Source organism: Neofelis nebulosa, chromosome X (genome assembly GCF_028018385.1).
Source record: "Neofelis nebulosa isolate mNeoNeb1 chromosome X, mNeoNeb1.pri, whole genome shotgun sequence".
In the NCBI taxonomy this organism is placed as follows: Eukaryota; Metazoa; Chordata; class Mammalia; order Carnivora; family Felidae; genus Neofelis; species Neofelis nebulosa.
In genome coordinates, this window is record NC_080800.1 from 14,575,501 (window position 1) to 14,863,858 (window position 288,358).

The 288,358-nt window shown below is 40.6% G+C and overlaps 2 protein-coding genes, 1 long non-coding RNA gene and 2 pseudogenes across 11 annotated transcripts; 2 read left to right on the top strand and 3 right to left on the bottom strand.

Annotated features, from left to right (window-relative positions):
* Positions 1-32,767: 32,767 nt before the first annotated feature.
* Positions 32,768-33,742, top strand: LOC131502397 (peptidyl-prolyl cis-trans isomerase FKBP3-like; annotated as a pseudogene).
* A 19,614-nt stretch (positions 33,743-53,356) lies between these two features.
* Positions 53,357-98,352, bottom strand: BEND2 (BEN domain containing 2). Its single transcript, XM_058714327.1, is given in 14 exon segments — positions 53,357-53,544; positions 60,795-60,998; positions 65,608-65,836; positions 67,717-67,838; positions 69,217-69,417; positions 72,119-72,232; positions 76,290-76,397; positions 77,827-77,949; positions 81,848-81,997; positions 86,492-86,617; positions 87,920-88,334; positions 90,796-91,021; positions 96,429-96,594; positions 98,337-98,352. Coding segments are annotated over 14 exon segments (2,388 nt in total).
* LOC131503354 (U2 spliceosomal RNA) lies at positions 67,986-68,137 on the bottom strand (annotated as a pseudogene).
* Positions 98,353-120,299: 21,947 nt separating the features above from the next.
* LOC131502603 (uncharacterized) lies at positions 120,300-123,444 on the top strand. The gene is made up of 3 exons (XR_009257092.1): positions 120,300-120,713; positions 121,187-122,111; positions 122,377-123,444. It is a non-coding gene; the product is annotated as an uncharacterized LOC131502603 (long non-coding RNA).
* A 5,156-nt stretch (positions 123,445-128,600) lies between these two features.
* SCML2 (Scm polycomb group protein like 2) lies at positions 128,601-232,982 on the bottom strand. Of its 9 annotated transcripts, none has more exons than XM_058712806.1 (16): positions 232,873-232,982; positions 212,207-212,252; positions 208,655-208,723; positions 201,784-201,854; positions 200,671-200,905; positions 196,747-196,835; positions 188,817-189,060; positions 159,687-159,767; positions 150,510-150,718; positions 145,090-145,210; positions 142,695-142,898; positions 141,822-141,962; positions 136,087-136,200; positions 134,979-135,230; positions 131,439-131,590; positions 128,601-130,354 (listed from the first exon to the last, which is right to left on the bottom strand). In XM_058712806.1, exons 2-16 carry the CDS (start codon positions 212,235-212,237, stop codon positions 130,226-130,228), a joined length of 2,142 nt encoding a protein of 713 aa, XP_058568789.1. In that variant the 5' UTR covers positions 212,238-212,252; positions 232,873-232,982; the 3' UTR covers positions 128,601-130,225. The 9 variants fall into 9 exon arrangements, with proteins under 9 accessions (XP_058568789.1, XP_058568787.1, XP_058568791.1 ...); XM_058712804.1 differs by having other exon boundaries at positions 141,780-141,962; XM_058712808.1 differs by lacking the exon at positions 159,687-159,767 and having other exon boundaries at positions 141,780-141,962.
* Between the last annotated feature and the right edge of the window lie 55,376 nt (positions 232,983-288,358).

Consider the following 288,358-nt stretch of genomic DNA (forward strand, 5'->3'; position numbering starts at 1 on the left):
TCTAAACCCATATCTTTCTATAATAACACTGAATATAAATGGACTAAATGCTCCAACCAAAAGACACAGGGTATCAGAATAGATTTAAAAAAAAAAAAAGACCCATCTATTTGCTGTCTACAAGAGACTCGTTTTAGACCTGAAGATACCTTCAGATTGAAAGTGAGGGGATGGAGAACTATCTATCATGCTACTGGAAGTCAAAAGAAAGCTGGAATAGCCATACTTATATCAGACAAACTAGACTTTAAATTAAAGGCTGTAACAAGAGATGAAGAAGGGCATTATATAATTGCAGGGTCTATTCATGAGGAAGAGCTAACAATTATAAATGTCTATGCACTGAATTCAGAAGCACCCAAATATATAAAACCATTAATCACAAACATAAGCAACCTTAATGATAAGAATGTAGTAATTGCAGGGGACTTTAATACCACACTTACAGCAATGGATAGATAATCTAGATACAAAATCAGTAAAGAAACAAGGGCCCTGAATGATACATTGGATCAGATGGACTTGACAGATATATTTAGGACTCTGCATCCCAAAGCAACAGAATATACTTTCTTCTTGAGTGCACATGGAACCTTCTCCAAGATAGATCACATACTGGGTCACAGAACAGCCCTTCATAAGTATAAAAGAATTGAGATCATACCATGCACACTTTCAGACCACAATGCTATGAAACCTGAAATCAACCACAGGAGAAACTCTGGAAAACCTCCAAAAGCATGGAGGTCAAAGAACACCCTACTAAAGAATGAACGGGTCAACCAGGCAATTAGAGAAGAAATTAAAAAATATAAAGAAACAAATTAAAATGAAAATACAACAATCCAAATGCTTTGGGATGCAGCGAAGGCAGTCCTGAGAGGAAAATACCTTGCAATCCAGGCCTATCTCAAGAAATAAGAAAAATCCCAAATACAAAATCTAACAGCACACCTAAAGGAAATAGAAGCAGAACAGCAAAGACACCCCAAAACCAGCAGCAGAAGAAATAAAGATCAGACCAGAAATAAACAATATAGAATCTAAAAAACTGTAGAGCAGATCAATGAAACCAAGAGTTGGTTTTTTGAAAAAAATAAACAAAACTGATAAACCTCTAGCCAGGCTTCTCAAAAAGAAAAGGGAGATGACCCAAATGGATAAAATCATGAATGAAAGTGGAATTATTACAACCAATCCCTCAGAGATACAAGCAATTATCAGGGAATACTATGAAAAATTATATGCCAACAAACTCAACAACCTGGAAGAAATGGACAAATTCCTAAACACCCACACACTTCCAAAACCCAAACAGGAAGAAATAGAAAGCTTGAACAGACCCATAACCAGCAAAGAAATTCAATCAGTTATCAAAAAATCTCCCAACAAATAAGAGTCCAGGACCAGATGGCTTCCCTGGGGAATTCTACCAGACATTTAAAGCAGAGATAATACCTATCCTTCTCAAGCTGTTCCAAAAAATAGAAAGGGAAGGAAAACTTCCAGACTCATTCTATGAAGCCAGCATTACTTTGATTCCTAAACCAGACAGAGACCCAGCAAAAAAAGAGAACTACAGGCCGGTATCCCTGATGAATATGGATGCAAAAATTCTCAACAAGATCTAGCAAATCGAATTCAACAGCATATAAAAAGAATTATACACCATGATCAACTGGGATTCATTCTTGGGATGCAGGGCTGGTTCAACATTCACAAATCAATCAATGTGATACATCACATTAATAAAAGAAAAGAACTGTATGATCCTGTCAATCGATGGAGAAAAAGCACTGGACAAAATTCAGCATCCTTTCTTAATAAAAACCCTCAAGAAAGTCGGGATAGAAGGAACATACTTAAACATCATAAAAGCCATTTATGAAAAGCCCACAGCTAATATCATCCTCAATGGGGAAAAACTGAGAGCTTTCCCCCTGAGATCAGGAACACAACAGGGATGTCCAATCTCACTGCTATTGTTTAACATAGTGTTGGAAGTGCTAACATCAGCAATCAGACAACAAAAGGAAATCAAAGGCACCAAAATTGGCAAAGATGAAGTCAAGCTTTCACTTTTTGCAGATGACATATTATACATGGAAAACCCGACAGACTCCACCAAAAGTCTGCTAGAACTGATACATGAATTCAGCAAATTCGCAGGATACAAAATCAATGTACAGAAATCAGTTGCATTCTTATACACTAATAACGAAGCAACAGAAAGACAAATAAAGAAACTGATCCCATTCACAATTGCACCAAGAAGTATAAAATATCTAGGAATAAACCTAACCAAAGATGTACAAGATCTGTATGCTGAAAACTACAGAAAGCTTATGAAAGAAATTGAAGAAGGTATAAAGAAATGGAAATACATTCCCTGCTCATGGATTGGAAGAATAAATATTGCTAAAATGTCAATACTACCCAAAGCTATCTACACATTCAATGCAATCCCAATCAAAATTGCACCAGCATTCTTCTCGAAGCTAGAACAAGCAATCCTAAAATTGGTATGGAACCACAAAAGGCCCCGAATAGCCAAAGTAATTTTGAAGAAGACCACCAAAGCGGGAGGCATCACAATCCCAGACTTTAGCCTGTACTACAAAGCTGTAAGCATCAAGACAGCATGGTATTGGCACAAAAACAGACACATAGACCAATGGAATAGAATAGAAACCCCAGAACTAGACCCACAAACATATGGTCAACTAATCTTTGACAAAGCAGGAAAGAATATCCAATGGAAAAAAGACAGTCTCTTTAACAAACGGTGCTGGGAGAACTGGACAGCAACATGCAGAAGGATGAAACTAGACCGCGTGCTTACACCATTCACAAAAACAAACTCAAAATGGATAAAGGACATGAATGTGAGACAGGAAACCATCAAAACCCTAGAGGAGAAAGCAGGAAAAAACCTCTCTGACCTCAGCCGCAGCAATCTCTTACTTGACACGTCCCCAAAGGCAAGGGAATTAAAAGCAAAAATGAACTATTGGGACCTCATGAAGATAAAAACCTTCTGCACAGCAAAGGAAACAATCAACACAACTAAAAGGCAACCAACGGAATGGGAAAAGATATTTGCAAATGACATATCAGACAAAGGGCTAGTATCCAAAATGTATAAAGAACTCACCAAACTCCACACCCGAAAAACAAATAATCCAGTGAAGAAATGGGCAGAAGACATGAATAGACACTTCACTAAAGAAGACATCCGGATGGCCAACAGGCACATGAAAAGATGATCAACGTCACTCCTCATCAGGGAAATACAAATCGAAACCACACTCAGATATCACCTCATGCCAGTCAGAGTGGCTAAAAAGAACAAATCAGGACACTATAGATGCTGGCGAGGATGTGGAGAAACGGGAACCCTCTTGCACTGTTGGTGGGAATGCAAACTGGTGTAGCGGCTCTGGAAAACAGTATGGAGGTTCCTCAAAAAATTAAAAATAGACCTACCCTATGACCCAGCAATAGAACTGCTAGCAATTTACCCAAGGGATACAGGAGTGCTGATGCATAGGGGCACTTGTACCCCAATGTTTATAGCAGCACTCTCAACAATAGCCAAATGATGGAAAGAGCCTAAATGTCCATCCACTGATGAACAGATAAAGAAGTTGTGGTTTATATACACAATGGAATACTAAGTAGCAATGAGAAAGAATGAAATATGGCCTTTGTAGCAACATGGATGGAATTGGAGAGTGTTATGCTACGTGCAATAAGCCAGAGAAAGACAGATACCATATGTTTTCGCTCATATGTGGATCCTGAGAAACTTAACAGAAGACCAGTGTGGAGGGGAAGGGGGGAAAACATTAAAGGGGGAGGGAAGCAAACCATAAGAGACTCTTAAAAACTGAGAATAAACTGAGTGTTGATGGGGGGTGGGAGGGAGTGGAAAATGGGTGATGGGCATTGAGGAGGGCACCTGTTGGGATGAGTAGGTGTTGTATGGAAATCAGTTTGACAGTAAATTTCATATTTAAAAAAAAAGGAAACTTCACAACCTAGCTATCAAGTACGTTATATCATGAATTTTCAAGATTATCTTAGAAGAAATTTTGATGTATACATCGTGACAACTTAAGTCTATCCAATAAAGAGCATTCATCAGTTTCCAAATAAAATAAAATAAAATAAAAAATGGGCAGAAGACAGGAACAGACATTTCTCCAAAGAACCACAGATGGTCAACAGATACATGAAAAGATACTCAACATCATTCATCATCAGGGAAATGCAAATCTAAACCACAATAAGATATTACCTCAACACCTGTCAGAATGGCTAAAATTAACAACACAAGAAATAACAAGGGTTGAAGATATGGAGAAAAAGGAACACCCATGCACTGTTGGTGGGAATGTAAACTGGTGCAGCCACTGTGGCAGACGGTATGGAGGTTCCTCAAAAAAAATAAATAAATAAAAACAGAACTACCATAGGATCCAGTAATCCACTACTGGGTATTTACCCAAAGAATATGAAAACACTAATTCAAAGGGATACATGCACTGCTATGTTTATAGTAGCATTATTTACAACAGCCAATTTATAGAAGCAATCTAAGTGTCCATCAATAGGTGAAAAGATAAAGAATATGCAATGGAATATTATTAAGCCATAACAAATGAGCAAAGGGGAAAAAAAGACAGAGAGAGTCAAAGAACAGACTCTGAAGTACACAGAACAAACTGGTAGTTACCAGAGAGGAAGTGGGTAGGAGATTGGTAAAATAGGTGAAAAAGATTAAGAGTACACTTCTTTTGATGAGCACTGAGTAATATATGGAATTATTGAATCACTGTATTATACATCTGAAACTAATGTAACACTGTATGTTAATTACACTGGAATTAAAAGGAAAAAAAGTAGAGAAAAAGATATATGATCATCTAAAAACTGCATAAAAGGGGTGCCTGGGTGGCTCAGTCAGTTAAGTATCTGACTTCAGCTCGGGTTATAATCTCACAGTTTGTGGGTTCAAGCCCCACATCGGGCTCTGTGCTAAACAGCTCAAAGCCTGGAGCCTGCTGTAGATCCTTTCTGTCTGTCTCCCTCTCTCTCTCTGCCCCTCACCCCATTCAAAAATAAATAAATAAGCATTTAAAAATAAAAACTCCATAAATAAAATTAAAAGGCTAATGAGCAAGCAGGGAAAATATCAGTGCTATATTGAATCTTATTAGGTATTTTAAAATCAGTTTCTTTTAAAAGATGAAATCCTAATGGAAAAAACAAGTTTATGATAGATGCTTCACAAAAAAAGAAATACAGATGGTTAATAAATGTGTGAGAGAATGGTCAGCTTCCAACTAATAAAAGGATGCTAATTAAAACAAGATACTATTTTCACCTTTCAAATTGATAATAATTTACAAATTATAATTTGTAACTACTCTCTTTTGACAAATATGTGGTGACATAAACAGTCTCATAGCCTTCTTCAAGCACTATAAATTGGTAAGGCTTCCTCAAGGGCAACTTGGCAATATGGATCAATGGCTTTAGAAAGTCACCATAAACTTGACCCAATAATTCTACTTCTAGAAATTACACTAAGGAGATAAGCAGACAAGTGGGCAATGATGAATGTCTAAGAATTGTCCCCCCAGCTTTCTCTGTAATAGAAAAAAATGGGGACTAATTTAGAAGAATGGCTAAGTAAATGATGGCACATTTATTTTATAAAATCTTAAGTATCCATTAAAGAACAGGTTTTCAAGGAATATTTAACCACATGAGAAAACACTCAGAACATAATGGAAAAGCAGGACATAAAACTGTATGTTTCGTATCATGATTTTATAGTGAAATGCATGGGGGAAAACAATGAAGAAATGTTAATAGGAAATGTTAATAGTAGTCTCTTTAGTAAGATTACAGATGGTTTCTAGTTTCTTCTTTTCAGCATTTATCCCCCACATATTCTATAATAAGAAGTTTTTACCTTTATAATCAGGAAAAAAGTAAATGAGATGTTACAATCCTTTTTAGCTTTATCGTATTTCCAGAGGGGAATTCTATCTTGATTATTTGTGAAGTCAAACGTGTTTTTCCAACTTAGTATAGGCCATATGCATTAAGAATTCACTCTACACTGTTTGGATAGGGCTGGTAAACTTTCCACTTTGTTACTCGGGCAGCTTCCCAGTTTAGTGTTTTCCAGACCATTCTTGTCTGTGGCACAACTTGGAAATTCTGAATTTTTGAAGAACTCAGGTCAAACTCCTCAGAAAACATATTTGGTTAGCAGCCACATGAAGTAGTGGAAGAAATGGGGAGTAAAGGTAGGGTTTTTTTTTTTTTTTTATAAAGCACTCATTTCATTTCAAAATATTTAGGAAGAAAAGGAAAGGGAGGAAGGAAGCCCCTTGGATCTAAAAAAAAGATTGGTGTAATTTCCATTGAAGGTCAGTTTTCTAGTTGTATCATAGTGTGTAACAAATCATTCCCAAGTTTAGGGGCTTAAATCAAGAATCATTTATCATTTCTCATGTTTTTCTGAAGTTCAATTCATGAGCAGTTTAGCTGAGTGGTTTTGGCTCAGGGTCTCTCATGAGGCTGCATTAAGATGTCGGCTTGACTAGAGTTGGATGAGGATTCACTTCCAAGATGGCTCACACCCATGGCTGGCAAACTGGTGCAGGCTTCTGTCCATAGGCCTCAGTTCCTCTCCCTGGGGTCTTCTGCACAGAGCTACAGAGTGCCTAGTGACTGGCTGCCCCCAGAGGGAATAACCCAAGGCAGAGGCCCCAGGGCTTTTTTTTTTTTTAATGTTTATTTTTGAGGGAGCCTGAGTGGGGGAGGGGCAGAGAGAGGGGGACAGAGGATCTGAAGCAGACTCTGTGCTAACAGCAGAGAGCCCAATGTGGGGCTCGATCTCAGAAACCACGAGATCAAGACTTGGGCCCAAGTCGGACACTCAACCGACTGAGTCGCCCAGTTGCCCTAGAGGCCCCAATGTTTTTAGCACCTCGCCTCCAAAGTCCCACTTTTGCAATATCCTATTGGTGAAATACCTCAGCCCTGTTCAGTGTAGGGAAATACGAATACACAGAAACAAAAATCAGTAGAGGCCATCATGAAGGTTAATTTCCCAGTCACCTATCTAGCATCCTGACAACGCTCACTTCCTGCTAATATCACAGACTTCTGTTTAGGGGTCTTTCCTCCCCACCCACCTCCACCTGTGAAAGGAAGCTGACTCATCCCCAATACTATTGGTGGGGCTAATTGGGCTAAATGTAATTGCAGCCCCTTGGACAGTGATTGGCTCAGACTCCCAGGCCAAAGTCTATTAGCACATGGCTTTCTCCCAGACTCCTGGATTATCTGGAGGTTGGTGTATAACTGCATTTGGGCCAATGAGGCACAAAAGGATACTTCTGGGGCACTTAAAAGAGAGCCAGTTCCTGTCTTCCTTAGGTATTTTGGGGTGTGGATCTAAGCCCCCAGGGGTGCTGAAGTACCCTCTACCAGCCTGAGAATCAAGCCACTCTGTGGAGGAGAGCTAAGAAATTCAAGAGAAAATAAGTCAGAGCTTTGACTGAACCAGGGCTGATCACTGCCCTGCCACTGGGCCCTTCCTTTATGTGGGGCTATTAACTGCTCATATTTTTGATGCCAATTTAACATAGGTTTCCTAGTATAGGAAACCAAAACTGATTTTACCCAGTTAGAAAACAGAGGTATCATGAGGCCAAAAGAAATGAAAACAAACACTTTGAAAACTAAAAGAAATTTTGCTCTTTAACATTAGGGATAACTGTATCTACCTGAACCAAACTAAAATTTAGGACAGCTCTTCTGATACGTGGACAAGAGAATTACGAAGCAGGTCTGGTCCAATACGTCCAGAACAACGGCTATGCCCATAGGCCAAACAGACAACTGCTTTGGGAATACAATTTTGGGAGCACCTGAACAGGATGTAGTAGTGTGGGTCTGGGGTCCCAGACAGGAGAACCACAAGTTCTGGATTTCTGAGCTGTGGTGGGGGAGCAGCAGGAAAGTCCACACAAAACTGGTTGTCAGAATGGGAATGGAGTGGCACTGAAATGCCATGAGCCCCTTGATTTAAGGTTAAGAGGAGGAACCCAATGAAGTTTGAGTCACTAGCAACTCCCCACAATTTGGGGTTTTCAGCCCCTACTGAGATGTAGAATATTTGTACAGAATAAGAGAACAATGGGAAGGGGCACCTGGGTGGCTCAGTCGGTTAAGCTTCCGACTTCGGCTCAGGTCATGATCTTGTGGTTTACGGGTTCGAGCCCCGCGTCAGGCTCTGTGCTGATAGCTCAGACCCTGGAGCCTGCTTCGGATTCTGTGTCTCCTTCTCTCTCTGCTCCTCCCCCCTCACATTCTGTCTGTCTGTCTCTCTCTCTCTCTCAAAAATAAACTTAAAAAAATTTTTTTTTAGTTTTTTTTAACGTTTATTTATTTTGGAGACAGAGAGAGACAGAGCATGAACGGGGGAGGGTCAGAGAGAGGGAGACACAGAATCTGAAACAGGCTCCAGGCTCTGAGCTGTCAGCACAGAGCCCAACGGCAGGGCTTGAACTCACTGACCGTGAGATCATGACCTGAGCCGAAGTCAGCCACTTAACCGACTGAGCCACCCAAGCGCCCCAAACATTAAAAAATTTTAATAGAACAGAGGGGTGGGAATTCCCATGCCACTAAGGTGAAGGGAGAGAGGAAGAGATTCCAGAATGTGGAAGGCATTGAAGACTACCTGCTGAATCACACTTTTGCAGATGGCAGAAAAACCTGGCTGACTCAACATTTTGCCAATGGCAGTCCACTTATGTTATATGACATATAAATAGACTTGCTATATACCAGGCACTGTTCTGAGTGCTTTACAAACATTTACTTATTTATTCCCCTCAACAACCTCATGAAATAGGTATTATCATCCTTACTTTACAGATTAGCAAACTGAGGTGCAGAGAGGCTAAGAAATTTGCTCTAGTTCACAAAGCTAGAAACCAGGGCAAAGAGAGATTGAGAATCTTGCTCAAGGTTACACAGTGAGGTACAGCTGGTCACATAGCAGGTAAGTGGTAAAGCCAGGATTTGAATGCAGGATTTCCAGCCAGGGCCCATGCTCTGCTGTATATGCTATCACGTTTCAGTGTCTTTGCCAGCTTGCTGCTAAATATCCCCTGGTAGGGATGTTCCTCTCTGCATGACAATTCACGCTAGGGCCTTCGTGAAGCTAGAACAGATTTAAGTACATGTGATAGCTGTGGGTGGTTTTTCTGTCAGGTCTGACCCTCAGTCCTGGGACCTTGTGTTGCCACAAACTCTGGTTCTGTCACCTTTAACCAGCCTGAAGAACAGCCATAACTTTGGGCTTGTTAGAAATGCAGCCGATCAGGAGAGTCAGACCGACCATTTCCCTCTTTACCCAAGCTTCCTGATCATTCCAGGCCTCTGCCCATCACACACCCTCCTTCTTAAATACTATCATCAGTGCCAGGGTCATTAGGGAGAAAACCAATGAAGAGGAAATGATTATAAAAGTTACATCTGCTGCTCAGGCAGCTGTTCTCTTTCCTCATTAGGACAATCAATCATTTTTCAACATCATTTTTGTACCTAGAAAAAGGCTTCATTTATTCTAAGACTAAGGAGCAGGAATGAGGGAATTAAATCCCATAGGTCTTTAGCTGATGGGATTTTTTTTTTTTTTTAATATTCTGTCCTCACCAATGACCTAATTAAGCTTTCAGAGAATGATAAACTCCCTGCTCCTCTGTCTCGTTTCCATCTGTGCCTTTGCAGAAGGGGAACTCTGCACCCCTAGGAGTCCATGCCTTCTCTTCTGGCTTTCTCTTCAGCTTCAGCTGCGGAGATTAAGCCCAACTTTGTGACTTTCTGCAAGGGCTTCTTGGAAATGTGACATCAACACTAAAACCTTACAGTTAAGCTGTAGATTGTCATGGAGACATTAAGTCATATTTCCGTGGAATCACAGAACAGTAGGGCAGGAAAATCACCCTTTGTAATGATCATGGGCCTCAAGTATGGGGGTAAACTGCCCAGGTTCATATATCAACTTTGTCCCTTACTAGCTATTTGACCTTGGGCACATTACTTAACCTCTTGGTGCCTTGGTGTCTTCATTTGTAAAATGGAGAATAAAAGTACATACCTATCTCATAGGGTTGTCATGGGGATTAGGTTAATAGTATATGCAAAACACTTAAAACAGTGCCTGGCACACAGTAAACACAAAATTATATTATTGTTGCTACTGCTGTTGCTGCTATTGTTGTTATTATCTGGTTATCTGTTATTACCTGGCTCTGATGCTGCTTATGGCTCCTCTTGAACATCTTCCTCTTCAAACCCTCAAAGTCAGGACATTCCAACCACATGCCTTGGCTATCAAGAGTTTGGGGGGAAAATCAAACAAGTATGTGAACTGCAAACTCATGGTCTCCAAGCTAAGCCCACACCCCAGATACTCCATCGTCTGTGCCTCTCTGCAATCAGTCATGGTCCAGGCAGAAAGACAAGCACCACAGTTAGTTCAGCAGAGGTAAAGCCGGGATTGGAGGTGAAATTGCTGAAATGAGTATTGGAGGACGCAAAAGGTAGGCAGGGGATGCTGAGATAACACAGAGATGGGAGCTGCAGGAATCAGAGGCCACCCCAGGGATGTGGGAGAATGGAAGGGGAGAGACTGGGATTATCAAAACCTAGAAGCCTGGATGAGGGATCCCAGGGGGCTGTGACCCAGATCCCCAGAGAGGGGCATCACCCATCTCTGAAGGGACACAATAAGGCTGATTGATTATGAGCGTTGGGAAAACCACAAACTGGATGATTCAAACTGCCACTACTGGGGTGAGGCTCACAGAAATAGGAAACAGACACAAAACTCACAGGAAGCAAATGGCTACCATAGCCAGACTGATCTTTCTAAAAACCAAGCATGGCCGGGTGGTAAGCCTTCTTAAAGACCTTCTGTGGCTCTCTCTGCATCTCCAGCAGAATCTGCAATGTAGTTTGGCATGGGGGTACTGAAGCTGGCCCTCACCTGTGCCAGCTACTTTCCCACACCCAGCACTCTTTCCCACACCTGACACCCATGCCGGCCATACTAAATTCACTGCATTCTTTCAAACACTCCGTGCCTTTGTTCCAGCCCGGAAAGCTCTTTTCTATGAACTCTTTGTTCATCACCTGAGCTAGGAATGGCTAATCCTGTGTGTCCTCACTGTAAACCCAACATACTTCTTTTAGCAGATGCTGCTGGGGCTCTTCCCACATCTCCTTGGCTTTCGCCTCTACACAGAAGGCTGCTTAGTATGAACACCGGTGAATCCGCTCAGGGCTGTATATCTGCCCACCAGAGTGCATTTGGCCAGGTGGTCAGGAGAAGTGCTAGGGAGTTAAAGTTCCCGAGGCAACCTTCAAATACCAATAAAAAGAGATGTGATGGCTAACTGGCCTACCTGGTGGCCCCTTGGGGGCCACATAAACAAGGCATGTTTTATGCTGTCTCCCAAAGCTCCCCGAGGAGGCTGAGCTCCAGTTGCCTATAGTAGTAACTACCTGGATAGGCTTTCTTCAGTTCCCTTCCTCAATTCCCTGATCTTTTCTACCAGTGGTTCCTGGAATCACTTCCCAAATAAACTACTTATACTCAAATCCTTTTTCCACAGCCTGTTTCAGAAGAAAGCCAAACTAAGACACTTTTCTGATAGCCCACTACATAGTGTTGTACTTATTTGCTTAAAGGTCCCCATCACCCTAAGTGCTCTCAACTCCCTGAGGGCTAGGACCTTATATCACTCTTCCTTGTGTTCTCAGATTATAACACAATGTTGGGCACATACTATGCCCTCCATCCATACTTACTGAGGGGAGAGACCTGAAAACCAGAACAGTGACATTGTTGAATGTGCTGTGTGATGATCAGGGATTACTGAAGGAGGCTGGCAAGGGGCTTTGAGATTACAATTCACATTTTTGGAGGTAGGGCTACTCAGGCAGCTAAAACAAGGGAGTAGAATTCTACTTTTAATCCCTCTGTTTCTTCAGAGGAGAATGAAATAGCAGTAATAGAATTGTGGACACACACATTTATACACACACACACACAAATGAAATGTGAGACACTGGAATTTTGCCCCCTTCACCATGTCCCATAGGTCTGGTCCCCAGGGCAGCTGTCACGTCTGATTCCAACAAGCAAAGATCCCTTTACCCTGCTCTAAGAAATGTCATGCCCAAGTCTATCACTGGGGCAAGCCCTTTTACTCTGAGAAGCTGAGAAAGCAGGCAGTCCTAAAATTATCTGGCATAGCTGATGTCCAGATTAACAGCCATCTGCCTCCTCTCTAATCAGGTCCAACCATGTTGGGAATACTCCCTCCAACTTAATCCTTCCTGTGAATGAGACTGACCATAAATAAGAGCACTGCCACAATGCCTAAGAGTGTCCCAACTCTCTTATGATCGCCAGCACTGGAAATACAACCTCCACATACCAGAGTCATCTCAGCTTCTTGCCCAGGAGGACTTCTGCGTAGCCCAAGGGCTGGGTTCTATTCTGCAAGTTAGTCTGACCTCTTCTAACCAAGCCCCACATCAACAGTTTCCTACCATATGCCCTCCTGCTTGGACAGCTTGGGGACCTCTAAATCAAAACATTTCATGACTTTTTCCCATACTATAACTACTGGACAAGATTTAAAAATCACAACTCCTTTATTATCTAACTTTTGTGAGCACCTACTATATGCCAATACCAGTTACAAAGCAGTGTGTAAAATGTTTTACATACAGCAGCTCATTCAATCCTCAAAACAACTCAGTAGGAAAGGTAGGTGGATTAACCTCATGTCACTGCAGGGGAAACAGAGGGTGTGCCTGACTTGCTTCAACACAGGCTTTCCGAATCCCATGCCTGTACACCTTACCACAGTATTATTCTGGCATTATTGCCAACTTCATACAATAGAGTTTTAGTTCTGTAAGGGACCATAGAGATTAACTAGAATCCAACCGCTTTCTTAAGGTGCCGTTCCTTAGTAATTTAAGGCATGGTCTTGGCAGCCAGACACACCTCAGTAAGAGTTCCAGACATGCCACTTAACAAGCTGTGGGATCATAGACAAGCCTCAATAGCCCCATCTGTAAAACGGGGATAATAATAGGTACCTCCTGAGCACAGGACTGCTGTGAGGAAGAAATGAGATACTGTATGAAAAGCACTTAGCCTGTTATTTACCAAGTGTCTATTAAATATAGTTAACACTTACATAGTACTGACTACATTCCAGGTACTCTTGAAACTGTTTGTCATATATTGAATTAATCTTAATTCCAATGATGACCTCCTGAAGTAGCTGTTATAATCCCTACCTTACAGATGGATTAACTGAGGCACATGTTCGACACCAAACCACAGACCCAAGAAGCTCAGAGAAGACCAAGCAGGATAAATGCCAAAAAAAAAAAAAAGAAAGAAAGAAAGAAAGAAAGAAAGAAAGAAAGAAAGAAAGAAAGAAAAAACGACACCTAAGCATATCATATTCAAACTGCAAAAAAAAAGAAAAGAAAAGATTTTGAAAAAAGCCAAAGGAAAAAAAAAAAAACATCTTACCAATAGAGAAGCAAGGATAAGAATTATATCTGACTTCTCATAAACCATGCAAGAAGAGAGGGAAATGAAATATATAAAGTATGAAGTGAAAAAAACCCACTGACCTAAAACTCTGTACCATTTGAAATTATCCTTCAAAAGCGAAGAAGAAACAAAGACTCTCTAAGACAAAAATGAAGGGAATTTGTTGCAAGTAGACCCACCTTGCAAGAAATGTTAAAAGTACTTCTAGTTATAGCATGAATACGTCACAAGAATAAAAGTCACAGCATAAGGAATATAGTCAATGATATTGTAACACTGACATATTGAGATAGATGGTAGCTATGCTTGTGGTGAACACAGCATAATATATGAATTTGTCAAATCACTATGCTGTACATTTGAAACTACTATAACATTGTGTGTCAACTATACTCAAAACAAAGTTCTTCAGAGAGAAGGAAAATAATATAGGTCAGAAACTAGGACCTAAAGAAAGGAAGAACATCAAAGAATAAATACGAAAAGGTAAAATAAAAACTTTTATTTTTCTTAATTGCTCTAATAAATTATTTGTTCAAAACAACAATGGCAACATTGTATGCTTATGTATAAGTGAAATGAATGACAGTAATGATACAAGACATAAGAGGGAGGAATTAGGATTATTTTGCAATTATAAGGTACCTGCACTATCCATGGACTGGTATAGTGTTATTTTTTTAATTTAATGTTTTATTTTTATTTTTGAGAGAGAGAGAGAGAGAGAGAGAGAGAGAGAGAGAGAGAGAGAGAATGAATGAATGGGGGAAGGGAAGAGAGAGAGGGAGACACAGAATCTGAAGCAGGCTCCAGGCTCTGAACTGTCAGCACAGTGCTACGCGGGGCTTGAATTCACAAACTGTGGGATCATGACCTGAGCCGAGGTTGGATGCTTAACTGACTGAGCCACCCAGGTGCCCCATGTAGTGTTATTTTAAAGTGGGCTTGGGAGCACCTGGCTGGCTCAGTTGGTGGAGCTTGCAACTCTTGATCTCAGGGTTGTGAGTTCGAGCCCCTCACTGGGTGTAGAGATTAGTTAAAAATAAAATAAAATAAAATAAAATAAAAAATAAAGTAGACTTGGATTCACTGTACTTATATATTGCAAACTCTAGAGCAGCCACTAAAAGAGTAAAATAAGAAGTATAATTGATATACTAAAATATCAGACAAAAGGAAATCATATAAAATGCTCAGTTAAAAACACAAAAGGCAGAAAACATGTGGAAGGCAAAATCTGGAACAAAAATTAAAGGCAACAAATAGAGCAACAAATGTTATAGGTAACAATCCAACTATATCAATAATCACTTTAAACATCAATGATCTAAATATACGAATTAAAAGAGATTGTCAGAGTACGTAAAAAAAAAAAATAAGATTCAACTATATATCTACAAGAAATTCACTTTAAATATAATAACACAATTAGATGAAACATAAATGAATGAAGAAAGATATACCATGCTAACTACTCAAAAGAAAGCATGAGTAGCTATATTAATTTCAGACAGAGCAGGCTTTGGAGCAAGCAAAGTTATCAGGGATAAAGAGAGGCATTACATAATGATTAAAAGATCAGTACTCTAAAAAGACAATGTGTTTGCACCTAACAACAGAGCATCAAAACACGTGAGGCAAAAACAGATAAAACTGCAAGGAGAAACAGATAAATCCACTTGTAGGTGGAGAGTTCAGCACCCCTCTATCAGAAACAGACAGATACAGTAGTCAGAAAATCAATAAAAATAGTTGAACTCAACAGCACCATCCATCAACTGGATTTCATTGACATCTATAGATGACTTCATTCAACAATAGCAGAGTAAAATTCTTCTCTAGCTCATATGGAACATTCACCAAGATAGACCACATTCTGGGCCATATGATACACCTCAATAAATTTAAGACATACCTTAACAGATTTAAAATATACCTTAAAAAGTTTAAAAGAAATCATATAATGTGTGCTCTCAGACCACAGTGGAATTTAAGTAGAAATCAATAACAGAAAGATAGCCAGAAAATACCAAAATACTTGGAGATTAACAATACACTTCTAATTAACACATGAATCAAAGAAGAAATATCAAGAGGAATTTAAAAATATTTTTAACTAAATAAATGTGAAAACACAACTTATCAAAGTCTGACACCGTGAAAACAGTGCTTAGAGGGAAATTTACAGCATTGAATGAATATACTGCAAAAGAATAAATATCTAAAATCAATAATCTAAGCTTCCACCTTAGGAAACCAGAAAAAGAAGATCAAATTAAATCCAAAGTAAGAACAAAAATTCAAGCAGAAATAAATGAAACTGAAATCAATAGAGAAAATCAACAAAATCAAAAGCTGTTTGTTTGAAAAGATAATAAAATCAGTAAGCTTCTAGCCAGGCTAAGGAAAAAAGAGAGCAGACACAAATTACTAATATCAGAAATGAAAAAGGAGACATCACTAAAGATCTCATGGACATTAAAAAGAAGGTAAAGCAATATTATGGACATTCTATGCCCAAATCTGATAACCTAGATGAAACAAACCAATCCCCTTGATAAAACTTTTTAAAAATAACTAAAAATACTCTTGACCTATGATTGGTCCTTGGTATTTAGAAACTTATATCCACACAAAAACCTGCACATAAATGCTTGTGGCAGCTTTATTAATAATTTCCAAAACTTGGAAGCAATCAAAATGTCCTTCAAAAGGCAAATGAATAAACTGTAGTGTCCAGACAATAGAATATTATTCAGTGCTAAAGAAAAAATGAATTACCAAGCCATGAAAACACATGGAGGAAACTTCATGCACGTTACTAATTGAAAGAAGCCAATCTGAAAAGGCTACATACTGCATGAGTCCAACTATATGACATTCTGGAAAAGGAAAAACTATGGAGACAGTGAAAATATCAGTGGTTGCCAGAGGTTGGCAGAGAGACAGGGATACATAGAGCACAGTGGATTTTCAGGGCAGTGAAACTATCTTATATGACACTACAATGGTGGATACGTGTCATTATACATTTGTCTAAACCCACAGACTGTACAATATCAAAAGTAAACCCTAATGTAAACAGTGGTCTTTGGGTGATTATGGTATGTCAATATAGGTTCACTGATTGTAACAAATGTCCCAGTCTGGTAGGAAATGTTGTTAGTGGGGGAGGCTGAGCATGTGCGGGACCAGGGGATAAATGGGAACTCTGTACTTTTGCTCAATTTTTCTGGGAACCTAAAACTTCCCTAAAAAATAAAGTTTATTAATTTTTTAAAAACTAAATTGCTACATTCTTCAACCAGCAATATAGTTCAAGCTTCAGCTAGATAAAAAAATAAATAAAAGGAAACCGAGATAGACTGTTATAAGTAATACAGCAGAGCCAGAACTCAAACCCTGGCAGTCTTTCTCTGGCACGTGTACACTTGCCCACTACACCACCTTGTCTCTCAACTGTTTGTTACTATCATTACTATTATTTTGCAAATGGGAAAATTGAGACTCAGAAGGATCAGCCACTTGCCAGAGTCCTAGATTTGGTGAAACACAGTCTAAGATTCCGGGTTTTCCTGAACCCCTGAATCCCAGTCCTCTACTCTCTCACATTGCCTATACATCTCCCCGACTCCCCATCCACACACAATACCTGGGAAGATCCATGTGTATATTGTCCTAGAAAGAAGGAAACTTTTGTTCCAAGCACATTTCAATACTCAAATCCTTTTGGAAGCAAAACAGTCTCCTCCTCACTTTCAACCCTGCTTTATCATCCAACTGAGAAGATGATATCTGCTAGTGCAAGCCATCAGTGAATAAATGGTAGGGCCAATCTGTTTCAGGATTCCAGCACTTTTAGCATGCCTGGTTTGGGCACCAATTCGCATGGATGCATGAGACACATAGCATGAGTAGAACACAGACCAGAATGAAATTCAAGTAGGTAGATGGCTGGGAAATGGCTGGTAGATGCAGATTAAAAAAAAGAAAAAAGATACTGACTGAGAGGCACTAGAAAAGAGCAGGAGACTGTTTTTTTTTTTTTTTTTTTTCTTTTAAAGCTTGTCCAGCTGAAAGAGATCTGCTTTGGTATTATTCCATGACCCACTTTTTTTTTTCCTAATAAGAGACAGCCAAGATACCCAGATGTGAGAGATAGTCTATCTATAGGAGGCTCTTATTTGATTAGACACTGCTTTCATTTTATAGCAATTCATATTTCCAAGGGCATCTCCTTCTTTGCTTCATTGTACATCCCAACTTCTATTTCCTTCCACAAAACCCAAAGCTCTATATTTTCAAGTTAATACTGCAGTGCACCAGAATGCAGGATTATGTGCAGTCTAATTTCCTTTAGGTCATGCTCACATTCAGTTATTTTATACATATTGAGAATAGAGCTATCTTTGCTTTGAATTTTTAAGCTGTGAGTTCTGTCTTCTCTAAGATAAATTAGACATAATTCCTAAGGCTTAGTGTGCTCTGGTGAACTACCCTAAGGGCCCAGAGTTTCAAACAAATACCTTTCTTTTTCTTCTTTCAGAAAACTAAGCTGGGTCTCAAAGTGTCCCTTGCTATTGTGATTTTTTTATTATTTTCTTTCATCCTTAGAAGAAATCTTGCAGTTCAGTATGATTCAATGCCTCAGTCACAATTGGCTGAGTTTGTTTGCTTAAATAATAGCCCTTCCCAGATGGCTGATGTTAGCTTTAGGACAAAACATCATGAACCTAAAGAGTGATCAGTGTTCAGAAATCACTGGTGTGTAGCTAGTGTAAACATAATGCAATTCTATCAGATTCTCTGATTCATAACAAACCTGAGAAGAAGTTAGAGGAGGCAATTTTTTTGGTTTGCTTACTAGGAGAGTTAGGGTTAAGAGGAGTTTCGGACTGCTGAGGATGAAGGGCCTCAGAGAAATGACAAAGGAGCTATGTGTGTGTGTGTGTGTGTGCGCGTGTGTATGTCCATAATTAGATGTCATACACAACAATCATAACAGACATCCTATTTACAATACCCAGTCCAGGGAAGAGTGTCAAAGAGGATAGAATGTACCACCTATTATCAAACCTATGGTAGGTTTTACTGTCTGGGAGGTTAAAAGCATCTTCAGGAGCCTCACAAAAAATCAGGGTTGAACATAAAATGGTACTTTTCTTTAATTTCATCATAATATACTTCCATCAAGGCATTCAAATTTTGAAATGTCAAAAGTTCATTTGCAATCTCTACATTTGCCCCATATGAAAAAAATACATTATCCCATTAAATATACTTATACTTGGTATATACTGGGACTGACTATAAGGAGTCCTACCAAAGAACACTTTTTTCACTCTTAAAATTAACACTCAAAGGTAAGTAAGCCAAGCAATGATTCCCTTCCTGTATATGTTGATTTACAGTTTTCAAGACATTTTCACACAGATAATCTCCTTTGATCTTTACAATAACTCTTTGGAGAAGAGTAGATATTTTTGTTTTTTTCAATCATTATTTTTTTAAGTTTGTATTTAAATTCTCGTCAGTTAACATATAGTGTAATATTGGTTTCAGGAGTAAAATTTAGTGATTCATCACTTACATATAACACCCAGTGTTCATCATAACAAGTGCCCTCCTTAATACCCATCACCCATTTAGCCTATCCCCCACCCACCTCCCTCCATCAACCCTCAGTGTGTTCTCTATTGTAAAGAGTCTCTTATGGTTTTCTTCCCTTTTTTCCCCCTTCCCATATATTCATCTGTTTTGTTTCTTACATTCCACATGAGTGAAATCATACAATATTTGTCTTTCTCTGAATGACTTACTTCGTTTAGCATAGTACACTATAGCTCCATCCATGTCATGGCAAATGGCAAGATTTCATTCTTTTGATGGCTGAGTAATATTCCATTGTATGTATGTGTGTGTGTGTGTGTGTGTGTGTGTGTGTGTGTGTATGCACACACACATCTTCTTTATCCGCTCATCAGGTGATGGACATTTGGGCTTTTTCCATAGTTTGGCTACTGTTGATAAGGCTGCTATAAACATCAGGGTGCATGTACCCCTTCAAATCTATATTTTTGTATCCTTTAGGTAAGTATCTAGTAGTGCAATTGCTAGATCATACGGTAGTATTTTTTAATTTTTTGAGAGGGCGGGGAGAGAACGGGGGGGGGGAGGGGCAGAGAGAGGAGGAGACACAGAATCCTAAGCAGGCTCCAGGCTCCAAGCTGTCATCACAGAGCCTGACGTAGGGCTCGAACCCACAAACCATGAGATCATGACCTGAGCTAAAGTTGGACATTCAACTGATTGAGCCACCCAGGGGCCCCTAAATCATAAAGCAGTTCTATTTTTAAGTTTTTGAGGAAACTCCATACTGTTTTCCAGAGTAGCTGCACCAGTTTGCATTCCTTCCAACAGTGCAAAAGGATTCCCCTTTCTCCACATCCTCACCAGCACCTATTGTTTCTTGTGTTGTTGATTTTAGCCATTCTGACAGGTGTGAGATGCTATCTCATCGTGGTTTTGATTTGTATTTCCCTGATGATGAGTGATGTTGAGCATCTTTGCATGTCTGGTAGCCATTTGGATGTCTTCTTTAGAAAAATGTGTACTCACGTCTTTTACTCATTTCTTAACTGGATTATTTGTGTTTGGGGTGTTGAATTTGATAAGTTCTTTATGGATTTTGGATACTAACCCTTTACCCAATATGTCACTTGCAAATATCTTCTCCCTTTCTGTAGGCTGCCTTTTAGTTTCGTTGACTGTTTCCTTCTCTGTGCAGAAGCTTTTTATCTTGATGAAATCCCAATAGTTCATTTTTGCTTTTGTTTCCCTTGCCTCCAGTGACATGTTTAGTAAGAAGTGGAAGAGCAGAGGGGTGCCTGGGTCGGCTCAGGTCATGATCTCGCAGTCCATGAGTTTGAGCCCCACGTCAGGCCCTGTGCTGACAGCTTAGAGCCTGGAGCCTGCTTCAGATTCTGTGTCTCCCTCTCTCTCTGTCCCTACCCTGCTCCTGCTCTGCCTCTCTCTGTCTCAAAGATAAATAAATATTAAAAAAATATATTTATATATATATATATGTGTGTGTGTGTGTATATATATGTGTGTGTGTGTGTGTATATGTATGTGTGTGTATATCTGTGTGTGTGTGTGTGTGTATATATATAAAAGAAAGGGAAGAGCAGATATTATTTGCATCATTCTACCACCAGAGGAAGCCAAAACCCAGAGAGTAAGGTAGAGACTGGCCAGTTAGTTACCAAACGGTATCCCTTTTCCTTTTTGGCATACATCAAGACTACATTTCCCAAGATCCCTTGCAGTTAGTTGTAAACATGTGATGGGTCCTGTCCAATAGAAGGTAGATAGAAGTGATTTGTACCACTTCAAGGGCTAACCCATAAAACTCTCTAAAATATAAGCCCCTCTTTTTTTTTTTTTAACACCAGCAGTTTAGCAAATATTTATTGAGCATTAGCAACACCAGGCATCAGAAACAGGAGCACAAGATGTCAGGGAGTATGTGGAGAGAAAAGGGCATTCCAAAGTGATGGCAGGACAGCTCCTATAAAGAGCTGGGAGAGACAAGGGTGCAAGAGAACGGAACACTCAAAACAGACCATAGCAGGAGCCCATTGAAGAAGAACCAAAGGGCTAGAACATTGAATGGTCTTGACTGTCCCCTAAGTAATTAGGCAGCTGTCCCAGTGAAAATGGTGGGTTGGCACAGTCAGGGAGAGAGCATGCCTCTCATTCTTTCTCGTTATTGACCAAGTGAATGAAGATTACTCAAAAAACTTAGAGAATACCAAGGCTATAATAGGGAAGAAGTTTGAGTCACCACTTGGAGGAAAGTTGTCCAGAAAAACCAGGAATATGTTTTAGATTGTTATGTGGGTGAGAAATAAGCTTACATTGTTTTAAGTGATTGCAATTTGGCAGTTGTTTGTTGCAGCAGTTACCTTAATTAACACAGAAGTTAAATGATTTGCCCAATGTTATACAATTAGTTAGTTTAAAAAATAAAGCCAAGGGGCACCTGGGTGGCTCAGTTGGTTAGGTAGCCAACTCTTGATTTCGGGTCATGATCTCACAGCGTTCATGAGTTCGAGCCCCACATCGGGCTCTGCACTCACTGCACGGAGCCTGCTTCAGATCTTCTGTCTCCCTCTTTCTGCCCCACCCCTCTCAAAAATAAACAAATTATTTAAAAAAAAATTTTTTTAAACAGGACTAGAACTTTGTTCTTCTCATGCCTAGTTTAATACTGATTCGTTTACCAGCACCAATCATATGTAAGGCACCTTGCTGTCCCCTGGTGCTAATCCAGTAATTGAAGGATTGAAAAGTATGACAAGTCACATGTAGGCTCTTTATACCTCTTAATTCTCTGATAATATCTTCTGTTTCTTCCCTGTATTCTTCTAGTAGTTACTTTCTCACTTACCTCAGTAACAACCAAATACAATGACAGATACAAGGTTTTACTAATCTAAAAAGACCCATATCTGAAAATGATCTCTCTTGAGTTCCCTTTCTTCATGATAGTACAACCAAAAGTTAATAAAACATATATTCTCTTCTACTGAAATAACCTAATAGATTTCTTTTAAAAGTAAACTGATAAATGAATCTGCCAGTACATGCAGATAAAAGGCAATGACTGAAGTCCCACTAGGCATGGGTCATAGACAGATTCTATCAATGAGTTAGAGGCCAGAGGGCAAGTGTCAAGGCAAGGAGACGTAGTGAATCCTTTAGTTGAGACATTAGGGAGATGAAGATTCCTTCAGTTTGGAGAGAGGCACAGGCAGTTTTTCAGGACCTCGGAGAGCTCCTAGTGAGCATCATGACTCTGAGAATGCTTATTCTGAGACTCAATCATGTACTTTGCCCTTTCTTCTGAACTCTCTAGCTTATAATAGGGGTCTTGTCCATCTAGCCTTACTGAAAACCACAGATGCTCACACCATGGAAAATCAAAAGTGCATTCTCAAGGGCCCTCATCCTCTGTTCATGTTTTGGAAACTGTCTTCTGGGTTAGAGGCTGGTGCTTAAGTGGTCCTGGGCTCTAAACATTTCACCCAACCAAAACCATATTACTATATGAACCACATCCCTATAATCTGAACAGGATGATAATCAAAAACATGGACCCTTTTCTTCCTGAAGGTGTGTTCTCAAACATCTTAATAAATATTCTATGAAAAAGGATTCTACAGAAAAATTAAGTAGACTTGAATTAAAATACTAAGTACTTAAGGTACTTTCATATATTTTTTCTCTCTTTATAAAATACAATGTGATGAACATCTTCAGGCATATAAGTTCTTTTCCTCTCTTGAGACTATTTTTTCCTTTGGAGATATGTTCCCCAAAGTAGAATTCCTAAGTTAAAGGATTTTAACAATGCTACCAATTGACAGGTATGGCCAAATTCAAATGTGTAATTGTGTAATTTTACTTTTGTCAGCAGTGTATTAAAGTATCAGTTTCACTAGTATCTGATTAGTAATTTTATTTGTATTCTTTGATGTCTGTACCTAGAACTACTTTATTAGAGTGCCTAGAACTTTATGTGTCTGGCCCATAGCAGATGCTCAATAAATATTTAAGACTGAAGTGAAAGGTTAACACTTTCCCACATATCTGTTCACTTAGCATAGTTCCTCATTTGGAATTGTGTTGTCTTTTTCATCTTTATTATTGTGATATTAAGAGTTTCTTTTTATCTTGTCTAAGATTTTAAGCCTGTTTTCCACATTTGTTAAACAACATTTCCTCTGTGCTTTTCAAAGTTCTTATATTCAAAGTTTTAAGTTTTTATGTAGTCAGATTTGTCAGTCATAATTGTGAGGTTTATTACTTTAAAGCTTATAAACTTAGAGAACCCCAGAAATCTCATAAAATTCAATGTTTTCTATGAATTAATTTTTATATATATTTTATTCATCTGGCATTGTGGGGTGAGGTGTAGGTCTAAACTGATTTTTCTCTAAATTAGTAACAGACATACCAATACAGTTTATCGTTGAATCATCTTTTTCCACAGTGTCTTAAGACTTTTACCAGTGGCTCTTGGTAAGATGTGTGGGTTGAAACAAGAGGATCAGTTTCAAATCTCATGAGAGAATGTAATATGAGATAAAAGAGAGTTATCTAATATTTTGCTATGTGGGTTCACAATCCTGCTCTGAAAAGGTTTACAATCTTGTTGTCAAAGGTCAGACTTTTAATTCATTTATGTGTTTGAATATAACAATCTAGTGGCCTTGAAGTGTTTCAAAGTGGGTGTTGAAATTTCACTTACACCACAATTCAGATTTTCAATGTAAATGTAGTTTCTTTCTTTCTTTTTGTTTAATGTTTATTTTTGGGAGAGAGAGAGAGAACATGAGCAGGGGAGGAGCAGAGAGAGAGGGAGACACAGAATCCGAAATAGGCTCCGGACCCTGAGCTGTCAGCAGAGACCCCGATGCAGGGCTTGAACCCACAAACCGTGAGATCATGACCTGAGCTGAAGTCGGACGCTTGACCAACTGAGCCACCCAGGCACCCCAGTTTATTTCTTAAAAACCTGATATATTATTCTTCACAAATCCTTATGGCACTTATTTCTGACCCCTGGGGACTTCTCAAGGCTAGAGCCTGGATGGTAGAAATGGAATTGGTCTAGGAGAAAAGGTGTCATTGTATTCTCTGGTGCTGTCTCCCCTGCTAGCCTTGAGGTCGGCACCTGCAGTTGATCAACTATAGGTCTGTTTCCATTTTTGGTTTTTTGGCTCAGTCACTATTCTAGGAGAGTATTGGCCCTCTCCCCCAGCTGCTTCAATCTCATCTCTAGAAATCCCTCTGAATCCCTGTCACAACCTCCTTCTCACCCCCTAGAAACAGAGTTTACCCTTTATCCTCTGCTCCAGGTCACTGTGCCCTGTGGTGGCCAGCCGCATGGCAGGCTTTTGGGCTCCAACATAGGATCCATACCACATGGAAACTAAGGTTGACTCAGATGTGTTAACCAAGTCCTCACTGCTGAGGACACTAGTGGTGCTCCACAGTGATCCCCTTTACCAACCAATTCAACAATCCTTCCAGATGTTGTGTGTTGGTTGCTAACAGCTTACAAATGTCCCTTTCTTTAAAGAACATGACCCACTGAGCGGGGACCACTTTTGCCCAGGAAGTTATGCTCACCCCCACCACTGGGGTACAGCCCACAGCAAATGACTAAATGCTACAGAGGGGTATGGGATTCTGGCCCCCTTGTCTCGAGGGGAAACAACTCTATGGTAGAACTCATGCTAGAGAACTCCCTATGGGATCAGGCTGGAGCTAACAACATACCCTTGCTTATTACCTTCCCCTGCCCTGTCCCACTTCCCTCATTCTCTTTCTCCTGAGAGCATTCCTTCAAAAAACAGCATGCATCAGAATCTTTGTTTCAAGCTCTAGTAAACATGACCTAAGACACTCACTATGTCTAATAATGCCTCTCTTTACTAGGCTGAGTCATCCCATTTTGACAAATGGGTCTCTGTCCAGAGGACTCTTTTGAGACTTTCAGACCATGAATGAGACAAAGGTTCCCTGGTCTCAGTTTTCCCCAAATTTGTTGGTCAGCACTATCCCATAATTTTCCCCAGGCCATGCCTATATAAGAGTTCTTAATACATCAAAATACTAGTTTCCTCGGTTTTGTGAATTGAAAATACCTTCCCTCATTCTATGGTTGTTCTTTTCACTCATTTTTGATAGACAGAAGTCCACTTTCCTTATAATTAAGGTATCTTGTGTATATTGTTTGTGTAATTCTTCCCTACCCACAATTTCATGAAGATCTTTTCCTATATTATCTTCTAGGAGCTTTTTATTTTTCCTTTCATAGTTAGGGTTTTAATACACCTGGAATATATCTGGAGATACACTGTGAGATAGGGGTTTAATTATAGCCACTAATCTCAGTACTGTTTGTTCCAAAGATGACATTTCTCCTCTGTTCTACATTGCAACGTAAGTGAAATACTGACCTTATGCATGGATAGGTTTTTGAGGTCTTCATTCTATTCCACTGGCCTATTTTTCTATCCATGAAAAAATAATATACTGTCTTGATTACTACAGCTTTATAATAGTCTTCTTATCCAGTGGATAAAGTCTTCCCTTTAACCTTCTACTACAAAAGGGTAATGGCTATCCTTAGTCTTTTTATTTCCATATGAATTTTAAAATCAGTTTGTCAAGTTCCACCAAAACACATTTATTGGAACTACACTGAATTTAAAATTAAATTTGGGGGGGCGCCTGGGTGGCTCAGTTGGTTAAGCATCCGACTTCGGCTCAGGTCATGATCTCGCGGTATGTGAGTGCGAGCCCCGCGTCGGGCTCTGTGCTGACTGCTCAGAGCCTGGAGCCTGTTTCAGATTCTGTGTCTCCCTCTCTCTCTCTGACCCTCCCCCGTTCGTGCTCTGTCTCTCTCTGTCTCAAAAATAAATAAACGTTAAAAAAAAAAATTAAAAAAAAAAATTAAATTTGGGGACTGAATTTGAAGATGGCGGCGTAGGAGGACGCTGGGCTCACCTCGTCCTGATCACTTAGATTCCACCCACATCTGCCTAAATAACCCAGAAAACCGCCAGAAGACTGGCAGAACAGACTCTCCAGAGCCAAGCGTATACGAGAGGCCCACAGAATAGGGTATGAAGGGTTGAGAGGCGGTGTGCGCTACACCTCCCCGGAGGGAGCCAGGGTGGTGGAGGGGCAGCCCACTCAGCAAGGCAGAGCCCCCAAGTCTGGCTTGCAAAAGCGGAGGGGCTGGACTGCATGAGTTCTGACAGCCAGCAGGACTTAACATCTGGAATGTTATAAGTCAACAGCTCTGCTCAGAGAGCGGGAAGGCTAGAGGACAATGGGAGGGAGAGTTGTTGAGCCCCAGAAGACAGAGCTCAGCTCGGCGGGGAACAAAGGCGCTGGCCAGCGCCATCTCCCTCAACCATCCCCCAGCCAAAATTCCAAAGGGAACCAGTTCCCTCACAGAACTTGCTTGCACTATGCAAATGCCCAACACTGTGCTTCTGTAGATCCATCCGTGCGACAGGTCTGCCTCCCTCCCGGTACGGCAGGGCCCTTCCCGAAGAGGACCACCAAAGGCAAAGTGAGCTCAGCCTAACCCTCCCACCCCTGTGCACCTTGAGGATCCACCCCAACTAATACGCTAGACCCCATGAAAGCAGCACCACAAGCATGGCAGTGTGCAAGTAACCCAGACAGGGGCCATACCACTCCACAATGAGCCCTGCCCCTGGGAGAGGGGAAGATAAGGTACACACCAGTCTGACTGTGGCCCCAGCTGTGGGCTGGGAGCAGACAGTGGGTCTTAAAGCGGCCCCACCCACCAACACAAGTTACTCCAGACAGCACAGGGGAAGAGCCCTGCAGTTCCACACCACCCCAGGGACTATAAAATGACGAAATGGAAGAATTCTCCTCAAAAAAAACTCCAAGAAGTAGCGACAGCTAACGAATTCATCAAAAACGATTTAAGCAATATAACAAAACATGAATTTAAAATAATAGTCATAAAATTAATCGCTGGGCTTGAAAAAAGTATAGAGGACAGCAGAGAATCTATTACTACAGAGATCAAGGGACTAAGAAACAGGAAGGAGGAGCTAAAAAATGCTATAAATGAGGTGCAACATAAAATGGAGGCGACCACGGCTCGGATTGAAGAGGCAGAGGGGAGAATAGGTGCATTAGAAATAAAATTATGGAAAAAGAGGAAGCTGAGAAAAAGAGAGATAAAAAAATCCAGGAGTATGAGGGGAGAATTAGAGAGCTAAGTGATGCGATAAAACGTAATAATATCCGTATAATAGGGATTCCAGAGGAGGAAGAGAGAAAGGGGCTGAAGGTATACTTGAACAAATCATAGCTGAGAACTTCCCTGATCTGGAGAAGGAAAAAGGCATTGAAATCCAAGAGGCACAGAGAACTCCCTTCAGACGTAACTTGAATCGATCTTCTGCATGACATATTATAGTCAAACTGGCAAAATACAAGGATAAAGAGAAAATTCTGAAAGCAGCTAGGAATAAACATGCTCTAACATACAAAGGGAGACCGATAAGACTACTGACGTATCTATCTACTGAAACTTGGCAGGCCAGAAAGGAATGGCAGGAAATCTTCAATGTGATGAACAGAAAAAATATGCAGCCAAGAGTCCTTTATCCAGCAAGTCTGTCGTTCAGAAAAAAAGGAGAGATAAAGGTCTTCCCAAGCAAACAAAAACTGAAGGAATTCATCACCACTAAACCAGCCCTACAAGAGATCCTAAGGGGGATTCTGTGAGTGAAATGTTGCAAGGACCACAAAGTACCAGAGACATCACCACAAGCATGAAACCTACAGACATCACAATGACTCTAAACCCATATCTTTCTAAAATAACACTGAATGTAAATGGACTAAATGCTCCAACCAAAAGATAGAGGGTATCAGAATGGATAAAAAAACAAGACCCATCTATTTGCTATCTACAAGAGAATCATTTTAGACCTGAGGACACCTTCAGATTGAAAGCGAGGGGATGGAGAACTATCTGTCATGCTACTAGAAGTCAAAAGAAAGATGGAGTAGCCATACTTATATCAGACAAACTAGACTTTAAATTAAAGGCTGTAACAAAAGATGAAAAAGGGCATTATATAATAATTACAGGGTCTATCCATCAGGAAGAGCTAACAATTATAAATGTCTATGCGCCAAATACGGGAGCCCCCAAATATATAGAACAATTAATCACAGACATAAGCAACCTTATTGATAAGAATATGGTAATTGCAGGGGACTTTAACACTCCACTTACAGCAATGGATAGATCATCTAGACACATGGTCAATAAAGAAACAAGGGCCCTGAATGATACATTGGATCAGATGGACTTGACAGATATATTTAGAACTCTGCATCCCAAAGCAACAGAATATACTTTCTTCTCGAGTGCACATGGAACATTCTCCAAGATAGATCACATACTGGGTCACAAAACACCCCTTCATAAGTATAAAAGAATTGAGATCATACCATGCACACTTTCAGACCACAATGCTATGAAACTTGAAATCAACCACAGGAAGAAGCCTGGAAAACCCCCAAAAGCATGGAGGTCAAAGAACACCCTACTAAAGAATGAACGGGTCAACCAGGCAATTAGAGAAGAAATTAAAAAAATATAAAGAAACAAATTAAAATGAAAATACAACAATCCAAATGCTTTGGGATGCAGCGAAGGCAGTCCTGAGAGGAAAATACCTTGCAATCCAGGCCTATCTCAAGAAACAAGAAAAATCCCAAATACAAAATCTAACAGCACACCTAAAGGAAATAGAATCAGAACAGCAAAGACACCCCAAAACCAGCAGAAAAAGAAAATAAAGGTCAGAGCAGAAATAAACAATATAGAATCTAAAAAACTGTAGAGCAGATCAATGAAACCAAGAGTTGGTTTTTTGAAAAAAATAAACAAAACTGATAAACCTCTAGCAAGGCTTCTCAAAAAGAAAAGGGAAATGACCCAAATGGATAAAATCATGAATGAAAATGGAATTATTACAACCAATCCCTCAGAAATATAAGCAATTATCAAGGAATACTATAAAAAAATCATACGCCAACAAACTCGAAAATCTGGAAGAAATGGACAAATTCCTAAGCACCAACACACTTCCAAAACTCAAACAGGAAGAAATAGAAAACTTGAACAGACCCATAACCAGCGAAGAAATTGAATCAGTTATCAAAAATCTCCCAACAAATAAGAGTCCAGGACCAGATGGCTTCCCAGGGGAGTTCTACCTGACGTTTAAAGCAGAGATAATACCTATCCTTCTCAAGCGATTCCAAAAAATAGAAAGGGAAGGAAAACTTCCAGACTCATTCTATGAAGCCAGCATTACTTTGATTCCTAAACCAGACAGAAACCCAGTAAAAAAAAGAGAACTACAGGCCAATATCCCTGATGAATATGGATGCAAAAATTCTCAATAAGACACTAGCAAATCGAATTCAACAGCATATGAAAAGAATTATTCACCATGATCAAGTGGGATTCATTCCTGGGATGCAGGGCTGGTTCAACATTCACAAATCAATGTGATACATCACATTAATAAAAGAAAAGATAAGAACCATATGATCCTGTCAATCGATGCAGAAAAGGCCTTTGACAAAATTCAGTAACCTTTCTTAATAAAAACCCTCGAGAAAGTCGGGATAGAAGGAACATACTTAAAGATCATAAAAGCCATTTATGAAAAGCCCACAGCTAACATCATCCTCAATGGGGAAAAACTGAGAGCTTTTTCCCTGAGATCAGGAACACGACAGGGATGTCCACTCTCACCGCTGTTGTTTAACATAGTGTTCGAAGTGCTAGCATCAGCAATCAGACAACAAAAGGAAATCAAAGCCATCAACATTGGCAAAGATGAAGTCAAGCTTTCACTTTTTGCAGATGACATGATACTATACATGGAAAATCCGATAGACTCCACCAGAAGTCTGCTAGAACTGATACATGAATTTAGCCAAGTTGCAGGATACAAAATCAATGTACAGAAATCAGTTGCATTCTTATACACTAATAATGAAGCAACAAATACAGAAACTGATCCCATTCACAACTGCACCAAGAAGTATAAAATACCTAGGAATAAACCTAACCAAAGATGTACAAGATCTGTATGCTGAAAACTACAGAAAGCTTATGAAGGAAATTGAAGAAGATATAAAGAAATGGAAAAACATTCCCTGCTCATGGATTGGAAGAATAAATATTGTCAAAATGTCAATACTACCCAAAGCTATCTACACATTCAATGCAATCCCAATCAAAATTGCACCAGCATTCTTCTCGAAGCTAGAACAAGCAATCCTAAAATTCATATGGAACCACAAAAGGCCCCGAATAGCCAAAGTAATTTTGAAGAAGACCACCAAAGCGGGAGGCATCACAATCCCAGGCTTTAGCCTCTACTACAAAGCTGTAAGCATCAAGACAGCATGGTATTGGCACAAAAACAGACACATAGATCAATGGAATAGAACAGAAACCCCGGAATTAAACCCACAAAAGTATGGTCAACTAATCTTTGACAAAGCAGGAAAGAATATCCAATGGAAGAAAGACAGTCTCCTTAACAAATGGTGCTGGGAGAACTGGACAGCAACATGCAGAAGGATGAAACTAGACCGCGTGCTTACACCATTCACAAAAACAAACTCAAAATGGATAAAGGACATGAATGTGAGACAGGAAACCATCAAAACCCTAGAGGAGAAAGCAGGAAAAAACCTCTCTGACCTCAGCCGCAGCAATCTCTTACTTGACACGTCCCCAAAGGCAAGGGAATTAAAAGCAAAAATGAACTATTGGGACCTCATGAAGATAAAAAGCTTCTGCACAGCAAAGGAAACAATCAACACAACTAAAAGGCAACCAACAGAGTGGGAAAAGATATTTGCAAATGACATATCAGACAAAGGGCTAGTATCCAAAATGTATAAAGAACTCACCAAACTCCACACCCGAAAAACAAATAATCCAGTGAAGAAATGGGCAGAAAACATGAATAGACACTTCACTAAAGAAGACATCCAGATGGACAACAGGCACATGAAAAGATGTTCAACGTCGCTCCTTATCAGGGAAATACAAATCAAAACCACACTCAGATATCACCTCATGCCAGTCAGAGTGACTAAAATGAACAAAATCAGGAGACCATAGATGCTGGCGAGGATGTGGAGAAACAGGGACCCTCTTGCACTGTTGGTGGGAATGCAAAATGGTGCAGCCGCTCTGGAAAACAGTGTGGAGGTTCCTCAAGAAATTAAAAATAGACCTACCCTATGACCCAGCAATAGCACTGCTAGGAATTTACCCAAGGGATACAGGAGTGCTGATGCATAGGGGCACTTGTACCCCAATGTTTAGAGCAGCAGTTTCAACAATAGCCAAATTATGGAAAGAGCCTAAATGTCCATCAACTGACAAATGGATAAAGAAATTGTGGTTTATATACACAATGGAATACTACATGGCAATGAGAAAGAATGAAATATGGCCTTTTGTAGCAATGTGGATGGAACTGGAGAGTGTTACGCTAAGTGAAGTAAGTCATACAGAGAAAGACAGATACCGTATGTTTTCACTCCTATGTGGATCCTGAGAAACTTAACAGAAATCAGGGGAGGGGAAGAAAAAAAAAAAGAGGTTAGAGAGGGAGGGAGCCATAGCATAATAGACTCTTAAGAACTGAGAACTAAGCATTGATGGGGGGTGGGAGAGAGGGGAAGTTGGGTGATGGGTATTGAGGAGGGCACCTTTTGGGATGAGCACTGGGTGTTGTATGGAAACCAATTTGACAATAAATTTCAATTAAAAAAAGTTAAAAATAGAATTACCATATGATCCAGTAATTTCACTATTTGCCAAAAAAATACAAAAAGACTAATTTGAAAAGAATATGCACATGTTCATTACAGCATTATTTACAATAGCCAAATTATGGAAGCAACCCAAGTGTCCATCAGATGAAAGGATAAGAAGACATGGGGTGTGTGTGTGTGTGTGTGGGTATGCATGCATGCAATGGAATATGCATGATATATATATATATACACACATATATACACACATATACATATATATACACACACATTTTATATATATACATATATATATATATATATGCGCACAATGGAATAGTACTATAAACCATAAAGATGAAATATTGCCATTTACAACAACACGGATGGATCTAGAGTATAATGCTAAGTGAAATAAGTCGATCAGAGAAAGACAAATATAGAAATTCACTTATATATGGAATTTAAAAAATGAACGAAGAAAAAAGAGACAAATAAAAATCACTCTGAAATACAGAGAACAACCTGGCAGTAATCAGAGGGAAAATGGGTGGGGGAATGGATGAAACAGGTGAAGGGATTAAGAGTACATGTATCATGATGAGCACTGGGTAATGTATAGAATTTTCTAATCACAAGCAGGGGAAGATGGCAGTGACTGTTCCACAGCAGCACTGGACCATAGAGTAGCTGTGCAATGGGCAGCTACCCAAGAAGGACATTATCAAGTTTCTACAGGACCACAGTTCAGATTTCTTTCTTTCAGAACATAAGTTATTAGTAAACATTAAAAATGTGGCCAAAACAGCTAACAGGGACCATTTGGTTTCAGCCTATAATCATCTTTTTGAATGAGCTTCAAGGGTACTGAAAGTATAAATATCTGAGCAGGTGAAAAATGTGAAGTTTAATGAAGACAAACCCAAAGAAACCAAGCCTGAAGAGACTCTGAATGAGGGTCCACCAAAATAAATTCTGTTCTTAAAAATGGAGATAAAACAGGGGCGCCTGGGTGGCGCAGTCGGTTAAGCGTCCGACTTCAGCCAGGTCACGATCTCGCGGTCCGTGAGTTCGAGCCCCGCGTCGGGCTCTGGGCTGATGGCTCGGAGCCTGGAGCCTGTTTCCGATTCTGTGTCTCCCTCTCTCTCTGCCCCTCCCCCGTTCATGCTATGTCTCTCTCTGTCCCAAAAATAAATAAAAAACATTGAAAAAAAAAATTTTTTTTTAAATAAAAAAATTTAAAAAAAAAAAAGGAGATAAAACCAACTTTCCCCAAAAGAGACAGGTTGTTCACTTAGTATACAGGAACACTATAGGATAGGGCTGTTTATGATATTAATATTCAAACAAGTTCAAAGAAGAAGAAAAATGCCAAGCCTTTAAGTTTTAAGGTTGGAACAGGCAAAGTTATCAGAGGATGGGATGAAGTTCTCTTGACCATGAGTAAAGGAGAAAAGGCTCGACTAGAGATTGAGCCAGAATGGGCTTATGGAAAGAAAGGACAGCCTGATGCCAAAATTCCACCAAATGCAAAACTCATTCTTAAAGTGGAATTACTGGATATTCGTTGAAATAACAATGCTTCAGGTATAAAGACATCAGCAACAATAAAACATGGCCCTGAAGAAACTTATATAACTAATCTGAGCTGGTTACTATTGTAAGGGAAGAGTCAACTGGAAAATTCAAGAAGTCAAATATTGTTTACTCTATCCCCAACTTTTAAGATATGCAATCCATCATAATTCCCTAAAGTGTGAAATATTTTACTACAGCTGCATAAAATATTGGTTATGGGGAACTGATTTTCCTTTTACCTCAGGTTGTAAACTAAAAGGTTCAATAAAAATGTATCAAGTGTCAAAAAAAAAAAGAATTGTTAAATCACTATATTGTATACCTGAAACTAATAGAACACTGTATGTTAATTATACTGGATTTAAAGTTTAAAAGAAAAAAGTAATATTCTTTTCTTCTATTTTGCTAAAAATTTTTACCATGAAAGAATGTTTAATACTGTCAAATGATCTTTCTTCATCTGTTCAATAATTGCATGATCCCCCCCTTATTCTGTTAATGTGATGAATTAAACTGCTTGATTTTTAAACTTTAACCCAACTTTGCATTCCTGGGTGAAGGCCTACTTGATCATGATGTGTCATGCTCTTTGAACATTCTTGTACAGGTCTTTTGGTGCACTGTGCACACATTTCTTTTAGCTACATATATAGGAGCAGAAATACTGAGTCATAAAGTATGGACATTGATTTTAAGGAAAGAGTATGGCTTTAGGGGTATTGAATCAAGGCTTAAGGAAGACTTCTGGGGGTATATGTTCAACAGGCAATTAAAAATGTGGGGCTGGAGTTTGGGTAGAAGCCAGAGGTGTGGATTTGGGAGTCATCAACAAAAAGCTTACATGTGAAGCCACTGGGATGGAATGCTCTGTGTGGGGGAGGATCAGGGAAGAGAGAAGAGGACTCCAGATTAACACTTGAGAAACACCTGTAGCTAAGAGGCAGGAGGACAAAGAACCAGGAGAGAGAGGCACGACTTCATATGGGTGGGACAAAAACTAAGAGTATCAACTTTTCAACATTATGGATAAAACAAGGAAAAGGACTCCTTAGTTTTGGTGACCACGGACCTTCATACTATTTTCTCCCTTGCTATAGCTACTGCTATGTTTTTCTGTTTAATTTTCATCTTTATAAAGTTCTTCGGTTACTTTTGGAGTCATGCCAATTTGCAAGGCTGTTATCACCCTGGCAGCTGCTAAGAACATTCTATTCCACCCCACAGAAATACTCAGGACAGAGTACTTAATGAGGACTTACTAATTATAGGCCTATCCGTCAAAATTATGACCCCCAAAATAGCAGAATTTCAAAAGTCAGCTGAAGGTGTATGTGGCACAGGACAAAGCAGCCACACAAATGGATAAAGAGAAAAAAAGGTTCTCTTTAAAAACTATTAACTTCATAGAATTGGGTAGCTGAAGTCTCATAACTTGATATACTGAACTTCCCTTCATGCTACCTCTTGCAACTTTCTGTCATACTATGTAAGGCTCCTTTTCAAAGGCAACTGGAGGAAAATCACAAGAAAAGACAAAGGGGAAGAAGAGGGCAGGTCAGCTGAGTTCTGTGGATAAAAACATTAGAGAAAGTTTGGGAAGATTTCACTAGCTTGCCTCTACATTCTCTTTGAGCAGAAAGTAAAGCAACATATACACTATAGGTCATTAGGTACACAGCAGCATCCTTCAATATGCAGTGAATGTTATTCCACAAAATAAATATCATGCTTTTACTGTATTCCAAGCAAAAGAAAGATAATTAACCCTGCAGTAAATATCTCTCATCAACAACATAAAAGCTATGTTCCATGCCTTTTAAGGCAATGGAAACTAAGAGCATAAAATAAATGATAAAGAAATAAGATGCATAACTTCCAAACCAGAAGAAGAAAAAAAAACTTAAATAAACAGGAACAAGAAAGCAAAAATTAAACCCAAATATATCAGTAATCTATGTCTTTAACCACTATCTTTAATAGATAAGTAAGTCTGTTTATATTGAGTGGGTGAAAACAAAAGCCAGAGATAGGCTTTTTACAAAAGGCACACCTAAAACACAGTGGACATACTAAAGCTAAAATAAAAGGAACAGGAAAAAATATACCAAATAACAAAAAATCTATCTAGCAAGATTAATATAAGCAAAGAAAAATTTAAAGTGGAAAGACTTAGTAGTAATAAAGCAGGACCTTACTTGATGATAACAAGAACAATCTACCAAGTAGCTTTAACAATTTTGAACCTCTATGCATGAATAACATAGTTTCAAAATATATAAAGCAACATTTTTATAAGATATTCACCATTATTGAAGATTTTAGTTAACTTCTTTCAAAAAGTTACCAATCAGGTGGGCCAAAAATATACATATTAAAAATAGCAATGGGGGGGGGGGGAGGTGCCTGGGTGGCTCAGTTGGTTAAGCGTCAGACTTGGGCTCAGGTCACGATCCCATGGTTCATGGGCTCGAGCCCCACGTCAGGCTCTGTGCTGACAGCTCAGAGCCTGGAGCCTGTTTTCGATTCTGTGTCTCCCTCTCTCTCTGCCCCTCCCATGCTTGCGCGCTCTCTCTCTCTCTCTCTCTCTCTCTCTCAAAAATAAATAAACATTATTATATATATTTTTTAAAGCAATGTGTGCCTGGGTGGCTCAGTCAGTTGAGCATCTGACTCTTGATTTCAGCTCAGGTCATGATCCCAGAGTTGTGGGATCAACCCCTAAGTCAGGCTCTGCACTAAGCATGGAGCTTGCTTAAGATTCTCTCTCTATCCCTCTGCCCCTCCCCTGCTCACACATGCATGTGCAGGCATTGTCTCTCTCTTAGAACAACAACAAAAAAAAAACAATAGCAAAAACTTAATCATGTCAGATTCCAAGAAGGCTTTCTGATTAATCAGAAAATATGACATAAACTAAGTCACTGGAAACTGGAAAATACAACATAAACTAAGTCACATTTTGGGGTTCAGAAGCAAAACCACTTTAAAACTCAATAAAATGGGAAATGACTGCAATAGTTTTATTTTACAGTTTACTGCTTTTCTTTGACTCATTTTCCTATCCAGTTGCAAACTGTCAAATCATTTCAACTGCCATCTTGTATTTCTGTTATACGTTCAGATATTAATTGACTTGTTTCTCATAAGCTTGCAAGGTGAAAAAAGTATTGTTCTTATTTATTAAACTCAAGTAAATGAAACCCGCCTTCCACTCATTACCAGAAAAAAACAATTCTTTGGTGGTAGAGGTACCAGAGCTTGTTGAAAATTATCTGAATGGTATTCTGGATATCCAATAGCATCTTTGTAGCACCCACTCATACCCCTAACCCACCAGCATTTTAAAGCCTATTTTGCCACCAGGGTAGCAAGTTGAAAGTGCTGGGAAATTAACCTAACAGTCTTCAACCCAGAACTCAGTGGATTTGCTATATAAATGCTTCAGCTTTCTCACCCTCAGGTGGCAGAACTTTGAGGCACATTTTCTACACCCTTCCCAGTGATGCCCAGCAGGCTTAAGGTCAAATAGCACACTATAATGGCTCCTTCCCTTGCCCTTCTCATTTCTCTCCAGTGTTTCCTTCCCTTTCCAATTGAATCATTTGCACTTGAATCCTTGTCTCAGGTCGACTTCTACAGGAAACCAAACTAAGAAAATCTCACTGTGGAAAAAAAAAAAATGCATGCTTTACACAATTTCTGCTTGTTGCTTAATGTCAGAGATAATGGAGTCATTAACATTTGTTTCTGATCTCCTAAAACACAGAGATTCCACAATAAAATGTAGTGAGCACCCCAGTGTGCATAGCAGGGAACTAATGGCCTTATTTACAACAGAGCACCACAAAGTAAGTGCCATACTGGGCGACTGCAGAGGGAGAAAGAAGAGAATATTAAGGAATTTAGTAAGGACTTGGGTCTAGGGAGAGTTTAACAATTCTTCATGCTATGGGTATCACAAATGATTCGCGTGTGTGCTCTAAAAAGCTGCACAGGTCAATGCTCCAAGGGCTCCTTGAGATTGCAATGGGGGTTCACCTGGCGCCGATTCCAAATGGTAATTGCTACACTCAACATCACTGCCACTTTCAGTGGACTTTCCCTAGGGACCTTTCCTGAAAGTAGAGACCTTTTCTGGGCAAACCTGCTCACTCTCTGTAAGATCAGAGAGAAGCCTGGCTCCAGACAGCTCAACTCTCATACCACTTCTGGAGTAAATTATTAAGGAACGTTTCTTCTGCCCTTTATGCTTTACAAGAAGATTTGCAACCATTCATTGCTCATTCCTTACAATAGTCCTGAGGAAATGCAGGGGAAAGCTGGGAGACTGGATGAGTTACTTGGTTCAAATACTTTCCAACATCCTTACACCCTTCCTTGGACAGAACAAAGTCTCTAAAGATCATGCCAAATCTTCCTTTGAAGTGACATGTAGGACAGCAAAAAATAGTTCAAAAAGATCTTTCATTTTCTGAAAGAATTTAAGATCTTGCTTCACCACTCTGCAGTTTAAATAGCTTTATAGAGATTTGGGCGGTTATATTTACACTCCCCCTCCTTATTTGTATCCATGTTTTAGAAGGCCAAATCCATTCTAAGATAAAGCTTTTTCCCCAGGAAAAGTGACTTTGAGTTCTTTGCAACGTGTGGCTTCTGCTTCTGGGGCTATTGTTTTTCTTCTCCAGTGGGAGAATGTTATCCCCTTGCCTGAATAAACGAAGCACGTATCACAAACCGTGGCAAAGAGGGGAAAAAAGAAAATGAGAAGGAAACAAATGCTTAAAATGACAACCAGAAGAGAACTTCCCTTGTTCATTCTTGTCCTTGTTCCAGGGAGCAACTAGTGCAGGCAGAAAGGGCACAGTGTTCTTGCTCACTTATGATCAGGACGGAGAAGCTCAGCAGTCAGATGCCAGTTATGCTTAGCATCACAAAACTTCCCTTTTTATCTTTTATTGTTTTCAAACTTCATATTCATATTTGGAAGTCAGAACTTGGCTAGAGATAGGAGAGGGATCATAGGCCAATGGTTTTCAAAGGGCAAATTCCTTGTTAAGCAAAATAATCTTATTTGAATCTTCAACATAAAAAGCAGATTTAAAAGTGGCATGTTGTCTAAATTTATTTTGTAAGTTCTAAGTCAGATAAGAAGCACCCAAGGCTTAGCAAAATTTTTTTTTAAGTATATGAAAAGAAGGAAAGAAGAAACCTAAAATCCTACAACTGTATGTAATATGATACTGACACAACGAAAGCTACTACAAGTTCCCTTTTTGGGGGGACAAGGACATTTAATTGAGTGTAGTACACATAAGTTTGAGAAGGTGTTTTACATGAGCACTAATCCAAAGGCCTGAATTACTGAAACAAAACAAACATCTGACAAAGTTGTAACTTCACAAAGTAAGGATACATCTACAAGAATGTGACTGCAATAAACAAATTAAAGAAAAGCTATGTACTGGATACTGTGGCGAGCCACCCAGAACCCCCTTCAAGAACGACACATCCATCTCCCAGATGCTATGAGTGCTGCCTCCCCACTACATCACCCTCCGCCCCTCCACATTCTCCTACCTCCCCATTCCCAGGGTAGCTCACATCCAATGACTGGTGGGTGAAGAGGCATGAAGCCCTGGCCCCCTTGCCTCAAGGACAACCAGGAAGCGCCATCCCAGCTGCAGAGCTCCGGTGATTTGGGCTGAGGTCTTGGTTAGTACTGCATCACAGCTCAGCTCCTCCTCCTGCTGAATCCCGCTGCCTTCCCCGACAGAGCACCCACCATTAACTTGTGCATGTAAACATCTGCCTTCAGGTCTCAGACACGTGAAAGTACAAGCAATACCCATGGAGCCTACATGTGGATCCAATAAGCACTCTCATTTGGCCATATTTAACTCAGTCGCTCCACATAGTTATATTTATATACAGTATTTAAAACATGTATATACATATTTCCCCGAATTTTTATTTTGAAAATTGTCAAGCCAACATAAAGAATATCATAAATGCTCATATACTCCCACTGAGATTCAAGAACTCTTAGCATTTTAGCATACCTTGTCCTTCCACATCTACATTTTCTTTTGCTGTACCACTTGAAAGGATGATTAAAAACCTCATACCACTTGTCTTCTAAACACTTCTGCATGCATCTCCCAAGAATAAGCACAATATATACCACCACCACATCATCACACATAAGAAAACTAACAATTCCATTAATTACAGGCTTAAAATATTTTAAATGTTGTTATCAATGATACTCTAATCAAACATTTGTGAAATCCATGGGGTTTCTCAGAATGAAGTTTGAAAAATACTTTTCTAGAGTAATACCTAGAAACAACAGGCCCATCTGAGGGGGGAAAAAAAAAAAAAAAAGATCAGTCTTCAATTTCATCCATGACCTGGTTAGTATACAAAGAGTAACTAACAAAGCTTGATCCCCTCCATCCCCAACAGACCCAAATAGTATTCTATACCCTTGTGTATCAGACCCATCACACATTAGAATACCGACCCGCATACACAGATACACGCTAAGGTCTAAGAATTGGTTAATATCCTTTAATTAAAGTGACAAACTGGTAAGTGTGCTTATGTGAACACTTCTGTTCTCAAACCCAGTCGGTAAATTTGGTAATGGCTTTTCTTATTAGGCTGGTATTCTTAGGCAGATCAAAAGGGTGTTTAAACAATAATTACTCTTGGAACTCAGTAAGTTTACGTACAGATACTGCATGGCCAGGCATCACAAAAACATATCAATGTGTTAGGTCTTCCTTAAATAAACATCATCCATCACTTAAGTAAACCAACAATTAGGTTGAAAACACAAGTGCTAATACAGAAAAGTGCCATCCACTAAAATGTACATTTTATTTCAGGAACATCTCTTGAGAAAGTGCCTTACTTGGAAACTCACTTAAGTGGTGCCATTAAAAACTTGAAGTGTCAACAGTCTTGGGAAATGGAATATATTAACAGTGCAACTGTACAAGCACCTCCTCAGACTGGGCTTTAATAGTCCTGTTCAAGTCAGGTGTTTCAGTTAAGCAGAGCCCTTATCTGGCCATTTAGGGATAAGGAAAATATATTGGACCATAAGTATGCATAAGTATCCATAAGTATGCATATATATGCTTCTCTTATTCTCTCCCCCTCTCTTTCTCTTCCCTTCCCACACCTCCACACCACTCTTCCTGTGTTTGAAAAGGGAAAATAAAAGAAACCTACCATCACCTACATCTTGAAGGCTGGCAGCTGCCATTTCCTTTAAACAGACATCTGAAATAGCTTCTGTTTAAAACAACAAGGATTTCAAGGATTAAAAAGCAAGTATTTCAAGGGTCAGATGATGGGTGGAATGTAAAATGTTCATTCCACTAAATACAATCCCACTATGATCCAGTCCCTCCCTTAGTCCCTCCTAAGCCTGATGTGGATGCCAAAGGCCACCCCTGAAGGAGTCACTTGGGGCTCTGCTTAAAGGGAAGGTGGTGTCCCCCTTGTAGCCTAAGGTAAAGTCATTCCCATTCCTGCTGTCCCCCAAATCTCTCTAAATTACAGAGCAAGGGAGAACCAGTAAACCTACACTTGTCAATGCAGTGAGCTAAGCAGAGCAGAGAGCTGAACTTACTAGAGCCTGTGGCTTTCAAATATTTTTGAATTGTGATCCAAATAAGAAAAGCATTTTACATGGCAGTCCAGTCCCTATATACAGTAGAAATACAAAACTAAGATGAACGTTTTCCAAAATAATATTGTCCTGTGATATTTTCTATTTCATTTCTTAGAAATACTAGTCCCAGGGGTCCCTGGGTGGCTCAGTCGAATAAGCGTCCAACTTCGGCTCAGGTCATGATCTCACGGTTTGTGAGTTGGAGCCCCACATCCGGCTCTGTGCTGACAGCTTGGAGCTGGGAGCCCGCTTCAGATTCTGTGTCTCCCTCTCTCTCTGCCCCTCTCCGACTCCCTCCCTCCCTCCCTCTCTCTCTCTCTGTCTCTCTAAAATAAGTAAAAACATTTTAAAAATTTTTTCTTAAAGAAATGCTAGTCTCAACTCATTAAACTGATTTTATCACTCACTGACAGGAAATGGCCTGCAGTGTGAAATACATAATGCTAGAAGGCATTGAAATACCAAAACTGTATTTTTGTCCTAGACTGGATTCATAGATCTTTGGCTATGGCTTTATAGAGAGCTGCTAAAAATCCCACTGTTTAACCAAAGGAAACTTTTCTCGTAAGACATCCAGGTGAGGTCTCAGGACCAGCACGGCCCAACTGTGTAACTATCCATTTCAGCAACGCTTCTTCTAGAGCACATATTCCAGTTTCTGCTAATATTAATTAAAATTGGCCTATTTTTTTAAGTTTATTTATTAATTTTGAGAGAGAGAGAGAGAGAGAGAGAACGAACAAGTGGGGAGGGGCAGAGACGGAGAGAGAGAATCCCAAGCAGGCACCGTGCTGTCAGTGCAAAGCCTGATATGGGGCTCAAACTCACAAACCACAAGATTATGGCCAGAGCTGAAATCAAGAGTTGGATGCTTAACTGACTAAGCCATCCAGGCGCCCCCAACTTGGCCTATTTTTAATTATGCATACATTCGCATTGTCAATGATTCAAACAAGAATGCCTGTCCACACCTATTCCTATTCACTGCCCAGGATAGCCACAATAAAACCAGACAAGTATCTTCCATCTCTTGTGATACGTTCACATATTACACATAACCACACCCATGGTTTTTAATAACGTAAATGGAATTGTATTACATTTACTGTTCTGTGACTCACTATTCAAACTGAAGAGACGAGCCTTTTTTGAGTCAGGACATGATTGTCACATCAGTCTATCTAGACTGGCTCCATCCTTTTTTTTTTTTTTAATAGTACTTTGTTGAGGTATAATTTATATACAGTAAACGCACATAACTTAAGTACAGCTTGAGGACTTTTTACATACATATATCCCCGTGTGATCTACATCCAGATCAATACATAGAACATTTCCATTATCCCAGAAAGTCTCCCTCATGGCCCTTCCAGTCAATGCCACCCCCAGAGAAGTATTCACTACTCTGACTTCCAACACTATACATTAGTTTTCCCTGTTAAATCTCACATTCATGGAGTCACAGAGTAGCTATTCCTCTGTGTCTGGATTCTTTCATGCAACCTAGTATTTTTTTTCCTTTTTTTTAATGTTCGTTTATTTTTGAGGGGGAGGAGGGGCAGAAAGAGGTGGACAGAGGATTCTAAGTGGGTTCCGTGCTAACAGCAGAGAGCCCAACACGGGGCTTGAACCCATGAACCGCAAAGTCATGACCTGAGCCGAAGTCTGATGCTTAACCTACTGAGCTAGACAGGTGCCCCTCATGCAACCTAATATTTTTGAGATTCATTTCTGTTTTTCCATGTATTGGTAGTTTTGCAGGGGATTTTGTTTCTGTTTTTATTGCTAAGTGGTATTCCCATCACAGTGTGGGTTGTTTTCAGTTGGGGGGGGGGGTGCTCTTGTGAATGAAGCTATGAACATTCTTTTAGAAATCTTTCTGTGGACATGTGCACTCATTTCTCTTGAGAATATACTTATAATTGCTGGGTGATAGGTGGTGTATAACTCTACTAGAGACTACAAACATTTTGCCCCAGTGACTATGCCATTTTACATTCCCACCAGCAGCGTATAACCTTCCAGTTGTCCAATCCTCATCACCACTTTGTATTGTCTTTACATTAGCCATTCTGGTGGATGTATGCTGGTATCTTGCAACAATTTTAATTAGCATTTTTCTGGTGACCAATGACGTTGAGCACTTTTTCATGTGCTTACTGGCCATTCCAATATGTTCTTTTATGAAATACCCATTCAAGAATTTTGCCCATTTTTTTAATTGGGTTGTTCATTGTTTTGTTATTGGTTTATAGAATTCCTTAATATATAATGGAGACAAGTCCTCTATGAGACATAAGTATTGTGAATATTTTCAATCTCTGGGGGGCACCTGGGTGGCTCAGTTGGTTAAGCATCCAACTTTGGCTCAGGTCATGATCTCACAGTTTGTGGGTTCAGGCCCCACGTTGGGCTCTGTGCTGACAGCTCAAAGCCTGAGGCCTGCTTCAGATTCTGTCTCTCTCTCTCTCTCTCTCTCTCTCTCTCTCCCCCTCTGCCCCTCCCCAATTCATGCTCTGTCTCTCTCTAAAATAGATAAAAAACATTAAAAAAATTGTTTTAATGTATTTTAAATCTCTGGTTTCCCTTTCACCTTAGCATCTGCCACATTTTCAATGGATGTTTCTTTTCCCAGTGTAGTAGCAGTTTATTAATATTACCAGTTCCCTATTAAGGGATATTTATACTCATGGGTAAAAATTTGTGCTTCAGTGGAAAAATGTTCATTGTTTGAAGCACATCATTCTTGGTTATCTGGTTCTGATTTTCCATTCTGTAAGTTGTATATAACTGATAGCAATGGAAAATAATTCTTATCTATAGACATGCAAATAAATTGGTGGAGATTCAATTAATTCCTTCTCCAACTGTGGGAGGAGCCAGTTTTGCCTCCATTTGCACTTTCATTTCAATATTACTAATCTAATAAAAATATGTTGTTTGGTTATCCTTTGAAATGGTTGTGACATCTTATTGGTTCCCTAACAAGTTAAATAAAATCTCTAACATATGTTCATTTTATATCTGAGAGCCATAATTTTACTTTTAAAAAATATTCTTTAACACATTTCTAATTTTTTATCCTATTACAGAGAATGCTGCAACACTTATCGCACTAATTTCTTTGCGTAGAAGTCTCTCTCAAAACGAACATGTCCTCATGCTCTCTCACACTCCAAACTGAACCAACTGTGAGGAATGGATTTAACAAGTTCAGCTCCATGAAAGCATACAGGATGAATGCAGACAGAACCTCTATTTTTACAGGGGAAAAGGTCAAATTAGGCTCAAGCCAAAGAGATCAAACTAATAGTGGAATTTCAGGTGTGGTAAGGCAGGGTGAATGAGGAACGCCCCTGCTTACTGCACACCTGCTACTCCCAGACCGTTGAGTTAGGCAAAGATAGGAAGGTCAGGCTAGAGGCGGAGCTTCCGTAAATCTCACATCTGCCCTCATTGTGGTGCAAAACAGCTTCTCCTTTTCTTCAGCCCACAAATTTCATGAAAGTTCCTCTCATCAACAAACTCTGAACTGGAACCATACTGACACAGGGGTTATGGGAAATGTGGCTCTCAGCTTCTCTTCCGCAAAGCAGAAATTCTAAAAGTGGGAGGTGGTGATGCTTAGGTGAAACCTGGCACACAGCTGGAGCTCATTAAGTGGTGACCATCATCACCACCATCCACGAAGCAGCAGGGACACAAGCACTTAACCTCACAGCAGTTGGAGTATGTACTATTTTTCTCCTAGGTTATCTGTCCGTTGTTCAGTATCCCCCTTCTCCTACTTCACTGTGCAGGGACCAAACAAGGACTCGGGAATCACAATCCTAAAAGGCAAATGCTGGGGTGCCAGTCAGTTAAGTGTCTGACTCCTGATTTCGGTTCAGGTCATGATCTCACGGTTCATGGGACTGAGCTCTGGGTTAGACTTTGTGCTGAGTGTGGAGCCTGCTTGGGATTCTCTGTCTCCCTCTCTCTCTCTCTGCCCCTCCCCAACTCGTGCTTGCTCTCTTTCTCAAAATAAATAAATAAACATTTTTAAAAGGCAAATGCCAAATAAGTCAGTAGTTTGGGAAAATATACTAAAGGATTTATAGGTTTGTGTTAACAACCCTAGCATGAAAGTGAGACTTGGGGTCCAGTCCTGGCTTTGGTGCTAGCAACTCTAGGACTTTGGACAAACTACCAAACCTTCCGGTAACTTTTTTATTGAAATGTTCAAGAGGCTGTGATACTGTGAGAAGAGCACATCATTCCCAAGAATGCATAACCTCAGTCTCATCAAGAGAACACTAAACAAACCCAAATTGAGGGACATGCTACAAAAAGACTGACAAATACTCTTCAAAATGTTAAGGTCAGGAAGAACAAGGGAAGACTGAGAACTGCCACAGATTGGAGAGTAAGGAGACATGAGAATTAAATGCAATAGAGGATCTTGGATTGAATCCTGTAAGTGAAAAAGAGCTTTAGTGGAAAGCCTGGCAAAATACAAAAAGTCTGGAGTTAATAATATTGAACCAATGTTAATTTGAGTTTTCATAATTGCGCCATGGTTATTAAAGCTGTTAACATTATGAGAAGCTGGGTGAAGGGTGTATAGGAACCCTGTACTATTTTTACAATTCTTCTCTAAGTCCAAAATTATCCCAAAATGTTAAAATATAAAACTGTGTTACTTAAACAGTATCAAAATTGAATTCATCATTTTGCATTGGGCCTTGCAAATTATGTACCCAGTCCTACATGGAAGTCTATGGAGAACTGGATGAAACTCCTTTCCTGGGGTGCCTGGGTGGCTCAATCAGTTAAGTGACCAACTCTTGATTTCAGCTCAGGTCATGATCTCAAGGTTGGCGAGATGGAGCCCCGTGTGGGGCTCTCCACGACAGCACAGAGCCTTGAGATTCTCTCTCTCCATCTCTCTGCCCCTCCCGCCCCCAAATAAACTTAAAAAAAAAAAAAAACAAAAAAAACAAAAAAAAAAAAACCCGGCCTGTGACACAAAATAATGAAGCAGCAGCAAAATGATTCCCACCAGCTTGAAGGAGCAGAGACAGGAGCTTCTCCACCCGAATGGGTCTTGCGGACAAGAATAAGAATGGTTCTGGGCCAATGGCTAAAGACCAGGTGAATCAAGTAGTTATCTCAGCTGATGATGGCTAAGAAAAATGACAAGAACCTGATTCTGAACCCCCTCCTCACTCTTGGCATTGTATAAAACCACTTAAACTTAGAATCAATTCTGGAGAAAAGGATGAAAATACCCACCCACTGGTATTCTCCCAGACCTACCTCTGTTCACCCTCCTGGGCTCTTTACTTGCATTCTCGGCAAACTCAAAAGCCTTGAATGACTAAGGCTAAGTTTCTACCCGCAGCGCGTAGAGGTTCAAAACAGAAATTAAGAGTGAGATCACCAAGACGGCAACACACAGGTCTGTGATTTCACCGTCCCTCACTGGAACAACCATTCCTGAACAAGACCACTGGGAGAATCTTGAAGCACGGGCTAAGGCTGAGGCACCCCCTGCACCACAGAGACCAAGGCAGACCGCCCGAAATGGGTAAGAGAACTACACACGGATCGCAGCGCCCCTAACCCAGACCTGCGAGCACCACACGGACAGGCCTCCCGGAGCCTCAGGTTCCTTCCTTCCCTGGGAAGAGAGCCCGGGCGACAAGCGGAGCCCCAGCACCGTGGGTAGCTTCGCGGGAGCCCCGTTCTGGTCTCGCCCCGCAGGGATTGCAGGAGAATCTGAGGCGGGCTGAGAAACGGCGGGGTGGGGGTGGGGGGGGCGGTCTCAACAACAAGCACGCGGACCGGCGGGCCGAGGCTGTAGCCCCAAGCGGGGGTGCTGCTCACCTGAGGAACTCGACTCGGCAGGGTGCACGTCTGCCGGACCCTGGTCCTCAAACAAGGAGTTGTGCCACCTTGGAGCCGCGACCGCCCAGGCCCCGGCCGGTTACTGAGTCACGGCCGCACCCGCGTCGGGGAGGCCTTCTCCCGCCATACCAGAGGTACTGGCGGGAACAACTTGAAGCCTGCGCCTGCGTACCTGAGCGCAGCCGTGAGTGGGCGGGGCTGCTTGCCCGCGGGGCGGAGCAGCTACCGCAGGTGGCAATAACATTGTTACTTAAATATATGGTAACAGTTTACGTGGCCTTTGGCCAGTAAGGCTTAGATTTTCAGCTGTTTTTCACTTGTCTTTAAAGATCATTTCTGCATCTAGTAGAGGACCATCTCTGCAGCACTCCGGAACAGTGGCAATCTAAACCACGTTCAAGCTCACTACCTCCTTTACCCTAATTTATTATTTTTTTTTTCAACTTTTTTTTTTATTTATTTTTGGGACAGAGAGAGACAGAGCATGAACGGGGGAGGGGCAGAGAGAGAGGGAGACACAGAATCGGAAACAGGCTCCAGGCTCCGAGCCATCAGCCCAGAGCCTGACGCGGGGCTCGAACTCACGGACTGCGAGATCGTGACCTGGCTGAAGTCGGACGCTTAACCGACTGCGCCACCTAGGCGCCCCTAATTTATTATTTTTTAATTTCCCGTCCCAATGTTATTATTTTATTACAAATAAAAATGTGTCATATTTAAATAAATATTAAAGTATAAAATGATATTATGCTTTAGTAACACTTCTTTTTTACCCAAGAAGGGTAAAACACTTCCAAAGTTTTCAATATCCTTATGACTATACCCACAATAGTAAGTCACTGTTGCTGGGTTCAACTATTCCATTTTGCTTATTAAGCAAGAAAGTAAACATTCTAACTGTACCACTTTTATGGAACGGGATGAAAAATATGTTAATTTAAAAAAAAAAACATTGTGGATTGCATTAGTAAAAGAACAACCAAAGCATCAGTATTAAGAATATTTTAAATATTTATTGTATTTATTTGTAAAATAAGACATATGAAAGATAAACTTATTTATCAAACACAAGTCTTATGAACAGCCATTTAAAATCTTTAACATTGAACTAATACAATAATGGAGTGATCCTGTGATACTTTGAAGACAGAAAAGGTTTCACTTAGTTTAAAATAAAATATGCAGCACCTTTATGAAATTTATTTTGCTCAGTGTGACTGCAAAGTTGTGCATAAAAAAATAAAAATAAGTTGTGCGTATATTATGATTCAAACTAAGAAATCATTTTAAACACTTTCTTAAAAGAAATAATGGGAAAAAAAAGGGGGGCGCCTGGGTGGCTCAGTCGGTTAAGCATCCGACTTCAGCTCAGGGCACGATCTCACAGTCCGGGAGTTTGAGCCCCGCATCGGGCTCTGGGCTGATGGCCCAGAGCCTGGAGCCTGCTTCCGATTCTGTGTCTCCCTCTCTCTCTGCCCCTCCCCCGTTCATGCTCTGTCTCTCTCTGTGTCAAAAATAAACGTTAAAAAAAAAAATTTTTAAAAAAAGAAGTAATGGGTATTATAAACTGTGCTAGCCAATACAGCACCCACTATCCACATGTGGCTATTTTAATTTAATTTTTAATCAGCTAAAATGTGGTAAAGTTTTAAAATTTAGTTCCTGTCTAATTAGCCACATCTCAAGTGTTTAAGAGCTACACGTGGCTAGTGACATTACCATTATGTTGGTAATAGTATTACACAGGACTGGTCTAGTAACTTATATCAGCAGCCACCCTAATAAAGTTAACCATGTAAATCTTGAAAAATTTTGGTAAATATAAAGTTTTTGTTCTTGTAATTTTGCTTCTAATCCAGGGGATATTTCAGATAACACAAAATAAAAATCAAATTTGAAATCTGCATATAAAATTTGAAATTTAATCTTGTCTAAGATATAATTTTATTACTTTTCCATATTAGCTATATTACCAGTAGTTCGTAAAATTATTTGTGAAACTGAATGGTGAGGCCAAAGATTATTTTAGGTGAATTAATCTGAATAACTCTGTCCAAACTCTTTGGCCCTCTATGGAAGATTTTTTTTTACTTGAATTATTTACTTTTATATATCTGGGGGCTCCAGTATTTGGCGCATAGACATTTATAATTGTTAGCTCTTCCTGATGGATAGACCCTGTAATTATTATATAATGCCCTTCTTCATCTCTTGTTACAGCCTTTAATTTAAAGTCTAGTTTGTCTGATATAAGTATGGCTACTCCAGCTTTCTTTTGGCTTCCAGTAGCATGATAAATAGTTCTCCATCCCCTCACTCTCAATCTAAAGGTGTCCTCAGATCTCAAATGAGTCTCTTGTAGACAGCAAATAGATGGGTCTTGTTTTTTTATCCATTCTGATACCCTATGTCTTTTGGTTGGTGCATTTAATCCATTTACATTCAGTGTTATTATAGAAAGATACGGGTTTAGAGTCATTGTGATGTCTGTATGTTTTATGCTTGTAGTGATGTCTCTGGTACTTTGTCTCACAGGATCCCCCTTAGGATCTCTTGTAGGGCTGGTTTCGTGGTGACAAATTCCTTCAGTTTTTGTTTGTTTGGGAAGACCTTTATCTCTCCTTCTATTCTAAATGACAGACTTGCTGGATAAAGGATTCTCGGCTGCATATTTTTTCTGTTTAGCACACTGAAGATATCGTGCCAAGCCTTTCTGGCCTGCCAAGTTTCAAAGGAGAGATCAGTCACGAGTCTTATAGGTCTCCCTTTATATGTGAGGGCACGTTTATCCCTTGCTGCTTTCAGAATTTTCTCTTTATCCTTGTATTTTGCCAGTTTCACTATGATATGTCGTGCAGAAGATCGATTCAAGTTACGTCTGAAGGGAGTTCTCTGTGCCTCTTGGATTTCAATGCCTTTTTCCTTCCCCAGTTCAGGGAAGTTCTCAGCTATAATTTCTTCAAGTACCCCTTCAGCACCTTTCCCTCTCTCTTCCTCCTCTGGGATACCAATTATGCGTATATTATTTCTTTTTAGTGTATCACTTAGTTCTCTAATTTTCCCCTCATACTCCTGGATTTTTTTTATCTCGCTTTCTTTCAGCTTCCTCCTTCTCCATAACTTTATCTTCTAGTTCACCTATTCTCTCCTCTGCCTCTTCAATCCGAGCCGTCGTGGTTTCCATTTTGTTTTGCATTTCGTTTAAAGCGTTTTTCAGCTCCTCGTGACTGTTCCTTAGTCCCTTGATCTCTGTAGCAAGAGATTCTCTGCTGTCCTGTATACTGTTTTCAAGCCCAGTGATTAATTTTATGACTATTATTCTAAATTCACTTTCTGTTATATTATTTAAATCCTTTTTGATCAGTTCATTAGCTGTTGTTATTTCCTGGAGATTCTTCTGAGGGGAATTCTTCCGTTTGGTCATTTTGGATAGTCCCTGGAGCGGTGAGGACCTGCAGGGCACTTCCCCCGTGCTGTGGTGTATAACTGGAGTTGGTGGGCGGGGCCGCAGTCCGACCTGATGTCTGCCCCCAGCCCACCGCTGGGGCCACAGTCAGACTGGTGTGTGCCTTCTCTTCCCCTCTCCTAGGGGCGGGATTCGCTGTGGGGTGGTGTGGCCCGTCTGGGCTACTTGCACACTGCCAGGCTTGTGGTGCTGGGGATCTGGCGTATTAGCTGGGGTGGGTAGGCAAGGTGCACGGGGGCGGGAGGGGCAGGCTTAGCTCGCTTCTCCTTAGGTGATCCACTTCAGGAGGGGCCCTGTGGCAGCGGGAGGGAGTCAGATCCGCGGCCGGAGGTTTGGCTCCGCAGAAGCACAGAGTTGGGTGTTTGCGCGGAGCGAGCAAGTTCCCTGGCAGGAACTGGTTCTCTTTGGGATTTTGGCTGGGGGATGGGCGAGGGAGATGGCGCTGGCGAGGGAGATGGCGCTGGCGAGCGCCTTTGTTCCCCGCCAAGCTGAGCTCTGCCGTCCGGGGGCTCAGCAGCTCTCCCTCCCTTTGTCCTCCAGCCTTCCCGCTTTCTGAGCAGAGCTGTTAACTTATGACCTCCCAGATGCTAAGTCGCGCTTGCTGTCGGAACACAGTCCGTCCGGCCCCTCCGCTTTTGCCAGCCAGACTCGGGGGCTCTGCTTGGCCAGCGAGCCGCCCCTCCACCCCGGCTCCCTCCCGCCAGTCCGTGGAGCGCGCACCGCCTCGCCGCCCTTCCTACCCTCTTCCGTGGGCCTCTCGTCTGCGCTTGGCTCCGGAGACTCCGTTCTGCTAATCCTCTGGTGGTTTTCTGGGTTCTTTAGGCAGGTGTAGGTGGAATCTAAGTGATCAGCAGGACGCGCGGTGAGCCCAGCGTCCTCCTACGCCGCCATCTTCCGGAACTCCCTCGAATTATTTACTTTTAAAGATCACTGTAACATAGCCTAAACATATAAAGGTATGCATAGAAATACTATAATTTTATTAACCTAAAGGCAACTAACAGCAAATTATATATTTGGGTAAGAGTCATAAAAATTATATCTTACATCTTATTTTTCTAAAATTAATTATACCATATTTCACTAAAATATTCTAAGTTGAGTTTTCAAAAGATGTCATTTGAAAAATGTATCTATTCTACAAATTAACCATATAAAACAATCCTAAACTATTTCACAAGTCACCAAAATAACAAGACTTGTCAACTTTCACACAAATTACATTGACTGACCTATTCATTACTTTCTATTGAATTTCTTCTTTGCCTTAATCAAAAAACTAATCTAGGATCAGAAAACTTATCTAGGAAAATCCATGGGTCATAAGCAAATGACTGCAGATAAAGAGTGAACTCCCACAAGGAAAAAAATTTGCTTCTTAACAATAACTAAAGATGCTATAAAATGAATGTAACTGAAGACCGTTTGATAGGTTGAAAGCTAAAAGATGGCATTATAACTAACGGAATATTTCTCTTTTTTGACAAAATGTTTCTTAAACATAAACGATCAAACAATGAAATTATACAGTATTTCTATGGCTCACACATTCAAGAACTTTAAAGTGCTTAAGCTAAAAATAAAATCCTACTCATGAGCAAAATGGAATTTTTTTTCATTCTCCAATATTCTTGCCAATATCTTTTAAGATCACTTTTTTCTAATTGAATCTCTGATCAATTTTTTTTTCATTTAAACACTGTAAGATTTAAATTTGTATGCATTTCAACAGTAAAATCAGAAAAACACGGTCTGTTTATAAACCTTCACCCAGACATTTCAGAAACAACAACAACAAAAATGTTAGTGTCTTAATCTGGTCAGATTCTTTTTATTCATAGTGATATATTCTTAAATTTAAATTACTTCAATGGAACCAAAAAGCTGCCTGATAGGATTTTCTATGTTGACTCTTAGAAAACTGCTGTGATAAAATATTAACCGGAGGTAATTAGAAGAATGCTGTTTTTTTTATCAGGAGTAAGTCAAAAAAACATAGGTCTCATGTCTGGAAAGCTTGGGTCAAACAATGAGATGTCAATCCTATGAATCCCCTATGGATGGATGTATAAGAAAACCAACATGGGAGATTTGGTTATGTGCAAACCACACCTCCCTGCTGAGTCAGTGGAGTTCAGGCCTAAGATCTACAGTGACGATTCACTTGACAAATATTGAATATCCACTACCTACAAATTCCTACACTTGGCATTATGGTTTGCCTATCCAACTATGGCTCTCTACCTTACCACTGTGTCACTGGTGCTCAGATTTCCTCTGTCACTAAGAGCTAAATGTGCTATTCTCATTCTATATTAAAACAGCAGTGAAAACAACCTTCAGGAGTTTACTACCATTCCCTTAATTAGAGGTTCTTATTGGAATGCCACCCATCACTTTGTTCATGAGATGAAACATTACACATCTTCCTAACGCAATTCTTCCTAATGCAATTCTATGTGGGCAGAAAAAGAACACTGGATATTTCTTTGGTTGTGAATGCAGAACTACACTGCCACTACAACAAGCTAATTTTTGAATTATAACTTGAGAAACTTACAGGATGATACAGCAGTAAAAACAATGTAGAATTAGAATGGCTGACATTCAAGTACTTCAGTCAGTCGATATCTCTTGGCTCTGACTCTGTTAAAGGGTTTGTTGCTGGAAGCGGCTATGCTTTGGATGTGGACTTCTTGAAGTCACATCTAAGACTACGGATACAACTATTGATAGCTGTCACACACAACTTCCAGTCATATCCACTTTCTGATAGATCGCAGGTTAGGTAGGCGTCTCCAAGAAATTCTGGTGGTAAAATCCAAAAACATTAGTTACTCAGAAATCACTTCTCAGAGAAATGAATTTATTCAGCCTCAGTTCTATTGCTGTGTCTATGAAAGAAAGGGTCATTAAAACTTTAAAACACATGGACTATATTATTAAATTAGCTGAACAAATCTTTTCATCTAAAAGGATAACATGAAATAGCTCCATTCTTAAATCATAGTAAAATAACAATATCCCATGAACTTACTACATAACCAGAATGGAAATCCTCTCCTGCCTTCAATACCCAATGTAAACTTTTCTCATTCTTAAATTTATCAAACATGCATGTTACTCATTATAACATGACATGCCAAGTCTTTGTAACACACAAGATGCTGAAGTGTCTTTTTTACTTTAATTTTTTTCTTTAATGTTTATTTATTTTTGAGAGAGAGACAGAGTGTGAGCAGGGGAGGGGCAGAGAGAGAGGGAGACACAGAATCTGCAAAAGGCTTCAGGCTCTGAGCTGTCAGCACAGAGCCTGACATGGGGTTCAAACTCACAAGCTGTGAGATCATGACCTGAGCCAAAGTCCGATGCTTAATCAACTAAGCCACCCAGGTGCCCCACTTTTATACTTTTAGAGGCAAGAAGCTGTAACTGCTAAATTTTTTGGTGCTGCTTGGTTTATCTCAGACAAGAAAGAATGAGAGTCTCTAGATCTTGCAGTTAGAGGAAACCGTCTATAAGGGAAGGTAACAAAGCAACAAAGCTCAAATTAGAAAAATTTAGGATATTAGAGAAAGGAGGAGCACACACAAAGGGAAAGGTAGAGAAGAGAGATGTTATTTAACTGGAAGAGCAGAACTGTCCTCAGATACTTTTTTAGGTAACTTCTTTTTTAAAACTTATTTATGTATTTTGAGAGAGAAAGAAAGAAATGAGGGAGGGGCAGAGAGGGGGGGAGAGACAGAATCCCAAGCAGGCTCTGCGCTTTCAGTGCAGAGCCCGACGCAGAGCTCAAATTTATGAACCGTGAGATCATGACCTCAGCCAAAATCAAGAGTTGGACACTTTACCAACTGAGCCCCCCAGGCGCCCCTCGGTAATTTCTGAAGTAAATCTGAGGTCTTACAAAAGGACCTGATGAATAATCCAGGCCAGCATTAGTTGGGTACATTAATCTCATTTATTTTTCAATAAGATTAAGAAGCTGGGAAATCAGGATAATGACATAAAAACAGCATAAGTCCAAAATTTTTAGCAAGGTATGTGACAAAGTTAAAAAATTTTCATATTCAAAGGACTACTTAATACATCAGTGGTAGCCTGGGAGGAGGCTTTCACTGGTATGTCACTAGTGTTTTTTATGCTGCCAGACATTTTTATTCACAAAAAAAGAAGTTATGGAAAGCAGGCTTGGCCCATCTGCCCATGACAGCAAAGCTGGGATGGATAACTAATAGACTGGAAGACAAATACAGCATCTGCAAAGCTTTCAACCGGCTGTAACAAGGAGCCTAAAGTGGTTGGTGTTTCCCAAAAAATGTTCTCTGAAACACTAGTCATGAAAGAAGTTTCCTGGGGAAAAAGTTTACAGTTGTGCAAATGAGAAATGCTACACTCCAGAGTTAGTTCCCACTGAAAAATCCCACAGCGAAGAGACCTGCTGATTCAAAGGTGTCAGAAGCAGATGCGTTCGTAGGGCTTATAAACGAGGAAAGTAGCAAGGCATGCAACAACAGAAGGTCAGGACTGTGGAAATCTGGGAGCTAGAAAAAGAACAATAAACGAAGCCTAAAACGAACAAAACGAAGGAAATAATAAAGATCAGAGCAGAAATAAATGACATAGAAACTAAAAAAATGGATCGATGAAACCAGGGGCTGGTTCTTTGAAAAAAGTTAATAAAACTGATAAACCTCTAGCCAGACTTATCAAAAAGAAAAGAGAAATGACCCAAATAAATTAAATAAAGAGGATAAATAACCACACCACAGAAATACAGACATTTATAAGAGAATATTATGAAAAACTATATGCCAACCAATTGGACAACCTGGAAAAAATGAATAAATTCCTAGAAACACATAAATTACCAAAACTAAAACAGGAAGTAATAGAAAACTTGAATAGACCAATAACCAGCAAAAAATGGAATCAGTAATCAAAAAACTCTCCCAACAAACAAAAGTCCAGGACCAAAAGTCCAGATGGCTTCACAGGTGAATTCTACCAAACATTTAAAAGAAGAGTTAATACCTCTTAGTCTCAAACTTTTCCAAAAAAACAGAAAATGAAGGAAAACTTCCAAATTCATTCTATGAAGCCAGAATTACCCTAATACCAAAACCAGATAAAGACTCCACTAAGAAAAGAGAACTACAGGCCAACATTCCTGATGAACATGGATGCAAAAATGCTCAATAAAATACTAGCAAACCGAATCCACCAGTACATTAAAGGAATCATTCACCACAATCAAGTGGGATTTATTCCTGGGCTGCAAGGGTGGTTTAATATTCACAAATCAATCAACATGATATGCCCCATTAATAAAAGAAAAGAACCATATGATCATTTCAAAAGATGCAAAAAAATCATTTAACAAAGTGCAACATCCATCCATGATAAAAACACTCTACAAAGTAGGTTTAGAGGGAATATACCTCAACATAATAAAGGCCATGTATGAAAAACCCACAATATCATCCTCAATGGAGAACAACTGAGAGCTTTTCCTCTATGGTCGGCAACAAGACAGGAATGTCCACTCTCACCACTGTTATTTTTTTAAGTTTATTTATTTTTTTTTAGTCATCTCTACACCCAACATGGGGCTTGAACTCAGGATCCCAAGATTAAGAGTTGCTCTTCCAACTGAGCCCCCTAGGCCACCCTCACCACTGTTATTTAACATAGTACTAGAAGTCCCAGCCATGGCAATCAGACAACAAGAAGCAACAAAAGGCATCCAAATCAGCACAGAAGAAGTAAAATTTACACTATTTGCAGATGACCTGATACTCTACATAGAAAACCTGCAAGACTCCATCAAAAAATTGCTAGAACTGAAACACGAATTCAGTAAAGTCAGGATATAAAATCAATGTACAGACATCTGTTGCATTTCTATACACCAATAATGAAGCATCAGAAAGAGAAATTAAGGAATTCATCCCATTTACAACCGCACCAAAAACCATAAGATACCTAGGAATAAACCTAACCAAAGAGGTATACTCTTGGTTGAAAGACCTATACTCTGAAAACTATAAAGCACTGATGAAAGATATTGAAGATGACACAAAGAAATGGAAAGACATTCCATGGTCATGTATTTAAAGAACAAATATTGTTAAAATATCTAACATTTAATGCAATCCCTATCAAAATACCACAAGAATTTTTTACAGAGCTAGAACAAACAATCCTAAAATTAGTATGGAACCACAAAAGACCACAAATAGCCAGAGCAACTCTGAGAATGAAAAGCAGAGCTGGAGGCAACACAATTCTGTACTTCAAGTTATATTACAAAGCTCTAGTGATCAAAACAGTATGGTACTGGCATGAAAACAGACACATAGATCAATAGAACAGAATAGAAAATCCAGAAATGAACCCACAACTATATGGTCAATTAATCTTTGACAAAGCAGGAAAGAATATCCAGTGGGAAAAAGACAATCTCTTCAACAAATAGTGTTGGGAAAGCTGGACAGCAACTGGACCACTTTCCTACACCATATACAAAAATAAATTCAAAATGGATTAAAGACCTAAATGTGAGTGAGACATGAAATCATGAAAATCCTAAAGGAGAACACAGGCAGTAACCTCTCTGACATCAACCCTAGCAACATTTTTCTAGATAGGTCTCCAGAGACAAGGGAAACAAAAGCAAAAATAAACTATTGGGACTTCATCGAAATAAAAAGATTCTGCACAGCAAAGGAAACAATCAACAAAACTAAAGGGCAACTGCTGGAATGAGGGAATATATTTGCAAATGACATATCTGATAAAGGGTTTCTATCCAAAAAATATAAAGAACTTATAAAACTCAACACTCAGAAAACAAATAATCCAATTAAAAACTGGACAGAAGATATGGTCAGACATTTCTCCAAAGAAGACATACAGATTGCCAAAACACATGGAAACATGCTCAACATCACTCAGCATCAGGGAAATACAAGTCAAAACTACAATGAGATATCACCTCACACCTGTCAGTATGGCTACAATCAACAACACAAGAAACAATAGGTGTTGGTGAGGATGTGGAAAAAGGGGAACCCTCCTGTACTGTTGGTAGGAATCCAAACTGGTGCAGCCACTCTGGAAAACAGTATGGAGGTTCCTCACAAAGTTAAAACTAGAACTACCTTACAATCCAGCAATTGCACTACTGTGTATTTACCCAAAGAATACAAAAATACTAATTCCAAGGGACACCCCCCCCAATGTTTACAGCAGCATTATCTACAATAGCCAAACTATGGAAATGGTCCAAATGTCCATCGACTGATGAATGGATAAAGAATACTGGTATGTATGTGTATAAACACACACACACACACACACACAAAGTATTACTCAGCCATAAAAAAAAGAATGTAATCTTGCCATCTGCAATGACATGGATGGAGATAGAGAGTATTATGCTAAGCGAAATAAGTTAGTCCAAGAGAGACAAATACCATATGATTTCACTCATTTGTGGAATGTAACAAACAAAACAAATGAGCAGAGGGGAAAAAAAGAGAAGGAGGCAAACCAAGAAACAGACTCTTAACCACAGAAAGCAAACTGATGGCTACCAGAGGGAAGGAGGGTAGGCAGATGGGTGAAATAGTTGATGGGGATTAAGGAGGGCACTTGTGATGAGCACTGGGTATTATATGTAAGTGTTGAATCACCAAATCGTACAACTGAAACTAATATTACACTGTATGTTAACTAACTAGAATTTTTTTAAAAACTTTAAAAAATGTAGTGGATTGCCATCAATGGAAATGTTCAAGCTGAGGAGAGGTGACTATATGTCAAAGCTGAGATCAAATTCCTGCTCTGGGGCAAAAGCTGTATTAGAGGATGTGTGATGTACTTCCTATTGCTAAGCTTTTATAGTTATGTCATATACAGACATAGATGGGAAGGTATAAGGATTGTTCGCTGATTGCAAATCTGCAGCCTACTAACTTTCTCCGTGTAAACCATTATCTAAAGAGCCCCTAAGTGATACTGAACTCTCATCATAGAGTGTGAACAATAATTTCTTCTATGAAATCACACCTTTGGCTACTAGACATATTTGACTACTAATTTCTGTAAGAGTTCCCTCCAAATAATAAAATCTGAGAATAAGAAATTATATTAGAATAGAATAAACTGGTTTATTCATTCAATGGGATTCCAATCAGCAGTTAAAATGCATGAACTTCAAAAACATAATGTTGAGTGATAAAAATTAGCAAAAGGATACACACTATATATCCCCATTTATGTACATTAAAACTATAGAATATTATATAGTATTTATAGATCTATCAATATGAGTAGCACAAGTGTAAAATATGCATGCAAATGATAAATCTAACTCCAAGACTGTGGTTACTTCTGGGGAGAAATACAGGGAAAGGGATGATGGGAGAGAATTTTAATTATATCAGTAATGCTTTATTTAAAAAAAAACACCTGGAGCACAAAAAGCAAAATACCTATATCTGTACTGGATTGACAAGTGATCATATTACTATATCATTTCTGTACATTTCTGTGTGTTTTATACTGAACTGATACTTTTACAGAAATTATGTTGGAGGCCATAAAGTCCAGTCCTTCTATGAGTACAGGAATCGCCTCTCATCTCTGCTCACTGAGATTTTGCTCTGACTCTATTCATTCTTTAAGTTCATTTTGTCCTTATATTAAAGTAAAATATGCTTTCTGGTCATATTCTCCTCCTTGGGCCTGGCTCTGCCCAAGCCCCTAGGACAATGATGATTCTATCGTATTCTCCCTGCTGAGATAACTCAATGGCTGCCCTTCTACACGGAACAGAACTTTGAGTCTTATGGGAAATTTGTTAAAATATGCCCCATGTGGATAGTATGTCAAACTCATACTGAATATTTTTTACTACAAAAGACATCTTCTTGATTTGTAATATAATACGGGATAAAACAAAATGAAATGCATAGTGTAGTATCTTTAGTCTACTTTTAAGGAACTAATATATTCCAGATATTAAAAGAACTATAAAAGTCACCTTTTCCCCCTCACTTAAAAATTTTTTTAATTAGAAAGATAATATTTCTCCTATAAACACCTTCATTTCCAGATTGGTTACAAAGTCTGTGTCCTTTTTTTTTTTTTTTTTTTTTTACTGTAATGTAAGAGGAATTAGGTTTTGGTTTTTTGCCTGGTGGGTTAGCTCAGTGATGTCCAAATTGCAAACTGTGACCAATTACTAGGTCATGAGATCAGTGATGGCAGCACATTTTTAAAAATGTATTAGAATAGAAACCACTGGAATGTAATTCTCATAGAAATAATAAGCATTGCTTGTGAAACTTTTCCTTGTGTTTTTAAAAACTCATACACACATGTACTGAGTCACAACATAAACTGTATTTTTGACTATGAGTTGCAGTAAAAAACACATTTGAAAACAATTGGATTAGATGACAGCAAATGCTTACAAAAGGTGCTGTAAGCCAGCCTTCTTTAGTTCAGTCTGAAACACAAAGTGCTGTTCAAATTTGCTGGGTATGTGTGATATGAAGGCAGGAACCAAAGAAGAACTAACTGAGATGGTGCTCAGAACTCTCTCTTTGATGGGGACCAGCGATACAAATAAGAAATATTCTGCATCCTGCGTTTTCCAAATTAACAATTTCATAGAATTGCTTTTGGAAGCTTCATCCATATACATCATAGATAAAGACTACACTGTACTCATATGCACAAGAAAAATCTAGCAAATTAACCCGCTGTGCTATTGTTGACACTTTGGCAAATTGATAAAGCCCAGCAGCCTCGACCCTGATCCTCAGTAAACAGAGGTGTTTGAGTTTCCATATGCAATTAGCCTGGGAAATCCAAATGCAAAAGGAACACAATTTATGAAAACGCTCCTTGTTATGCTCTAAAGAGGGAAATTAGTTACAGCTCCATCTTTCCTTAAAATACACACAAACTGAATGGATTGTCGTTTCTGTCCTTCTGTAACATAATTTGCTTTTTATTTATTCTCACATACTCAACTTGTAACCCACCTTGAAGAGCGTTAATCCTATTCGGATTAAGGGCATACATGCCATGCCCCAAGCTGCCATAGATGTTACTTCTTATCAGGACTTCCTCTGTGAACAGGTTGCGAATTAAGTATATGGCTGACAGCTCTGGGTGAGACTTTGCTTTTGCCATACTTAGCACTGAACGCGGCAACTGGATATTTCTATCTGGATTTCCAAGATATTCTAGAAGCAAAAGAGAAAGAAGATGTCAACTTTCATGGCAAATGTAGGGTTCAAGTTTTTAAAAAGGCTTTAACAGAATGGTTGATTTTTCTGAATTTTTAGGCTCCAGAATTTGAGACGTTAAAAAAATTAAAGCCTTAGGGCACCAGGGTGGCTCAGTCAGTTGAGTGTCTGACTTCAGCTCAGGTCATGATCTCACAGTCTGTGGGCTCAAGCCCCACATGGGGCTCTGTGTTGACAGCTCAGAGTCTGGAGCCTGCTTCAGATTCTGTGTCCCCCTCTCTTTCTGCCCCTCCCCTGCTCACACTCTGTGTATGTGTCTCTCTCTCAAAAATAAATAAACATTAAAAAAAATATTAAGGCCTTAAATTTTTAGTGTATCATGAGATAGCATGACAAATGAAACAGGAATCACTGCTGATATGATTACACATGTTCTGATTGTTCAGGAAAGTGATTTAGTGTTCTTTTGCCTTTCAGGATATAATCAGTTTTAACATTCCATTTAGTAATAAATACTAAGTAATTTTCATGCATCGTTGTCCTCTATAAAAAAAAAAAAACAAAAAAAACCAAAAAAAAACGCTTTTTCAAAAAGAAGCAACAGGAGCACCTGGATGACTCAGTCAGTTGAGCATCTAACTCGATATCGGCTGAGGTCACGATCTCACAGTAGTGAGATCAAGCCCCGAGTCAGGCTCCGTGCTGAGTGTGGAGCTTGTTTAGGATTCTCTCTCTTCCTCTCTCTCTGCCCCTCCCCAGCTCACACTCTGTCACTCTCTCCCTCTCTAAAATAAATATATAAACTTTAAAAATCATTTTTAAAAAAGGAACAAGGTTATTACTGAAATTTTTATAATTTTTAAAATGTATGTTTTCTGGGGCACCTGGGTGTCTCAGTTGGTTAAGCGCCCGACTTCGACTCAGGTCATGATCTCACAGTTCATGAGTTGGAGCCCTGTGTCAGGCTCTGTGCTGACAGCTCAGAGCCTGAAGCCTGCTTTGGATTTGTATCTCCTTCTCTCTCTGCCCTTCTCCTGCTCATACTCTGTCTCTCTCAAAAAATAAATAAATGTTCAAAAAAATGTAAATGTAGGGTTTTTTTTATTGGTTATTAAACTCATCATTTAAAAATCAGCAAACTCCATAAAAAAATAAAATAAAAAAATAAAATAAAATAAAAATAAAAATCAGCAAACTCCAAAGGAAACAATCAACAAAACTAAAAGGCAACCGACAGAATGGGAGATGATATTTGCAAATGACATATCAGATAAAGGGTTAGTATCCAAAATCTATAAAGAACTTATCAAACTCAACACCCTAGAAACAAATAATCCAGTGAAGAAATAGGCAAAAGACATGAATAGACACTTCTCCAAAGAAGACATCCAGATGGCCAACCGACACATGAAACAATGCTCCACATCACTCATCATCAGGGAAATACAAATCAAAACCACAATGAGATACCACCTTACACCTGTCAGAATGGCTAACATTAACAACTCAGGCAACAACAGATGTTGGTGAGGATGTGGAAAAAAGGGGAATGCTTTTGAAATATTGGTGGGAATGCAAACTGGTGCAGCCACTCTGGAAAACAGTATGGAGGTTCCTCAAAAAACTAAAAATAGAACTACCCTATGACCAAGCAATGGCACTACTAGGCATTTATCCAAGGGATACAGGTGTGCTGTTTCAAAGGGGCACATGCACCCCCATGTTTCTAGCAGCACTATCAGCAATAGCCAAAGTAGGGAAAGAGCCCAAATGTCCATCGATGGATGAATGGATAAAGAAAATGTGGTATATATATACAATGGAGTATTACTCGGCAATCACAAAGAATTAAATCTTTCCATTTGCAACTACATGGATGGAATGGGAGGGTATTATGATAAGTGAAATTAGTCAGAGAAAGACAAAAATCATATGACTTCACTCATTTGAGGACTTTAAGAGACAAAACAGATGAACATAAGGGAAGGGAAGCAAAAATCATAAAAACAGGGAGGGGGACAAAACATAAGAGACTTTTCAATATAGAGAACAGAGGGTTACTGGAGGGGGTGTGGGAGGGGGGATGGGCTAAATGGGTAAGGGGAATTAAGGAATCTACTCCTGAAATCACTGTTGCACTATATGCTAATTTGGATGTAAATTTTTAAAAATAAAAAATAAAATTAAAAAAATAATGTTTAAAAAAAATCAGCAAACGCAACTTAATTATCTTATTTTAGATAACTTATTTGAACCTCAAAATAAATTTTAAGCCTATTCTCATTCCTCAACTCTACAGCCTAATTATCACCAACTCTCATCAGTCCTAGTCATTCAAATTAACCACACTTAAAAATATCATATTTTACACATAATAAAGAATTATTTGTTGGAGAAAATATGTTAGAGAAATACAATAGGATTCTTACAGGTCCATAAACGTATTTTTCATCTTGAAACATTCATCATTTAATGAGTAACAGTATTAATTACTGAATCCCCCAGATCCAACATCTAGCAAGAGACATTAAATTATTCAAAAGTTCACTTAGTGGGTCCAAAGACTTCACTCTGGAAGATTAACCTAGCAATATTTATCAAGGCCTGAAAAAAAGATTAATACCCTTTAACCTGGTATTTCAAATTCTGAGAACCTAACTTGAGAAGAGAACCCAGGGTGCCTGAGTGGCTCAGTCACTTAAGCATCTGACTTCAGCTCAGGTCATGATTTCACGGTTTGTGAGTTCGAGCCCCATGTTGGGCTCTGTGCTGACAGCTCAGAGCCTGGGGCCTGCTTCGGATTCTGTGTCTCCCTCTCTTTTTGCCCCTCCCCCACTCAAGCTTTGTCTCTCTCTCTCTCTCTCTCTCTCTCTCTCTCTTCCCCTCCCCTTCTCTCTCTCCCTCTCTCTCTCTGTCAAAAATAAACATTAAAAAATTTAATAAAAAAAGAAAATCCAAAATATGTACAGAGCTATACAAAGGAATTTTCTGGCAGCATGAATTGTATGACTAATAATCCTCTCGAAAAAAAATCCGCAAAAAAAAAGAGGGAGGTAGTTAAAGAAATTAGAGCACTTACTCAATGGAATATTATATACCTGTTAAAAACAATGATCATAAACACTGGAGATTCTAGAGGAAAAACATACACCTATCATATTTAAAAAGAAGAGCATAGAGACCATAATGTTTTAAAAGGTAAGAAAAAAAGTAGAAGAAAATTAAAATGCCCATAATAGTGTTTTACAGTATCTTGATGGGATATAGTATCTTGTGGGAGCTTTTCTTCCCTTCCAAATATTTTCCAATTTGTAAGAATCAAATGGTGTAACAGACTATACACAAACTGGGCAGCTCAGCTGCCTGGCTCACAATTTGCTTAATTGGCTCTATCCCCTGGTTCTAGACCTCTGACCTAAGCACCCCAAATCAGATTCTTTCTCCTAGGAATCTGAACGGTGACCAGAGAAAACCAGAACCTAGATATCATGGAAGACACAGAGACCCACAGACCTCAATAGACCCCAGAGGCCGCACTCTTGGGCCTGGCAGTTTGGCTCCTGCATGTGGCTCGGTTTGTTCTTTTGCTTCTTTAAATCTCAGAGCTATTCACCCTCTGATTTTTGTTATGGTTTAATTGGGCCAGAGTTTGTTTCTATGGCATACAACCTGAACAAATAGAGTAGTTCTATTACTTTTATAATGGAAAAAATATAAAGATGCATCATTTGAATAATTTCGTCTGAACAGGTTCACAGGTAATATTCTTCCTTAGGGTTGACATGGGGGCTGGGGAGAAACAGAAAATAGTTTTGCTACCTCCAGTGCCACTACACCCCAGCATACTGAGGGAGGGGTATTGGGAAGCATGAGTGGCAGGTGGCGTGGTCACCTACAGAACCGACTGCCGCTTGACACTAATCAAGTGGGATGTGCCTCCAGCAGACAGCTAGCGGTAGGGGCAAAGTGTTCTGACAGATGGGATTCATCAATTCACACAAAAGCTCTTTAAGGAGTGCCAGCCATGTGCTGGGCACAGAGAGAGCAAAACACCTGAATTGCTTCTGGCTCATCCAGCTGTAGCACCTTCTCCTTCACCTGCGGAGCAAGACGCCTAAACTAAGGGGCAACTGGGTGGCTCAGTTGGTTGGGCGTCCAGTTTCGGCTCAGGCCATGATCTCACGGTTCATGGGTTCAAGCCCCATGTCGGGCTCTGTGCTGACAGCTCAGAGCCTGGAGCCTGCTTTGGATTCTGTGTCTCCCTCTCTCTCTGCCCCTCCCCGGCTCACACTCTGTCTCTCTCTCTCAAAAACAAATAAACGTTAAAAAAAAAAAAAAAAAGATGCCTAACCTGAGGGTTCACACTGGCTGAAAGAATTAGCTGAGAACTGCTTTTCAAAGGAAAAGTAACAGGTTTAGCTTAATGTTAAAAACTACCAGTCTCAGAACTAGGTTGTCTGTTTTCATTAACTCCTTAATATAAGAGATTAGGTTGTTTAGATTTCTTATGAAAACTTTCAAACATACATAAAAGTAGTACAAGGAGATCCATAAATGCATCACCCGGATTCAACATGTATCATCAAGAGAACTTATTTTAACTCACCCAATGCTTCGTAAGATACCAATGAATTATCAGTGGAATGTTCTTTAATTCCTTTGGGGCAAGCGCTGCTGTTCTGCTGAGAATTCCCATTTCCTCTTGTTTCTGAGGCAGCTGCTTGCTGAGATAACTGGGAACTGCTTTCACTGCCTTTACCATACCTCGTACCGTTCAAATCTGCAGCCACTGGTGTATCAGGATTGGTAGGGCCTTTACTGTTGTCACCAGCTTTCTGCGGAAACACCAAATTGTATTTATAAACAAAGTCCCATTGGGAGAAAATATGCACATGTTCCATCAGGTACCAGAGCCCCCCAGGTTGGTAAGGAAGCAACCGTCTCCAATAAGGTGAGCGAAAGCCGTGATAGAAGGAGAGGTGTGGCTTCCTCCTCAAACTGCCTTAACAGCCTGCTTTTTGGAGAACCTGGCAGCTTTATCTAATTACCTGAATGATAATTGCTGGCACAAAATAAGTGCTTAGGAAACATCTCATGAATAAACGAATAAATCAGCTTCTTGGAGATGACAACTTGTGGGTTTTTTTTTTTGAAATATTTTTGTTTTCTTTCTCTTTCCTTGGTGGCTAGAGACTCTAGGGATCTCTAAAGACCCTCAGAATCTTTTTAATTTTAAAGCTGTGCTTGAGTCCCATTTTCCTGGCATATTCAACCAGAATCTTTGATGGAAGGAGTGGGAAAGCTCAGGCATTAATTACATTCTTTAAAAGTGTCTCGCACGATTCTAATACATACCGGGGGCTGACAACCACTGCTCTAGGTCCGGGCTTCTCAAACTTCAATGTGCACACAAATCACCTGCAGGTCTTGCAAAAATGCAAATTCTGCCTCAGTGAGTCTGGTGTGGAACTCAAGACTCTGCATTTCTCACAAGCTTTCCTGTGGTGCTGCTGCTGCTGGTCCGCGGACCCAACTTTGAGTGGCAAAGACCTATCCCTCTCCTAGTCAAGTACATAGCAGGCATTTGGCAGATGCTGCTTCTCTTCTGACGCCTAAGCAAATATGCAAATTACCATTTTCCAGGCAGTATCATAATTTTACATTCAAATGTTTAGGGTGCAGTTTTTGTAGGATATAAAAGGGAATGTGAAAAATAAGCAGATTTGGTTTCAGACAGATGGTGCGTGAGCTATCACTGAAATCAAGCCGTTCACCAGGAAAACATAAGCTCAGCTACAAATATTCTTGGCAGAGAGTTTCCATAAACTCACTCCAGAGACGCAGGAGTGACTGTATGTGGTGAGAATAACATGGGATTTTTAGAGGGGTGGGTAGAAATGAGAAATTGTTGAGTTAAATGCTTCTTCAGGAGAAGAAGGCAATAGATATGACACTCTCCCTCTCCCCTACTGGCCTGTTCATGTTAAAAAATCTCTAATGAGAGGCGCCTGGGTGGCTCAGTCGGTTAGGGTCATAATCTCACAGCTCGTGGGTTGGAGCCCCACTTTGGGGTCTGCACTGACAGCTCGGAGCCTAGAGCCTGCTTCGGATTCTGTCTCTGTCTCCCTGCCCCTCCCCTGCTCGCGCGCTCTCTCTCTCAAATATAAAATAAAACATTAAAAAAAATCTCTAATGCACTTTGAAGATAGAATGGATTAGAGAAAAGCTAGATTCCTGTTTACCATGTAACTGTGGAAAGTACAACATATCTACGATTGCTTAACCTCATGACATGCATGCTTTTCACCAGGTCCTGCCATCACTGAAAGCGAACAAGCACCTGTGCCATCCATAAGTACCATTAGAACAGCTAAGCAGCACCGCAGTCTGCTCTTTTCTGTGTGACTCAATGGGATACTGAAAAAGATTCACCAAATACCTTCACAGCTGAAACTTTTTTCTAGTATACACCGTGGCTTCAAATATACGAACTCTAACACTCCATTTGATTGCTTTTATCTTTAGGGTATTTGTATGGAGGATAAATGTCAAAGAGTGAAACAAACAGGCACAGAACATACACTGCCCCTAAATTAAATAAACAAGAATTTGAGCACACAGCCTAAAGATCCAGTGTCTCATGCTATCCATTCCGGAATTGTACACAGTATGCAATTGTACAGCAGCGACCATATTTAAATAAAAAAGAACTTACTCGTGTTGTGTTGGCTTCAGAACGCAAACAGCTGATCAGAGAATTGATATCGGCAATACAGGTTTGCCAGTAATTTCCATATTCACGCAAATCATAGCCGGGAAAAACTGATTGCAGATGTTCTGCAAAGAGCAGAAAGCGTTTATGAAAATTTTAAAAAAGAAAAAAAAAAAGAACTGACAAGACATTTTTTATTTAAAAAGCTGAAATTTTCTATTTTGAATTGTCATTCTCTTCTCTCTTTCTGAGAGTTTAGAAATTCTGCCCAAAGAGGATGCTTTGCTGAATATCTCACTTCTTCTAATGTACAATTCCCTATAAAACATTGACCTAGGGAGCCGCTAACGAGCCACTGGTGCTTTTATTAAATTAATAAGAACATATACTACACTTGATCTTAGCCAAAAGGCTGAGAAGTGATGACGTTTTGGCGCTTTTTAAAAAAAGTGTGGGCTCAGTTGGTTGAGCATCCAACTCCTGCTTTTGGCTCAGGTCATGATCTCATGGTCGTGAGATCAAGCCTGGCTTCAGGCTCTATGCTGGGTGTGGAGCCTGCTTAAGATTCTCTCCTTCTCCCTCTGCCCCTCCCCAACTCACACGTTCTCTCTGTCTCCAAAAAAAAAACTTAAAAGTTAAAAAAGTATGTAACAGAAAGTCAAATATTTCTGGGTGTTAATGCCCTTGAATAACCCTATGGATAAGTTAAAACTAAAAAGGAAACCTGAAAATAAACAGAAAATCGTGTTACTGCAAATATTATTACACCATAGTCTATTTGTGCCTACTACATGTCTATCTTCCCCATAAGCTATTCCCTCTGCCTAGAATACCCTTCCGATTTATCTAGCTAAGGAATCCTCCCAAATCTAGCTCAAATGTTTTGTCCTTAGTAAGCCTTTCCTAATGCCCTCACAGTATTTGCTTTGCTCTCTGAGCTTCTACATTACTGCCTGGATGAGAATTGGTCTGTTTCCCTCAACACTTCCTTTCTAGACTGTGAACTCCTTGTGGGCAGAAATACTTATTCATTGTTGTGGCCTCAGTGCCTATGAGTTCTAGGACCTTCATACAAATTGCTGGAAGGCGGGAAGACAGGAGGCTAAAATGGATTAATCATGACATTCTATTTCTGTGTTGCCAGTTACTAGCAAAGAAGTGTGTTTTATTCTCCTGTATTTTGCGGGGTGGGGCGGGGGGGGGGGGGGGTTCTTTATTTTTATAGTACCAGGTTTTAGCACTGAAGAAATGACTTCATTCTAGCCATAAGCAACAATAATCAATAAAGCCTGTCTTGTTCCATTAGCCTATGGACAAGTTTTACTCTTTACAAGCTGTTACCCATTACATAAAATATTAAATTGTAAAATCTGGGTCAGACAGGTGAAAAAATAAACAGTTCTAAGATTTGCATCGACCTCATCACTATCTCTTCAACTGCCAATAACATTCATCAGATGACCAAATGATGATAAAACAAGATTCCATAATGACTTTACATACCTCTTAATGCAGCCATTTTGTTTGCATCTAGAGGTCGGAGGCCTTGGGAATTGACACCTACCCAGCCGTCTGTCAGAATTTCCTTGGAGAACAAAATATGAATCAGGTAGCGGACTGCATGCCTAGGATTAGCCTTCCTTTGTGCAGTCAGCAAATGAGCATCAAGCACCCTGACATTCCTTTTTGGATCACCGAGATACCCTTTTAAAACAGAGGGAAAAAATAAAATCTTTGTTTTTTTCATGCAAGGCTACCATGAAAGTGCCCAAGAAAAGGAAACTAATTGATTTCTAATTCACTAATTTCTACTTGGGTGAATTTTTTTCTGTACTTCTCTCTTCTTTTCCTTAAATGAGTCTCTTTGATGCCATCTGCATAACAGCATTTTTCACCTTTTCTAGTCTTGAATTCTCCATACTTGAACTAATTGTTTCATTGTCTTGAATAAATTCAATTCTTAGGCTGAAGATGCATATGTAAACATGTTGCTCTGAGATCCCATTGCTCCCTTTTACAGACTAAAAGTACACTCAGAGCTATATTCCTGAGTGACTATATGTTCCCTGAAAATGATTTGGAAAAAATGGGTAGGCATAATTAAGAAAATTTTAAGGGGCGCCTGGGTGGCTCAATCAGTTAAGCATCCGACTTCAGCTCACGTCATGATCTCACGGTTCATGGGTTCGAGCCCTGTGTTGGGCATTGTGGTGACAGCTCAGAGCCTGGAGCCTGCTTTGGATTCTGTGTCTCCCTCTCTCTCTGTCCCTCGCCCCCACCTCTCTCTCTCTCTCTCTCTCTCTCTCTCTCTCTCTCTCTCAAAAATAAAAATAAACATAAAAAAAGAAAATTTTAAAATAGCTAGCATTTATTGAGTAACTACTATATATCAGTCACTATGTTAAATATTTTGCATCTATAATCTCAGTTTCATCACCCTAATGACATTATGCCCATTTAGAAGATGAGGAAACTGAGGCCCACAGAAGTTACTTGTGAACAAGATCACAGAGCCAGTTTTTAAATCTGTTTATAAACCAAGTTCTCTGAACCATTAATCTGCTGATGTCTTCCATTCTTTTTTCTATTTCTTGTTTTTAAACACAAAATTAAAATCATGCTTCATATATAGTCTGAATCCTGCTTTTTCAGTTATCTCGAACATGTCTCCATTTTCTTTAGTTCTTGTTTTGTTTTTCTTTTTTCCAAGTCTGCATCTGCATTCCTATCTTCATGATTTTCCTGACAGGTGACACTCAGGTTGGACTTGGGTTCTGAGCATTGCGTTAAGAGCTTTAAATGAATAATTCCATTTGATCCTCACAATTCTATGAAATAGGTACCAGAATTTTTGTCACTTCACAAATGAAGAAACCAATACTTGGGTTATATAAGTGACTGAAGGTCACATGGTTAGTAAGACCTAGAGCTGGGATTTGAACCCAGGCAATCTGACTCAAGAGCCCATGCTCTTAACCACGATGCTTTACTGCTTCATGTATGTCCATGGATATACCAGGAATTACTTCACTAATTCCCTATGGCTGCTTATTTGGCTGTCTCCAATTGTCCATGATTCTCTAAAGAAAGTTCCTGTACCAAAATTTAAATATAAATCTTTTATTAATTACATCTTCAGATAGAAGTGGGATTACTGAGTCAATTGGCATAAATACTTTTATGGATTTTTATAGAAATCACCCTTCAGAAAGTTTTCGCCAGTGTATACTTCTAACAACAGCATACCACAGTGCCCATTTAGTAACAGAACAATTTTGGAACTTTTTTCTACTTTGGCCAACAAAATGATTTAAAAGAAAAGCATCTCCTCTAGGACAGGAGTCAGCAAACTACAGTCCACAGGGCAATCTCACTACCATTTTTTGTAAATGAAGTTGTATTGGCACATAGCCACGCTCATTCATCTACCTACATCTGTGGCTGCTTTCATGCTACAGCAGCAAAGTTGAGTAGTTGTGACAGATACCAGATGGCCCACAAAGCCTAAAATAGTTACTATCTAGCCCTTTACAGAAAAAGTTTGCTGAGCCCTGTGCTAGAATATTAATAAGAGATTATCTACTTAGAAGTAGAGACACAAAGGAACTATAAAATATTAGGAAGGTTTGCCCTTAGAAACCATGGAACTTAGGGTCACCTCATCTCTGCCACTGTGGCTTGGCAGGTAATACACAGCTCAGGTCATGATCTCACGGTTCATTGGTTGGAGCCCCGCTTCGGGATCTGTGCTGACAGCTCAGAGCCTGGAGCCTACTTCGGATTCTGTGTCTCCCTCTCTCTCTGCCCCTCCCCCACTCGCACTCTATCTCTGTCTCTCAAAAATGAATAAACGTTAAAAAAAATTAAAAAAAAAAAAAAAAAGAAATATGAGATTTAAAGCCAGAGAGAAATGAGTTAGAGTTCCAGAATTGCCACTCACCAGGTCTTAAGACTTTGAGAAAGGGAGTAATAAAAGTACCTACATATGGGGTCATTTGAATGTTAACAGAGAAGAGACATGTCAGTTCATTAGTACAGTGCCTTGTACACACTCAATAAATGTTAGCCATTATTATTAATATAACCTAAAACCAACCCTTAAAATAGGAAACAAAAACCTTCCATTTGCCTGTATCAAGAATGTTTAAGGGGACGCCTGGGTGGCTCAGTCGGTTGCGTGTCTGACTTTGGCTCAGGTCATGATCTCGTGGTTCATGAGTTCGAGCCCCATACCAGGCTCAGTGCAGAGACCGCTTCAGATTCTCTGTCCCCTTCTTTCTCTGCCCCTCCCCTATTCATGCACACTCACTCTCTCTCTCAAAAATAAATAAACCTTTTAAAAAAAGAATGTTGAAGAATATATGTTAAATGGTGCTACTTGTGATGTGTGTCATCACACAGTCACCAAAATTGGACCAGATGCAGAAAGATGATGAGCTAGAATCTTGGCTATTGTCATTTTCCAATATAGTTGAGTAAGATCTGTTTTCCATGACATTTTCTGCTTTTACCAATATTTCTATAGTTAAAAGTGCTGAAAGAAAAGAACTCTCGATAGCAAATTCGCTACCCAGCAAACTATCCTTCAGGTACGAAGGGGAAATAAACACATTCTCAGACAAAGAAAACTAAAAGTATTTATCGCTAGCAGACTGACTTTTAAAGAATGGCTAAAGGAAGATCATCAAACAGAAAAGTTATGGTGACAGAAGGAATCTTGGAGCATCAGAAAGGAAAAGATAACAACAGAAAGAGCAGAAATATGCAAGCAGAGAAACTTGATCATTCATTCAATATGAAATGGAACAGCTACACTGGAAAACAGTTCGGCAGTTTCTTATAAAACCGAAATCTTCAATTACCACATGACATAGTAATTTCACTCTTGGGCATGTATCCCAGAGAAGTAAAAGCTCATGATATGACATGAAAACCTGCACATGAATGTTCTTAGCTTCATTCATAATAGCCAAAACTGTGAACAACCCAGATGTCCTTCAACAGGTGAATGGTTAAACAAATCGTGGTAAATCTAATACCATAGAATACTATTCAATAATTAAAAGAAATAAAGAACAGAAGAGGCAGAGATACGGATAAATACAATATGATCGTGAGTTTTGTAAACCATATGTGACGACTGAGACAAAAATGAAAATACCATCTGACATCCAAGACAATGACAGTTAAAAATGAGGAGGGCAAAGGGAACTAAGTGGAATTAAAGTTTCAACACTTTATTCCAAGTGGTAAAATGCTGATACCGGTAGACTGTGATAAGTCGCGTACATATATAGTAACATCCAGAGGAACCATTCAGAAAACTATATAAAACAGCATATTTAAAAATGTAAATAAATCAAAATAGAATCCTAGAAAGTGTTCAGGTAACCCACAGGAAGGCAAAAAAAGATAAACAAAAAAAGAATGAGAGGGGTGTCTCACTAGCTCAGTCAGTACAGCATGCAACCCTTGATCTCAGGGTGGTGAGTTCGAGCCCCACAATGGGTGTAGAGACTACTTACAAAAATAAAGAAAACAAACTTTAAAGAAAATAATGAGAAAAACAGAAAACAAAAAGAAAAATAATAAAATGCTAGACTTAGGTCTATGATATCAATAATTATCTTAAATGAAAATAACCTAACCATATCAATTAAATGGCAGCAACTGGTAAAGTAGATTTAAAAAAGTCAACTATGTGCTGTTTACAAGAAACTCTACAAATTCAATACACAGGCAGATTGAAAGTAAACTGATGGAAAAGCATACATATATCATGCAAACATTAATCCAAAAAAAAAAAAAACAGAATAGCTGTACTGCCATCAGATAAAGTAGACTTGAGAGCAAAGAAAGTTACTAAAAACAAATAAAGATGAAAAGACCAACCCCAACGAAGACAATGATTCTCAACATACCAAATGACAAAGTCTCAAAATACATGAAGCAAAAATGGAAAGAGCTAAAAGGAGAAAGAATCAAATCCATAATTATAGTTCTGGACCTCACACACTCCCCTCTCTCAGCAACTGATGGAACAACCAGACCAAAAATCAGCAAGGATACATAAGATCTGAACAACACAATCAATGAACAGGATTCTCGTTATAGAACATTCCACCCAACAAAACTGGAATGTGTATGTTTTTTCAAATGCCTGTGGATCATTCACCAACACAAACCACATCCTAGGCCAGAGGAAAAAATCTCAACAAATTTAAAAGAAAATAAATCAAAAGCATAAGAGACTCTTAAAAACTGAGAACAAACTGAGGACTGATGGGGGTGGGGGGGGGGTGATGGGTATTGAAGAGGGCATCTTTTGGGATGAGCACTGGGTGTTGTATGGAAACCAATTTGACAATAAATTTCATATATTTTTAAAAAAACAAAGAAAAAAAAAGAAAAGAAAAGAAATCATATGTAGTATATTTTCTGACCATAATAGAATCAAACTAGAAATCAATAATAGAAACACAAGAAGAAAAATCTTTAAACACCTGGAAATTGAACAGCATATTTATAAATAATAGATGTATCAAAGAGAAAGTTTTCAAAGAAATAATAAAATACATAGGACTTAATGAAAATACAACACATCAAAATATATGAGATGTAACTAAGTCAGTACTAAAAGTGAAATTTATAGCCCTAAATGCTTATATTAGAAAAGAAGACAGTTCTAAATTTATAATGTAAGTTCCTACACCAAAAACTAAGAAATGAAGAGTAAAATAAACCCCAAATAAGCAAAAAGAATGAAATAACAAAGAGCAGTAATCAGGCGCCTGGGTGGCTCAGTCAGTTAAGTGTCCAGCTCTTGATTTCGGTCAGGTCATGATCTCATGGTTTGTGAGTTCAAGCCCCACATCAGGCTCTATGCTGACAGCATGGAACCTGCTTGGGATTATCTCTCTCCCTCTCTCTCTCTGCCCTTTCCCTTCCCGGGCATGCTCTCTCTTTCTCTCTTTCTCTCTCTCTCAAAATAAATAAACAAACTTTAAAAAAAAACAGAAATCAATGAAACTGAAAATATGAAAACAACAGGAAATCAACAAAGCAAATAGCTAGTGCTGCAAAAGATTAATAAAGCTACTAAACCTCTAAAAAGAAAAAGAGATGACACAAATCATCAGTATCAAGAATGAAGCAAGTTATCACTAGAGATCCAGCAGTCATCAAAAGGATAATAGGGAATGCTACAAACCACTTTACATTCATAAATTTAGTAACTTAGAAGAGTTGAATCAATTCCTCCAAAATTACAAATACCAAAACTCAACCCAGATGACATAGATAATCTAGACAGCCCTATAACCATCAAAGACATTAAATTTGCAATTAAAAGCCTTCTGAAAGGGTGCCTGGATGGCTCAGTTGGTTAAACGTCCGACTTCGGCTCAGGTCATGATTTCACGGTTCATGAGTTTGAGCCCCAAATCAGGCTCCACACTGGCAGCACAGAGCCTGCTTGGGATTCTCTCTGTCTCCTCTCTCTTTGCCCCTCCCCCTGGTCACCGTTTCTCCCTCTCTGAAAATAAATAAATAATTTTTTTTCAAAAAGCCTTCTGAAAAGGAATCTACAATCCCGGATGATTTTACTGGAGATGTTTATCAAACATAAAAAAAAATTAACACCAATATACTCTTTCATAAAGTAGTATAAAATTATAAAGAGGGAGAGAATACATCAGCCCTTAAATGGGTTCGAGATGAAGCCAGGGAAGGAATGACACATGACATGATTATAAACAGGCAACAGGAGGTAACAGGACAGAACTGTATGAACAGCAGTGGTAAACACCTGAACCTAAACATGTCACAAAAGTTCAGAGAACTAAACGCGTGCGCGCGCACACACACACACACACACACACACACACCACAAAGGAATATAAGTAAAACTGGGGACATCTGAATAGATGTGTAGATTGTATTGATGTCAAAATATGATATTTTACTACATTTTTGCAAAATATTAGCACTGGGAGAAATTTCTGTTAAGGATACACAAGATCTCTCTCTTGTTGGGATGAACACTGGGTATTATATGTAAGTGATGGGTCACTAAATTCTATTCCTGAAGCCATTATTACATTATATGCTAACTAACTTGGACTTAAATAAAATTTGTAGGGGTGCCTGGGTGGCTCAGTCAGTTAAGCGTCCGACTTTGGCTCAGGTCATGATCTTACAGTTTAAGGGTTCGATCCCCGTATTGGGCTGTGCTGACAGCTCAGAGCCTGGAGGCTGCTTCAGATTCTGTATCTCCCTCTCTCTCTGCCCCTCTCGCTCACACACTCTCTCTCTCTCTCTCAAAAATAAATAAACATTTTAAAAAATTATAATTTTTTTAAAAAGTGAAATAAATAAATAAAAACAAATGATAAAATAAAATCTAAAGTAGAAAAAAGGATCTCTCTGTATTATTTCATGCACCCACATGTGGTTCTGAAATATCTCCAAATGAAAACTTTCATTTTGAAAAAGCTATCACTAAGAATTCATATTAAGAATGTTGATGAACCTAAATTAGAGAGTACTACTTATAATATGTATCATTTTAAACTCACCAAAACCAGGAGTGAGGAAGAAAGACTTTGAATCAGTGTCACGGTTGCTGTTGTTTTTCACTGAAGTTGAGGAATTCATTGTCTCAGAACTCATTTCTGTCCTGGATTCTGTTTGCACAACATTTTGATCAGTAAAACATCTTTCAAGTGCTCAAAGACAAGGAATCTCAAGAGTGATTTTTGTGTCAGGCAAAACTACCCTCCAAGAATGAGAGAGAAATAAAGACATCCTCAGACAAAGGAAAATTTTTAAAAAATGTTGCTGGCTGACTTAGCCTTAAAACATGGCTAAAGGAAATCTGACCAAAAGGATATAATGAAGGAAGGAGCCTCGAAGTACAAATAAGGAAGAAAGAACAAAAGAAAGAGCAAAATTATGCACGCAGAAAAACTAGATCATTCGTATATCGCTGGTGGGAATAGAAGACAGTACAGCTACACTGGAAAGCAGTTCAACAGTTTTTTACAAAACTCAACTTACCATTACTGCAGGACCCAGCAACTGTGTTCTTGGGCTTTATCTCAGAGAAATGAAAACTGATGCTCACATTGAAACCTGTACATGAGTGTTCATAGCAGCTTTATACCTAATAACCAAAAACTGGAAACCCAGACATCCTTCAACCAGTGAACAGATAAACCCCAGTACACCCATACTGTGGACTAGTCCTCAGCAACAAAAAAGAAAGAATCACTGATACACGCAGCAACTTAGTTGAAGCTCCAAGGAATTATGCTGAATGAAAAAAAAAGGCCATCCCCAAAGATTACATACCATATGAGTCTATTTATATAAAACTCCTGAAATGAAAAAATTATAAAGGAGAAGAGCAGATTAGTGGCTGCCAACGGCAGGGACAAGGCAGGGTAGGAGTAAGAGAGTAGGAGGAGAAAAGCAGGTACAGGTTTAAAAGGCAATAGATGAAAACTACTCACGTCATGAAATTAAACAATATAAAGCTGAATACACATACACACACAAACATAAATCTACACACAAATACAAATAAAACTGAGAACACCTCAATAAAAATCTGTGGATTCTATCAATGTCTACATACTGGTTGTGTGATACTATACTATAGTTTTGCCAGATGGTGTCATTGGGAGAAAGTGGGTAAAATGTCCACAAGATCTCTCTTACAATTGCATGAGCAGCTACAATTTTCTCAGTATAAAATTTCTAATTTCTAACTAATTAACTTTAAGTATCTTAAAAAAATTTTTTTAACATTTATTCAATTTTGAAAGATGAAGAGAGACAGAGCATGAGCAGGGGTGGGGCAGAAAGAGAGGGAGACATAGGATCTGAAGCAGGCTCCAGACTCTGAGCTGTCAGCACAGAGCCTGATGCGGGGCTTGAACCCACAGACTGAGAGATCATGACCTGAGCTGAAGTCAGATGCTTAACCGACTGAGCCACCCAGGTGCCCCTAAGTAATTTTTAATTAGGAGAAGCTACCAGTAGGTGACATTAAGTGTGTTAAGGAATCTATATTAAACAGCGCTACTTGTAATATGTATCCTTTCAACTCACCAAAACTGGAAGGGATGAAGAAATATGCTGAAGTATCTTGACCACTGTCATTTTCCAATACAGGTGGGCAATTTGTCATCTTAGTGTTATTTTCCAGGCTGGTTTCTTCTTTGCCCATCATTTCTATAAAGACAACATTTTTTAAGTACTGGAAGAAAAGACTACCAAACTCATGTTCCATACCCAATGAAACTATCCTTCTGTAATAAGGCAAAAATAAAGATATTTACCTACAGAGGAAAACCAGAAGTATTTGTCACTAACTGACTTAGGCTCAAAAATGGCTAAAGGAAACTCTTCTTACAGAAAGAATATGAAGGAAAAGTTCTGGAGCATCAAGAAGGAGAAAGAACAATGGAAAGAGCAGAAATCTGGATGCAGAGTGACTGGTTCACTCATACATTGCTGGCAGGAATGGAAAATGGTACAGCTATGCTGGAAAGCAGTTTGTCCATTTCTTATAAAACTAAGGATGCAATTACCAAAGGGCCCAGAAGTTGCACTCCTGGGCATTCACCCCAGAGAAATAAAAACTTGCGTGAGAGAGTGAAATGAATGAAATGAAGCAAAGCTAAAAACGATAAACAAGTATTCATAGCAGCTTTACCCCTAACAGCTAAAAACAGGAAACCCAGAGGTTTTAACAGCTAAATAAATCATGGGGTATCCATACACCGGAATAGTACTCAGCAGCAAAAAAGAAGGAATGACTGACAAGCGCAGCAACAGGAGCAACTCTCCATGGAATTACACTGAGGGAAGAAAGAAGCCAGTCTCAAACACCGTGTGATTCCATTTATAGAACAATGCCGAATGGACACATTATAGATCTAGAGAGCAGATTCCTGATTGCCAGCAAAGAGAGACAGGGCATGGCCTGGAATTGGGGAGAGAAGTCCTCTGGAGGGAGGTGGGTGTGGCAAAAAAAGAGCAACATGAGGGAAAATGGTGCTGATGGAACTGTTTCGGGGCTTCCCTGTGGTAGAGGCTACATGAATCTCTGCAGACGGTAACATCGGTAACATCGCATAGAACTAAATACACGTGAGCGAAACTGAAACGAGGGACATCTCAATTGTATCTGCTTGTGTCTGCGGATGGTAGAGTAACAGTATCTTGGTTGTGATAATTTGTCACTGTTTTGCAAGATGTTAAGATTGGGTAAAACTGGAGAACGGGAACACAGGACCTCTCTGTATTATTTTTTATAACTGCATGTGCAGCTAAATTTTTCTGAAAATAAAAACTTCATTAGAAAAAGCTACCACTGGGGTTCCTGGGTGGCTCAGTCAGTTGAGTGCCCGACTTCAGCTCAGGTCATGATTTCATGGCTCTGTGAGTTCGAGTCCCGCAGCAGGTTCTGTGCTGACAGCTCAGAGTCTGGAGTCTGCTTCGGATTCTGTGTCCCTCTCTCACTCTGCCCCTCCCTCACTCATGCTGTGTGTGTCTCTCTCTCAAGAGTAAATAAAAAAAAGAAAAAGAAAAAGAAAAAGCTACCACTGAGGTGCCTAGGTGGCTCAGTCGTTTGAGCATCCGACTTTGGCTCAGGCTGTGATCTCACGGTTTGTTCGTGAGTTCAAGTCCCACAATGGGCTCTCTGCTGTCAGCACAGAGCCTGCTTTGGATCCTCTGCCCCCCACCATGCCCCATGCCTCGGCTCCTCCCCTGCACATGCGTGCACGTTTCTCTCTCTCTCTCTCAAAAACAAAAAATAAACAAAAAAAAAATTTTAATATTAAAAAAAAGAAAAAGCTACCACTATCTCACACTAAGGATGTTGATGAATCTAGATTAAATATAGTACTGTATCAAGTGTAGCATTTCAAAATCACCAAAACTGGGAGGAATGCAGCAACATAAGGGGAAAAAGTCTTGGCCACTGTTGTTTTCCAATAAAAGTGGATAACTTGTTGTCTCAGGGCTCTCTTCCAGGCTGGTTTGAGCCTTTATCGATATTTCTATGAATAAAATATTTTCAAATACCGAAAGTTAAGAAATCTCAACCCTGAAGTCTGTATCAGGCAAAACTGTCCTTCAGTAATGAAACAGATTTATGAGAACGGTAATGAGTGAACCTGGAGGGCATTAATAAGCCAAAGAGTAAACAAGACAAACACTGCATGGTATCATTTATATGTGGAATCTAAAAAGAAAAAAACTCAAACTCATAAAAACAGAGAGTAGCATAAATGAATGGCAGTTCAATGGCAGCCAGGGGCTGGGGGGGAGGGGGGTGGATGGGGAGAGGCTGGTGAAAAGGTACCAACTTTCAGTTTTAAGATAAATAAAGTCTGAGGATCTAATGTACAGCTGATAATACTGGACTGTATAACTGAAATTTGCTTAAAGTGTAGAACTTAAGCATTCTCACCACAAAAATAAATAAATAAATAAATAAATAAATAAATAAATAAGGTAAGTATGTGAGATGGTAGACATGTTAATTAACTCAATGATGGGAATCATTTCCCCATGTATATCAAATCACACCATACACTTTATAAATATATTACAACCTTCTCAATTATACCTCAATAACACTGAAGACAAGGTACGAACATGCAAACTGGTTTAAAAAAAAAAAAGAATGAAGGGGAAATCATGACATTCTCACACAAAGGAAAGCCAAAAGTATTTGCTACTAGCTGACTTATGTTTGAGAATGGCTAAATGAAAATCTTCTATCACAAAAGAATGATGAAAAAAATTCTGGAGCATTGAAAAAGAAGAAAGAGGGGTACCTGGGTGGCTCAGGTTAAGCATCCAACTCTTGGTTTCGGCTCAGGTCATGATCTCATGGTTCACGAGTTCAAGCCCTGCATCGGGCTCTGCACTGATAGCACAGAGCCTGCTTGGGATTCTTTCTCTCCCTCTTTCTCTCTCTCTGCCCCTCCCCTGCTCATATGCATGAGCTCTCTCTCAAAATAAATAAACACTTAAATAAATAAATAAACAAAAAGGAAGAAAGAAGAATGAAGGCAGCAGACATGTAGATGCAGAGAAACCAGATCACTCACACACTGCTCGTGCAGAAGTAAAATGGTACCGCCGCTCTGGAAAACTGTGGCAGTTTCTTATAAAACTAAACATGCAATGATCATACAACCAAGAATTTGCACTCTGGGGCATCTAAAAGAAATCAAAACTTATGTTTACATGAAAACCTGTACATAAACAGTCACAGCAATTTTACTTGTAATCCTGAAAAGTAGAAAAAAGTCCAGACGTTCTTCAACAGTGAACCAATACACAAACCTTGGTACATCCACGCCATGGAATGGTACAGAGCAATAAAAAAGACGGAAATGCTGATATACGCAATAAGTCAGATGAATCTCCTGGGGACTTATGTTGAGATGGGTGTGGTTACAAACAGGCAAGATGAGGCATCCTTATGGTGGTGGAAATGTTCTGTATCTTGACCGTGGCGGTGGACATCCGACTTACTCAGGTGATACAATCAAATAGAACTAAACACATACACAAAAATCAATTTAATTAAACTGGGTAAGTCTCAGTAAGAGCTGTGGATGTGGGGTGCCTGGGTGGCTCAGTCAGTTATGCGACCGACTTTGGCTCAGGCCATGATCTCATGGTTTGTGAGCTTGAGCCCCGCGTCGGGCTCTGTGCTGACAGCTCAGGGCCTGGAACCTGCTTTGGATTCTGTGTCTCCCCTTCTCTCTACCCTTCCCCTGCTCACGCTCTGTGTCTCTCTGTCTCTCAATAATAAATAAATATTTTTAAAAATTAAAAAAAAAAGATCTGTGGATGATATCAGTGTCAGTCTCCTGGTTGTGATGTTCTACCACGGTCTTGCAAGATGCTATTGTTGGCCGAAATGGGTAAAGCATAAATGAAATCTCTCTGTATTATTTGTCACAACTACAATGGGTATCCAGATTACCACAATATTAAAAGTATGATTCCTTACAAAGAAAAAGCTATCATGAGTTCACACGAAGGATATTGATAGTTCTAACTTAAACAGTGCTACTTGAAGTAAGTATCATTTCAAACTAACCGAAACTGGGTGGGATGGATTGAGATGAAGAGGCAGGATCTGGGCCAGTGTCATTTCCCAATGAAGTTTGGTAATACACCGTCTGAGAGCTGTTTTCCAGGCTGGTTTCTGCTTTTTCCGGCATTTCGACAAGCATAACTTTGTCAAGTGCTGAAAGTCAAGAACTCTCATCTGTAAATTCTATACTGAGTTAGATTATCTTTCAGGAAAGAAGGGGGAAATAAAGACATTCTCACACAAAAGAAAATTTTTTAAAAAAATGTTCCTAGCAGATTTACTCAGAAAAGATAGCTAAAGGAAAATCTTCAAACAGAAAGGATATTATGGAGAAGGAATCTTGGGGCATTAGTAAGGAAGAAATAATAGAAAGGTGAGAAATCTAGATGGGGAGAAACTGGATCACCTATACATTGCTACTGGGAATGTAGAATATCACAGGCTCTCTGGAAAACTGTTTGGCAGTTTTTATAAAACCAAACATGCTATTACCATAAGACCAAGCAATTGTACTCTTGGCATTCATGACAGAGAAATGAAAACTTGTATTTACACAAAAATCAGTATGTGACTGTTCACAGCAGCTTTACTTCTAGTATCCACAGACTTGGAAAGAAAAAAAAAAAAACAGACGTCCTTCAATGTGTGAATGCGTTTTTTAAAAAAATTGTTGTGTATCTATACCACAGGAAACTCTTTACCAATAAATGAGAAATAAAAACTTATATTTACCCAAAAATGTGTACATGGGTATTTGTAACTGCTTTATTCCTAATGGCCAAACACCAAAAAAACCCCCAGATGTCCTTCAACAGGTGAACAATTAAACAAAATGTAGTATATCTGTAGCATAGAATACTATTTTCAGCAATAATAGTAATAAACTATTGATACATGCAACAAACTGGATGAGTCTCCAAGCAATCTGAGTGGGGCGGGGGAGCTACATCATATATGACTCCACTTATATAACAATCTGAAGAGACAAAATTGTAGAAACAGAGAAAAGATTAGAGACAGCCAGGCGTCGGGGAGGGGTCTTGGGGGCAGAGAAGGTAGGTGTGGTTCTAAAAATTGCAATAACAAGGGATCCTTGAGTGATGGAAATGATCTCTACCTTGACTGTGGTGGTAGACGTGCGAACTTACACGTACAATAAAACTGCGTAGTGCTAAATGCACACATGAACACATACACACATATACACACACAGATGCAAGTAAAACCGGAGGCATCTCAATAACACCTGTGAATTATATCAATGTCAATGTCTGGGTTGTAGTAACACTGTACCATGGTTCTGCAAGGTGTTATCATTGGGGAAAATCCATAAAGCATAAACGAATCACTCCATATTATTTCTTACTACTACTGCACTGAATCTTAAGTTACATCAAAATAAAATTTTCTTTTTTTTTTTTTTTTTAATTTTTTTTTTTTCAACGTTTATTTATTTATTTTTGGGACAGAGAGAGACAGAGCATGAACAGGGGAGGGACAGAGAGAGAGGGAGACACAGAATCGGAAACAGGCTCTGAGCCATCAGCCCAGAGCCTGACGTGGGGCTCGAACTCACGGACCGCGAGATCGTGACCTGGCTGAAGTCGGACGCTTCACCGACTGCGCCACCCAGGCGCCCCCAAAATAAAATTTTCAAAAAGAGCTGTAACTGGTTTGTATTAAGGATGTTGATGGATCTAGATTAAACAGTTATACACGTGATATGTATCCTTTCAAACTCACCAAAATTGGGCAGGAGTGGGAGAGATGAAGAGTCAGTATCTGAGCCCCTGATACTTCCCAATAAAGCTGGGTAATAGATGGTCTCGGAGCTGTTTTCGGGGCTGGTGTCTGCATTTCCTGACATTTCTAGGAGTATGAACTTTTCAATTGCTGAAAGATAAGAACTCTCAACCATGAATTCTACATGAGGCGAAACTATCCTTAAGGAAAAACGTGAAAGAAAGACATCTTGAAACACAGGAAAACTAAAAGAATCTGTCCCCAGCAGACTTACCTGTATAGAAAGGCTAAAGTAAAATCTTCAAACAGAAAGGACATGATGAAAGAAGGAAGTCTGGAGCATCAGGAAGGAGGAAAGAACAATGGGAAGAACAGAAATGTGGATGCGGAGAAAGCAGATCACTCACACTCTGCTGGTGAGAATGCGAACTGGTACGGTCTCTCTGGAAAACTGGTGGACAGTTTCCTATAAAACTGCACATGCAATACCATAAGACTCAACAACTGCACTCTTGGCATTCGTGACAGAAATAAAGCTTATGTTTATACAAAAGCCAGGACACAGATGTTCGTAGCAGCTTTACTCCTAATACCAAAAACTGGAAAAAAGAAAAACCCAACAACAATGACTGTCCTTCAACGGGTGAACGGGTGAACAACTACTGCACGTTGCAACCACAGAAGACTATTCAGCGCTAAAAAGGGAGAAAGTACCAATACATGCAACAACCTGAATGAGTCTTCAGGGAATTGTGCCGACTGAAAATTCCAAATAATCTTCAAAGGTTACGTCCCATAAGATTCTCTTTATACAACACTCTTGGAGAGACAAAATTATAGAGAGCAGCACTTGCTAAGGGTTAAGGAAATGGGCAACGGGAAGGAAAGGGCAGCCTGGGAGAGGCAGGTGTAGTTATAAAAGGGCACGACGAGGCATCCTGATAGCGATGGATATGTTCTGTATCCTGACTGTACTGGTGGACATCAAACTTACTCATGTGATAAAATTACGTAGGCATACATACAAACGCGCACAAATCACTACAAGTACAACTGGGAGCATTTCAGTAACATCTGTGTATTGTACCGATGTCAATACCCTGGTTGCGTTATCATCCCATAGTTTTGTAACATGCTGATGTTGGGAGAAACCGGTAAAGAGTAAAATGGATGTCTTTACATTATTTCTTGAAAACATATGTGAATCCAAAATTGTTTCAAAATAAAAAGCTTAATTTAAAGTATGAGCTACCTCTAGCTTCCATTAAGGATGTTGATGCATCTAAAGCAAACAGTGCTACTTATTTTAAACTCACCAAAATTGGGTGGGAGAAAGACAGGTGAAGAGCACTGGTCCCTGTCATTTCCTGATGAACTTGGGTGATTCATTGTCTTGGGGTTGTTTTCCAGGCTGGTTTCTGCTGTTACTGGTATTTCTACAGAAAGGACATTTTTCAAGTGCTTCAGAAAAGAACTCTCAGCCGTTAATTCTATATGTAGCAAGACTATCCTTCATTAATGTACAGGAAATAAAGACATTCTCACATGAAGAAAAACTAAAAGAACTTGTCCCTCACAGACTGACCCTTAAAGAAAGGCCAAAAATATTCAAAATATTCCCAAAATATTCAAACAGAAAAGACATGAAAAAGGAATGGCTCCCTGAGCATCAAGAAGAAAGAACAATGGAAAGAGAAAAAAATAGGCATAAAGAGAAATTGTATCACTTATGTATTACAGGTGTAAAGTCAAATGGCACAGCTCCTCTGAAAAAAATTTTACCAGTCTCTTATAAAACTAAACATGAAACTGTCCTATGACCCACAATTGCCCTCTCGGGCAGCCACCTCAAAAAAAATATAAACTTAAGTTTACACAAAAACCAGTATATGACTATTTGCAGAATCAAACATGGGAGAGTGGAAGAAACTGTTGATACATGCAACAGTTGGCATGAATCTCCAGGAAATTATGTTTAGGAAAAAAAAAAGCTATGCTCAAAAGGTTATATGGATTTTATTCCATCTAAATAACAATATTCAAGGGGCACCTGGGTGGCTCAGTCAGGTAAGCATCTGACTTTGGCTCAGGTCATGATCTCATGCCTCTCCTTCTGCCCCTCCACCCACTCACACTCTCTCTCTCAAAAATAAATAAACATTAAAAAATTAAAAAAGAAAAAAAGCAATATTCAAGTGACAGAATTATAGAAAGTGAGATCCGTTCACTCTTTGCTAGTGTAGGAGGAAAAGGTGACCAGAGGGAGGTGGCTGTGGTTGTAAAGGGCAGTATGTGGCAACAATGGAAGCTTTCTGGATCACAACTGTGATGATAAATAACACTCGTGGAATAAAATTGCACAGAACTGAATACATGCACACACACACACACACACACACACACACACACACAAATGTGGATATAATCAATGTCAGTATCCTAGTTATGCTATTTTACTATAGTTTTACAAGAGGTTATCGTTGGGGAAAATGGGTAAAACATAAATGGGATCTCTACATAATTTCTTTTTTTTTAACTTTTTTAACGTTTATTTTTGAGACACAGAGAGACAGAGACAGAGTGTGAGCAGGAGAGGGGTAGAGAGAGGGGGAGACACAGAACTCAAAGTGGGCTCCGGGCTCTGTGCTGTCAGCATAGAGACAGACGTGGGGCTTGAACTCATGAAGTCATGAATTGTGAGATCATGACCTGAGCCGAAGTCCAACACTCAACCAACTGAGCCACCCAGGCACCCATCAACATAATTTGTTACAACCACACATGAATCTGCAATGATCTCAAAATAAAAAGCTTCATTAAAAAGAAGAGCTGGCACTGACTTGCATTAAGGATGCTGGTGAATCTGAATGGCACGACTTATCATATGTGTCATTTCAAACTCACCAAAACTGGGAAGGACGAAAACAGATGAAGAGGCAGTATCTTGGCCACTGTCATGTCCCAACGAAGTTGGGTAATACACTGACTTAGCGCTGTCTCCAAGGCTGGCTTCAGCTTTTCCTGGCATTTCTATAAATAAAAGGTTTTCAAGGGCTGTAATACAAGAACCTGCATTCATGAGTTCTATACTGGATGAAACTATCCATCAGGAAAGAAGGGGAAATAAAGACATCTCACACAAATGAGAACTAAAAGATTCTGTCCCCAGAAGACTTATTCCTACAGAAAGGTTAAAGGAAAATCTTCTATCAGAAAGGATATGAGGAAAGAAGGAATCATGAAGCATCAGAAGAAAGAACAATGGAAAGAGCAGAAATACGGATGTGAAGAAACTGGGCCACTCATACACAGCTGGCAGCAACATAAAATGGCACAACTATACTGGAAAACAGGTAGTTTCCCATAAAACTGAATATGCAAATAAAAGATAACCAAAAACTGCACTCCTGGGTACTCATGTCCAAGAAATGAACACTTCTATTTACACAAAAACCTGTACATAAATATTCACAGCAGCTTTACCCCAATAGTCAAACACTGGGTTGGGGGGAATGAAAATTTTCTTCGACAGGTGAGCCGTTAAACTACAGCATACCTATACCATGGAACAGTAGTCAGCATGCAGTGATACATGCAACAACTTGGTTTAATCTCCAGCGACTTACTTGGGGTGAAAAAACGCCAGTATGAAAACGTTACATACTACATGCATCCAACTATATAACAATTTTGAAGTGACACACTTTTAGAGATAGAGAATAGATCAGTGGTTGCCAAGAGCTGGGGAAAGGGGAACAGGGAGGGCAGGGCCACCAGAGGGTGAGAAAAATGTTCTGTACCTTGACCACGGTGGTGGATGTGCAAACCCCACGTGATAAAACTGCCTGGAACTAAATGCACAGACATACAGTGAAACCAAACTGGGATGGCTGAATAAGATCCGTGGGTTACATCAGCATCAGTCTCTTGCCCTTAATATTTTACTGTAGTTTCACAAGATGTTACCTTTGAGGGAGATTGGGTAAGGGGTACCACTTGATTCTTTCTTAGAACTACATGTGAATCTACAATTATCTCCTAAAACTTTTAATTAAAAAAATAGCTATAGCCAACTATACTTCAACTTAAAAAATAGCTATTGCTAGTTTGCATTACAAATGCTTTTTAGGGGCACCCGGGTGGCTCAGTCGGTTAAGTATCTCTTGATCTCACCTCTGGTCTTGATCTTAGGGTTGTGAGTTCAAGCCCCATGCTGGGCATGAGCCTTCTTAAAATAATAATAATAATAATAATAATAATAATAATAATAAGGAATGCTCTTTAATCCAGTTGAAAGGATGCTATTTCTAACATGTGCCACTTCAAACTCACCAAAACTGGGAGGGATGCAGAAAGCTGACGAGGCAGCATGTGGGTCCATGCTGCTATTTTCCGGTAAAGTTGAGCGGTTTGCCGCCTCAGGAAACTGGGCCAGACTGGGCTTTCCTTGTGGCAGAAGGGCTGGAGGTACTGCTGGAGGACACTGGGCAGACAGGGTAACACAGCTGGCACCGTCCGCACCTTCGCTGACAAAGTAGGAAAGGGCGGCAAGACCAGGAGCTGGGCCGCCTGGTGTGCGATTGGACTGTAATGAAAACGTGGGGACAACCTTGGGAATTGGTGGCTTCTGCCTGAGGTCCGGCTGCTGTAGCTCAGGGGATGCTGCCGACTGAAGAGGAGCTCCCACAGAGTTGGTCAGGGGCTGGGTTTCCTGCTGGTCCTCTGGTACAGAGGGGCCCGCGGCTCCCTGGGCAGGATAAGAGAATACAATGGGTTATGCTCTTTGCTTTGGTTCCTGGACTTGAATTTCTCCACGAGGTATAAAATTAAAACTGTTTTGTGTAAATCCAGAGGACCTGTAAAATCACACAAACCCATGATAAACCAATTGTGACAATAATAAGTAAAAAGCTGATAAAAGCATGAACACCTGCTTTCCTGGAGAAATCATTTTCCATAGTTAAGGATAAATGCTGAATTTTTATTACATGATTTTTATTCCTCTTCAACCCTACATTTTGAGTGCATTTTATAGATTACAGTTACAAACATAAAAACACTCAGTATCAAAATTTCTCAATCCTCAACTATAGCATTCCTCCAAGAGAGGTTTAATCTCCCATCTGCTGCTACAGTAAGTATATGTCAGCCTTGCTAATCTCAGAGTCATTAGTTCTCTCTCACTTCTAATCGATTGGTATCTTTAGGAACTAGAGGTTTATCAAAGTAGTGAGAATGTTTTTATGACACTTACACAGTTTGGCAACAGGGGCTTCTCCCAAGAAGGTTGCATTTTTGAGACTATTCTGCAAAGCTGGTTTACCTGCCTATTTGTGTTTTCAATAAGTTCTTGCAAACCCTATTATAACACAAAAAGTATTTTAGCAGATCCTATTTCAAAAGAAAAGTAACAGACAAGAAAATACCAGTAAGCCAAATCTTTATCGCTAGAAACAAGGGAAGCTCTGAAGCCATCAGAAAGATCGTTTCCCACTTGACGCCCGGTTTTGGTGACACAGAGCCGAGCTGGCTGAGATAAGGAGCCCCAGCCTCCTACTCAACTACTCATGCCATACAGGCGTTTTCAGAAGCTTTACTACCCGCAAGTAAATGTACTACCATTCTTATAAGCCACCACATTTAGGACGGAGTCGGTTTACGTCAAGGAGAATGCTATTTTAGGAAAGAAAGTTTCAAATCTGCTAAAAGGCCAAAGAGCCTCTCTGCATAGAATGACGGTGCGAACTCCTAGGCAGTGAGCATTCCACTCTGGAAAGAACAGTGAGCTGGATATAACACATGTGACTTCTGGCTTCAAAGTATTTTTCACTCAGGCCATCGACAGTTACCCTTACAAAACCTTTGAGTGCATGTCCCGTACAGGCCAACCAGGTTCGGGACTAATAAAACCTGAGAATTCTTCAAATACACAGAAACTTCATTCAGGGAAACAATACACTTCAGCCCGAGGCTGGAACCATTTCCCTTCATTCCTCCATTCATTCAAATAAACAGTTCTTGGGGGCCTACTACCGGTCAGAACTGCTTTGCTAGGTGCCGGCAATATGGACAGAAAACACAACACAACACAACACAACACAACACAACACAACACAACACAACAAGATCACCGGATCCTGCCCGAAGAAACTCCCATTGTAGCTGGAGAGGGATGATTTCAGTCAAGTGACCGGCAGCCGCAGCAGTGGTTCTCCAAGTGCGGTCTCGGGCCAGTAGCATCCACATCGCCTACTGGCTTGTTGGAAAGGCACCATCTCCCACCCCAGACGTACTGAGTGGGGAACCCTGAGGGTGGGGGCAGCGATCTGTTTCCACAAGCCCTCCATCCAGGTGGTTCTGCTGCGTGATCCAGCGAGACCCACCGGTCTATAACGCTGAGGTAAATGGCGCAGGCGCTAGGGGGACATGCTTGGGTTCTGATGCTTATCAGCTGTGTGACCTTGGGCAAGTTGCTTAACTTCTCTGTGCTTCAGTTTCCTCACCTACAGAATCGAGATGAGCGCATCTCTCAGAGTTCCCCTGAGGACAAAGTGAGGCGCTGGAGTATGATGTTACTACGAACGTAACCACGATACTACCTGCCGACCGCTCCGCTAGCGCCCAATCACCCGCTGATATTCGTATTATTTATTATTACACTCGGATGGCTACGGCACAGGTAAGAACGGGAGGCTAAGCGCACACAAGAGCAAGCCCGAACCCAGGCCGGCAGTCGTGGCAGGCCTTCCAGAGAGGTCTACGCCGAGAATTACAAGACGAGCCGGTGTTCGCTAGCTAAAGATGCATGGCAGGGCATAGAGGGCAGAAGGAAGGGCAGATTCAAAACTACCCAAACAGAACACGGGAAGGCACATGTTAGACAGTGAGCGTAAACGACGTGCAAAGAGCAGCGTTTCGTGGGAAGGAGAGAGACAGGGGGACAGAAAGACGGATGGGGGGCCCAAAGAGGAGGTTTTGTTGAGCTGCGGGAGGACGTGCGCAGAGTGATGCAGACCGAGGCTGAAGGGCCAGGAGGTGGTGACCGACGAAGGGAGGGGTCCCGGCACAGGGAAAGAGGCCTGGGGGCAGAGCCCCGTGCAGGTGCGGCTCTTCGCCCTACAGGGGAGACGCCGCCCCGAGGACACATGCCAGGCTACTCGGTGGGCCCTGGGGAGAGCAGTTGGGACCGGGAGGGATTTCTGCCTCACACCCTGCCTCGCCTCCGTGAAGGAAGAGGAAGAAGCGGGGGGCTGGGCTGTTGGGAGCTCGTGGGGACCGGCAGGGAGCTGGCCAGAGAGCTGCGGAAGGGCCAGGGCGCAGCGGGCGGGCGCCCCCTCCGCCTCCCGGGCTGCGGAGGGCTGGGGTCTTCCAGAAGGGGACGCCGGGCAAGGACGGAAAAGGAAAAGATGGCGGTGCTGCGGCAACCGGCCTGGGCTGGGCAGGGAAGGGGTCCAACAAAGGAGAGAGCGAGCCCGCTGGGAGCCCGCGTCGGGGCCGTGACTCGGGGCCCCGGGCATTTCTCCTCCTAGGCGTGCGAGCCCACGTCTTCACAGTGGCTCAGGGAGAAGGCGCGGCAGAGGCGGGGGGGGGGGGGGGGGGGGGGGGGGGGGAGGAACGGGGAGAACGGGGATGCTTCCGGAAGTGGGGGGACAGCCCTGCCCCCGCTCCAGGGCGGAGCCTCCTTCCCACCCCCCGCATCCCACCCCCCGTACCCCGCCCCCTGCGCGTCCTTCCCCGGAGCCCTGCCGCGTCCCCTCCAGGCAGTCCCCCTGCAGGCAGTCAGCTTCTGCTCTCAGCGACAGTGATAAAGACTCACGTAATAAACTCTCTTCGGCACCCTACCTGGTTTTAATCCAAGACACTTGGTTTGTCAAGAACTACTTTTTAAAAAATAACCTTTCATTACCTCTAGAGGATGCAGCTCACAAAATCCTTGATTTACATACTTCTATCAATCTCTACCAACAGGCTCACTTTTACAACATCCCCTCAAAACTATGTAAGATACTCCTTAAAAAGCAGTAGTGAGGGGCGCCTGGGTGGCGCAGTCGGTTAAGCGTCCGACTTCAGCCCGGTCACGATCTCGCGGTCCGTAAGTTCGAGCCCCGCGTCAGGCTCTGGGCTGACGGCTCGGAGCCTGGAGCCTGTTTCCGATTCTGTGTCTCCCTCTCTCTCTGCCCCTCCCCCGTTCATGCTCTGTCTCTCTCTGTCCCAAAAAAAAAAAAAAAAAAAAAAAAAAAAAGCAGTAGTGAGCTGCCATTTTCTTTCAATTGAGATATCTTGATATGCATTTAGGCACATACTAAATTCTATCGAAATCAGCCAATTTCCTTAAGAGAGTATATTGGAGAAATCAAATATTGAACACTCTAGATGAAAGACATTGAACTACATTTGACCAGTTATGGGCTGTTGGGTTTTTTAAAGCTACAGAAGCCATATTCTTATTTCAAGTGTTCCACCTAGAGGTACTGTTCTAACTAGAACTTTTTTTTAAAATATATTACAATGGAGTGATAATCATACAGAATGTGACACGACAAAACAATGACATTAAATGAGGTTAAAAAACGTTTATGCAAAATTTTGGAAAACTACATTTGAAAGACAGAAATTTGATACCTCACAATGGTGTTGAAGTTCCATAAGTTGATTTTGATGATTTTCATCAGAGAAACTTTCAGATGCATTGCTCTGCTATTAATATTATAAAAAGAAGTAGTCAGTGCTTAATATCACTAGGACCCAAACTAAGCACTAGAAAACCCAATACTTTATATTATATAATTTATCTATTTTAATTATTTCCTTTTTCATCTACATTCCAAAAGCACTTCATAAGTCTTATAAAGCAGACATAAAGTAAAACCAAAACCCATATTCACATGAGAATGAAAAAGATAAAAGCTGATTAAAAAGGAGGGTGAGGAAAGAAGTTATTAGATAAAAACCTAGATTTAAGAAAAGGTACTGAATATCAGTATGAACACATAGTTTACAATACATATAAAGACAGATATAGAAATAAAAATGTATGTGTAAGCTTGGGATAGTATACATATATTTCCTAGCTCTGTCCACTGGGAGGACCTAAGAGCAATGATACAAGAGTAGCAATGAACATATCTAGTGTCCAGATCTTGGTTTCTAAATATCACTCTCCAGTAAAGGAACCAGGGCCCCTTGGGGAGAGGTGACTTCGGAACTGGGTCAGGGAAAGTATAAATGAGCCTAGAATATCTTGTGATATCAGAAAATAAGGAAGTGCTCAAAAAGAAGTAGGGGCATGTGAAAGGCCACAGGATCCAACTAGAAGGAACTCCCAATAACCAAAGTTGTAAAATTAGATCAATAAAACAATGATAATATTGGATTATTAAAAAACTCATATAGGAGCACGTAGGCAGCTCAGTCTATTAAACGTCCAACTCCTGATTTCGGCTCAGATCATGGTCTCACCACAGTCATGGGATGGAACCCCGTGTCAGGCTCCCCACCGACAGTACTGAGCCTGCTTGGGATTCGCCCTGCCTGCCCCTCCCCTCCTTGCACACTCTCACTCTTTCTGTCTAAAATAAACTTTAAAAAAATTTAAAAACTCATATGATACAATAAATGCCCATGAGTCCATACAGATATAAAATATATAATTGAATAAATAAGTAAATGGGGGAGAAAGGACAGCTCTTCCTTACAAATGAATTCCTATTAATATATAGATAGGAATGAGGGAGATAGTTAACATTTGGCAAACACCACAGTAGTGAATGTTGCAGGTAAAATACATGAATCAACTCAGTGGGCAAAAGAATTGAGGAGAAACGGGATATTAGCATAGTCTCAAAGTACCTCCCACCAGGATATTTATTAGTCACAAAGGGAAAAACAGTAACTTTACAGTGGAAAAATCCAGAAGATACCACATTAACCAAGAGACTGAATGTTAACATCACCAGTAAAAAGATATATATGGACACCATGTGTCCCTGATAACGATTTAATAAGGAGACAACATCATTTGGATGGCATGTTTGCCAAAAATGCATAATCTCAAGCTATTCAAGAGAAAATCAGACATACAAAAATTGAGAGACATTTTACAAAATAACTGATCTGCACACTCATCAAAAATGTCAAGGCCATGAAAGACAAGGGAAAAATGAGGAACTGTCACAGACTGCAAGAAACTAAGGAGACACCACTGAATTCACTGTGGGATACTGGATTGGATCCTGGAGGAGAAAAAGGACAAGGGGGAGAGGAATGCTAAAATTCAAACAAGGGTTGCAGGTCAGCTGACAGGACTGTAACAGTGTTAACATCGTACTTGCAAAAACAGTCCTATGCTTCAAAATTACCCTAATTTTAAGTTATACAGGTAAGTTAACATTGAGGGAAGCTGTATGTATGAGAATTCTCTGTAATATATTTGCACCTCTTCTGTAAATCTCAAATTATTCGCGAAATTAGAAAAGCTACTCAAACAGGGTACGAAACCACTGTGAATTTCCTATCAGATAAGGAGAAGGAAACAAAATGGTTAAGTGTTCATTGTCTTGTTCATTGCTAAGGAAGCATACAAATTCATGAGAGAAATATTTCCTTCAGCTCTCAAGTTCAGAGTAACTCCACAGTATGTGAAGGCTGAAAAAGAATTTAAATCATTTTCTTTATGATAGTAAGTGTGAATATATTTGGCAATTAGCAATTAATATTATGTAAATATTCAGTCAGATATGCATTCATTAATTATGCTTCCACCTTCTTCACAATCAGGCATTCATGTTCTTGTCCAGGGAAGATTTATTAATAAACCAAAAAGAAATAGAAAAGAAAGAACTGAGAGAAACATTGAGGACTTCAATTCTGCTTTCAACAAGCACCAAAGACATAAAGGACCTCTGCCCTCTGCAAATAGTACAACAACACAAAAAGATGTACCGCTGACCCTTGAACAACATGGGTATAAATTGTGCGAGTCCACTTATACATGGATTTTTTTTCCCGAGAAATACAGTACAATACTATATGTGTGTTTTTTCTTCCTTACGATTTTTTTTAAGTAGGCTTCATGCTCAGCGTGGAGCCCAACACGGGGCCTGAACTCACCAACCTGAGATCAAGACCTGAGCTGAGATCAAGAGTCAGATGCTTAAATGACTGAGCCACCCAGGCACCCCTTTATGATTTTCTTAATAGCAGCCTTTTCTCTAGCTTGCTTTATTGTAAGAATACAGTATATATTACATATTACATATAACACACAACACATGTGTTAATTGACTGTTTACCAGAAAAGCTTCTGGTTAACAGTAGGCTATTAGCAGTTAAGTTTTGGGGGAGTCAGAAGTTATACGTGGCTTTTTGACTGTGTGGGGATCAGCATCCCTAACCCCCACGTTGTTCAAGGGTCAACTGTACTTACTTAACTGTTTTCTTATTAACCCAACTACACTCAAGACACCATTTTTCTATCAAGCTTAACCCCTTATGTACTTTGGGGTAGAAAGACTAGTCTTCTAGTAATCTGGCACTAGAACCGCTTTGAAAGCAAATATTTCTAACCATCAATAAAGAACCAAATGTTGTATGGCTTGTGACTTTCAAATAATCCAACAGTGACACTCTGTGGACAAAATAAGAAACACTAAAGCACCTATTTTGCTTAATAAACTAATCGCTAAGACACCTTAAATTGTTTTTTGGAATAAAACAGGGTATAAATAAGTAAACGGACAGCAAATAGCCACTATACTTAATTACAATGGACCATAATAATAATTTTAACATAAACATTCCAAGTAGTTATCAATGCTTTTGTGTTAAAAGTTTATGAATCAGCCCTGCATTACCAACTTACTAAACAGCAAAAATTATATGGAATTATAATATAGATTAGTAATTATAAAAACAATATTGCTATCTTACTCTTGTGTAGTGTTTTATACTTTTCAAAGTGCTTTCACATAATTATGTCAGAAACCATGACTCGTGGTAGGCAGTTAACATCATCCCCAAAGATGAACATACTGGGGTTGATAGAAGTTAAGAGAACTGTCTGTACTACTTAGGTATAGGTACTACTGTCCCCATCGTTATATAAGTAAATAAATGCATTTTTTGTTAAGCTAAGTTATATACAGTCTAATAATCTATTTCATTCTACTTTAGAGATCAAGAAGAACAGCAGAATATGAGGGAAATGTCAAACAGTACAACTATGTCAGGAAACTGGCAGTTTCCTCTAAACTTCATCTATCCAAATACTTTGAACTAGTATTTGCACTCCTGAGTCTTTACTCAAATTAAATGTAAACATACATTCACAAAGTGTTCACATTCTGAACATTATTGTTCAGAACCACTTTACTCATAACAGCCTGAACTGGAAAAAAACCAAATGTCCATCAAAAGGAGAATGGATAAACAAATTATGGACACTCATACAACAGAATATTACTCAGCAATGAATGGGAATGAAATGTCACTACAACCAGATGAATCTCCAAAATACTGTTCTGGGAAAAAGAGACAGTGACACAAAAGATTACATACTGTACGATTCTACTAATATCAAGTTCCAGAACAGGCAAAACTCATCTATGATAGGGAAAATATTAGAATGGTGTTTCTCCAAGGTTGGGGGCGGGGGCAGGTCTTACTGGGTAGAAGCATGAGGGAACTTTCTGGGATGATGGAAATGTTCTTCTTCTTGATGGCGGGTGGTCAGGGGAGGTATACATATTTGCCAAAATTTGTTGAACTGTTCACTGTATGAAATTAAACTCAATTTAAAGAAAAAGAAATAAAGCAGAATGAAAAAAAATACAAAGATTTTCACTTTAATATACAAACCCTATAATCTCCCCGTGGATAAGATGATCGTCTTCTTTTGTGTGATGGGAGAAATTCCACTTCCAATGAGTTGGAGCTGTGTCTTTTTAAAGTTGCTAGATGGCTCATTTGTGAAACTGCCTGGTCACCTGGGACTGGTAAACCATCTACTCCTGAAAAGCAACACATAAAAAAGTTACTTCATAGACTTACCACCATAACAAACTTAATATGGATCTGTCCTCTGAATTCCAACTTCAACTGAATTGGAGTCCTGGTTGAATTTTAGAAAGTGACAAAACAATAACTTTTCCATTAGTGATTTCGAATAAACCTTTAAAATTGAAGGGCTAATACTGCCACACCCAGGAATAAGAATCAAGATCAAACACAAATTCAAAACTGTGAAGTGAATGCTTCATAACTTAAAGGCTACAGAGTAAAAGCTGGAAACAAATGAACAAGAGAACACAATTCCCAGCTTCTTTTTAAAAAGAGCCCAGGGGCACCTGGGTGGCTCAGTCGGTTAAGCGTCCGACTTCGGCTCAGGTCATGATCTCACGGTTTGTGAGTTCGAGCCCCGCGTCGGGCTCTGTGCTGACAGCTCAGAGCCTAGAGCCTGTTTCAGATTCTGTGTCTCCCTCTCTCTCTCTGACCCTCCCCCATTCATGCTGTTTCTCTCTCGGTCTCAAAGGTAAATAAACGTTAAAAAACATTTTTTTTTTAAATTAAAATTTAAAAAAAAAAAGGAACCCAAAAGGCTTTGTACTTAGGGAGGCAGCCGGCCTCCAAATGTGAGTCAGGAGACTGTTCTGGCTCGGGCCCCCACCACGGTAAGGACTGGGCAGACCACAAAGACACCGCCCCCACATCTGCCAGGTCAGAATGGCTTGAGGTCATCTCTAAGGTCACTTGAGCTCTAAGATTATGACTGTTCCATTTTATATGGAACTGTTCCATAGTTACATTTTATATTAAACCTAGATAAATGTATGTGAAGTATAAACCCCTGAGTATTCTAGAATTATGTAGGCTCGCTTATGGTTCTGAGTCATTTAAGTCTGCAACTAGAAAAAGACATGGAACGCAAGATCATCCTATTACACCCCGTAGTAGAGACTTGGGTGCTGGCATTACGGTACTGGGAGGGGCGCCTTAATAACAGACCTCCTTCCCTTTAGCCATCCTGAGCCAGGGAAGGGGTGGGAGGCAGAATGAAGGGAAAACGAACTCCCAGGTGAGATAAATGCAGGCTAATATGGTGGGGAAATTTCAATTAGAAAATACCTCCAATTTGAGCTGCAACTTCCATTTTTATTTTTTAAACTGGTTGTTTTATTATAAGATTAATAATGAATAATTAAACCGGGGTATTTTCATACAAAGGAAGACTACACAGCAATGAGACTGAACCAACTACTGTTACACACGAGGACGAATCTCACAACCATAACACGGAGTAAAAGGCAGACACCAAAGAATATAGTTGTGATGTGATTTATAATAAGAAACATGTATTTGGTCTTCATCCGTTTCTGGCCCAGCCCCTACAACCCTTGGAATTTCTTAAGTGAGGAGAGTGATAAAGGTGTCTTTTGTTATATTAATGAAGTGACTTTTGGAAAGCCCCAGGATCACCTAAGGATAGGGGGCCTGGTCACCAGGGGAAGCAAGCTGTGATTAGAGGACTGGAACTTTTAAGTCCCACCCACTGACCTTGCGGAAGGGAGAGGGGCCGGGGGTTGAATTAGTTGCCAGTGGCCAGTGAGTTAATCAATTATGACTATGTAATGAAGCCTCCATAAAAACCCAAAGCACAGGGTTGGGAGAGCTTCTGGGTTGGTGAACACGTGCAGATGTGGGAAGGATGGTCTGCTCTGAAAGGGTATGGAGGCTCCGTGTCCTCTCCCCATACCTTGTCCTCTCCCCATACCTTGTCCTATGCATCTCTTCCATCTGGCTGTTCCACAGTTACATCCTTTTATAATAAACCAGTAATCTAGGAAGTAAAGTGTTCCTCTGAGTTCTGTGAGCTACTCTAGCAAATCAATCAAACCTGAGGAGGGGGTCACAGGAACCTTTTATAGCCATGCAATCAGAAGCACAGGTAATAGCCCAGGCTTGCGACTGGTGTCTGAAGGCTGCACGGGCCGGGGCGGGGGCAGTCTTCTGGGACTGAGCCCCTTAACCTGTGGAATCTGACGCTATCTCTGGGTAGATAGTGTCAGACTTGAGTTGAATTCTCAGACACCCTGCTTATGTCCAAGATTTGCTTGGTGTTAAGTGAGAATCTCCCACCACCACTACTAACACACACTGTGCAACTTGATCCAGGAACCTAAAAAAGTTGTATATGATTCAATTGTTCTAAAGCTCAAAAATCGGCAAAAGTAATCAATGGTGGGAGATGTCAGGATAGTGCTACCTTGCAAGAGGTACGGTAATGCCTGGAAGGGAGGTGAAGGCTGATTCTGGGGAGCTCATACCCTTCTATTTCTTGGTGTGAGTGCTGGTTACACGTGTGTGTTAACTTGAAAATTCTTTAAGCTGTATATTTATACATATACACATTTATTTATACATATACATACACATGATTTATACATATTTTTGTATGTGATAGATTTCTATTAAAAAATCTACCTAAAAAAATAAGCTTTTAAAAAATTCAGAATCTAAAGTAGTCCCTAACCAATAAATATCATAACCTTTAAATATATTTCCATTTTTCTTACCCTATGTATATTTTATATAGTTTAAATCACACTGTACATATATCCTGAACAATTTTGTATGTCATATATAATTTTTAAAATATTTTTCTCGGGGCGCCTGGGTGGCTCAGTCGGTTGAGCGTCCGACTTCGGCTCAGGTCATGATCTTGCTGTCCGTGAGTTCGAGCCCCGCGTCGGGCTCTGTGCTGACAGCTCAGAGCCTGGAGCCTGCTTCGGATTCTGTGTCTCCCTCTCTCTCTGACCCTCCCCCATTCATGCTCTGTCTCTCATTGTCTCAAAAATCAATAAACATTAAAAAAAATTAAAAAATATATTTTTCTCCTTTATTTTTTATTTATTTTTAATTGAAATATACTTGACATACAATAGTTTAAAAAATATTTTAGAAATGCCTGCATAATATTCCACAGTGTGGATGTCCATACGTTATCTGTTTTCTGTTGTGGAACATTTATATTGCTTCTAATTTTTCACTATTTTGCTATAATGATGGGTACACTTTCAAATGTAAATATTTATGCACATCTCTGAAAGGTTCCTTATAATGGATATTTAGAAGAATCACCAGGTTAAAGGGCTCCTGATAGGTGCTTCCAAAGTGTCCAAAAAGGTCGTAGTAACTTACATTTATAATGAGAACTACCATGCAATAGTTCTTCTCCATTACCAGTAAAGTGAATTACCATGTAAAAATTGCTAATTTGGTAAATTAAAGTTCAAAGTCTGTATCCCATTTTAACTTGCATTTTTTGTTACTAATGCAGTGGAATATTTTCCAAATGTTTTCTATCCATTAAGATTTCTTGTGCTGTGATCTGTTATTTTTCATATCCTCTGCTCAGTGCCCTGTTGGAATTTCAGTGTTTCCTGTTTGATTTGTATGAGGTCTTGCTATCTTTTTTTTTTTTTTTTTAACGTTTATTTATTTTTGAGACAGAGAGAGACAGAGCATGAATGGGGGAGGGGCAGAGAGAGAGGGAGACACAGAATCGGAAGCAGGCTCCAGGCTCCAAGCCATCAGCCCAGAGCCCGACGAGGGGCTCGAACTCACGGACCGCGAGATCATGACCTGAAGTCGGCCGCTTAACGGACTGAGCCACCCAGGCGCCCCGACAATGTATATTTTCAGCAAATATTTTTCTCAAGTGGTGATGTGATTTTCAACTAATCGGTTTTTGAGATAGGGAGAGGTTCTATTTTTACTTCATCAAATTCATTAATATTTTTGTGATTTCTTGAACTGCTGTATGCTCCATCTTTCACTAGGAATAGAAAAACATTCAACTATATTTTCTCCTAGTTTTCCATACTTCCATTCATTAGATATTCAGCTTTTTAATCCATCTTGAAATTATTTAAGTGTGTGATATGAGGTGAAAGCCAAAGGGCTTTTCTCCCCAAATAGTTAAGCATCTGTACCAGCATGATTTACTATCTATGCTTCTCTTATTAATACTACAGTATATTAATTCTAAATTCTTTGATCTTTTTGTGAGCTTCCTGCTGCATTAAATCTGGCTCTTTATTTCAAAACTAGTACCATCATATTTTAATAATTGTACTTTCAAAATGTTCTAGCGTTTGATATGGTAAATTACCACCTGTCCCTTAAACAGATTTTCTTAAGATTTTCTTTCTTTTTTTTTTTTTAGTTATACAAGAATGTTTTTTCTCCTCTAGGAACAATTTGTGCCTCTCCACTTACTCAAGCCTTATTTTAAGACCTTCAGTAAAGTAGTTTTTGCTTTCCTTTCATACAGATTCTGCTATTTTTATCCATTTAGTCCTTAGAATTTTTAATATTTATTTGTAGCTGTTATCAGCTGGGTTTTTCCCATACATATATAATTTTTTTAATGTAAGCTCTACGTGCAATGTGGGGCTTAACTTCACAACCCCGAGACTAAGAGTCACCTGCTCTGCCAACCGAACCAGCCAGCCACCCCACCCTATATATGTTATAAATGCTTGATGTTAGTATATGAGAAAACAATTTGCTTTTATAATTAAAAAAATGTATTGTCTAAACTGACTCTAGAAAAAATAGAAAATCTCAACAGACCTATAACAGGTCTGTTGAGAAACTGAATCAGTCCTCACAAACCTTCCAGCAAGGCAAAGGCCTGGACCAGAGGGCTTCACTGCTGGATCTACCAAATAGTTAAAGGATAACACCAGTCTTTTTCAACTTCTTCCAAAAAACTAAAGAAGAGGGAACACTTCCTAACTCATTCTGTGAGGCAAGAATTACCCGGTTACCAAAGCCAGATAGACATTACAAGAAAAGAAAATCACAGACCAATATCTCTTATTGAATATAGATGCAAAAATCCTCAACAAAATAATAGCAAATCTAATCCACCAGCAAATTAAAAGGATTATTCACCATGACCAAGAGGGATTGATCCCAGGAATGCAAGGGTAGTTCAACAAAAGAAAACCAATCAATCAGTGTAACATCCCACATTAATAGAACAAAGGGAAAAAACATGATGTTACATATATTTTACCACACACACACACAAAAAAACTACCTGGTCACCTTTTTTGAAATTCCTTATTCTAAATTTTTGCTTCAGTTAGAAAGATCAAAGGGATCAGACTATAAGGACCAGACTGCGACCTCCTTTGCTTCACTAAACATGTGTTGGTCTTCCAAACTACTACTTTTAGATCTACTGCAACCACTGCAACAGCTCTTAGTTTCCTTTCATGTGGATAGGTCATGATTCATTCAACTAGTCCCTAATTCATGGATATTCAAGTTACTATTAAAGTTTTGCCCATGCAAAGCACACTGCTGAACAGCCCTGCACTTCTGAAAGCAGTTCTATGGGATAAATTCCTAGCAGTAGAAATGACAGGTCAAAGGGTATCCACTCTAGCTCTCTCCCACTAAAGAGGGCTGTTGGAATCTGTAACACACTAAGAAAGTATTCTGCTGGTTATGCATGTAGTGTTAAAACCAGAACATGGAACAAGTGGTACCAAAACTTTGTGGCATCAGTTAGCTCAGGGGTTGGCAAACTATAGCCTATAGACCAAACCCACCTTGCCACCTATTTTTATATAGCCCACAAGCTAAGAATGGTTTTGGTTTTTGTTTGTTTTTTGTATTTTTAAATAATTAAAAAACGGGGGGAGAGACTAGGGAAGATGGTGGCATAGGAGGACGCTGGGCTCACCTCGTCCTGCTGATCACTTAGATTCCACCCACATCTGCCTAAATAACCCAGAAAACCACCAGAAGACTAGCAGAACAGACTCTCCAGAGCCAAGCATAGACGAGAGGCCCACAGAAAAGGGTAGGAAGGGCGGAGAGGCGGTGCGCGCTACACGGACTGGCAGGAGGGAGCTGGGGCAGTGGAGGGGCAGCCCGCCCGGCAAGGCAGAGCCCCCGACTCTGGCTTGTAAAAGCGGAGGGGCTGGACTGCGTGAGTTCTGACAGCCAGCAGGGCTTAACATCTGGAATGTTATAAGTCAACAGCTCTGCTCACAGAGTGGGAGGGCGAGAGGACCCTGGGAGGGAGAGGTGTTGAGTCCTGGAAGACAGAGCTCAGCTCGGCGGGGAACAAAGGCGTTGGGAAGCACCATCTCCCTCTCCAATCCCCGAGCCAAAATCCCAAAGGGAACCAGTTCCCCTCACCGAACTTGCTTGCACCGCGCAAACACCCAACGCTGTGTTTCTGTGGATCCATCGCTCTGCCGGGTCTGCCTCCCTCCCGGTAGCTGCAGGGCCCCTCCGGCAGGGGACCACTGACAGCAAAGCAAGCTGAGCCTGCCCCTCCCACCCCTGTGCACCTTGCGGATCCACACCGGCTAATACGCCAGATCCCATCAAAGCAGCACCACAAGCTTGGCAGTGTGCAAGTAGCCCAGACAGGGGCCACACCACTCCACGGTGAGTCCTGCCCCTGGGAGAGGGGAAGATAAGGTACACACCAGTCTGACTGTGGCCCCAGCGGTGGGCTGCGGGCAGACGACAGGTCTGACTGAGGCCCCGCCCACCAACGCAAGTTACTCCAGACAGCACAGGGGAAGAGCCCTGCAGTTCCATGCCACCCCAGGGACTATCCAAAATGAGGAAACAGAAGTTGCCTCCTCAAAAGAAACTCCAGGAAGTAGCAACAGCTAACGAATTGATCAAAAACGATTTAAACAATATAACAGAACAAGAATTTAGAATAATAGTCATAAAATTAATCGAACAGTCAGGAGAAACTAAAAAATGCTATAAATGAGGTGCAAAATAAAATGGAGGCGACCACACCTCGGACTGAAGAGGCAGAGGAGAGAATAGGTGAATTAGAAGATAAAATTATGCAAAAAGAGAAAGCTGAGAAAAAGAGAGATAGAAAAATCCAGGACTATGAAGGGAGAATTAGAGAAGTAAGTGACGCAATTAAATGGAACAATATCCGTATCACAGGAATTCCAGAAGAGGAAGAGAGAAAGGGCCTGAAGGTGTACTTGAACAAATCATAGCTGAGAACTTCCCTGATCTGGGGAAGGAAAAAGGCATTGAAATCCAAGAGGCACAGAGAACTCCCTCCAGATGTAACTTGAATCGATCTGCACGACATATCATAGTGAAACTGGTAAAATACAAGGATAAAGAGAAAATTCTGAAAGCAGTTAGGGATAACATGCTCTAACATATAAATGGAGACTGATACGACTAACGACGGATCTTTCTACTGAAACTTGGCAGGCCAGAAAGGAATGGCAGGAAATCTTCAATGTGATGAACAGAAAAAATATGCAGCCAAGAGTCCTTTATCCAGCAAGTCTGTCGTTCAGAAAAAAAGGAGAGATAAAGGTCTTCCCAAGCAAACAAAAACTGAAGGAATTCATCACCACTAAACCAGCCCTACAAGAGATCCTAAGGGGGATTCTGTGAGTGAAATGTTGCAAGGACCACAAAGTACCAGAGACATCACCACAAGCATGAAACCTACAGACATCACAATGACTCTAAACCCATATCTTTCTATAATAACACGGAATATAAATGGACTAAATGCTCCAACCAAAAGACATAGGGTTTCAGAATGGATTAAAAAAACAAGACGCATCTATTTACTATCTACAAGAGACTCATTTTAGACCTGAGGACACCTTCAGATTGAAAGTGAGGGGATGGAGAACTATCTGTCATGCTATTGGAAGTCAAAAGAAAGCTGGAGTAGCCATACTTATATCAGACAAACTAGACTTTAAATTAAAGGCTGCAACAAGAGATGAAAAAGGGCATTATATAATAATTACAGGGTCTATCCATCAGGAAGAGCTAACAATTATAAATGTCTATGCACTGAATGCAGGAGCCCCCAAATATATAAAACCATTAATCACAAACATAAGCAACCTTAATGATAAGAATGTGGTAATTGCAGGGGACTTTAATACTCCACATACACCAATGGATGGATCATCTAGACACAAAATCAATAAAGAAACAAGGGCCCTGAATGATACATTGGATCAGATGGACTTGACAGATATATTTAGAACTCTGCATCCCCAAAGCAACAAAATATACTTTCTTCTTGAGTGCACATGGAACATTCTCCAAGATAGATCACGTACTGGGTCACAAAACACCCCTTCATAAGTATAAAAGAATTGAGATCATACCATGCACACTTTCAGACCACAATGCTATGAAACTTGAAATCAACCACAGGAAAAAGTCTGGAAAACCTCCAAAAGCATGGAGGTTAAAAGAACACCCTACTAAAGAACTGAATGGGTCAACCAGGCAATTAGAGAATAAATTAAAGCATATATGGAAACAAATGAAAATGAAAATACAACAATCCAAACGCTTTGGGATGCAGCGAAGGCAGTCCTGAGAGGAAAATACATTGCCATCCAGACCGATCTCAAGAAACAAGAAAAATCCCAAATACAAAATCTAACAGCACACCTAAAGGAAAGAGAAGCAGAACAGCAAAGACACCCCAAACCCAGCAGAAGAAGAGAAATAATAAAGATCAGAGCAGAAATAAACAATATAGAATCTAAAAAACTGTAGAGCAGATCAATGAAACCAAGAGTTGGTTTTTTGAAAAAATAAACAAAATTGATAAACCTCTAGCCAGGCTTCACAAGAAGAAAAGGGAGAGGACCCAAATAGATAAAATCATCAATGAAAATGGAATTATTACAACCAATCCCTCAGAAATACAAGCAATTATCAGGGAATTCCATGAAAAATTATACGCCAACAAACTGGACAACCTGGAAGAAATGGACAAATTCCTAAGCACCCACACACTTCCAAAACTCAAACAGGAAGAAATAGAAAACTTGAAAAGACCCGTAACCAGCAAAGAAATTGAATCAGTTATCAAAAATCTCCCAACAAATAAGAGTCCAGGACCAGATGGCTTCCCAGGGGAGTTCTACCCGACATTTAAAGCAGAGATAATACCTATCCTTCTCAAGCGATTCCAAAAAATAGAAAAGGAAGGAAAACTTCCAGACTCATTCTATGAAGCCAGCATTACTTTGATTCCTAAACCAGACAGAGACCCAGCAAAAAAAGAGAACTACAGGCCAATATCCCTGATGAACATGGATGCAAAAATTCTCAATAAGATACTAGCAAATCGATTTCAACAGCATACAAAAAGAATTATTCACCATGATCAAATGGGATTCATTCCTGGGCTGCAGGGCTGGTTCAACATTCACAAATCAATCAATGTGATACATCACATTAATAAAAGAAAAGATAAGAACCATATGATCCTGTCAATCGATGCAGAAAAAGCACTGGACAAAATTCAGCATCCTTTCTTAATAAAAACCCTCGAGAAAGTCGGGATAGAAGAAACATACTTAAAGATCATAAAAGCCATTTATGAAAAGCCCACAGCTAACATCATCCTCAATGGGGAAAAACTGAGAGCTTTTTCCCTGAGATCAGGAACACGACAGGGATGTCCACTCTCACCGCTGTTGTTTAACATAGTGTTGGAAGTGCTAGCATCAGCAATCAGACAACAAAAGGAAATCAAAGCCATCAACATTGGCAAAGATGAAGTCAAGCTTTCACTTTTTGCAGATGACATGATACTATACATGGAAAACCCGACAGACTCCACCAAAAGTCTGCTAGAACTGATAGATGAATTCAGCAAATTCGCAGGATACAAAATCAATGTACAGAAATCAGTTGCATTCTTATACACTAATAATGAAGCAACAAATACAGAAACTGATCCCATTCACAACTGCACCAAGAAGTATAAAATACCTAGGAATAAACCTAACCAAAGATGTACAAGATCTGTATGCTGAAAACTACAGAAAGCTTATGAAGGAAATTGAAGAAGATATAAAGAAATGGAAAAACATTCCCTGCTCATGGATTGGAAGAATAAATATTGTCAAAATGTCAATACTACCCAAAGCTATCTACACATTCAATGCAATCCCAATCAAAATTGCACCAGCATTCTTCTCGAAGCTAGAACAAGCAATCCTAAAATTCATATGGAACCACAAAAGGCCCCGAATAGCCAAAGTAATTTTGAAGAAGACCACCAAAGCGGGAGGCATCACAATCCCAGACTTTAGCCTGTACTACAAAGCTGTAATCATCAAGACAGCATGGTATTGGCACAAAAACAGACACATACACCAATGGAATAGAATAGAAACCCCAGAACTAGACCCACAAATGTATGGCCAACTAATCTTTGACAAAGCAGGAAAGAATATCCAATGGAAAAAAGACAGTCTCTTTAACAAATGGTGCTGGGAGAACTGGACAGCAACATGCAGAAGTTTGAAACTAGACCACTTTCTCACACCATTCACAAAAACAAGCTCAAAATGGATAAAGGACCTGAATGTGAGACAGGAAACCATCAAAACCCTAGAGGAGAAAGCAGGAAAAAACCTCTCTGACCTCAGCCGCAGCAATTTCTTAATTGACACATCCCCAAAGGCAAGGGAATTAAAAGCAAAAATGAACTACTGGGACCTTATGAAGATACAAAGCTTCTGCACACCAAAGGAAACAACCAACACAACTAAAAGGCAACCCATGGAATGGGAAAAGATATTTGCAAATGACATATCGGACAAAGGGCTAGTATCCAAAATCTATAAAGAGCTCACCAAACTCCACACCCAGAAAACAAATAACCCAGTGAAGAAATGGGCAGAAAACATGAATAGACACTTCTCTAAAGAAGACATCCGGATGGCCAACAGGCACATGAAAAGATGTTCAACGTCGCTCCTTATCAGGGAAATACAAATCAAAACCACACTCAGATACCACCTCACACCAGTCAGAGTGGCCAAAATGAAGAAATCAGGAGACTATAGATGCTGGAGAGGATGTGGAGAAACGGGAACCCTCTTGCACTGTTGGTGGGAATGCAAATTGGTGCAGCCGCTCTGGAAAGCAGTGTGGAGGTTCCTCAGAAAATTAAAAATAGACCTACCCTGTGACCCAGCAACAGCACTGCTAGGAATTTACCCAAGGGATACAGGAGTGTTGATGCATAGGGGCACTTGTACCCCAATGTTTATAGCATCACATTCAACAATAGCCAAATTATGGAAAGAGCTAAATGTCCATCAACTGATGAATGGATAAAGAAATTGTGGTTTATATACACAGCGGAGTACTACGTGGCGATGAGAAAGAATGAAATCTGGCCTTTTGTAGCAACGTGGATGGAACTGGAGAGTGTGATGCTAAGTGAAATAAGCCATACAGAGAAAGACAGATACCATATGGTTTCACTCTTATGTGGATCCTGAGAAACTTAACAGAAACCCATGGGGGAGGGGAAGGAAAAAAAAAAAAAAGAGGTTAGAGTGGGAGAGAGCCAAAGCATAAGAGACTCTTAAAAACTGAGAACAAACTGAGGGTTGATGGGGGGTGGGAGGGAGGGGAGGGTGGGTGAGGGGTATTGAGGAGGGCACCTTTTGGGATGAGCACTGAGTGTTGTATGGAAACCAATTTGACAATAAATTTCATATATTGAAGAAAAAAAATAAACTCAAAATTCTGATGGTCTAAGATGGTCCTTCTGGACCCCTCCCTCCTCCGACAGGAAAGAGAAAGGATAAAGGTTCAACTCGTCCCAGGAAATCAGCACCAGGTACTTAATAAGTGGCCAAATCTCAAAAGCTTGTAGGTGCTGGCATCCCATGAGCGGTAGCGGGAACCACCCCAAAGCCCCCTTCTGCCGCACTGGTGAATAGGAGTCTGTGAAGTGCAGAATTAACCTGGGAGCAAAGAAAATGCTCGCCTCCCAGGAGGGCCCCCAGCCACTAAGCCAAGTTGCTTTCATGCCCTAAGGATCGCTCCACGGCTCTGTGGTGTGGACAGATACCAGAAGGCCTTGACAGACCTGTTCTGGTGCCAGGGCCCGCCACGCCACGCTCCGGACACACAGGGAAACAGATGACGGCGCCTCAGCCTCCCAAGTGGCGACAGCCGAGATTATCTGGCCACGAGAAGTCCTGCAAAGAACCACCGCCCTCGTTCTGGAAGCCAGACCCCGCCTCTCGCCATGCTGACCGCCAGCCGCAGTGACACCTCAGACGCCATGAGCCCCTGTGACGCCATTAGCCCCAGGGGCCCCTCGAGCCCCTGAAACACCATGAACCCCAAGGACACCGTGGTCCAGATCCGGCATGCAACACCTGGGTTCTTAAATGCCCCCTGAGCAAACAGCCACAGCGGCCCAGAGGCCACCACCGGACGCCCTGGTCGGTGCCAAGATTACGGTTTGGTGGCCTGTGAGGCCCTCTAGCCGGGCACAGCGCGAACACTGTCGGGGTGAGGAAAGAGGCAGAAGCTGGTGGGACGGCTTGGGGAAGGGCCCCTTACCCTCTTCCTCAGACATCGTGAGGCAGGGAATCCCTTTCTGAGCGCCTTGGCCTCGGCGTCGACGGTGCGGTCAAACGGCGACTGCCCACTCGGCGACTGCAGGGCACGGAGGCACCACACGGAAGGCGCACGCAACTCCCGGCCCTAGCCCCGCTTCTGCGACTGCGCGGCAGCGCACGCTCCGGAAGAGCGACTATTGCGGCGGGGCGGGGGGTAATGGCGCCATTAGGTGGGGTGCCTCCCTCCCTTTCCACCTACGTGGATACATTTTTAAGTGTGCCACCCCCCTCATGTAAACAGGTCGCCGGTGTAATTACGCTCTTCCCAAAATGCTCTTCACACATCACAGAAAAAGTGTAGAATCTAAGAATTCAGACTTAAGTTTTCCAGATTGTGTACTCACGTCCAATGCCAGATTTGGGAGGAAACCCTGCGATCTCCAACTTTTCAAATGTGCCCCTAATCCCCCCGAAATCCATGCCACCCTGCCCTTCAGCTGTCCTAGTCCCTACTTGCCGGTTTCCAGACAGCCACGTGCTTCATTCCTCCTTAACATAATAATAGCTATAATTTTACCGTGCGCTCACCACAAACCAGCCACTTACTATGTCTGGCCTTATGTGGTCCTCAACCACTGTAAGAAGTCAGTATTACTGTCCCATTTTAAAGACAAGGAAACAGAGGCTTAGAGAGTTTCACTTGCTCAAAGCCACAAGGCTAGTGGCAGTTATGATTTCAACATGCATACCACCTCCTCCCCCCACCACATCACATGCTCCTATCCTCTATGTCAGTCTCCCTCCTCTCCTTAATTGCTTCTGGAAATTTTCCACACCCTTCAAAGCCTGTTCCAGCCTGCATCGGTTCCAATAATATCTGCACCAAGACAGTTTCCTACAGTCCCCTGGAAAGAATGAGCACTCCTTCTCTAGGATTCTTCAACCTTAATCTCCTTTAGCACTTAAATCACTGTGGATGCCTTTTCACCATGCCTCTCTCCTTCTAAGTTCCTGGAGAGCAGCACCACACCTTATTTATATTAAACAGCACTGCTATCACAGTTCTAAGAATTAAATGTCATAAAATATAAATCACCGAGCACAGCAACTAGAATTTTAGTTCCATTTCCCTCTGTCAGTTACATAATGACTTGGCACTGTGCATCGCCTCACTTTAGGGGAAGGGTGAGTTTTTTCACTTGTGAGAAGGAAAGGCAGGTTTTGTTAGGTAGAAATATAGTTATTTCACTGTTGTGTGGGAGCATAAATGTGTGCAGGAGGGTGCATTATGAAGCTGAAGAGAGGAATCGATGTACTATACAGATTATTGGTGTTTTACCTCTTGGCTTCAAATTCACCCCATTGCCTACTCTGAGAAAATGGATATGGGCCCTTTAAAGTTTTTTTTCCTTTGCCAGTAGCACAGTTTAAGCTTTTTTCACTACAAAACACTGGAAAGAGATTGCAGAAGAAGCTAGTTTGGCTTCCTAGTCCCCATTTGCTCTCTAGGCAGGTTCCTGCAGAGTGCAGCACCCTACCCCAAACACACACCTGACAGGGCAGATTTCCAGCAAGTTCTAGAAGGTAGCTCTCCAACAAGTTCCACCAATGCGCCACCAAGTGACTTGTCTCACTCTGAGTCATAGTTGGGCCTTCTTGGGCATAATGTCTCAGTCCTAGAGCTAGTAGCTGTTGTTTATAGCTCTTATTCTGATACTCTTGAGTTTTCTGTGTTTCTTAGTAGCCAGTCCCTTGTTCCTCCAATCCTGTTATACTTGATACTTCTTTATATTACACTTTCTCTTTTCAATTTACTGGGTGGTTTTTATCTTCATCTTAGACCCAGACTGATCCCCTCACCCTTTCGGGTTCCCTTCCGTCACCTAGAACTCAATAGGAACACAATGTCTGCTGCTGGGATGTGATGAAGCATCCAACAGATGTTTATCAACCACTTTGTTTCATTTCTAGTGAGTCCATTTGCTTGATCCATCTTCTGCAACAGAAGAACACAGAATACAAGGAGGGTATGCTTCCTTACTCTCACGCCAACCGCTAGCTTTTCTTCTGGTCTACTTAAGCTGCATCAACTAGAATAGGGCCGAATATCGTGCCCGACAAGCAAGGGAGAACTGACGGCAATAGAAGTGCAAAGAGATGCTGGTAGCACAAGCCACCTGTTCTCAGGTCAGAGCAGAATCACAGAAGCTGTGGACAGAGCAGTATTTCTATCTGCACAGCCTGGGAACCTGCACTTTTCAGTCTTTTTTTTTTTTTTAATGTTTATTTTTGAGAGAGACAGACAGAGCATGAGAAGGGGAGGGGGAGAGAGACAGGGAGACACAGAATCCAAAGCAGGCTTCAGGCTCTGACCTGTCAGCACAGACCCCAGTGCTGGGCTCCAACTCACGAACCGTGAGATCATGATCTGGGAAGAAGTTTCACGCTTAACTGACTGAGCCACCCAGGCGCCCCTCTAATATTTTTTTAAAGATTTTTTTAATGTTCGTTTATTTTTGAAAGAGAGAGTGGAGAAGGGGCAGAGACAGAGGGACAGAGAATCCGAAAACAGGCTCCGTGCTGACAGCACAGAGCCCGATTAGGGCTCAAACCGACAAAGTGAGACATCATGACCTGAGTCAAAGTCAGATGCTCAACCAACTAAGCCACCCAGGCTCCCCTGGAGTTCCAGTTCTTATAATGCAGAGCTGCCAGTCCCCTGAGAACCAACTAGAAAAGCTGGATGAAATGATCTTCAAATAGTCTGAAGAACATCAAAAAGTTTACAAAACAGTAAGCAATGACTGAGCTAAGAGCTGGGAAAGACCAGAAACCTAGAAAAATGTAAAAAGCTGAGAGGGCTGCTTTTGCTCTAAGGCACTTACTGATCCAGAAAAGGCTAAAAGAGGCCAGGCTGTACTTATGGTGGCTTTGTAGGACTGAGAGACAAGAGTCAGAATCTGGGACCCACGATTGGTAGGGGGCTGGTAAACCACCCCTGCCTTGGACAGGGGCCATAAGGAGTCACCCCTTCAGAGTAAAAGCGACCTGAATTAACCAACAGTTAACCCCATAGACTGTAGTTCAGTCTCTTATCATCCAGGGGTTTAACACTCCCAGGTGCCTCTCATAAGCAAACAAAAATTCATTCCTGTGAATATAACTTAAAGTTATTTCTATAAACAATATTTAAATAGAATGTCCATGGGGCGCCTGGGTGGCTCAGTCGGTTAAGTAACTGACTCTTGGTTTCAGATCACATCACGATCGCACAGTTTCGTGAGTTTCAGCCCCATAGGGGCTTTGTGCTGGCAGCTCAGCACCTGCTTGCGATTCTCTCTCTCTGCCCTCCCTCACTCATGCTGTCTCTGTCTCTCTCTAAACAAAAAAAAAAAACTTTTAAAAATAAGTAACTACAATAGGCAGCATTAAGTGAAATAACCTAGTTTAGGAGAGAAGACAGCCAAAGAAACAAAAACATCTATGCTCAGTGACAGCGCCTCCTGCCGGCAGCCACGGCGACAACCGCAGGGCACTCCCGCACACACAGTGGTGGGGACACAGGCACCTTGCTAATGACTTTGGTCCTCTGGAAGAAGCTAGTCTGTGAGCAACTTCGAGGACATTCGTGGGAAGGATCCAGACCGAAAATCCTCGGGGGCCCAAGCTTTCAGGAAGGAGCCCCCTCACCCTTTAGTGGTGGATGGAAAACCTCGTTTCAGCCAAGCCAGGGAGAGAGGCCGAACGACACGCCGGAGGACGCCACGTGCTACGAGCGCACGGAGCCCAAGCGGCTGCCCCGACCCTCGCGGGGACGAGAGAAATGCAGGCGGCGAAGGGCGGTGGGGCTGTCGGAAGGCCACAGGGAAGGACAGACGGCCAGGTCTCCGAGGGAGCGCGAGCCCCTGACTCGGGCCACTGGCCTCGGGGGAGGCGGGCCCCTTGCCCGCAGCGCCAGGGCCGCCACCCGTCGCCCCTCGAGGTGCCTGTCCTTAACCCGGGCTGCCCCTGGATTCGCCAGGGGAGCTGTGAGGAGTCCCAGCGCCCAGGCCTGGGGCCCAGAGGTTCCCGGGGCGCGGGACAGGGGAGGCAGGGCGCTGAACTTGCCCCATTCCGGGGGATTCTCGGGCATCGGGCTGAGGGGCCCCGCTCTGTAGGCCGCGTGGAGCCGGTCACCGGATCAGTGCATTTGACTCTCGCGTCGCCCCGGCCTGTTCACGTTACCGACCCGGCTTCCGGGCGGCAGGAAGCGGCGAGCCAGGCCCAGGGTGCGGCAAGGAGAGCTGGGAAGTACTGTCCATGCGACCCAGAGGACCGCGGCCCACTCTGCCCACGAGACACAAGGGTACAGCATGCTCAGAGAGCAGCGCTGACCGTGTGGGGCGCGGGGCTCTCGGCGGGCTTCTAGTCGACTCCGTGACAACCTCTGCAACGCGGGGGATGGGCCCCAAGGCCCGCCTAACGATTGCCATCCGAGATGTGTGTGTGTCCGTGTGCGAGGGAGAGAGAGTGTGCGGGGGAGAGACTGTGGGGGGGAGGGAGGGAGGGAGGGAGGGAGAGAAAGGAAGGGAAAGAATGCGTGGGAGGAGAGAGAGAGAGAGCCAGGGAGATAGAGCGAGAGACACAGACGTGGAGGGAGGAGTGGGGCTTCCGAGGGGCAGAGAACAGGAAGGAGCCGGGCCAGGAGTCGGTAGGTGAAAACCGACACCTTCCCATCGCTGTGCCAGTCTGACCGCAGCCAGCCTGCCTTCCAGGCTGAGTCTGGGCCTCAGACCCCTGGGAGGCAACCACCGGGGAGCGCTGGTGACCAGTGGTGGCCCGGCTCTGGGGAGCCATGTGGCAACGAGCCCCCACCCTGCTCCGGGCTGAGCGACACCTTGTCCTGCCCGTGGTGGCCACGCGCCGTCCACCAGGCTCAGAAGTCGGGACCTCTCCTCACTTGCCTTTGTCCTGGCGGTGACGCCAGTCCCATGTTTCCTGGCAGTGGTCCCCGACCTCGGGCAATCTTGAACGGAACTCCTTCCCCCATTTTCAAGAGAAAGGTGGTTGTGCCTGATTATTTGCTGGCTATGTTTCACCCAACAACTCGGGCCATCCTGAGACGGACACCTCCGCCTCTGAGAACGGCCCGGAAAAAGGTGAAACGGAGATGCTGGAGTCGCCTCCAAAGAGAATACCTGGACGGCATCCCATCAAGGGCACTGCGCATAGCGGATGATGGGTTCTGTCTGCTGACAGCTCGCCCCACCCCCACCCCCAATAGCTGCCAGAATGATCTGTCCAGAATGTCCGGAATGCTGGTCTGGCTGTGGGACACCCACCCCCCATTTATGATCCCTTCATTGCTTCCCACGGGCCCTGAGGTCCCATCCAAAGGTGACCCAGGGGCCTTCCTGTTCCAGGCCTCGTTCAGCCCTCCAAGTTCATAATGACTCCCCAATACCCGGCCCACATTTCAATCTCTCTCGACACTTGTGGTTCACCACGTGCCTCAAGATCACACAGCCTGGCAGAGACCTGGAATGCAGGGAATGTGTCGTCCTTTCGGTGTGGCCCCCAACTGCTCTAGTGGCGGGCCGAGCACGGGCTGTTGTGAACATGAAGAATCTGAACCTGAACCAAGGTGGACCGGGGGGATGAGTGCTCACGGGCAGAGCCAGGATTCTTCTTAGAAACTTGGGGTTAGCTTTACCTCACAGATAAATAAAGGGCCACTCAGAATCCCAGGTTCCCAGATCCTAAGACCTGACATTGGCAACACATAGGTCAGATTAGGCCTGCGTGACATTTTGTTTGGCCTGTGTTTGCATACACCTGCGCCCACATCTTAAAACTGGGACATTTCACACTCCAATCGGCCTTTCTACTTGCTTTCGAAACACTGGAAGATCTGGAGCCTAAGACTCAAACTGTTGCATGTCAACAACCACAGGGATTACTGCTGTCCTTAGGGGCAACGGGGGTCCCCAACCGGACGCAGCCCCCTCCAGGCACCCGGGCACGACACCCAGCCAGCTTCTCACAGCCCGGCCACTGACCTGGCCCGGCCCGAAAGTATGTCTGCAGTCACTTGAGCCTGAAAAAACCGTTGACAGCCTCGTGCTAGAAGCAACGCTTCGCGTTCTCCACATCTTCCGTTTTCCTCTTCTTGGGAAAGCCGCTGTACCCAGCCCTGGTGCATGTAAGCAGGGCCACGTGAGTTCTACCAGTCGGCTCCGAGTACGAGTACCACGTGTCACCTGTGGACGGAGGCGATGAAAACATCTTTGGAGGCCACATGTTCCGTGAGCAGAGTGACCACAACCACATCTTAATCATTCCCTTTACTTATTACATAATCACAAAGCTCACGATCCTTCGCCCTCTTGTCGTAAGTATATCCACTAGCAGGCCGTGCAAACGTTTGGCAATGTCTGGAGTGGAGCTCGGTCAACCTTCTCCACTCTGGCCAGTGCCTCTCCACAGTCGGCTGACGGAGGGAAGCTCGCACGTCACTGATTAAACCAGGCGTCTCAGGAAGGGATCGTTTCGGGGCACACTTTCCGAACCAGAGTCATTTCTTGTGTACCTGCAGTCTTTCTAACACAAACATTGCTGTGGATCTCAGCAGCATCCACGCTAACTTCTGAAATAGATGAGTACGTAAATGAATAAAGCAAGATGCCACATTAGAAACCAGCAATCCTCACACTGTCGACGTTTCCAAACGGTGACCCTCATATGCTGATGGTACGTTGTAGATCAACGTCCCATACAGAAATTAGATATATACTCATTATAGGAAAAGCAGACAACAAGAAAATACTGTAAAAGGATAAAAGGGGAAACCGAAAAAGAAGAAATAAATCTACATGACCACACATAACTTGCCCACAAAGTATATGCAGTAACCCCTTCTTCTTCTTGAGAGTTGACCTCATTGTGTCACACGCACGCACTGAAAGACAAGTGAAGACAAGAGCCAGGCACTCCGTCAGAGAGAAGACATACAAATAACCACCGGAGCAGGTCGCACAAATCAACTATTTCATGCAACAAGAAGAAACTTTGCACATTTTCCTTTACAGGAAAGAGCATTCACTCCAAAACCTCACTGGGATGTTGGGCAAAGATTTGCCCAGCTCAGATTCGAGAGATGAGAACTTGAAACAGAAACCAGCCGCCAAGAATTTCCCATGTGCCCATAGGCGACAGACAGCTTTCCAGCAGATTTTGTGGTTGTTATCAGTGGAGGGAGGGAATCAGGGGGAGAAGGGTTCGGTGGTGAGGTTTGGGGGAAGATAGGATAATAATCGTCAAAACTTTGCCTTTAAAAACAGGGCAGAAAAATAGAATGGCTGTTTCAGTTAGAGATGGTTGTGTAACAACAAACATTTGTTCTCTCACATTTTCCGTGGGGCAGGAATTTGGCAGTGACTTAGCCAGTTGCCTGTATCTCAAGGCGTCTCGCTAGGTGGCAGTCAAGCTGTCAGCGGGGCTGTGATCTCATCTGAAGGCTCCACGGGCGGTGGAGTTGGGATCTGCCTCCCAGCTCACTCACAAAGTTGTTGGTGGTTAGTCCTCGGACCTCACACCTGAGATCTTTCAAGGGCTGCCTCACGGTATGGTCGCTGGCTCCCCCCAGAGCAAGCAGTTTGAGAGGGTGCCCAAGACAGAAGCCACAGTCTTTTCAATCTGGTCTCAAAACTGACATCTCATCACTTCTCCTGTATCTAGTCATGAGAAAGCAGAGAGCAAGTCCAACCACATTCAATGGGAGAGGAATACACAAAGGTGCGGGGACCAGGAAAACGGGATCGTGGGGACATTTTCCACAGGGAGGAGAAAAGAGCCGCTTTCAATATTTCTAATGGGGTTTATGAGTTTAATGATAAGAGAGTACGGAAAATGGAAAGAGGATGAAGATGCCTTGGCTGGTATGAAGTGTGTGGGCCAGGACACAGCCAGAAACGAGATTAGCCAGGTAGGGGAGAATCCTATTAGAGTTCGGAGGGCCACAATTTTACAAATGTATCCAGCTGACGTAAAAATTTATTTCAGGTTCATGGTGAATAACATCCTGAAGAAGATAGGAGGGATTGACCATGAACACAGGTAACTTGTGTGTATAAAATACCACAGCAGAGATGATGCCAAAAGGGATGAAGAGACTTAGCTGTGTGCTACAGAAGGAAGCAACAGAACCTGATAATTGACTCTGTGTGCGTGTGTGTGTGTGTGTGTGTGTGTGTGAGAGAGAGAGAGAGAGAGAGAGAGAGGTATAAGATACCAACTTTATGCTGCATGTTGAGATTTCCAAACTCCAGGAAATATCACCCCTCCCCCCACCCCCTGCTCCCAGGTTCTGAAAAGTTGAGAAATCAAAGAATAAAGATGGGCGGCCCCACTCTTGGTTTCTGATTCTGCAGGTCTGGGGTGGGCCCGAGAATATGCATTTCTCACAAGCTCCCCGGTGAAGCTGATACTGCTGGCCTGGGACTTAGAGACCCACATCTGACCTGTTCGATGGGGCCTTTCAATGCTGCAGCCACACGTGGCTGGTGAGCACGTGAACGGGGCCAGGCTGAAATGAGATGTGTTCCAAGTGCGAAACACGCATCGAGCTTTAAAGACAAGACACAAAAACAGTGTATACTATCTCTTTAATAATTTCATTTACTTATATGTTGAAATGATAATATTTTAGATATGTTAGATTAAGTAATAATGTTAAAATCGATATTACCTGTTTATTTGTACTTCTTTAAATTTTTTTTAAGCAAACCTGATACCACACGTGGGGCTCAAACTCACAGCCCCGAGATCAAGAGATCAAGATCACACTCCACTGACTGAAGCAGCCAGGAGCTCCTGTTTATTTTTACTTTTTTTTTTTTAAGCTTAAATATTATGAGCGAGCTAGAAAGAGAGAGAGAGAGAGAGAGCAGGGGATGTGGCATCGAGAGAGAGGGAGGAAGAATCGCAAGCAGGCTCCGTGCTGTCAGCACAGACCCGACATAGGGCTCGATCTCATGAGTTGTGAGATCATGACCTGAGCCTAAATCAAGAGTTGATGTTTAACAGACTCTTAACTACCCAGTTGCCCCTATTTTTACTCCTTAATGTGGTTATTGGGAAACTTAAATTACGTGTATGGCTCGAATTATATCTCTATTGGACAGCACTATAACAGACAATTAAAAGAGGTAGGATATCAACCTGTGAAAAAGAAGGATGACAAGGGCGCCTGGGTGGCTCAGTCGGTTGAGCGTCCGACTTCGGCTCAGGTCGTGATCTCACAGTATGTGGGTTCGAGCCCCGCATCAGGCTCTGTGCTGACAGCTCAGAGACTGGATCCTGCTTTGGATTCTGTGATTCCCTCTCTCTCTGCCCCTCCCCCGCTCTCTCTCTCTTTCTCTCTCTCAAAAATAAACATTTAAAATTTTTTTTAAAAAAGATGACATTGAGATAATCACACATTTAAATACTGCATGGATGTTTAGTGATCTTAAGGAGTGGTTAAGTTTTAAAATAATTGTTAAGTTTTAGAATAGTTTTAGATTTAGGTAAAAGGTGCTGAGATAGTAGAGAGAGTACCCACACCCATTTCCCCCGCTTGCTAGTGTCTTGTAGTACATTCACCACAAAGAATGAATCAATATCGACACGTTATTACGAGCAAAAGCCCACCCTGAATTCAGATTTCCTTGGTTTTCCCCTGTTTCTGTTTCAGGATCCCGTGCAGGAAACCACATCGTGTTTACTCACCGTGCACGCCTCCTTGTGCTGTGACAGTTTCTCTGACTTTCCTTTTTTTGATGACCTTGGCAGTTTTGAGGAGGACTGGTCAGGTATTTGGAAGAATGTTCCCCAGCTGGGATTTGTCTGGTGATTTTCCTCATGATGGGACTGGGGTGATGGGTTCTGGAGGGGAAGACGGCAGGGGTGAAATGCCCTTCTCATTACATTGTCTCGGAGGGACGTGCTATCAGCATGACCGATGGCTGGTGCCGTTGACCCTGATCACCTGGCTGAGGTCGTGTTTATCGGGTCTCTCCACTGGAAACCTACACTCTGCCCCTGTCCACACTGTCCTCTTTGGAAGGAAGTCTCTGCACACCCCACACTTAAGGAGTGGGGAGCAGTGCTCCGCCCTTGAGAGTGAGAATCTACAGAATTTGGGGTTCTCCTGTCTCTTCTCCCCCATTTGTTTGTTTCCTCGCTCCCTCATTTGCAGCAGTGTGCACTCGTGGGGATCTCGTTCATGCGCCAGGTTCTAATCCTACACTACTTCACTTGTTGCTCAAATTGTTCCAGACCGAACCGCTGGGAGCTCTTTCACTTGGCCCCTGTGTCGCTTTGAAATGCCCCACCGTGGGTGCTTTGTGCAGCACATCCCTCTGACACTACAGGATGCTCCAGACTCACCTGGAATGTTCCCTGCCCCAGTCCTAGGGTCAGACATTTCTCCGAGGAGCCCTGGTTCCTTTCCTTACAGAATAGCGTTAGAAATGAATTATTAAAGTGTGACAATAGTAGGGTTACTTTAAAAAAATTTTTTTTAACGTTCATTTATTTTTCGGACAGAGAGAGGCAGAGCATGAACGGGGGAGGGTCAGAGAATGTGAAACAGGCTCCGGGCTCTGAGCTGTCAGCACAGAGCCCGACGCGGGGCTCGAACTCACGGACCGCGAGATCATGACCCGAGCCGAAGTCGGCCGCTTCACCGACTGAGCCACCCAGGCGCCCCTAGGGTTACTTTTTAAAAAGTCTCTTTATCTTTTCGATATACACACTGACCTGTTTAGATTACGTGGTAAGTCATAGTTGCTTGAAAACAACTTGGAAATGAGGGGTGTGGGTGGGTGTATGGATGAAACAAGACTGGTCATGAGTTGATCATTATTGAAGCTGGGTGATCGGTCTGGGGTTCCTTTTACTCTTCTGTTTTTACAGGTTCTTGAAATGTACTATCACAAAGCTTTTTAAAAAGAAGGGAATAGTTGACAGAGCCGATGGAAACAGGTGTTTTATTGGAGATACCAACAATAAGCACATCTTTGACCCTTTGTACTTTTATTTTTAACCTCCAAGTCCAAAGCATGAAAAAAGTGGCCTCTCCATTGTAGAGAAAAATAGTAGCCTGGCTCAAACAAAATGGCATCAGCCACCAGCTGGTTTGGAGACATAAGATATAAATTGTCTATAGGACGTAGGACAGCTTTATTAAAACTTCAGTGTTTACAGGTCATAGATCTTCAAATCCTAGTTAAGCACACACACACACACACACACACACACACTCTCTCTCTCTCTCTCTCTCTCTCTCTCTCTCTCAAAATAAATAAATAAGTCAATTTTTTCCAGTTTAAAAAAATAACAAAATACAACCATTATAACAATATAATGAAAGTTACGTGAACGTGGTCTCTCTGTCTCTCAAAATGTCTCGTGCTGCACTCACCCTTCTTCTTCCTCCTGTGATGCTGTGAGCTGACAAAATGCCTGTGTCAATGATGAGATAAAGTGAGGCGGGAGACGCAGGCCTTGTGACTTGGCGTCAGGCTACTATTGACCTGATGGTGCGCCCGGAGGATCATCTGCTTCCGGACCCTGGTTGACCTCGGGTAACCGAAGTCCGTGGGTAAGGGGAGACGACGGTATAGGCCTGGCACTCAAGGAGAACGTTCGGGAAAGAAGCTGTAGCTAGAAAGGTAGGCGTGATGATCGTTTTTGTCGGTGGTGTCTCAGAACTATCCCCTCAACTTCTCACTTACGTCGCAGCCTGTAGCCCGTAGTAACTTTGCTTTCTGGAATGCACAGTACACTTGCGACCTTGGTCCGTCCTCAATTTGGTGAACGTCCCGTGCGTCCCTGAAAACAGTGAATTCGCTTTTTGAGTCTAATGTGTATCAACAATACCTTTTTACCCTTTATCTACTGATATCTGCCCTTTAATTTGGCTTACTTATGTTCAAGGCTGAAAGATACAATAAGGTCTTTTTTTTCTATTGCATTTCTATTCGAGTACCCGTATGGTCTATCTGGTGTTGATTCCTCCTTCTGGATTCGATGTAATTGATCACATATACTGGTTTATGGTCTGCCTTCCCTGTACTCGAACCTCTTACCAACGTAAGGACTCCAGATGCGTTGACTGCTCTTTGCCTGTAATTCTACCTGGCAGGGATCAGGATCGTCCCTGCGGCCCACTTTTTGTTTATTTGCGGATCACCGCCTGTCCAGCCCTTTATTTGTAATGTTTAAAGCAAATGACAAGGTAGGTAAATGCCTACAGTTGTTTGTAGAACCCATCCTTGAATCTTTTTAATATGGGTGTTTAATCTATTTGTACGTCCCATTAAACTACAGCGACCCTCTGACATATTGTATGCTTTCCTGTTACGGTTTTGCGGTTTCTGCCTCCCACTAAATGGCAATGTGTTATTTTCTTTTATCTTCCACAGTGATTTGAACATGATATGGCCTGTGTTTTTGTAATGAAACAATCATCGTGAAAGCAGTACACTGCAGACAAATCAGAAAGATAAGCACAACGAAATGAAACAGACCCAGAATCCCACCTACCCAGAGACGCCCACTGTAAACATGTTTGTGTATATCTTCCCAAATGTCTTCTAGAAATGTAAACACATCTGTATATAAACACACAATAGAATCCACCAGGGAGTCATGCTACACATCCACTCCCGTGACCTACTTGGATGGACGGAGCACGAATGCCTTTCCTTATGAGTAAGTCCCCTCTACTTAATTTCGAAAATCCCCTTATTGTGGCCCTAGTCAGGCTTCATATCGATATTTTCAAACTGCCCTTCGGATGTGTTTGTACCGAATTCACTTCTCCTCAGCGTGAATAATTAATACTGCTTTTGATGTTTGCTAATGTGATAAGAGGGGAAGAATAACGCGCATCCTGTTTTCGTTCGTACGAGTGTCATACCTAGTCAAGCTGAACATTTGCATGCTTCCTTATCCGTTTTCTTTCAGGATTTAATGTATGATGAAGGTGATGTTTTGCAACTAGACGGGAAAGGACGGATTGTTCAGCAAATGATGTGGGCACCACTGTTTTCCCATGAGGAAAAAAGGTAAAGGCTTTTTGATAAGATGCTCACCGGATGTATTTATGATGTCTTCAGAAGAACCACAGGGGCGCCTGGGTGGCTCAGTCGGTTAAGCGCCCAACTCTCGGTTTTGGGCTCGGGTCGTGATCTCATGCCTTGTGGGTTCGAGCCCCTCGTCGGGCTCTGCACTTGACGATGCTTCGGATCAGATCCTCTGTCTCCCTTTCCTTCTGCCCCTCCCCAGCTCATGCTCCCTCTCTCCCTGTCTCTGTCTCTGTCTCTCTCTCAGATGATTAAACGTTAAAAAACAAGAAAGAACCACAAATCTACTAGAAGAGACATCGGCGTGTTTATGGCAGCTCACCCCTGCTCGGTGGCCCTGGCCTTGAAAGCACACGTCCCTCCGCCCCCCGCTCGTCATCCTTCTGGTCTGGGCTCAAGCGACACTTCCTCGTGCCGGTGGCTCATCCTCCTCTCCACCGGGCAAAGGTCACCTGGCGTATCTCATGCCTACCTCGCCTTTGCCACATTTTGGACATTTGTAAGTTATCCAAGTATTTGGAGGGTTTTTGTTTGTTTTGAGAGACAGAGAGTGCACGTGCGAGCGAGCGGGGGAGAGGGGCAGTGGGAGAGAGAGAGTCTTAAGCAGGCTCAGCGTGGAGCCCACCGTGGGGCTCAATCCCACGACCCTGCATCCAGACCTGAGCCCAAATCGAGAGTCGGACGCTCAGCCGACTGAGCCACCCACCCTCCCCCGGAGTGCGATGCTCTCTTCTCACTTAGACAGGAAGGTGCCTAAGGTGTGAAGGAGCAAACTCTTTCCTTCACTCTTCCCTGCCGGGCAGCCTGCCAAGCATTTAGCACCTTTCCGGGGCTGCTTCCTCCCATCTTTTAAAATGCACGTTAAATACTTTTTTCAATACACTTTAAAATCCCGTTGCCAGTGCGCGCCCGCCGCTACCAGGGACGCTCTTGTTGTGGCTTCTACCTGCAACGCTAGGTCCCTGGGGTCTCTCGCTCACCTCCCCAAAGAGGCTCACTCCCTCTGCCTCCTTTTCTAAGGTTTGCCGGGTGTTTGGGAATTGACCTAACGGAACGAAAAGGCAAGGGGCAGAGCATGGCAGGGCCACCGATGACCGTACTTTGTGAGACCCGAAGGCGCCGCGGGTTGTCACACACGCCCGGAAATCAGACGTGCTTTCGCGCTGGTGGGGGGAGTACATCTTCAAATGGATGACACAGGACTTGTCTCACTCCAGCCCCCAGGACCTTAGACTTAGTGGAAATATTTCCGGAACCGTAGCCAAAGCAAGCCTGCCCATCTTAGTTTTCAGGGGGACCGTGCATCTCCATCGTTTTCAGTCTTACAGACGTTTATTTAGTGAGGTGGCAGGAGTGAGTCCGTGGCTGGTACCGAGATGTCACGTTAGCCAGATGACGGGTTAGGAACTTAGTTGTTAATTCTCTTCAGAGCCACACTGTTCTCTGGTAACTCACTCTTTCTCCCTCTGGTTTCAAAGCTTGGCACTACGTATGTAAGACCAAGCAGAAAATGATCTAAAGGCCAAATGGCAATTTATGACATTAACTCATTAACTCTCCTACTTGCGGAAAGGCTCAGGATGAATTCAGTACCAAAAAAAGGAAAAAAAGTCAAGCTACATTTGATTCCTGGGAGTATGAGTCAGAGCACAAATACTTGGGCCCTGCTTCGCGTTAGGCGCCCTTCTCAACTCTGAGGACACAGGAAACAAACGAGTGAGACTCGCTGCCCTTATGAAGAGTTCGTTCTAGCGGGGAGGACGTCCGGTGTACAAATAAACACGATGGCAGCAAGTGCATCGGCTACATTTCACCTTATTTTGAGCTGTGCTATCAAGGCTCCCAAACCCAGTAAGTCACACACATCGGCTTCTTACTCACACGCTGTGTAGGAGGCGGTGGGTTGGCCTGGTCCCGCCCCAACATGCCTTCTTGCTCCCGAAACCGGTCTGAAGGAGCAGCCCCTGCGTGGCACAAGCTGTGCTCGTGGCAGAGGGGAATGGGAGAGAGATGACCAAGAAGCCATCGTAACGCTTCTGCTGGCACTTGATGTGCTTGAGGGCCACTTAGTCTCGTTGGCCAAAGCAGAGTTCAGGGTCAACAACGGCATGGGCGATAGACTTTGTCTTCAAGAAGGAACTGCGAGCCCCACGCCAATGGACGGATGCAAGATCCTCCTACAGGGAAAGGAAGAGGCGAGGGCTAGAACTGATATAAGCAGTCCCAAGTTTAAGTGCTATGGAGAAAATACGGCAGGGAGGGAGGGTTAGAGGACCCAGGCGTGTGAGCATAATGGCGGGGGGGGGGGGGGGCGGGGAGAAGGGGGGGGCACCCAGGAAATTGGCAAATTTCAGAAAGGTATGAATGTGTTCTATTTTGCCAGTGGGATCACGACGTATGGTTGAGACTGCCGGCTGTTTACCAAGATCCATTTCCTGCTGCTGTGGGGCACAGACTTTTCTGGTCACCATTACAGTCTGGCGCGGCCACATGGTCATAAATGAGTAACTCTTTACTGTCATCTAATATCCACCGGGCGTTCGCCTTTCCTGGACTGTCTCATAAACGCCTTTTACTGTTGGCTTTTTAAAATAAATTTTGTTAATTTGTTTTGAGACACAGAGGGAGGGAGAGAGAACAAGTGGGGGAAGGGGCAGAGAGAGGGAGAGAGAGAGTCCCAAGCAGGCTCTGCGCTGTCAGTGCAGAGCCTGACGTAGGACTTGAACTCACGAACCGTGAGAGCAGGACCGGAGCCAAAATCAAGAGTCAGATGCTTAACCAACGGAGCCACCCAGGCACCCCTACTGTTGGCGTCTTTCAATCCGGATCTGAACAAAGTCTACCCGTGGCATCTGGACGACATGTCTTTAAGACAGTGTTAATCTAGAATCATTCCAGCTCCCTCTTTTGTTTCTTTGCTGGATGTAAGGAAATTGTTAAATGACCTGCTAAGTGTGATGGCTTCTGTCTAGCATCAGCCGATGCCTAAAGGTAAAATATACACTCATGGCAAGACCCTCTGCTTGTGCTGTTGGCCGTCCGTTCACGTTTCAATCTTGATAAGTGTGAATTTTCGGCAGATCTGATCAGATTGCTTTTGTTTTCCTCCGGGCTGTGGTTGTTCCAAAGCTCAGACTAGCGTTGCTCTTTTCTTGCCGTTCGTTCACTGGGCTTACGTCATCGGCCTTTAGTTCTTCATTTCTTTGCATTAACCTTTTAAAACTACCTGTTCGGCTTTTGAGAGTTAACATTTTATGTCTTTTTATTTTTTTTCAACATTTTTTTATTTATTTTTGGGACAGAGAGAGACAGAGCATGAACGGGGGAGGGGCAGAGAGAGAGGGAGACACAGAATCCGAAACAGGCTCCAGGCTCCGAGCCATCAGCCCAGAGCCTGACGCGGGGCTCGAACTCACGGACCGCGAGATCGTGACCTGGCTGAAGTCGGACGCTTAACCGACTGCGCCACCCAGGCGCCCCAACATTTTATGTCTTTTTAAAAAATTGTTAAAGTTTATTTATTTTTGAGAGACACAGTGTGAGTGGGGGAGGGGCAGAGAGAGAGGGAGACCCAGAATCTGAAGCAGGCTCCAGGCTCCGAGCTGTCAGCACAGAGCCAGACGGGGGGCTCGAACTCACGCGCCGTGAGATCATGACCTGAGCCAAAGTCGGACGCTTAACCGACCGAGCCACCCAGGCACCCCGACATTTTATGTCTTAACCCACCCCTTTTTTCCACATCCTAACATCGATGAGATTGCCTGCATATATGATCGTGGTGTGCAATTCCATAGGCCACGTTCTTCTCTCCTATTTGGTCCATAAGACAGTGGCGCATCTTGAGACCACAGGAGTCCTAGGTCTGATGAAAGGTACTCGCTTATTTAAACTAGAGAACAGAAAGGGCCTCCCTGTGGAACTTCTACTCTTCCCTCCCAACAGTGGGTAGCTTCTATAGGGAGGGAGGTAGATTGAGAGGGGACACACGACGTTCTCAGTCTGCAGAATGGAAGTGGTTTAATACAGAACCAGAAGCTTCTAGGGCTGCTGGGAGGCAGGGGGCCAAGATGAGGGAGGCAGTTTCTAGAGATGGGGGAAGCACAGGGGTTGCAGGGAAGCCTGCTCAGTGGTTTCGGCCTCCTGCACGATGAAGTGGGTAAATGTCAGGACGACATCCAGAGGCCACTGGTCAAATGCACGTCTGCCTGCTGCTGACGCCAAAGGCTGTCCCAGGCAGCCGCCACAGAAAAACTGCTTCTCCATCCCTTCTTCCTCCTCACTCTGGGAGAACCTAAGCCCCCTACTGGAAAAGGGGCCTGGGAAATGCCACTTCCGGGCTGCACAGGGGAGAACTTAGGAAGGTGGGTGGGGGGCGCCTGAGGGCTCGGTCGGTTAAGCGTCCGACTCCGGCTCGGGTCACGATCTCGCAGTCCGTGAGTTCGAGCCCCGCGTCGGGCTCTGTGCCGACAGCTCAGAGCCTGGAGCCTGTTTCAGATTCTGTCTCCCCCCTCTCTCTGCCCCTCCCCTGCACATGCTCTGTCTCTCTCTGTGTCAAAAATAAATACTTAAAAAAATTTTTTTAATCTTAAAAAATATAAATAAAAAAATAATGAAAGGAACATAGAATACATTCGTCCCCCTCCCAATGGATTGGCTTCTGTGCCTCGCGGAGTATGTATACCCCACCCGACGTCAATGCACTTGAACGGCGAGGGCCGGCCAAAAGCAGAGGGGGGCTTCCTGAGGCCATAGGCTGCCCTGCCCGTCCCCTTGCCCCTGAGGGATTATTTCCCCAAACGAAGGAGCTTGATTCAGTGCTTTGGCTCTTCAGCTGAAGAGCAGGACACAGAATTACTGGAGTATTAGGACGCTTATCACTCGTGGACGCTAGGAACCGGCTCACGTGCTGTATCACACGCATCCTGAGGCTCTCGTTTCCATGAACGCTCGGTCACCTCGATTATGTTCTAGGCAGCTTGAGGGGAGGAGGCAGGTCGCTTGGTCCTCAAGCGTGGCCCCTTGGGCTGCTAGCGCCGCCAAAGCCAGAGAAGATAGTCCCGTCTCTCCAGGTGCCTCTAGTATAGCAAGGACAGCGGGCGAGCTCGATCAGAGCGCATGCTCCAAGTGCATGCTCACCGTGGAGAGTTGCTTTCCAGGTTCAACTTCAACAACCTTCAGGACAAAAGAGGAGACATGTCGGGAGGTCAAGGGAGGAACACCATCTGCCGCGCGTTCTGAACGTGAGCCCTGGGCGGCACGTCCTCCATACCCTGGAGCCCTCCCTCCCTCCCTCCCTGGGTCCGCCTCAGAGGACTTCTAAATGGAAGCCAGTCCCAGCACCTCACTGTGCGGACAGCCCCAGAATTTCACACCTATTTCAGTCACTCGGCCAACTGGGAATACAATCCCGGACGTAGCTTGAAAACGCGGTATCTTGCCTCCCGACTACATCGTGCCTAGCTAGTTATGATGTTGAGTTCCCAATCTCTAACATTACAGAAGGGCATGGCTTTTTCATGCCTACAGAGGGGGCCTGGGTTTAAGGGTGGCAAGTCCTCCTCTGGAATGCACATCTTAAGACGTTGCAACGATTAGCAATCGTGCAAACACGAAAGCAAATGCTCCACGCGCCCAGAGGGCCGCGGAGCTCAGCTTGCGGAATTTGCCGGAAGGATGCGCCGAGAGGCAAAACCGGGGGAAAGATCGGTTTTGAAAGCCCCGACGCTTCACAAGAGCCTCATGTGGCGTGACATTCATTCTCTGGACTAAGAGGTTACAAAGCACACAGTGCAGAACCAGCGGTTCTCAGCGAAGGGGTACCCCCGCCCCCCCCGCTTCCGGGCACTCGCGCCTCAGCCCTGGAGCTTCCGCCAGGGAGGGCCCCGTCGTCCCCAGTGAACTACAAGACCCGCTGTTGCAGCGGTAGGAGCTTCTGGGTTCAAAGGCATGGAGCAGTAGCTCCTGGTGCAGGGGAGGGGGACAAGGGGTCAGACGCCGAAGGCGACTCGAGCCCAGGCCCCAGCCTCTCAGGCTTGGCCACCCCTAAGCTGGGAGAACTGGACGCACAAAGGCAGAACGGCTTCGGGCTCCCGGTGGCACAGGAGCAGCCAGAATCGCCAGGCAGACGTGGGAACTCAGGGCAGACGAGATGCGCGGGGGCACTGGCGTTTTCTGGCACGTTCGTTCCCATCATCAATACCACGGTGAGCAACAGGTTTTGAGGACAGATGACTGAAGCTCCCCGAGGTCACGTCGCACTGCTCCCCCGGGGTCCGGTTTAAGGCCCTAGGAGAGATCAGGCCCCCCTGCGAGGGATCCGCTTAAACGTAGAACGAGGGCAAGTGTTAAAACTCAAGTATTTGGACACAGAAACCCACGAACTTACTAGAGTGCCTCTTCATCAACTCTAATGAGTGCGTGCATTAATGTCACGCGGTGAAAGCGAATAAACTCGAGTCTGAGGCTCTGACATTAATTATTGTGTTTTTTAAACTTTATTAAATTTTTAAATCCGAAAACTGTAAAACATAGTATTCATACAAACACACCTGAGGACTGTTCAACCGGGCACCGGCATCTTCACACAAACAATTTGAAGAAAAACCAGGTTTAAATTAGAATTCTGTCTTATAACACAAAAGGAATAACATAGATAAAATCACCCTTTAAATAGTTGCATTCTTATATAAAGTACATTTGGTTTTCTGAGAAAGAAAATGTACATTCATGCCCCTGGTGTATATTTTATTGGCATTTACAACAAATGGCTAAGACTTTTAGCACAGATTCTCATAGCTTATAAACATTACACCAAAGTTGTACAAAGTAATTACAATAAACATATAGCACCATTTCCCCTTTAAAGTTCTAACTTTAAAAATAAAGCCCAAAATGAGAAGTCAGAATTAATGCATCTTCCAAAATGTAGCAGAATAAATGGCTCAGAGCTAAGCAAATTCACTAGAAACATTGCATAGGACAGAGAACTTCCCTGTGTGAAAACCAACCTACGGATTGTTTCTTATCCCCTGAAGACAAAGCTGAGAGGTAATAGTGATAGCAAATGATGCACATATTTTTTATAGAATAAAAACCTCTAACTATATAAATAGTTCACCATCACCTCTGTGGCAGTACAAAGTGCCATATTAAATTCAAAAAGAAGAGATTTACTTGTTCGTATACCTACAGGTATAGAATAATATATAAATATGGTATAGTATCCATATGAGGAATAAACAGACAATAAAATATATATCTTATAAAAATTTGGGCACAGGTGTCTTCATATAGAGATGTGAGGAATGAATGCCCAGTTAAATGTCTACGCTTAGCGAAAATATGTAACGTTTTAAAATAATAGGTATATTATTGAAAAAAAATTAACCTGACTCCATCCAAACCACCCTTGTAGTATAATATCTCCTGCATAAAACAACCATTCTATGTATCCTATAACTGTTCAACATTTATCAAAAACTGATTAAGAACACTTTATGAAAGCTTATAAGGTTGCTTTTTTTCTTTAAATATGAACAAATACAACATACAGAGAAATAATAACAAAAGGAAAATAATTTATATGGCTTTCCCTTTCTGGAAACTGGCAGAACACAAACATAAAATGGCAGTAACAGACATAAAATATTTGGAGAAAGATAATGTCTGCAGTTGCATCTTTAAATTCTCTTCTAAGGAAAACTTCTCATGGATTTTATGAGAGAACTTGTCAGTCCCTGATACTTTCCCCTTTGGGATTCAGCTGTTTTGGTTCTATATATAAACATTAACTGAAATCAAAGGTGTTTCTCTGTTTCCAGCATGAGATAAATTTGTAAACTGTGCAATAAAATGATAAATTTTCAACTGTAAAATAAGGAAAAGGCATAAAGAACTCCCAATTTGAATATGCTACTACTAACGTTAAACGGTTTTTAAAGTAGAGTGAACTATAACGTTGTTTGCGATTCTGGATATACGTACTTTTAGAGGAACTGTCTACCAAACAAAAGCTGCTAGGAGAATAAAAACATTTTTAAATTAAAAGTTATGAGGACAACTGAGAATTGTGTCCAATCTCAACATACAATTTTGTTTTAGTTGTATTTTCCTTCTTTAAGTTTTTCAATGTAGTAACACAACTTTAATGCCGGGCCCAGCTTCAGCCCCATGTACTTCATCATCACCTCACTCTTGAGGAGTAGCAGAGCCTTCCCATCAATTTCCTATAGAGAAAGGAAACTATGATTAATGATGCATTCCTACCTTGTCAAGTTATATCTATATAAGAACATGTAAAATAGAGGGCAGTTGTACATTCTCGATATATATTCTCTGAATATTATTTCCTGAGAACTATTAAAAATATAATTTCTACAGCAAGACATCATTTGACAATTTTTAAGTTTACTTCAAATTTTAAGAAAAAGGAAATTTAATCCAGTATCTTTCAAAAATGGCCTAAGCGTCAAGCTGTCTGATTTTAAGTACTGTGTGTTGAATACAATACTACCTACCTATGACAAAGAGTAGAAAACTTGTAGAAATTTGTAGAAACAAATTTCAGACGGTCATTAACTTTCTTAAAAAGGCTGGGAATATGAGTATGTCAGCATCAATGCAAACTATAAATGTGCTATATACACAGTGCTGTCTTTATGTTGAAAGCGAATTAGTTAGTGGTCTGAAGCTAATTAAATGCTAAAACTACTGATTTTCTTAGAATACTGAAAAGGACGTAAGATATTTGGTCACTGATTTCTCAGAAAAGACTATAAACGTTACTTAATAGACACAAGGCATCCTCCTAAAATTTCTTTATTTCCTTAGTTAACCAGTTTATGTCACAGAAGCATATTATTTGGGATTAACGAGCTCCTATTTAAAATAAAACTGCATTTAATCTTGCAGTTGCTGGACTCATCGGGCATCATTAACAAGGAAGATACCCTGTCAGAGCTTGTGGTTACCCCCTCCTACTCACTGTCCTGGGGCAGAGCAGGGAGGAGAGGGGAGGAGGATCCTTGTGGGAGAAGACATCTGAGAGTGGCCATGTTGAATCATCTTCTCTGGAGAACTTCAAGACTTGTAGTACTTTAGGTACTCGAGTACCCGTTTAAAGCACAGATCCAGCCTCTACCTTTTAAGAAGCTAACTTTGGGCCAAGTAAGCTTTCTCACATATGGAAAAAAATCAGTTGATAGGGTTCCCCCACCATCCACACTAATCAGCATCCATCCAACTGAAGGGCCTGCACAGAGGTCATTGAAAGGCATTACGGCAGGAAAACCGGATCAAAAGATACATTACATGTTGCCTGAAGAGGTCGGCGAGGGGGCCTGATATTTGAGGATCTTTATGTTTCATAAACTGTATCACTTCATCCACAGACCAGGTTGAAGGGTCCTTAGAGAAGCCTTGTTTCAGGACACTGGGATCAGGTACAGCTATATAACTTGGAGCTTCAATGGGGGGAAAAAAGACAAATCATACTTGACCTGATCATTATCCTGAAAGAAGAGATGTTAAGTAGGGAGAGATGGTCTCTCATTCCTGGAACCTTCTAGTAAGCACCCCAGCAAGGACCCGGGACTCTAAGTGTAGAATCCAGTGCAAGTCTAGCTAGAGGTGACCTGAGGATGGCTACCCAAGAGTACCCCATCTGACCTCCCCCAAAAACAAAAGCAGCTTCAGAATTTACCCTAAAGTTTCAAAAATCATAAAACAGACTGAGCAATCTGAGGCCTTGTTGGCCACAGGCAAAGACAGCAAAAGATCTGTTGCTTGGGTTAAATTAGGTTAATCTAAGTTAACCTATTACTCTCTTTAAGTATTTCAATGAATTTCTCTCAGTCTCCCGCCTCTTAGTATGTCTAGACTAGGTTTCTCTTACCAGCTAAATACAATGGCAAGTCTCCAGATTTGGTTTTCTAATTGCTTACATTTATTCACTTTAATCAATGAATTTCAATAACCCCATTATCTTTGAGAACCAAATTAGTTTTTACTGAATCTCTCCCATGTATTCAATATGGACATTTTTAGCATCACTTTGCTTTTTAAATTCCTGTCTCTTATGGCTTAAATGCTTCTCTGAATTTTGAAGAAAGGAGGATTGTTTTCTGCTTGGCTAGGTCAGAAGTAACTTTAACATTATATTGAATACCTCTCTCAAGTTTAATTGCATAGTAATAGATATTCTGGTTGAATGTTTCAGGTCAAAAAAAAGAAATAACTGAGACAGAGAATAAATTAAGCACTCATACTTCAAAAAGTTTTAGGTGTGCTGTTCACCAAGTTGTGGTATAATTTCTTTGTGTCCAGACAAGTATTCATTTACTCAACCAGAGTGGCTTGACTCTCTAAAGTATAATGTGTGACAGAAGAGAGTTTTGTAATTTGCTAGGAAGATCTGTTTCTTTAAACAAGGACCGTCAACACAGATTTGTTTTTTTTGTTTTTGGTATGAATTAACAAAAGATATACTTTTTCTCTCCTATCTGGGCTCCAGCCATTTTAGGGGCATTTTGATATTTACCCATGTAAAGGGCAAAGAAAAACAGAAGATAAAAGAACTCACAATGGTGAGTTTTTTTTTATGTGTAGCTCAAAAGTATATTTGTTTTCTCTTTCACTATTGCAACTTCAATGTGAAACAACAACTCTTTACTAAAATACATCCTCCCTTCCACTTGTCAGAGATAAAATTGTTGGTCATATCTACCAAGAAATGCTGCTGGGCTGTGTCAACCCAAATGAAAATGACGACGGTGTATAGACCATGCCATGCCTAAGGCATTTTAACAATTTAGACAGAAAAGTCTTCTCCTTTAGCTCAAGAAAGACTCAATGTGAGATTAAGAAGTTACTGGCAAAGCTAATCAATACCTCTAAATTAACTTTTTTGTGGGATTTCTGGTTTACGTCATCGGAATCTGGTATAGTTAGGTCTCAAATAACATGTAACTAGTTTCAAAGATTACAACAGAAAACCTATAGGCAAAGATATAATTTATGGAATAAAGCTATAATTTTATGTTAAAACAACTGTAAGATCATTTATTTTTAATCCATTATGGAAAAATAATTTAAGTGGGCCTGTATCTTCAAAACAATCATAATTGCAAACATTAGTGTTATTCTCAATAATTACATGAAATAAACTATATGAAAAATAAAGTTCAGTCATGCTTTTTTTCATGAATGGCTTTGTCTTACATACACTAAATGTTTCTGAAACAAATAAAATGAAAGTGATTTGATTTTATCCATGACAATGTTACTGGATTTCTTTCCTAAAATAAAAATAAACAATTTATTTCATTCAAATAATGGGGCAGGGCAGAGGGCTGTGAAACATCACCGGCAACCGGGGGGGGACTCAGCCTTAAGTAACAGTTCCAAAACCTTAAAGAAAGTAATAGTAATGACACGTCTAGACAGTTTTCAAGTGAAATGCTTACCTAGTCTCTGGAGATGGAAGCAGCCCAGAAGTAAAGTGTACGGCCTGAGGCCAGAGCGCCTGGATTCAAGGACTGACCCAGCCACTTTCTAGCTGGGGACCTTAGACAAGTGACTTCTCAGATTTCTCACAGAAAAATGTTTACAGGCACATACATCTCAAGGAATTATTGTAAAGATGTACTGTATAAGGCTATGTAAACTATTATGCACCTGGCACATGGCAGACAGTGATGAAGATGATGCTGATTTCTATTATTAATAATAGAAAATTACTAGTAAGTAATGTTATTACTATTAGTCTTTTCACTCCTGGAAAGACCAGAAACTAGCCTTCTCCAGCCCAAATACAGGCTACTTTGGTATGCTTAGGCATACATTTGAAAGTGAGATATTCAGCATCGGAGGTAACCTTTTATAGTCTTTTACTGAGGCGACCCGTCTTCAAAAGCTCATATTTTGTGAAAATACATAAAATTCCAGCTATGTTATCCCTTTATGGAATAAACATCTATTGTCAGACTCCTTGCAAACGTCACTCTGAAAGCAGAGGCGATCTACATGGGGTGGGAGATGGAAGGGGACGACATGAAATATGTCATAGCATGTATGCAGTGCAGGTGCCCGTAGATAATATCCATGATAAAAAGCAACTGAGTCAGACAGTTCCTACTGCCTTCACTACTCACCTTACCTAGATGCCTACCAGGGCAAAAAGGATAGAACACTTATTCTCACCCTTAACCCACCTCACCCCACCTCTACCCCTACCCCTACCCTCTTAGTGCTTAAAATGGTAAAGGGCAGCTATCTTTGCACATGGAAAACTATGCTGGCTCTTTCCAAATGGCAAGATGCTGCTGCCGTGTTTACACATATTAAATACTCCTGGTGGGTCTGAGGGAGTAACCGAGGGTGTGGAGAATGGAGAAATGGCTGCAGCAACAGAGTACCAGAACTCAGATCTGGGAGTCACACACAGACTAGGGCCAGGAAAGGTCTCTTCTGACAAGGAAGAGAGTACATCAAAAAGGAGAGGGAGTACATCGTTCCAAGCCTCAGTGTCACAGGAGGTTTGTTTGTGAGTCCAGACAGTAGCCAATGAAATGATAAATTACAAGGGAACCATTAATAAGAACCATGAATTAAGAAGTCTCTATGAGAGACATGGTTGGTGATCCAGATCCCCAAAGACAGTTCTATGCTGCCATGAGGATCAGAGCCATCTGTAGTGGCCTGATCCTGACAGTGACATAAATAGGGAGGACTCAAACTCCTTAATTTTGGCACTGTCTCCAATGTCATACACTCTCAGGGGATATTTTTGGGCATGGAAAACTTGAGGAGTAAAGGAACACACTGGTTGAGAATCACTGTTTTTAAATATACCTTCACTTTTCTTCTGCGTTTGGAATTTAACTTCATGTTGACTGCTCTTGGTAGATTTAGTTCCCACCAGTGCTGAACTTGAGGGGCCCGGCACACTTGGAGAAAAATCCCTGGAGACTGCAGTATGAGCGCTTACAGGATTTCTGCTGTCAGGAGTTACAGAACTTGCTGGACTTAGTGGTGGGCTTTTGGAATCTTCAGGAAGCTTCTCCTCCTTGGGCATGCCATTTCCTTCAGAAGACAATGATTCTTCTAAAAGAAAAAAAGACAAAGGCAATTATCTTCAGTAGACTTACAGCTTAAATACTTTCAAAGGTCAAAAGATCTTGTCATCTTCAACAGGCCACTTAAGCCATGCTATACTGAACCACAAACCTCTAAACACAAAGTACATGGCCATCCCCTTCTTGGCATTCTCAGTAATGGACACCGTCTTAAAATCCAAATTGATTCCACGACATCACCTGTTTCTCATGGCAATTGTCCCTTGCCAGTCTTGCCACCAAGGCTGTCAACACCTCACTAAAGCATTCATTTTTAAGAATGCAGTTCTCCACAACTATTTGTTATAATATGACCACACAGTTGGCTTCTAACATTTGCTTACTACTTGGGCACTTAAAACTTTCACTGGAGGGCACCTGGGTGGCTCCGTTAAGCATCCGACTCCTGATTTCAGCTCAGGTCATGATCTCACGGTTCGAGAGTTCAAGCCCCACATCAGGTTCTGCGCTGACAGCGTGAAGCCTGCTTGAGATTCTCTCTCCCTGCCCCTCCCTGGCTCACACCTACTGTCTCTCAAAAATAAAAAAAATTAATATTAAAAAGCAAATTTCACTGGAGAAAGGTACTAGGTTTTTCTAATCTTCTTTTATGAGCTTTCAGCAACAAAGCTGAATGGAAAACGTTACTATCATTTTTTTTTTATCTAAGGAGAAACGACAACCGTGTGCTTCTGAAGGGAATGAAACACTCCACAAAGCTGCCAAAGCAGTAGCCTGACTGCTAAACTGATTTGAAAAAATATATACCCCCACCCAAGAGCATACAGTAAGTGGTAGTAGAGTGACTTTTCTTCCCACTCCTGGGATGTATAAATACTATTTACCTGTAGAAGCATGCACCTTTGTTTTGGGGAACTTAGGTGACACAGGAACAACATAAGGTAAAGGTTCCTGAGAAGGCCGTTTGGGGCTTTTCTTTTCTGTTATGTCTTCTTTTACTGTTTTTAAAAAAAAGGTGTCTGTTATAACTAATTAACATTCCTCAAGCATTGTCAGATCATCAGCATATAACACTTTTGCTTCCAAATCATCTGCCTACTATAACTTCATCAATAATTTATCAATTACTTGATTGTTTATTAATAATGTGTGTTCATTTCATCCTGTTATATATTTCATTGACATCATATTCAAGAGCTAAAAGCATTATGTCTAGGCATCATTTATTCTAGGGTCATCACATCTCTCTAAATACCTCAGGAAGCAGTGAGAAAATCAATTATACGTGTCAAAAGGCCTGGGAAAATTATTCTCATCAACAAGAAAAGTTAAGAATTCAGAAAAGGAGAAGACAGGGTACAATGGACATCCCATTTTACACGCAACAATCGTGGCCTAGAGCTACCCTTACTATATACTCTACAGCTTATTATTAAGCCAAATGCATTTCTACCTAAAGAACTACTCTTTAAGGCATGATCCTGAAAGTAATGACATATCAAATTATCAATTACTCTCTAAAAATCAATCAATATCTTGATTTAACCCTCAACTAAAAGGAAAAATTAAGTATAATAGAAATCTAAAAAGTCTGATAATAGAACTTGAGTGAGAAGAAATATTACAATAAGAAAGTACCAAAGTCAAACTTTATCTGGTTCAAGAGGGCTGGGGGTCAGGGCATGCTTCTTAAGATCACCTGATAAGCAACCTTTAGCCATCTGGTTACTGACTGATTACTGAAGAGTCTAAGAGAGCTCTTACCACTTGATTTTATTTTTAATCATGAACTACAAAATTACACAAAACATATTTCAGTGAATGACAAATATTTCTACAAATAGGACATTTAAATTCTTATAAAGAATTTAATTGACTCTCTTTTGACTCTTTTCATATCCATTATTAAATGGACACAGAAAAGTCAAATACTAACATTTCATTTTCTATAGATGTTTGTTTACCTCAGATTCTTAGCAAGATCAGAAAAACTTTACTCATCTTTTACTTTTAATATTCTAATGCTTTATGAAAAATTTATGAAGTTGGTATATGGATTACTATCTGAGGCTGATAAAATATAAAAATGAGTCTTAATTTCTGCTTCTGGATATCGTAGAAATAACCTCAGGCATGAAATTGTTCCTGCAGAGATAACCAGAAAAAAGCAGGTAATTCACAAAGTAATTTAAAAGGCATCATCGCGAGGCACTTCCAGGATGACTGATTAAGGATCTCCAAAAATCCATTTCTTCATAAAAATAATGAAGACATTGGCAAAATTACCTTTTCCAAAAACTCTGGACATTAAGTAAAGGCTTACAACAATCATAAAAGCACTTGTTCAAGAAAAAAATGGCTAAATGTCAGAACAGTAAATTCTGTGCCATTTTAGCTTCCCTAACATCATCCCCTTCACTCAGTTTTGCAGCAGCTTTGTAAACCAACAGGTTCACAACTACCGGAGCTATGAAAACCAGCAGCCTAGTAGTCACTGGAGGCAGCACAATGGGTTTGGAGCTCCCACAAGGCCCTATCCCCAGAGAACTGTCACTATTTGACCAATCTTGAAGCTCAATGAAAAGCTCTGATCTCAGGGCTTGTTTTATTTGACCTAAATCAGAGCCTACTCTGTGTGAACAGCCCTATCTCCAAGACATCACTCAAAAAAACAAAACAAAACAAAGCACCCCAAAGTAGCAATTATTTAACAATGCAGCTGCCCGAGCCAGCATTACCAGCTGGGGCTCACAAGAAGTTGACCAAAAAGCTTAAAAAACCAAACCAAACCAAACCAAACCAAACCAAAACAAAACAAAAACCCTGGAGAATAAAATGTCCATTAGGAGACTTTGAAAAACATGGAGATATTCCTGGGAATCTAGAAGGCCATATGCATGTGCAAGGCTGTATCCACGTCCAGGAAAGACCTAAGAAGGTCTTGATCTTTCACTTCTTGCTAACCTTGAGGCTCTGCACAAAGCAGACTTATAAACTGCTTCCTGGAATGTTCAAGGTAAATTCTAGCACATACACAGAACTACGTGGCAAAGGATGGGGAAAAGACCAGTTGCAGGCATTTATGGAAATCCCTGTCCAATCATTTGCTGAAAACTAAGCTAAATGAGCAGACTTCAGTGACCACATATAACAAATGAGCGCAGGAAGTCATTAAGTTAGTCCAGGAAAGTCACTATACAAACAGCACCAGCAACAACAAACCCTAGGGAAAGGGAGAAAAGCTGATTTTCAGAGTTATTGCTTTACCCTATTTTTAAATGCCCAGTTTTCAACTAAAAAATTAGGAGACATGCAGAGAAACAGAAAAGTATGGCCCATACAAAGAGGGGAAAATATGGCAGCAGAAACTGTCTCTGAGGAAGCCCAGATACTGGACTTAGTAGACAAGGACTTTAAATCAGCGATTCTATTTATGTTCAAAGAACTAAAAATAATAATAATAATAACAATAATAATAATATCTAAAGAACTAAAGGACAATATGAGAACAAATATCTCACCAAACAGGGACAATCAATATAAAAATTACAAAAAAGAAGGATATTGAAATTTAGGACTTGAAAAGTAGTATAGATGAAATGAAAAATTCACTAGATGGGCTCAACAGCAGCTTTGAACTAACACAAGAAAGAACCAGCAAATTTAAAGAAATGTCAAATGAAATTATACAGTCTAAGGAACAGAAAGAAAAAAGAATGAGGAAAAATGAACAGACCCCAGAGACCTATGGGATACCATCAAGGACACCAAAACACACATAATGAGAGAGTTTCAGAAGGAGAGGTGACAGAGAGAAGAGGACAGAAAGAACATTTGAAAAAATAATGGCTGTTTCCCAAATTTGATGAAAAACATTGACCCAAATATCCAGAAACCTCAACAACTTCCAACCAGGAAAAATTCCAAGATATCCACACGTAAAAAACACAGTCAAACTAATCAAAAGCAAAAAACAAAAAGAATCTTGAAATCAGCAAGAGAAAAGCAAGTCTTCATGTAAAAGAGATCCCTGATAAGATTAAGTTCCTTTTCATCAGGAACTACAGAGGCTACCAGGAAGTGGGATGACATTCAAATTGACAAAAAGACAGTCAACTAAGAATTCGACATCCAGCAAAACTAACCTTTAAAAAATGAAGGAGAAATAAGAAATTCCTCACGTTTTTAAACAGCTCACAAGTGAGAAGATTCCTCACTCAAACAGCTTACCCTACAAGAAGTGAAATGACATTCGACAGCAACTCAAATCCACATAAAAAAACAAAGAGTACCAGTAAATTTATTTGTGTTTATAACTCTTTTCTTCTTCTGCCTTTAAAAAAAACAACTAGGGGCACCTGGCTAGCTCAGAAAGTACAGCATGCAACTCTTGATCGCAGGGTCATGAGTTCAAGCCCCACATTGGGCAGAGAGCTTGCTTTAAAAAATAAAAAATATGGTAATAAAAAAAAATGAAAAAACAACAATTAAAAAATTGTATTTGGGAGCTTATAATGTATAAAATATAATTTGGCAATAAAAGAACAAAGAAGGGGGCAGGAAATAGAGCTGTAGTGGAGCAAAGTTTTTGCATAATATTAAAATTAAGTTGGTATTAATCCAAACTAGACTGTTTTAAATTAAGATGTTAATTGTGATCCCCAAGGCAACTACTAAGAAGATAACTCCTGGACAGAAAAGAAAAAAAAAAAAAAAAAGAACTCAATAAATTTAGTAAAAGGAACAAGGGAATTAAGATGGTATACAAGAAACCATCTATTTCAAACAAATAATAAAAAGAAAGTAATGGAAGAAAAGACCAAAAGAAACCTAAGACATACAGAAAACAAGTAAGAAAATTGTAGATGTAAATCCTACCTTATGAATGAATGAATAAAAAATAAATAAATCCTACCTTATTAGTAATTATATTAACTGTGCATAAGAAAATACTCCAGTAAAAAAAAAAAAATCAGATTAGCAGAATGGATTAAAAAAAATGTTCCAATTACATACTTAAATACAAAAGACACACTTTAAATTCAAATACACAAATAAGTTCATAGAAAAAGACTGAGAAAAAATACACCATACAAACAGTACTTAAAACTGGAGTGGCTATACTAATATCAGACAAAATACACTTTAAGAAAATCCTAAGAAATTCACACATACAAAAACTCCAATGAGAACAAATAAATTCAGCAAGACCACAGAATACAAGATTAATAATAAAAAAATCAATTGTATCTCTATACACTTGCAATGAACAATCCCAAAATTAAGGAAATAATTCCACTTATAATAATGTTAAGAAGAATAAAATGTTTCAGGATGAATTTATCAAAAGAAGTGCCAGATGTCCTTTCTGAAAACTACAAAATACTGTTGAAATAAATTAAGTGAGACCTAAATAAATAGACATCCCATGTTCATGAACTAGGAGACTCAGTATTATTACAGGGCAATAATCCCTAAAATGATCTACAGATTCAACACACTCTCTATTAAAATTCCAGCTGGCTTCTTTGCAGAAATTGACAAGCTGATCTTAAAATTCATAAGGAAACCCAGACTTGCCCAAATGATTTTGAAAAAGGAGAACAAAGTTGGAAAACTCATACTTCCCAATCTCAAAACTTACTACAAAAAGCTATGGTAACCAAGATAGTGTGGTACTGCAATGAGGATTGACATACAGATCAATAAAATACAAAGTCCAGAAATAAATCCATACATTTTGACAAGGGTGCAAAGACAAGTCAATAGGGAAAGAGTAGTCTTTTAACAAATGGTGCTGGGACAACTAGATACCCAAATGTGAAAGCATGAAATTGGACCCCCTACCTCACTATATATAGAAAAATTAATGCAAAATAGATCAATAATCTAAATACACAGCTAAATCTATAAAATTCTTAGGAGAAAATATAGAGGTAAATCTTTGTGAACTTTTACTAAGGAGTATTTTCTTAGGTATGACACCAAAAATACAAGAAACAAAAGAAAAAATAGATAAAATGGACTTCGCTGAAATTACGAAGTTTTGTGCTTCAAAGGACACCATCAAGAAAGTGAAAGGACAATCTACAGAATGGAAGAAAATATATGCAAAGCGTATTTCTGATAGGAACTTATATCCAGAATATATAAAGACTCTTTATATATAACAACTACAATATGATATATACCAGGAACAAATATATTTTATTTCTGTGCAATAAAAAACCAAGGAACCCAATTAAAAATAGACAAAGGATTTAAATAGACATTTCTCCAAAGATCACAAATCGCCAGTAAGCACATGAAAAGATGCAAACAACCTCAGCCATTAGGGAAACGCAAATCAAACCATGGGATACTTTTCAGGTTTTGATTCTCAAGTTCATTATGAATATAAGAATTTATTTTCTTGTTTCGAATGAACAAAAACAACTATATATTATATATGTCTAGTTTATTGTGGCTACTTTGAGGAGGACACAAGGAAAACCTGAATGACACAAGATTCTCAAGTTAATTATAAAATGTAATAGAAATATAGAAGCACAGTATAAAATTTTACATTTTCTCTCACCTGGTACACTTTTATCAAGCTCTGTAGGACTCTGAGTATTACCTCTGTAAGAGCTAAAGGGCTGGCTACTCAAAAGGTTATCACACTGCAGGCTGTGGCACAAGGTCTCAAGAAAGCGAAGGGCAAATGATGCACTATTCACTGGAGGGAGCTGGACAGAATGAGTCTCCCCATCAAAGGAGGCTATTGGGGGGGAAAAGAGATGTCAGTTACATCATAGAAAGATGAAAACTACAACAACGAACAAAAGCCATCAATTTAGGGAATGTATTATAAATGTAATTTGTGGTTTTTGTAATTTACAAAAGAATAATCTTAAATTATAAAGCTCCTCTCATTAAAACATAAGAGCCTGTATTGGTAAAAGCATTCTCATTTAAAAATATTCATAAGGCAAACAACAACAGCAGCAGCAGCAGCAACAGCAACCCAATGATCTATAATAACACTTCCTGCTATTCCAAGCATTCTGTGGGTATAAATATAGTATCTGATCAATCATGAAAGCCAGCTGTATCTTATCTCCTAAGCCTTCTTGAATCACATTTTCATTTAGAGCCTCTTATAGATCAGTCTGTTTTCTAAAAACATTAAAATATATTATCAACCAAGTTATTTTGTCTATAGTGAACTTAATATAGCATATAAAAAAAACTTTTACCTCAATTTACAGTATGACTCTGACATTACTTGTCTATTTTGAACATAAAGTTAAACTTTTCAAACCAGAGTTAAAAGTCTATAGACATATAATTATATAAACATTCTATTATATCAATATAAGCATGCCAATATTATAAATAGCTCACAGACTATAAGTATTATAAAATAATCTGTTTTTATAAAATCTTTGCCTTCTCAAAACCTAAAATCAAATCTGGAAGAAAAGCTGAATAAAGGATTAGATGAGCATACCAGTTATCACTTCTCCTCCACGATGATCTGGCTTAAGAAATCCAAAAACAGTCTTGCTTTGAAAGGCACAATCCACACAGGCCTGCACAGTCCTCCGGAGCACCACATTCACTGGGCCTGGACCAAAGTGGTCAGGCAGTTGCTGGATTTTCTTCTGATCCAGGTGAGGACCAGAGTTTCCATGTTTGTTTACATAGACACAGACTTGAGGAAACAGGTGTATACAAAAATAACAAACAGACTGGTTAAAAGCAACATACACACTACACAATTACTATATCCCACTAACCACACTTCAAACAGAACCCAAATATAGTTAGTATCAATGACCATTTCTGCTACCTAAAAATACATATGTAAATGTCTTTTCACATTTGTATAAAGATATTCAATCTAGAAAGAAATAATCCAAATGCTTATTCAATTTTCTAGAATTCTGCCTAAACTTGTAATAAAAACTATCCAAGTTTAGTAGCATCATAAAACAATTCTTTACACATTTCCACCTCACATAAAATGGTATGAAGATAAATATTTTCACCTTTTAACTGTACACACAGTGTAAGAATTTTCTTTCAAAATTGGTCACAACTCCTTCTTAGACTGGTTATTTTAAATCACCAACACCGCACCTTCATTATATTTTCTAAAGTAACCCAAATACTTTAAGATACATGCCACACAGTAAGTTCTAATGACCTAGAGCAATTTTTTTCATTAACTTAAGGAAAATAAAAATGGTCTTTATATATATGCCAAGGTTCACTGAAGAAAATCCAAAATTAAATGCTTTCCTTAGTATAATAAAAGCTTATGATTTATATTTTTTAAATGTTTATTTATTTTGAGAGAGAAACAGAGTACGAGTGGAGGTGGGGCAGAGGGGGAGAGACAGAATCCCAAGCAGACTCCGTTCTGTCTGCACAAAGCCCAACACAGGGCTTGATCTCACAGACTGTGAGATCATGACCTGAGCCAAAATCAAGAGTCGGAGGCTTAACCTACTGAGCCACCCAGGCGCTCCAAGCATATGAATGAGAAACAAATCATCTATAATCATGCAAATGTCACGTTTCCATAACAGTTCTTCACTGGGAATCAATAAATCTAAATCAACATACAATGTAACAATATGAGGTTGTATTATTATCAAACATAAAATATACTGTCCCCCTAAATCAAGAAGCACATTATTTTCATTCATCATTTAATTTATACTGCCCAATTTTATATATAGTCTATATTCAGTACAATAAAAACCCATTAATCTCACTTTCACTATTTTGAAATATATGATAATTCAACTTTGTGGCAACAGCCAGAGGAAGGATGGACTCTTATCACAGAAATGAAACAGCTATTAAAAACTTAACCCATGGTGGGGCACCTCAGTGGCTCAGCTGGTTAAGCGTCCTGACTTCAGCTCAGGTCATGATCTCATGGTTGGTGAGTTCGAGCCCCATGTCGGGCTCTCTGCTGTCACTCAGAGCCTGGAGCCTACTTCGGATTCTGTGTCTCCCTCCCTCCCTCTCTCTCTGCCCCTGCCCCACCCGTGCGCACACGCGCGCTCTCTCTCTCAAAAATAAATAAACATTAAAAAATCTTAAGCCATGGTCAAAACCCTACTGAACACAAGTGAAGCTAAACAAAGATTTCAATGTTTTATCTCCTTTGCATTATACTCATTTAGTCTTTCCTGCTAATGGCCTAAAAATCGGAAATAATAAACTGAGTATGTTACAATAATCTTTAGGTGATCTTTTCTACTTCAAAAAGTAATCTCTTTTTAGTGAGGAAAGTAAAATTGGGAGAAAAATCAACAGAACAGAAAAGTATAAGGGAGATAAAGATCTAGGAGAAAAAGCAATAGTACATGCTTTTAAAAAAAGGAAGGGAACAAGAAAATGTACAAGAGATGACAAATAAACGGGGGATTGTTCAATCTAGGTCTGTGTCATTTCATACTCTTCACATAACAGAGAATAATTTGAAGTCATCATGCCCCTTGACAGGCAAGGATCTGTCAAGATTTTGAAAGGCATTTTAAAAAGATTTGAGGTAGCTTTAAAATTACATACAAGACAAAAAGACATCGTGAAATAAGGGAAAACAAAAACAGATCTGACAACGATGTAAATTTTGTAAATCTTACTAAGATGGATAAAATACTTTAAGAGTACTGAATTTTCAACTGATTTGTGTATTTAAACAGTTTTTCCTTAACATCAAAATGAATAACCAGAATTTAAAAATACTTTAATATGAAAAATGCTTCAAAAATGTGATTATCAGCATCTTGTTCTCCTCTTATTTTAGTCCTCAGACCTCAAAGACACTAAAATAACACAGAGTAAAAGATTAGTAATTTTATACTCTCTAAAAAATACTAATTTACCTGTAGACATCACTATTTTAGATGTTCCAGGAGTGGCATCCCTATTATAAGCACGACGATCTCTGATCAGGGAATTTATAGAAGCTGAAGATGTAGAACACAAAACAGGAAAATATTTTTCCTGTAAAAAAAAAAAAGAGCACAAGTATACATTACACATTTTTAAAAATTCCTAAATATGGAGGTCAAAAAATTATCAGCCTCACTGGTTCACAAATGATCAGCTGTCTGAAGTCCTTGGGGTTGGAAACCCCTGTGTGTGTCACAAGCTACAGTCCTTTCCAAACTGTGCTCTCAGAAGGGCCCATGAACTGGTCAGGTAGGAGAGGAAGAGACCAACAGGCTGGAATTCCCAGGGTTATCCCTCCTCCAACTGGTCAAGCCTTAGCCAAAATAGTTCACTCTATAAAACTTGTTTTATTTTCTGAGGTTCCCTGTACAACAATTTTTTTCACACCGCTAAAGAAAAGCCTGTAAATCTAATCCAGCAATACATCCAATGGGGTAGGGGACCTCAACAAAGCAGAGGACAGAGTTTGTCTTTACAAAGCAGTCACTTATCTGGTTTTTACTGTATCTAGCCTGCATTTCTCCATATTATATGTGATAATTTTGAAAAAATTATAAGTGGCTTGCTAAAGTCCATATAAAATTATGTCTATTATATTTGGTAAAAACCAAACACCTTCTGGACATTGTTAAATATCACTCGCATTTTGTTTATTTTGTATCAACTCTTGGAGTTTTCTTGGAGCTACCTTCAAACATGGCTCTCCAATGTCAGAGGAGTGCTTATACCTAGAAAAGGTAATAATAGAGGACATTTTTATTTTTTAATGTTTATTTTTGAGAGACAGAGAGAGACAGAGCACAGGTGGGGGAGGGGCAGAGAGAGAAGGAGACACAGAATCTGAAGCAGGCTCCAGGCTCCGAGCTGTCAGCACAGAGCCCAGCATGCGGCTCCAACTCAGGAACCAAGAGATCTGACCTGAGCTGAAGTCAGATGCTTAACCAACTGAGCCATCCAGGTGCCCCTAATAGAGGATATTTTAAAAGCAGGGATAAAGGAGGATAAAATAGGATAACATTCAATATTGTCTGATTTTCCTTATTTGTTTAAATTAATGACTGTCATTGGGGTTCTCTGTATTCCAGTAAATCATATTATTTTTAAGTATTGAACTATAATTACTGTGTTGATATATTATTGTTCTTACAGTATTTTAAAAATCTGAAATCTGAATCCTATGTCTTAAGACATACCAAGATATAGTATGCTTGCATTAGCTATTTATATTGAATAAAGGTACATTTATTTGAAAAATGTGCTTCTATACCACTAGAATCCTTAAAGAGGGGGTATGTGTGGAGAGTGGACAAAGTAAAGAATAATTCATACTCTAGTTCAAAGGCTTCCTAAATAATTAAACTATGGCATGACAGTACTGAAACAGAGATATAGGTAACCACATGAGAATCTTCATCTTTTCATGATGAAATAATAAAGACAGAGAAGAAATTCTTCCTCTGAGGGCCATCTGGGTGGCTCAGTCAGTTAAGTGTGGACACTCTTGACTTCGGCTCAGGTAATGATCTCATGGTTCGTTAGATTGAGTCCTGTGTCAGGCTCTGTGCTGACAGTGCAGAGGCTGCTTGGGATTGTCTCTCTCCCTCTCCCCTGCCCAGGTGATAGCACTCCCTCCCTCTCTCTATCTCAAAATAAATAAATAAGCTTAAAAAATTTTTTTTAATAAAATTCTTCCTTTGAAACAAAAAAATAGATTATCAAAAAAAAATTATAAAATCTATCAATCTATCCCTCACCCGACCCCACCATCTTATAAACAGTATTTTCAAAAACACCTTTTCAAAATTGTCAAATTAGAACTAAAATTATTTGAAAATAAAGGCATAAAGAGAAACTTCATGTAGTTTTATCTTCATCATTATACCAACTAATCACAAAGACTTTTTTCAGCAGCTGGAAAATACACATTAAAAATATGCATCAATGACACCCTTGATAATTTTAATTTTTAAAAAGCATTTAAAATAAAATATTATTTCCGGGGTGCCTGGCTGACAGTCATGTGACTCTCGATCTTGGGGTCCTGAGTTTGTGCCCTGTGTTGGGTGTGGAACCTACTTAATTAAAAAAAAATGATTTCCCTTTAAATATCGTAACTTTCCTTAATTTTATGCAATTAAAAAAATTTTTTTTTAATGTTTATTTATTTTTGAGAGAGAGAGAGAGAGACAGAGTGTGAGTGGGGGAGGGGCAGAGAGAGAGAGGGAGACACAGAATCGGAAGCAGGCTCCAGGCTCCGAGCTGTCAGCACAGAGCCAGACGAGGGGCTCGAACTCACAAACTATGAGATCAATGACCTGAGCCGAAGTCAGACGCTTAACCGACTGAGCCACCCAGGCGCCCCTATGCAATTTATTTTGAATTTAAAAAATTTAATCTGCTAATGATTTACATTAGAATAACCTGCTTATTTGATTTTTTTCAATGTTGATGATTTTATATTTGAAATATATTCACATTTATTGACTTTTAATTTTTATTTAAAAATTCTGAATGCTTTTTGAAATAAAAATACCAGTATTATTTTAAGCATTTTATTTTAAAGTTTTTATTTTTTTTTTAATTTTTTTTTTTTTAACATTTATTTTTGAGACAGAGAGAGACAGAGCATGAATGGGGGAGGGTCAGAGAGAGGGAGACACAGAATCTGAAACAGGCTCCAGGCTCTGAGCTGTCAGCACAGAGCCTGACGCGGGACTTGAACTCATGGACCACGAGATCATGACCTGAGCTGAAGTCGGCCGCTTAACCGACTGAGCCACCCAGGCGCCCCAAAGTTTTTATTTATTTTGAGAGAGAGAGAGAGAGAGAGGCAGGCAGAGAGAGAGGGAGAGAGAATCCCAAGCAGGCTCCACACTGTAAGCAAGAGCTTGATGCAAGTCTCGAACTCACAAACCATGAGATCATGACCTGAGTGGAAATTAAGAGTCAGACACTCAACTGACTTGAGCTACCCAGACACCCCAATTTAAGAATTTTAAAATCAAAATGGTATTGTCATTTTGCTCCATACTGCAAACAAACATTAGATAAAACAAAACAAATGTTATATACATATATATACATACATACATATATATATATACACATACACATACATACATATATATATGTAAACTCAGATATGTTTATGGCTAAACTCAGAAATGTTTAAGTAATAACTGCTATTTTAGTTCTAATCCATCTAGGAAGATTGTATATTAAAAGTGTATCACTTGTAGACCAGATACATTTGGGTCTTTTTAAAACCCATTTTTATAATCTGTCTTTTAAATGGAAAGTTTACTCCACTTTTTTTTTAAGTTTATTTGTGAGAGAGAGAGAGAGAGAAAGAGCAAGTGCACATGTGTTGGGGCAGGGGCACAGAGAGCCTCCAGCAGACTCTGCACTGACAGTGTAGCAAACTCAGGAAACAGAGATCATGACCTGAGCCAAATCAAGAATAGGATGTTTAGCCAAGTGAGCCACCCAGGTGCCCCGAGTCCACTAACTTTTAAAATAATTATTAATATGTTTGGGTCTTAGTATACCCTTTATTATTTCTTTTCTATTTGTCTCCTTTGTGTTTTATTCCTCTATCCCTCTTTTTTTTTTTTTTTTTTTTTTTAGTTACTTGAATATTCCTTAGAATTTCATTTTAGTTCTCCTATTGGCTTTTTAGCTATACTTCTCTGCATTTGTATTTTTACAATATGCCCTGGGGATTATAATGTATAATATACATAGTTAACATTGTACTACTTAACATAAAATGTTGAAACCTTGCAATGATATAAATCTGTATCCTCTACTCAAAGCCTTTATACTAAGTATTACATGTATTACCTCATGTTATGTATTAATGTTATATAATGATGTATTCTATCATGCTATATGTATTACATTACCCCGTAAGACCATATTATGATTATTGCTTTAGTCACATTATTATAAAGAAATTAAGAGGGGGGCGCCTGGTGGCTCAGATGGTTAAGCATCCGACTTTGGCTCAGGTCATGATCTCACCATTCATGAGTTTGAGCCCCGCATTGGGCTCTGTGCTGACAGCTCAGCACCTAGAGCCTGCTTGAGATTCTGTGTCTCCCTCTCCTTCTGCCCCTCTCCTGTTCGCACTCTGTATCTCTCTCTCTCTCTCTTTCTCTCAAAAGTAACATAAAACATTAAAAGAAAGAGACAGAGAGAAATTAACAGGAAAAAAGCAAAACACAAAGTCATTTGCATTCACTCAGAGATAAATTTCCTTCAGCATTTCTTATAGTGCTTGTCTGCCAGTGATGAATTCTCTAAGGATGTTTTTATCTAAAAATATCTTTAGTTCACCTTCACTCCTGAAGAATATTTTTGCTGGATATAGAGTTTTGTGTAACACTCCTATCTCCTGTGTGTACTCTCCTGAACCACAGTGTGTCTGCTTCCATTCACTGTCCAGTACCTTCAAGTAGCCAGTTTTTTTTCCTATTATTTCCAGGTTTTAAAGTTGTTTTCTTTGCAGGAATCACTTAGGTGGTATGTGACTCTAGCATCATTGAATTCATCATTCTGATTCCACCTTCCATCTGCTTTATTGAGGTATAATTTATGTATAGTAAAATTCACTTCACTTTTAAAGTATACTGAGTTTTGGGGCACCTGGATGGCTCAGTTGGTTAAGCGTCCAACTTCAGCTCAGGTCATGATCTCGCAGTCAGTAAGCTCAAGCCCAGCAACAGGCTCTGTGCTGACAGCTCAGAGCCTGGAGCCTACTTCAGACTGTGTGTCTCCTTCTCTCTCTGCTCCTCCCCTGCTCACATTCTGTCTCTGTCTCTCAAAAATGAATAAATGTTTAAAAAACAATTTAAAGTATACTGAGTTTTAAATAAACTGGCCTGAACGTAAATATACCCACACAGTATTTTCAATGTGGTTCTGAAAAAGTCACACATTATTCAAAGTTTTAAGTTTACCCAAGAAAAGAAATACCAGGGGCACCTGGGTGGCTCAGCTGGTTGAGCAGCTGACTCTTGACTTTGGCTCAGTTCATGGTCTCATGGCTCATGGGATCCGGGCCCCACAAGTGGGCTCTGTGCTGACACTGTGGAGCCTGCTTGGGATTCTCCCTCCCTTTCTCTCTGCCCTTCCCACATGCGCGCGCACACACTAGTATCTCTCTCAAAATAAATAAACACTAAAAAACAAATACCAATCTTGAAGGCTATGTGGGCTTTAAAAGGCCTTATGTATACTCTTTGCACAGTATATTCCTAAAAGGCCTCATCATACTGTTAGTAAATCCTAAACTGTATGTTATAATAAATAACCAGAGTACAACAAATCAGGAGGAGATACAACTAACCTTTTTTGGGGCTTTTTTCCTTGGTGTGGTATTTTTAGCAGAATTTCCCTTCTTGGGGGCTGAAGTATGTAGAGGTGGTTTAATCCGACTTGATTTCCTGATCTGCTGCGTTGGTAATATTATAGCAGTTTTCTGTGGAGACGGCATTGAATGTGGGGCCGCTTTGGGAAGAGAAGACTGTGTTTTTGCTATACTCTTTGTAACGGGCACTGAGGGGGGAAAAGCACAGCACAAAAATAAAATTAAAGCAAATGACACAATTAAGGTATTGTCTTCTTCAGACTTAAGAAATTTAACTCAATCTTTAAAAATATTCCAAAGGTTATTCATTAAAAACCACTTAAAATAAAAGTACCATTTAAAATGAAGTTTTAGGTATTTAAGATTTCAGATTATCAGCAAGTAGTCAGAATTCTCCAAAAAAAAAAAAAAAAAAAGAAGAAGAAGAAGAAGAAAAGAAATAGGCTTTTATAAAAGGAACCAGTAACTTCAAACTTAGCACAGTGAAAATATCTAGCAATTTGCTTTTTGTCTACCTCTCCTATTTTTAGTTCCTAGCACAGAAAAGAGTTTTCCCTTCAGAAAATACCATACCGGGGCACCTGGGTGGCTCAGTCAGTTAAGCGTGTGACTTCGGCTCAGGTCATGATCTCACAGTTCCTGAGTTTGAGTCCCGCATCAGGCTCTGTGCTGACAACTCAGAGCTTGAAGCCTGCTTCAGATTCTGTGTCTCCCTCTCTCTCTGCCCCTCCCCTGCTCCTGCTCTATCTCTGTCTTTGAGAGACATAATTTTTGAGACATATTTGAGAGAAGTATTTTTGAGAAATAAACGTTAAAAATTTTTAAAGAAAGAAAGAAAGAAAATACCACACCAAAATATCTAACCATACCATATACAGGGAATCAGTTGACCTATCAATATAGAAAAACATAGCAAAACAACTATCAACTCCTAGTTCATCTTTCAGAGGCCAGAAGGATCCCCTGCACTTGATTTTTAATGGCTAAAGCACATTATGTTCCTACATGTATGTCTAGTAATAAAGCTTCATATACTACAATATAGCTTCTACATTAATATTGTCATGAAAGGACCACTACCAAACCCAAGTGATTTGTATCTACTAATTACTTGGTAGCCCTGTCTAGGCAGTTTTAGCATTTCAAATAAAGGTTACCTTCCAGGTTACTTTTGTCTATGTTCACAGTTAAGTAAAAAGAGAAGTTTTTAGTATTAATCCCTCAATAATTTTATTATACAAAAAAAAAAAACATGAATTTTACATAGTAAGAAGTACTAATGTCAAAAAAACTTTATAGGAAGAGCTGTGTAAGTAAAACATTTATACATGTATGTAAAACTCAACTACTTTTATTTTGAGGTCTTCATTTTACAACTTGAAACTACTCCACTGCTTTGCTCCTCCCATAGTCCAAGACTATGTATAAATCTGGCCTTCGACAGAGAACATATCTTCCCTGTAGTCTTTTTTTTTTTTTAATGTTTATTTATTTTTGAGACAGAGAGAGAGCATGAATGGGGGAGGGTGAGAGAGAGCGGGAGACACAGAATCTGAAGCAGACTCCAGGCTCTGAGCTGTCAGCACAGAGCCTGACGTGGGGCTCAAACTCACGGACCGTGAGATCATGACCTGAGCCGAAGTCGGACGCCTAACCAACTGAGCCACCCAGGCGCCCCCTCCCTGCAGTCTTTTTATCTACCTTCTATTACTTGCCAAGCCAAGAGGAGGGAACAGCCTTCTCTCAGCTGCCAAGGCAAAGGGAAGACCATCTAGCTGCCACCATCACTTTCTCCCCTTATCTACAGTAATTCACCTGCTTACACTAGTCTTCTTACCTCTTTACCATCATCTACCTCATACTCCATGCTCACTTCCACTTTCGTCAATAACTCCAGTGACCTAATTCACATTATTTCTTCTTACACAGTCTCCCTGTCATCATCTTTAGGAATTTAAACATCATAATTCTAGGGCACCTGGTGGCTCAGTCAGTTGAGCATCCAACTTCAGCTCAGGTCAGGTCATGATCTCCCGGTTCATGAGTTTGAGCCCCGTAATCTTGCAGGTCATGAGTTTGAGCCTCACACCAGGCTCTCTGCTGCCAGTGCAGAACCCGCTTCAGATCCTCTGTCCCCCAACTCTCCTTGCCCCCCCATTCATGTGTGCACACGTGCACAACACATGCTTTCTCTCAAAATAAATAAACATTAAAAAAATCATAATTTTGGGGCGCCTGGGTGGCTCAGTCGGTTAAGCGGCCGACTTCGGCTCAGGTCATGATCTCACGGTCCGTGAGTTCAAGCCCCGCATCGGGCTCTGTGCTTACGGCTCAGAGCCTGGAGCCTGTTTCGGATTCTGTGTCTCCCTCTCTCTGACCCTCCCCCATTCATGCTCTGTCTCTCTCTGTCTCAAAAATAAATAAACGTTGAAAAAAAAATTGAAAAAAAAATCATAATTTTGATGCTTCATCATCACGACCTTGTCAGTGGAGAGTTCAGCTCCTCCCTAAAATGGTTATACTTCGTTATTTCTGGAACTCTTCTACCTCCAAGATAACCACTGTGCTCCTTTTCTTTACCTCCACCTTTCTCACCTGTCGTCTTTGCTTCATACCAACTGGCCATGCTTTTCATTCTCATATGAGATCTAGCCACAAGCCCTCTCCATTTTCATCCAATCTATTATCTTTCTTCTGGCTTTTCTCCTTATCAACTCCTGTCCACCTCCACCAATACCCCTCTAACTAGTATTCCTGACTTTATCACCCCTTGATCTTTGATCATGTCCAAATGTTGGCTCCCACCTCTGAGTCACACTATCATTTGCTTTCTCTGGTCTTGAGTTACAGAACAAGGGTCAGCAATCTTTTTCTATATACGGCCAGACAGTGAATATTTTAGGCTTTGAAGGCCACATACAGTTTCTGTCACACATTCTTCTTTGTTTCTTTAGTTGTTTGCTTGGTTTTATTAAATATTTTCTGAATTCAAAAACTATTCTTAGCTCTCAGGCTACATGGGCTGGATGTGCCTGGCCCTCGGGTTGTAGTTTGCCAACTCTTGCTTTGGAACATTAAAATATTATTGATTGCTAGAAAATCCACACTAACCTCAACTGTGGTGTCACTGCTGCAACTCAGAATGTTTTTCCCTATTAAAGCTTCTGTCTCCCTCTAACCCTATTCCATTCAGCAAATGATCCTACCTTCTACTTGATGAGAAGATTGAAGGGTATTTTTTGGGAGTGACCATAACTATCCCACTTCTCCAACTTAAAACACTTTTTTTTTCATTCATTCTCATCTCTTCCTCTTGCACCACATGAAAAGTTTTCTCTCTACTCTTCTAAGTCTAATCAATCCCTTCTACCTATGTACCAATAACTATCTTCTTTGGTTCCTCTGGGACATTATGGTTTCAATGATCTCCTTTCTCTTCATAGTATTTAATCCCTGATCCCCAACTCCTTTCTCTCTCTTACAACCCTCACGAGTCCCTTATTTTGAAGATAGCACTCCTAGTTTCTGGCATACTTTCAAGCCCTTGCATGAATGTCCTCCTATTTCACTACCAAAATACCAAGAAGAATCACCTTTACTTGATACTTCAATTTCCTTATTATTCTGTTGTTTCCTCAAACCCCTGTAATAAGCTTTTCTTCTCCCAAACATATTTTAAAGAAATTCTTTCCAAGGTCAGTAATGACACTCTCCTAGTTACTAAATCCAAATAAATCCTCACTGTCTTGACCAATCTATTCATCTCCACAATTCTGGTCTCTACCTCCAAATACATGGCATGAAGAAAAGGAAACAGATTGGGCTCTGGACCTGAGTTTAAATTCTTGTGCCAGATTGGTTTAAGACAGAACCTAGGAGAATAGAAGGTCCTAAAAAACATTTACTGAATGACTGAAAACTATTTTTTTGAAGAGAGAGAGAGAGAGAGAGCATGCGAGCATGCAAGTGGTGGAGAGGGACAGAGGAAGAGAGAGAGAATCTTAAGCAGGCTCCATGCTCAGTGCGGAGACCAATGTGAGACTCAATCCCACAACCCTGGGATCATGACCGGACCTGAAATCAAGAGTTGGATGCTCAACCGACTGTGCCACCCAAGCACCCTGAATGAATGAAAACTATTTTCAACCTGCAAGCCAATGTTATACCTCCAAAACCAGTACATCCTATACCCATCATTAAGTTGTAACAAATAAAACAGTAACTTGGTGGAACACGGCAAATGTAATGAAATCATTATTTGATCTAAGAATTTTGGCATTTAAAAATTTTAAATTTGGGGCACCTAGGCAGTTCCTAGGCCTGAGTGTCGGACTTCAGCTCAGGTCATGATCTCACGGTCCGTGGGTTTAAGCCCTGCGTCGGGCTCTGTGATGACAGCTTGGAGCCTGGAGCCTACTTCAGATTCTGTGTCTGCCTCTCTCTGCACCTCCCCTGCTCACACTCTGTCTGTCTCTCTCAAAAATAAACATTAAAAAAACTTTTTTTTTAATTTTAAATTTTAAATTAACAAATCTTGGAACACAAATACTTATGCTACAGCTTCAAATATTCCCCTAAAGTGTAATATTCTATTACAATAAGAGCTCCTTAATTCATGGTATATACACATGTATGAGCAAAATAAGAAAAAAGTATTATAAAAAATTTTATGTATGAAAATAAATGTTCACTTTAGAAAGCAAACTTTTCTAAGGCAAATACTCAGTTTTGTTTATTGCCATATCCCCAGTACCTAGAACAAAATAGTTTTTAAACTAACTTAACTAAAGTGGAAAGAATGATCAATCATTCAATATATTAGACATCAAAATTAAACTATATACATTATTTATTACATGTATTTATTATCCCTCCTCCAAAGAGCAATGATATTACACATAAACCATGCTGAAACTCTATTTAAAGCATTAATTAAATCATTACCAATAGAAAATAAATTTTTTTTTTTAATTTGTTTTTAATGTTTATTTATTTTTAAGACAGACCGAGCATGAGCTGGAGAGGGGCAGAGAGAGACGGAGACACAGAATCCGAAGTAGGCTCCAGGCCCTGAGCTGTAAGCAGAGAGCCTGACGCGGGGCTTGAACCCACAAACCATGAGATCATGACCTGAGCCAAAGTCACACACTTAACCGACTGAGCCACCCAGGCACGCCGAAAATAAATTTGTTTAAGTAATAAGGTTAAAACTATATACAGCGCGCACACACACACACACACACACACACTATATACAGTCCTAAAACTGTGTGTTCATAGTAGCCACAAAGTGAACAAAAACCTTTTTGAAAAAAGTACGTGCAATATAGAAAGGTATACTAACCATCTTTAATAAAATTTTTATATGAATACCTAACCAAATGTACTGGTTCTTCAGCTTATCTTCAGATATAACAGAGGACTTCAGGTAAGAAAAATGTCCAGGAGATGAGAAGTTAGTGAATTGTGGAAATGCAGAAAAAAATAGTAAATTTTGGGAAACCATCAGAGGAAGTAAATAAAGTCAAGAGGAGGCCTGGAAGGCTGGAACAAGGGGAGCAGAAGAAAGAAGAGAGATGCCAATATTTACTGGCTACCCATTACAGGCGAGGCACTTCAATATGCATTATCCCATTTAATCCACCCAAAATTCCTGAGGTCGGTACCATTTCCCCACTTTATACATGAGGAAACTTCGGCTCTGCGAGGTGAGGTAACTTAGCCAAGATCACCCATTTGGCTAAGAGAGTTTGGTCTCCTAAGTGCATGCTTTTTCTAATATGCTACCTTGCTTTCTGCCCTCAAACAAAAAAAAAGGCTATTAAATTCACTCCCCTGAGTCAAAGTGCACAAGTTTTAAAAAAAGGGAATGGTGGGGGGCAAAAGACAACTTTGTGAATTCCTACGTGCTATTTTACTAGAGAGTCAGGAGGTGCTCTCTAAGAAGGAGTCTTAGGTTTTTAAAAAAAACCAGGTGTGGAGGCATACTTACAAAGAGAAAACATTAACAAGTAAGTACAGACAAAAACACATTGGTAAAACTTTTCATGCCTGGGAATTTAATCTTGTTTAATATTTATTTCCAAATAGTACTCATTAAATATACATTTCTGCTGACCCATGAAGACACTTTATTATTGAAAGATAGTGCTTGCCTTCTCTGAATTGTGAAGACAGCTGCACACATAATTACCACAGAAGAAGAAATACACTTAGAAGTGAACAGCAACCCCCTATTTCCAGCTACTGTTCCACATGTGCTGGTTTAGCTTACACATGGCTGACTTGAACAGAAACTAAAATGGATTAGAGATAGAAATTAATATGTATCTTGCTTTTGATCTAAAAAGACTTAAGAGGTATGGTTGCTTAGTGTTCTCCAGATTTTCCATCCACCATTTATTTACTCAATATTTAGTGTATACTTTTTACCAGTCTAGGCAATTTTGGAGATTCAGAAGAAATAGATATGGCCCCAGTCATACAGTTTGTGTATCCTGTGAGTGTAGTTGTGTATCCATAAAATTCGTATCTCCTTAAGTAGATCAATGATACATGATTTCCTTCTCCTCAAATAAACTGAATAGTGTATTACACAGCCATATGACAAGAAGAGCAGAAATTACTGTAAAAACAGATACCTTGAATTTGAGGCAAGTAATAAACAAAGCCAAATTCTGAACAGCCAAAAACAGAAAAGCAAGATATGGTCTGGAAAAACCAAAACTAAGTCAAAAAGAAAAAATCTGTCATTGGAAACATTTGACTTTGGAACCTTTTTCAGATTTAGCAATTCTTTCCAAGTCATCTTCCTTATTCTTAAAACTGCATGTACAACTAAACTATCATTTATACTAAAATCTTTCAAGGGGTGCCCAGGGGGCTCACTTAGTTGAGCGTCCAACTTCGGCTCACGTCATGATCTTCCATGAGTTCAAGCCCTTCATCGAGCTCGCTGCTATCAGCACAGAGTCCGCTTCATATCTGTCCCCCACTACCCTCTGTCCCTCCTCCACTCACGTGCTCTCTCAAAAATAAATAAAACATTAAAAAGAAAAATTTATGGGGTACCTGGTGGCTCAGTCAGTTAAGTGTCCGACTCCGGCTCAGGTCATGGTCTCACAGCCTGTGGGTTCGGGCCCCACATCAGGCTCTGTGCTGACAGCTCAGAGCCTGGAGCCTGCTTTGGATTCTGTGTCTCCCTCTCTCTCTGCCCCTCCCCCACTCATGCTCTGTCTGTCTCTCTCTCTCTCTCTCTCAAAAATAAACATTAAAAAAAATCCTTCATACTGCTAACTATAAACCCAAAGAAACAATATAAGCCTCAACTTTGAAAAACATGGACATAGCAATAGAGATGGCTACACTTACACTATCACTATCCAACCTTGAGGCCCGATAGTCACAAAAGCTCACTTGAGGCACCCAATGCCTCTATCTGGAATTTTGCTCCCTGACTCATAGAGCGAGCTCACATTGCCACAAACTGGTCGTGGGCGGCAGTAAGAGCAAAGAGGAAACCCCCTGATCTTCCTTCATTCACTCCTGCTGCCATCCCATACCAAAGCACCAGCTCCCTTGACTGGTGTTTCAGATTCTGCCCCATTTCTCCTCTCTCTTCTCCCAACCTATACCAGAGGAAGCCACCCATGCCATTCCAGAAGCGAAACCCTGCTTGAGAAACTAAACATTTGATAACAGCCAGAGTCTGTTTTGCCTCTGAAATTAGCCTTTTGAATACCCAAGGACTGTTCTTGTCATATAAGAGTAACTTTCCCTTTCCATTAGCATGCTAAGTGTCTTTTATTATTTTTACTTATTTTTTTAACGTTTTATTTTTTTGAGAGAGAACATGTGCACAACATGGGGAGGGGCAGAGAGAAGGGGATAGAGGATCTGAAGCAGGCTCTGCACTGACAGCAGAGAGCCCAGTGCAGGGGTTTGAACTCACCAACTGTGAGATCATAACCTGAGCCAAAGGTGGACGCTTAACTGACTGAGCCACCTGGGTGCCCTGAGAGTCTTTTAAATGTATATTTCCTTATCTTCAGCAATAAAAAAATCATTTTAGAAAGCCTCAAATAAGGGGTGCCTGGGTGGCTCAGTCAGTTAAGCAATTGACTCTTGGTTTTGGCTCGGGTTATGATCTCGCAGTTCCTGAGTTCAAGTCCCACATCAGGCTCTGCACTGATAGTGGCCTGCTTGGGATTCTCTCTCGTCCTCTCTCTGCCCCTCCTGTGTGTACTCTCTCTCTCTCTCAAAATAAATAAATAAACTTAAAAAAAAAAAAAGAAACCTTCAAATTAGCTAAGAAAAACTCTTTTTTAAATTTCTTTAAAATTTATTTATTTAGGGGCACCTGGGTGGCTCAGTGGGTTGGGCCTCTGACTCTTGGCCACGGCTCAGGTCATGATCTCATGGTTTGTGGGACCAAGCCCCCATTGGGCTGTGTGCTGACAGCACGGAGCCTGCTTGGGATTCTCTCTCCCTCTCCCCTGCTCGTACTCGTGCACTTGCTCTCTCTCTCTCAAAAATAAACTTAAAAAAATATTAAATTTATTTATTTATATTTTGAGAAAGAGCACAAGTGGGGGAGAGGCTGAAAAAGAGGGAAAGAGAGAATCCAAAGCAGGCTCAGCACTGCCATCGCAAAGCCTGATGCAGGGCTTGAACTCATGAACCATGAGATCATGACCTGAGTTGAACCCAAGAGTCAGAAGCCTAACCGAATGAACCACACAGGCACCCCAAGCTAAGAAAAACTCTTAAAACCACAGGGGGTAGTTACTAGTGGAAAGGAAAACAAGGAAGCATGTTCCTAATACCACAGCAGATATTTGGAAGCCAGAAGCCAGGTGAGGACTATGAATTTTCTCAGAAGAAGCAGAGTAGAGATCAGCTGGGCATGGGACTCCTGTACCAACTGGTCATAATAGCCTATTCCCTTCCCTGCTTCTCATTATCTAGGGAGAGACTCTGGTTCTAGATTAATTAGGTTCAAATCCAGATTTACCACATAATAATTATGAGGTCTTGGGACAATTATTTAAATTCAGCATGTGGCACATGGTACATATTTCAATAAATGTTAACTGTTAATAGCAGCAGCAGCAGCAGCAGCATTACCATCAGCAGCAGCCCTGCCTTGATTCTCACCTTCTCTTTCCAGGCCCTGAGGGTGCTCCTGGCCCTCTTCTATCAATGGATGGGATATCAGGGAAACCTTGTTGTCAATGCCTAACAAATGCAAGAAAAAAAGTTTCATCCAAATAAGGATCTCCTATTTACCGACATTCTGATCCCTTCCCTCCTTCCTTTCATGACCAAACTTCTTAAAAGACTAGCCCATGTTCACTACCACTCCATTTTCTTATTTTTCAACCCTCTGCAATTACACTTTTAGACACCTCTTTTTAGGGAAGCTTTGAATGCTAAGGTAACCCACAACCTCCTAATAGCACTCAACACTTTTGATGATGTCTTCTTTTTTAAATTTGTTATTGGATTTCACACAGCCACTCCCTCCTGGTCCTTCTTATACCTCTGTCATGTTTCCTGTGGTGTTCCCCAGGATTAGTCACCTTCCCCCTATCCCCACCTCAGTTTTGAGTGCTTTTAGTTCACTCCCTTGATTTCAGCTACTGCCTACATATAATGATTGCCAAATTGCTTGCTCTCATGTTCTTCTGCCACTTAAGCATTCGTAAGCCACCCCCTACCCATCATAAGCCTCTCTCAAGTTCCAGAGCTGTGTTTTCAATAGCCAATTCAATAATCTTATATATAGGCATCTCTCACTCAACATGTCCAAAACCAAATTCATCACGCTTATCTTGAATGACATTACCTTTTACACTCAATTATCAGTAATCAGAAATCTTGAAGACATCTTTGTACTCTTCCACCATCAACATGTGAAACCAAGCCTACCTGAAGTACTTCCTAGTTGTGTTCTTTATGCCCATGAAATGACTTCTCACATAAGCTATAGCACTAGCCTCTTTACTAGCATTCCTGGCTAACCTTTACAATCCATATTTGATAGCACATAATCATGATCTTTCTAAAATACAAACTATATGTCACTTTTCCTCTTAAAAATCTTCAGTGATGCTGGGGCACCTGGGTGGCTCAGTTAGGCCTCTGACTTCAGTTCCAGTCATAATCTCACAGTTCCATGGGTTCGAGCCCTGCATAGGGCTCTGTGATGACAGCTCAGAGCCTGGAGCCTGCTTCAGATTCTGGGTCTCCCTCTCTCTCTGGCCCTCTCCCGCTCATGCTCTGTCTGTCTCTCTGTCTCTCTCTCTCAAAAATAAACAAACATTAAAAAGAAAATCTTCAGTGATGCCACATTACCCATATGCTAAAATCTAAAGTCTTTGGCCTGGTGTCCAAGGCCCTCTACATATCTTCACAGCCTCATCTCCTCTATTCTCCAACTATCCTTATAGATTCAGTCATAATCATGTTTCAGGTCCCCAAATATTCTGACCCTTACTGCCTTGCAGAAGCTGATCCAGGAAAGGCCTTCCCTCTCATGTCAATGACGAGCTCAATCACGAGCACTGCAAAATTCCAGCACAAAGCTCCGAGGCAAACCATAGGACTTCATGCTAATAAACTTCACAGACTGCATTTATCTCTAGCAGCACAGGTATTACAGCATCTTATCTTTTCTTAGATATCTACCTGTCCCACTACACTGTGAATTCCTTTAGAAGAAGGAACTATGTAAGTTCACACCATTATTATACCTCCAACATGTGGTTGAGGGCCTGCCACATAACAGGCATCCAAGAAATGTTTGTTAATGAATAAATGTTTAACATCCAAGTTTTGTCTCTGGTCTTATATTCCCATAGAAACAAGTTGGGTAGCTTATGCATCAAATAGGCCACCATGGTTTAATAACAACATTTTACAGTTTGCTGGGAAAAAAATGCTTTACCTCAACAAAGAAGGTTACAGAGGGTACATACTTCAACTCAATAATAAGGGCCATATATGAAAAACCCACCACTAACATTATATGCAATGGTGAAAAACTGAGTTTTTCCCCTAAGGTCAGGAGTAAGATAAGGATGTCTACTCTCACCACTTTTATTCAACACAGTACTGGAAGTCCTAGCCACAGCAATCACACAACAAAAAGAAATAAAAGGCATCCAAACTGGTAAGGAAGAAATAAAGCTTTCACTATCTCCAGATGACATGATATTATATAAAGAAACCCTAAAAACTCCAAGAAACTACTAGAACTAATAAATGAATTCAGTAAAGGCACAGGATACAAAATCAATAGACAGAAATCCACTGTATTTCTATACACTAATAATGAAGTAGCAAAAAGAAAAATTAAGAAAACAATCCCACTTACAATTGCACCAAAAATAATAAAATACTTAGGAATAAAGTTAACCAAGGAGGTGAAAGACCTGTACTCTAGAAGCTATAAAATACTGATGAAAGAAATGGAAGATGTCACAAATGGAAAGATATTCCATGTTCATGGATTGGGAGAACCAATATTGTTAAAATGTCCATATTACTCAAAACAATCCATAGATTCAAAGCAATCCCTATCAAAATACCAACAGCATTTTTCACAAAACTGAACAAATTACCCTAAAATTTGTATGGAATCCCAAAAGACCCCAAACAGCCAAAGTAATTTTGAAAAAGAACAGAATTTAAGGTATTTCAATCCCAGATTTCAAGATATACTACAAAGCTGTTGCAATCAAAAGAGTATGGTACTGGCACAAAAAAACAACACATACATCAATGGGACAAAAGAGAGAGCCCAGAAATATATCCACAATTATGTGGTCAATTAATCTTCAACAAAGGAGGCAAGGGTATGCAATGGGAAAAAGACGGTCTTTTCTACAAATGGCACTGAGAAAACTGGACAGCTACATGCAAAAGAATGAAATTATACCACTTTCTTCCACCACACACAAAAATAAACTCAAAACGGATTAAAGATCTAAATGTGAGATCTGAAACCATAAAAATCCTAGAGGAGAACAGGCAGTAATTTTGTCTGACATTGGCCATAGCAACACTTTTCTACATTTGTCTCCTGAGGCAAGGGAAACAAAAGCAAAAATAAACTACTGCAACTATACCAAAATAAAAAGCTTCTACACAGCAAAGGAAACCACCAACAAAACAAAAAGGCAACCTACTGAATAGGGGAAGATACATGTAAATGACAGATCTGATAAGGGTTTAGTATCCAAAATATATAAAGATCTTATACAAATCAATAACCCCAAAAACAAATAATATAATTTAAAATGGGCAGAAGATATGAACAGGCATTTCTCAAAAGAAGACACACAGATGACCAACAAACACATAAAAAGATGCTCAATACCACTCATCCATCAAGGAAATGCAAATCAAAACCACAATGAGATATCACCTCACACCTGTCAGAATGACTAAAATCAAAAGCACAAGAGACAAGTGCTGGTGAGGATATGGAGAAAAAGGAACCGTTTTTGCATTGTTGGTGGGAATACAAACTGGTGCAGCCACTGTGGAAGACAGTATGAAGGTTCCTCAAACAATTAAAAAGAGAATTACAATAGGATCCAATAATTCCACTACTGGGTATTTACCCAAAAAATATAAAAACACTAATTTAAAAAGATATATGCACCCCTATGTTTACTGCAGCATTATTTGTAATAGCCAAATTATGGAAGCAACTCAAGTGCCCACTGACAGATGAATGGATAAAGATGATGTGGTGTGTGGGTGTGTGGGTGTGTGGGTGTGTGGGTGTGTGTGTGTGTGTGTGTGTGTGTGTGTGTATGTATATACACATACATACATTGGAATGTTACTAAGCCATAAAAAAAGAAAGCTTGCCATCTGCAACAACATGGATGGATCTAGAGAATACAATGCTAACAGAAATAAGTCAGTCAGAGAAAGACAAAGACCATAGGATTTCACTCATGTGGAATTTAAGAAACAAAACAAAGAAAAAAAAAGAGACAGGGGCGCCTAGGTGGCTCAGTCAGTTAAAGCATCTGACTCTTGATTTCAGCTCAGGTCATGATCTCACAGGAAGTGAGTTTGAGCCCCGCACAGGTTTCTGAGCTGACACTGCAGAGCCTGCTTGGAATTCTGTCTCCATCTTTCTCTCTGCCCCTCCTGCATCTCTCTCTCTCTGTCTCAAAATAAATAAATAAACTTAAAAAAAATCATTTAAAAAAAGAAAAAAAAAGAGACAACCAAAAAACAGACTCTTAACTACAGAGAACAAACTGGTGGTTACCAGAGGGGAGATAGATGGCTGGATGGGTGAAATATATGAAGGGAATTAAGAGTTCACTTATCGTGGTGAGCACTGAGTAATGTATAGAATTGTTGAATCACTATTTTGTACACCTGAAACTAATATAACACTGTATGAAAAAAAAACTTCAAATACCAATCAACCAACTTAAAAATCAACTTCTAAGAAAGGAGGAAATAAAATCTCTTATCTGTAGTGTTTCCTCTCACCCAGTTTCTAAAGTGCTGCTGTTATGGTAACCCCAAAATGCCCAAACCCATGGCATTGTAATCCAAGATATATGGAGTGAATGTTTAATTTTTTGTTTGTCTGTTTACAGGAAAACACCTTGCCTCAAACCAAATAAAAGATAATCTTTGACAATGTGTTAAAAAAAAAATCAACTTCTAAGAATACACTCCATTCAAAAATGAAGGAAGGACTGCAAATCAAAATCACAATTTGGTACCACTTTACACCTACTAAGATGGCTATTAAAAAGAAAAACAGTTAAGTGCTGACAAGGATATGGAGAAATTGTAACCTCCATACATTGCTGATGGGAATGTAAAGTGGTGCAGCTCCTGCGGCAGTTTGGCAGTAGCAGATAAAGTTAACACAGAAGTAACATTTGAACCAACAATTCCATTCCTAGGTATATACCCAAAATAAATGAAAACGGGGACTCTAATAAGAACATGTACAGGGATATTCATAGCAGCACTATTCACAGTAGCCAAAAGGTAGAAACAGCTCAAATGTACATCAATGGATAAATGGATAACCAATGTGTTACACATGCATACAATGGAATATTATTCATCCATAAAAAGGAATGAAGTATTGGTAGCTGAAATGGCATGAATGAACCCTGAAAACATTACACTAAGTGAAAGAAGCCAGACACAAAATCACATACTATATGATTCAATTTATATGAAATATCTAGAATAAGTAAATCTATAGCAACAGAATACAGATTAGTGGTCACAGGGGCAAGAGGGAGGAGAGAATAGGAAGCAACTGCTTAGTGGGTACAGGGTTTTCTTTTAAGGTGATGAAAATATTTCCAAACTAGATAAAGGTGGTAGTTGTACAACATTATGAATGTACTAAGTGACTCTAAATTGTGCATTTTGAAATAGTTAATTTTATATTATGTGAATCGCACCTCATTTTAAAACACAACACTGGGGGAAAAAAGAAAGAAATCTGTATACTTCGAATGGGTCAAATATTTTGCATACATTATTAAAATTTGTTTCTATAATTTTGTAAAGCAAGTATTATTATCCCCATTTTACATATAAAAAAATAGAGGCTTGGGGCACCTGGGTGGCTCAGTTGGTTAATAAGCATCTGACTTTGGCTCAGGTCACGATCTCTAGGACCATGAGTTTGAGCCCTGCATCCGGCTCTGGGCTGACAGCTCAGAGCCTGGAGCCTGCTTTGGATTCTGTGTCTCCCTCTCTGACCCTTCCCCAATCATGCTTGCTTGCTCTCTCTCAAAAACAAAAGAAGAAGAAGAAGAAGGAGGAGGAGGAGGAGGAGGAGGAGGAGGAGGAGGAGGAAGAAGAAAGAAAGAAAGAAAGAAAGAAAGAAAGAAAGAAAGAAAGAAAGAAAGAAAGAAAGAAAGAAAGAAAGAAAGAAAGAAAGAAAGAAACAAACAAACAGAGGCTTCGTGCAGTAAGTAACATCTAATCCAGTATCACACAGCTAGTCTCAAAGTGGTAGAAACGGGATTCACATTCAGGACTGTCTCACCCAAAAGCCCATGCTCCCTGCTTAAAGTGGGTACTGTTTTAAACTAGTGAGGTAAGCAATGAAAAGACAAAATATTTTCTTCTATAATCTTAACAAACTCAAATGCAGAATTAAATAGTTGGGTTAAACATTTCTTAAGGTTCAAATTTGAGGGAACTTCTGTGTAAACCACAGATAAAAATATCTAAAGTGGCGCTAAAAACAAATTATCAACATGCCCTTAATAATCCAGTATTTAGGGGCTTTCCTTTTTTAAAATTCTCTTGGCTAAATAAACCCTTAAGGGAAAAATGCATCAAATATTAGAGGAGAACCTTCTGTACTCTAAATTTTCTTATGTATTTTCTCAAAATGAAACATTTATAATCCAAACACATTTTATGTCTATTAATTATAATAACAAAGCAAGAATACTTAAGTAGATGGGACCAAACCAATACAGTTCTGTATACATGGAACAGAATACAACACATGCTTCTAAAGACATCCTCAGCTGGTCTCAATGACTACTGGCAATTAATTAACATTTCTGATTTTTTAATTAAAATATCCTAAGGTTTATATATCAAAATATTAGAGGATGGCAAGAATACTGGTAAGAATACAGGCAAGAATACAAGCAATTTTTAGATTTTACCCTATCGTTTTGTTTTCTAAATGTTCTACAATTCCAATTTTGTCATAAAAATTATAAAATGCCCTCACAAAGATAAACCTAGCCATTTGGTGGGGGGAGGGTGGTGGAGAGAAAGAGAGAAAGAGAAAGAGAGAGAGAAAGAGAAAGAGAGAGAAAGAGAATATCTTAAGCAGGCTCCAAGCACAGCACACAGCCGAATGCGAGACTCAATCTTACGACCATGAGATCATGACATGAGCCGAAATCAAGTGCTGGACGCTTAACCGACTGAGCCACCCAGGTGCCCCAAACCTAGCCACTTTTTTTAAATAACAGAACAAGTCATGTCTCTAAAGAAAACAATTATTTGACATAAGCATTACTAATATTTTATTTTGATAAAAAGCCATACAACTTGTAAAGACATACAAGAATCCACTAAAAAATAACAGTAGAGATACCCATGCAGACTCACTGCATACTGGCAGTGACCTCTAGAATCTGCAGCTGTCTCCAGCAATTTCAGAATTAAAGAGTAGATCCCCTCAGCAGCCCAGGCTGACTCAGTAGAATAGAACTGTAAAAGCATCATTATTGGCCAAGCAGCTGACCAGCAGAGACACATGGTCTCTATTTCCATTCACAGTAGCAGGGGCACTCTTGGTCTTGGTCAGACACCTCCCAAAGGCCTCTGCTTATCACTCTTCCTTTTACCATTACTTAAAGACCTCTAAGATACTTTTTCACTTTTCTCACTTTCTCACTGTGCCCAAAACAAGTATAAAAGTTCTTTTTGAGACCTGCCCCCTGCCCTATCATTTTAAAAGGTTTATTTGTTTTACAACTAATCACTACAAGGAAAAAGAATGGCAAACACTGAAAAAGTTAAAAAGGAAAAGAAGGTCTCTAATTCTTAGTGGTAGCTGTCCCCAGTTTTTGTGGAAATGGTACCTGTCTTTTCATATTTTAACCCTTATTGGACCTATTCTAACTTGAATGTTCTGCACAGTTCCCTGCTCATTTACCAAGAAGAGATGGTTTAGTTGGCATTGTTGGCATCCAATACTGTGAACAGGCCCAGCCCTATTGCCTTCGCTCCTCCACTGTCTTTTCTGAGTCTCCTCATGACCTAGGTAGGTTTCCCTCCCCAAAACCAAGAACCACAGTTTTACAGTATTAAAAATACTTTAAACATACAATAAGGGGTGCCCGGGTGTCTCAGTCGGGTAAATGTCCTTCAGCTCAGGTCATGATCTCACAGTTCGTGAGTTTGAGCCCCACGTTGGGCTCTGTGCTGTCAGTGTGGAGCCTGCTTTGGATCCTCTGTCTCCCTCTCTCTCTGCCCCTTCCCTGCCTGCACAAGCTTGCTCTCTCTCTCTCCCAAAACTAAACATAAAAAAAATAATAATAAAATAGGGGTGCCCGGGTGGCTCAGTTGGTTAAGCGTCCGACTTCAGCTCATGTCATGATCTCGTGGTTCATGAGTTCGAGCCCCACATCGGGCTCTCCACTGTCAGTGCAGAGTCCACTTTGGGATGCTCTGTCTCCCTCTCTCTCTGCCTCTCCCCATCTCTCTCTCTCTCTCTCACTTGTTCTCAAAAGTAAACATTTTTAAAAAGCTTGCTAAAAAATAATATAAAATAAGCATACAATAAAAGATAACTCCCACATAAAAAGAAAAACAAGCCATTCACTCACAAAAGTAAAGATCTGATTTAAAAGAGCTTGTTTTGGGGCGGTATGACAGAGCATCCCCATTTGGGAAATGCTGCTATGTCTTTTCTAGGAGCTTTTAAAAATTATGTCTGGACAACTAAACCAAAACCAATATACTGAAAGTCTTGGTAGCTTTAATTTCTGTCTCCCCCATTTCAAAATAAGACTTGGAGATCTAAGGCAAACAGATTCAAGAAGAGAAAAGACACCCTTTACACACCTTATAAAACATACCTTAATCTGTATAGAATATTCTATAAGGTTACTGAAAACTTACAAAAATGCTACAGGGAAAAATATCCCAAACACAATTAAAAGGTTAAAGGATAGCTCTCTAAATTAAACAAAATACAAAAGTCCAGTTAAAGTTATTTACCTTGTACGTAAATGACACTGCCTTTTTTCTTGGCATACATGCTAAATTAAAATAAAATCTAATTTAGTGGAATTTATATGGTTTTCCTAACTTGTTATATAATGATATAAGCATTCAGCCTAGAAAGGAAACCAAAAAAATGCAAGAAGCAGCTACAAATCACAATTAAATTTTAGAAGGGCCTTAAGAGCGTTCTTTTAACAATACTTGCCCCATCACAGACGCTCTGTAAACTACTCACTTCAGCTTCATGGGAGTGCTTCCCATGAAGACCATTATATTTCACAATCGCTACTCATATCTGCTCACTTCAAAAGAAACCAAGATTTTGGTCACAATGACATTAAAGAAGATGACAATTTCCAACACCTTTAATATTTTCAGAAGAAAGTTCACATGAAAAGCAACTTCAGTTGTTTCAGGTCAATTCATAATTCATTTAACAATTCTGAGCTTTTAAAAGCCACTCAATTTTTAAATCACAGCACCTTTTTTCTTACAGAATGACTTGCATTATGCTGTTAAAAAAAAAAAAAAAAAAACCAACATAGCAGTCACTGCTAGGATTTCCACAAACGAAATGTACTGACACAATATTTAATTAGTAAAATGTTATCCACATCTCTATTACTGTACAAATACTTTTACTAAGTCTCAGGTAATTCTAATGAAAAATCATGTCATATTCCTCAAAGCTATAGAAAAATATATGATAACACTTTCCATCACAAACTGGAGATTTAAATTATCAAGTTTGGGTCACAATAGGGTTGTTCTTTCTTTATTTAAAGCCATCTTTATGGTAAAAATAACCAAAGACTGACTTTTCCCTTCTACCATAAAACAATTTTTAGAAAAGACTAATCAAATAATAGTACCACCAATTTCAATAAGTAATATTTAGAGCAAAAAAGAGAATTTTTTGAGATAATATAAATGATTGGATATTTAGTACACAAAAGCTAACAAAGCAGACAATGAATTTCTTTAACCGTACTTCAACTACAATATAAAGAAACTTTGGGGTAATTCCTACCTTTAGAAATATTCCAGAGAAACAAGCTGTTGCTATATTTACCATTAAAGTGACTTAGGTTCCACTTGATAGCCTTTCTCTTTTACCAGAAATAAAACTGCCTTTCTGGAGAAAGCGAGTCAACAACAAAGCCCATGTTGCCAGAGCAAGCCTAGATTTCTAGCAAATGGGGATGAGGCTATTTGCATTTGTTGGTTTAAGGGGAGGAAGAGTGGGAGGAGGGACTAAGAGGACTGCTAAAGTAATTCGCATATTGTCTGTGGGCTGTATGGACAGTGATCATCAGTCACCTGCTCAAACTTCCCTCACTCCTGCCTTCAGAGAAGAACCAAAGGTTACCCTGGGTCAGAGAATCTGGAAAGAAATGAGAACACTTGCAAAATCTAACTGCTAACCCATTGCGTCTGTAGACAAAGTTATCCCCGCCGGACCACGTGTCCTAAAACCAAGACATTTTAAAAGGCACAAGAGAACTTGTTAAAATATATCGCAGAACAGAAACAAGAAAGAAACTCCAGGCTCTGCTTACAATTATTGCAGTATTTAACTGAAATACTCAAAACAGAGAAAGGACATTTGGTTTTTTTCAAGATACTTCTTTGCATCACAATAGCCATCTCATTTGCACAAGCAAAACATTTGTTCCAAGCTGTTAGTATGAAAAAAGAAAATATCAGCTGTTTTAAATTTCATGGCTTTTGAGTGAATAATTTGGGGTGACAGCATTTCTATTTCATTTATGCCAAACAAAAAGAGTACTAAATAAATTAAGTATAGCCTGTATTTTATCATAAGCTACATTAAGTGCAAAAATCTAAACAAATACTTAAAATTAAGTGTTCATTCAGAAGCTTTCTCATGGCACTGACACACCTTGAACTTTTTACAGCCTTAATTACATGTATATCTGTTACTTTTGACCCATTATAACATAAAGGAAAAAATGCTGCTTTATGTGGTTTTTACTAAACATACACAGTTGTATAAAAAGAGGGGAATGGGTGGTAGATATGTCCTAAAAACTATAAAATCTTAATTTTAAAACTTAGAGAAAGGTGAAGACCAAGTTACAGAAACCACATACTCCTCTATGCACCCCTGAACAAAAAACAAAAGCAGCCATAATTTCTGGTTTTGTTTCTTAAAAAAAAAAAAAAAAAAAAATGAGACTGAGGTGGGGGTAGGGGTGGGGGATAGAGTATTTGTTTGCTCAATGGAAGGTCTGAAATGTTTCTCAAAAGACTAACTTTGAAAGGGTTCAAAAGGAAAATTCTACATAGGAAGGGCTTTACAAAATAAGACCACTGTATAAAATGACTAGTTACACTTTTTAAAAAGATCAAAAGTTCAGATTTTAAAACCCACTCCCTTAAAATTTTAAATTAAAAAAAAAAAAACCTAAACCATATACACACCATGCACACAACCACAAAATAAACCAGCATTCGAAGCAGCTAACAGTGCCCAAGACAATCTCATTTAAAACCTATTCAAAGCATTTTACTTTACTCTTAAGAAACAAGTTCCTATTCATACAGTTTGTATCTGAACTACCAACAAAGAAACTCTAATATGTCAGTTCTATCAAACATCATCAAAAATATTTTACAAAGCTATGGAAGAAATGCCATGTTACCACAGAGTTCTACCTAGAAATTAAAGCTTTTTCTGTGAGAGGTGGGGGCTGGGGAACCCAATAAAACTGAAGGATTTTACCAAGAAAGGAGCTAAGATGGTCACTGATAGGCTATACCACTAGACAGGAATGTTTCCTGATTCTAGGTTTTCCCCTCCTCCACAGTTCCCTATGGACCAGAGGAATTCCTCTAAACCCTCGGGACCCTGCAACTTTATACTCAAAGCATCTGGAAGTTTGCTGCCCTCCTTCCTGGTTGGTCTATGTGGTCACAACTGCATAAAGAATTAGGCTACAATATGACACTTCACACCAGCGTAGGTTGTTAATTTATAACCAGTGATGCATAAATCTGAAGCTAAGTTAAATAAAACTAATTCATTAGTGTTTTAGAAATTACATAAGTTGAAAGTTTAATTTACATAGTTAACTTAAAAGTGTTTAACTTTAAGTACCTCTAAAGCCAGGTAGAATGGTTTACAATATAGCAATTTATTAAAAAAAAAAACAACTTTCAATATACCACAATACGAGAAAAAAATTAGTATTAGGGCAAATATTTCTAAGAATCCTCTGCCTCTTAATATATCCATTTTCTCAAAGACTAGAAACCTACATTTATTGTGTTCATAAATAAAATCATAAAAAATAGCAACCTATTTGTTTAGAAACTTTCCCAAATAAAGACAGGAAACATTAAAATATTACATACAAAAAGCACACATAGCCTTTAAAATAACATTAGTTCCAGTTGTGATCCTAAGTTGTTAGATTCCGGGTCTTGCTCTTTCACATATTAAATGTGTGAACTTCAATGAGATGACTGGCTATGTATCCTATGTACCAGAAACAAAAGAAAGGTAATATGGGAATAAATAAATAGCTTATAGAACATTCCTAAATTTCTATCATTTTTTTCAGAGAGAATGAAGTTGTAGGATACAAAGGAGGTGGGGAACAAAATGAAACAGAAAACAGCAAGACCAAATAAATTCTTCAAGAAGAAAAAGTCTACAATGGGCCTTGTTTTAGTTTACTTGACCCAGCCTTCTTTAAATTGTCAAGGACACAGCAGCACACATACTTCTTTCCTCTTTCTCCCCAGATACCCTGTACAGGTCCAGAATAAATCTGATGAGCTGTGACAGCACCAACTAGCAGTGAAGGACTTTGAAAGACTGGAGGGTCATAATGAGAGCCAAGAAACAAAAACCTAAATAAACAAGAGGAAAAAAAAAAACACACAGCTTGCTCAATTTTCTATCCAAGGTAAGTTTCCCAGTGGATTTTTCGACCAATGATAAATCTAAAAAGAACTTGGCTGTTTCTGATTATAGAAGTGTTAACACAGGGAGAAAAAATTTTGTTAGAGTAAGCTTTAAAATATATTAAACTGGGGAGGGGAAGGGAAAAAAAAAAAAAAAAAAGAGGTTAGAGTGGGAGAGAGCCAAAGCATAAGAGACTGTTAAAAACTGAGAACAAACTGAGGGTTGATGGGGGGTGGGAGGGAGGGCAGGGTGGGTGATGGGTATTGAGGAGGGCACCTTTTGGGATGAGCACTGGGTGTTGTATGGAAACCAATTTGACAGTAAATCTCATATATTAAAAAATAAATAAATAAATAAATAAATAAAATAAAATATATTAAACTGTATTGCTATTTTTAAAGAAAAAAAAGTAAAGCTTAAATAAGTAGTTTTTTTATGTAAAGTCAAACCAAGTGGCATTCATGAATGCCTCATTACATTTCTTTAAGAAATTATCCAAGTGAACTGTCTTTAGTCATTAAGTATTTGAAAAAGTTTTAAGTGTTATATGCTTAAAAAATGTTGGAAAAGCAATTATTCAAAGGTTGAAAACCAAGCATTTATGTGTGTTTAAGAAATATTCAAAATGGGGGCGCCTGGGTGGCTCAGTGGGTTAAGCAGTAGACTTTGACTCGGTCATGATCTCACGGTTCATGGGTTTGAGCCCAGCATCAGGCTCTGTGCTGACAGCTCAGAGCCTGGAGGCTGCTTTGGATTTGTGTGTCCCTCTCTCTCTGCCCCTCCCCCACTCACAGTCTCTCTCTGTCTTTCAAAAAATGAATAAAAACGTTAAAAAAATTTAAAAAAAGAAATATTCAAAATGAACCAAAAAATACAGACTTTTTAAAATTTATGAAATTCAACTAGTTTAACATTATTTGTGTGCCTTTTGAAATTACTTAGCTAAGATCCTTAATTTAGACCCTTATATTATTTAATGTTCAAGTCAATAAAATTAATATTTCTGTACATTTTTAAAGACCATAAATAACATTAAAAAGCAAATGAGAAAAAAGTTTTTACTTTTATGCCACCATACACAAAAATAAACTCAAAATGGATTAAGATTAAGGACCTAAATATGAGACCTGAAACCATAAAAATCCTAGAAGAGAGCACAGGTAGTAATTTCTCTAACATCTGCCATAGCAACATCTTTCTAGATATGTATCATGAGGCAAGGGAAATAAAAGCAAAAATAAGCTATTGGGACACATTAAAATAAAAAGCTTTTGCAGTGCAAAGGAAACAATCAACAAAACTAAAAGACAACATATGGAATGGAAGAAGTTATTTGCAAATGACATAACCTATTAAGGGTTAGTATCCAAAATATATAAAGAAGTGATATAACTCAACATCCCCCAAAAAGAAATAATGTAATTAACAAATGGGCAGAAGACATGAATATGCATTTCTCCAAAGAAGACACACAGATGGCCAACAAACATATGAAAAGATGCTCAGTATTTTTCACCCATCAGGGAAATACAAATCAAAACCACAGTGAGATATCACCTCACACCTGTCAGAATGACTAAAATCAAAAACACAAGAGACAAGTGTTGGCAAGGATGTGGAGAAAAAGGAACTATTGTGCACTGTTGGTGGGAATGCAACTGTGGAAGACAGTATGGAGGTTCCTCAAAAAGTTAAAAATAAAACCACCCTATGATCCAGTAATCACACTACGGGGTATTTGCCCAAAAAATACAAAAACACTAACTTAAAGGGATACACGAACCCCTATGTTTACTGCAGCATTATTTACAATGGCCAGATTATGGAAGCAGCCCAAGTATCCACTCATAAATGAATGGATAAAGATGTGGATATGTATATGTGTCACATACACACACAATGGAATATCATTCAGCCATAAAAAGAATGACATCTTGCCATTTGCAACAACATGGATGGAGCTAGAGACCATAATGCTAAGTGAAATAAGTCAGAGAAGGACAAATACTCTCATATGCAGAATTTAAGAAATAAAACAAATGAGCAAATGAAAAATAGACAAAGCAAGAAACAGACTCTTAACTGTAGAGAACAAAGTGATAGTTACCAGAAGGGAGGGGGGCTGGGGGGATACATGAAATAGGTGAAGGGGATGAAAGAGTACACTTATGATGATGAATAATGAGTAATGCATAGAATTATTGAATCACTATATTATATGCCTAAAATTAATATAACACTGTATGTTAACTATACTGGAATCTTTAAAAAAGCAAATGACTGACAAAAAGTTTTTACTTTCGTGACATTTATTGCTATGTGCAATAAATGAAGCACCCAAATGAACAAGAAAGGAAACAATAAGAAAAAAGCAGGAAAAGGTTAGTTAGCAGGAAAATTATAAAAGAATATTAATGGCAAAGATATATGCAAAGAAAAAGATTCACCCTCACTAGCTAAGAAATGAAAATTTTAAAAACATTTTTTAAATTAGCAAAAATAAGATAATGCCTAAAGTTGACAAGAGAAGGAAAAAAACACTGTCACTCACCTCTGAGGGGAGTGGAAATGGGTATGACTTTCTAAAAGACCATTTGTCAGGAAGGGAGTTAAGATGGCAGAGAAGTAGGGGGACCAGGATTTTCCTCGTCCCTCAAACACAGCTGTATTGAGGTCAGATCACTCGGAACAGCCAGGAAATCGATCTGCGGAGGGGCAGAAGGATCTCCACGGTTGGAGGGAGACCGCTTGGTGGCAGGATCGAAGTGCATGTATGTGAACTGTGGGAGATAAAACGGCATAGGCACGGAGGGGAGGGAACCCCTTCTGTGGAGAGACAAAAGGGAGAGAAAGAGAGAGGAGTTGTGAAAGTGTGGCATCGAGTTAGCACAAATGGAAAACCTCTCTGGAACACGGACTGGGGAACGAGAAATACAGAGAGTGCCAGTGTCTTTTTTGCCAACAGCCTTAGGAGCTGAAACTCGGAGGTTTCAGAAAAGGGTGACTTTCTCCGGAATGGAGCTGGAAGCCGTGGCACACACTACAGGGGAGAAGGGAGCCGGCCAGGAGTGCATAGCATGGTGTAGCGATCTCAGAGGAACACTGGGAGAGAACAGTCCCCTTCCCAGAGTACTTTGGGAAGAGGGTTTATCACACAGAGTGGCTCTACTCCAGAACAGGGGAGAGGAGCCACACTGGGCTGGGTCCGTTAAGACCTGGAGTTCTGAATCCCAGCTGAGTACCTAGAAGGCAGAGAATTGTGGAGCAGGGCAAGCTGATGGCCCTCACTATTCTATCAGCATGGGTTGAGATATCCAGTAAGGGGAGGAGAGATTGGGGTGTTGACCTTTTTCTCCCTGACATCAACAGGGTGGGACTTCAGAGAGCAGCACAGGGGCCCCCAGTGGAGATGGGACCTGCTTAAGCCAAACCCCAAGACCCCGTGCCTGGCAACTGATGATTTATTGGGGCAAGACTGACTGACCCAATGCAGCTGGCCTCTCCACACCAGCATAGTCACAAGTCCCAGGCACCAACAGACAACTGTTTCTGTTTGTTTTTTTTTCTTTACTATTTTATTTCATGTCATTTCATATTTGTTTCCTCCCTCTTCTTCTTTTTTTTTTTTTTTTGGATCAGGCTCATAGTTTCTGACTTGTTTTTGGTCAATTCTTATCATATATTTTTTTTGATCAGGTATTTTTATTTTCTTCTTTTTCCACCCTCTTTCTTCTTCTTCATTTTCCTCTCTCTTTCTCTGGATTTAGCCTTATAGTTTTTTGATTCTCTGTTTGTATTTCTTTTCTCCCCTTTCATTTTTCTCTTTTTATGTAAGCAGGCTTCCCCCCTCCCTTTCCTTTTTCTCCCCCCAGGGTTACTTCAACAAATAAATCAAAGCACACCTAGCTGAAGGTCCAAACACTCCACCACTAAAAGCAAGGAGGAGCTCTGCAGAGCACTGACCAGTGGGGTAGAGCAGCCAAAATTCAACAACAGAGTGCATGCAACATACACCAGAAACACTTCCTGGAGTACCAAACTCTGGACAGCGTTATTACCCCTTTTTAATATAGTAGTACTCTCAGGTGCAGGACACATAACAAGCTTTTAAAACGCAAAAGACAGAAACGTAGCCAAAATGACCAAACAGAAGAATTCTCCCCAAAACAAAGTTCAAGAAGAAATCACAGAAACTTGCTCAAAACAGATATAAACAATATATCTTAACAAAAACTTAGAATAACCATCATATGACTAACAGCTGGGATTGAAAAGAGCATAGATGATACCAGAGAAACTCTTGCTGCAGAGATTAAAGACCTAAGAACTAGTCAGGATGAATTAAAAAATTCTAGATGCAAAATAAACTAGATATAAGTACAGTGAGGATGCAAGAAGCAGAGAATAGGTGAAACAGAAGACAAAATTATGGAAAATAATGAAGCTGAAAAAAAGAGGGGAAGGAAATTACTACATGACAAGGGGAAAATTAGAGAGTTAAGTGATTCCATGAAATGAAACAATATCCGTATCATAGGAGTGTCAGAAAGAGTGAGAGAAAGGGGCACATGGTTTATTTGAACAAATCATAGCTGAGAACTTTCCTAATCTGGGGAAGGAAACAGGCATCCAAATCCAAGAGGCACAGAGAACTCCCTTCAAAATCAACAAAAACAGGTCAACACCATGGTATACCATAGTGAAACTGGCAAAATACAAAGATAAAGAGAGAATTCTGACAGGAGCTAGGGACAAATGGGCCTTAACCTACAAGGGTAGACACATAAGGGTAGTAGTAGACCTGTCCACTGAAATTTGGCAGGTCAGAAAGGAGTGGCAGGAAATAACCAACGTACTGAATAGAAACAATATGCAGCCAAGAATCCTTTCTCTGGCAAGGCTGTCATTCAGAATAGAAGGAGAAATAAAGACTTTCCCAGACAAACAAAAACTAAAGGAGTTCATGACTACTAAACCAGCCCTGCAAGAGATCCTAAGGGGGACTCTGAGTGGAAAGCAGCAAAGACTAAATAGGACCAGAGGACATGACCACAAACATAAAACCTACAGATAACACAATGGCACTAAATCCATATTTTTCTCACTCTGAATGTAAATGGACTAAATACCCCAATCGAAAGACATAGGGTATCAGAATGGATAAAACAATAAGATCCATCTACATGCTGCCTACAAGAGACTCATTTTAGACCTGAGGACACCTGCAGATTCAATGTTAGTGGATAAAGAACCATCTCTCATGTTAATGGACATCAAAAGAAAGCCAGAATTAGCCATACTTATATCAGACAAACCAGACTTTAAAACAATAACTATAAAAAGAGATGAAGAAGGGCATTATATGATAATTAAGGGGTCTATTCATCAAGAAGAGCTGACGATTGTAAATATTTGTGCCCCCAATGTGGAAAACCTAAATATATAAATCAATGAAACACAAGCAAACTTATTGATAGTAATACTGTAACTGTAGGAGACTTTAATACTCCACTTATAGTAATGGACAGATCATCTAGGCAGAAAATCAATAAGGAAACACCTCTGAATGACACATTGGACCAGATGGACCTAACATATATTCAGAACATTTCATCCTAAAGCAGAATACACATTCTTCTCGAGTGCACATGGAATATTCTCCAAAACAGACCACATATTGGGTCACAAAACAGTCCTTAACATGTACAAAAAGATTGAGCTCATACCATGCATATTTTCAGATCACAATGCTATGAAACTTGAAATCAACCACAAGAAATTTGGAAAGCACCTAAATACATGGAAGTTAAAGAACATCCTACTAAAGAATGAATGGGTTAACCAGGAAATTAAAGAAGAAAATTTTAAATATACATGGAGACAAATGAAAATGAAAACACAACAGTCCAAACTCTTTGAGATGCAGCAAAGGCAGTCCTAAGAGGAAAATACATTGCAATTCAAGCCTATCTCAAGAACGAAGAGAGGCGCCAGGGTGGCTCAGCTGGTTCAACAGCCAAATCTTGATTTCAGTACAGGTCATGATCTCACAGAGTACATGAGTTCAAGCTCCACATCAGGCTCTGTACTCATAGTGTGGAGCCTGCTTCAGATCCTCTGTCTCCTTCTCTCTGCCTCTCCCCCACTTGTGTGTGCACGTACTCTCTAAAAAACTAAATGTTAAAAAATATTTTTAAAAAAGAAGAAAGGTCCCAAATACACAACCTAACCTTAAACCTAAAGGAGCTAGAAAAGGAACAGCAAATGAAGCCCAAAGCCAAGAGAAGAAGGGAAATAATAAATATTAGAGCAGAAATAAATGATATAAAATTTTAAAAAACCAGATCAATGAAACTAACAGCTGGTTTTTTGAAAGAATAAACAAAATTGATAAACACTTAGCCAGACTTCTCAAAAAGAAAAGAGGACCCAAACAGATAAAATCATGAATTAAAGAGGAGAGAGATCACAACCAAACAATTATAAGAGAACACTGAAAAATTATATGCCAACAAGCTGGACAATCTGAAAGAAGTGGACAAATTCCTAGACACACACTACCAAAACTCAAATGCTAAGAAACAGAAAATTTGGACAGACCTAAAAACAGCAAAGAAATTGAAACAGTTATCAAAAATCTCCCAACAGGGGCGCCTAGGTGGCTCAGTCAGTTAAGTGTCCGGCTTCAGCTCAGGTCATGATCTCATAGTTGTGGGTTTGAGCCCCTCATCGGGCTCTATGCTGACGGTGTGGACCCTGCTTGATATTCATTCATTATCTCTCTCTCTCTCTCTCTCTCTCTCTCTCTCTCTCTGCCCCTCCCTTGCTTGTGCTCTCCCCCTCAAAAATAAATAAACATTTTTTTAAAAAACTAAAAAGAAAAAGCTCCCAACAAATAAGAGTCCTGGACAAGATGGCTTCCCAGGGGAAATTCTACCAGACATTTAAAGCAGAGTTATACCTATTCTTCTCAAACTGTTCCAAAAAATATAAATGGAAGGAAAGCTTCCGAATTCATTCTATGAAGCCAGCATTACCTTGATTCCAAAACCAGACAAAGACCCCACTAAAAAGGAGAATTACAGGCCAATATCCCTGATGAACCTGGACGCAAAAATTCTCAATAAGATACTAACAAATCAAATTCAAAAGTACATTAAAAGAATTATTCACCATGATCAAGTGGGATTCGCTCCTGGGATACAGGGCTAGTTCAATGTTCACAAATCAATCAACGTGATACACCACATTAATAGAGAAAAGGATAAGAACCATATGATCCTGTCAATAGATGCGAAAAAAGCATTTGACAAAATATAGCATCCTTTCTTGATAAAAATCCTCAAGAAAGTCGGGATAAGGAACACATCTTAACATCATAAAAGCTATATATGAAACACCCACAGCTATTATCATCCTCAATGGGGAAAAACTGAGAGCTTTTCCCCTGAGATCAGGAACATGACAGGAATGTTCACTTTCACCACTGCTGTTTAACATAGTGTTGGAAGTCCTAGCCTCAGCAATCAGACAACAAAATGAAATAAACGGCATCCAAATTGGCAAAGAAGAAGTCAAACTTTCCCTATTCTCAGATGACATGATACTCTACATGGAAAACCCGAAAGACTTCACCAAAAAACTACTAGAAGTTATATATGAACTCAGCAAAGTCACAGGATATAAAATCAATGTACATAAATTGGTTACATTCCTATACACCAATAATGAAGCAGCAGAAAGAGGAATCAAAGAATCGATCCCACTTACAATTGTACCAAAAACCATAAAATACCTAGGAATAAACATAACCAAAGAGGTAAAAGATCTGTACACTGAAAACTATAGAAAGCTTATAGAAGAAATCAAAGAAGACACAAAGAAATGGAAGAAAATCGTTCCATGCTCATGGACTGGAAGAACAAATATTGTTAAAATGCTGATACTACCCAAAGCAGTCTATACACTCAATGCAATAACTGTCATAATAACACCAGCATTCTTCACCAAATTAGAACAAACAACCCTAAAATTTGTATGGAACAACAGAAGATCCCAAATAGCCAAAGCAATCCTGAAAAAGAAAACCAAAGCTGGAGGCATCACAATTCCAGACTGTAAGCTGTATTACCAAACTGTAATCATCAAGACAGTATGGTATTGGCACAAAAACAGACACATAGATCAATGGAATAGAATAGAGAACCCAGAAATGGACCCACATATATATGGCCAACTAATCTTCGACAAAGCAGGAAAGAGTATCCAACGGAAAAAAAAAAGTCTTTTTAGCAAATAGTGCTGGAAGAACAGGACAGTGACATGAAGGAAGAATGATATGGATCACGTTCTTACCCCATACACAAAAATAAATTCAAAATGTGAGAAAGACCTAAATGTGAGACATGAAATCATCAAAATCCTATAGGAGAAAACAGGCAGCAACCTCTTTGACCTCAGCTGCAGCAATTTCTTACTTGACATGTTTCCAGAGGCAAGGGAAATAAAAGCAAAAATGAACTACTGGGACCTCATCAAAATAAAAAGCTTTTGCACAGCAAAGGAAAGAATCAACAAAAGTAAAAGGCAACTGACAGAATGGGAGATGTTTGCAAATGACATATCAGATAGAGGGTTAGTATCCAAAATCTATACAGAACTTACCAAACTCAACACCCAAAAAACAAATAATCCAGTAAAGAAATGGGCAGAAGACATGAATAGACACTTCTCCAAAGAAGACATCCCGATGGCAAACAGACATGAAAAGATGCTCAACATCACTCATCATCAGGCAAATACAAATCAAAACCACAATGAGATACCACCTCACACCTGTCAGAATGGCTAACATTAACAACTCAGGAAACAACAGATGTTGGTGAGGATGTGGAAAAAAGGGGAATGCTTTTGAAATATTGGTGGGAATGCAAACTGGTGCAGCCACTCTGGAAAACAGTATGGAGGTTCCTCAAAAAATTAAAACCAGAATTACCCTACAACCCAGCAATTGCACTACTAGGAATTTATCCAAAGGATACAAAAATGCTGATTCAAAGAGGCACATGCACCCAATGTTTACGGCAGTGCTATCAACAATCACGAAATTGTGGAAAGAGCCCAAATGTCCAACAACAACTGATGAATGGATAAGGAAGATGTGTTATATATATATAAATGTGTGTGTGTGTATACATACGTACACTGGAATATATGTTTTATATAATATATATATTATGTATACATATACACACACACAATGAAATACACACACACACACACACACACACACACACACACACACACACGCGCGGAATACTACTCGGCAATGAAAAAGAATGAAATCTTGCCATTTGCAACAACATGGATGGAACTAGAGGGTATTATGCTAAGCGAAATAAGTTAGAGAAAGACAGATGATATATGATTTCACTCATAGGTGGAATTTGAGAAACTCAACAGATGAACACAGGGGAAGGGAAGGAAAAATAAGATAAAAACAGAGAGGGAGGCAAACCTTAAGAGACTCTTAAATACAGAGAACAAACTGAGGGTTGCTGGAAGGGAGGTGGATGGGGAATGGGTTAAAAGGGTGACGGGCATTAAGGACAGCACTTTTTGGAATGAGCACTGGATGTCACATGTAAGAGATGAATCACTGGGTTCTACTCTTGAAGCCAAGACCACATTGTATATTAACTTGAATATTAAAAATAAGAATTTCAACCAATAAATAAATAAATAAAATTTTTTCACCCTTAGAAACATATCCCCTAACCCAGCAAACATTCTATGGAAATAATCAGAGATATGCAAAGATATATTCATCACATTATCTATGTCAAACAAAATAAAAGTTTGGTTAAATAAATTAGGGTACAGCCATATGATGTAATACAACATAGAAATAAAATCAAATTTGTAGGGATATACTTTATATGGGAACACAATCACAATATATTACAAAAAAGTTAGAGAGGAAACTAGAAAATGCAAAATAATCTTTTTTCAAAATTATTAATTATTTTAAAGTACAAATGTAACCTACAAATACATTCTTGTTTTAAAAAAAAGCCACAGATAAAAGCAGAAGTTCCCTTTACTACCCAACACATCTTTCCAGATATAATCACTCCTACAGATTTGATAATACAGCCTTTCAAATCTTTTCTATGTATGTACATACATACATCTACAGTTACATATAGAAATACATATTTGTTTTGTTTTGATTTGGCATTATGCTGTATGGATTTTGGGGGTTGCTTTTTTCACTTAATACATCCTGGAGAGCTATCTTTCTTAGTAAACAGGAATCCTCTCATTCTTCTAAATGATTCTATATTATTCTAAGGAATAACTGTACCATAACATATTTCAACATTTCTTTGATTTGACCATGTGTATGTTCTAAAGCTATTATGTGTAAGACAAAAAGAAGAAAAAGCAGTATGAGGCCAAATACAGATCAAATTATTTGCCATGGTTTTTTCTGCATGCTTTTCTGAATTTTTCGGTTTGAGCATTACTTTTTATATTAGAAAAAACCTGTTATATTAAAAATAATAAAAATAATTTTAAAGTATTATGATTTTAAGAATGTATCACATTACATCTAAAAAAAATGATATTTTTAGAGATGCCTGGGTGGCTCAGTCAGTTAAAGCATCCAACTCTTGATTTCAGCTCAGGTCATGATCTCACGGTTCGTGAGTTCAAGCCCCATGTTGGGCTCTGCGCTGATGGCACGTGTCCTGCTTGGGATTTTCTCTATTTCTCTCTTTCTCTCTCTCTCTCTCCCTCTGCCCCTCCCCAGCTCGTGCTCTCTTTTAAGATAAAGAAATAAACTGGGGCGCCTGGGTGGCGCAGTCGGTTAAGCGTCCGACTTCAGCCAGGTCACGATCTCGCGGTCCGTGAGTTTGAGCCCCGCGTCAGGCTCTGGGCTGACGGCTCGGAGTCTGGAGCCTGTTTCCGATTCTGTGTCTCCCTCTCTCTGCACCTCCCCCGTTCATGCTCTGTCTCTCTCTGTCCCAAAAATAAATAAAAAACGTTGAAAAAAAAAAAATTAAAAAAAAAAAAAAAGATAAAGAAATAAACTTAAAAAAAAAAAAGAAATGGTATTTTTATATTACAGCTGTCACTTAATGTTGTATTGGCTAAAGTAACTGTTTTCTCTACTCAGAGAGTATACAAATAACTCTCTACTCAAAGAGAAATATAAGTATTTCACCTTGTGTAAGTATAGTAGTAACTGTATTAACCTATGTAATGAATAACCAATGCTTGGGAAAAATCAAAATGAATCATTTATGCAATGTCTTTGGGTGAGTATCATCTTTTTTTATGTTTATTTATTTATTTTGAGAGAGAAAAGAGAGCACAAGTGGGGGAGGGGAAGCAAGAGAAGGAGAGACAGAGAGAATCCCAAGCAGGCTCTGCACTGTCAACACGGAGCCCAACCCAGGTCCCAAGGTCCTGAACCATGAGATCATGACCCAAGCCTAAATCAAGAGTTGGACACCCAACCAACTGAGCCACCCAGGCACCCCTCAACTAACAATCCTTTTATTTTAAAGTTTATTTATTTTATTTTTAGAGAGAGAGAAAGAGCACACGAGTCAGGGAGGGGCAGAGAGAGGGAGAGAGACTCCGCGCTGTCAGCCCGGAGCCTGACTCAGGGCTGGAACTCATGAAATGTGAGATCATGACCTGAGCTGAAATCAAGAGGTGGATGCTTAACTGAGCCACTTAGGCGTCCCTCAACTAACAATCTTTAACCATACTTTGCCCAGAATCCTAAGGTTCTTCTGGGGACACCTGTGAATCTTTACAAAACAGAATGTGGCATCAGTGGGCACATCTGTGTTTCTATTCTAATGTTTCCAAGTTCTACTTTAACATGGTTTGAGTTATTTGCATTCAAAATGCAGTCATGAAAAGTGCTTTATAATGTCAAATTATTTGTGCCATTTGAAATCCGTAATGATGATAAAACAGTTAAAATAGAACATCAAAAATTTTAAATTTCTCATACATCAAAATAAACAACTCATCATCTGCATGTGTGGTTTCGCCAAGATATCAAGATTCAACAAAACCCACACCTAGAAGTATCAGAGTAAAACTGCAAAACACCAAAGATGATGTGAAAATACTAAAGTAATTAGAGCAAAAATTAAAGATTACAGAGGAAAAATATTAGACTGACGGTTAAATTCTAAAAAGCAACGGAAACCAAAAGGTAAAAGAATGCGATCTTCAAAGTCCTGTAAGAAAATGGCTGTCACTCTAGAATTCTACACCTTGAAAAAATATCTTTCAAGAGAGGAGTTGAAATGACATATCCAGATGAACATAAACTGAGAGGGCATGCCACTAGCAGACCCCTCACTAAAGAAAAATCTGAAGAATCTACCTCAGACAGAAGAAAATTACTCTCAAACGAAAGGTCTGAGATACTAAAAAGGAATGAATAATAAAGAACATTTTCAATATGCTCATGAGTCTCAACAAATACTGACTATATGAATAATAATAATAGCTAATAGGATTCCTGTAAAAGATGTAACTAATTAAAATATACAACAGTAACCACATGAATTTGAAGGGAGTAAGTGGGTATTTTAAGTTCCTTTTACTGTCTTAGTACAGACAGGACATCAGGAAGAACTGAAATGTCAAAACTGTGGGTAAATACAATACTTTCCTTCTCTGGAGTTTTTAAATTATGTTCAATGGTTTAACAAAAATCTTACCACTGTCCAATGCCATTCTCGATGAATGCAGAGGAAATACTTAAGAAGATTATATGATGAATGGGGGAGGGTAAAGGAATATAAACTGAGGTAAGGTTTCTAAAATTCACTTTAGTGAAATGTCTAGTGGGGTAAAGGACAGAGGAGGCAGATCTCACAAAGTATCTGTGAAACCACATTTTTTAAAAAACACTTTGCATCTCCTATTTACACAGCTTTTTAAGTCTGGCTTTGCAAAGTAGCCTAGTAACCATGTTTTTAAGACCACTAATGAGCTCTTCTCTTCTCAGTGCCCTAAATTGATTTCTATCTTCTACTCACCCTTTATTTTTGTGTTTCTCAAAGGGTGAGCCTCAAACCAAGTGCAATTGAAACACCTGAATCCCACTCCGGACCTACTGATTCAGAACCCCTGGGTATGAGCTCCAGAGCATCAGCCTTTGTTTTTTTTTTTTTTAATGTTTATTTATTTTTGAGACATAGAGAGACAGAGTGCAAGTAGGGGAGGGGCAGAGAGAGAGGGAGACACAGAATCTGAAGCAGGCTCCAGGCTCTGAGCTGTCAGCACAGAGCCCGATGCGGGACTCAAACCCACAAACCATGAGATCATGACCTGAGCCAAAGTCGGACGCTTAACCGACTGAGCCACCCAGGTGCCCCCAGAGCATCAGCCTTTGAATAAGCTCTGCCTACCAGGTGATTCAAGTATGAGAATTGTCTTAAATATTTACTCACAAGGTTCTGTCCTTAATCCTCTTCTACCTGTTACACATGCACAATTAAAACCACACCCAGGGTGCCTGGGTGACTGTTGGTTAAGTGTCCAACTTCGGCTCAGGTCATGATCTCATGGTTTGTGGGTTCGAGTCCTGAGTTGGGCCCCATGCTGACAGTATGGAGCCTGCTTGGGATTCTCTCTCCCCCTGTCTTTGTCCCTCCCCTACTCACACTTTCTTGCTCTCTCAAAATAGATAAATAAACTTAAAAAAAAACACACACCCAAAACTTCCCCCCTTACTGCTATTAATTGGATGTGTAGCTGCCTACCTCCACTCCCGGCCACTGCCAGTACCTATAATCCCACCTGATACAGAGTATTTATTTGAATGAGCATGATGACTCTCAAACCTGCTTTGTCAATTAAGATCTATCTCATTCAGGCTCCATACCTGCATTCGCTGCTATCCAATGTCGTAAAGTTACTCTGAATTAGTTAGGATTAAGTTCAGCTAATGATAACAGAAAAACCTAAAAGAATATTGGTTTATACAACACAGAAGTTTATTTCTCTCAAATAACAGTAAGAAGGGGCACCTGGGTGGCTCAGTTGGTTGGTTAAGCGTCAGACTACAGCTCAGGTCATGATCTCACAGCTCCTGGGTTCAAGCCCTGTATCGGGCTCCATGCTGACAGCTCAGAGCCTGGAGCCTGCTTCAGATCCTGTATCTCCCTCTCTCTCTGCCCCTCCCCTGCTCATGCTCTCACTCTCTCAAAAATAAATAAACACTAAAAAATTTGTTAAAATAAATAAATAAATAAATAAATAAATAAAATAATAGTCTGGAAGAGGCCAGTATGAAAATTCTGCTCCACAAAATTCTCAGGGACTCTGGCTCCTTTCTGCTTTCCACTCCACTATGCCTAGAATATGGTCCCATTTCATGGTTCAAGATGGAACTCCACCCAAAACAAGCACATTCCTAGCAGCAGGATAGAAGCAGGAAGATAGAATAGAGAAAGGTACATTGATCTCTAATACACTTCTTGGAAGTAGAACATATGACCTGTACTTTTATCTCATTGACCAGGACTTAGTCTCACGGTCATATGTAACTGCTAGGGAGGCTGTAAGTATAGTCTTCATGTTAGGTAGCTGAATTGTGTTACTAAGAAAAAAAGGGAAACCAGAGGGTGGAAGACTACAGCATTCTTGGCCACACATTCCGAAGTTACCATGTCCCAAACTGAACTCCCTAGTTTTCAGGATATACTGTGCAATTTTATACCTTTGTGATGTGTCCACCCTACCTTTATCTCCTTTCTGCCTGGCAAACTCCTTCTCTTAATACTCACATCATGTATCTTTCTGTGAGGCTTTCCTTTACCCAACCACCTTTCCCTCCAGCCTAAACAGACTGGATGTCTGGGTCACTTTTGTATCTAGCATACAATTCTACTTTTGCATTGCTAATTCTAATATTATTTTAAAGTCTATCCCTCCATTCATCTGTCTTCCACTAGAAGGTAAACTCCTTGAGGGCAGAGACTGCCTCAGCATCATATACATACAGATCTATAGCATACTACATTTCACAAAAATCAGCCATTAATATCTGCTTCCTAGAATTATGGCAGCATGGAACTGGTAAAATAAGTACCTAATAAAACGGACACTATGGTATGTAGTATTGTAATATAATGGGATGTGTTAAGAGTCCCAAATCATAGAAGATTCTAACAGCAGTTACAAGAATATGGCTATATGCTTTTATCTAGCCATTGCTCTTGTCTGGCACACATTACTCATTTTCTACACTCATCTTTCTTTTTTTATGGTACAAATAAATAAATTTTAGTTGGAGAAATTTTAAGTATGTTTACATTTGATTCTATTAATTTTATATTTAACTTAGATAGATGATTAGGTGCTTTGCTTAGATCCCACTTATATCTCAGCAGTTATTCCATCACAGAAGACCAGTTTAGGCATCTCTAAGCCCTTGGGAGAGTCACTGAGGAGCCTCAATATTTTGATGATTTTTCTCTGAAAGAAAACATCTAGATGATCATAGTATTCAACTTAGGAAGCACAGCATTACAACTGATAAACACCTGACTATAATAACATATTAATTTATGATGGCTTCCATAGCATAAAATTTTCATTGACAGGGAGATTTTACTTAAGACTATCAAAGTATTGGGGTGCCTGGGGGGCTCAGTCAGTAAAGCCTCCGACTTTGGCTCAGGTCATAATTTCACAGCTTGTGGGTTGGAGCCCTGCGTTAGGATCTGTGCTGACAGCTCAGAGCCTGGAGCCTGCTTCGGATTCTGTGTCGCTCGCTCTCTCTGCCCCTGCCCTGTTCGCACTCTGTTTCTCTCTCTCAAAAATAAACAAACATTAAAAACTTTTAATTAAAAAAAGACTATCAAAGTATCAACGTGACTTGCAAAAATTGACCTAAAGTGTGCAAAACATATATATAACAGTTAAGCCTAACCTTTTAAAAACTATCTTTGAGGGGTGCCTGGGTGGCTCAGGCAGTTAAGCATCTGACTTTAGCTCAGGTCATGATCTCGTGGTCTGTGGGTTTGAGCCCTGGGTCAGGCTCTGTGCTGACAGCTCAGAGCCTGGTGCCTGCTTCAGATTCTTTGTCTCCCTCTCTCTCTACCCCTTCCCTGTTCTCTCTTTCTCTCTCAAAAATAAATAAACATTAAAAAAAATTTTTTTTAATAATAAAAAAATGAAAGCGATCTGAGATATAAATAGTGGAATACTATGTGTAATTTTAAATTGAAATATCAACTACAAAGGTAGCTAAGCACCCCAAAATGGCTACAGTAACTAGACTTCAATGGTCCAAGTGTGACTTGTAGCTTGTCCATATTCTCCAATGTGGATTGTCAATTCAGATTATGATGCTGAGTTGGCCCTCAAGAAATGTAATTATTACCTTCTTCTACCTGTAGTTCTCGAGCCTAGACAGGGCCCTCACTATTCTGTCTGCTGCTCCAGTTGAGCATGAAGTCCTAACCTCAATGCCAATAGCAGTTATATCTAACTTCAATAAAATTTAAAAAATACATAGTTACTTATTATCTTACCTTGAGTTCCTGGTGGTTGTAATACATCTCCTGTCAGGTGACACCACCCAACTGGGAAAATATCTCGACAATCGTACTTGCACCAATAATCAAAAGCTCCACTCCAGCCATCAAATGTGATGTAAATTTCATCTCCTTTGACATCTCCAATCGTTGCAGGGCAGATCATATAAGGGTTCTTTTTATCTATGGCCTCAAGCTTCATTCCCACTTTGAAATTATTTATAGGTGGCTTTGGTGGTTCCTACCAAAACATTAAAAAAAAGTTTTTGTTAAGATGCAATAAGAAGAATTTGCTCAATTGTATTCTTACAACCCTTATCAACCAAAAATTAAACTCCATGAAAACAGGTGTCAGAGATCTCTGTGAAACTCTGCTCTACAACATCTTACTTACTCTGGAGCAGAACCAAGAACATGGAAGGAAACAAACCCAAACTGATAGTAATTCATTTATTCATTTAAGAAATAGGTGTTATATACTAGGTACCAGAAATTTAGGATTCGCTGGTGAACAAAAAATATCGAAGATCCCTACTCTGGTGGAACTTACCTTCTAGCGGCTGTGGTAGTAGTGATCAGGGTGCAGGTGAGGGAAAAAGAGAGAAGAAACCAACAAGAAATTTTAAATGAGGGAATCAAACAAACCCAATTAATGTGTAAATTACAGGGTATGTTGCAAGTTGGTAAGTCCAAAGAAAAAGGGGTGCCTGGATGGCTCAGTCAGTTAAAAGCCCAATTCTTGGCGTTGGCTTAGGTCATGATCTCATGGTTCATGAGTTCAAGCCCCACACTGGGCTCCATGTGGATGGTGCGGAGCCTGCTTGGGATTCTCTCTCCCTCTCTCTCTGCCCCTCCCTTGCTCTCTCTCTCTCTCTCAAAATAAATAAACTTAAAAAAAAAAAAGAAAACGAAAAGGAACAGCACCAGACAACATACAAAAATTAAAAAACCTCCAAGTTTTATGGCAGACACAAGAACATGAAAGTCATATAGCTTGGGGTCATTTATGATATCCAATCCAGAAACCAATATTTAAAAAAATTTTTTTAACGTTTATTTATTTTTGAGACAGAGAGAGACAGAGCATGAACAGGGGAGAGTCAGAGAGAGGGAGACACAGAATCTGAAACAGGCTCCAGGCTCTGAGCTGTCAGCACAGAGCCCGGCGCGGGGCTCGAACTCACGGACCGTGAGATCATGACCCGAGCCGAAGTCGGCCGCTTAACCGACTGAGCCACCCAGGCACCCCCAGAAACCAATATTTAAAAAAGCATACTTTAGTTACCAAAATTTAAAGCATGCAAATGCTAACAGGATTCTTAGAAAGCCTAAGTGCAATGTTAAAAGTAACAGCTTTTCTTCCAATTTGGTTTTTATCACAGTAAATAAATAGCACCATCATTAACCCAGTTGCTCAAGCCAGAAGCCTGGAAAAAGCCCTATACCAGGGGTTATCAGTCCAACTGAACTTCAAAATCACTTGGGACCCCACAGCCAGGATTTTGATTTAATTTGTCTGGGATGGGGCCCAGGCATTAGCACATATTAATTCCCCAGGTGATCCTAATGTGCATCCAAGGCTGAGAACCACCAGGCCAGATGCATAATATTCCCCTTAACACTCACATTCAAAGACTACAACCTGCCAATTCTATCACCTAGATCTCTAGAATCTCGTAACAACATTAAAAGTTAGCCCTCAGTTGTTCAGTATATGCCAGGCACACTTCTAAATGTTTTAATTCTCACAACCCTATAAAGTCAATGCAATTATTATTCCCATTTTATAGATGATGAAATTGATGCATGATTGCCTAAGAATACACCATAAATATGAGAGCAGGAGCTGGATCTTACACATAGGCAGACAACTCCTTGGAACATCCTACCACATCATCTGCCTGGACAACTCCAACTGATCTACTTCAAAGCCCAGCTCTTCTGGTCTCCTTAAGGCTTCCCTGGCCAACTCCTGCCCACTCCTAGGCCCCCTCAAAGAAGATGCTCTTGCCTTCAACTGCTAAACTACCCTTGAAACGTGTTCACTCCTCTGAGACCAAGGGATTCTCAAAAGCAGATACATCTTATTCATATTGCTATTTCCAGCAGAGTACTCAACAAGATTTTTAAAAAATGAATTAACCAAGTAATCACCTGAAGAACAGTAAACAAGCTTTCAAGTAATTCAAGTAATTCTTTCACCAAGATATAATTTAAACACATATCTGGTAGGTTGATTTCTTTTTTAAATGCCCCCTCTAAACCCATCTCATCGTCCTGTGCTTTTCCAGTGATATCCTTTATACCTCTGAAGTCTTGTAAGTTCCTTAATTATTAGCCTTCAAAGTCCTTTTAATTACATAATCTTAACTTGATTCTTAAAAAACACCCTAAAGTCAGCAGGGCAAAAGTTAGCTTGGTCAAAGATCAAAGGTATTTGATAAATAAGATGCTGGTAAATAAGAAGCAAAGTTACATACTGCCACTTCATGAAGGGGCTAAAGGTCAGCTAACTGTTACTACATATGGAAGGAAAAGAGGGAGGTGGATTTAACAAAGGATAACTTTGGCAGTTGATAAATTTGTCCTACACATTCACAGAATGGAGAAAACATTCAAAGCACACAGAAGTTTCTTAGGCCCTTATACTGTCAAATAACCAAATAACAATAAGACTTTCTGTAGCAAAGCAAACTAAGTTCAAATGGCAATATACATTTTCTGCTACAAAACAGAAGACAGGAATGAGCAGAGAAACAGAATTTTAAGATTCAAATGTATAATTTAAAAAGATATCCCAAATGTGACAGTATGTCATCAATGCCACTATTAACTGACAAGTAACAAAAACCAGACAATGATAATGGACAAAATGCAATTTATTCTCCGAAGATTTTTACACTGTTTATTAATTCTTCTAAATTTCACGAATATTCTATCAAAGTTACTTACATATGTATAGCCATACAAATAAACAGAGCTCTGGAAGAAAACAAATATTTATTTTCTTAAAAAATCAAAGGGGGGCGCCTGGGTGGCGCAGTCGGTTAAGCGTCCGACTTCAGCCAGGTCACGATCTCGCGGTCCGTGAGTTCGAGCCCCGCGTCGGGCTCTGGGCTGATGGCTCGGAGCCTGGAGCCTGTTTCCGATTCTGTGTCTCCCTCTCTCTCTGCCCCTCTCCCGCCCGTTCATGCTCTGTCTCTCTCTGTCCCAAAAATAAATAAAAAACATTAAAAAAAAAAAATTAAAAAAAAAAAAATCAAAGGGACTACTCTTTTTCGTAAATAAATGAGAGGGTTTTATCTCAAAACAAGCTACCTCCAGATTTAGATAACTGGCAAAATAGTACCCTCTGCTGTCCACAAAAGGTAATAATATAAGGTTGCTTTATGTTTATATGTTTTAATTTTTTTTTAAGTTTATGTATTTTGGGGTGGGGGCAGACAGAAAGAGAAGGAGAAAGAGAATCCCAAGCAGGCTCTGAACTGTCAGCATGAGCCTAATGCAGGGCTCAAATTCACAAATTGTGAGATGACATGAGCCAAAATCAAGAATCAGACGCTTGACTGAGCTACCCAGGCGCCCCTTAAATGTTTTTAAAGAATATGGTTTGTCATCATCAGTTCTTGAATGACTTCCTAAACACAAAGATATAATTTGTTAGGGGGACCTGGCTGGCTTGGTTGGTACAACATGTGACTCTTAATCTCGGGGTTGTGAGTTCAAGACCCACCTTGGGCACAGAGCTTATTAAAAAAAAAAAGATATAATTTATGAAAGCAATAGCTAAAATAAACAAGGACCCATTCTTTTTTACTGTGAGAAAAAAAAATGATTCTTTCCTAGAAGATGACTAGTAAAGAATACTCTTTTAATCTCTCTCCTTGCCTATCTACCTACAATACACTTCTCCTTGAAGGCTATTTCTTTTCATATCCCACAGACTCTAAGGCCTCCCTTTTCCTTAGCATGTACAACTATCAAACATAATATATACTTTATTTTGTATGGTTTATTATCCATCTCCCAAGCTAGAAGGCAAGCCCCATAAGGACAGTTTTTTTACTGTCTTATTTATAGCTGTATTCCCAGAGTCTACCTCTGACCGACCACAAACTCCTATCGTTAACTTCTACTTCCTTACTTTTAATCAACTACTTCTTTGACCTCATCAAAAATTCTAGTCCTTTAAACTTCATTTATTGATTCACAAATATTTACTAAGTGCCTACTAAGTGTCAGACACTAATGAAGGCTCCAGATATACATTAAGTGGCAAAATAGACAAAAATCCCATCCTTGTGGTACTCACCTGCTAGTAAAGAGAAAGACGAGAAACAACAATACAAGCAAAATATACTCTATGTTAGAAATGTTAAGTGCAGGGTGCCTGGGTGGCTCAGTCAGTTAAGCATCTGACTCTTGGTTTCAGCTCAGGTCATGATCCCCCGGTTTCATGAGTTCAAGCCCCAAGTGCCGAGTGGCGTGAGTGCAGAGCCTGCTTGGAATTCTCTCTCTCCCTTTCTCTCTGCCCCTCCTCCACTTGCGCTGTCTCTGTCTCTCTCTCTCTCTCAAAATAAATAAATAAAATTTTTTTTTAAAAAAGAAATGATAAGTGCTATTCAATAAAAGGAAGTATATAGCAGAGTGAGATCCAGAGAAAAATGTAAGGGAGGGTTTTGTGCAAAACTTTAAATAGGGTAATCAGAACAAACCTCAAATGGAAGGGGACAAGTGAGCAGAACCCTAAAGGTGATTATTAACCACAGTTACCTACAGGAAGAGTACTCCAGACAGAGAACAGCCAGGGCCACGGCCCTAAAGCAGGAGAGTCCATAAGAAATCTGTAAGATTTCGCTCATGTGGAATTTAAGAAACAAAACAAACGAACAAAGAAAAAAAAAGACAAACAAAAAAACAGACTCTTAAACAGAGAACTGGTAGTTGCCAGAGGGGAGATGGGTGGGGAGAGGGGCTAAACAGATAAAGGGGATTAAGAATAAATTTATTTTGGGGCACCTGAGTGGCTCAGTTGATTAAGCATCTGACTCTGGATTTCAGCTCAGGTCATGATCTCACTGTGAGCTCAAGCCCTGCATCTGGCTCTGTGCTGACAGTGAGAAGCCTGCTTGGAATTCTCTTTCTCTCTTCCTCCCTCCCTCCCTCCTTCTCTGCCCTTCCCCTACTTGTGCTTATTCTCTCCCTCTCTTTCAAAAAAATAAACTTTTTATTTATTTACTTTTGAGAGACAGTGGGAGTGAGCGAGGGGTAGAGAGGGAGAGAGAAAGAGTCCCACGAGGTGCAAAGAGAGAGGGAGAGTGCAGAGCCTGGAACAGGGTTTGAGCTCACCCAGAGTGGGGTTTAAACTCACAAACTGTGAGACCATGACCTGAGCCAAAGTCAGATACTTAACCCTTAAGTATACTTAAGGCCACCCAGGGGCCCCATAAATAAACCTAAAAAAGAGTACACTTATCTTTAAACTTTCTTTTTTAGAGTTTATTTTTGACTGAGAGACAGAGAGGGCGTGCACACTCAAGAGGGCATGTGAGTGGGGGAGGGGCAGAGAGAAGGAGGGCAGAGGATCCAAAGCCCACTCTGTGCTGACAGCAGAGAGCCCCACATGGGGTTGGAACTCACAAACCATGAGATCATGACCTGAGCTGAAGTCAGACGCTTAACCCACTGAGCCACCCAGGCGCTCCAAACTATCTCTCTTTTTTTTAAGTTTATTTATTTATTTTTGAAAGACACAGAGAGAGAGCACATGTGCATTAGAATGGGGGAGGGGCACAGAGAGAGGGAGAGAGAGAATCCCAAGCAGGCTCTGCGCTATCAGTGCAGAGCCAGACAAGGGCCTCAAAGTCACAAACTGTGAGACTGTGACCTGAACCAAAATCAAGAGTTGGACATTTAAAGGACTGAGACAGGGGCGCCTGGGTGGCGCAGTCGGTTAAGCGTCCGACTTCAGCCAGGTCACGATCTCGCGGTCCGTGAGTTCGAGCCCCGCGTCAGGCTCTGGGCTGATGGCTCGGAGTCTGGAGCCTGTTTCCGATTCTGTGTCTCCCTCTCTCTGCCCCTCCCCCGTTCATGCTCTGTCTCTCTCTGTCCCAAAAATAAATAAAAAACGTTGAAAAAAAAAAAAAAAATTTAAAAAAAATAAAAATAAAAATAAAGGACTGAGACACCCAGGCACCACAAGAGTACACTTACCTTGATAATCAGCACTGAGAAATGTATAGAACTATTGAATAATTAAAAAAAAAAAAAACTACAACATTTACCATTCTTGATATGAATAATTGTTTACCTTGTTTTATTTTTCTTAAGTAGGCTCCATGCCCAGCAGGGGGCCCAAAGTGGGGCTTGAAGTCATGACCCTGAGATCAAGACTTCAGCTGAGATCAAGAATTGGGTGCTCAACTGACTGAACCACCCAGGCATCCCCTGATATGAATAATTGCAATAAAATTTGACTGAGAAAACAATCAGGACGCAGGGTGAGAAAGAAATATTTTGACCCATAATTTAACTAAAAGTTGGCTTTTATTCACTGTTTCTTAACATAGTGTACTTTTTCAACATTTTCTCAAGAGCATAAACTATTTTTGGAATTTTCCCTCTTTTGTTATATAACAAATATTTCCTTATAACAAATTCTTTCTGATGACTGTTTTTAACATTCTTTTACTTCTGAAACAAAATCTCTCTAACTTTCAAGTGGGTTTTTGGCCTATCATCATTTTCTCCAATGTCAAAGGATGACTAATACAGCAAAGTGAGGGGAAGCTCCACTTCTGAAGGCAAATAAAAAATAGCAATGAATATTTGCTTCTAGTAGAGCACTCGTTTCATATCTAAGGTCTTGAAAGAGAGTACAAATTCATTTTGACTAGTGAGTGATTATAATTAAGACTTTTTTATGACTTGCTGTTATGGATTGAATTGTGTCCCCCACCCCAGCCAAACTCATGTTTAAATCCTAACCCCCAGTACCTCAGAATGTGATTTCATTTCGAGACAGGGTCTTTAAAGAGGTAATTAAGTTAAAACGAGGTTATTAGGGTGGGCCCTAATCCAAGAGGAGGAAAGTAGGACACAGACACACTGATTGTTAAAAGTCAAGGAGAGAGGCCTCAAAAGAAACCAAGTCTGCTGACATCTTGATCTCAGACTTTGAACCTCCAAAGCTGTAAGAAAATAAATTTCTGTTGTTTAAGCCACTGGAATGAACTGAATGGTGTCCTCCCAAATTCATAAATTTGCCCTAATACCCAAAGTCACTTTATTTAAAGACAGAGCCTTTAAGGAGGTAACAAAGGTTAACTGAGGTCCTAAGGGTGGGGCCTTAATCCAATAGGACTGGTGTCCTTATAAGAGTAAGAGAAACCAGAGATACCTCCCCTTCCCCACATGCACAGAGGAGAGGCCATGTGAGGACACAGCAAAAAGGTAGCCATCTATAAGCTGAGGAAAGAGGCCTCACCAAAAACCAACCCTGATGGCCCTTTGATTTTGGACTTCTAGCTCCCAGAATTGCGAAAAATTAAATTTCTATTGTTTAAGCTACCCAGTTTGTGGGCATTTAAGTGCTCCTATCAAAACAATAAAACCACAGAGAGCGAGCGAGTGAGAGAGAGAGAGAGAGAGAGAGAGACAGCGCACGAGTGAGCATGCGGGCATGAGCAGGGGAAAGAGGTAGAGAGGAGAATGGAAGAATGGGAGATGGGGTGAGAGAGAGAGAGAGAGAGAGAGAGAGAGAGAGAGAGGGAATCTTAACCAGGCTTCATGTTCAGCGCAGAGCCCGACATGGGGCTCGATCCCACAACCCTGGGATCATGACCTGAGCCAAAATCAAGAGTCAAAAGCTCAACTGACTGAGCCACCCAGGCACCCTGATGGAAGCTTTTTATAACATCTTTCTTACCTTCTTAAACAATGTTGCAGGTGCCATTTCAGATCCATTCAGGGTTCTTAAGAGGAACATTGGCCAAGATGACGCATTCATCTGGTATCCTATTTTATAAAATAAATCAGCATGAAAAAGCCTTCCTGTGATATTATAGCAAGATGGTATAAAAAATAGGTTTTGTTTAACATTCTTCTCCAGAGAATTATTTGCTTACCAAGAAACCCAGAAAATAGGCCAGAGGAGCAGATGCACCCTCCAATAAGTTCTACTGTACCCCTGTACTATCTGGCAACAATGCTACAGTAGGGGTAGAAACTCTCATTTTAGAAAAGCCACTAGCTTGAGTTCACCAACATACACATAAGTACTTTAGGAATGGGCCATAATACTATGGGTGACCCAAGGCAAAACCCAGAAGAGCGTCCAGTCCCCACTAATAGCCACACAAGCACGGCAAAGGCTGCAAAAGACTTCCAGCCTCTTTTTCCTCAGAGTCCCTGCCTCATTTTCCTTTCAAAAAAAGACAGTTTTCTGTGAAACTCAGCAAACGTACACTTAGGATGGTGCATTTCATTGTATATAAATTTCACCTCAAAATCTTAAAAAACTGCCAATAAACACTGAACTCCAGTTACTGATATGTATGCTTAAGTATTTAGGGGAAATGTACTGACATCAATAAATGCATTTAAAAATAAGATGGATTGATGAATCGACAGAAGGACAGATACACAAGTAAGTGATAAAGCCAGTATGGAAAATGACAATGGTAGAATCTAGGTAATGGCTATGTGGGTGTTCACTGTAAAATTCTTTCACCTTTTCTGTATTTGAAATTTTTTATACAATATGTTAGTAAAAAAGATAGCTCTCACTTTAGCAATCTTTATACACATTAAACACGATCTTAGAATTTGTATCAGATGCAATCAAAAGAGACTCAACAGGTGTCTTTTTTGGAGATCTCATCAATTAATGGTGGATATCACAGCATCTGCCATGTGCAACAGGGAGTAGAGAGGTCTGCTAGTTTTATTGCTTTCTGGGGGCAATCTGTTTCATGCAACATTTGCCTGCCCTGATGCCAGAATTAAAGAGAACTTGGCATGCATTCCTGATGAATACGTGCATTAAGATAGGGAGGCATATGAATCACTGGCAATCACTGGCACTGGGTCCATCAATAGGATAAAACATGCAAAAAAGTTCAGACAGAAAGTTACTCTATAATAATCCTGCACCAAAATCTCCTTAATTGACCAGGGAAAATAATTGTTGTTAGGAAAAAAAATGGGGAACGGGGAGATTTATTATATACTCCTTTATAATAAATCAGTATTATTAGTGATATCTAATAAATAATCATCCACAACATGGATTTGCCACATTATGGTTAGAATATTGCATAACAGTTGTTCTCTGGTCCTTATGCCTTTTTCTTAACCCCTATCTTATCCTCTTCTATCACGCAATCATTATCATCACCATCACCTTAACTTGACATTTTTCTTAATTCTTTAATTGCCTAAAGTCAAACATAGATTAAAAGGACAAAAATAGATGAAAGTGCATATAAAAATTCAAACACAGGGGCTCCTGGGTTGCTCAGTCAGTTAAACATCCAACTCTTAGTTTTGGCTCAGGTCATGATTTCATGGTTCTTGAGTTCGAGGCCCTCATCGGGGTCTGAGCTAGCCATGCGGAACCTGCTTGGCATTCTCTCTCTCTCCCTTTCTCTCTGTCACTACACTGCTTGTGTGTGCTCTCTCTCTCTCAAAATAAACCTAAAAATAAATACATACATACATAAAATAAAAATTCAAACACAGATAAAACTAATCTATAATGTTAGGAAGTCTAGGCAAGGGTACCTTTGGGAATGGGAGGTTTATAACTGGAGATCAGGAGGAGTGGGGTTTCTGGGGTGCTGATAATGTTCTGTTTCTTGATTTGAGTGATGGTTATACATAGATGTGTTCATTTATAAGCTGTACACTTATGATGTGTATACTCTTCTGTTTGTATGCTAAAACTTTAAAAATTCTTTTAAATAATAACCTTTAAGGTTTAAATAATCTTTAAAAGAAGAAAACCAAGTAAATTGTGTTATATTAAAATGGAAACGAAACTATTCAAAACACCTAATGAGCAGACTGGCAAAACTTGTGTGTTTTTAACATGTACTACCAAAATATCTATCAATCAGCATGTACTACTATGTACTTGATATTTTTAATTAATAAAAATAAACTCTAAAAGTAATTTGAAAAAGGAATGATCATAAATCTGGCTATGTGTTTGAAATGCTGACAATCACAATAGCTGTGCTTCCTTTAAATACAAAAACATATTACCATTTGTAAACAGAAATCAAATCCCAGTAGGGAAGCACTAAGCCTCAGATTTACACTTCTATCTCTTATAGAATTCTGTATGATTTAAGAGAGAAGAGTAAACAAAAAACATAAGTGATATGAAGAAAGAAGGCAAAAAGCAGAAAACACACACACACCCTAAACCACCGTCTTGGAAGAACACATCTCTAATTAGTTTTTTTTAAAACATTTTAAACCAAATTAGGAATGATTAACAACTAGAGCAAGGAAAGTATAAAAATATATTGCTAAAAAAGTGGTTATTTTTTTTTTCTAAAGATTTTAAATCATCTCTATACCTAACATGGGGCTCAAACTCACAAACCCCAGGTCAAGAGTCTCATGCTCTTCCGACTGAGCTAGCCAGGCACCCCAAGAGTGGTTATTATTAATATCTTAAATTTTGGGTTCTCAGGGAATTTTTAACTAGTAGGAGACCAAAAAAAAATCCATCTCCTCATTTTCCTTTACAACAGAGAATTTTCATTTTCAGCATTGTAAAGAAGAAACAAAAACCAATATCCACCATTCACTCACAGATAGCAGAATAAAGGAAATCATTTATTTTCTACAGAATATCAGAGTACATCTAAATATTAAGAGTGAACTATTTTGCCCCAAATTGGAGTCACCTACTTTTTACCTTTTAAAAACTCAAACTTGACAGCTTTTTAAAACCTTTGCTTCTAAAGTTCCAACAATCTCTTCCTTTTCAAAGTCCTAAAGACCCTTACTCCTTTCACTATGATTTCCTCCCATTGTAGATATAATGAAATTTTCAAAGTTGAAACTGGAGTCTGGATGTGGAATCATACTCTTCCCCTGTGCTCATCCCCATGGTGAAAATGCTAAATGGCTCAGTGGACAATAATAAGGAAAGAATAACTTGTAACAAATGCTACAAACTTCTCCCCCAGAAGGGTTTCTGAATCTGCATGTGTAACCTAGTAGTGCTGTTTCTGACATTTCAAGTTTGAAGACAGCATATGTATTGCCCTGGAGTGGGGAACCTTCAGCATACATATATATGCCACATGTGTATTTAAGTGAAACTCTGTAACATAGGCTACAGAGTTCCTCTCTCATACATTCTCCACAGGAACCACCTGACATCTATTTGCAAAAATCCCTAGAAGAGATTTCTAAAAGGCCACTTCAGGGGCACCTGGCTGACTTAGTCAGTAGAGCAGGGAACGCTTGATCCCGGGGTTATGAGTTCGAGCCCCATGATCAATGTAGAGATTTCTTAAAAATAAAATCTTGGGGCTCTTGAGTGGCTCAGTCAGTTGACAATCCTACTCTTGGTTTTGGCTCAGGTCATTGTCTCATGGTTCCTGGGCTTGAGCCCCACACTGGGGTCCACACTGATAGTGTAGGGCCTACTTGGGGTTCTCACTCTCCCTCTCTCTGCCCTCCCCTGCTCGTGTCCACACACTCTCTCAAAATAAATAAATAAACTTTAAAAAATAAAATAAAATCTTTAAAAAATAAGGCCACTTAAAACTATTTCTACTGAATGTTACATTAGTAAGAATACGCTATTTTAAAAACTGTTTATTCTTACCCAGTGGAGGCTGAAGTAAGTCCCCTTCCTTTTCACATGTCCCAATAGGCTGTATGTCTGGAGAATCAACAAGCCTCCAAAAATCATTTCTGTTGTCACTACCATCCAGTCTTAAACGTAGCCTGGCACCAGTAATTCCGACGACCGTGGCTACACATATTGAAGTCATATTGCGAGGGTCATGGGCTTCCAATTTCATGCCAACTTTGAATTCATTAGCTGGTGGAACCTTAGACTGCATACATATATATGTATATATTACATCCATGCATATGCACACGTGCACGCACGCACAAGCGCACACACACACACACACACAGTTTTGTTAAAATGTATCAACTGTAAGAAAAACAAATGGTCAGTTATGTTACCACAATACTCAATAAATGTTTTAAGTACCAGTCATAGCAGATGGTAAGCAAAAGAACTATAAGGGTCAAGGAAAAGATCTCCAAATCCTCTCCTTGGCTTGACACGAAGCATAAAAACCCTGCTCGTTGCTGGTCTTACTCCTCTGCCCACTTCCAGGCAATTCAAATACACCCTCTAAAAGGCACCCTGAGAGGCTTTCTAAAATAAGAATCTGATTAGGCCATTCCCCTTGAAATAAACCAACTGGCAGCTCACCCCTGCTTAAGTGCAAGTCCTCAGTACAGTTTAAAAGCCCCCATACCTTTAACTTTATTTCTACACTATCACCTCTACCCACTTTGTGCTCCAGCCACCCATGCCATCCCTCAACACTCGGGTTCTTTTACACCCATGTGCCTTTGCTTTGGATGTTCTCTCTACCTGGAATATCTCTGCCCTCATTCCAACCATCTCAGATACCATCTCTTCTGTGAGCACTCGCAGTACAGTTATCATATTTTCATAATTAACTTTTTACATGTCTGTCTCCCCCTCCAGATGGACAGTCATGAGGGCTTAGTATACCTGACGTAGAGTAACTTCTTAATGAATAAATGCAAAGATACCATCTGCCCCTTAAGTGGCACTACCACAATCCCCACTACCTCTTCGCACTACTAGAATCTAACAATCGCACAAACATCCTTCAACAAATTAACAGTTCACGTTAATATATACAACTTCTACAGAATTTGGGCATACCTGTCTGAAACACTCTGAAGGAGCACCCAAAGATCCAGTCTCTTTCAAGTAATTTTCCCAGTGGAACTCATCTGGGGGGAAAAATGCATCAAATAGGTTTTTTAGTATATATAATATATAGACTAACTTTCAGGAGTAAAATGGACTTTAGTTCCATATCTCTTTTATTTTTTTAAGCTTATATATTTGACAAGTATGAGCAAGGTAGGGGCAGAGAGAGAGGGAGAAAGAGAATCCCAACCAGGCTCTGCACTCAGCACAGAGCCTGACACGAGGCTTGATTCCACAAAACACAAGATCATGACCTGAGCCGAAACCAAGAATCGGTGACTTAACCCACTGAGCCCACCCCTCCATCTCTCTTTTAAAAAAGACTTCCTAGGGCGCCTGGGTGGCTCAGTCGGTTGGGCGTCAAACTTCGGCTCAGGTCATGATCTCGCGGTCCGTGAGTTCGAGCCCCACGTCGGGCTCTGTGCTGACAGCTCAGAGCCTGGAGGCTGTTTCAGATTCTGTGTCTCCCTCTCTCTTACCTTCCCCCGTTCATGCTCTGTCTCCCTCTGTCTCAAAAATGAATAAACGTTAAAAAAAAAAAAAAAGACTTCCTATACAAAAATACAGATTCGAAGGGTACATGCACCCCAGCATTTATAGCAGCATTATTAACATTAACCAAACTAGGGTGAGAGCTCAAATGTCCATCAACTGATGAATGGATCATTAAGATGTGGTATGTATGTGTGTGTGTGTGTGTGTATATATATACATATACACACACACACACACACACACACAATGTAGTATTACCCAGCCATCAAAAAGAATGAAATCTTACCATCTGCAATGATGTGGATGGAGCTAAGAGAAATAAGTCAATCAGAGAAAGACAAATACCATATGATTTCACTCATGTGTGGAACGTAAGAAACAAAACAGATGAACATATGGGGGAACAGGAGAGGGAAACAAACCACAAGAGACTTTTTAAACACATTTTTATAACATTTATTGTTGAGAGACAGAGCACAAGCAAAGGAGGGACAGAGAGAGAGGGAGACACAGAATCCAAAGCAGGCTCTAGGCTCTGAGCTGTCAGCACAGAGCCCGACTCAAGGCTCGAACCCACGAACTGTGAGATTATGACCTGAGCCGAAGTCCAGTTGCTTAACCAAATGAGCCACCCAGGTGCCCCAAGAGACTCTTAATGATAGAGAACAAACTATGGGTTTGTGGGTTTGTGGGAAAGTGGGTAGGAAATGGGTTAGATGGGTACTAAGGAGGGCACTTGTTTGTGACGGGCATGGGTGTTATATGTAAGTATGTAAGTGATGAATCATTGAATTCTATCCTGAAACCAATATCGCACTGTATGTTAACTAATACTTAAATTTTTTTTAAAAAAAGGTGGGAAAGACTTCCTAGTGGCGCCTGGGTGGCTCCGTTGGTTGAGTATCTGAATCTAGATTTCGGCTAAAGTCATGATCCCAGGGTCATGGGATCAAGCCCTGCATTGGGCTCTACACTGTGCATGGAGCCTGCTTAAGAATCATTCATTCATTCATTCATTCTCTCTCTCCCCACCCCCCAAAAATAAAAAAAAAAATTTAAAAGACTTCCTACAGAGCATATTTAAATTTCCTGATCTACATTTAATTACCAGCACAGAAATGAAAGAGACAACTTTCTGATAATACTGGTTCTAATACAAATTACACTCAAGATCTTCTCAATGTCACGAGAAATTAGCACAGTGATTCTAACAATGTGGACTCTAAGAACAAAATGATTTTTTATAGAGTAACAGCAAATTCTTCTCATCTGTCTCTAATATAAATTTACTCAAGACATGTGTTTACTCAAGACCATTTCATCCCATTAATGTGAAGGCACTTTTTTATTTTTTCATGGAGAACTAAAGGTGTTGAGGTATGTGGTCTAACAGAATCTTACCCCTGCAATGCTTTATGGAAAGAGAAAAAATCTGAGAATCAGAGTTGTTTCTCAATTGACTATTAGATCTCCATACAGGATGTTAAGAATATGGTGGCAGAGGGGCACCTGGGTGGCTCAGTCAGTTAAGCTCCAACTTTGGCTCAGGTCAGGTTGTGGGTTCGAGCCCACACTGGGTTCTCTGCTGTCAGCACAGAGCCTGCTTCGGAGTCTCTATCCTCCTCTCTCTGCCTCTCCCCCACTCACATTCTCTCTCAAAAATAAATAAACATTAAAAATAAAAGAATACAGTGGCAGAATAAAGCAATAAACCAGTCATCAGTACAGTCACTGATATGAATTATTTTAATGATCTATATTTTCTACAAACCCTTGCTGTCCTTCTCTCATTCAGTCTTCATGATATACTACAATGGTATTGAGGAAAGTCAGAAAGCAATGTACTTAGCCTGACTTGAACACTTCAATTCACTGTTCCAGTTAAGACTACCAAGACACTAAGAAAAAGACTTAACAGCAGTATTAAAGGTACTTTTAATTCATACCAAGTTTAATTCTCATCAACCACCTATACTCTTGTTTAACTTCCTCACTATAAAAATATTGGGTTTGGGGCACCTGGGTGGCACAGTTGGTTAAGCATCTGACTCTTGATTTCAGCTCAGGTCATGACCTCACAATTCGTGAGATCAAGGCCCGAGTTAGTCTCTGTGCTTGGGATTCTTTCTCTCCCACTGTCTCTCTGCCTCTCCACTGTTCTTGCGTGTGCTCCACCCCCCTCAAAATAAATAAACAAACATTAAAAAATATATCCTGGGTTTGACAGTTTCCCTTCTTGGGGAAATCTGCATGACAAGCCTCTTATATATCCTTTGACCTTTGAAGGGTATAATGTTTACACACACACACACACAAATGGAATGCTGATAAATCAGCAACCAGCTTTCCAAAATATACAAATAAAAAGCCTAACTGATAGTATTTCCAGATTTCTATGGTATAAATACTACTACCATGGCTGATTGCAAGGTGCCAAGGTCAAGTCAACAACTATGAAGTTGGGAAGACATGTACACAAGTGACCCTCTCCCAACCTGATGTGAGCCAGCATCAGCATACCACGGTTATGTGTGTGTATGCATTTATATGCATATGTATACATATTATATATGGTATTAAGCATGTCAGACATAACATTGTACACCCTGCTTTTTTTAACCATAAATTTAAGAGACTGCTCCATTAAAAAAAAAAATACTGGGATTAACTCCACTTCTAAATGATATGAAGCTAGCACTACCACAGTGCTGAATGGCATGTGGTAAAATGTCAAGAATATGGGCTCAGCAGTTGAACCCGCCTTTTTCTAGTTTGGTTCTGCTTCTTAAAAGCTTTGTGACCTGATCAAGTCATTTCACTTTCTCAGCCTCAGTTCCTTATCATCTACCAAATGAGGAAAAGTAATACATATGGTACAAGGTATTTTGAGAATTAAGTGACACAGCACACATGTAAGTCACTCAATAAAAGGTATGATTATTCTAAAACTAAATGTCATAGCTGTGCCAAATTTATTAATACCGGATAGCTTTGTCAAACGTAAAAACTGAGGGGTGCCTGGCTAGCTCAGCCATAGAGTGTGGGACTCTTGATCTCAGGGTCATGAGTTGAAGCCCCATGTTGGATGTGGAGCCTACTTAAAATTAAAAAAAATTTAATATATTAGGGGCACCTGGGAGGCTCAGTCTGCTAAGCGTCCAACTTCGGCTCAGGTCATGATCTCGCGGTTCATGAGCTTGAGCCCCGTGTCGGGTTCTGCACTGCCAGTGTGGAGCCTGCTTGGGATTCTCTCTCTCCCTCTCTCTCTGGTCCTGTCCCGCTCATGCTCCCTCTCTCTCTCAAAATAAATAAACTTTAAAAAATATATATATTTTATAATTTGTATTTATATTATGTATAAATTTATATATATATATAAAACATATATATACAAAATATATAATATGTGTGTGTGTATATATGTATATATATATGTGTGTGTGTGTGTGTGTGTATATATATATATATATATATATATATATATATATATATATAAAGTGATCCATAGGTCCAAAATAGAACTGACCAGGATATTTCAGTGACCTCCTAACTACTAACCTGACAATAAAGAGACCCAAGGTTCTAAATGAAGTTCTACCACCATATGATCTTAGAGAGCATTTTAAAAAAAGAGCAAAACACAACATGAATGGAGAGAAAAATCTGACTATGGATTAAAGAGCCAACATCCCAGAAAGAAAGGAAAGGAAGTTGAAAATAATGACTGGGAAACTAAAATCATTTCACAATTACATCTCAAATAAACCAGTTACACTTGTAAAAATTTTCAATGACACTGGAAAATATTTAATTTATCTAACACAAGTTTTTATTCTATCACCATTAATGTCTGAATGGGCTATAATTTAAGCTAGCAAATCCTTTATACCAGTACACTGTAATATGATCATTTTCTCTCACTTCTATTCATAGTGCTAGCTAATGACCCTATGTAGTACTTAACCATTGGAGCCTTAACTTTTTTCCTTCATTCATATGGCAAAATTTTCAGTTCCCAAAACTGTTCAATTTGGCTACCCATGTGCTGAGACCCTACCAATAACACAGGGGGAAACACACACAGACCAACAGGATTTACTTAAATTTAAATTTGACACATCCACAATAATACCACAGCTAGAATTCCTGACCAAGAGCCAAAATAGAAAGTCTTACCCAAACCTGAGGTCCCAGTCGGCCTCTGCATCTTATCCTCATGGACAGACTGGGGCAGGGGGATGTTATTCTCTCTCAGAAAAGAAGCCTGGCAACTGACAGGTTTGTTCGTGAGACAGGTGTATACACATAACCTCATGGTCTGATTGTTATTAACACATGTCCATGGTCCTTGTTTGACTTGTACTCTAATCTAGTCCATACATTAGCCCAAACACCTTTTGGCAAACTGAAAATAATCTATATGAGCCCCCTTGGTCTTCTCCAGAGTAAATCAGAATTCTGATGTCTCTCATCAGTACTAGGCTTGAGTTTAGAGGGTATGTAAATAAAGAAGATGAGAAAAATATCCAGAGCTGGAAGCTTCTTGGCTGAATGATCAGCAGCTACTAATTCATGGCAATTATCACACCTGTAACTGGGCATTTGTTTAATGTCAATCTTGCCCCCTAAGCTCAAAGAAGGCAGGAATCATGTTTGTCTTATTCATCACTGGTTTCTCATACAAAGTTGCCAGTATGTGCGAGGCACTGTCCTAGGTACAGTGGACACAGCAATTAATAAAAAAAACAAAAGTCCTGGCTCTCTTGGAGTTTACCTTCTAACAATCACAGATTTCTAAGATGAAAAGTTAGGGTCAGAGCCCTGAGAAATACCTGCAGATGTCTGTCAGTTTCATTAAGTAATCTCATTTTTTTTCAATCAACAGTTTGAGAATTTTGAAGTTACTAGTTTCAATCTTTAAGAATATATTTTTTAAATTTATTTCTATGAAATGTCCAGAATAGCAAATCTATAGAGACAGGAAATACATAAGTGGTTGCCTAGAGATGAAGCAGGGGAGAGGCACTGGGGAAAAATGGGGAGTGACTGCTAACTGGGTATGGGATTTCTATTTAGGATGATGAAAATGTTCTAAAATTGATTGTGGTGATGATGGCACAAGTCTGTGAATATATCAAGAGCTAATGAATTGTATACTTTAAATGGGTGAATTCTATGGTATGTAAATTATATCTCAATAAAAATGTTATATTAAAAAAAATAAAACAGATGGAGAGGAATTTGTAGGGATTAAGGAAGAATATTCTAACCTAATAGCCTCCCTTTCCTTGGAGGGTTTTGGAGGTTGGAGGGAATTGCTGAAAAACAAATAAGGCCAATGGAAAAGGAAGCTAAGGAAGCACTGGGAGCCCAGCTACATTGAGAAAAAATTATTCCATGGGGATTACCTTTATAGACAATCTTCTGTAGGAACAGAAAGTCACAGGTGAACTACCCCGAGAGTGGGGCTGGCAGGACAAGACAAAAGAAAAACAAGGGGCAAAATGTTTACCTGGAAATCTCTGATAAACACAGTCAGTTTGTTAGAGTATTTTTTCAATTCAGCCTTTTATGTGCATGTGACTAATTTTTTCATTTTCCTTAATAGCAGGTACAATGGGTCAGATTCTATCTCCTGAGTCTCTAATCCAGTGCTATACACATGCTGTTCACAATAAAGAACTTAAAACATGAATTAATAACTCCAGGTTAATAAATAAACATTTACTGATCATTTTACTGCATGCCTAGGCATTATATTAGGTGCTTTACATTCATTTCCTTTATTTAATTCCAATAGTCCTATGAATTAAGTAGTATTATCCCTGTGCTACAGAGAAGACAAAAGAGACTAATAACATTGAGTAATTTGCCCAAGGTCACAAGGCCAGTAAAGAATGAGGCCAGGATTCTAGAACAGATCTGTCAGACCTCCCAATGCCTAAGCTTTTATCCAATGAACTGTCTTTTGACCATAAAAAAAAGGATTTTCATATTAACTCTAATATTAGAAGAATTTTTATTAATAAACAGATTATTTCTAATTGGTAATAAATGGTAATTATTAACTATGCACCATTAATTTGGCAAAATGTGCATTGAAATACATGTTTTCTTTTTACTTTAATCCCATACCAATATCTCTAAAATAAAACCAAAGTAAAATTTTCAAAATAAAATACTATTGTTTTACTTTTCCCATTGCTTAGGTTTTATATTTACAAGAGTTTACCATACATGTATACTATACCAAAAGCATTAAGAGTTCATATCAACACTGAATGAGGAAGAAAAATACATTGTACTGAAATACTTTAAAACCTACCACTCTGCACAGAAGGTGTGCCTGAGTCAGGCACTTTCTCTTGATTCTCCTTCTTGTCACCCATTGTATCTAAAAAAAGAAAGAAAATAGTGAGCAATATGGAAAGCCATAGGAAAAGTCTGAAAGAGTTCTTAGAAAACCTGTAAATGAGGGGCACCTGGGTGACTCATTCCGTTAAGCATCTGAATTCAGCTCAAGTCATGATCTCAGTTTGTGGGTTCGGGCCCCACATCACACTCTGCCATGGCAGTATGGACCCTGCTTGGGATTCTCTCTCTCCCTCTCTCTCTGCCCCTCCCCCTGCTCATTCTCTCTCTCTCTCTCTCTCTCTCTGATAAATAAACTTAAAAAAAAAGAAAACCTATAAACTGAAACTATTTTCTAATAGGAGCCCATTTAAATTTTTGCATATTTCCTGCATAGGACTTCACTAACATACCATGTATCTTAAAATTTGCTCATTTATTTTGTTTGTTATATGTCTCACTCCACTCATGTAAGCTCCAAAAGGGCAGGGATCTATTTATTTTATTTTGTTTCTTTTGTTCACTGCTGTATCCTCAGTGCCTAGATTAGGACCTGGCATGCAGAACATCATTAAGCATTTGTTAGAATTAACATGCCCTAGAAATAAACTGCATGCTTTTGAGAATTTTAAAACCTGATAGGGGCACCTGGGTGGCTCAGTCGGTTGAGCACCCAAATCTTGATTTTGGCCCAGGTCATGATCCCAGGGTCTTGGAATCAAGCCCTGCCATCAGGCTCTGTGCTGAGTGTGGAGTCTGCTTAAGATATTTTCTCTCTCTCTCTCTCTCTCCCCCTCTGCCCCTCTCCCTGCTCATGCTCGCTCTCACACTCTCTCTCTCAAATTTTTTTTAACATAAGAGGGAAGCTGGAATACAATGTAATTAGACAGAGATTTTTCTCTGGGCCAAGTTGAGGAGCTCCAATAGCACTGAACCTTGTGACTTACCAAGACATTATTCTGTCCACATATATTTATCTCTTTTCTAAATTAACCATAATGCTGTTATTATGCTGAAAAGATTAACCAGAATTCCATTATAACACCAAATAAGCAGTCAGTATTCATATTTCCCCAACTGTCTTATTTTAAGTGTGTTTCTATGAATCAGGACCCAAATAAGGTCCGTATATAGCAAGGGATGATAAGTGTTTTCAGTCTCTCTTGATACTTACAGGCTCCCTCCTCCTCCTTTTTCTTTTCCTTCCTCTGGGAATTTTTTTTGCTGATGATACCAGTTTAGTTTTCCAGTCTGGATTATGCTGACTAGCTCCTACGGTACTGGGTTCTTCTGGTCCTTATATTTTCTCTAAATTTGTATTAGTGTTTTGATCCAGAAAGCATAATCAGATTTAGGTTTGGTTTTTCTTTTTGTATATATATATTTATTTTTTGAGAGAGAGCAAGAGAGACAGAGTGTGAATGGGGGAAGGGCAGAGAGAGATGGAGACACAGAATCTGAAGCAGGCTCCAGGCTCTGAGCTGTCAGCACAGAGCCCAACGTGGGGCTCGAACCCACAAACTGTGAGATCATGACCAGAGCCAAAGTCGGACGCTCAACCAACTGGGCCACCCAGGCACCTAGGTTTGGCTTTTCTGAGATGAGAAGATGACTTCACAGGTGGTATTGTGAACTTCTCACAGGAGGCTCCTAATATCTAGTTCTCTCTCTTTTTGTGATATAAGCAGCCATGGATGGCTATTGCCTAGATCCATTAGTTCATTAGCAGCTGCAAAATGGAAATATTCTAATTTTTTTAATGTTTATTTATTTTTGAGAGAGGGGGAGAGGCAGAGAGAGAGGGAGACACAGAATCTGAAGCAGGCTCCAGGCTCTGACGTGTTAGCACAGAGCCTGACACGGGGCTTGAACCCATGAGCCATGAGATCATGACCTGAGCTGAAGTCTGCTGCTTAACCGACTGAGCCACCCAGGCGCCCTGGAGGTATTCTAATTTTACCCTCCTGTCTTAAAGAATTTTTTTTAAAATTTATTTATTTTTGAGAGAGAGACAGACAGTAAGAAGGGGAGGGGCAAAGATAGGGAGACACAGGATCTGAAGCAGGTTCCAGGCTCTGAGCTGTCACCTTAGAGCCCAACACAGGGCTCGAACTCACAAACTGTGAGATCATGACCCGAGCCAAAGTCAGATGCTCAACTGACTGAGGCACCCCAGTGCCTCTATCATCCTGTCTTAATTAGCCAGAAAACTTGAAAAGAAAGAAACCTACCCTTTTCAATCATTCAATTACCCTGAGGTACAGATCATATAAGAAAGTCACAAGCAATACTTTGTTCTTTTCCTTTATTTTCTAGTTTTCAAAATAATGAGTTAGATCCCTAGCATTCTCCACAGATAACCAATAAGTTTTATTTTGTTGTATCATTATGAACTCATGAATTTAACCATACTTAATGTGTTGTTGCCAATTCATGGCTGTTTTACCCTTATTGATGACCAAATTGTCAAGTGACAAACTTTTCAAAGAAAGATCTATGAATGATACCAGGTATACAATTTAAGGTAACAGATCTACTTTCTGGTTATGACTCAGTGACTCTTTAAGACATGTGAACATTTCAGATGGATACCTAAGTTGCTATTTTTTTCTTAATGTTTATTTATTTTGAGAGAGAGAGCGCACACACGAGTTGGGGGAGGGAGAGGAAGAGAGAAAATCCTAAGCATGCTCCATCCTCAGCCCTGAGCCTGACATGAGGTTCGATCCCATGACCATGAGATCTTGGCCTGAGCTGAAACCAAAAGTCGGACCCTCAACGGACTGAGCCACCCAGGTGCCCCTACAGTAAGATTTTCTAATAGGAAAGAAAGTGAAACTGTAAAGATATGGTTCCTGCTCTAGAGAAGCTGAGAATCTACTCACAGAGACCAAAGTAAACTCGACAAAATTGGGAACAGCAGGAAACAACATTCAGCATTCAGCCAGAGAAAAACTCCTGAGACACAGGACTTGAACTGGGTCTTTTTTTTTTAATGTTTATTATTTTTGAGAGAGAGAAAGAGAGAGAGAGAGAGAGAGAGAGCAGGGGAGGGTCAGAGAGAGAATCCCAGGGAGGCTCCACAATCCATGCATTAGTGGACCCATGCAATTCAAACCCGTGTTGTTCAAGGGTCAACTGTACAACTCAAAAGAGAATGAAAATGAGTGTGGCATATTCATGGGACAGTAAGCAGACCTCTCACTAAAGCAAGACAGGATGAAGCATTTTTTTTAACCATTTATAATTAGAGTTAGGAGATTTTGATTCTGATTTTGTCACAGATTGTTGTAGAACCTGTTGACTTAAACTCCCTGAGTGTCCATTTTTTCACTTATAAAACTAGGAAGGAAAGACAAAATTACCTTTACTAGCTATTTGGTTCTAAAACGTCAATTCTAAGCACCTAACATCTCTTGTGACTTTATTTCTAAAAGGGTTTTTTTTTTCCAAAAGTTCAGTCTACTAGAAGATATTCATTCCAAATGAACTAAAAATACTATCATCTTTGGAAAGTAAATCTTACCTTCATTCTCTGTTTGCCCCCTGATATCCATTTCCGGTATTCTTTCCTACAAGGAGAAAGACCAATTAAAGCCTCCTTTCAGCACATTTCTGAAGAATAGGATTATAAGAAATCAGTTATAGAGTTAAATCATTTTAATCTTTCCTTTGCATAAAAATAAGCTCTGGCACAAAAACAGACACTCAGATCAATGGAACAGAATAGAGAACCCAGAAATGGACCCAAAAACGTATGCCCAACGAATCTTTGACAAAGCAGGAAAGAATATCCAGTAGAATAAAGATAGTCTCTTAAGCAAGTGGTGCTGGGAAAACTGGACAGCGACATGCAGAAGAATGAACCTGGACCACTTTTTTACACCATACACAAAAATAAACTCAAAATGGATGAAAGACCTAAATGTAAGACAGGAAGCCATCAAAATCGAGGAGAAAGCAGGCAAAAACCTCTTTGACTTTGGCCGCAGCAACTTCTACCTCAACATGTCTCCGGAAGTGAGGCAAACAAAAGCAAAAATGAACTACTAGGACCTCATCAAAATAAAAAGCTTCTGCACAGCAAAGGAAACAATCAGCAAAACCAAAAGGCAACCGATGGAATGGGAGAAGATATTTGCAAACGACATATCAGATAAAGGGTTAGTATCCAAAATTCTATAAAGAACTTATCAAACTCAACACCCAAAAAAACAAATAATCCAGTGAAGCAATGGGCAAAAAGACAGAATATGGACACTTCTCCAAAGAATACATCCAGATGGCCAACTGACACATGAAAAAATGCTCAACATCACTCATCAGAGAAATACAAATCAAAACCACAATGAGAACCACCTCACACCTGTCAGAATGGCTAACATTAACAACTCAGGCAACAGCAGATGTTGGCGAGAATGCAGAGAAAGAGGATCTCTTTTGCGCTGCTGATGGGAATGTAAACTGGTGCGGCCACTCTGGAAAACAGCATGGAGGTTCCTCAAAAAATTAAAAATAGAACTACCCTAAGACCCAGCAATTGCACTACTAGGTATTTATCCAAGGGATACAGGTATGCTGTTTCAAAGGGGTACATGCACCCCCATGTGCATAGCAGCACTATCAACAATAGCCAAAATATGGAAAGAGCCCAAATGTCCATCGATGGATGAATGGATAAAGAAAATGTGGTATATATATTCAACGGAGTACTACTCGGCAATCAAAAAGAATGAAATCCTGCCATTTGCAACTACATGGATGGAACTAAAGGGCATCATGCTAAGTGAAATGAGTCAGAGAAAGACAAAAATCATATGACTTCACACATATGAGGACTTTAAGATACAAAACAGATGAACATAAGGGAAGGGAAGCAAAAATCATAAAAACAGGGAAGGGGACAAAACATAAGAGACTCTTAAATATGGAAAACAGAGGGTTACTGGAGGGGGTGTGGGAGGAGAGATGGGCTAAACAGATAAGGGGCATTAAGGAATCTACTCCTGAGATCACTGTTGCACTATATGCTAACTAACTTGGATGTAAATTTAAAAAATAAATTAAAAAAATAAGCTCAGTAGATGAGTAGCTTGCAGAGGCTGGGGAAATAGGGACTAGGGAACGACTACTAATGGGTATGGGTAAGGGGTTTCTTTTGTGGGGTGATAATAATATTCTGGAATTAAATAGTCGTGACAGTTGCACAGCCTTGTGAATACACTAAAAACCACTGAATTGTAAACTTTAAAAGGGTGAATTTTAGGAGCAACTGGGTTGCTCAGTCGGTTAAGCATCTGGCTCTTGATTTCGACTCAGGTCATGATTTCACAGTTCTGGGCTGGCAAGCACAGAGCCTGCTTGGGATTCTCTCTCTCCCTCTTTCTCTGCCCCTCCCTGCTCGCCCACTCTCTCACTCTCTCTCAAAAATAAACATTAAAAAAACAAAATAAAAGGGTGAATTTTATGGTTAAATGAATTAAAAAGAGCAGATGATAAACTGGTAGAGTTGGGATTCAGCCTGAGGCCTATCCAAAAACCCTCTTAAGCCCCTATTTTGGAGTGGTGGAAGTATCACGCCTGTGTTGGTAAAACTTGTAAGAACTGCAAGAGTCAAGTCTTCTAACAAGACAATTACTTGCTCAAAGACATATGTATTGTGAGCCGCTAATTCATTCACTAATTCAAACTTTTCCTACATGTCCTCAATATGCCAGGCACTCTACAACAAAGATAAATAATACACTGTCCTTGCCCTCCAACAACTCCATCCAGTCAGAAACAGGCATATGAACAAAACACAGTATGAGTGCTATAAAATATGTACACAAAAATACTGAACATGGCAAAAGGATATCCATCTCCCATTACTCTGTGTGCCTGTGGTCAGAACATGATTATGTGTATAATGGAAGGTAATTTGTTATTTAAGGAAGTCTATGGAGAACACATTCATTAAGCCACCCAGAACGCCTTTTGCACCTCTCACTCAACAGACTTAAACTCAAGCATCATCTCTTCAAAACTTGCTCCTTCTGACATTTTTCTCTTACCAACACACTACTCTTCCAGGTACTTGGACTTAAAACCCCAGGTATGACTGAATGTGTGAGGTTCTCTTCCTTCACTCACACATTCAGTCAGTAGTCAACATGCGTGCTCTCATTTCTCTTTCCCCTCACACTGATTTACACCCTCGTTAGCTCCTGCCTAGTTAATACCAGAGCCACCTAACTCCTCTTGCCACAAGGGTCTTTCCCTACCCCAATCTACCCAATACATGACAGGTATGAACTAAGCTGCTTTCTGCCCAAATCACCTTTCTGCTTCAATAATTTCACCATACTGAATTGAACAAAAAAGTCTTCTGCAGGTCTATTTAAGCCAACTCACAATTTCAAAGTCACCTGACGTCTATCACCTACAGCTATCCTATGGTCTGGCTCAAAACTCATCATGCTATTCTATCTGCATAGGATACCTTTTCTTCTTCTGCTCTTGCTGCTGCTTGAAATCCTACCCATCCTTTAAGACCAAACATAAATCCCACCTCTTTCTTATTCCTTTCTATATTACCACCATCTGTTTCCAGGTGTGATATAGTCATTTATTTAAAATTATTTTTTTAATTTTATTTTTAATTTTGTTTAATTTACATCCAAATTAGTTAGCATATAGTGCAACAATGATTTCAGGAGTAGATTCCTTAATGCCCCTTACCCATTTAGCCCATCCCCCCCCCACAACCCCTCCAGTAACCCTCTGTTTGTTCTCCCTATCTATGAGTCTCTTCTGCTGTGTCCCCCTCCCTGTTTTTATATTATTTTTGTTTCCCTTCCCTTATGTTCATCTGTTTTGTCTCTTAAAGTCCTCATATGAGTAAGTCATATGATTTTTGTCTTTCTCTGACTAATTTCACTTGGCATAATACCCTCCAGTTCCATCCACCTAGTTGCAAATGGCAAGATTTCATTCTTTTTGATTTCCAAGTAATACTCCATTGTGTATATATACCACATTTTCCTTATCCATTCATCCATCGATGGACATTTGGGCTCTTTCCATACTTTGGCTATTGTTGATAGTGCTTCTATAAACATGGGGGTGAAAGTGTCCCTTCGAAACAGCACACCTGTATCCCGTGGATAAATGCCTAGTAGTGCAATTGCTGGGTCATAGGGTAGTTCTATTTTTAGTTTTTTGAGGAACCTCCATACTGTTTTCCAGAGTGGCTGCACCAGCTTGCATTCCCATATTTAAAAATTATTTACAGAATTCCTATGTGCTTGGCACTATGTGGACAGAATATACAGTCTACTACAAAAGAGCTTAGAAATCCAGTGAGAGACTATTAATAATTATTGAACAAAGAATAAAATACAAACTCTACTAACAGAGGTAAGGGGCGCCTGGGTGGCTAAGTGGGTTAAGTATCCAACTTCAGGTCAGGTCATGATCTCATGGTTCATGGGTTCAAGCCCCACATCAGGCTCTGTGCTGATAGCTCAGAGCCTGGAGTCCGCTTGAGATTCTGTGTCCCCCTCTCTTCCTGCTCCCTCTCCACTCACACACACGTGTGCGCTCTCTCTCTCTCCAAAATAAACATTAAAAATTTTTTAAAAAAAGAGAGAGGCAAAAGTGGTGCTCTGTGAGAAGACAGAAAGCACAATTAACTGGGAACATATAAGAAGCACATTCAAAGAAGTGGCACTTGACCTGGCCCTTTGAAGATGAGTATTTCAATGAGCAGAGAAGACAGAGAGGAATTTCAGGCTGAAGACACAAAATGAGCGAACACTAAAGAGGCTTCTGCTGGGGCATCTGGGTGGCTCAGTCACTAAAACCCTTCAGTGTCCGACTTCAGCTCAGGTCATGATCTCACGGTTCATGAGTTCAAGCTCCACATCAGACTCTTGCTGTCAGCGTGGGGCCCACTATCTCCCTCTCTCTGTGCCTCCCTGGCTTGCACGCACACACACACACACTCTCTCTCCCTCTCAAAAATAAACAGTAAAAATTGTTTTAAAAAAAAAAAAGAAGAAAAACTGAGCAATGGGTCACACATAGAAGGTATAGCCAGGTTCCAATGTTCTTCTCTCAAATCTCTAAACCATAACTGAATTCTTTTTTTAAATTTTTTTTATATAATTTGTTATCAAGTTAGCTATCATACAGCGTATACAGTGTGCTCTTGGCTTTGGGAGAACCATAACTGAATTCTTAATCTCAACTGGTATCAATTGCTCCCATTAGTTGAGTAAGTAATCTTGTAATTCTAGAAGATGAAGATGTGTGTGCAGAGATGATTAAAAGTAAATCCTTGAAGACCTAAATAAATAAATCCATGTACCATGTACACAAGTTGGAAGATTTTTTGAATAGGCATAAAAATACACTAACCACAAAAGAAAATATTGATAAACTAGATTTAATAATTTATCTAAAGGCAATATTTAATCAAGATGGAGTGGCATTAGGGGCACCTGGGTGGCTCAGTCGTTTAAGTGATTTCAGCTCAGGTCATGATCTCACAATTTGTGAACTCAAGCCCCACATCGGGCTCTGTGCTGACAGCTCGGAGCCTGGAACCTGCTTTGGATTCTGTGTCTCCCTCTCTCTCTGTCCCTCCTCCATTCACACTGTTTCTCTCTCTCAAAAATAAAATAAACATTAAAAAAATCTTTTTAAAGATGGAGTGGTATTGGCATAAGGATTGACATACAGACCAATGAAACAGAACAAAGCCTTAAAAGATGCACACATATATAGTGAACAGATTTTCAACACAAGTACCAAGCTAATTTAATGGAGAAAGGGTAGTTTCTGTTTTTTAACAAATGGTACTAGAACATTTCCATATACCAAAAAATGGAAAAAAAAACCCACTTATCTCACAAGTTAACGCACAAAAACTACCTTGAAACAGATCATAAATCTAAACGTAAAGCCTACAACTATAAAATTTCTAGAAGAAAACAGAGACCTCATGACTCTAAGTTTTGCCATAATTTCTTTTACAAAAAAGCACAACACATAAAAAATTGAAAAACTGAACTTTATCAAAACTAACAACTGCTCTACAAGTGATACTGCTAAGAAAAGGATAAGCCATACAATGGGAGAAAATACTTGCAAAATACTATCTGATAAAAGATCTACATCCAGAATACATAAAGAACTTTCACAACTCAATTTTAAAAAGGCAAACAGCCCAATAAAAACATAATTGGTAAAAGATTTGGACAATCATTTCACTAAAGAAGATACACAAATGGCCAAGAAGCATGTGAAAAGATACTCAACATTATTAGTATTCAAGGAAGCATAAATTAAAACCACAATGAAATACCACGACACAAATGGCTAAAATTAAAATAGCTGACAATACCAAATGTTGGTAAGGATGTGGAACAACTAGAACTCTGATACATTGCTGGTGGGAAAATAAAATAAGTATTTCTATAAAAACAGAACTTTCTTAGAATTAAATGCAAAGCAAATATTCCTAATTTCAAAATCAATGCTTTGGAATCCAAACCACTTATTTTAAAGGTAGAACCACAGACCAAGGAATAAAATACTCGACTTATCCCCAGATAAAGATAGGAAGAATTCCAGATCCCTTTAGTTTGAGATTAGCCATTTAGATAAAATCAGCTCTTTCAGAGTTTGGAAACTTTTCCTTTTCAATTATTATAGTCACTCACTCAGCACCAGTGAACAGACATATCTTCTTGTGAAGTCCAAAGCCTTCAGTACACAAAAAGAACTCAAACAGTTTAGGAAATGAGTCAGTGACTCATTAAGCTTTCCCTTTCAGTAATCATGGTGTTAAAATGCAGTGAGTTGTTTGAAGACACCATCCAGACTCTTAACTATAGAGAATAAACTGATGGTTACCAGAGGGGAGGTGGGTGTGGGTAATGAGTAAAACACGCGATGGGGATTAAGGAATGCACTTGTCCTGGTGAGCACTGGGTGATGTATGGAATTGCTGAATCATGATGCTGTATACCTAAAACTAATATAACACTTCATGTTAACTATATTGGAATTAGAATAAAATAAAATGTGAGCTTGGGTACACTGTAGTAATTTAAGGATTCTTTCAGGGTCACAATAAAATCAAAATCATTTGCCCTAAACATTCTTCTTTCACTATAGACAGCCTTTACTGTTTTCCCTCTTAAGCCATATAGCTTCCATATTTCACTACACCAATAATTTCACCGTTAAATGAAATAATTTTCCCTTTAAGAGAATATGCCCCTGTTTCTGTCTTTATTTCCTTTATATATATTCCAGAGCACCTAGAACAGTGCTAAGCACAAGGTAGATTCAAACTGAATACCTGAGTGAATATTTACCAATCTTTAATAAAATATTTATTTTCAAATATTCTGAAATTCATACATTTTGTTGGAGACTTGTTTTCCCTCCTCACTCTCCACAATATGCCTACAATACAAGGTTTATATTTGGCATATGCAAATGCATAAATTCTCATTTAATCTAGGCACTAGATAAAAAATCAAGTGAATGCTTGAGCTTACTTTTGAGCAAATAAAAACTTCTGTGTTAGAAAGTATTACTGGAGGGGCACCTGGATGGCTCAGTCAGTAAAGCATTTGGCTCTTGGTTTCAGCTCAGGTCATGATCTCATGGTTCACAGGTTCGAGCCCTGCGTTGGGCTCTACACTAATAGCAAGGAGCCTGCTTGGGATTCTCTCTCTCTTCCGCCCTCTCTGCCCTTTACCTGGACTCTCTCTCACAAAATAAATAAAAATAAACTTTAAAAAGTTAAAGAAAGAAAGAAAGAAAGAAAGAAAGAAAGAAAGAAAGAAAGAAAGAAAGAAAGAAAGAAAGAGAAAGAAAGAAAGAAAGAAAGAAAGAAAGAAAGAAAGAAAGAAAGAAAGAAAGAAAAAAAAGAAAAGAAAAGAAAAGAAAAGAAAAGAGAAAAAAGAATTATTGGGGCACCTGGATGGCTCAGTTGGTTAAGGGTCTGACTCTTGATTTTGGCTCATGGTTCATGGGTTCTGCACTAAAAGTGCAGAGCCTGCTTGGGATTCTCTCTCTGTCCCTCCCTCACTCAGATGCGTGCTCTCTCTCAAAAATAAATAAATAAACTTAGAAAAAAATTACTAACTACTTAAACTATCTTAAACTCCCAACTTCCATGCACTATTCAGCAAAATATTACAGCCTCCTCCTTGTTACAAAAATGCCCAAACCTTAAAGAGAAAAAAATTAAATTCCCTAATGGGAGAATGGATAATTCCATAACAAAGAAACAAAGCAAATACACAAACTGCTTCTTTAATGGCTCTCAAACTACAATCCACTTAAACCAATCAAAAGAATAACCTTTTTTTAATCACTTGAACACATGACTTTACAGACAAGTGGGCATAATCCCATGTGTCAGGAGTTTATGCCCATACGAATAAATAAAGAAAGGCCTCTGCTCTCCGGACGGTCCCCAGCAGGGCTCTCAGGCTGTGTTTTCACCCAACATTTAACAGATATCAAAGCAAATTTTGTATAATACAAGTTGTTTACCTGCTCATCTCTACTCACATATTAAGTGGTTAAGAATACAGGCCACACGTTACTCTTCCTTATACCTCCCCCACGGCTAGCACAAAACCTTGCACTTAAAAAAATTCTGAAACATTCAATGATAGTGACTAAAATTACACTATAAATGTATAAATAGACTTGTACAGGATTACATGAGTAAAAGATTATTTAAGCATGAAGAGAAACAGGACATTTAACAGGTTATTAATAAGGCTTACCCAGGAGGGCAAAGATGCTAGTGTGTGCTGAGGGGAAAGGGAGTGTATTTTATAAATATACCCTGCATGATATAACCCTATTTGTATAAAATTGTATGTAAGTCTGCATAAAGTAACACAAAAATATTTTGGTGATCTTCCTTTCTTACATTACAGAGTGGTAAGATTTTAGGTGACCTTAATTTTGTTATATTTTTATGCATTATTTGTATGCTCTACAATGGGATGTATGAAATAATAATTAAGTCATTTTCATTGTGGAGGGGGGGAATATATCCTGATAGTTTTTTTTTTAATAATCCTTTAATGCTGTTATATTAAGTTCTGTTTATGCAATGCTGGCCTATGGCATATGCTTAACAAATTATATATTCTTTTTTTTTAATTATTTTTTTGAAAGACAGAGACAGAGGGGCGCCTGGGTGGCGCAGTCGGTTGAGCGTCCGACTTCAGCCAGGTCACGATCTCGCGGTCCGTGGGTTCGAGCCCCGCGTCGGGCTCTGGGCTGATGGCTCGGAGCCTGGAGCCTGTTTCCAGTTCTGTGTCTCCCTCTCTCTCTCTGCCCCTCCCCCGTTCATGCTCTGTCTCTCTCTGTCCCAAAAATAAATAAAAAACATTGGGAAAAAAAAAATTTAAAAAGAAAAAAAAAAAGAAAGACAGAGACAGAGAATGAGCAGGGGAGGAACAGAAAGAGAGGAAGACACAGAATCTGAAGCAGGCTCCAAGTTCCAACCTGTCAGCACAGAGCCCGATGAGGGGCTTGAACTCACGAACCACGAGACCATGACCTGAGCCAAAGTCAGATGCTTAACCGACTGAGCCACCCAGGCCCCCAACAAATTATATATTCTTAAACAATTTATGCTGCCATGATTAGTGGTAGCCATATCAATTACACAGAAATAATATTTTAAGTGGTCAAAGCCATTACAAGTTACTTCACCTCCCTCACTCCTGGTTTTCCCATGTGTAAATTAAGGCGAATACCACTTACACTTCTTAGTATAGTCGTGAAAATTAAAATGAGATAGTGTAGGTGGAGCACCGAGCATACTATCTGAAACAAATGGAAGCTCAAAGGCTGATTTCTACCCCACCCCATCTGTCCTAATTAAAACTCCCTGAGAGCAGTGAGTTTCGGCACTAACACTCAACATTAATTATGTTATAAAATGACACTGTGTTCCTACTTTGATTCCTGAGCATTACTTAATTATTCTCTTCCAAAGTACAGACCATAGAGGTGTTCTATAAACAGAAACACTAAGTTTAAATCACTCTTAAATTAAGCAGCAATAAGTAAATAAATATACATATGCTTTTTATAATGCCCAGGCATATAATTACCAAAGAAAGCAGTTGCCATCTACTAACCAGCATTATTAGAATACATACATTCTAGCTAAAGCCAAAAGAAACTGGATGTCACCCAGTGTTGGTTGACTTTGAGGCCTAATTATTCATGAATTTCCTTTAGGGGTTGATGAGTACTGAAAATAGCTTTTGGCCCTTTGTGAACCAAAACAGCCTTTGTGGACTTCTAGAAACTGGAATTGTTTTTGGGGTTTGTTTGTTTTTTACACACACACATCACCCCCACAAAAAATTAAAAGATAAGTAGAAGGAAAAAAAATCACCTATAATCCCCTCATCAAACAATATGTGCCATTAACCATCTGTTACCAGGTATATATCCTTTCAATGAAAAATCATATATGTAAATCCATATATAATACACATTTGAACCACTTTTAAATATACACTTTCCAAATTCCATATATCAATAATCCTCAAATAAAATTCTGCCCATAATTCATAAAGCCAACACTTTTAGTTAAAATAAAAACTAGACAATAATAAATGCCTTTTAAAAGTTTGTGCCTTAAGAAAAAACTCCATTATTCTCAAGATTAACACTCAAAACAGGAGAAAAATTAGTGCTTATTTTGTAATCTAAAAAGTGAAAAAACACCATGGAAGATGAAAATATATTTACTAGAACATTGGGTTAATTTTTAAATTTATATTTATCAAACATTTTTTAAGAATGTTTGATCACCAAAACTTTTCACCATTTCTATATAATTGTTATATTCTATACTATGCTTTTAAAAAGGATTAGCAGCTGCAAGATAAAAACATACTTATAAAAGGGTGGAGCATTCATTATTAAAAAGAGCAAATAAAAATGTACTAGTTGGAAAAAAAATGAGTACCCAACCTGAATGATTAATTTCTCTCTGGTCTATATAAAGTTTCACTACAAGATAAAAATACATACAAATTCAATAGGATAAACATCTTCCTAGGACTGAGTAATCAGGAGGAATATGTACAGGTCCTAATGTAAAGGAATACTGGTTAATTTAATAGAAACTATCTTTGACTATAATTTAAGAAAACATAAAAGTTCTATTGTCCCTCTTAAAATGCCCCAGCATTACACTGTAATTCACTCATGTCTTTCTTCACAATACAAAAGCAGAGATTATAGAAGTCTAAAGAATAGACCATGATCTATTGGTAAATACTGGACAACATCAACTCATAGATGAATCCCCAGTGCCTCAAATAAAGAGGTTGTGCAGCTAAGAACATACCTATATGACTTACATACCAGATATGCAGAAAGCACAGCTGCTGTCTTTCTGGAAAAAATTAAGAGCCTAACATTCTTTTAGAAATAAAGACGCATCTCACACAGTCGTCATCTATAGAGGAAACAACAGAAAAGCTTAATTTTGCTCTGAATATACTTTGAAGTGCTTCAGCACTTTTAAGGACTCAAATAAGACTCCTAAAGTCGTTCTCCATGTTATACGAGAGAGAAAATTTGGACAAGAAAAAAAATTAAAAGCTTTGTTTTTGCCAGCTTATAGAGAAGTTGCTTCACTGAATGCATATAAGGAACAACTTCACTGCATTAAGTCTTTTTTCGAATGTAAACCATCCAAAAAAAGGTATTAGGTCAGCACTATTTTATAATAAGTGTCTGACATTTGACATTTCTTTTACCTAAATACCAGTTACACTAAACCTAGCTGCTGTATCTAGCAGACTTTGAACAGCACCAGGATCTTTTACAAAACCATTTGTTTTGAAGACTGTATCTTCTTGCAGAATTCGGAGCTGATAAGAGATCAACAAATGCTTTGAAAAATCCTGCACTGTCTTCAGCCATTTTCTCAATACGATTTAACAATGTAAACAATGATTAATAGTGGAATTATTAAACCTACAATTCCCATTGCTCTGAACTGATTCTGAAGAAAAGTCTACTTCCCCCCCCCCCCCAGAGTTTTAAAGAACTATTTAGCAAGTTAATGAATCTATAATTCCAAGATTACAGGGCCTTTCCATTACTTGTTTGCTTCGGGTTGTTTGTTTGCTTTTCCTTTGTTTTGTTTTGTTTTAAAGATAAGGTAATACACCTTGAGTCTCTAATTAGAGACCACTATCTGAAGAGTCCGTGAGGGTAAACATTTTGACAAGGGCAGGAATTTAACAAGGAAGAAATCTCCCAGGGCTCTTTTCAACTTTAGGCCATTGATCAGATGTTATAAAATGAATGGAATTATATAGAATCTCAACCTGAGAGAGTATAAAAATAAACAAAATACAGATGTTAAGCTGTAAAAAGATAAATCCGTTCCCAAACCAACAGCAAAGTTTGCAAAAGTCCCATAGGTGGGAATATGTAATGTCCAAACTTGAGCATTTATTATTAGACTTGTTCACTGAACCTCCCATCTGGCAGATATTAATATCCACATTTTTTGAAAGAGCTAAGTGGCCTTAAATTGAGACAACATCCAATTTTTATCAGTGTAGAAAAAATTCTCTACTATACTATACATTTACCAGACTAACCTTTTCCTGATGACTAAGATTTTGGTAATAAATATAACAACACCTAAAACACAAAGAGTTTCTGGGATACCTTACTTTTTGCAACATTCGTTTCCTACAACTGCTTTCCAAGACCCTAATTCAGACACCAGACCCCATTTCAGTGTTTCAGTCCTTACTCTCCTTGACACTTCAGGAGCGATAGGTCACCCCTTATAACAGACACCTCTCATCTCTGAGCCTCAGATTCTCTGGTTGTCCTACCTCTATTATCTCTCTGCATCTACTTCCTCCTTCTGTCCTAGCCGTTGGTCTCAAATCACTTAGTCTCTTCCTCTAGATTCTAGTAATTTTAGAGTCTAGAATCTCATTCTATACTATGGTTGATGCAACACTCCTTTGTGGATGACTCATATATCAGCATCTCTACTCCCCAATCTCTCTCCAAAATTTCTCGTCAATTGAACATCAGTCTAAATGTCTCACAATGACCTCAAACATTACATATTTAAGAAATCAAACTCTTCTGCCTTCCAAAATAAGTGACTCTTCCTCTGCTTCCTTTTTTAATAGGCATTACTAATACCCAATCTTTCTGAATTAGAAGTCATCTTTGATTCTCTTCCTCATTTGTCCAGTATCTTACCAATTACCAAGTTCTGCTGATTCTTAAAGATCAGAAAGCTGGTGTGAAAGAAAAATGATTCAAACCTAAGTCTGTAAGACACCAAAAAGACAGGGTTTCAATACACTGCTCATACTTTAAAAGGGAAAAATGAGACATACCATGCATCCTGGATAGACTGGATCCATGAGGCAGGAGAAAATAAAGATTATGGTCCCTAGGGTCTAACAGTGGTGGTGATGAAAATGGTAATAATAAATACTAAGAGGTGTCACTTACTGAACTCTTGCTAAATGTCTGTTAACCTACTAGGGCATTTATATACACTTTTCCTACCTAAAGCCTATTATAAGCTTGTAGGGTTGTTACTGTTATTAATGTCCACTTAAAAGTTAAGAATATTGAGGCTCAGGGTGCCTGGCTGGCTCAGTCAGTAGAGCGCACAAGTCCTGATCTCAGGGTCAGGAGTTCAAGCCCTATGTTGGGTGTGGAGACTACTTTAAAAAAAAATGTTTTTAATGCTCTTATTTATTTTTGAGAAAGAGAGAGAGCGGGAGAGGGGCAAAGAGAAAGAGGGAGACTCAGAATCTGAAACACTCCCCAGGCCCTGAGCTGTCAGCACAGAGCCTGACGCAAGGCTCAAACTCATGAACCACAAGATCATGACCTGAGCCAAAGTCAGACGCTTAACTGACTGGGCCACCCAGGCACCCAAAAAATTTTTTAAAAATAATTAAAAAGAAAGAATATTGAGGCTCAAATATCTGCACAAGATCACCCAGTTAGATTTGGATCTAGGTCCTTGAATGCTTAACCATTTGCTAAAGTTCTTCTGTTATGTTTATGTACATGCTTTATCTCCCCGGGCAGATGTAAGCTTTTAGGGGCAGTATTATGTCTGGATCATCTTTGTATCCTCCCGTGCCTACTCACAGGGTCTATCATAGGTAGGGCCCTCTAAATGTTTGCTAAATGAGTAAATATAATCTGCTGTGCTACAGGTTACTTATACCTAAACCATACAGTCCCAGGACACTGTGGTTTAAAAAAAAAAAAAAAAAAAAAAAAAAAAAAAGGAGGGGGGAGAGCTTTTCTTTTGGCTGTCATTATTGTTCTTCTCTGTTCCTTTCTGCAATGTCTAATCTGCTGTGGCTAAATTTACACAACTCTAGGTCATGGGCCACGGAGAAAATTCTGTGAGATGAGACAGAGTCCCTCACTCCCCACAACATCCTCCTTCCCAACACCTAATAGACCTTTTACTTTTTACTCTGAATTTGATTTCTAGGCTGTATGAGGTCTCAAAAAGACAGGCCCCAAGTGTAAATTGGTCGCTATTATAGGTGTGGGTATTTTAAGGGAGAACAACTAGCAATATATGCTATACCAGAACTCAGTTGATAAATTCCAATTACATTGCAGTTGAAACTAAAACACATGCTTTAAATCAATATTCAAATGCACAAAAAGGAAAAGACAGTCACTACACACAAATAATTTGGTTGCATAAATATTTTATTACATCCCCTTGGGAAGTTTCAAGGCTAGGAGAAGTTCACAAATATGCTTGCTGGTATTTTTAAAGAAAATGTTGGAAGAAGTGATAAAGTTATACACACACATAATTCACCAGAGACTATTAGTGAAAAACCACAACTTTTTTTTTCTTTTTTAGTCTATCTTGTTATAACGACACTCATCTCAAAATTGAATAACAAACAAAAAAGCTCTTCTTTACTGTCCTGTCAATATGTAAGATGATGATGGGGAAGCCTGAGTTAACTGCGTTTAAGACAGCACCGTTAAGTTTTTCATTTTGACTTCAAAACAGTTTATTACTTTGGTTTCAACAAGTATTTCACATTTATACCTAAATGCAAAAACTCGTATTGATTTAAGTGAAATACATTAAAGCTACATATTTTCCTTTGACAAAGAACAGCTGGCTCTTTTAACTTTAACTTTTTTTTTGCTTCTGATAATGGTGATTATCCTAACACAGGATAGAAAAAGTGTATATATACATCGTATAGCCATACATAACTTGTTGGAATTGGACATGATTCATTACTTAAAGATTTCACAAATACCTACTCAATTCACTCAAGTAAATAATCAAATTTCCCCTTTTCTGCATTATCTATAAAAGTAATCAGAAAAAAAACCTCTGAATTCTAATGTTGTAACTATAAAATTCCATCTCTGAATTGTGAATAATCAATATTAAGAATGAACATTTTTGGTAGTGAAGATTTATTAAATCTAGCCTCCTGGAGGAAATTAAGGTTTCTAGAGGAACAATTTTAATTTTGCTTTAGTAAAGTCTACCCCAACAAATTAGAAATTAATCTTTTTCTGTGCAAAACAAACCCAAGAAGAAAATAACTTTTTAGGAATTTTTAATTTAAGTTATCTAAAAAATTATAGTCTACAAGTTGAAATAATTATTTATTTGCAAATTTAAAATAATTTATGTGAAAGCTATGTATTTACTTAAGAAGTATGTTATTTCAGAAAACAGATAACTGAAAGACAAGTCAAGGGTTGCCAAAATCCCAGTTTATAGTTGTAAATTCCTAAGGTTTTAAAGCACAGCCACAGGCTAATTGCCCAAAGACCTGCTGCCCACCGACATTTGCGGAGGACTGAAGTTAATAGCAGGGCATGTCAATTTACTACAGGCAGCTCTCAGTGCGACATTTTGACAAAAGAACTGGGTCAGGTTACAGCCTGTTCCTATTATCACAGCAGTCTAGATTTATGGTTTCTAACACCAGCCCTACAAGAAATAATGGAAATGATGACAACAACAATCCCTGCTAGACAACAGACTACAGAAAAGCATGCAATAAACCACAATCTGAAGTGATCAGAAAACTAAACATCCCTCACAATACTTAAAACATGAGGCAGGTGTCAGTAAATTATTCATTTAAGTTATTTCTACAACCTCTCAAAATGTCAACCCAAAAAATCTCAAATCAGAGTTTCTAATCTAAAACACAGCAAAATTTAAAGATACTTACCAGTATCAAGTACTGCATTTAAGTTCTTTTAATAATCATCAAAGACGATGTGTTTCATTTGAACAGATTTATGAAACTATACCAAGTTAATAAAAAATAAAGATAATATTGATCATTTTTTTTCAAATAACATTAAAGTGTATTAATACTCCAAATAATACTTTAATCTTTCAAATGGAAGAAAAAAAGACAGTTTCACAGCAAAAAGTGTATGTTTACAACTGTACAGAGAGGCAAGGTAACAGAAGAAACACATGTGACTCATTAATTTAAAAATAAAGGTACAATCAAAATCTTAAACTAGCTTAAAATGATGAAAGGTAAGAAAAGTGACCAAATGTTAAAGAAAGTAAGAACCCTGTCAATACACGTACCTAATTTAAAAGACTCTGTCAAGGCTACAAGGTACAATTGAAGCTGTTTATGTCTGGAATTCAGCACTAGTTAATCCTTACGAGAAACGGAGGTTGAGAAAAATCAAATATGTATTCTAAAGAAAAGAGAGCCCCACCAACTTTTCTGTGAGAAAATAAAGTATCCTAAAGGTATGCCCTAAATTACAGTGTATCTGTCCCTTCTGAAGTTTACAATGGCACATTACCACAAAAGGTGGGCACTCTTTCCGCTCTTACAACAATTTGCTCCTATAAACTTAGGAAGGGGCAGAGCCACAGCCATAAACACAGGTCACAAGTAGTAGTAGTCAAATGCTCTCTATCTTTAAATGTTTCCTAGCTCTTTACTCACAAAAACGCTTATTTATTTTTTTTTTACTCTTTGGTTAAATAAGGAATTCATCTAGCCTAGGTGAGATGAGTGTAAAATTAAATTGAACAGCACCATCATATAAACGGCTTAAAGGAGCCTCAAATCTTTTGCTTTTCACACAATAAGATACCCTCATTTTTTACATCAAAACCTTACCACCACATGCCCAAAAAATGAAAGTAGAGGAAAGGTTTAGGGATGGACATATATTTCGTAGAAATCATTTAGCATAAAAATCACTCATATTATTATTTCTAAGGTGGCCAAGGTTTACTTACGTTAGACAACATAAAGACAAAAGAAGCAAAAATGCCTTACCCATGAAAACCAAAGAGCATATGCACATTCCAAATCTTAGATGGTTTTTCTAAAATTATTTTCAAGTTATCCAGCTTTAAGAACCATCACCTCTGCTATCTTTTTAAAAATGAGATGTTATCACTATAGTAAAGGCATTTCTATACTTAGAGTAACCAAAGCCCAAACAAGTTAGAACCTGGAAAACTTACCACTAAATTATACCAACCTATTCTAATGTAAGATAAACAGCAGTGGTTTCTTTCATCTATTTCCCTAAGACAAAAGGATCATAAATATTAAGACCCCAAGCCAGGAAAGGGTGAACTTTTTCTTTCAAAATCATCAACATCAGCCATTTTCAAAATTTCCAGGGTTTTGGTTCCTGAAATTAACTATCACTCCAAATCCTGAGATATTATGTAGTAATTTTCAGACATTAATAATGTTCTTAAAATTCTTAGGGGTGCTTGATTTGCTCACTTCAAAATACAAAACATCTTCTGGCAATGCCAGACCTATATTCACACCACAGTCTCATGGTTCTAACACTGATGGCTGGCAGACTTTGTTCATATCTTGTGTATCGTAAAAACCAGGAATATGATTATGAGGAGACAATGAAACTCCCAGGGAAGTGAACTAAAAGAGAAACTGACCTCAGATTTCCATTCACAGCTGGAATCAGAATAGAGCTGGCATAAAGGGGAAAAGAAAAGGGAGGCAGACAGGGTAACCTGGCAAAAAAAAAAACCACAAAAAAAAAAAACACACAAAAAAACAAAAAAACACAACACTAGAGGCCATTAATAAAACTTAAAGAACAGAGGATCCTTTGCATCCTCTAATGTTCCAGTTACTAAAGTTACAAGAATAATTTCTATTAACCCAAAGAGAGGGGCAGTAAAATATTCAGGTGAAATTTCTTCCTCTCTCCCTCTCTCCCCATCCCCCGCCCCAAGAGCTCAAACTAAAATTGGAATTTGGATTTTCCTTAAATGGAACAACGGGCTACATCATTTTCATTCAAAAGACTTGGTATTTATTCAGCCTTTTCAAGGCACTTTACTATCATCAATTATTTCTCCATGAGGCAGCGCAGGATTACCCTGACCATTTCACTGATGCGGAAACAGACACCAACAGCAAAGGGAACGGGGGGCAGGAAGAGGGGAGATAGGAAGCATCTGGGAGGAACAGGCAGGCAGCTAAAAAGGAACAAACCCAAAAGAAAATGAATCACATCTGGCTTATAGCTGGCCATCATAACCCTTGTTATTTTTGAGCTCAGAGATTTCTGAAACATTTTGAAAAAATAAAGTGCTCTAAATTATCAGTTACAGTCTAAACTACTTACTTGGCCATAGAAATGAAGTTATTTAGCATTAAAAAAGACCCAATCTCCAAAGCACATAGATTTCAATTTATACCAATAATTCATTTTTCTTCTCAAGCCTAACCAGTATGTTTATCTGTATGACCTAGAAAATAATCTTTCATAAAAATGTACAGCTTTATTTAATCATAAAGAGGCACAAAGTTAGTATCACACAAATCAGAAATAATTCAGTTACACCCAGAATTTTGTTTAGAGAATTATGACCAAAACACTGACTCCCTAAATTTGCCTTAAAATAAAATAACTACTTGTTTTACATTCATACTGATTTTCTTAGCTATAACTTTGAAATGTTCAGGAATAAAGTACTGATAGGAAGCCTTAAACACCCAAAAGCCAACAAGCACAGCCTCTGAATAAAAGCAACTTGAACCAAACTCCATACTACAGACAGCACAGGCACTTAATAAAGATGTATTGATTGAAACATAAAAAGACTGACCAATTGCCTCATGAGAAAAACTGATACCACCTCTTTAAGACTGACTCCAATGATTTTTGTACATATCATGACATCATTAGCTTTAAGGCAACCTCACACATAATGTAGTTCAGTTACATTAATCTTTTCTTCCAAATAATTTCAAAACAAATCAAGTTCTCTAAAGGAAACAGATATGCACACTTAAGCTTGTAAAGTTGCGTGATACATACGACATTCATTCAAAAATTTCAAAGCAGTTTTAAAAGTGTTTAAGGCTTTGAAAAAAAAAATCTATCACACTGTTTTGAAGACAATGGATAAAACTATAGCCAAACGAATACAAAGCATCAGGTGAGTGCTCATAAATTCACTCCTTTCTCAAAATCCCAACTGGACTTGTTTCCAAAAACTTATTTTCACAATCCTCCCATTAAATATACAAAATCACAGACTGAAAAAACACAGATCCTTGGAAATACTTTATTTCATGAGTAATTAAGAAAAAGAATGGCAAGAAAGGCAAAATTGTCATTTTTGAAGAACATTCCCAAGCACCGCTGTTGAAAAGAATTAAATCAGTCTATGAACTACTGTTATAATACAATTGCTTGTCACAGAAAGTTGTACTCCATAAATGTTATATGTCTTATAATACTCTTTGCCCAAAACAGAAATATGAATAGCTGTGCGAGCATTAAAAATGGAGCATCTGCAGTTGTTTTGGTAAAGAAAACTATCCCTGACAATTTTGTGTAAGGAAGTATCCACTTTCCCTGCCTTAGTTTCCCCCTATTAACAGATCCATCCACTTTCTAGAGATATCCTAATGTCACCTTAACAGATAAATCATAAATGCTAATCTAGTTCTTCAAGATCAAGGCTAATTTCAAATTATAATCACACTTTGTAATGAACGACAAGTGTTCTACAACCTTAAAAAAAAAAACAAGTCTTAAATGGGAATTTGTAAATACCGGTGCTGGCCAAATATTTGGGGGCGGGGGAGGGGGCAAATTACAGCCCTCTAAGCTATGCAGAACCTCAAAGTGCAAAATCTATTAAATTTGCCTGCTAGTTCTCCCTCTGGCGATTTGGCGATTTTTACACTAGGATGCAGCACAACCACTAGCCAGGTGGAAAAAGCCAAGAACGCTATCCCTTAAGAAGGCACTAATGGTCCCTAGACCAGGTCATGCCGCGAAAGCACAGCGGCCGCCTCGCAGCTCTTCGGCACTGGGAGCCCCGCTCTCCGCGCCCCCCCCACAAACACGCAAGGAGGGCCGCACCCCTCCCGCCCTACTTCTCCCCTGAGAGAGAGCCGCCGGCGCCCCCACCCCCACCCCCTCGCCCAACCTCCGGGAGTCCCGGGGCTCGAGTCCGACGGGCACCTGGCGCCGGGACCCGAGCCCGCGCTCCGCCACAGGCGCATCCTTCCGGGCTAACGTTTCCCTCCCAAACTCCAAAAGTTATCTCACAAGTCCCGGAAGGCAACCGGGCGGGCTTCAGCCCAGACCACGCAAAGTCATCCCGCCTCCTCAGCCCCACCGCCCGCCGGCGCTGCCCCCGGGCCCCAGCTCACCCCCCACCCCCAGCCCAGCCCCACCCACAGCAAGAGGATGCTCCGAAGAGTGCTGTCCGCGCTTCGGGACAGGGGGGCAGCTAGAGAGCGACACGGCGACCAAACACCGCCCGAGGGATGGGCCCGTGACCCGCGACGGGGCCCCGGGGGAATGTGAGGGGCTGCGCAAAAGCGGCTATGAGGCGTCGCGGAGGGCGCTAAATGGGGCAGGGGAGCCCTGGCCTCTGGCGTGAGGCTGCCGAAGGTGGGCCACGCGCGTAAGGAGCCAAGATAAGGCCGGACCCCGCGGGGCGGTAAGGGGGCGTTACTCACGCGGGACGCGCCGCGGAGGTCTCCCGGCCACCCGACCTCCCGCGGAAAACGACCAGAGACCAGATGCCACGGCTCCGCCTCTCTGGTCTTCACGGGGCCCACAGTCGCCACGCACCTTCGAGTCTCGTCAGCGAAAGGAGCGAAATTGTGACACTGGTCCCGCGAGCCGGTACCGGTCTTCACACCGCCGCCGCCATATTTGAGAAGCCGCGCGCGGAGCCGCGCATGCCCCGCAACCGCCACCGCCGCCCCGCCCCCGCCCCGGCTGGCCCGCGTGCTCGGCGGTTGCCGCAAGCACGCCCTATGACCGCCGCCGCGTGCGGGGCCCGAGCTGGGGGCACTGCCGGAAGGCCGCGTGAGCGGTGGCGGGCGAAGAGACGCTGCGAGCCCAGGAAAGCCCTGGGTAGTTTTCCTTCATCCTCCCCCCACTATCTGCCCTCCCGCCAAAAAAAAAAAAAAAAAAAAAAAAGCCAGTTGCAGCCCTTTGCACCCAAGACTGTGACGGGACCCTAACTGAGACCCCGGAGTCCCCGTCAAGTTCCATCGCGGGAACTTGCTCCTCTTGGCCATTGCCTTTGACTCTCGGTCACCACCCACACTGACCACGCACCGAAAACGCAGGCGCTTCCCTGGGAACTGAAGCAAGTTCGATCAGCAAAGAAAATGCAACTCTTTACAGCAGCCTGAGCAAAGCCACTCCTTCGCGGGTTGCAGCATGTTCCTTGAAACAGCTTCCCCCCACCCCCATGGGTTTTTGCCACGCATTCCCCTCCAGGTCCACGTTCTGAATTTGGTTGTTCCTCTAAGCCCAAGCTGGAGCTAACGGGGCTAGGTTAACCCGGAGGGGAAAGCCATTTGCTCACTAGTTTGAGACTGCTTGGGACCGTCCTCGAGAGTGCATTTTGTGATCTCTGGTGGATATTCCTCGCCAGGGGCGGGCCGTTGTGCAGGTGGAGGTTGCGCCGAAGGGAAGGGGGAGGTCGTAAAAATAACCTTGAACTGGCTCAAGACTCTCTCAGCACAAAATGTGGCAAACAGAAAATCCGAGAAAAACATCCCATCCCTCCATCCCTCGTTGTGAGGTTGGGTATAAGCAGATTTAAAACTTTTGTTTGAAAAATAATACAATGTGCTGTGTTAGCGAAAAGTAACCCACTGGCAGGCCATCTCTCTCCAACTCTGAAAAGCTGGATGTGGGTTTTTCGTCTGTGATCGCCTTAACTTGGTATATGGGGCATATTGTATTTTTAAAATCATAATTAGGAAGTTGAAGCCTAAAACTAAAAAAAAAAAAACCCATACACACAACCGCGGAATATATCCATTTTCTACAATGCAGAATACAATTATTTTCATACAGAACTTTTGCAATATTAAACGAAGGCCAAATTTAAGTGTTTTTTTTTTTATTGTATGTAAACATTGGCCAATAGCACAAAATCAAGCTGCCGAAATAAATGTTCGTGCAAAATTCAAGAAAACTTTAAGGCGAAGTAGAAAAACTAGGCCACTGTTACTCAAATACTAAAGAGAGATTTGGTCATACCAATTGTATAATATATACATACCATTTAGTAAGGAATGTTGAAATGGTCCAAGATCAAGGTTCGAAATGTTTTCAAAGGCCAAAAAGGTATCTTTGAGAGAAAAAAACAAGTTTAATATAAGCAGACCCCTAGTATGGACTACAGCAGGGCTTGGAGGGATGAGGGAGCTTAAATTTTTAATTATTGGCCATTGTCTTTCTAATCCTGATGCAATGGAAATATTTGAAATTCATCTCTATATTCTGTATCAGAAAGATTTGGGTTGTCACTTATGCATCTTTTTCATCTATGGACCCCTCATCAAGTTGTAGAAATACTACTGTACTCTGATTATTAAATTGCCTGTCTCACAGGCACCTCATCTACTTCCCATATTCCTGTTTTTACTATGAAATTACTGAAGCCTTTCCTCTAAAAATGTAACTTGCATGATCTATATTAGAACATCTTATCAGTTACTATGTTCATCAAAGCATTTATAGAAGTGTGACTGTTACATTAAATACGAGTTATTGTGTTTTTTTTTATTTTTTTTCAACTTTTTTAAATTTATTTTTGGGACAGAGAGAGACAGAGCATGAACGGGGGAGGGGCAGAGAGAGAGGGAGACACAGAATCGGAAACAGGCTCCAAGCCATCAGCCCAGAGCCTGACGCGGGGCTCGAACTCACGGACCGCGAGATCGTGACCTGGCTGAAGTCGGACGCTTAACCGACTGCACCACCCAGGCGCCCCAATACGAGTTATTGTTAATGGTGACAGCTACCATGTGCTGAGAATCCTCTAGCCTTTGCAGATACATAGTTGTGAATTTTCATAATATTCTTTCACAAAGTTCTTAGGAGGTAAGTTCCCTTATTCCCAGTTTATAGATGAGGGAATTGAATATTAAATAGCAACTAAGTGGCAGAATCAACTTCTAAACATAAATATACCTGAAACTTTCCTATCCCTTGTACCTGTCATAAATCATATGCTTTCATCATAGACTATGTATATAAACGTCTAATAACAATATTTTTATGTACTTATACTCTGCTTTTCCTTTTCCCCCTTTGCCAAAGTAAACTTGAGACTGCTTTTTAATGCTGTTAGCATAGGTCAGAACATCACTTTCTTTACATTATATGGAAGCACCTTGCACATAGAAGTTTGGTAAATATTCGTTGAATGACTGAATGGATGGATGAATACCTATTATGACCAATTCAGTTAATTTTGCCTAGAAAACAAAAATAAGGAGAATAGCTGAACTGAAAGAATAAGAACTAAGGCTGGTAAAATCCAAATTTTTATGATGGTTTTTCAAATCTGATTTGTTTCTATCCATTTGCTCCTATAGTTCTGGCTCAGCCCAAGATCTATGATGACCTTAAAAAAGATATATCATCCTCACTCTGCCCCAATCCAGTGCAAAATACTCCTATATCACAAGTATGTTTGATTACTTCCTTTTGTAGCTTTCTTTAGAATTTAATATTAGTCCCTCAGAATAAAAAGATGATCTTTCCTAGATAAGCAAAATTTAGCCTAGATTTCCATCAGCACACATGCTCATATTGAAGAGATATTACTTGCATAGGTAAAGTTACCATTTTAGGGAAGTCTCCCTCTAGTTTTCCCATTCCTTCCTCCCTAAAACACAGAAGCCTAACTCAGCCTGGCAGAGGCTAGGGATCCAAGGTATTCCTGATAAATTCACCAGTTGTATTTCCACCTTAGTAGAAAAAATCCATAGAGTAGGTATTAAAGAACTAATTAACATAGTAACTGAGTTTACAAACATCTTCAGATCCTGGTTTCTAACAAATTGCCCGTTTCTCCCCATTAAACCAAGAACACATCTCAGTAAGATATAAATTGTTCTAAGTATTGCTGATGATTACAATAAACCTCTTTTCCTAGCTTCAAAATAGTAACTTTTTTGGAAAAATATCAAGAGGTGAAGGCTGTGATATGAAGAGAGACTCTAGTCTAACAAGAAGACTGTCTTGTCAAAGGACACAGCTGTATCAGGAGGTTTAAACTTTTGTCTTAAATCTTTCTTTAGAATCTTACCATGCCTCAGCTTTTTTCATCTGCAAAATAAGGATAATAAAATCTGCCACACTTACTTCACAGATGAGACTGTGCTACCCAAATCTATCAGAAAACCAAACCCTGGTCTTTCCTTAATGGAGCCCATGTTTAAAAAAATGTTAAAAAAAAAAAAAAAACATAAATTAGTCTTTCACCAACAAAGTGTATGAAATTGAAGCTGACTTTGGCCAAGTCAAGTATTCTATATGCTGTGAAAACTGGCATAAACTCAACATTATAAACTATACTTGGCCATTTATTACATTCACTCAGTTCTTCATTCAAACACCAAACATTCATTGAATGCTCTTGTATGCCGCTCTGCAAGAGGTGGGGATACCAAGATGTAAAAGACAAACTGAACACTCCAGAATCTTACACCCAGTCCAAAGAGGAGAGAGAGGGAGAGAGAGAGCGCGCTCACAGAGATTTTAAGATCTTCAAAAGAAGTAGGGTTTATCACACCCTTCAGCATAATCAAACATTTTTAGAAGTACCCATAAAATATTGTATACCTAGCTGACCAGCTGATGTAATATCCTTTGCACATTTAATTAAAACATTTATTAATTTTGATTTTACACTTTTTAAAATGTTTACTCATTTATTTTTGAGACAGAGAGAGCTCGATCAGGTAAGGGGCAGAGAGAGAGAGAGGGAGACAGAGGATCTGAAACAGGCCCTGTGCTGACAGCATAGAGCCCAATGCGGGACTCGAACTCACAAACCGTGAGATCATGACCTGAGCTGAAGTTGGATGCTTAACCGACTGAGCCACCCAGGCGCCCCAATTTTGATTTTACACTTTTTGTACTGGTTATTCTGCATTTGAGCCATCCCCCACCCCCATGAATTTTCACCCTCTTTGCCTTATTCTGTGCCCCAGGGGACTTAACCTTCAGTAGCCTATCACTCTCAACAGCTGGTTTGGCCAACGGCAGGTACTATCAGGAGTGACTGTAGTCAAGTGTGTGAGAAGACTTTGTCCCCACTCCCTTCCTGCCTAGGATCTCAGTCTGGCAGTAGCGGTGGCTCCATGACACCTCCAGGAAAGGGCTCTCCTTCCAGGGATTGAGCCTCGCTGGGTCTTCAGGAAGTGAGAGGAACAGGTACAGTTTCCATCTTCCATTTTTTCCTAATCCCTGGGCAACCTCAATATCCCTTGTTAGCTCCTTTAAATCTACCCACATCTCTGTAAATAATTCATCCAATTCTCTTCAAAATCACATGTGATTGTACTTTCTGTTCCTGCCAGGACCATCATCGAGATGGTTTTCTTTTCATGTTTTGAGCCAACTAATTGAGAAGATAGGGTAGGGTCTTCAAGCAGGTCTGTAAGCCCTTTAAGAACTTATATTCGAGGCACTGTGTACAGCACCTACAGGGTTCATAGCCGATCATGTGTAAACAAGTCATTATAATACTGTGAACTATGAGTGGATGAAATCAACTGGCGATATATTGTCTTAGAGTGAAGGTTAAAGAGGATAACATGTGAAAAGCACCTACATGCTGTCTATTTGTTGACAACGAACACTCCACCATGAGTTCCCCATGTGCCTATTTCTTAAGAGAGTAAAAGGTGACATTTGAACTGAAAGGGGAGAATGAAAAGTTTGCCAAGTAGACGTGGAAGCTCATAGGGAACAGCATGCATGCAAGGTAGTGAAAAGTCCTTGAACACTGAAAGGTTCGTTGTGCCAAACAAACTAAGGAAAGGTCAATTTAGAGAGGACTTTGAGTGCCAGGCTAAGGTGCCTGAACCTTATTCAGTGAATGACAGTGAGCCTTTAAGAAGAGAAGTTGTAGAGGCATCTGCAACCCTTCTGGCTGCTGCTACAGCTTGCAGGGTTCTGCTCTCCTCTCCCACTGGAAGCTGGACCTCTGCAGCCCGAGATGGGGCGAGCGCTGGCAGGCCGCTGGGCCTCTGGCAGCTGACCTGGAGAATTAGGGCCGGAGCAGGCAGATACTGGAAACAGTCAAGAGCAGTTATGCTCTGATGGTCACGGGGAGGGGGGTGAGGACCAGAGCGGGCATTGAACCGACTGGATGGACAACCCCACAAGGCCACTTCAACAAACGTCGTCTCATCCTGGGCTTTTTTTTTTTTTTTCCCAGCTGAACTTTAACCTACATGCAATAAAGTGCACAAATCATAAATGTACAAACCCATTAAGTTCTACACAGGTATGCACCTACGTAATCACACCGACATCAAGGTATAATTTTCAGCACCCCAGAAAAATCTTATGGCCACTCCCAGTGAAGAACACCCCACACACACACACACCCAACCAAGCAACCATTATTCTGGCTTCTATCATTATAGATTACTTTGCCTGTTCTTGGATATCCTATAGATGGACTTACTCAGTACGTTCTGTTTTCCATCTGGCTTCTTTCACTTCACATTATGTCCCCAAGATTCACCCCTGTTGTTGAAGTATCATCCTCATGCTTAGCAAGCCTTGCAGACGATTTCACTGTCCCCTCTTTCCCACAAGCTGTTCTTTTTATTAAAGCTACTGTAATGTGTCTTCCAATTATTTTCGTCTTTTCTTTTTTTTTTAAGAATTTTTTTTTTTTTAAAAAAAGAGGTTAGAGTGGGAGAGAGCCAAAGCATAAGAGACTCTTAAAAACTGAGAACAAACTAAGGTTTGATGGGGGGTGGGAGGGAGGGGAGGATGGGTGATGGGTATTAAAGAGGGCATCTTTTGGGATGAGCACTGGGTGTTGTATGGAAACCAATTTGACAATAAATTTCATATATTAAAAAAAAAGATTTTTTTTGTTTTTTCTTTTTTTTTTAATGTTTTATTTATTTTTGAGATAGGGAGAGACAGAGCATGAACAGGGGAGGGTCAGAGAGAGGGAGACACAGAATCTGAAACGGGCTCCAGGCTCTGAGCTGTCAGCACAGAGCCCGATGCGGGGCTCAAACTCACGGACCGCGAGATCATGACCTGAGCCGAAGTCAGCCGCTTAACCGACTGAGCCACCCAGGCGCCCCTAGAATTTTTTTTTTTTAAGTAACCTCTACACCCAATTCGGGACTTGAACTCACGAGCCCAATATCAAGAGTCACACGCTCCTCCAACTGAGCCAGCCAGGCGTCCCTCTCCTTTCCTCTCTTATGATGAATTCTCTTTAAGGCAGTAGTTTGGCCTCCAATTATATTAAACCTTATAATCTTGATAATGAAAGCTTTGCTTTATTCAAAATCAAAAATAAATAAAAGCAAACAACCAAGAGAAGTTGATTGGAAAGGTAGAAAGGCAAACTAATATAGGTAATAACGGAAATAGCAGGAAATGGTATCTGACAAAAGGAAGAGTATAATCAGGGGAACGTGAGTACAAGGGAACCGGGAAACTGGTGGGTAGAAGTGGTCACCTGCCTACCCTTGAGGGCAAAGGTGACTGGGAGCCTAAGAGCACATAGCGTTTCTTGCCCTGTGAGGCATGCAATGTCCTTTGCTCCTTGGTGGGTTCAATTCTTTTGAATTCTTTTTCTGTTCTTTTGTGTATATTGATATCTTTGCTGGTTTACCTCTTCCACTTCCCTGGGGCCTCACACATTCATTTCCCTCCCAGCCCCCGTCTTTCCTGGGCTGGCCTCCTTAAGTCTCCTGGAGTCCCCAGTGCCACCTTGATGAATGGCCCCTCTCACTTCTGGTCCTGATAATAGACTTTCACTCTGGCTATGTTACCACTCCTAGTACAGCTTGGATTTCACCAACCTAGGTCTTCGGAAGTCTTTTAAGTCTTAATACTTGAACTTAACTATTTTTTTTTTCTTATGTGTGTATATGTGTTTAATTTTTCAAATACACAAAAGTAGGGGCACCTGACTGGCTCAGTGAGTGGAGCATGAAACTCTTAATCTCGGGGTTGTGAGTTCAAGCCCCACGTTAGGTGTAGAGATTACTTAAAAATAAAATCTTTAAAAATAAACAAAGTAAATTAAAATGCCCCAAAGTAGAATACTATAATGGACCCTATGCACCCATCACTCAGCACCCACAATTATGGCCAATCCTGCCTCATCCAAACCCCTCTGTAATCTGCCCAGACTCCTATTATATTGAAACAGATTCTAGACACCATATCATTTATTTTGTAAATATTTAATCAAATATCTCTAAAAGACGACTCTATATATAACACAACTGTATTGGGGCTCCTGGGTGGCTCAGCCAGTTAAGCATCTGACTCTTGGTGCCGGCTCAGGTCATGATCTCCTGGCTTTGGCTTCGTGGGTTCAAGCCCCGCATCGGGCTCTACGCTGGGAGCACAGAGCCTGCTTGGCATTCTCTCTCTCCCTCTCTCTCTGTTCCTCCCCCATTTGCACTGTCTCTGTCTCTCTCAAAAATAATTAAATAAGCTTTAAAAAGAAACTAACTGTATTGCTGTTCTTTTGCTGCTGTAACAAATTCCCACAAACTTATCAGTTTAAAACAACGAGAGTTTATCATATTATAGTTCCAGAGGTCAGAAGTCCAAAATGGGTAGGTAGGGATATGCTCTTTTTGGAGGTTCTAGAGAAGTGGTTTCCTTGCTTTTCCAGCTTCCAGACACCACCTGCATTCTTTGGCTTGTGGCTGCTTCCTTCATCTGCAAAGCTAGCAGTGTAACATCTTCCGATCTCCCTCTCTCTCACTCTGACCTTTGCTTCAATCATCACATTTCCCCTGACTCTGACCCTCCTAAACCCTCTTTCCTTTATAAGGACCCTGCGATGACACTTGGCACACCTCAGTAATCCAAAATCATTTCCCCATATGAGATCCTTAACTTAATCACATCTGTGAAGTCCCTTTTGCCACATATTCACAGGTTCCAGGGATCAGGGTGTAGATCCCTTTGGGGGAAAGGCATTATCGTGTCTACCACAATAACATAATTAAAAATAATTTGATTTCAATAAATAATTAGAAATGTCTTAATATCAAATATCCATTCACTATTCAAATGTCCAATTGTCCCATAAAATATCAAACATCTTTCTACAACTTAGGTAAAAAAGGATGCAAATAAGGTCCACACACTACAATTGGATGATATGCCTTTGAGGTCTCTTTTATAGAGATTCCTCTCTATACATTCTCCTCTATAGATTCCTCCTCCATTCTTCATTTTTCCTTGCAATTTATTAGTTGGAGGACTCTGGTTTCCTATGGTCTGGACTTTGCTAATGTCATCCCCATGGTTTAACATGTTCCTCTGTCCCTCATATTTTCTATAAATTGGTAATTTAGAGCTTGGTAAGAACCAAGTTCTTTTTTTTTTTTTTCTGCAAGACTAATTCCTGGGTAGTACATATAATGTATTCTCCCATCAGGAGGCACATAATGCCTGTTTGTCCCTCATTTTATGATGTCAGCAGATATTGATGGCAGTGCCCAGATCTGTTAGATCAGCAGTTCTCAAGTGTGGTCCTCAGACCAGGAGTGTCTGCTTTACTTGTAAACTTGTCAGAAAGGCAAAGCCTCCGGCCTCACCCCAGACTCACTGAACCAGAAATACTGAGGTGGTGCCTAGCAATCTGAGTTTGAACAAGTCCTTTAGGAGGTTCTGATGCAGGTTAAAGTTTAGGAAGTCTTGCTGATAGTTCATGGGTTGCCCAATGCTGAAATTTAAGACTGACATGAACTAGGGGCGCCTGGGCAGCTCAGTCGGTTAAGCGTCCAACTCTTGGTTTTAGTTCAGGTCATGATCTCACTGTTCACGGTTTGGAGCCCCGCATGGGGCTCTGCACTATCAGGCAATGCCTGCTTGGGATTCTCTTTCTCCCTCTCTGCCCCCCAACAAAAATAAATACATAAACTTAAAAAAAAAAAAAAAAGACCGACCTTAACTCAAAAGGGTTTTGGCAAAATAAAGAAAAACCTCCAAAAGAAAGACCATGCTCAAAAGAGGCAGCTAGAAGAGCAAACATATTTTTAAGTGATTAATTCAAAAGGTGTAAATATAGAATCAACACTGATTCGTTGAAAAACACACATGAGAAAAACCAAACTTGGGGGGCGCCTGTGTGGCTCAGTTGGTTAAGCGACCGACTTCAGCTCAGGTCATGATCTTGCAGGTTGTGAGTTCGAGCCCCACGTCGGGCTCTGGGCTGACAGCTCAGAGCCTGGAGCCTACTTCAGATTCTGTGTCTCCCCCTCTCTCTACCCCTCCCCTGCTCACACTCTGTGTCTCTCTGTCTCTCAATAATAAATAAAAGTTAAAAAAAAATTTTTTTTAAAAAAAGAAAAGAAAAACCAAACTTGGGGTGCCTGGGTGGCTCAGTTGGTTAAGCATCCAATTTTGGCTCAGGTCATGATCTCACAGTTCATGAGTTTGAGCCCTGAGTTGGGCTCTGTGCTGACCGGGTAGAGCCTGCTTGGGATTCTCTCTCTCCCTCTCTCTCTGCCCCTCCCCCACTCACACTGGCGCGCTCTCTCTCTCTGTCTCTCTCTCTCTCTCAGAAATAAGTAAACATTAAAAAAAAAAAAAAGGAGGAAAGAAAAACCAAACTCACAAATAAGACAAACTGGTGGTTGCGGGGTGGGGGAGGGGAAGGCTGAAATGGGGGAAGGTGGTCAAAAGGCACAAACTTCCGGTTATAAGATAAACAAGTCCTTGGAGATGTAATGTGCAGCATACTGACTATGGTTACTAATACTATATCGTATATTTGTAAGCCACTAAGAGAGCAAATCTTAAAAGTTCGCATCACAGGAAAAAAATTCTTTGTAGCTATGTGTGGTGATGGATGCTAACTAGACTTACTGTGATGAACATTTTGCAATATATACAAATATTGAATCACTACGTTGTACACCCGAAACTAATGTTATATGTCAATTGTACCTCAATCGATAACAAAAAAGAAACAAAACGTTGAGAAACACTGATCTAAACCCATTGAAAAACAACACAAAACAAACACACGTTAAAGAAACTCAAAAATAAAGGCTACTCTTTTAAAATATTTTAAATTACTTCTTTGAAATAATAGGGTAAATTAAGAATGCTTTAGAATCTGCACAGTCTCATCAAGATTTTTAAAAATGGAGAACAACTGTAATGTTGAGTTAATGAACAAGTTGATGGAAAGAATAAAAGGCAATGCTTTGGGCACTTTGGCATTCAAATGCTTGAATTCAGAAAGATACAATCACAATTCAAATCATTCTGTACAGGTTTGATAGCAGTACCTCTATTTCCAACATACATGGTTTCGGAATAGAGAATAATAGAGAAAGCATGGGGAGTCAGGGGATCTGGATTAAATTTGGCTCTGCCCCTTTCTGGGACTGTGACTAACTTAAAGAGCGCCGGACTGTAAAGTGAGTGGAAAACAACCCCACCAGCCAGCCATAACCCCCTCTCAGGCTGGTCCAGACAACCTGTCTAAAGCCAGCATCTGGCATTGTAATGCCAGACACATTGTAACACCTTGCACATTCATTTCCCATCCAGGCAAGAAGTATTTACTGAGCCCACTATGTGCCAGGTCCTGTGCTAGATGCATACAGTCTGCAGACAAATAAACAAGCAATCTCAAGGGTAAGGGCCATCAGTGAAGTTAACACATTGATTATAGGCACCAACACGTATTCATTTGTTGAGCAAATGGACCTTTACATGTTTATGTAAATGACTAAAAATAACCCGTCAGGCAAACTCCTGCAAACTTTGAACACAGGACACAGTGAAACTAGACAAGGTAACATGAAATTCACTCAGAGAACATTTTCCTCCTTTTCTTAGAGAAGTTCTTTAGCTCCTGGCTTCTGGAAATTTCCACCAAACTCTTCATACATTCTCAGCAAGTTGTCTTTCCAAACCTTCCCTCTAGGCATCTAGAGGGAGGAAGTCAGTCAACCACACGGTCTAAAGCCTGGGGTCCGGCAGGTCTTGAATAGCATAGTGCTCTCAATGGCCTCTCTTCTCCCATCTAGGGCCAGGGACCTCAACCCAGGTGCCTGAGAAAAGAAGATGGAAAGTTGTGGTTTTGTTAGGATGCTTTGTGTAAACCCCCAGTGTGTAAACCTTTTTTATTATATAGTGCCGGCTAGGAAAGGGGAAAAAAATATACCAAACCTAAGTCTGCCAGCTTCCAAAGCACGACACAACGCATTAAAGGTTTAGTGTCATGAACAATCAGGTCCTTGTCGTCTACCCATTTGCTAGCACAGTTTCCACAAATAACAGGCAAGCTCTAAATTTTCAGAAAACATTTTGGCAGCACAGGATGGGCCAGCTTTCTGGCGGTCTCTCTAAGGAAATGACTGCAAATGTTTTTTGGTGTGAACAGCCTTAAGTATTTTAAACCCTTGGTAAATAGACTTGCCAACAGTCCCAAATATGTTTTACTATTTCTGAATCGGACATTCAGGATTCTTTTAGGGGGAGTTTTTCCAACAAATATCTCAATAAATGAGTTATCCTAATTCCCTTTCTTACATGTTGATGACTTTGGAAAACTTTGTAAATGTGAAACAAACTTTAGCAGCCAAAATTGCAAAGGTTGAGACAAATAAACATTTCCTAGAAAGCATACTATAAAGACAACATGGCTATTGAGGCTTCCAGGAATAATACACACCCACAGTTTTTACTATATGAGAATACTGATTTCTAAATCAAAGTTTTGAGTAACCAGCAGAACTTACTAACCTGAAATGATTCTAGAGTTCTTTCAGCCTAGTTATCCTGAAGGATGTTTGCTCTAAACCTGCCTCCCAAAATGGTAGCCACTCTCCACATGTAGCTATTTCAATTTCAGTCTCAATTAATTAAAATGAAATAAAACGTAAAATTCAATCCCTTAGTCATACTAGCCTCATTTCAAACGCTACACAACTGCTTGTGGCTAGTGGCTGTCATATTGGACAATGCAGAACATTTCCATCTCGAAGAAAGTCATACAGAACAAAATGGTTCTAAATTCTTTTTTTTTTTTAATTTTTTTTAACGTTTATTTATTTTTGAGACATAGAGAGACAGAGCATGAACAGGGGAGGGTCAGAGAGAGGGAGACACAGAATCTGAAACCGGCTCCAGGCTCTGAGCCGTCAGCACAGAGCCCGACGCGGGGCTCGAACTCACGGACCGCAAAATCATGACCTGAGCCGAAGTCAGGCGCTTAACCGACTGAGCCACCCAGGCGCCCCTAAATTCTTTTTTTTTTAATGTTTATTTATTTTTGAGTGAGAGAGAGACAGCGCATGAGCGGGGAAGGGGCAGAGAGAGAGGGAGACACAGAATCCGAAGCAGGCTCCACGCTCTGAGCTGTCAGCACAGAGCCCGACACGGGGCTTGAACTCACAAACCGTGAGATCATGACCTGAGCCAAGGCCGGACGCTCAACAGACTGAGCCACCCAGGCGCCTCTGTTCTAAACTCTTACTGCTCAAAGGATGGGCTAGCAACCTTAGCAGCATCCAAGAGCTTGTTAAGAACACAGAATCTCATGCCCCCCCTCAAACCCACTTCATCAGAATCTTCATTTTTACAAGAGGCCCAGGCAACTTGCGTGCATATTAAAGTTTGAGGAGCACTGGTCTAAATCAGTGTTTTCCAGATTGGCTTGATCATAAGAATTACCTAGTATACTCATTAACCATTCAGAGTCCAGGGCTTTGCCTTTGACCTACTAAATTTGACTCCTAACAGCAGGTGTATAGGAATCTGTATGTTAAACAATCACTCTAGGTGGTTCTTAGTACTCTGGAATTGGGCACTGGTCTGTTTTTTAAAACTCTCCAGGATTCTGATGGGCAGCCGAGGTTAAGAACCACTGCTATAAATGATTTGATCTCAAAACTGCTTCTGGTCTTAAACTTTGAGTATTAGAGTTTTAAACAGAGGTAAAATGAAATGACATTATACGTATGGGGCACCCGGGTGGCTCAGTCAGTTAAGCATTTGACTTCAGCTCAGGTTGTGATCTCATAGTTCGTGGGTTCGAGCCCTGCATCGGGTTCTGTGCTGACAGCTCGGAGCCTGGAGCCTGCTTCGGATTCTGTGTCTCCCTCTCTTCCCGCCCGTCCCCCGCTTGTGCTCTGTCTCTCTCTCTCTAGGCTGTTTAACTAGGCTGTTTAAATAAACATTAAAATTTTAAAAAACGATACTACAAGTAAATCTAACAGTTTATGCACCTTAGAAACTCAGCTAAAGATCTCCTTATTCTATATTCCATGAGCTAAAACAAGCATTGATATAAGGTTTGGGCTGAGTATTTTGCCAATTTGTAGCTTATACAATCAGACAGAATTCTATACAGTATTTTTCTGTTTTTGCTATGTTTTATCTATTTTTTAAGTGTTGGCTTTCTGAATAAAATGTTTACATCCTTGAGGATAAAAATGAGGTTTTCTCATTTTCTGAACCCTATAACTCCTACCATTAAATCCACACTTGTTGACTCTAGCCAATAATAAGACCCAGATAAAACACAGCCACAGTATTTTAACAGCAACAGCAGCAGATAAGAAACCCCCAGACAAAAGATCACCTACCCATGAAGAAATACTAGTCCTTTAAAGACAAGAACGGATAACAAAAAGAGAAGTGGCAAAATATGCTATTAATAAGGAAGTGTCCAGAATCAGAAAACAAAAAGTAAGTGGTTGGTTCCCAGATATTAATTTTATTGTCATGCTTTGTAACTTAACTTTTATAGATGCCTAGGGTAGAAAACAGGAAAGATTTAAAATTAATTAATTATCCAACCTAAAACATTTAAAAAAGGGGGGCACCTGGGTGGTTCAGTAGGTTAAATGTCCAACTCTTGATTTCAGCTCAGGTCACAATCTCATGGTTTGTGGGTTTGAATCCCACATCAGGCAGCACACAGCCTGCTTAGTTAGGATTCTCCCCCTCTCTCTCTGCTCCTCCTCCACTCAGGCTTTCTCTCTTAAAATAAGTAAATACTTTTAAAAAAGTTTTAAAAATAAAAATAAATCCAAGGAAAGCAGAAGGAAAGAAAAAATAAAAGCAAGTGAGAATATCAATGAAATAAAAAAAGAATAGACTAGCAAAGCTGAAAGTTGGTTCTGAAAAAAAAGGAAACATACTTAGAAATGATTCTCATATTCAATCAATTTTCCTCAGATTAATCTGTAGATTCAGGGCAATTCCAATCAAAATTCCAATAAGGTTCCTTTCCTGATATGCTGACTCTAAACTTTCTATCAGGGTTTCTTACCCTTGTATGTTAATGTTGACATTTGGGGCCAAATAATTTTTTGTCCTGGGGAGTTGTGCTGTATTGCATTGGAGGATGTCTTACAGCATCCCTGGCCTCTACCTACTATATACCAGTAGAAACCTATCTCCCCACCTCAAGTTGTGATGATCAAAAATGACTATAGACACTGCCAATGTCCCCGGGGGAGAAGGTGATAATATCATTCCCAGATGAGAACAACAGCTTTGTAACTTTAAAAGGAAGGAACCAAAAATAGCCAGAATACTTCTGAAGTAGAACAGATTGGTCTCCCAGATCTCAGGACTAATTATGAAGTTATAGTAATTAGGACAATGATATGGTACTAGAATAGACCAGCGAGCCCAGATATAGTCCTCCCGAATTACAAACTAAGAGAAGGTATTTGCAATCGAGACAACTAGAATATATAAAGAACTCCTACAAATGAATAAGAACATATGTTAACTAACCAGAATTTAAATAAAAATTTGAAAAAGAAAAAAAAAGCAAAAAAAAACAAATGAATAAAAACAACACAAGCAACCAAACAGGAAAATGGACAAAAGATATTGTTATGGACTAAAGGTTTGTGTCCTCCCAAAATTCATATGTTGAAATAATAACCCTCAGTGTGATGATATTAGGATATGGAGACTCTGGGAGGTGATTGGGTCATGAGGGTGGAGCCCTCATGAATGAGATTATAGCGCCTTTATAAAAAAGACCCCAGGGGCTCCTGGGTGGCTCAATCAGTTGAGCATCTGACTCTTGATTTCAGCTGGGTCAGGATCTCAAGGTCCTGAGACCAACACCACCCCCCCCCACTCCCACCCTCACCTCCACCCCCCCCACCCCCGCTTCAGGCTTGGCACTGACAGCATGGGGCCTACTTGGGATTCTCTCCCTCCCTCTCTTTCTCTGCCCCTCCCCGGCTCACTTACACTTGCGTGTGCGCGCTCTCTCTCTCTCTCTCTCTCTCTCTCTCACACACACACACACACACACAGACACACAGACACACAAAATAAATAAATAAACACTGGGGGAGGAAAAAAAGGAAACAGGAAGCAGGTTCTCACCAGACACTAAACCTGCCATCACCTTGATCTTGGACTTCTCAGACCCCAGAACCATGAGAAATAAATTTCTGTTGTTTATAAGCCATCCAGTCTACGGTATTCTGTTATAGCAGCCTTGGGGCACTAAGACAGGCATAAATGGACACTTCACAGAAAACACGTATGATCAACTGACATGTTAATAGATGTTAAACACCAATAATGATTAAGGAAATTCAAATCACAAGACCACAATGAGATGCTATTTCACACCTATTGGCAAAAATTTTAAAGTCTGGCTACCAAGTGTGGGAAAGGATATACATCAAGAGAATCTCTTATATATTGCTGTTAGGAGAGTGTACTGATATAATCATCTTAGAAAATAGTTTGACCTTATATCATGAAGTTGAACAGTCACATGCTCTATGATCCAGTAATTCTACTCCTAAATCCATCACAGAGAAACTCTTATACAAGTATCTTAGGAGACATGTACATGTATGGTCATAGTAGCATTGTTCACAATATCAAAAATCTGAAAACAACCTAAATATTCATTGACAGAAGAGTAGATTTGATCAACTGTAGTATATTCATACAACGGATTATTATACCCCATCAAAATAAATAAACTACAACAACACATACCAATAAGGACAAAGCTTAGCAATATAATACTAAGTAGATCAAGGCTGCAAATATTCCCTATAACTTGATACCCTTTTTATTTATGTATTTACTTATTTACAATTTTTTTAATGTTTATTTTTGAAAGAGAGAGAGAGAGAGAGAGAGACAGAGGGTGAGTGGGGGAGGGGCAGAGAGAGAGGGAGACAGAATCCGAAGCAGGCTCCAGGCCCTGAGCTGTCAGCACAGACCCCAACGTAGGACTCGAACACAAAATCCGTGAGATCATGACCTCAGCCGAAGTCTGACGTTTAATCGACTGAGCCATCCAGGCGCACCTTGATACCCTTTTTAAAAGTTAAAAACAGAGGCACCTGGGTGGCTCAGTCTGTTAAGCGTCTGACTCTTGGTTTGTGAGATCAAGCCCCGCTCCAGGGCTTATCAGTGAATTCTACCTTGGCCACTGTCCTTCGTTTCTGGTTCTAGTAACTTTTACAGTATGTGAAAGAAAATGTCTTTTCTTTGGCTTGGGGTCCTTGAACCAGGGAACTGTCTCCAAACTGCAGCTAATAGATTGAGCCTTGTAAGTTCTTCTTGAATATGCTCGCTGACGCTACATATGCGCACTTTCAAATTACTGTGACTTGTTGAGGATGCCGACTACATCGTCCTGGGTCCCCTATTCCCTGTTTCTGTTAGACTCACCATAATTGTTCTTGGACCTTAAACCCCTTCATATGTCCACCCTCCTTGTTGTTCCAGCTCACCCAAGCTAGGGAGGAGTCAGTTCCAGGCCCCACCTCGCGACCAGCCAGGTATTACTGCCCCTGCCCCCATGAAAACTAGGATACGACTGTAGATGCTAGAACAAGTGTGGGTCAAGAGTGCACAGAGAGGGGCGCCTGGGTGGCGCAGTCGGTTAAGCGTCCGACTTCAGCCAGGTCACGATCTCGCGGTCCGTGAGTTCGAGCCCCGCGTCGGGCTCTGGGCTGATGGCTCGGAGCCTGGAGCCTGTTTCCGATTCTGTGTCTCCCTCTCTCTCTGCCCCTCCCCCGTTCATGCTCTGTCTCTCTCTGTCCCAAAAATAAGTAAAAAACGTTGAAAAAAAAAATTAAAAAAAAAAAAAAAAGAGTGCACAGAGAGCTAAGCAAATGAAGAGAGGGTTTTCTTTCTAGACAAAAGGATGCACTTGGGAAGACTTCATGCAGAAGCTCCAAAGGGCTTTTTTAGGCAAGAGCACAAAAGTGAAGAAATTGGTGAGGTGCATAAGAGCAAATCAGTCCACTTGGCTGGAGCAAAGCACAGAGAGCAGAGTGAGTCGGTTAAACAGGCTGATTCCGTTTCCTAGAGGACCTTGAATGACGATCAATGGAGTCTGGATATTGCTCACTAGAAAATGGGGAGTCACTACAGGTTTTTCAGAATGACATGATCAGAGCTGCTCTTCTTCAGTTTATGGAATATGTGTACAATTTATGGAACGGGCGGACAGTTTATGGAACAGGTGTACAGTTTATAAACTGGAGGCCCGTAATGAGTAGCCAACTTAAAGCAGTCCTAATGGGAAGGGATGGGGCGGGGGGGGACAATTACACGAGTTGTAGAAGAGACAAAATTAAAAGATAGGCTGTCATAACCAATACTTCCCTCTTTTTTGGTTTCACTATCATAGATGACTTTGAGACTTGCAGTCCAGGACGATGGCACTGTGTTTGACAGAAATAAGGAATTCGGGTAATTAGGGTTCTGGTCACCAATTTCAATGTGTGTGAGTAGATTCCCCCCACACCAACCAGCTGGGTATCCTACAGTTTAACTCGATTCTGACACGACCTACCTGGAGACAGCATTGATTCCACAGGTTAAGGGTTCAGTCCTACAAGACTGCCCATTCCCCACACTTCAGATGCCACTCGCAAATCCAGATTATCACCTGTGCTTCGGACCGACCGGCCACAAATCGGAGGTCCCAACGACCACCTCCCATTTGGGATGCCAAATGCAAGTCCAGGTTGTCACCTGCATTTCTGATCGACTGGCTATAAATCAAAGGTTCCCAGGACCCCCTCCTGGGTTCAGTTAATTTGCTAGAGCAGCTGGCGAACTCAGGAAACATTTTACTTACTAGGCTGCCAGTGTATTACAAAAGGACGTAACTCGGGAACAGCCCGATGGAATACATACACAAGGCCAGGCATGGGGAAACACAGGGCTTCCCTGCCCTCTCCAGGGCACCACTGTTCCCGCACTTCCTCACCAAACGGGAAGCTCTCTGAACCCAGTCCCTTCGGGTTTTTATGGAGGATTCATTATACAGGCATGATTGATTCAGTCACCGGCCGTGGATGCAACTTCCAGCCCTTCTCCCCTCCCCGGAGGTTTGTGGGGGGGTGGGTATCCCAAGTTCCAACTCTCGAATCATAGGTTGGTTCCCCTAGCAACCAGCCCCCATTTCAGTTACCTAAGGGCTTTCCAAAAGCCGCTCATTAACATAACTAAAGACACCTTTGTGGCTCTTATCACAGGAAATTCCAAGGGCTTTAGGAGCTCTGTGCCAGGAACTGGTGGAAGACCAAATATATATTTCTTATTATAAATCGCAGTATGACAGTTGGAGGAGGTAGTGGAGGAAAATCAGAGCCAGTTTACAACTGATCATGCTAAGCTGGAATCTTAGAGAAAGGTACAAATGGAGATATAAATTTCAAAGTCATGGATTTGGGGGGAGATTTATAAGGGAGAGGTATACAGAAAGCGAGGATTAGATCAAAAGCAGAATCCGGGTGCAGGCAGGAAACAGGAACCACACCAGTGATCCTAACAGTGAAAACTGAATATAAAGGGTTGTTAACCAAGCGAAGGGTGGTTAACTACTGAAATGTAGAGACCTCAAAGTCGTAACAGAAATAACTACTGAGGAAAGGGGCTACCACTTGCAGGGCTGAGGGAAAAGTGAACAAAGAAGTACCTTGGAAATTTCGAGGAGCCTCCCAACTCCCGCCCCGGCTAAGCTGAGATTCAGACCTCTGGATAGATGGGGCCACTGCTGCAGGAACTCATTATCCACCGCAAGACTGAGAAAGAAACCCACTGGAGGCAGCTCCGCAGAACTGTCAAGAGGAGCCCGCCCCACAAAGAACACCGAAGGGACCAGTAGCTCCCTGAGCCAGTCAAGCCAATCACAGCAATGGGAAGATGAAACGAATGAGCAAACAGGAAGCAGAAAAGTCCTCCAGCGCCCCCTATTGGCAGAGCCTAACATCGAGCCCGCTGCCAAAGGAGGAACTGTGGTTTGTAGAGACGGGCTCCAATTTTACAAAGTGGGGAAAAGAAGGGTGGGTTTGAAGCCCGGAGTCAATAAATTAATAACCGGGACATTGGTGGGGCGCCTGTGTGGCTCAGTTGGTTAAGCGGTTAAGTGTCTGACTCTTGATTTCAGCTCAGGTCATGATCTCATGGTTGGTGGGTTCCAGCCATGCCTTGGGCTCTGTGCCGACAGCGTGGAGCCGGCTTGGGATTCTCTTTCTCTCCTTCTCTCTATGCCTCTCCTTTTCCCGTGCTCTCTCTCAAAATAATATTAATAAACATTAAAAAATATATATCTGGGACATTGGTATTCATCTAAACTTAGAGGATGGGAAAAAGAGACGCTGGACAAGAAACAAGATAAACTCGAAATTACGAGTATGACGCGTCCACCAATCAAAGTCCTAGAAACTCCACCGTATTTAGGTGACTAGGAGGTTATCAGAGATATCTGGGGTTTCTTCTAATTTTTTTTAAAGGCAAAACTAATCTATAGTTCCAGCAGTTAACCTTGGGAGATGGGATACTGACTGGGAATACAAGAGGGACTTTAGAGGTGCTAGAAACATCCTGTGTATTGATCTGGGTCGTGGTAACACAGGTGTAGACATAAGTGAAAAAAAAATTTTTTTTAATTTTTTTTAACGTTTATTTATTTTTGAGACAGAGAGAGACAGAGCATGAACAGGGGAGGAGCAGAGAGAGAGGGAGACACAGAATCTGAAACAGGCTCCAGGCTCTGAGCTGTCAGCACAGAGCCCGATGCGGGGCTCGAACTCACGGACCGTGAGATCATGACCTGAGCCGAAGTCGGACGCTTAACTGACCAAGCCACCCAGGCGCCCCAAAAATTAATCAAGCTGTACACTTAAGATTTGTGCACTTTATGTATATTATATCTCAATTTTAAAAATCTTTTAATGACATTTGTTTCAACGCTGTATGTTAACTATACTGGAATTAAAACAAAATAAATTTTAAAAAACTAAAAGCACACTTGAAACTGAAACTAATAATGTTGTACGTTAACTATACTGGAATTGAAATAAAATGATTTTTAAAAAAATTTTTTTTTTAACGTTTATTTATTTTTGAGACAGAGAGAGACAGAGCATGAGCGGGGGAGGGGCAGAGAGAGAGGAAGACACAGAATCGGAAGCAGGCTCCAGGCTCCGAGCCATCAGCCCAGAGCCTGACGCGGGGCTCGAACTCACGGACAGCGAGATCGTGACCTGAGCCAAAGTCGGCCGCTCAACCGACTGAGCCACCCAGGCGCCCCGAAATAAAATGATTTTAAAAAATAACATTTGTTTCTAAATTTAGAAGATAATTTTTTACCTTCCCTGAGTAACTTTGGAAAATAAAGAAAAGAGGACTTCTAATTTCTGCAGTGATAGGCCATGATATTTGGACCAATTCTCCTTATGAAAACAACTACAAAGCCTAAATAAAATATTGTTTTTAAAACCTCATGAAAACAAACAGACAAACTTCATAAAAACATCGAAAAGCCGACAGGATTTTAAGAATCAGGTGAAAATTTAAGAGAAATCAAGTAGACAGGGAGGTAAACAGGGCACTTTTTGCTGCTTTTGCCCTAAGCAAAAAAGCATTCTGTAAAACACTAAGTTGCAGAATCAGGCTTTGGTTTTGAAAGCCAAAGTAGAGGAGTCCAATAGGAGACCTTGACCACACTGAACTGGGACAAAAGTGAACCAGAAGTCAACCTGCCACTGCTTTTACCTCTGCAGGAATGCTTGCCTGGACTCAGAAAGAATAGCAGGGAAAAGAGAGGGGCGCCTGGGTGGCTCAGTCCATTGAGCTTCTGACTTTTGGTTTCAGCTCAGGTTGTGATCTCATGGTTCGTGAGTTCGAAGCCTGCATCTGGTCCGACATCTAGCCCTGCGTTGGGCTCCTCACTGACAGTCTGGAGCCTGCTTGGGATTCTTTCTCTCTCCATCTCTCTTTGCCCCTCCCCTGCTTTCGTGCTCATGCTTTCTCTCTCTCTCTCTCTCTCTCTCAAAATAAATAAATAAACTTTTTTTTGAAGGGACAAAAAAGAGGCGCCTGGGTGGCTCAGTCGGTTAAGCGTCCGACTTTGGCTCAGGTCATGATCTCACAGTCCGTGAGTTAGAGCCCCGCGCCGGACTATGTGCTGACAGCTCGGAGCCTGGAGCCTGCTTCGGATTCTGTGTCTCCCTCTCTCTCTGCCCCTCCCCTACTCACGCTCTGTCTCTGTCTCAAAAATAAATAAACGTTAATGAATGAATGAATGAATGAATGAATACATAAAGAGATGTTGGCTGGGACGCCTGGGGTGGCTCAGTCAGTTAAGCATCTGACTTCGGCTCTTACAGTTCATGAATTCAAGTCCCTCATCAGGTGAGCTCGTGCCCCGCTTCAGCAAAACATAAGCCCTGCTTCCGGTGAGCCCCATTTCTTGCTCTCTTTCCCTCTCTCTCTCTCTCTCTCTTTCTGCCCCTCATAGGATTCTCTCTCTCTCTCTCTCTCTCTCTCTCTCTCCTCCTCTCTCTCTCTCTGCCCCTCATACACTTACACCCTCTCTCTCTCAAAAAAAAAATTGGCTGAAAATCTTTCAGACCTGTTGAAAGATAACAACCCACAGATTCTAAAATATCAGTGAATCTTAAGTGAGATAAAAGAAATTCAAAGCAGTCACATCATAGCAAAACTATGGTTCAGAAAACCAAAGACAAAGGAAATCTGAAAAGCAGCAAAGAAAAGGAAATAGACCATTTCAAAGGAGTAATGGCTAGATTCATAGGTGAATTTTCAACAAACAAACAAACGGAAACCTGGAAGGCAGATTTTTTCACTATGCTGAAATAAAGTATCAGCCAACCTAAAATTCTATGCCCGTTAAAAATATTCTTCAAGATTGAAGACAAACAAAAACTGAGAGAATGAGTTTCTGTAAGGCCTGCACTAAAATGAATACTAAAGTGAGTTCTCCAGGCAAAAGAAAAACGATCCCAGGGGCACCTGGCTGGGTCATTTGGTAGAGCCTGCCACTCTTGATCTCAGAGTCATGAGTTCAAGCCCTACATTGGGCATAGAGAATAGTTTAAAAAAAAAAAAAGATTCCAGAAGGAAGATCAGAGACACAAAAAAGATTACAGGCTAATGAAGTGGTAAATACACGGGTAAATCTAAATGAATATTGGCTGCATGTAACAGTATTATAATGTCGTATGGGACACATACATCTGTGCTACTTAGCTTGGGCTGCCATAATAAAATACCACAGACTGGGGGTGAGGGGGCTTAAACTGCAAAAATTTATTTCTCACAGTTCTGGAGGCTGGAAGCCTGAGATCAGGATACCAGCATGGTTGGGTTCTGGTGGAGTCTGGGCCCTCTTCCTGGTTTGAGGATGGCCTCCTTCTTGCTATGTGCTCACATGGCAGGGGAGAAGCTCTGGGGCCTCTTCTTCTTAAAAGGGTAATAATCATATCATGGGGTTAATAATCAATCATATCATCATCCTTATGACCTCATCTAAACCTAATTACTTCCCAAAGGTGCCATCTCCTAATACCATTATACTGGGGAGTTAAGTCTTCCATATGTGAATTTGAGGAGGACACCAAATATCCAGTATGCATGTACACACACACACACACACACACACACACGCACACAAATATATATATATAGAGAGAGAGACAGGGGCACCCGGGTGGCTCAGACGGTTAAGGGTCTGACTCTTGATTTTGGCTCAGGTCATGATCTCACAATTCATGAGTTCGAGCCCCGTGTCAGGCTGTGAGCTGACAGTGTGAAGCCTGCTTAGGATCCTCTCTCTTTTCTGCTCCCTCTCTCTCTGTCAAAAAAATAAAGAAATTTTAAAACAAGACAGAGACAGACAGAAACAAGAAAATAAAAATATACAAAACAAAGAAATGCAAGTAGGATGACTGTATTATTTTGTATACAACCCAGAAATGGTTGAGAGTGAAAGGCGGAGATATTAATAATTACACAGGGACAACAGGCATAAACCGGGATGTTGCTGGGCAAACCAGAGTATTTAACCATCGTGAATATAAATCGAAAAGTAGGTAAGTAGAATTAAAGTATTCTAAGTGCCATGAACTTCCAGGAAAAAGGGAAAAGTATGATAAATTTTTGTGGGTGTTGTAAATGGTATATTTACTTAAATTTCACTTTCTGTCTTTGTTTTTAAATATAAACATGCTAAACAGTCATTAACCTCATTAGCAATAAGGGAAATGCAAATTAAAGTCACAGTGGGATACCACTACAAACCCTCCAAATTGGCAACAAATTTAATGTGCAGTCTTTTCAAAGAACGCCAATCCAAAAAAATGACAATATCAGCTTTTTTTTTTTTTAATTTTTTTTTAATGTTTTATTTATTTTTGAGACAGAGAGAGACAGAGCATGAACGAGGGAGGGTCAGAGAGAGGGAGACACAGAATCGGAAACAGGCTCCAGGCTCTGAGCCATCAGCACAGAGCCCGACGCGGGGCTCGAACTCACGGACCGCGAGATCGTGACCTGAGCCGAAGTCGGCCGCCCAACCGACTGAGCCACCCAGGCGCCCCGACAATATCAGCTTTTGACAATAATGTGGATCATAGGAAGACTCATACACTGCTGGTGGGACTATAAATTGGTAGAAATGCTTTAGGAAACAGTTTGACATTATCTAATAAAATGGAAGGCAAACACAGCCTGAGGTCAGCACTTCTTTATGTATATACTCTGGAAAAACTGACACATGAACATTGTAAACAAGATAAATGCTTAAGAATGTTCATGGCAACATGATTTGTAATAGTGCCCAAATGAAAACCCCGAGTGCATCTATGGTAAAATGGAAATACATACTGTGGAATATTTATTCAATGGAATGAATGTGCTATAGCAATAAAATACACAGCTCCACACTGTGACATAGATGAAATCTCAAAAACATAATGTTAAAGAGAAGAGAAAGAGCAAGAGAGTGTGTTTGTGTGTGTCTGTGTGCGTGTGTGTGTGTGTGTGTGTGTGAGAGAGAGAGAGAGAGAGAGAGAGAGAGAACCCAAACAGTATGATTCCATTCAGCCAATACTCAAACGCAGGATGCAAACCTAGCGGTAAAACAGAAACAAAGAAACGTGACAAACAAGGACTTGATTATCAGGAACTAGGAGTTACATCTGGGGAGGAGATTGAGGGTCGTGGTCAAGGGGGTTGCCTGTGAAAAACTTCCATGAGGTTCTATTTTATTGATGTAGATGGCAGTCACACTGTATTTGTTGGTCTTTTCCTGACTTTGAAATAGAAAGCACATATGTATGAGCCACATTTTTGTATGTAGGTTATATTTCATTACTTTATTAAGGTAAATATGGGCAAGTACAAAAAAGAGAGAAAATATTGTGTATAATCCACCACTTGCAAATATACATAGTTTTGCATTTTAAGAGATTTCCTTCCTGTTCTTTTTCTCTTTTCCTGGACATAAACACCCTTTCTGTTTTCTGTGTTTTTACAAAATTGAGATTATACCATACAACTTATAAAATTGAGACCAGAATTGTTTTTTTTTTTCTCTTTATTAACATTTAACCCTGATCTTACTGGAATTCTTTGAAAGGCCAATGTCCCATAGAGGTAGAGCCAGAAGACATTTATGGGAGGTTGTCGGCGTGATTGCAAGGTACTGGACAAAACAGTTTACTTTGCTCTTTCAAGAGGCTTAGCAAACCCAATATCTTTTAGAATAAGTATGACTAACACATACCATGTCTTTGGGTTAAACAAGACTTTGTGGGCACATCTAATCATTGACCCAACAAAATATGCTGAAACCCGGTGCATTTGTAGAATGGTGAAAAGCTAATTGAGAGTGGAGTGCTGGACATGTAGGAAGTGGCAGAAAATTAGTATGAAATAGTGGATGAGGCCACGTTGTGGACAGTTTTCCAATGCCAATAATATCGGATTTGGATTTATCCTCAAGGTAAGAGGTAGCCAGCAGAGGTTGTGTTTTTTCTCCTTAAAAAATTTAAAATAAAATTTTTATTTTAGAATAGTTTCAGGTCTACATAAAAGTTGTGAAGATAGGGGCACCTGGCTCAGTCGACAGAGCATGCGACTCTTGATCTTGGGGCCGTGGGTTCGAGCCCCACGTTGGGCATGGAGCCTACTTAAAAAAAAGTTGTGAAGATAGTTGAGTTCTCACATACCCCATACCTAGCTTTCCCTATTGCTGACAGCTCACATTGGTTTAGCACACTTATCACAACTAAAGAATCACTAGTGATATATTAGTTTGTTAGGATTACCTTAGTTTTTACCCAATGTCTTTTTCTTGTCCCAAGAACCCATCCCGAATACCAGATAACATTTAGTCATCATGTCTCCTTCAGGCCCAACTGTCTGTGACAGTTTTCCAGACTTTCCGTGTTTTTGATAACTTTGACAGTCTTGAGGAGGACTGGTCAGGTATTTTGTAGAATGTCCCTCTATTGGAATTTGTCTTGTGTTTTTCTTTCTTTTTTTTTTTTAATTAAACATTTTTTAATGTTTATTTATTTTTGAGAGAGAGAGAGAGAGAGAGAACGCAAGCAGGGGAGGGGCAGAGAGAGAGAGGCAGACGCAGAATCCAAAGTAGGCTCCAGGCTCCAAGCTGTCAGCACAGAGCCCCATGTGGGGCTCGAACCCATGAACTGTGAGATCCTGACCCGAGCCGAAGTTAGACGCTTAACTGACTGAGTCACCCGGGCGCCCCATCGTCTTGTGTTTTTCTCACGAAGATAGATGTTATGCGTTTCTGTGAAGAAGACCACAGAGGTAAAATACCATTGCTACCACATCATATTAAGGGAACGTGCTATCAACATGACTTATCACTGGTGATGTTAAACTTGATCACCTGGCTGAGATAGTGTTTGCCAGGTTTCTCCACTGTAAAGTTACTCCTCTCACTCCTGGCCCCACAATTTCCATACTCTTCTCTTCGGAAAGAAGTCAGTGCAGCCCACCCTCAAGAGGCATGTGTACGTGTGTGTGTGTTAAGCTTCACCTTCCTAAGGCTGGAGTGTCTACATAAATTATTTGGAATTCTTCTGCGTGGGAAATTTGTCTTTTTTCTAGGGAAGGTTTTTAATCAAGGAAATTGGACTGCTAGATTTGGTTTGGGGAGGGAACCTGACTTCGGTGTGAAGAATGGGCTACAGAAGGACATGGGGCACCTGGGTGGCTCAGTTGGTTAAGCGTCTGACTCTTGATTTCAGCTCAGGTTTTGATCTCATGGTTCATGGGATCAGGCTCTGCGCTGGCAGCATGGAGCCTGCTTGGGATTCTCCCTCTCTCCCTCTCCCTCTGTCCTGCCCCCACTTGTGCGTGCTCTCTCTCTCTCTCTCTCTCTCAAAATAAATAAATAAATAAATAAACATTAAAAAATAAAAAAATAAAAAAAAAAGGGAAAGACAGGTGACCAAAAGATCGGAAAAGATGCTGTGGGACAAACTAGGCCAGAGATGAAGATCTGGACGATACCAAGTAACCTCAGGGAATTTTTAGGGAAGAGCTTTGATCACAGCTAGAGTTAAAATGTTGGCAGTTCTAAATCGGCACCTGGAAGGTGAAGCCATAGGAAGGGCTGAGATTATCCAAGGAGAACACAGAGTTGAAGAAGAAAAGAGGAACAAGGGAAGAAATTCTGGGAATACTAGTTATGTGGAACAATATATGCCAAGTTCCAAATCAAGAGATGAATCATTTTGGAAGATTCATGCCTTTGCCTGCACCAGTTCAAGAAATGGCTAATAATCAAGGACATATTTTGGTACTGCTTTCTCCCTTTTTGTAATTTAGTACACTTTTTCATGTAGATATTACAAAGGGACAGGGTTCATCCAAAAATGTATGAAGCATGCCAGTGTAATTTTTGTATATATTCTTAGGGTATGAGTAAAAAAAATATATATATATATTTATATATATGTTTTTTTTTCAAGTTACAACAAATACTATTGTTCAGAGCAGGAGTTTAAAAAAAATTCAAAGTTGGAGGGGCGCCTGGGTGGCTCAGTCAGCTGAGCGACCGACTTCAGCTCAGGTCTTGATCTCACAGTTCGTGAGTTTGAGCCCCGCGTCGGGCTCTGTGCTGACGGCTCGGAGCTTAGAGCCTGCTTCCGATTCTGTGTCTCCCTCTCTGTCTGCCCCTAACCCACTCACATTCTGTCTCTGTCTCTCTCAAAAATAAACATTTAAAAAAAATTCAAAGTTGGAGTTTTAAGAGTAGACTTTGTTTTTTTAAGCGATTCTTTTAATAAATTTTAAATTGTGCAATATTTAAGGGGTGTCTGGGTGGCTCAGTTGGTTAAGTGTCCGACTCTTGATTTCATCTCAGGTCATGAACGCATGGGCTGTGAGTTTGAGCCCCATGTCAGGCTCTGTGCTAATGGTGCAGAGCCTGCTTGGGATTCTCTGTCTCCTTCTCTCTCTGCCCCTCTTCTGCTTATGCTCTGTCCCTCTCTTTCTCTCTCAAAAATAATTAAATAAACATTTAAAATAATAATAAATAAATCGTGCAATGTTTAAGATAGAGATCATAGAACAGAATAGAGAACCCAGAAATAGAGCCACAAACATATGGCCAACTAATCTTTGACAAAGCAGGAAAGAATATTCAACGGAAAAAAGTCTCTTCAGCAAATGGTACTGGTAAAACAGGACAATGACATGCAGAAGAACTAACCTGGACCACGTTCTTATACCATACCCAAAAATAAACTCAAAATGGATGAAAGATCTAAACATAAGACAGGAAGCCATCAAAATCTTAGAGAAGAAAATAGGCAACAATCTCTATGACCTCGGCTACAGCAACTTCTTACTTGACATGTCTCCAGAGGCAAGGGAAGCAAAAGCAAAAATGAACTACTGGAACCTCATCAAGATAAAAAGCTTCTGAACAGCAAGGGAAACTATCAGCAAAACTAAAAGGCAAATGACAGAATGGGAGAAGATATTTGCAAACGACATATCAGATAAAGTGTTAGTATCCAATATCTATAAAAAACTTACCAAACTCAACATCCCAAAAACAAATTAATCCAGGGAAGAAATGGGCAAAAGACATGAATAGACACTTCCAAAGAAGGCATACAGATGGCTAACAGACACATGAAAAAATGTTCAACATCACTCATCACCAGAGAAATACAAATTAAAACCACAATGAGATACCACCTTACACCTGTCTGAATGGCTAAAATTAACAACACAAGCAACAACAGATGTTGGTGAAGATGTGGAGAAAGGGAAACCCTTTTGCACGGCTTATGGGAATGCAAACTGGTGCAGCCACTCTGGAAAATAGTATGGAGGTTTCTCAAAAAACTAAAAATAGAACTACCATACGACCCAGCAATTGCACTACTAGGCATTTATCCACGGGATACAGGTATGCTGTTTCGAAGGGACACATGCACCCCCATGTTTATAGCAGCACTATCAGCAATAGCCAAAGTATGGAAAGAGCCCAAATGTCCATCGACAGATGAATGGATAAAGAAGATGTGGTGTATACACACACACACACACACACACACACACACACACACACAATGGAATATTACTTGGCAATCAAAAAGAATGAAATCTTGCCATTTGTACCACATGGATGGAACTGGTATATTATGCTAAGCAAAATAAGTCAGAGAAAAACAAGTATGATATGATTTCACTCATATGTGGAATTTAAGATACAAAACAGATGAACATAAAGGAAGGGAAGCAAAAATAATATAAAAACAGAGAGGGAGACAAACCATAAGAGACTCTTAACTATGGAGAACAAGCTGAGGGTCTCTAGCGGGGTGCTGGGTGGGGGGTGGGGTACTTGTTGGGACGAGCACTGGGTGTTATATGTAAATGATGCATCACTACATTCTACTCCTGAAATCATGATTACATTATACGTTAACTAATTTGGATTTAAATTGAAAAGAAATAAATAAATAAATTTTTTTAAGGATTCTGTAAAATGGGGGGATGGAGAACCTACCTGCCCATCAAAAGATAGTTGAAAGGCTGAAAAGAAACAGATGAATGAAACTGCTTAAAAAAATGCAAAACACTGGCAAAAATAACACATTATTATTATGGAAAACATTCTGCGAGCATATTAGAGAAAAGAATAAGGACTGGAATACCAAGAAGAGAAAGGTAAGAAAATCTCAGCTTTTCATATTTCTTCATCCATTCCATTTATGGAGCACAACTGCGGTAGAGCATTGTTGGGGGTGAGGAACTCGGAGTTTTGAAAGGAAGGTAAGCGAGTCAACTGATACAAAGAGAGGGAAGGACAGTCTACTAGGAGAAAAGTGACCAATTCTTCCCGGGAAAGTAAAAGTTGGCTTCTCAGAGGAGGTGACGTTTGAACTGGGTCTTGATTGGGGCACCTGGGTGGCTCAGTCGGTTAAGCGTCTGACTTTGGTTCAGGTCATGATCTTGCAGGGTGTGAGTTCAAGCCCCACGTTGGGGTCTGTGCTGACAGCTCAGAGCCTGGAGCCTGTTTCAAATTCTGTGTCTCCCTCTCTCTCTCTCTCTCTCTCTCTCTCTCTGCCCCTCCCCTGCTCATGCTCTGTCCCTCTCTGTCTCAAAAATGAATAAATGTTTAAAAATTTTTTTTTTAAATGAACTGGATCTTGATAGATGAATTGGAGTTTGCAGGCGAAAAATTTCAGGCAAGAGACAAAGCTGCTATAGCCCCAGTAAAGGACTGAGGAGGGGAAACGTACAAATATATCATGGAGCTCTGCAAGACAGGGCAAAATGAGTTTGGGAACTTGTGAGGCATTCAATGAACATGCAAATGACTTGTCTCATTAGTATGTAAATGAGTGCTTTCTTTAAAAAAGCTCCTTTTGTAAAATGAAGTCTAATTAGTTTCAAAATTCTGTACATGTGGCAGACTCCAGGCATGAAGGATTACTGACAGGGGCTATTTTTATAACTAATTTCTATTATGGTTTTTCACATTAAAAAAAATCCTTAGTATAGTTAAAATGATAAGGATTTTGATGAATGGTAAAAACTTAAAAGTCACATCTTGATCAGATTAATATCGTGCTATTTTTTTCAAGTTAAAAGATGTTATATTTCATTTTCCCAGTTTAAAAAAAATGCATTAGGCAAGTCTTAGCAATCAAGCCACCCCTCTTTTTCTAGCTACAAAGTTAGCTTCACTTAGAGCTTTCACTCATACAGATACCGTCTTAATTGTCTGAAGGCACTGAAAAACATTTTTCTAAAAGCAACTCAAAAGTTGCTTCAAAGTCAGACTCTTCTGCTCCTTAAATTCTAACGGTGGGGAAGAGTTTGCCCACCTGTCAGAATAAAAGCAAAGCTGGGGCGCCTTGGTAGCTCAGTTGGTTAAGCGTCTCTGACTTCGGCTCAGATCTCATGGCTCGTGGATTCGAGCCGGGCATCAGGCTTTGTGCTGACAGCTCAGAGCCTGGAACCTGCTTCGGATTCTGTGTCTCCCTCTCTCTCTATCTGCCCTTCCCCCCACCCCTCAAAAATAAAATAACATTAAAAAAAAAAAAAGAATAAAAGCAAAGCTAACATTTGGTTACATTCAATTAAATACAACAAGTTGGAGATACCTCACTTCCATAGTCTGATGAAGGTGGCTAGAGATTAATCAAAATTAACATGGAAAGGGGCCCCTGGCTGGCTCAGTAGGTAGAGCATGAGACTCTTGATCTTGGGGGGTTGTAGGTTCGAGCCCCATGTTGAGGGTAGAGATTACTTAAAAAAATAAAACAAAACAAAATTAACATGTAAAGACTCCCAAATCCAGACCCAAAAAAAGGAAAGAAGTATTATTAGAAATTCACCAGGATCTAGAACCCATGAAAAGGTTGGCTGACAGGATGTGTCCCAGGATCCAACAGCAGGGTGTCATTTGAGACGGACTGATTTATTTGTTTGTTTGTTTATTGGTAATCTCTGTGCCCTGTGTGGGATTTGAACTCGATCCTGAGATCAAGAGTCACATAGTCTACCGACTGAGCCAGCCAGGCACCCCAAGACCGACTGATTTTAAAGATTACAATCTCTTCTCAACCTAAAATGTATAGAAAAAATTCTAGTAAACCTGGGAACTGTAACATGTGCATTGAGATTTTGTAATGACAGATGCAAGCAGACAGTGGACCTTAGGGATTCTTTAACAGAAGAGGAGGGTTGAATCTCAGAACTAGAATTTAATAACACCAGTTAGAGATTTATACGAGGGCACATTTCCCAGTTGGGGGTTTACCTGAAACACAGGAGACACATGGGTCCTTGCTACTTCCCCAGATGCCTGGGACTTGGCTGCACCAGCTGCAGTGGTGGGGGACTCAATTGGTATTCTTCCCTAGCAAGGAGTGTTCAAGCAAGAAGCCAGTTCGGTCTTCATGGTAACATGGAGGGCGTGTTACTAGTCACGTAATGAAGGGATGCAGCTTTTCATACAGAATTTTAAAAATCGCAATAATACCAGTTAGAGATAACACCTCACTAGATATGAAATATTCTTTAAAACTATATAAGTGGGGGCACCTGGGTGGCTCTGTCTGTTAAGCGTCCAACTTCAGCTCAGGTCATGTTCTCATCGCTCGTGAATGCAAGCCCATCGGGCTCTCAGCTGTCAGCACGGAGCCGGCTTTGAATCCTCTGTCCCCCCCTCCCCGCCCTCCCTGTCTCTCTGCCCCTCCCCTGGTTGTCCGTTCTCTCTCCTCTCTCTCTTTCTCAAAACAAAAAACAGTGAAGGCTGTTCTTTAAAAAATAAATAAATAGGGGCACCTGGGTGGCTCAGTCGGTTGAGCATCCAACTTCGGCTCAGGTCATGATCTCTCGGTCTGTGAGTTCAAGCCCCACGTCGGGCTCTGTGCTGACAGCTCGGAGCCTGGAGCCTGCTTCAGATTCTGTGTCTCCCTCTGTCTCTGCCCCTTCCCCACTCGTGCTCTGTCTCAGAAAAAAATAAATCTTAAAAAAAATTTTTTTAATAAATAAATAAAACTATATAAATAAAATAATATGGTACTGATGAAAAAACAGATCAATGAAACTGAATGGGGAATTTGAATATAGACTTATTTATATGAGTAGTTAATGTATGATAAAGGTAGTATTTCAAATCAGTGGGCAAAGGATAGCTTGGTCAGTTAGAAGGGTTGGAACAATTGGTTATCCAGTAGGGAAAAGGACCCATACTTTATGATAAACAAAAAGGAATTCCAGATGGATTAAGAGTGTAACTGTAAAAAAAAATCTCTAAAAATATTAAAAGAAGATACATAAGGGATTGTGTTTATAAACCTGCTACAGAGTCACTCATCCTAAGCAAGAAAAAAGTTCACAAACCATCAAGGGAAATATTTGTAATTTTGACTAAGTAAAAATTAAAACCTGCTGTCCCATTTTAAAAGACACTATAAGTTTATTTTTTTAATTTTCATTAAAAAATTTTTTTAAGTTTATTTATTTTAGAGAGAGAGAGCAGGGGAGGGGTAGAAAGAGAGGGAGAGAGAGAATCCCAGGCAAACTCTCTGCACCATTAGCATAGAGCCTTGAACCCATGAACTATTAGATCATGACCTGAGCCGACACCAAGAGTTGGACACGTAACCACCTGAGCCACCCAGGAACCCCAAAAAGACACTACAAATTTAAAGACAGGCAGTAGATTGGGCTCTGAGGTGACAGCCTGGAGCCTGCTTTGGATTCTGTGTCTCCCTCTCTTTCTGCCCCTTCCTCTGCTCATGCTCTGTGTCTCTCTCTCTTTCAAAAATAAACATTGGGGTGCCTGGGTGGCTCAGTCAGTTAAGCATCCAACTTCGGCTCAGGTCATGATCTCCCAGTTCGTGAGTTCGAGCCCCTCATTAGGCTCTGTACTGTCAGCTCAGAGCCTGCTTCAGATCCTGTCTCCCTCCCTCTGCTTCTCCTCTGCTGGCGCTCACACACTCTCTTCCAACAATGAATTAAAAAAAAAAAAAGGGGGGGGGGGCGCCTGGGTGGCTCAGTCGGTTAAGCGTCCGACTTCGGCTCAGGTCACGATCTCACGGTCTGTGAGTTCGAGCCCCGCGTCGGGCTCTGGGCTGATGGCTTGGAGCCTGGAGCCTGCTTCCGGTTCTGTGTCTCCCTCTCTCTCTGCCCCTCCCCCGTTCATGTTCTGTCTCTCTCTGTCTCAAAAATAAATAAACGTTAAAAAAAAAATTAAAAAAAAAAAGACAGGCAGTAGAGCAGTAAAAAATGTGTGTGACATATATTACAGTTAAGGAATTAATATCCATCATAGGGGCGCCTGGGTGGCTCAATTGGCTAAACATCCGACTCCTGATTTCAGATCAGGTCTTGATCTCACAGTTCTCAAGTTCGAGCCCCGAGATGGGCTCTGAGATGGTAACAGCACCCCTTGGGATTCTCTCTCTCCCTCTCTCTCTGCCCCTCCCATGCTCATGCACTCTCTCTCTCTGTCTCTCAAAATAAAATAAAATATTTTTGAATATATGAACAAAAAAAATGCATGCCGATTCTGTGAATTCCCTACCTAGAATCCCTCCATAACTTCCCATTATGCTTCAGATAAAGACAAAAGTCCTTCCCACGGTTTATAAGGTTTTCTGGTAAGCTTCCCCTTCCTTTCTCTCTACGTCAACTCACACCACAACCCTTGCCTTTTAGAAATTAAGAATTCACTCTGGAAAACAGTATGGAGGTTCCTCAAAAAATTAAAAATAGACCTACCCTATGACCCAGCAATAGCACTGCTAGGAATTTGCCCAAGGGATACAGGAGTACTGATGCATAGGGGGCACTTGTACCCCAATGTTTACAGCAGCACTCTCAACAATAGCCAAATTATGGAAAGAGCCTAAATGTCCATCAACTGATGAATGGATAAAGAAACTGTGGCTTATATACACAATGGAGTACTACGTGGCAATGAGAAAGAATGAAATATGGCCCTTTGTAGCAACGTGGATAGAACTGGAGAGTGTGATGCTAAGTGAAATAAGTCATACAGAGAAAGACAGATACCATATGTTTTCACTCTTATGTGGATCCTGAGAAACTTAACAGAAGACCATGGGGGAGGGGAAGGAAAAAAAAAATTAGAGAGGGAGAGAGCCAAACCATAAGAGGCTCTTAAAAACTGAGAATAAACTGAGGGTTGATGGGGGTGGGAGGGAGGGGAAAGTGGGTGATGGGCATGGAGGAGGGCACCCTTTGGGATGAGCACTGGGTGTTGTATGGAAACCAATTTGACAAGAAATTTCATATTAAAAAAACAGAAATTAAGAATTCAGTTGGAGAAATGAGATAGACATTTGGCATCACATAATTGATTTAATTTTGCAAGACTACCCTATAAAAATCAGTTTTATTCTCTGTGGCCATAAGCCATTCATTTTGGTGTCTTAATAGGTAGCCAGTGGTTAGGCACTCCAATGTGCACAATGAGAGGTGTGTCAAAATCCACATTTCCACTTACGTGATCTTTAAAAATTTTTTTAAATTAATTTATTTTGAGACAGAGAGGCAGAGAGAGAGGGAGAGAGAGAATCCGAAGCAGGCTCCACGTTGTCGGCACAGAGCCCGACACGGGGCTCAAACCCACCAACTGTGAGATCATGACCTGAGCCGAAATCAAGAGTCGGACGCTCAGCCGACTGAGCCACCCAGGCGCCCCATCCACTTACCTGATTTTGAAAAAGCAAAATCATTTCTTAGAAGAATGGTACAAAGGGATGCCTTGAAGATTCCTCTTTGAAAGGTGTTTTTCATCTGTTTCATCGCCATCTGCCGCTGCCTGAATCTAGGCCATCGTTGTCCTGCCCCTGGCCTTTGGCGGCAGCCTCCCAGCTGGTCTCTCAACCTCCAGTTTCCTCCTAGGTTGTCCATTTCCCATATGGCGGCCAGAATAAATTTCTGCAAAGCAAACGTAATTATTCACTGTGCTGTTTAAGTGGCTTCCTGTCGGTCCCCAGAGAAATCTGAAACACCTTAACAGGCTTGGAAAGCCCTCCAAGGCTTCGTTCTCTCTCTGCAACTTCATCTCTCCCCATTTCATCCTCCTCTTCCCCACCTTCAACTCAGAGGCTCTAGATACACTGAACTTTCAGTTCCTCAAAGAAGCTGTCTTTCCCTCGCCTCCGAACTTTGAACTCCGAACTCCGTTGAACTGCTCTTCCTGCTGCCCGAGGGGCTCTTCCCACCCCTTCCCCAGGCCGATTCCCGACTCATCCTTCGGGTGTCAACTTACATGTTGTTTTCTCTGGTTGTTCTGGTTGTGTCTTCAGAGTATCCTCTATTTAGTGTTGACTCTGCTGGATTGCCATCTCCCGCTTGGTTACTGTAAGCTTCTCGAAGGCAGGGGCAGTCTGGCTTCGGCTGTATCCTCAGCATGTGGTGCGATGAGTGGGGAGTAATAACAGCTTAATAAATGTATATCAAGTGAATGAACGCACAATGTGTTATGAAAACAGCCTCCCCCATAGCTTACCTGATTCCACCTTCTTCTCCTCTAATTCTTGCTAGATCTATCTTTCTAAGACAGCACTGTGGTCACGCTAGAAACATTTCATTTCTCCCTGTTTCTTACAGGTCAAGTACAAAAGTGTTCAAGGAATCCATAGTTTTTTCCTACGCGATCTAACTTCACGGAAGCTTTTGTATTATGAGGAAGATACATTTTTTTTTTCCTCCAGAAATGATGTATGGTTTTGTGTTTGGGCTTTTTTGCAAGAAAAGATTTGGATCTCCCGGGGCTCCCACCAGCTTTCATTTGCAGGGAGTGCAGGGGGCAAGGAGGGCGCAGAGCCCTGGCTTCTCCAGCTGTCCTAGGGTAGCCCAGAGTAGCTGACACTGGGAGAAAGGAAGTCCTGGGAGACTAGACAACATAGTGCAGTGAGGAAGAAAGTGAGGAGTAAGGGCCTGCTACCGTAGTGATCGGATGCCCAGCTGAAATCTAGTTTCCATGGCTACAATGGCCTCTTTACGCTCACCAGGCCAACTAGACCCCAGGTCTTGGGTGCATGAACCCCCCACGTCGTCAGGATCGTGCTTACCAGTGGTAGCGCCGAAGCAAGAGGAAGGTGGTTTCCACCTCACTTCCGCCTGGGGAACGTACTTTTTAGCTTTTTAGCTTCTGCGGTACGGGATACGCACGAGAAGGAGGTTGAAATGTCTGCCGGGTGCCAATTGATCATACCAGCCAAACTGGTGTAGGACAAATAGATGGCAGAATTAGAAGCTTATAGTGGCAGCAGCAGCAGGAAAGTGCCAGTGACTTTGAACCTTCTTTGTACTCATGAGACAAACTGCTCAAGACTGTGGCATAAACTGAATGTCACCAGGGGATGTGTATTTCCATCACCGAAGCTTTTGAGCCTCAGTTTCCTAACTCATAAAATGACATGGTTAGGCTAGACTCCTATTATTTTAGAAATAGTCAAATTTAACAATTACAATGAAGTAAGAACAGCTTGATTTGTTTAGAAAACAGTAGGAATTTCGTGATCTAAATCAGGTTTTCATGCTTTCGAAAACATGTAGCATCTGTAATTAGACTTACAATGTCTTACCCAGGAAACCACTTGTAGCAAACAGATAAAAATGTTTGCTATCAGCGTACTGATTTAGTGCTTATATTTGGCATATCAAGTGTTTGCATGTTGTTTGTAAAAGGTTGCCTCTAAAGGGATTGAATACAGCCTTTCCACTCAGTAGTCTTGTCTACACAGTTAATTTGTTTAACAAACTTTTCACTATAGGAAATGCAAAGGTACGTTTCAGCTCAACCACAAAGTCAATGTTACTGGTATAGTCATTGAGGAAGTTTATTTGTAATTATTAGACACGGTAACAACTACAGTGATAATTTGAGAAAAAAAATATTATATCACTGTAACCAACAACCTGCTTCCTTGTATTGCCTGTGAATATTCTAATGAGTAATAGGTTACATAAATAAATCTGTGTCCTGCCTCGTAGGCAGGCAGTGTGATATACTGGAAGGATCTTGTTGGCTTCAGGGACCACCCTTTCCCCGACTACCCACCAAGTTTCTGATCTTGAGCAGTTACCTTTATTTTCTCTCGTTTTAAAAAAATTATTTATTTATTTTGAGAGAGAGCACAAGCAAGGAAGGGACACATAGAGAGGGAGAAAGAGAGAATTCCAAGCAGGTTCCACACCGATGTGGGGTTCAAATTCACAAACCGTGAGATCATGACCTGAGCCAAAATCAAGAGTCTGACACTTGACTGACTGAGCCACTTAGGTGCCCTGAGCAGTTATCTTTAAATGTAATTTTGTTTTCAGTTTAGGGGCACCTGGCTGGCTAAGTCGGTAGAGCATGTAACTCTTGATCTTGGAGTTGTGAGTTTGAGCCCCACATTGGGCACTCAAAAAAAAAAAAAAAAAAAAGTTGGGACACCTCGGTGGCTCAGTTAGTTAAGCACCTGACTCTTGATTTCAGCTCAGGTCATGATTTCCCGGTTTGTGGGATTGAGCCCCTTGTTGAGCTCTGTGCTGACAGTGTGGAGCCTGCTTGGGGTTCTCTCTCTCCCGTTCCCTCTGCCCTTCCTTCCTCGCCCCAAAAACAAATAAATAAATAAACTTAAAAAAAATAAATACAAGTTAAAAAAAGTCTTTAAGTATGATTTTATTTTCAGCTTGGAACAAACTGAACATGAACCCAAAGCAGTCAGCCGCGAAAGATAAAGAGCATGCATCTGGCCACAGATGAAAAGTCATGATAAAATATCATCATCCACGAGATACAAGCATCACGACCCACATGATCTAAACACTAAAAATCATCACATGTAATCTGATGTTTACAAAAATCTCCCATTCAGATCCCCTCCTCCCTAGGAGCCTTGGCTTCCCCATCTACCATGTGGGGTGTATATGTGATGGGCGTATGGGCTGCGGTCCTCTCCTGTGTCTGCTACCGTTCTGCTAGTTTGGTGCCTCTCACAACCACTTCCTTTGTCATTGTGTCACATGGTCGCGACAATTTTAAAGGAGCTCAATTACTGTGAAACCAGGATTTTAGGTTCTGGAAGTTTTGACATTTGCTCCATCATTATGTCATTAGTGGGCAGCCATGAATGGAGAGGTAGAATCTGCTTTCTATTTTTGGTGTTCACACACAACAATTAAATCAGCGAGCGGCAGGATCTCTTCTCTCTGTGGCTGTACCATCTGGGGTTTTGTCTGCAGAACACCCAGGCATCTGTGTCCTGCAGTTCTAACATACTGGTCCTAGCACCCAGGATAAGGTAGTTTTGAAGGTGGCTTGGTGAGAACCCAGATATTATTATTTTGTTTAATGTTTATTTATTTTGAGACACAGAGAGAGAGAAAGCATGAGCTGGGGAGGGGCAGAGAGAGAGGGAGACACAGAATCTGAAGCAGGCTCCAGGCTCTGAGCTGTCAGCACAGAGCCTGACATGGGACTTGAACTCACTGACCGCGAGATCATGACCTGAGCTGAAGTCGGATCCTCAACCGACAGAACCACCCGGGTGCCCCAGTGAGAACCCAGATATTAAAGCTACAGATCTCCCATCAATGGGAGCAACATTTGCTGCACGTAGTCCCTCAGACAATATGAATTTTAAGGCACAAATTCTAACTTTCTACACCATAGAACTGCCTGCAGCTACTCCAGGAAATGAGGCACCTCCGTCACAATCCCTGCCAAGCTCAATTTAGTAATATTGGGGCATAAGGGGTAAGAGAAAGACCACAGCGTAGGAGTTTTAATTAGATGGAGCTTGTAATTAACATAACATTGAAATGGAATCCACAAAAGAGATTGGCCAGCAGAGATTGTATCCAGTGAGAATTCAAGCTGCAGTAGTTGGTTTTAATTACATTCCTGAAATAGAAGCCTGCAAACAGGATTTGAATAAATGGCTTAGATAAATCTTTGCTCCATTTACAAATTTTACTAGCAATATTCTCAGTCTAGCAAAATTTGAAGGTGATAACAAGTTGGTAAAGAAGCATTCTACAGAAGATCGTCAGAAAAGAGATAGAAAATTAAGGTGTAAATATAATTTAAAGATTGTTTTAGGGTGGTAGGTACCTCAGAAGTTTGTGCTATTGGTAGTAAGGAAACGTAAGTACCATTTAACAATTTTTTTCCCAGGGTGCCTGGGTGGCTCAGTCAGGTGAGCATCCGACTCTTGATTTCGGCTCAGGTCATGATCTCGCGGTTCATGGGATTGAGACCGGCATCGGGCTCTGTGCTGACAACATGGAGCCTGCTTGGGATTCTCTGTCTCCCTCTCTCTCTGCCCCTCCCTGTTCGCATTCTCTTCCACTCTCAAAATATATTTAAAAAAAAAAAAAAAAAAGAATTAAAAAAAGAAAAAAGAAATAACACTTTTTCCCCCTCTTTACAAATTTCAGGTCAAATTTTCTGCCAGGTTCTTATCCCTTTAGCTTGCCAAGTAGAATCGAGCATCTGCATTTATGTAATATAGGATATTTCTATATATTTTATAGGAAAGGTCAGGAATGGTGAGAAAGTCTACTTTCCAAACCACCCCCATTTCTACAACTTCTCTTATATCGCCTGCCACGGACTGGACAGCTGCAGGTTGCTTTTTAGATAATAACACCGGATTGCTTTCCTATAGCTGTTATGACAAATTGCCACAAACTTGGGGCCTAAAACAACAAAAATGTTTTCTCTTACAGTTCTTAAGGCCACAAGTTTGCAATCAGTTTTACTGGGTCAGTATCGCGGTGTCAGCAGGGCCACGCTCTCTCCAGAGGCTCTTGGGGAGACTCTGTTCCCTGCCTCTTCCTCTTCCTCGTGGCTGCCTGCACTCCTTGCCCCGCGGCGGCATCACCCCAACCTCTGCCTCTGTGATCACGGCCCCGTCTCCTCCTCCGTGTGCACAATCTCCCTGTGTCTCCCTCTCATAAGGACCCTTGTGACTGCAGTTCGGGTCAGTCTGGATAATCAGCCCCATCTCAAATTCCTCAGCTCCATCACCCCTACCAAGTCTTTGCCATATAAGGCAGTATTCCCAAGCTCCAGGGAATGGGTCTGACACAGTCAGGGGGCCTTACTTAGCCTGCTATAAATATCAACAACACTAACAGCAACGTACATTGGGATTCATCACAGGAGAAGTATTAGGCTAAGCACATATGTTCGCTTCATCCTCACCATCACCCTGAGAGGTGGATACAGATGAGTCTTCGAGAGGTAACTTGCCCATGGTCACAGAGCTGGCACCCAAGCCCCACCTCTTGGTAACAGAGAAAATCGGGACCAGGAATAACTTAGTCCATTCGATAATTAACCCTCCAGTAGTCGTAGTAACTGGAGCCAAGGCCCCGTCCACCATTGAGCCGTGGGCCCCGCCGGGCAGGTTCGAAGGCCCAGCAGGCAGGTGAATTCCTACGATCCGCACCCTCCCAGATTAGCACCCCGGCTTTCCTTTGGGAGCACTGCCATTTGTTCCATTTGGTTCGGTTTCGGTGCCGGCGGAGCTTCCAATGATATCGCCTGGTCTCCCTGACCACAAAGGTTGGCACGTGTACTAGCCATGTAGTGACGCATAACAAATTCCCTCAAAACTCAGTAGCGGACAACAGCAAACATTTATTATCTCATAGTTTCTATGGATCCGGAATCTGGAAGTGGCTTAGCTCGGTAGCTCTCCCTCAGGCTGTCTCATGAGGTGGCAGTCCAGATATGAGCCAGGACTACAGCCGTCTGAAGGATCGGCTGCGGCTAGACAATCTGCTTTCGAGCTCACTCACGCGGCTGTTAGCAGGCCTCAGTCCTCTGCTTAGTCCTCTGCTGGTCGTTGTTGGGCAGAGGCCTCAGTGCCTTACCACGTGGGCCTCTCCTCCAGACATGCCACTGGCTTCTGCCCAGAGAGAATGATCCAAAAGAAAGACCACGAGGATGCTACACGGCCTTTTACGACCAGAAGTCACATACCATCACATCTGCTTTTCCTGCTGGCCACACGGACCACCAGCCCGATACAATTCAGGGTGACATCACACTATGGCATTAATGCCAAGAGGTGGGGTTCATTGGGGCCACCTTGGAGGCAGGCCACTGCAGCGTTCGACTTCATTACCCCATCCTTTGGCCACTGATTTGTTCAAGGGCTGGGCATATGACTCAAATGAGGCTTGTCGGACTGCATCTCAGAATCACATCTATGGATGCCAGGAATGAGAGTCACTTTCATTTTCCTTGCATCGGAAGCTGCGATGCCATGAGCCTGAAGGTTTTGTTGCCCGTGTTCCCAAGCATGTGAAGGAAACCCTTATCACTTGGGAGAGCAGGAAGCCAAACAGAGAAAGAAGCAGAGCTGAGAGTTGGAAATAGAGGAATGCTTGCTAACATCTTGTGGGTCCCTGGATCCCTCCAGGCCTGAAGTTCACCCTTGCATTTCCCAGTAACACAAACTATTCCATATCTCCTTTTTGGCGTAAGCCAGTTGACTTGGGTTTCTGACTCTTGCAGCCGATTGGGCCTGGAATCAGGCGCAGCTTGAGAAGCCTCCCGGGAACAAACTCATCCTATAGGAACAGAGAACCAAACCTGGTGCCCTGACAGAGCCTTAACTGTGTAAGGAGTGACTCCCAGAAAGGAAATGGTCATTCATATTTATCTCATGGCCTCTCTCCCTTAGAACCAGGCCTAAGCCCTGTGGGTAAAGGAAGTTTTTTGTCGGTTTGTTTTTGTTTTTAAGTAGTAAAATGGTTTCATTATAAATTCTGTAGGAGTTTGGGGCAAAAGCGATCCTGAATTTGTGAGTTTGTGACAATGAGTCAAACCAAGCGGAGAGGGAGGCACTTCCTAGATTTGGCACAAAACACAACTGGGGTCTTGCAGAATAGAGAACCCTGGCTCAAACCGCAGCTGATGCTGTGGTGGGGGGAGGGTCTTTCTGGTGGGTGCCCTGAGGCTGGAGGTGGCCTGTAAATGATCCTGCTAGAACTGATTCCTTTCCAGATCCTGGAGGTAGAGACATGGCCCTCTCTGGCATTTTCCCACATGGCACCAAGGAGCACCTTGGAGCTTTCTCTCTCTCAGGGGGAAACTCAGCCCTCCAGTAGCTCCCTCGGGCCCCATCTCCAGAGCTCTGGTTACATGCATGTCCCTGCGAAGGTCCAAACACAGAGTTTTGCCCCCCAGTTGACACTCCAAAAATATCGATGGGATGAAAGTCTTGAGGGTGATACAATATACCACCCCCAAATATGTTTCTTTGGCATAAGGATTATTTTGAGCTGGTTATTTTGTAAGAAACAGCAGATAAGGAAATGCTCTGAAAACCAAGTAGTTAGAAGTTACCATTTTGTAAGAGACATTTACATCTTTTTTTTTTTTTTTTTTTTTTTTTTTTTTAAATTTTTTTTTTTCAACGTTTTTTATTTATTTTTGGGACAGAGAGAGAGACAGAGCATGAACGGGGGAGGGGCAGAGAGAGAGGGAGACACCGAGTCGGAAACAGGCTCCAGGCTCCGAGCCATCAGCCCAGAGCCTGACGTGGGGCTCGAACTCACGGACCGCGAGATCGTGACCTGGCTGAAGTCGGACGCTTAACCGACTGCGCCACCCAGGCGCCCCGAGACATTTACATCTTTAATGGAAATCTCCATTTGTAGGGGTGTCCCCTTCTGTGTACCAGGAAGAGGGGGGTGACTCAATCTCTAGAAACTCTTATCAGTAGAGAAGGCAGTGACCTAAGTCTGCATAGCAACCATACCCCTGTTTACTGTGCTTTGACAGGTAACCTCCACACCTGCCCCCCCCCCCCCGCCTTCTCCCCCCCCCCCCCCCGCCCACACACCTTCTCCTATCTTTAGCTGGAGATGATGTTTAAGGTGGTGACTTGGGCCATTTCACAGAGTTACTCAGTTTTCCTGGGTCTCCCCCACATATCTGGGAGGTATACGTGCTATTACATTTCTGGTTGTTTTTCTCCTGTTAATCTTTTATTACAGGAGGGTCTCAGCCAAGAACCTATAAGGGTAGAGAAAATTATTATTTTCTCCTCCCCCAATACCCTGATTGAATGAAAACATCATTTCTGACATCATCAAATAATAAAGATCAAAACTTTAGGTCATTCAAGTGCTCAAAGAAATTCTAAAATCCCTATGTAAATGCTTCTATAGAACTTTTAAGCTTTAAAAAGTTTTAGTTATATAGACCTGCACAAATTTATTAGTGTTACAAAACAAAACACACTGTGGACGAAAACAATCTTGGTTCCCTTCCAGAGAGGGAACTGTGGTAAGGGGTGCCTGCCTGGCTCAGTGGGCAGAGCATGCGACTCAGTCTCAGTGTCTGTGAGTTCAAGCCCCACCACGTTGGGAGTGGAGCCTACTTTAAACAAACAAACAAAAACCAAAACTGGTCCGTATGCTGGAGAAGGAACTGCTGCGATAAAATACAGAAAGTAACTTTCAGGTGCCTGCCAGTTTCAGACGATAGATGGCACTGTGGGACAATTATAAGCGATCATTTTCCTCTTCCCTCTAAGAGCCAGCCCGGGGAAAGAAACAAAATACACTGTATAATCTTACACGGGTTCCGGATCCATAAAATCTACGTCTCCAAGGAGGGTTGTCTATAAAAGCCCCTGCTCAGGTGCGTGTGCTACTCTGGTCTATTCCCTTGTTATTCAAGCGCGTTCCTGGCACGAGCAGCGCGGGCGTCATCTGAGAGCGTGTTAGAAAAGCAGAATCTCGGACCCAGGCCCCTGAGACAGAAGCCACTACTTGGGCAAGGTCTTCTTAGCCGACCAAAAGCTTTGGAAATGCTTTTAGTTGTGTAGAAGCGCAGATGTTCATCAGCGTCACAAAACAAAGCAAACCGAAATAATCCTGGTTCCCTTTAAGAAAAAAACTGCTTTTGTAAAAATACACGCTAAAGAAACTTGCGGTGCCTGCTTTCAGGCAGCAGATGGCACTGTGGGACAACTCTAAAGCAAAGGTTTTTTCCTGCGGCTAGGACAAAGTCGGGGAGAGGGAATTCAACAGAACAATTTTCGGCTAGATCTGGATCTATTCAATATCTACATCTCCAAGGTCAGAAGATTAGGAACTCTTCTGGCTGAGGGAAAATAAAATAAGCGTGTAGAGGAAGTGGTGAAAAAGAAGACAAGGACTTTAGAAGAGAAAGAAGTCATATCCACAGAGGTTCTGTGTCAGAAAGGTTCTCTGAAATTGTCTCGTAAAATCTATTGTTAGAACTCCGGCCCTTTGAATTACTGCTTTTAAGGCACAAAAGCCCCTAGGAGGCAACACATTTCACCATCGTTAATGCCTTTCTGGGCATTAATTTGTCAGCTTGCTTTGTAATAAAGGTCACTCCCTGGCAGCAAAAAAACTGCTACCCCCACCTACCCCCACTTCTCTACGCTCCCCCCCCCCCCTAAGATTTGCCCGAAGACAGGGAGATTAAGTATGATGCTCAGGGGTATGAATCCAGGTGGGATTTCCCACCCTGCCCCGCAGGGGTGAGGGGGGAATGAGGGGACTCTGGAAAGAAAGGGAGCTGGGCTCCGAATGTAAACTCCCTCTGGCCTCTTCGGAGGCTTCCGCCACTGGAGGGAGTAAGGGGGAGGCTGAATCTATAAATCCGGAGTTTGAGACGGTAGCATTCTCCTGAGTCTCCTTCAGGGACAGGCCTCAACCGCACCTGAGAGCCCTAGGTCTACTTTGTGAGCTCATGGCCTCACCCACTGTCAAGCCCTATTAAAGGAAGACCCAAGAAGGTGGGGGTGGGGGGAGGGAGAGGTGTGGATCCCCAAGACTGAAAACTACGTTAAGGGGCATCTGAAGAACCTGAAACCATTTCATCACATGTAATGTACGGAACCCAAGCCGCGTTGGAGACACTGTTTCAGGAAGAACAATACTCACACAGGAATGCAACTCCCCACATAGAGCTGTCAGATTTAGGCACAACGAAAGCAAAACAGGACTCCCAGTTAAATTTGATTTTCAGGTAAACAATGAATGGTTGTTTTTAGTGTAAATGGGTTCTATGCACTATTTAGGATAAACTTAAGGTAAAAAATTATTTAATGCTTTTCTGAAATTCAAGTTTTGCCAGGTATCCTATATTTGACCTGGCAACCCTACCACCAATGAAATTCTCACACACAGGCCGAGCGGACGCACCTAGATGCCTGTCACAGCCTTGTTACGCAATAGGACACAGTATCAACCTAACTAGGCCTATCGTGAGGAGAGAAACACTGTCGGGGAGGGGGGGAGTAATTTTCCCTCCACTTTTCTAGTATTTTGGCTGAGACCGTCCTGTAATAAAAGTCAGATTAACTGGAGAAAAACAAGCAGAAATTTAATAGCACATATACCTCCTAGATATGTAGGAGAGACCCAGGAAAACTGAGTAACTCTGCGAAATGGCCCAAGTCACCGCCTTAAACATCATCCCCAGCTAAAGACAGGAGAAGGTGTGTGTGTGGGGAGGGCAAGGCAGGAGGGGGGCAGTTCTGGAGGTTACCTGGCAAAGCACAGTAAACAGGGGTGTGATTGCTATGCAGACTTAGGTCACTGCCTTCTCCACTGTTGAGAGTTTCTAGAGACTGAGAGTCATCCCCCTCTTCCTGGTACAGAGAGGGAGACACCCCTACAAGTGGAGATTTCCGTTAAAGATGTAAATGTCTCTTACAAAATGATAACTTATACTACTTGGTTTTCTTAGTGTTTCCACGTCTGCTGTTTCTTAAAAAATAACCAGCTCAAAATAACCCTTATGCCAAAGAGGCTTATTTTGGGGTGGCAAGTTCTGCTCCCTTTCAAGAGTCACAGCCAAATACAGCCTGAGACTGGGGATCTCATCTACCTCCTGCAGCGTCTCCCACCTGCAAGCAAGAGAACCCAGGGAGCCTCAGTTCGCAGTCTTCAGAGGTCGGCCTCCGGGGATGTGCTGGGGCCAATTGTGAACGTTTCCTCTCCACTCCTTTTTAAAAAAAAAATTTTTTTTTTACATTGACTTATTTTTGAGAGACAGAGTGAGACAGAGCGCGAGCAGGGGAGGGGCAGAGAGAAGGAGACACAGAATCTGAAGCAGGCTCCAGGCGCCAAGCCATCAGCACAGAGCCTGACTTGGGGCTTGAACTCGTCGACAGCGAGATCATGACCTGAGCCAAAGTCAGATGCTCAACCGACTGAGCCACGCAAGCAACCCTCCTCCCCGCTCCTTGATCAGTGATGATACGTTGATAAAAAGTTGAAATTGGCCATGGTGGGAGTATTTACACCACAGAAATCAGCAAACCCTACAAATCAGGGTAATTTTTTCCCAATGGTGCTTACGTTAACCACTTAGCAGCACTGCACCGTCAGTTTCCCAGGCACGAAGCAAGACGGAGAAGGGTTGCGAATGTGTTTAGAAGGGAAAATGGAGACGACCTGGCATAAGTCTTGTGTCATATTCTAGCGTATGAACAATTCTCCTAACCAGTCTCCCATACCTCTGTTGCTCATTACCTGTCTCCTCCCCTGGGCCTTTCAGGCTTAGGAGTAACGACTGGGTATCAGTTTGGGGCCAATCAGGAGAGAGGAGTCACACAGTAGTTTGAGGAGAGAAAGTTTAATGTAAAGAATTATTAACTGGGGCGCCTGGGTGGCTCAGTCGGTTAAGCGTCCGACTTCGGCTCAGGTCACGATCTCACAGTTTGTGAGTTCCAGCCCCGTGTCGGGCTCTATGCTGACAGCTCGGAGCCTGAAGCCTGCATCAGATTTCGCCTCTCTCTGCCCGTGCCCTGCTTGTGTTTAACCTCTTCTGCAAAAAAATAAAATAAAATAAACATTAAAAATAAGAATAAAATAAAGATAAGAAATAAAGAATTATTAACTATAACAGGGAGTTGGAGTAATAAAAGGCTGACTAGTAAGGAAAAAAAAAAAAAAAAACTCCAGAGAATACAGGCATAACTGACGGAAGAGCAGCCACTGCCCCTCTGGCCACCATAGAGCACCCAAGCAAGAGTCCCTCCCCCTCCAAACATTGCAAGAGGGCACAGTTGTGGCTCATTAAACAGCAGGAAGTCGTTGCAGTGCTGCCCCGGTGAAACCTACTAGAAATCTGTGCTCTGGAACTCGCTGGGAATTGGCTTTGCAGGGCGGCAGGCGAAGCTGGTAACAGGGAGGTGTATCACCGAGCCGCAAACCCACTGGAGATGGGTGCCAGGGGAGCCTGCTGGCTACTGTGAGCTTGCGGAAGTCGTGGGCGCTGCAGGAACTGCACATTGGAGAAGCTGTGTCCCCCGCAGGAGCCTGCACGGCAGGAGCCTGCACAGCAGGAAGCAAAAGCCTTTCCTCCTGCAATGTCACACCCAGACTCTCGACTGATACCACGCCAATTGGCCGAGGCAAGATATTTAAAGGGCTCAGATCCATTGCCACAGAGCTAGCAACGCAGGATTTGGAGCAAAGCTAATCTACACAAAAGCTTCCCGATGCTGCTAGTTCCTGGGGTCTCGCTCTCCCCTGTTCCCTTAACCCTGCCCACTCTAGAAAGAGTCCTTTTAGTGGAGTCTCTCCAGTTAATACTTTTGGATATGCCTTCTCATGGGGATCCTGACTGATTCAACTGTTACAATGAATGACAGGCACAACGAGTAAAGGTATCAACGTGAAGAAATCTCAAAAACATAACCTTAGGTGAAAAAGAAGCCACAGCAGAACAGATACAGCATGACATTTGTGTAAACTTTTAAAACACAATTGCTGATATTCTTTACAAAAACACACATCTTTTAAAAAATTTTTTTAAGTTTTATTTTATTTGTTTTGAGAGAGAGAGAGAGAGGGAGTGCACGGGAGTGGGGAGGAGCAGAGAGAGAGGGAGAGAAAACAGGCTCCACGTAGGCTCCATACTGTCAGCGCAGAGCCCGACCCGGGGCTCCAACTCACAAACGGTGAGATCTGAGATGGTGACCTGAGCCGAAATCAAGAGCTGGACGCTTAACCGACTGAGCAGCCCGGGTGCCTTCCTATCTCTTAAAATTACACACATTCATGGGAATGAGGACAGTGGTGGCCTCTGAAGAGCGAGGGGAGGGGCAAGTATATATATGAGTTGGGGGAGGGAGGTGGGCTTGAAGTGTTCTCCATAATGTTTTAATTCTATTTCTTTTTTAAGATTTCTGAAGCAAATTTTGTGAAATATTGGCATCCTTTAAATCTGGGTGTTTGGTAGCTTGGTTCTCTGTTATACTGGTGTCTTTACTCTTCTGAGTGTGTGAAATAGTTAAAATTTTAACAATGGTAACTATTGTGCACATAGCTGTTGAATCTAACTTCTTATATTGAATGTCAGTGCTTGCTTGGCACTGACTGTCCAAAGAAGACAGACAATTTGACATGCCAACACAAGAAATATAGCAATGGTAATAGAAGATTGATGCTCACATGAGAGGTATTCAAAATAGACTGCTTTAAAGGTATTCACAAGAGGGAAGGGACACTGGGAAGGTCCTGGGAAAGCTTTGCAGAAGAGTGGGAACAGAATGGGGTCTTGATGCTGGCTGGGATCTGTACAGCGGATGGGAAGAGGGTTAGGGTTAGCACTCCCAACAGTGAGAACCGAATGTTGCGAAGCGTGGTGGTCACAGAGCGGGGCATCCTGGATGGCCCACAGAGTGCTGGGTGGGTCTGCACTTCTGGCCCAGGAGAGTGAGTTGGTGGAGCAGGACTCTCTTACGCCTGAAGCTTCTCCCCATCTGGATCATTCTGCTCATGCCTCCAGCTTCCAGGCGAAAAGCAGCCTGCAAAAGGCCTCCAAAGTCCCTTGAGGAGCCTGGATCTTTCTTTGTAGAGCGTGGGCAGTCCTAGCTTTTCTTAGCTAAGCAGTGACAGGATCCAAGCTGTGATTTAGGCAGATCAGCTTGGCAACTCCACACAGGGTGGACTGAAGGGGAGAGACAGCTAGAGGCGAGAGAAATTGTTGAGAAGTCAAAGTCATTGTTGAAAGACATGTGGAGGCAATGGCCTGAACTGGAACCATAGTCCAGGGAGTGAAAATGGGGAAAAAAAGGGAAAAGGAACTTGGAAATCACTGATAGAACTTTGCAACTGGTGCATCCAGAAGACTAAGGAGAAATCGAAGAGGGCTTCAAGGGTTGGGAGAATAGTGATGCTCTTAAGGACAACAAGCGGCATTGGGAGGGGCAGGCAGGTTTGAGAAGATTAGAAGTTCATATGTATAAATTTTGAGCATAAAATGACATCTAAGTAGCCAGTCTGTTAAGCAGGAGATTTGAGACTGGGCGGTTGGGGGCAAGTCATAGCTGCCGATTCAGATTCAGGCACTGTCTTAGAAGTCACAGGATTGTACCAAAGGCCTTTTCTCGGAAAGTAAGGAGTGGGAAGATGCAAGGAAGCAGGGAAAGAGAAAGCTGTAGAACTGGATCAAAGGGAGAAGCAGATGAAGAGGGTTTCTAATGGTTCCTAGCTTTCGGTCTGCTCTGGCAGGTCGCAAGCACCCAGGATCTTTGGATCTTGACCAGTCTTTAATTCTCTCAGGAAATTATCATTTTATCAGTTCTCTCCTTCCTCACCTATCTTGAAATGACACTAACAATTAAGTGTGTCCTCCTCCACAACCCCACAGCACATTTCTTGCCCCTCCATTGACCATCAAATGAATCTCCCCAAAGGAGATTCTAGACTCACACGTCTGGGTTTACACCTAGGCTTCATCGATTACTACCCGTGACCTTAAGCCAGTTACTACACCTGCCATATTTGATTCAGTTTGTATCCTGGGGGCCTGACACAGTGACTAATGTTGTTAACATTTATTGAGTTGAATCAGATTTTGCAAAACCTCTGGCCCCACACGCTACTCCTACTTCGTCTCCATGTTTTCATTCCGTCCACACCATGGTATTTGCAGCAGAAAACCACGGGGCACTGACCACACATTCAAGGACCAGAGCAGTAAAGAACTGAGAGAAATGGGATGGAAACTAGAGAAGACAGCGAAAGCCTTTTCCAGAAAGCCATCATGCCAAATGCATTATTCCTCAAACTGATCTTTCACCGAATCCTTGACATTTTCGTGCACAAACTGATAAAGGTATATGCACTTGTATTGTCCATGTATGCCTAAAAAGGATGAAACAAACTCATTCAACTCGAGTGATTCTATTGAGAAATTCTATTCAAGAGGAACTTCACAGAAGTTAATGAGCTACCGAACTCACCTGGAGTACAGTCTGGCTCTTCTGTTTGTTCTTTAATTAAAATTTTATTTTGAAAACAGTTCAAAACTGTAAGAAATGTTGCATGAATATTACAATGAACTCCTTACTTCCTTTCCCCCGATCTAGCCATCGTTAGCATCATGTACTATGCATTTTATCTCGTTCTTCAAATATCTGTATATATAACAATATACACATTACTGTTTATTATTTATGTAGATGCGTAAAAAATATACACATATATATTTTGCTCAGTTGTTGCAGAATGAATTACAGATATCATCACCTTCTCCTCTAAATACATAGGTTTATGGCTCCTAAAAACCATATGGCTTCCTTATGTAACCATACTGCAATCATCAAACTCAGGAAACTTAATACACAATGCCTAATTAATATATAGTTCATATAAAAATTGCACAGAGTGTCTCAATAGTGTTCTTTATAGCAACATTTCCCACCCTGTTCCCCCATGCAAGATCCAACCCAGGAGTATGGATTATATTTTATTTCATGAGAGGTTTGCTTTTATTTTATTTGTTTGTTTGTTTATTTATTTATTTATTGTAAGTTTATTCATTTCGAGAGAGACAGAGGGAGTGAGCAGGGGAGGGGCAGAGAGAGAGGGGGAGAGAGAATCCCAAGCAGGCTCCACACTGTCAGCATGGAGCCCAGTGTGGGGCTTGAACTCACAAAATGTGAGACCATGACCTGAGCCGGAACCAAGAGCTGGATGCTTAACTGACTGAGCCACCCAGGGGCCCGTATTTATTTTTTATTCTAAAGTAGAACCCATGCCCAAAGCGGTACTTGAACTCTCAACCCTGAGATCCAGAGTCCAGTGCTCTACCAACTGAGCCAGCCAGGGGCCCCAAGGGGTTTCCCTTTAAAAAGAGGACTGACACTTCTACTAAAACAGTAAAGAAGGAAGAAAGGGATAAGTGTGGAGAAGGAGATAATCAGTCATATTTGCTGACCTGATGTCAGTACAGTAGAGGGGAGGACACAAATTGGGGGTAAGGGAGGTAGATAGAAGTGGAGACTTGAAGCGAGAGGGAAGTTTTTGAAGAGCTGTCTTTTTTTACTTTAAAGCAGACCCTACGCCCAACGTGGGGCTTGAATTCATGACCCGGAGATCAAGGGTCACATGCTCTACCAACTTAGCCAGCCAGGTGTTCCTTGAGATGTCTTGATGTTGGCGACAGAGATAAATTAGAAGACTACACAGTAGTGTTAACATCCAGTTGAAGTTGGACAATTTAAACTTATAAGATGTTTAATGTTTATGTTTGAGGGGGAGAGAGAGAGAGAGAGAGAGAGAGGACAGATGAGCACGAGCAGGGGAGGGCGAGAGAGAGGGAGACAGAGGTTCCCAAGTGGGCTCCACACTGACAGCACAGAGCGGAGGCTTGAACTCCCAAACTGTGAGATCATGACCTGAGCCAAAGTCGGACGCTTAACCGACTGAGCCACCCCGGTGCCCCAGCTGAATTACCTCTTTTTTTTTTTTTTTTTTTTTTTTTTTTTGGACAGAGAGAGACAGAGCATGAACGGGGGAGGGGCAGAGAGAGAGGGAGACGCAGAATCGGAAGCAGGCTCCAGGCTCCGAGCCATCGGCCCAGAGCCCGACGCGGGGCTCGAACTCACGGAGCGCGAGATCGTGACCTGGCTGAGGTCGGACGCTTAACCGACTGCGCCACCCAGGCGCCCCCTGAATTACCTCTTTAACAGCCCTGTCTCCAAATGCAGTTGGGTCAGAGCTCCAACACGCAAATTTTGGCGTAACGACTCCTTCCATGAAGCCTCTCCCGAGAAACATTCTGAGGCTGTGGTTGTAATAAAGAGGAAGAGCTGGAGAACCGCAAGGTACATGGCGGTTTTAATAAGATTGCGTTGGAAAGGGGAGCAAGAGCTTCTAGCAGGGTGAAGAAAATTGAACTAGAGCGGCTAGCCAAAGAGGGGGAGGGGCGCCTGGGTGGCTCAGTCGGTTAAGCACCGGACTCTTGATTTTGGCTCAGGTCATGATGTCACCGTTCCTGAGCTCGAGTCCCGAGTCGGGCTCCATGCTGACAGTGTGGAGCCTGCTTGGTATTCTCTCTCTCTCCTTCTCTCTGGCCCTCCCCTGCTCTCTCTCTCTCAAAAAAATAAATAAATAAACTTAAAAAAATACTTTTTTAAAAAAAGGGAGAAAATCACGTAGGTTAGCTGTTGTAGAAAGATTTTTTAAAAATTTGAAGTGGAGGGATGCCCTGCCGGCTCAGTCAGGAGAGCAGGGGACTCTTGAGCTCGGGGTCATGAGTTCAAGTCCCACATTGGGCACAGAGCTTACTTCTAGAAATTGAAGTGGAGAGCAAGGGATTGAGAAATCCATGACCCTTGCCTGATGGGAGAGATACTGCAAGTGAAAGGAAGGAGAAAACTGGATTGTAAGTATTGTAAGAGTTGCAAATTGGGCCTGACTTGTCACTGTCTCAGGGACTCTAGTAAGTGTAGTTACCTTTGGAAGCTGGGCTGCTTTGAATGTCACTCAGTGTGCACACTGGATTGTGTGGGGTGCTGACTTTTCTGTGGGTTACAAAAGAAGCAACGTGCACGAAACTGGAAAGAAGGTGTGAGGTCAGGGTTTCTTGCCCATGATTTGCACGTTTTTATGACTCGGGTATTTGAGTAATGGATGTCAGTACAACTGGAAGCTTTCAACCAAACCAAATGCAAAGAAAAGAAAAGAAAAGAAAAGAAAAGAAAAGAAAAGAAAATTAAACATTAAATATAGACAGAGGATCTCCCAAATGGTGTCAGTTTCGCACCACTGCTCCCTCAAATTGTTTAACAATGACTAATTCTTTCCCTCAATTTGACATATGTAATCTGAAATAGAGGCCAAGAAACCTTCAGTTGCTGAGTTAATATAAGGCTGGTTGTAGTCATTTCAGTGGCAGTCATATTATGGCGATAAAACCCGATACTTTCTTTAAGCTTATTTATTTTTTTTTAGTAATCTCTGCACCCAATGTGGGGCTCGAATTCATGACTGAGATCAAGAGTCGTCACATGCTCTTCCGACTGAGCCAGCCAGGTGCCCAAAAACCTGGTACGTTCTGAGCTCTGACTCAGCTCTAACTCTAAGGAAGGTGAAATTATGAGGAAAGGGAGACTTACAGAGGTGAAGTCACCTGCCCAGCTGGTGAGCTGCAGAGCTCATGGCCAGCTGAGGGCAAGCGTGTGTCGTCTGAGCACCGTGCCACAGGGATGGCCGGCACGTAGGTTCCCTTCAATGTACATTCTGTCTATAGAAATTTGCTGCAGCTTAATTAATCAATGAAAGGATTTCATTCACGTGATCTGAAACTCATATTTTTAGAAACTTGCATGGGTTATAACCTTTGATTAATGCTTAATATATATAAATATATATGTGTGTATATGAGGGAAGAGGAAGAGGAGAGGTTTCAATACACAAAGAGGTTTTGCTGCCAATGTTTATTTTCATTTTTTTCTTTTTCTTTTTTTATTACTATTTTTTATTGTGTGCGTGCGTGTGTGTGTGTGTGTGTGTGTTTTAAAGTAGGCTCTATGCCCAACATGGGACTTGAACTCACAACCCCAAGATCAAGAGTTGCATACCCTTGGGACTGAGCCAGTCAGGTGCCCCCAAAAGTTTATTTTTAAATCAATGGCATTTTCTCTCAGAAACAGGGTAGGGGCGCCTGGGTGGCTCAGTCGGTTAAGCATCCAACTCTTGATTTCAGCTCAGGTCATGATCTCAGGGTTGGTGAGATCGAGCCCTGCGTTGGGCCCTGTACTGACAGGGAGAAGCCTGCTTGGGATTCTCCCTCTTTCTCTCTCTCTCAATCTCTCTTTCTCTCTTTCTGTCCCTCCCCCCTCTCAAAATAAATAAACTAAAAAAAAAAAAAAAAAGGAGTTGTAGAACTTGATTAAGGGCACATTTAACCAATGTTCCAGAAGCACCATAGTATCACAGAGCCCGAACACTGCTCTATAACGGCAGTGTTTCCGTGAGAAAACGTGTTGAAGGTTCAGACGTGGAATGCCAGGGATGACTGTCCCTGTGGACCCTCTTCTTCTTTCCTTCCCACCTGCAGGGCAGTGGAAGCCATCATCTCCCTAACATCCAAGTGCAGATGGAGGTTTCTGTGCCCGGGAGCAGAGGTGCAAGATGGGAAGTGGTCTGGGATAGACAGATGGGGCTGGGAGCAGGTCTGGGACCCTGGGGAACAGTGGAGAGTTGTAACACAGCACTTTATTGGGTGTGTGGCGCTCTGCCAATCCTTTATTCATTCTTTAGCTGGACCCAGCGAGGGCCCACCTGCTTCCCTTATGGCTACTACCAACCAATGCTTGCAAAAACTTTCTTTCTTCCCTGGCCCATTCTGGAGCAGCACGCGGCCTCCGTGTTTCTTCCGGATATTCTTGTCCTTGAAATAAGCATTTACCACCGTAGAAATTTAGTCTACTTTAGAAGAATGGTCAGA

What these genes read in the sequence shown, in the direction of transcription:
- SCML2 (XM_058712804.1), bottom strand. Translation starts at nt 212,237, where the DNA reads ATGGATATCAGGGGGCAAACAGAGAATGAAG. An exon ending in CTGCAACATTGTTTAAGAAG is followed by an intron (nt 189,061 to 196,746) that starts GTAAGAAAGATG and finishes ATGTTTTGGTAG; the next exon opens with GAACCACCAAAGCCACCTAT. An exon ending in GGAAAAAAGCCCCAAAAAAG is followed by an intron (nt 145,211 to 150,509) that starts GTTAGTTGTATC and finishes TTTTTTTTACAG; the next exon opens with GAAAAATATTTTCCTGTTTT.